Source organism: Papaver somniferum, chromosome 11 (assembly GCF_003573695.1).
Source record: "Papaver somniferum cultivar HN1 chromosome 11, ASM357369v1, whole genome shotgun sequence".
In the NCBI taxonomy this organism is placed as follows: domain Eukaryota; kingdom Viridiplantae; phylum Streptophyta; class Magnoliopsida; order Ranunculales; family Papaveraceae; genus Papaver; species Papaver somniferum.
This window is the reverse complement of record NC_039368.1, coordinates 12,210,548-12,498,905: the sequence shown is the minus strand read 5'-3', so window position 1 is coordinate 12,498,905 and position 288,358 is coordinate 12,210,548. Positions and strand designations below refer to the sequence as shown.

Genomic DNA, 288,358 nt, shown 5'->3' with positions numbered 1-288,358 from the left:
GAGTCATTTGTCCAAATATTTTTAAAACATGGTTCAAATGGACGAGTAAAAATTAGTATGGGTGAAATGGACACCAAAAAATAGCAAGGATGAAACTGGAACTTAAAAAATAGCAAGGATGAAACTGGATGCATCCTGATATAAATTAAAAATAAGAAAAATTATTTGAAAATGGGTATGATGAAACTATTTACATCCTGCCTATTTTTACATTTTTATCCATTTAAACAGTATCAAAATCGAAGTGTCATTTTCACCCAAAAATTATTGATTTTGGTCTTTTTTAATCAACTTTGTGTTTTTTAAATCACCGGTAAAATGCTCTTAAAAATACATTTTAAAATAGAATGGATTTATTATGAGTACTCTTCAATCCATTAAGAGTGGTAAAATTATTCACGTACTCCGGAATCCCCCAAGTATCACAGATGCACTATCTCCGACAAGGCTCATATAGCTGAAAAAATAGGATCACAAATTCACTACTAACTAAACAAAATTTACAAAACCTGAAATGCCAGGAATAGAAATTCCACACCTTCCCAAACTTGCAGGATACCCGAACGAGAGCTATCAAATGAGACATTTATTTCTCCTGTGCTCATAATTAGGTAGTTAATCAATCTACCTATATGATGAGTTCCGCAAAAGTGCAATAGGACGTCTGTATGTGCCACCCAAAATGTATCCACTCAAAAAAAAAAAATTGTGGCCATGGTGGAGGATTCACAACCCTACATAGTTGTCTCGCGAGAACCACAACTATCACCACCTTCGTGGAATAGGGACTTAGCTCTTCTCTCTCTCGGATTAATCATCTGTAGGAACCCGATCGGAGAAAAAATTGTTTAGAAATCATTTATTGATGTTTAGTTGGAAGGACTTGCGCGAATGACGATTCAACGGAGGTACTTTCATCATATGTAACACGAAACCAACTTCATTGAACCATTTGTGTAAATTAATTTAGCTCTAAGGAATTAATTCATACATCGTGATTAGATCTACCATGACTTCAAAGGCAGATCATTACTATTGTTCGATGCATATGCTTCCTTTGAATAAGCTAACATGGACGTACACCACGGATTAAATAGTACGCTCAAATATCCATGGCCATCACTGTTACGTGAAACCTTAAACAGATGTTGAGGATGAGCCCTCAAACAACTTGGTGCGAACCTAATTTTTTCCTCTAACTGTTTCCCTATTGGTCCTATTGACACTTGCTAATCAAGAACAGGACTTTACTTCAGAAGAAGGCTCCTGTGATGGTTACCCATCCGAAGAAAATAACATGGAAGTCTTTTGTGATGGCTGGCAGGATGTAACGTTATATTTATGTACTCAGGCCACGGAATAAGATCTATAATATTGTGATTTTGATTGTTAATCTCTTTTTTCTTTTCATAAACAATGATTCAAGACATACAACATTTTAGACAACTGTTTGTAAGGTAAAATAGTTTCATTTCCAAACACGAATCTGATGGTGATTTGTTGATGATCGAACCGCTGTCTTTTTCTCCACGTGAACAGTGTTGGAGGTACTTGCAAAAACCCTCTGATACTCAAATTAGCTAGAGTTTTTCATAGGGGTTTGTGTAGAGAAGATTGCTTACCATTTAGGGTTGTAAACCATCCATTTATATGCTAGAAATTTCCGTTTTCGAGACAGGCGTGAATTGCAATAACTGGCTCAGCATGCCTCCTGACATAAATTGCAATAACTGGCCCTGCATGCCTCCTGTAATAACTGGTCTTGCATGACTCTTATAATAACTGATCTTTCATGTCTCCTGGAATGTTCCAGAACATTCCTTGTTTCCAGAAACTTCCTTTAGGGTTATGGAACTAAACCAGCAGAAAGGTGTAAGAGACGAAACCCAAGAAATAGATGTAATGGGTTTAGTCCCATGCAGCTGGGCGGAGAAATCCGCAAGCCAAATAAGGACGAGCTGAAATATCAGTGAGCCAATGGCTCAACTCGGGTGGACTCAGCGAGCCGGCTCGGTTCAACTAGGTGGGCGTAAAAATCCGCCAGTGTACAAGAGCGGGGTGGAAATAACCCATATGTAATGAAGTTTGATGTACCGCGAAGCGTAGTATCACCCATGAACTGCCGGACAGAATTTGACAGCCGCCGGAAAGGCCGTCGGGGGAGGCCGCCTGGCATGGTCGCCGAGCTTGGTGACGCAGTTTGCTGACGTCACTGTACAGTTGTCTGTTGACTGTACCTTTGTGCTGACGCGTCATATTCCGATTGGTTCATTCTACTGACGTGGCAATGATGACGTGGCACCTCATTGTCTTGACTTGGATATTTGCCCATGGACTTCTATGTATAGTGCTTGTGAGTCCTGGTTAGCCATATTTGGCTAATAAGATGAGCATAATAAGCCCATTTTTAGTGTAAAATATCTATCTCACAAAAACAAATGGTTTTTAAACTATCTGACGGCATTGCTTGAACTTTTTCTTGCGATCGATGGTTCCCATTGCTTTAAAACGGAGGAAAGTGCCAATTATAAACCGCGGCCCAGAATACAACCCTGTTTTAAGCCCTCATCCAATGTCTGTGAATGTCTCACGTACACAATGAAAATATCCATTCAATGTGCGTAATTAATCCCTTGATGAAAGATGAAAACAAAATGCACTGAAGAACCATCCGTTTCATTATTATAAATTAACAAGATTTATATTGAGTATTTTGTTCTTCTTTGCAATTTTTCTTTTTTTGATACTAAAACATTTTTCATTGATTAAGCAGAAGAATTACATCTGATAACGTCACCATTCACCCATTCCAAAATGTCCTGGGGATAGTTACCTGTAAAATCAAAATTCACTCTATTGGTTCTAGCTTTCTTACCTATTTTATCAGCTACTCCATTCTTAAGCCTATTAACTGACTGACACTCTAAAGTCTCATGACTTTCTAACATAAATTTGATGTCAAAGATAGTGCCCTGATTCATCCAGTGAACATAAGTAGTTTGTTTATTTATTGACTTAACCAAAACCTCGCTATCAGACTCAAAAATGACATTATTGTAATCTCTTTCAATTGCTAGCTCCACTGTAGCTTTCATTGCAAGACATTCCAGTTGTTCCACTTCTTGGCCAGGTATCACTCATCCATTGAAGAAAGCTCTTTTTGCTCCAAAATAGTTTCCTGCAAAATTACCTCACAATCAGTCCAATTCCTCCAGTAAGATTTTGCTTTAAGAAAGAAGCATCAATATTAATTTTCAAAAAATTAATGTCTGGAGGATCCTACCGTTGAACCTGCAGCTACAAATTAGAATTAACCACAATAGCATTTGGATTTGATAGTTTACAGTTATCCGGTATATTATATATTCTACTAAGAGTCAACATGCTATTTGGTTTAAAATTCTGAAAGACAAGAGCACATTTGTCCTTCCATATATTCCATAGAGAAATCATAAGCAAATTCTGTCTATGACCCATGTTAGGTTGTGATACTCCTGTTTGATAATTATCTATATCAAACCAAATTATGATCCAATGCATTAAATCACCATAAGTGGAGAAAATGTTACTAACATTTATGTTAACTCCAAGCCATATGGCATAGAGACACTCTAAAAATAGATGCTCAGCTGTTTCTAATCTAGCATTGCAGATGCTACAATGTATATCAATATTCTTATTGTATCTATAAATTTTGGCTCTAGTTGGAATTATAGTCTTAAGGCATTTCCAGACCAACAGTTTAACCTTTTGAGGGGATTTACATTTCCAGAGAGCTTTCTAAGTAGCATTAGGAACTGACTAAGGAAGATTGCTAACAGAATTTTGACTACAAAGGACATTGTAAGCACTTTTCACCGAGAAGATACCCTTCCTATCAGGCAGCCAAATAAGTTTATCAGAACCATATCTTGGGACCTTCATTGCTAGAATTTTATTAGCAGTATCAAGAGAGAAGGTAGTGAGAATAAGTTGTACATTCCAAATTATGGTTCCTGCTAAAAATATATCACACACAAGAGTCAAAGTAGAAACATCATGTGAACTGTCAGCAGGTTCAGGGGGTAGAAGGCATCATTAAAACCAAATTGGGATAGAAATTTCAATAGAAACGACCATTCAAGTTTGTCAAATGCCTTAGATAAATCTAATTTCAAAGCCATAGTACCACTTACACCTTCCTTATGCTTCATTGAATGAATGACTTCATGAGCTATAATGATATTATCATGTATAGCTCTCTCAGGCACAAAAGCTGCTTGATAAGGAGAAATTAGCTTCTTAAGAAAGGGTCTAACCCTATTAGATAAGATTTTAGAAATTATCTATAAGAAACATTGCACAAACCTATGGGTCTAAAATCAGCTGTCTTTTTAGGATCTTTAACCTTAGGAATAAGACAAATATAAGTTTTGTTTAAACATTTTGGCATATATCCAGATTCAAAAAAAAAATTGAACTACATCAATAACATCCTTCCCAACTATGTTCCATTGTGATTGGTAAAAACCATCTTGGAATCCATCAGGACCAGGTGAACTCCAAGCTAGCATAGACTTGACAACATGAATTATTTCTTCAACAGTTGGAATAGAAACCAAAGAAGAATTATCAGCATCAGATATAACATGTGGAATAATATCAAAATCAGTTTCAGTGAAAACAAGGCTACTAGTGCAAGCAATAGTACTAAAATGATTAGTAAGAAGATTAGAGACATCATCCCTATCAGTACACCAGTTACCATTAGCATCACAAAGAGTAGAAATATTATTCTTATGAAGTCTTTTTTAACCATAGAGTGAAAATACCTAGTGTTGTTATCCATGTCAAGGGCATGTTTATCTCTAGACTTTTCTCTATAGAAACTAGTTCGAATATTATACCAGTTTTCTAGGTCTTTAGTTAGAGATTTCACTCTCATATATTCACCTTCTGAGCTAACTTCTTTTTGGGCAATATCAAGCTGATTTTGAATATTGCTGATGTTTTTTTGAATATCTCCAAATTCAAGTCTATTCCATCGAGACAGGGATAACCTAGCACTCCGAAGTTTAAACTCAAATTTATGGGCAAGACTACCATTAACATTAACATTCCAATTGGTTGCTAAAAGTATCATGCTGCATCCAAGTACCAAAAAATTTAAAAGGTCTCCACAATTTCCTAGGAATGGGATCAGTAACCATCAAAATAGGACAATGGTCAGAAGCTATATGATTTAGGGGAATAATTTTAGCCTGAGAAAAGTGCAAAAACCAATTATTATTTCCTAAAGCCATATCTACTCTAGCCTTTTTTGTTCCAGTATCAAAACTGTTACTAGTCCAGGTAAAATCATTACCTTCAAATCCTAAGTTCATTAAGCCATAATCTCTAACTATATTTTGAACCCAAGTGTCAGAGCTATTATTTCTAGATAGATGAAAATTAAGGTCTCCCATTACTATCCAAGGTTGAAAAAAATCATGGCTTAAACCATGCAAGAAATTCCATTGTTTCTTTTTAGGATCATGATAAGTGGATCCATACATGAAGGAGATTAGAACTTCTGGCTTACTTGGACCTAATTTAATAAGGGCATGAATGATGTTATCTGCAGTAGAAACAATGTTACATGAAATTCCATCCTTCCACATAAGTATGAGTCCTCCCCCACGACCAACTCTATCTATGTAATCATAATTATGATAATGGACAGATTGAGCAACAAAGATCATCCTAGGAACATCAATTTTATTTTCGCAAAGGAAGATAAAATCAGGACTTTGAGCTCTGAAAATATTTTCAAGTTGTTGTGTTGTAAAACTATTATTTATACAGTGAACATTCCAAGATAATGTTTTCATTTTGAAAAACTTAGACTGAAAAATTAAGAACTGCAGATAGTAAAAAGGGTAGAGTTTAGAAAAAACCTTTCCAATCCCAATGTTGTTGTTGATTTCTTTTCCTTGCTGAGTGGTCTGTGAGATTACTTGTGATGCAAGATGTTTATTATTGCTGTTAGCTTCCAAGAGTTGGACAGTCTGAGTTCCATAAGAAATTTCAGTTTGGTTGTTTCTCTGACGTTTCCCAAGTCTAGCAGACTCCTAAGCATCATCTTCATCAACATCTATACTTCTTCCAGTGACCTTAATACCATCTTGAGGAGGAACAAATACTGGATTCTTGGTTTTAGCCTTTTGAATTCTAACTGGAACTTGTCCTAGAGTCTTTGGTTCCATTATTTTGCTTTTTCCTTTGAGATTCTTAAGACCAAAATAGTGAGCTTTCTTAGGTTCCAGGTATTCAGTTGCGGCTTTGCAGACACCTTTGATATGATTAAGAATAAAGCAGTTGGGACAAAACTTCTTAGGTTGTTTTTCATAGAAATTTTTTATCCATCTTGTACATCCAGTTTCAGTCATAGCTAGAACTCCTCTTCTCAATGGATTATTAACATCCAAAATAACACACACTTTAACTGGATCACCTGCTTTAGGAATAGCATTTGGAGGGTCTACAACAATGACTTCACCCATTAGTGATCCCATCTTCCTGACTGCATCCAAATTCATATGTTTTGGGAGAAGTTTCTTCAGCTGAATCCAGAAACACTGATGGGTCCAATCTAACTCTTGGTAGATCATATATGCACTATAGTGATGCAATATTACTAGCCATCCATTGATGCTCCATGGCCTTGTATCAAAAAATTTCTTCACAGTATTTCATTCATTAAACTTAAACACCATGAATTTGGTGTCTATCTCCACAATCTGAACTTCATCTTCAGCAAGGAAAGGCCATGAATAGCCTATGTTATTTTCAACTGTCTTCAAACCCATGTTTCCTTCAATAATGATTTTACGAATAAGGCAAAATTCCCGCTCAGAGGTTTCTTCAGCTACTTCTTGTTCTTGATTGTGAACTATTATTTCAGAAGACTCACCCAGTTCCAAAGTAGCAGTTTCAAACTTTCGAACCAAATCTGTGATATTCTGAACATTTTCCTCAGCCATTTTTTGATAATGAAAAAGGATTACTGCTTCTGTATTGTTATGAAAATAGTTCAAGCATATATAACACGAATTATTCTGATTTAGGGTTTTTAAATATTCTTGAGAATAATCTATTAAAAAGGGAAGATTTTTCATATAGAAATATCTTATTGGTAAGGCAACTGCGAGATAATTGGTTGACCGGAAGATTGGTAGAAAGGGAAAGCACCAAATTAGGTAATTGATTTGACGGAAATTGAAATTTTGATATTTGAAAGAGCGAGAATTACGGCAGTACCGATTTCTAGACTGAGCCGGAACGGAACCACTGAGAACATCCATGGAGAAAATCCAATCAACAACGACAAACATCTTGATCACTAGAGCTGCAACGAGCTTTAGAGTAATCTCTGCATACGCCTTAACCACTTCGGATAACCTGAACAACGCCATCAGGAAAAAGATAATCTGTAAACACATTGGGAAAAAAGGATTTAGCTAGACATTCTAAAAACAAAAAAATTCCAACAATAGTTTTTGTTTTAAAACATCTAAACTTAAATCGAGCTTAAAAGAAAATCTCAAACATATAATCAAAGAGTTTAACAAAGAAATCGAACTAGAAATCAAGATGGAGAAGTGAAAAACTTTAGTGAGTCCACCTATCATACATATGTGATATCAGATCATACAGTTCATTAACACGCTCTCAAGAAAATGTTATACTTGGAATGAAAACAAATGCATTTACATTTTTTATCCAATACCAGCTTTCATCTGTAAATAATCCCCTAAGCTTGAGAATTATTCTTCTTTGCAATTAATGGAGTGGAATTGAATGGAATGGAATCTTCTTGAACCTCATAAACTCACCCACAAACTTTCTTCTCATGCATCTGGAAATATGTCCAACAAATCGAAGAAAAACAGGTATGATTCATCTTTAAATCAGGTTTATTATTTCTCTCTTAATATTGGGTTTTATTTTCCAGTATCAAAAGTAAGCCCTAGATTTCTGGTTCACAATTTTTTTAACAGTTGTCGATTCACTAGTGGCGTAGTTACAACACCCATCCCCTGAAGTTTAACATCACTATCTTTTGTATTGTGTTACTTTCACCTCTTCCCCTTTGTTTTTTCGTCTGCTTGAACTTTAGGGGGAATTCTTTTATTTGATTTCAGGATGTTTTATTGGTATGAAAGCAAACTGTAGAAGGTTTTACGTATGATGAGATTTTGAATAAATATTGAAATTTTAATTCCCTAATTACAACTTCTGTGGTGGATTTGCTTTTGAATGAGCAAAGGAAGCTAAACAACGAATTTTGGGATTTCACAGATTTATATTAGTCTATCATTCTCGGTTGATAATTTTGTATATATTAGAGACAAAGAAAAGTGGGAGCCAAAAGTTTGTGCCAACTGCAATCAAGAATCGGCATATCATATTGATGCAATTATATGCTGCAAAGATGCATGGTGGTAACAAAGAAGAGCGAATAATAAGAATCGAGAGGAAGTCATTTTCATCTGAATCCCATGGTTTAAATTTGTATTTTAGGGAAGCATTTTGGTGACTTCATATTGAATGTGTTTCATTTTTGTTGCTATTTTTATGTAGCATTGTAGGTCTTGGCACAAATTTTTTTGTTGATGTCTTTGCTAAGCAAGTGAGAATCCATTATTTAAGTATTTAAGGTAATTGTATTTATACCCTAGACCCCTATCTGAGAAATTGGAAACACAAGCTCTCACCCCCTATCCATATTACAAAGGTACTCTTATTTCGTTTTTACTGACTTTGATCATTCTAATATTGTAGGTTTCTCAAGTGTTACGAACAGTCAAGGAAGGTTGCATTGTTTTTCATCTGCAGTCCAAAGTTTTTTATATAATTTTCCTATTTTCATTTTTACTCTCATGTATGTAGTTCTCTAATACTTATACCATGTAGTTTTGTGTTTCAAGGAAGACCTAACCAGTAGATCGTGATGTCGGCAATTATGAAAATACTGCAGTAATATTTGTAAGTTGTTTTATATTCATGGTTGTGTTCTGTTATCACAATTGGTATACATATTTTTGATGTTAATCCGAGATTGAGTTATCTACGAGTACATATCTTCTCACACTTTCTAATAGCAGCTGTAAGTTGTTTTCAGTTGTTTGCTTTTAAAAAATCTTCACTTATAATCTTAGCATTGATTGTAGGATCTGATAATTGATGTTGATATTTGTCTTTTGATTTTAACTAAATACTTATGTTTCCACTCATGTATATAAACATAACTAGGATATCCATTGTCGAAAAGCTAAGAAGAAAGAAGGTTGGCGTGCTCGAACAAAAGGTTGGACCTTATTAGAATCAAGTTATGTAAGTCTACAATCTACGAAAGCTTAATGGAACAAATAACAACTTATGGTGAAGTAGTATTGTAGATATAAATTGGATTAAATTTAACATTGTCGATCTCATTTTCATATACCGCAAATCAAATATGAAGCAATAATATCACGTGTTGTCTTTTAAAATCTTTGTAATTCATAATTGAATGTGAATGTTGTAGATGGACCTATAAGTTCTATGGGATTAATATCATGTTTAGGAATCAAGAATTTAGGATGTGACAAAATTTATTTCTGATAATGTTCGAGGATTGTGAAAGGTCATAATTTGATGTTTTCCCATCAAGTTTATATTTTTCTTATTTTTTCCTACTGTTTTAATGAGCAGATAAAAAAAAATCTTCTTTGTTAAATCTTGGTAATTCACAAAAAGAGTCCCATTTTTTATTGGTTGTTCTGTAATTTCTTGATTACGTGGTTATTGTTGGTAATTGTTTTTAGTAATGCAAAAAATGGAGACAAATCATAAGGGTTTCAAATTCATTAGGAAGAATAGAGAAATTCACTTTAAATAGTGTAAGAATCTAAGATTACATAGTATTTTATTTGGCATTTCTGCAACCCTGCTCTGTTGAGTCCTGCATAAACTGATTCCAAGGTTGCTTGCTTTCACTCATCTTCAAAGTATGTGGTACATAAAGTATAAGTATGATATGGTTTTGATTTCGATTTTTCTTTTGTTTTATAATTTGAAAACTACTATTTCTCATGACCGTCTCTGATATCTTTTCAGCATTTTCCTTTTTTGGGAAGAAGAACTAGAATTTCTCACCAGCATTGGGCGAAGATTGGCAATTCCTCTCAGTATCTGTTATAGTAAAACAGCTTGATGAGGTCAGCTGTATGAATCAAACTACTGTTAAAAAGAACATGAACCAGCTGGGATGAACAGCTGACACGAACGAAAATATTGTTATAGTAAAACAACTGTATGAACCTATTAACATTCTCTAATGAAATACTGTTAAAATGAATATACTATGGGAGATGAACTATTTCATTTTCTTCAATTTAGTTATTCGTTTTGCAGGTGATTGTAATATCACAGTCATACAACGTATTTTACTCTTACATAAATGGTATAGGGCCCATAATTTTTTAAGATTAGTTCTTTTCACGTGATATATAGTTGAGTTCGATTAGTAGAATGGCACAGCGGGCTGAAGAAAATTTCAACTGTTAGTGCATGGGGGAATGACAACAAAGCAACCATTGGGAACAATCCAAAGAAAATGAAGGGTATCATATCTTGAGTGGTAACTAGGCATTTTAGATGTGCAATGGTGATCAATCATGATATCATTAACTTAGTATAGAATCTAGGTGCAATGGTGGTCAATTTTGATATCATTAATTTAGTATAGAGTCTAGGTAGCATCAAATGGTGCAAAAAGCCGAGGTGTCTTTATTAATATTCAAAATATATACAAGGGGGAAATACATCAGTAAGGTAATAAACTCACTTTCTTTTTTGCTTAGAGAAGCCTTTTGTTTGGAAAGTTGATAGTGTTTAAGGCGAGAAGAAATGCCACTTATGTAACTGGGCTCAATTTAGGTAGGACATGAGCTACTCATTTTGCTTTTGAACTTTCATATAATACAATTAGGAAGTTGATTAAGCATCCCCAGACGGTCCAATAAATGAAGGTACTGTAAAGTTTACATGCACGGACAACCAATTTTCAGTAAATTGTTAGTATTGCTTGAAGTGGTTGTTTAATCCCAAGGTAGTATTAATAACCCATATAAAATTGCAAAAACGAATGACTATGTATTATGGGGACCTATTGTGCCTCATCATATGTGTTAAAAAGGGTGTTTCGTAAACCATCATTTATAGAAAATAGAAAGAAAACTTCGTTACCAGAAAGGAAAAAAAAAAAATACTACCGTGGTCATATAAGTTAACAATGTCTCATTTTACAGCAACACCAACACAAACCCCGACCATTATGGCACGGATCATATTTTAATTGGGTACAAATAATAACACTAAAACATCATCTCATATGGAGTTAACAGGGTGTCCATTTTTGGGCACTACAATTAGAAGTTATGTGAGAGGGTTGTTTTAATATTGTCTAAAATATTGTTTGTCTATAGTTTTTGTTTTCTAAATCCATAACAATGCACAAAACTACATATAAGGCAGGAGACAAAGGAAGACCAAGAAGAGAAGGAGAATAAAAGAACGACAGAGAGACAACAATAAAGTATTGCTTGATTAGTTATTTATTACAAATGTTGATCTCTTTTTATTTGCCTGAAAAATTGATAATTCATATCTTTCACTCTCAAAATCCGGTATTTATTGCTCCTTTTTTCACTCAAAACTCTACAGTTTGACAGGAGTTAGCTATGCAGCTTGCGCTAGTTACCAACCTCTATACCTCATGGCCCTAGTCCCTTGATTTCTGATTTTTAAGGAGCCTGGGATTGCTGTAAAAGTGAACAAATTGGTAGGACAGACAGCTAGCTCGGTATCATTCTCGTACACTTATCACTTTTAATAATAATAATATGATATTATCATTCTCGTGACAGTCATCCCGTGATTTACAAGGGTTGTCTATGTTTTTCTCTTTTATGCTAAAAGCTTGACAGGAGAAGGTCCTTAACGCAGCACTAAAGTTTTCTAGAAACAATTCTTCACACTGAACTGATTTATTTGGAAAACTAACAAACATTCTACTTCTACAAATTAATTTGGCTAAATCATTTACACGTTGGTTTCTACGTAGTATCCAAAGTAGCCATGAACCACTGTACGTACATGTAGACTCCATTATCTACTTGGACGTCACATCCAAGATTTTGTTTGTTTGAATTTACCGTGCCCACTTATTGCTACTTATAGATGCTATAAATATAACAAGTTTAGGGTAGAGACCATATACTTCAATAATAATTATTAAAAGAAAAAAACATTTGTTGCATCATTTTCCTAGTATGGAGGGTTCTTCAAAGAAGAAGATATACTTCTTAGAAAATGTATAATGGAGTATGGTGAAGGAAAATGGCGTCTAGTTCCTCTTAGAGCAGGTTATATATACGCGTTACCGGCTTACCGAATTATATTTAGAAGAAAGGAATCCAAATATATAAACTATATAGAAATTAAGCTTAATTAAGTAGCTTGCTGCTACAAATCTAATGGGGTTTGGATAAATATCTTGTACATGTTCTCGTACTTTTTCAATACTCTAATAATGTTATCAGTTGTTTCAAAATTTTGAATATGTATGACTTCGTTTTGCTAAATTCATACAGGGCTGAATCGATGTCGGAAAAGCTGTAGATTGAGGTGGTTGAACTATTTACAACCAAATATTATAAGAGGAGAGTTCAAACCTGATGAAGTGGATCTCATCATCAGGATGCATAAGCTTCTTGGTAACAGGCAAGTATATATATATATTAATTCAAATTTCTGCAAGAACTTAACGTGAGAGACATGTATAAATTGTGGGTGGAATGAATCGCATGATGATATGTGGCCGCTCTTTTTAGCCATTATATATCAAAGTTTCGTTCGAATTAGCTAGCTTAATTAGTACTTCGTTCAATTTCTTTGAGACTTCTGGCTCTCCAAGAAATAAAAAATTAATACAGACAGACTTCTTCTCTGCGACCTTATTAATTCTTTTTCTTTTTTTGAGAAAAATGATTAAGCCGAAGAGATCTACAAACGTATAACTGTAATTTGTAGCCGTGGCCCGTCGGTTCTAAGAACATTGAACCTCTTCCCTACACTTCTGTCACCCCACATCAGTTGTTTAAGGTCATTAGCTCATTCCAAAATGACATTAAAGAGGTGAGCAGAAAATAGCATCTAGGAAAATAATTGAAGCTAGGAAGAAAAAATGAATCTTTCCACATGTGTTTTAAATAATTGTTTTGTCCACACTTGACTTGATACCCGGCTGCAAGTGTGCATGAAAATCATAATCATGTAAAAGATAACTGTCTAATTCCAACAATCTCGGACTCTTGCAGGTGGTCATTAATTGCTGGCAGACTTCCCGGAAGAACGGCAAGTGATATCAAGAATTACTACAACACTCACTTGAAGAGAACTTGTTTCTCTAAATACAATTCTGAAGTTGCCATGAGTAAGAAGTCAGGTCATCGTTACGGCCAAGACCATGATCGCTGCCAGAATCTAAAACGTAAGCGACATAGTCCAAAGGTTAATACTATAGATCTTACCAGTAGTAAACATATTATCACCCAAGTTTTAAGACCTCAACCTCGAACCTTGATCATGACATCTCAGTGGAACATGAATACAGTGAGAACACCAACAGGAATGAATAATAACAACATTGATACACCAGCTGGGTTGCCTAATAATTCACAAGTTGTTAACAAAAATATTAACAAATGTGTGCCATTAGCAGTCGATGATTACCTCGAAAAGTTCACTGCAGAAGCAGACAAAGAAGATTCACTGTCGAAGAAGAAACAAGTTACTTATAATAATAATGCCTCATTAATAACCAAAGGCAATACAACCAAAGGTGTTAAGGAAGGCATGACAAAGGGTAAAAATGATGGTAGTAAAGATCAACATGCTTAGTACTGTAGTGTTGATGACGATAAAGGGTTAGAAGAAGGCGGTAGTGCTGGAGACTGTTGGTTAAACTTCAACATAGAAGTCACTAACAAGCTGGTTAGGACAAGATTAGGAAATTGATGTAATCCTAAGGGAATTAAAAGTCATCTAATTCTAAGAAAAGGAAAGACATGTAATAAGGTAATAGAACTAGGAAAAGGAATTCATAGTTCTATATATATATGATCACCAAAGTTGTGGTTGATCATATGAGCAAGATTAGAGCTTGTGTTTAGTTTTGAGAGATTTTCTAAACATCAATAAAGAGAGTTGTTTTTATATAAGCTAAGTTTCATCTTGCAGTTGTCATTAATTGGTATCAGAGCTTGTTTCTGAGCCATGGAAAACGAAACCACCATTGTGGGTGCAAAACAGTTCACACCACCATCAATACAAGTTCCAATCCTCAACGCCACAAACTACACAGTATGGGCCATGAGAATGAAGGTACTGATGAAAATCTACAAAGTTTGGGAAACAATTGATCCTGGTACATTGGACCCAGACAAAAACAATGTTGTCATTGGATTACTCTTTCAAGCAATACCAGAATGTCTTGTTCTACAAGTTGGAGAGCAGGAAACTTCAAAGAAAATTTGGGATGCAATAAAGGCACGTAATCTCGGAGCTGATCGAGTTAAAGAAGCCCGTCTGCAAACCTTAATGTCTGAATTTGAAAGAGTGAAGATGAAAGACACTGATACTATTGATAGCTTTGCAGGAAAGCTATCAGAGATAGCCTCAAAAGCTGCATCACTTGGACAATCCATTGATGAAGATAAACTGGTACAGAAGTTTCTCAATAGTTTACCAAGATCCAAGTATATTCATATCATAGCTTCTCTCGAACAAGTCTTAGATTTAAAGAAGACTAGCTATGAAGATATAATTGGAAGATTGAAAGCATATGAAGAGAGAATCCTTGATGAAGAAAACAACGAAGAAACTCAAGGAAAACTCTTGTACACAAACTCTTACCAACAAAACTCTGCGACAAGAGGAAGAGGTCGTGGAAGAGGTGGAAAAGGAAACAGAGGCCGAGGAAGGGGAGGAAGGTTTAACTCACAAGATAGAACAACAAGTCAGAATGATCAAAACCAAGGGAAAGAAAAGAATGATAGATCAAACATTATTTTTTACAGATGTGATAAACCAGGACACTTCTCCTATGTATGCCCTGAAAGAATACAAAAGATGGAAGAAGCAAACAAGAATGAAACAAGGGAAAGTTGTATTCTTAAACGAAGGGAAACTAATACCAAAGAACTACGAATCAAAGGATGGAGAAGAAGGAATCTGGTATTTAGATAATGGAGCCAGCAATCACATAACTGGTTAGAGACACTACTTTTCTGAACTCAATGAGAAAATCAAAGGACAAGTGAAGTTTGGGGATGGATCTTCTGTAGAAATTGAAGGGAAAGGATCAATTCTATTTCAGAGCAAGACCGGAGAACAGAAGCTTGTCACAAACATCTACTTCATCCCAAACTTACAAAGCAACATTCTAAGTTTAGGACAAGCTACAGAAGTTGGATATATATGATGTTAGAATGCGACAAGATTATCTAACAGTTCATGACCCAAGTGGAAGACTTTTAGTTAGAGTCTCACGCTCACAGAATAGACTCTACAAGATAAGTCTCATGATTGGAAGGCCATTGTGTCTGAATATGAGACTGGAAGATCATACATGGAAGTGGCACGCAAGGTTAGGACACATAAGCTTTAGAACTTTAAAGGAAATGTCTCAAAACAAGATGGTTCGAGGACTACCACAGATAAATGATGAAGCAAAAATCTGTGAATCATGTTTAGTTGGGAAACAAACTCGTCAAGGCTTCCCAAAAGCAACAACATTCAGAGCCTCAAAGCCATTAGAGCTTCTTCATGCTGATTTATGTGGTCCTATTATACCAAAAACCCTTGCAAATAACAAATACATATTTTTTATTATAGATGACTTCTCAAGATATATGTGGTATATTCTTATTAAAGAAAAGAGTGAAGCATTTGACAGATTCAAAGCTTACATATTATTCAATCCAACAAAGAAAAGAGTAATAGTGAGTCGAGATGTGGTATTCGATGAAAAAGCAAACTGGAAAGAAACTAATGATGGACCAAGTAGGGATCCAGGAATGTTTCACATGAGATGGGGTCAAGTAATTGATGAAGGCGAAGGACCCATAATCATCAATACCAATGGAAACAATGATGTTAATCAAGAAGAAGAAGAGAATAATGAAAACACTGAGAATAACGAAGAAGTAGAAGAACAAGAAGAAGAAGAAGAATAAGAAGAGGAGATCGATGAAATAACTCAACCCATTCCACTGCGAAAATCAACAAGACAGATACAAAAGCCACAGTATCTGGAGGATTATGTTCTTAAAGCTGCAGAAGAATGTGAGATAATGCTACTTTTTGTTAATGATGAGCCAAGGAATTTTCAGGATGCAAAGGTCTCGACTAAATGAACACAAGCATGTAGAGAAGAAATTATTTCAATCAACAGAAACAAGACTTGGTTTCTAGTTGATAATCCAGGTGGGGTAAAAGTGATTGGTCTTAAGTGGATCTTCAAAATAAAACGGAATGCTGATGGTACTGTCAACAAATATAAAGCAAGACTTGTAGCTAAGGGATACGTTCAAGAATCAGGCATAGACTTTGATGAAGTTTTCGCACCAGTTGCTAGACTAGAGAAAATTCGTCTCTTAATAGCAGAAGCAGCATCAAACTCATGGGAAATTCACCACTTAGACGTTAAGAAAACATTCTTACATGGTGAATTGCGAGAAGATGTGTATGCTGAACAACCAGAAGGTTTTGAAGTAAAAGGACAAGAGCATAAGGTTTATAAGTTATCAAAAGCTCTATATGTTCTAAGACAAGCTCCTCGAGCCTGGAATACAAAGTTAGATCAAATCTTAAGAGAAATAAGATTTGTTAAGTGCTCTAAAGAAACATCAGTATACATAAGAGAATAAAAGGGAACGCTTCTTGTGATTGCAGTCTATGTAGATGATCTATTTTTGACTGGCAACTCCCTTAAGGTGATCAATGAGTTCAAGAGAGAAATGTCATCAAAGTTTGAGATGTCATACCTCGAAAAACTCACTTATTACCTTGGCATAGAAGTCCATCAAGGAGTAGATGGGATTCAGATTAAACAAGAAGCTTATGCAAGGAGAATTCTGAAAGAAGCAGGACTTGAAACTTGTAATCCAACTAAGATACCAACGGAGTTTGGACTTAAAGTTTCAAAGGCACAAGAAGAAGTTGAGATTGATCCAACGAGTTATAGAAGAAATGTTGGATGCCTTAGATACTTGTTACACACAAGACCAGACTTGGCTTTCTCTGTGGGAGTAGCAAGCCGTTATATGCAGAGGCCATGCAAGTCTCATGGTAATGTAATAAAGCAGATATTGAGATATCTAAGAGGAACAATCAGCTGTGGGTTGAAGTATGGTCGAGGAGGATCAAAAGGAATTGCTGGGTATAGTGACAGCAGTCATAATATTGACCAAGATGATGGAAAAAGTACAACTAGTCATATATTTTATCTAGGAGAAGCACCTATTACATGGTGTTCACAGAAGCAAGACACTGTAGCCCTCTCATCCTGTGAAGCTGAGTTTATGGCTGCAACAGAAGCAGCTAAACAATCAATATGGCTTCAAGAACTGTTGGGTGAAATCAAAGGAGGAGAACCTGAAAAATTTCTCATCAAGATTGATAATAAGTCTGCAATTGCACTCACTAAAAATCCAGTGTTTCATGGGAAGACGAAACACATTCACAAAAGGTATCATTTCATACGAGAATGTATCGAGAAGGAGATCATCAACGTTGAACACATACCAGGAAATGAGCAGAAAGAAGATATATTGACAAAGGCATTAGCTCGGATCAAGTTTGAAGAAATGAGACAATTGATTGGAGTACAAGATATGTCACGGGTAAGGTTGAAGCTTAACAGGGAGAATGTTGGTTAAACTTCAACATAGAAGTCACTAACAAGCTGGTTAGGACAAGATTAGGAAATTGATATAATCCTAAGGGAATTAGAAGTCATCTAGTTCCAAGAAAAGGAAAGACATGTAATAAGGTAATAGGAGTAGGAAAAGGAATTCATAGTTCTATATATATATGATCACCAAAGTTGTGGTTGATCATACGAGCAAGATTAGAGCTCATGTTTAGTTTTGAGAGATTTTCTAAATATCAATAAAGAGAGTTGTCTTTATATAAGCTAAGTTTCATTTTGTAGTTGCCATTAGAGACAACGACAACTTCTGGAACAATTATCTTGATAACAATTTGTGGCTCATGTTACCGGATGAACAAGAAGAGTACTTATAGATCTAATTAATTAAGGGCAATGTAACATTTAGGCCATTAAACGTACGCTTCAATGTGTTAAGTATTAGTGTTTCAGCTTTAGAGAAATAACGTTGCTTTCATGTTTAATGTTGAAGTAAGTGGGTCTCAAGAAGATTTGTCACGGTTTATTAATTATGAGGCAAAGAAGAATTGAAATGTAGTATTGCATGTTTGCATAAGTTTCCACCGTTGGATGCTCATTTCGTCCTTCCCAACAAGCAGTTACATCAATAAATGATTTTCTAGAAGATAATTTTTGAATCCATAGGGTCCTACAACATGATTGATGAATGATTATGTTTCTCATGTTTCAAAAGGTGGCAACTTTCGTGACGGTGATATGGCTGCACAGCTCATGGGAGTACCACAGGCTGCATAGATTACCAACTCATGTGACATAAACGCAAAGTGACAAAAATTTTTGTGCGATTTCATTTTCATGTGGAAAGATAAGGACCCCTTCTTCCAAGAGTTCGCATTAGTTTTCCTTTGCATGAGCAGTACAAGAAAATGAGTCTCTTGTGATTTGATTAACTAACTCTTAGTATAGTATATATAAATATATTTGGCTAAGGATGAATTTTTTGTAGTAGCTAAGTAACGGAAAAGCATAACCGAGAATAGTTTTACAGGAAAACCCCCATATAATACCATGAAGATGTTGGAGAAAATTAAATACAAGTATTTTAATACTCGCAACCAAAACTTCCCTCGGCTAGATATTAATAGTTAATTGCCATATGTTTTAGTAATTTAAAAAAAATAGGGATTTGTATCTCATTGGCTAATCATAAATTGTCATAAATACTGGTGTTTGGCATGTTCCTTTACACCGTGGAGATAAGGATTCGAACACCGTAATTGTCAAAAATCCACTCCGATTTAAGGAGTTTGGATGTAGTCTTGGGACCACTAATTTAGGGTATAAAAAAATATTTCGTTATGCAATAGCCGAATTGGTACTTGGTATTCTTGCTTAAAAAAAAGGAGAGAAAATAATCAAAATCATTGCCACGGAAGGAAATAAAGCAAATAGTAGCATAAGATGCGGAATCACATTGATAAACATACACATTGCCGACTGCAACATATCTCACGGATTACATCGATCTGAAAAGTTAATCATCCCTTCCATTACCCACAAGATTAATAAGAATCAATACAATCTCAAATTGAACGCTTTACGAACTAGCACCGATCAAATGAGTCAAACTCATTTCAACACCACCACTGTTAATAGTGGGACCCAGTATGTTTGGAGGCGCACGATTTTAGTAAAGACGTTTTATCTTATATAAATTTTGGTACAATTCTAGACAAATTAGTATCCGTGTTAGCAACCATGTTTCAAAACCTCGCATTAACTTCACCTTTTCAGCCATTTGTATGTGTACTGAGTTCACAAGTTAAGTGACAAAAGTTTCATTTGTGAGGTAATATTCATGTGGAAATATTAGGACCTTCTTGTAGTCATATTGTTCCATGCATAAGTCAGCAATACATAGTGGAAATAAACATGAACCAAGTAATTCATAGTTCAGCATAGTGCCTCACATAAATCAGCTACAAAGGGATTCAAAAAGTTCACATTAAAGTCCCCCCTGCACATTTTGGATGAACATTGATATTTGAACTATAAATACTACACATTTAGTTTGATCGGATGATTTTGTATAGTATGAGTTGTGTGGGAAAACAAGTGAAGCAAGAGTATACCAATGAAAGCAAGTCCGCACATAGAAAGAAGGGAAGATATCAACTATCTGCAGTACAAATGAAATGTTGGAGAAAATTAATATTCTAATCATTTCATGAGTTTAAGAATTCGTGTTTCTAGAAAATTAGGATCTCTAATATGGAAATGAGATAGTAATTTTTTTTTTTTATGTAAAAATAAGAATTTTATTGTTTAATGAGTTGGGGGTGCAAGATATATATATGCATTCTCCCAGATTACATTTGCAATGAAAGATGGTGGAAAGACTTGCCAAGTCTTACAAACTCTAAAGATTCTGGCATGTTTAGCCAAAAAGTCTGCTGGCTTATTACATTTTCTTCTAATAAACTTGCACCTCCACAGTGGATGACTGCTAAGTATATTCTTAATTTCTAAGATAGTTGAAAAATTCTCCCATGTCTCCAAATCTTGAGTTATTGCCTCCACTACAATTTGCGCATCTAACTCAAAGATTATGTGTTGTAAATTGAGTTCCTCAGCCCACTTCATACCTTGAAGCAATCCCTCACACTCTGCATGTTCCGCGCTTAAGTATCCATCTGCATAGGCACACCTTGCTTGCTCGAATTTTCTTGCAAAATTACGCAGAACTAGTCCAATGCCAGAATGAATTTTATCTGTTATTTTAAATGTTGCATCACAACAAATTGAAAAGTATGGAATGGCAGGTGGTATCCATCGATTTTGTACTGAATTATTTCTTGCAAGTATGTTGCCATGAACTGAACTGTGCTTCTTCTTCATCTTCTTCCATGTTACCAGGTTCAATTGCTGAATGGTATTGATTACCTGTATTGGGTTTAGTTTGATGTTTTCAAAAACAAACTTAGAGCGTGCTTTCCAGATTTCCCACACTGAGTTTGCCATTTTTTCTACCCAGTCTTCATCTAAATTGTTCATATCATCTTCAAACCAACTTCTGATCCAATCATTGACAGAATTATGGTTCCTTTGAACACTTCTACTAGCTCCTGGGGTAGATAAAAGAACTGCTCTTGAGAAAGCACATTCCCATAGTATATGATATGTTGTTTCTATACCCTGGTTGCATATTCTGCATTCTTCCCCTCTGCATTGCATGGGTCTTGCCAGTATTTCATTACTCGGAACTAAGTCACTAAAACACTTCCATATAAAGTGTCTGACTCTTGGCAGAGTGTTCATTGCCCAAATTTTCTTGTATATTGTTGTTGTCTCTGCATCGAATATCTCCTGCATGTTTGTTTTGATATCCACCAACTTGTTATATGCTGATTTTACAGTGAATCTGCCATTGCGCGTCAGAGTCCAAACCATCCTGTCATAGTTTGTCGCAGCAATTCGAGTTTGAAGAATTTGTTTCCGCATCAGAAGATGTGAAGAGTCTTCTTATGAGGTCGACTTTCCATTGTTTGCTGTGATGGTCTATCAGATCACTCACTTTAGTGTAATTCTTTGCCTCATCACTGTCAAGGATACTATGACGACACCGAAGATATCCTAAGATTATAGGTAGTTATGAGAATCCTGTAAGATAAGGAAACTAGTGTAATGAGTATTTAGGCTTTCCTCAAATATGTGATCCTGTAAGATATTCCTGTAAGATATTCTGTGTACACATAAATATAAATATCTCCTGGTCTCTCCTTGGTTTTCAAGGAAGAACAATTATACTAAAACTCCTAGTCTGATATGGTATCAAGATAGCCTGTGGTTATCAGTTTTCTTATACAATTTTTTTTACCTACAAATGGCTTCTTCCTTCAATTTTAATCATGTACTCACCATTAAGCTGGATGATACCAACCACCTGCTATGGAAATCACAGATGATGTCGTTCGTTCGTGGCCATGGCTACACAGGATTTCTCGATGGAACGTATCCACAACCACCTCCAACTGTTATGCTACACGTACCAGACTCAGAGGAGACCATCGAAAGCCCCAATCCAGCCTTTTTAACATGGCAGCAAAAAGACCAATTGTTGCTTAGTGGAATTTTATCTTCTTTATCACAAAGTGTGCACACTCAGATGCTTGGAGTCACAACCTCTCAAGAGGCGCGGGAAAGACTGGAACGGATCTTTGCTTCACAATCTCAAGCTAGAATGATGCAGCTCCAGCTGCAGTTGGTAAACACTAAGAAAGGAGCCCTCAATATCTTGGACTACCTTACAAAAATGAAATTTTATGCTGATAGTTTAGCTGCTATTTCTCAGCCAATCTCAGACTCACAACTTGTCTTATATGCTTTGAATGGACTAGGTCCTGAATATGCCCCTTTTGTTACTGCTATGACTACACGTTCTGAACCTGTGTTGTTTGATGATCTCCAAGGATACTTGCTTAGCCATGAAATCCTTTTAGCTGATCAACATGTTACTGAACTCGCTGCTCCTGCCATCAACAATACCCAGCGACACTCATTCTCTGCTGCTCCAAATCAGAATCGCAGTCAACAACAGCCGATGACTAATCGAGGTGGAGGCTTCAATCCTCGTGGACGTGGTCGTGGTGGCTTCAACAACCACACTGGTTATCGTTCTAACACATCTCCTCCCACTGTATGCCAGATCTGTAACCGATATGGTCATTCTGCCATCAATTGTTACAGCCGCTATAATGAAGGAAGCCATCGTGCTGAGCAGGCTATTGCAAATGTCGCAGCTCATGTTCCTGGCTATAACTATGCGGATCCATCTTGGTATCCTGATTCAGGAGCAACTCATCACGTCACTCATGATGTGAGAAACATACAAAACCATGCTGAATACAACGGCAATGATGTTGTCACTATTGGCAATGGATCAGGTTTGCCAATAACTCATATTGGGTCTTCTTGTTTAGATACACGTTCTCGTACTTTTACATTGCGTAATTTACTTCATGTTCCTACAGTTAAGAAAAATTTATTATCAGTCCAACAATTTACCAGAGACAATGATGCTTATTTTGAATTTCATCCTGATGTTTTCTATATCAAGGAACGTATGTCGGGGAAAGTTCTTCTTGTCGGCAAGAGTAAAGATGGATTATACCACCTTCCTTCAACTATACCTAATAAAACGAGGAAGGCTTTCATTGGAATTGGGGAGAAAACAACACAACAAGTATGGCATCATAGGCTGGGACATCCAGCACATAATATTGTTCAAATAGTTTTAAATAAGAATAAGTTACCTGTGAGTAACAATAGGAGTTCTTCATTCTGTGAAGCTTGTCAATTGGGTAAGAGTCATCGACAAACACTAAGAATGACTCACTCAATCTCTCAAGCTCCTCTAGATTTAATTTTTACAGATGTTTGGGGTCCTTCACCTACTATATCAACATCTGGCTCCAAATACTATGTCTTATTTATGGATGATTTCTCGAAATATTCTTGGATTTATCCGATCACTTTTAAATCAGATGTGTTTCGTATTTTCAAGAAGTTTAAGGCAATGGTTGAAAACATGTTCTCTCGCACTATAAAATCAGTCCAATCTGATTGGGGAGGTGAATTTCAAAAACTAGAACAATACTTTATTCGGTTTGGCATTGCTCATCGTGTGTCGTGTCCTCATACACACGAACAAAATGGTGCGGTGGAAAGAAAACATCGGCATGTGGTTGATACAGGGCTCACACTTATGGCTCACTCTCATACTCCAACTCACTTCTGGGATCATGCCTTCGAAGCTGCTGTATACCTCATCAACAGATTACCCACTCCTTCACTGCGCAATTTATCACCATTTGAAGTCTTGTTTCAACGGGCACCGGATTACAAGTTTCTCAAAGTGTTTGGCTGCGCATGTTACCCCTACCTACGTCCGTATAATAAACACAAGATTAACTATCGATCCATTCGGTGTATATTTCTGGGATATAGTTCACGGCACCATGGTTACAAGTGTTATGAACCAACTCAAAGACGAATTTTTATTGCTCGGCATGTTGTATTTAACGAGTCTGTCTTCCTTTTTGCAGACACTACAGTCTCTCCACTTACATCACTGCCAGTAACTTCTGTGCAGCTCCCCTCTTTGGTTGTCCATCAACATCCCACTGATGTTGCACCTGTTGTTGACACTGTGGATGACATACCACCGTCTCCAGTTCCACAATCATCTCCCACATCCAGCATAGGCTCTGCATTACCACCAACATCTGATGCTGATCCCCCACTGGATGTTGTCCATCCTACAGTTCCTGTCTCTGCAACATCTTCTCCTACTCGGGGGATGCACACACGATCCAAATCTGGGATATTTAAAAAGAAGGTCTTTGCTGCGACTCGGTATCCACTGGCCCTTTCTACCGCAGTTACGCCAACTGAGATGGTGCCTACATGTGCCTCCCAGGCGTTTAAATACGTCGCATGGAGAAAGGCAATGCTTGATGAATTGAATGCATTGCTTCAACAGGGAACCTGGATTTTAGTTCCTCGCCTTCCTTCTATGAACGTCCTTGGCAACAAGTGGATTTTCACCTTAAAGCATAATCCTGATGGCACCATAGCTCGTCACAAAGCCAGGCTAGTTGCGAAGGGATTTAACCAGCAATATGGAGTTGATTACACGACCACGTTTAGCCCAGTGATAAAGTTTGCAACCTTGAGAACGATTATCGCACTTGCTGTGTCTAATAACTGGGTGATTAGACAACTCGACGTCAACAACGCTTTTCTCAATGGACATCTGGATGATGAAGTTTATATGCTCCAGCCACCAGGGTTTATCGATTCATCACATCCTACACATGTGTGTAAACTAAGAAAATCCATCTATGGATTAAAACAATCTCCTAGGGCCTGGTACACTCGACTCCATCAGTTTCTCCTCACCATTGGTTTTCAAGGGTCTAAAACTGATCCTTCTTTGTTCATATATAGGACACACCAGGTGGTTGTCTATCTCTTGGTCTATGTTGATGACTTACTGGTTACAGGTAATAACTCTGCTGCGGTTTCTCGAATAATCTCGTTAATTGGTGGTGAGTTTGCAATCAAAGATATGGGTGTTTTCAAGTATTTTCTAGGTCTGGAAGCTACGACAAATTCACAGGGTTTGGTGATTTCTCAACAAAAATATATTGCTGACCTCCTGACACGTACAAACATGAAAGATGCTAAGCCTATTTCTTCTCCGATTGCTGCACACACACGGCTCCACAAAACACTCAGGGGAACCATTCCAGGATCCTTTTCATGTATATAGCACTGTGGGTGCACTTCAGTATGTGACACTCACACGACCAGACATTGCCTTTGTGGTCAATAAGGCATGTCAATTCATGCATAATCCATCTACCGAACATTGGCTTGGTTAAAGAATATTGCGATATTTAAAAACATACACTCACCCATGGGTTACAGTTTTATCATCATTCTCCACCGCTATTATCCATATTTACAGATGCGGATTGGGGAGGCTCTTTGGATGATCGAAAATCAACAGGGGGATATGTATTTACTATGGCAACAATCTTATCTCTTGAGCTCGGAAGAGAAACAGCCTACAGTCTCTCGATCAAGCACGAATCTGAATATCGAGCCATTGCCAATGCAACAACTGAAGTGGTGTGGCTCAGATCATTGTTTCGTGAGCTCAACATTCCTTTGACATCTCCTACTACTCTATGGTGTGACAACATAGGAGCTACATATTTAACTGCAAACCCGGTCTTCCATACTCGCAGTCGACATGTTGAGATCGATTTCCATTTTGTACGTGACATGGTTTCTAAGAAAGAACTCATTGTACGTATTATTTCGTCCCAAGACCAGATTGCAGATATTCTAACCAAGGGACTTTCTACTCCACGTTTTACACTTCTACGAGACAAGCTCAATCTTGTTGTCACCGAATTTCGCTTGAGGGGGCGTGTCAAGGATACTATGACGACACCGAAGATATCCTAAGATTATAGGTAGTTATGAGAATCCTGTAAGATAAGGAAACTAGTGTAATGAGTATTTAGGCTTTCCTCAAATATGTGATCCTGTAAGATATTCCTGTAAGATATTCTGTGTACACATAAATATAAATATCTCCTGGTCTCTCCTTGGTTTTCAAGGAAGAACAATTATACTAAAACTCCTAGTCTGATAATCACCACTAACAGTTGGTATTGGTGGGTTGAGCATACCCTGTATCCAATTTTCTCTCCAGGTTTGAATATTTGTTCCGTTTCCCACAATCCAGAAGCTATGTTTTATGACGAAGTCCATACTACTCTGTATACTTTGCCATGCCCATGTTGAATCTTTCTTCTTATTTGCGTGCAAAGCTGATGTCGCTGGAAAGTATCTTTGTTTAAGTGTTGAAGCCCATAGTTGTTCTTGCTGTTGACACAGACTCCATGCAGCTTTTGCCAATAAAGCTTGATTAAAGCAAGCAATATCCCTGAAACCCATGGCCACTTGTAGCCTTGTCTCTACTGATTCTAGGCCAACCTGCAATATATAAACCTCCACTTTTTTCCTTGTTCCACCAATAATCTCTTTGCACACTGTCTATTTCCTTAATTGTTTTACTGGGTATTTTAAAAACTCCCATGGTGTGATATGGAAGAGAGTTTAAAACATGCTTCACTATCACAGATCTGCCAGGTTGGTTCATAAATTTACCGTGATACCTTTTAAGACGATTCTTTACATTGCCGACGAGTGATGAGAAACAGATTGTCTTCTTCCTTTTTAGAAATAACGAAATGCCCAAATATTTCTCCTCTAGCGTCATCTTCTTCATCCTTAATCTTCTTAAGAGTAATCTGCAATTCCTTGGCGGGAAGTGTTTTGAGAAAAAAACTGACGATTTCTCATAGTTGATTTGCTGTCTTGAAGCTGTGTTGAACTTGTTTATAATCTGCAGAAGGTTATTGACGTTGTGCATATCCGCTTTGACAAAGAGCAAGCAGTAAATGCGAGACATGTGGAGTATGTTTTGCAATTTTGACACCTTGTATATCACCTGAGCTTTCTTCTTGAGCTAGAGACCTTGTGAAAACCTCCATAGTAATCAAAAACAGATAGGGTGACAGTGGATCACCTTGTCGAATTCCTCTTGTTGGTTTAAAAGGTTGACAAGGTGATCCATTTAGAAGTACTTGAATTTCAGTAGTTGACAAACATTCATGAACAAGTGCACACCATTTTTCGCTGAAGCTGAGTTTTAACATGATATCACTTAGAAAACTCCATTCAACTCGATCAAATGCTTTTCTCATATCTAGCTTTATAGTCAAGTAATGCTTCTTGTTTTTCTTATTCTTGATATAGTGAATTAACTCATGTGCTAAAGTGATGTTATCACTTATTTGCCTACCCGGAACATACGCAGCTTGCATTGGAGAGATGAATTTTTCAAGATGGAACTTCAGTCTTGTTGCCATTATCTTTCTGATTAACTTGTATGTAGAGTTACACAAAGCAATTGGTCTGTAATCTCCCGGTTCGTGTGGAAGGTTTGTTTTAGGAATAAGACACAAATTTGTCTTGTTCATCTTCTTCAAGAGTCTCCCTAAATTAAAGAAAGATTGTACCATGTTGATTACATCTTCTTTGACTACTGACCATTGTGATCGAAAGAATCCCGGAGGGAAGCCATCCGGGCCAGGTGTTTTCCATGGTTGCATACACTTGAGAGCTGATAGAATTTCTGCTTCATCTGGGACCTTTGTGAGTGCAATGTTGTCAGCATCAGAGATACATCATGGTAAAATATTCAGCAGGTCAGCATCAGTTGAAGGGCTGGTTGTGCTCATGATATTTTTGAAATGTGAAGTTAAGAGATCTTCAAGGTTGTGTCTTCCCGTACACCAACTACCATCTGGCTTTTGAAAAGTATCTATTTTATTTCTTGCTCTCCTATTGTTTGCTTGAAAATGAAAATGCTTGGTATTTTGATCAAGTTCATGAAACAAAATCTCTCTAGATTTCTTCCTGTAGAATTCTTCCTCTCGAGCATGCCATTCTTCAATCTCCTTTTCAACTTCTATGACTTTCTGTGTGTTTTCCGAACTTTGATGTGGTTGTTGTAGATCAGAAAGTTGTTGTTGTAGACCCTTGAGTTTCTCTTGAATATTTCCAAACGTTTCTCTATTCCAGAGTGATAATGTCCTTCTAGTCACAGTCAGTCTTCTATCCAACACATACGCAGTTGAACCATTGAAACTTGTTGACCAAGATTTGTGTATCTCAGTATTACACCTTGTATCTCGTAACCAGCTGTTTGAGGGTGAAAACGATTTCTGTTGATTTTGGTAATTTCGGGTGTGTGGGTGAGAAACGAGTTTAAACCCTAAACAATGTACTGCAAAGGAGTACTTTAGATTCGAGAGATCAATCTGTACAAATACTTCCTAAACCAAGAAATGGTTGTTCCAGACTTGCTTCGGTCACAAAGTGAAGGAGAAGGGTTGGTTTTGGGGAGGGAAGCGAAGAGAGTGTTGATACCAGAATAGTTGATTCTGGAAGAGTAGTTGTTTCACGACTTGTATCAGAAAGTGGGAAGCTAATAGATGGAAAGCTAGCAAATATTTTCTGAGTGTTGTATCCTCCTGACATGAACTTGTTATTCGGTGGAAATAGGTAATTCCTATTTATACCAGTCGAAGTGAAACATACTCTGGTATCATTAAGAAATGGAAAACGGGTGAGTAAATGGGAGGAGGTGGTAACCGGTAATGCCTGGAATTGATGTTCCATAAAAGAAAGCATTTCACTATTACTCCCTGTATTTACTAACCGCCTCATCCTTATGACACTGTCTTATAACGGGCGTAGTGTACGCCGCACGCTGTAAACCGCCAAACCAATACCCAATGAGCATCCCCCAGTTTGTGACATGTGTTGATGTCTCGAGCGTTTTCGTGGAAAACATGTAACATGTTGTTGTTGTCTGGAAAGTTGTGCTTGGGAGACTTGCCGACTCGGTGGTGACCTTCGAAAGTCGAGATTTTGCATCTTAAGAGGAAAGGTAGCAGTTGATTAGTGTAATCCTTCGTTTGGTAGCCAGTGGCATGAAAGCATGATCAGTATGGCTTTAATATGGCCTAGTTTAGGCGCGGCCAAAAGTTAGGGTTTTAGCTTTGTTTAGGCCGACCAAACTAGGGTCAAAGGTTGTCATGCGTTAGCTGGTAACCTTGGACGGCTAAGATCTACATCTTAGATGAAAAATTGGTCGTTGATTGTTGCAGGCCTTCGTTTTGGTAGCCAGTGGCATGAAAGCATGATCATTATGGCTTTAATATGGCATAGTTTAGGAGCGGCTAAAAGTTAGGGTTTTGGCTTTATTTAGGCGCGAACAAACTAGGGCCAAAGATAGCCATACGTTAGCTGGTAACCATGGACGGCTAAGATCTGCATCTTAGATGAAAAAGTGGTCGTTGATTGTTGTAGGCCTTCGTTTTGGTAGCCGCATAGGAAAGGACGGCATGGTATGGCGCGTAAAGGTGGTTGGCATGCCATTGGCATATGTGGCATGGCATGCCTTGGCGCGGTTTAGCGTGGAAAAAACTAGAGTTTTGGGCCAAAGGTTACCATGCGTTGTTTGGCGACCTCAGACGGATAAGATTTGCATCTAAGATGGAAGGGTGGTCGTTGATCATTGCCCGCCTTCGTTTTGGTAGCCGCATAGGGAAGGCCGGAATGGTATGGCGCGGCAAGGTGGCTGTCATGCCATTGGCACATGTGGCATTGCATGCCTTGGCGCGGTTTGGCGTGGCCAAAACTAGGGTTTTGGTCCAAAGGTTACCATGCGTTGTTTGGCGGCCTTGGACGGCTAAGATTTGCATCTAAGATGGAATGGTGACCGTTGATCATCGCACGCCTTCGTTTTGGTAGCCACATAGGGAAGGTCGGCATGGTATGGCGCGACAAGTTGTTTGGCATGCCATTGGCACATGTGGCATGGCATGCTTTGGCGCGGTTTGGCATGGCCAAAACTAGGGTTTTGTGCCAAAGGTTACCATGTGTTGTTTGGTGACCTTGGACGACTAAGATTTTCATTTAAGATGGAAAGGGTGGTTGTTGATCATCGCACGCCTTCGTTTTGGTAGCCGCATAGGGAAGGCCGACATGGTATGGCGCGGCAAGGTGGTTGGTGATGAGTGCTAAAAAGTGCATATTTCTATATATTTTTCTTGGCAATTAACTCATCTTTTGTGCATTAATTCTACATTTTATCCCATATTCTGTATTTTCATTGTTTTCAAGAATAAATATTTTTCTTAATTAATTTTGCATTTTTAGGTACTAAATAAAGCCTAGTTATCTCACGGAGTGAAAAGAGCAAAGAAACGACAAAGACTCCCGCTAGGAGGAAGCGAAGAATGATGTTTGCAAGAGCCGGATCAACTAGAAGTGGGCTTGAAGAAGAAGAATTGTTCTTAAATAAGATATGGTCTTGGCATACCCAAGACCCAAAACCCTCACCCAAATCCATTTCCTATATCCATACTCGTTTCCCTTTCTAGCCGTCAGATTGGATCATCTCAGCATCCTACGGTCGCAGCATCGCCGTACATCAAAGTATGAAGCTCCTGTCTAACACTACAGCACCTAACTCCATCTGGAGCCGTCATCTTCGTTGTATCACTTAATCCAACGGTCGCTCAGAGCTTGTTTACATCGTGCCGTTCGATTCAATTAGTAAGTGATTATCCAACGGATCTCCTACCTGCGCATCAACTTCAGATGATTCCGCTCAACACCTTAGCCATCGAACCCATCGACCTAAACCAAACACACCCTTCTTCCCAAACATCGAGTTCTTCTCCTCCACTCCGTATGCAGAGAAAATTCTGCCATCTCCATCACCACCATCTCTTCCATCTCCACCTCGAACACCACCACTACCACCTTCCCCCGACAAACTCAGTATTCCATCACCACCCTTGTCTCTTCCTTTCTCGTCTGTAGCATCGAGTCTTGATGCTACAAACTCGACAGTGAGAGAAGCTAGGGTTCACAGAAGTCTAGGGCTAGGCCAACAGCGCAACAAGAGAAGGAAGAGCATCAGAGGGACATCAAGAAGCATGGGTCGAGCAGAATTCACACATGGGTATGTCGAATTTGATTTTCCCCAAAAGTTAGGGTTTGCAAATTTAGGGTTTTGTGAAATTAGGGATTTTGTTGTAAGCTATAAAAGGGAAGCTGTAGAGAATGCAAAACTTGTTCTTAGGTCATCCGAGAAACCCCCTAATTGGGTTAATTTGATTTTTCAATCCAATGCATATCTTCTTCTTATCCACTGTTAATGTCTGTTGTGTTAGTGTTCAATGTTTTGTTAATGTTTAAGTTTCAAGTATGTTCTGTCATGTGTAGTTAACTTTCTTGTGCTATTTCATTATGTTCTAAATCACCGGTGCTAAGGTTGAGATGAAACCAATGCCACTGCTAGTTAGTTGAAATCATAGATATTGTTCTTGTTGTGCTAGAACTGTTTAGGATAAATTATCCTTCAGGATTGCTTACTCATCTAAGTGATTGATCTGCGGTTAGTTTGTTTTGTGAGAGGACAGCTAATACTAGGATTAGATAATTATCTTAGTGATACTAAACCATCCTCCTGAAACAACCCTTTGATGAGCAGCAGGCTTGAACCTTCACTGCCATCTAGATAGTCAGCAAGCCTAGAAGCTCACTGATATCTACACCAGGGACAACAGTGATATTGAAATTGAGATTGCCTTAGCATAGGTTATTGGTGGATTCAAGACCTTAGTGTTTTACTTCTTTGTCACTGTTTTACTTAGAGAACTCACTGCTCATTGCTCACTGTTATTCATTGCCTTTGCTTCTTTGGCTCACTGCCACTGTCACTTACTGTCACTGCTTAGCTTAGAGAATTAGCTTAGGAAATCTTCAATCACACACCCAAGTCCCTGTGGAATGACCATGTTCTTGCACACAAGCTACAACTGACCCTGTGCACTTGCAGGTATAACATGTAGGCTGCTTCATTGTCTTATTTTCTCACATCTTTAAATGCCTACCAAGTTTTTGGCGCCGTTGCGGGGGACTGGTGCTGTGTTGAAGTTGTTTTCTTGCTTACATTCCTGCATCATAACTTGCATATTCATCTTTGCATTGCATTCCTGCATGAGCATTTAGTGTAACTTAACTGTTTTGTATTGCATCAGCATATTGCATCTTAGTGTAACTTGCATCAGCATCTTGCATATTGCATCTTGGTTTGCATATCATTGCTATTATCCCTCATTGTTTCTTTGCTCCACCCATTTGCTTCAAAGAGACTGATCATCTCTTTTTGAGCCAACAGGTGTTGCTGCTGCTGCTTCCTGTTACTGTTTCCTGCCTCTGCTGCTGCTGGTGCTGGTGCTCTTGTGCTACTGTGGTGCTCCTGCTTGTGCCAGGCCAAGACTCCTGTGAGCTGCTGGGCTTGTTGCTGTGCTGCTAAGGCTGAAACTTGCTGAACCAAAGCTGCAGCTAGAAAGAACCCAAGCCCTGAACTGGTGAAGCTGCTGAGCCTTGATTGCTGCTGATCTGCTCCTACTGCTGATCTGCTCCTGCTGCGGAGCCTTGATTGCTGCTGGTGCCAGAACTGCTACCTGAAGCCTACCTGTGCTGCCTGGTGCTGCTGTTGTTTCCTGCCAGGCCAAGCCTGTTGCTGTTGCTGAGTTGATCTGGTGTTGTTGTCTGTTGCTGCTGTAGCTAGACCAAAACACAACTGGGCTACACAAGCCAAAGAAGAAAGACCAAAGCCCAACTGGGCCTTGAGTGTTGAAGCCAAAGCTTAGGATGATCCAAAGCCCAACTGGGCTTTTGCAACCAAACTGAGCAGCTCGGCTGTGCTTAAGCAAGTAAGCCTAAACCCATTAAGAGAACCCAACCTGTGGGCTTCCATTTTTAATTTGTGGGCTTGTAATAATTTTTTCCATTTTTCTGTTGGGTTTGTAATTAATTTCTTGTGGGCTTGTTTGTTTAACTGCTTGTGGGCTTGTGGTGTTAGATTGATTTGGGCCTGTAGTTTTAAATTAGAAAAACTGAACTTTTAAAAGCCCAACTGGGCCTCAGACCAAACAAGCAACAGTTGGGCTATTTCAAAAGCTACATTGGGCTTCAGTTTGCATACACATTGTGGGCTTAGTTCACCTTACCTTGGCAAAGCAATTTCTCCCACCAATGTGGGCTTGCTCCCAACACTGAAACCAAAATTCTTGCTCCCAATACTAAAACCAAAATTTTTGCTCCCAATTAAAAACCAAATTTTTCTAACTCTTTAAAACCAAATTTGCTCCCATCAAAACCAAAATCTCCCAAATGGGCTTTGTCTTCAAAGTCTAAAACCAAAGTTTTCAAAACCCAATAAACCAAAGTGTTTTCTTTTCCCATTAAATCCAAATTTTCTAAAACCCATTAAAAACCAAATTTCTTTTTCCAAAACCCGACAAAACCAAATGTCACCCATAAAAACCAAATTTTTCCCAAAAATCCAAACCCATTAAAAACCAAATTTTGGGATTTGTAACATAGTTACTTAGCTTTTGAGCCAAATCATGTCTGGATCTTGGTCTACAATTGGGGAATACAACAAATCCCTTAGAGAACTTGCGTATGGACATACTCCACGTTATGAACCTTCCATAGACCATGATGTCAATAGTTATAGGAATTATTATGGACATTTTCAAAGTCCCGAGCCTCAATACATGAACCCTAATAACTATTCACACATGCATCATTCACCACAACGTGAAAATGAACATTTTGCTAGTGCCTCACTCACACAATCATCACTGATCGATCAATTAGAAGCTCGAATCGCAGCTTTAGAAATGCAATCACATGAGGAATCTGTCACATCTAATTTTCTTAGGCAACCTGAAATCTATGCATGTCCCGCATGTGGTAGTTTAGACCACCCTGTTGAGAACTGTCATATTTTGCATAATTTTAGGCAATCTAGAGAAAATCCAAGGTATGAAATGCCCATAAATTGTGAGAATGGTAGTCATTGGGACCATAATCAATCCTTTGAGGGTTGCGATCAATATTTTGTAAACCCTAATGACCATGCACGCATGTACCATTCACCACAATTTGAACATGAAGAATTTTGTACTCCCATGAATTTTAGACTCCACCACAGAAGCTTTAAGACTCAGTAAGCAAAACTTTGATAGATCTACATCACGAATTCATGCATATTTAGATCATATTTTGCTTCATCTACAAAAGGAGGAAATTCATGAGGAAATGTATGTTGTCCCTAATGAAGTGTCTAGTCCCATTCATGTAAATGATGTTGAATATGAACCTAATTTAGAGGAACATGAATCGACTAATGACACCACCACTGTTAATGAGGACCAATATGCATGCTACCATGATGATGATTATGATGATTATGATGATATGTTAGAAGAACATGAAAATATTGTGGAACCTGTTGGTTCAATAACATATGGCTTCTCGCCCTCGACCTTCATGAATGTTGTTTTTTCTAATACTCATTGTAATTCATATGATTTTGATATTGACATGGGATTCGTAGAATTATTCTGCGAAGATGAGCATGACATAGGAATAGTTGAATCTTCTGTAGACACTAATGCTAATATGCATGAAAATATATTTGATGTGTCTGATTCTCTACCTAGGTCACATTGTGATATTTCTCCTGATTTGCCGATGCATGAGAATAAATTTGTTGATGATGTTGATGACTCTGATTGTGATCTTGCCAATTTGTTTGATGATTGTAAGCATGTTGTGACACGTGTAGAAGACTTAGGAGATGTTGATGTGATTAGTAATGATGTGCCTATCGTCCTACATAAGTCACAATCTGATGGCCTTCCACCCAACCTAGATTTGGTTTGTACCCATATTTTCAAACCGACTTTTCTGAGAGTCCCTAATCTAGGTTTGGAACTGTGTGCTTCCCAAGTCCTTTTGGACTATTTTGCATCTAAGTATAATACATTTGAGGAACCACAGTTGGAATTAGCATGTTTGCCGGTCCCTAGCACAGTTCACTTTGAGTTAGACCTTGTGCATGATGAACCCCCAAAACTGCGAGATTTTGTTTCCAAAATTTTGTCCGTTGAAAAATCCAGGTTTTGGGGTAGCTCATTTTGTTTCTTTCCTGTTATATTTGTGTGAAGCTGTTGAAACCTCTACACTTTGTCTTTTGGGTTGATCCTCAACTCTCTAGATTGTTAGTGTATGGTGAATTTTTTGTATATAATCCAGTAGATAAAATTTCTTAAAACCCTTTTGTTCCTTTTGTATATATTTTGCTAATACAATATGATCTCGGCTGAAATATGTTGGATTTTTTTCCTTGAATAACGGAGTTCTAATCTTGCTTTCGCCGAAATCGGGTATTCTCTTTCCTTTTTCTATACTCAACATGATCCTCTTCATATGTTGTATTATAATTTTGTTCATATTTTGAAACATTGAGGAAAATGTTTAGTTTAGGTTTGGGGGTGAAAAGTAGATACTTTGATAATATGCCATAATTGAAAACAAGAACTCCTTCTTTTTGAAAAAAATGAAAAATGAAAATAAAAAATAAAAAATTGAAAAAATAAATAAAAATGGAGCTCATTTACCTTGAAATGTTGACTCTTGTGCAAATATGTAATTATTAGGAGTCTTAGTCTAGATATTTAGGCACCCTGATTCTAGCACAATTCACATAGTGATAAGAAATTTGCACGCGCACGATCTACCAATACATGTATAGCCTCGATCTTCAAGGTGTTTGATAGGAAGTCACGATTGCCAATCTGATGAGTGCCAAATATTGTATATATTTATCCCTTTCTGTTGGCATTTAACTCATCTTTTGCGCATTAATTCTACATTTTATCCCATATTCTGTATTTTCATTGTTTTCAAAAATAAATATTTTTCTTACTTAATTTTTGCATTTTTAGGTAACAAATAAAATCTGGATGAAGTGCGGAGCAAAAAGAGCAGAAAAGTAGTGAAAAGCCGGGAGGAATTACGCAAGGAAGCCGCGAAGAATGTTGTGCACAAGACCAAGAGGGTAGAAGTGGGCTCAAGAAGGAAGAATTGTTCTTAAAGAAGTTATGGGCTTGGCATACCCAAGGCCCAAAACCCTTTCTCAAACCCATTTCCACTACCCAAGCCCGTATCGGATTTCAGCCGTCAGATCGAAGCATTTCAGCATCCTACGGTCGCTCCATCATCGCACATCAAACTCCGAAGCTCCCGCTTTACATCGCAACGCCCATCTCCATCTTGGGCCGTCCTTTTCGTTGCATTCCTCCATCCGACGGTCGCTACCCACAGCCTCCCATCTCATCGTTGGATCCACCTACCATCTCCACATCCTACAGCTCAGCTCGCCAAACATCGAATCAGATGCTCCCGCTTCACACCCTAGCACCGAAGCCTATACTACCACCCAAACACTCCCTTCTTCCCAAAACTTCGATCTCATCTTCTCCACCCGACCACTTCCAGAACCACCATCGCCTGCAACTCCACTGCCACCACCAGACCTCGAGCTCCACCACTACCACAAACACCCGACAACACCACCATCTCCATCAACCGACAACAAAACCCATCACCCTATTTCACCCATTTCATTAACCCTACCCACTGTTAGGGTATTGACATGAGAGAACTAGGTTGATGGGAACTGAATTCATAGCAGAGGAGCAGAAGAAAGCATGGGTAATCGACAACAAGGACTAGAGGAGGCATGGGTCGAGCAAATTTTGGGAGTTTGTAAGTCCAATTTTTGTAATTTAAAAAATCCTAATTTTCTGATTTGGGGATTTACAATTTGGTTTAGTATTCTGGTATAAATTGTGCACTGTGGAACATTGTGAAGAAAAGGAGAGGGAGACCCAAGTTTAATTGGAGTGAAAAAATTTCAATCAATTTGCAATTGGCTTGTGTTCTGTCACTTTTGAATTCTCCATGTACACCAACACTGTTAGTATCATGTTAGGCCCTCTGCTCATGAACTAAACATCCTAACTAGGGTTTAGATGAAACCCTTAGCCTTAATACTAGAATGTGTGCCTATTGCTACTGATGTATGATAATATCACTGTGTAGGATGTATTTTTGTTGATGAACAACATATTGCTTTCACCTAGAATGTCAAGCATCCTAGGTAGTTAGAATTCCCCTATGTATGTTCACTTACTCTCAATTGCTTGTTACTGTGTTTTGATTAGTTGTTCTTTAAGCAGACAACTAATGCTTGCCTTGATTTAGTGATTGGAGGTAATTTATCCACTTAAAGAAGCTGAGTAGTGCAATAGTTAACATGATAGTATGGGCTGAGAGGTGAATTCTCAAACCCTAGTTTCCCATTCACCAGATTCACCAACTCTTCATTGCTGTTCAGAAATTTTAACCACAATATTTGCTTATCCACCTTTAGTTATCTTTGTAACCTTGCTTCAATTTCCAGAATTGAATTAGTGTACTGCTCTGCCTACAAATCTGCTTGTTCAGTTAATGTGAATGATTAGTGTAAATGATTAATGATTAATGTAAATGATTAGTAGTCAGTGATTAATGCACCAGAAATAAATGCTGTGTTGATTTTGATGTTAGTAGAAATCCAATGCTAGCCTGAAGTTAATGCTTTGAATGTTTTGAATTCAGTTTGACTGTTAATGATTGAGAAGTTAATGCTAGTTCTGTTAATGACCGTTAGTGGAAAGTAAATGCTAGTTCTGTTTAATGATTGAGAAGTTAATAACTGTTAATGATTGAGAAGTTAATGTTAGTTCTGTTTAATGTTAGTGAAAAGAAATAAATGTTAGTTTGACTTGCCTTGGTTAGTGTAATTAGTTAGAAATTGGTTACAATAAGAAAAATAGCACTTGCACCCCCTTGTCCCTGTGGAACTGACCTGTGCTTGCCCTGTGTTGCCTGCCGACACTGTGCACTTGCAGTTAGAATTTTTAGGACCATTCCTAGTCCCAACAAGTTTTTGGCGCCGCTGCCGGGGACTCGGTTGCGGCGCAATTGCTCTTCTTTCTTGAGGGTTGTTACTGAACTGCTGCTGCTTACTGAACTGTGCTGTGGTGCTGTTGGAAATCTGCTGTTGTGCTAAGCCTGCTATTGAACTGGGCTGCCAAGCTGCTGTGCTGCTGCAGCTTTCTTTCCCTGCCAACCTACTTCTCCTGCTGCTGTTGCTTTGTGCTGCTTGCCTCCCCTAAGCTCCTGTTGTTGTGTTGCTGCTGCTGGTGCACTTGCAGCTTTGCTGAACCAAAGCCCAACTGGGCTGTAAGCTGCAGAAGGTGCAGAAACTGAACCAAAGCCCAACTGGGCCGTAAGCTGCAGAGGTGAACCAAAGCCCAACTGGGCCTCAGAAAAGCCAAAGCTGTGTAGGACGATCCAAAGCCCAACTGGGCCTCATTAAATTCATTTGGGCTTGTATTTAAGTATTTAAATTTGGGCTTGTAATAATTTTTATTTTAGTTTTCTTTCTATTTGGGCCTGTAATAATTTTTAATTTCCTTTTTTTTCTTTTTCTTTTCTTTTATGGGCTTGTAATTATTGTTTGTTATTATTCTTTTTCTTTTCTTTTATGGGCTTGTCTTTTAATTTGGACTTTAGGTTTATATCCCATCCATTAGGCTCCTAACTTTATAAAAAAAAAAAAAAAAAATTTTGGGCTCTACATTTTATAAACCAAAACCCATTGTGAAACCAAAACCCACTCAAAACCAAATCATCAAAAAACCCATTTTAAACCAAAATATTGGGCCTTTTGTGGTTCAAAAATTGTTTCCGACTGACCACCATGTTAGTTGAGGTACCTGCTAGGACATGATTGTGACCTACAGAGACCAAACAAACAGACTCGTTAGAATTAACCCGGACGATCCAATCGAAATCCTTAGTTCTGAGGTAGACAGTCCAGATCAATCAGAAACAATGGGAGAACCCCGTACACTCAAGGATTATATGTACCCAACGAGAACTAGTCAACCATCTTGTATTGTGCTACCCGAAGCCAATGGCCATTATGAGCTGAAATCGAGCACAATACAAATGCTTCCAGTTTTTAAAGGTGTTGAAAATGAAAACCCGTACCACCACGTGAGAGAATTTGAGGAGATTTGTGGAACTCTGCGTTTCACTCAAATGTCGACGAAATCCTAAAGTTGAGGCTTTTCCTTTCTCTCTCCTTAAAGATAAGGCTAAGGCCTGGCTGTATGCTTTACAGCCTCAATCCATCATGTCTTGGGATGATCTCATCAAGGAGTTTTTCAAAAAGTTTTTCCCAAATCACAAGACTGCGACAATTCGTCAAAGTCTGAATAGCTTTGTGCAATTAGAGGGTGAGACCCTAGCTAGATACTTGGAGAGATTCAATGAATTATTGCTCCAATGTCCCCATCATGGTTTTGAAAAATGGAGACTTGTGCAAATTTTGTATGAAGGTCTAGATGTGTCCACCCGAACAACGGTTGAGTCAATGTGCAATGGTCTTTTTGTAAACAAGACTGCTGATGCGTCTTGGGACTTCCTGATTGAAGTAGCTGAGAAGACGCAACAGTGGGAATCCATTCGTGAACCTAGAAAGACTACACCTGTAGCTAGAGTCCATAGGATTGAGTCTGATTTTGAAGGAAGTGCAAAGATGGTGCGCTAGCAAGAAGAATAGAAGCGTTAGAACTACAGAAAAACGCAAACCCTTCTCCCACTACCTTTTGTGAACATGTCGAAATGGCTATCTGTGCTCTATGTAATGGATCTGACACCAAGTCAATGATTGTCCGGAAATGCATGCATTCCAGGAATCTAAGCTTGAGCAAGCACACGCTATGTTTCAAAAACAAGAGCACAACCCATATTCACAGACCTACAATCCAGGATGGAGAAACCACCCCAACTTTTCATGGTCCAAAGGCCCTGCCCAAGGAGGACCATCTCAACCAAATCAAGCTATCAAAACAACCAAGGCTATCAATACCCGAGAAATCCTCAACAGCAGTCGTACCCTCAATACACTGCTGACAAGAAATTGTCCAACATTGAAGAAAGTATCAATCAGTTGACCCAACATCTGATGAAAAACGAGAAAGCAACTGATCAGCGAGTCACCGCTCTAGAACTACAGATGGGTCAAATTTGCGATGCATTGAATACAAGAGAAAAGGGTAAACTTCCTAGCCAACCCCAACAAGAACCAAAGAGGATATTTCAAGCAGGCACATCATCATCTTGCGAAAGAACCTCACCCGATCAAGTCCATTCCATCACCACTCTCCGAAGTGGTAAAATTGTTGAGAACAATGTAGGCATACCACAAACAAGTGAATCCGAGCCAACTTAGCATTGCCTACACCACCTAAGGAAACCTCCAGTCCAGAAAAAGAATCCGAGCACATTAGTGAAGCCGACAAACCTACTGCTAGGAATGTCCCTCTACCTCCTAATGTTCCTATTGCTCCTTTTCCTCAGAGGTTAGTTCGCCAACAGATAAGCACCCACTACAATGAGATGTTAGAACTGTTCAAAAGAGTCAACATCAACATTCCTTTTCTTGAGGCAATTAAGCAAATCCCTGCATATGCCAAATTCCTCAAAGATTTGTGCACTCAAAAGCGCAAGATTAATGTGCACAAACGTGCTTTCTTAGCTGAACAAGTGAGTTCCATTATTCTCAACAAAACTCCACCCAAGTTTAAGGACCCAGGTTGTCCAACAATCTCTTGCACTATCGGAGAACACACGGTCAATAGAGCTTTATTAGATCTAGGTGCAAGTGTGAACCTCCTACCATATTCTGTTTATGTGCAGTTAGGTCTTGGAGAGTTGAAGCCTACACCTATAACTCTCCAATTAGCAGATCGATCTGTCAAAGTTCCTCGTGGAGTGGTAGAAGACGTTTTGATTAAGGTTGAAAAATTCTATTTTCCTGTAGACTTCATTGTCTTAGACACTCAACCTGTCCAAAACCCAAATTGTCACATTCCTGTCATTTTAGGACGTCCATTCCTGGCGACGTCCAATGCGATCATCAACTGTCGGAATGGAGTGTTGAAACTCTCTTTTGGAAACATGACTGTAGAATTGAATGCGTTTAATGTTAGTCAACAACCTGTGAATCTTGATGATGAGGAGGTACATGAAGTCAATATGATTGAGAGTTTGATACAAGATTCATTGACTAGTATTATGTCAAAAGATCCCCTGCAAGCATGTTTGGAAGGTGTTAACTTGGAGTTGTATGATGATGAATACACTAGTGAAGTCCAATCTTTGCTCGAATCTGTACCTCAAATGGACATCACTAAGTGGAAGAATACAGTGGAACAACCCCCACTTTCTGAGGAGTTTGTTATATCTTCGGCTGAGTCGCCTAAGGCCAACCAGGAATTGAAACCATTACCTGATACTTTGAAGTATGCATTTCTAGGTCCTTCTGATACTTTACCTGTTATCATTTCTTCACAATTAAACATAGAACAGGAAAACAAGCTTTTAGGAGTACTTGAGGAGCAGAAAGAAGCCTTATGATGGACCATCTCAGATCTCAAAGGGATAAGCCCCACCATTTGCATGCACCACATTAATCTTGAAGAGAATGCCAAACCATCTAGGGAAATGCAAAGGAGACTTAACCCTAACATGAGAGAAGTCGTTAAGAGTGAGATCTTGAAGCTACTTGATGCGGGTATCATATATCCGATTTCAGATAGTAAATGGGTTAGTCCCATTCAAGTTGTGCCTAAAAAGTCAGGCATTACTGTAGTTCGGAACGAAAAGAATGAGTTAGTCCCTTCACGTACAACCACAGGATGGCGAGTATGTGTCGACTACAGGAAGTTGAACACAGTAACAAGAAAAGATCACTTCCCCCTTCCCTTCATAGACCAAATGCTAGAACGTGTGTCTGGACACAGTCACTACTGTTTTCTAGATGGCTTTTCCGGTTATAACCAAATTCATATTGCACCGGAAGATCAGGAAAAAACTACATTCACGTGTCCATTTGGGACATTTGCTTTTAGACGTATGCCCTTCGGGCTGTGTAATGCACCCGCTACTTTTCAGCGGTGCATGATGAGCATTTTTTCAGACATGATAGATAGTTTTCTCGAGATCTTTATGGATGATTTCTCTGTGTTTGGTTCCTCTTTTGACGAATGTTTGGACCATCTAGTCCTTGTGCTATCAAGGTGTAAGCAAAAGAATCTGATTTTAAACTGGGAAAAATGCCACTTCATGGTGAACTCCGGCATAGTTCTAGGACACATCGTATCGGAAAAAGGAATTGAAGTAGATAAAGCTAAAGTCGACCTCATTCAGCAATTACCTCAACCCCACTCTGTGAAGGGGATTCGATCATTTTTAGGTCACGCTGGGTTCTACCGGCGATTCATCAAAAACTTTAGCCAAATCTCAAGACCTTTGTGTAACCTACTTGCCAAAGATGTTGTCTTTAACTTCGATGCTGCTTGTGTGAAGGCATGGGAAGAACTCAAGACTCTCCTCACCACCGCTCCTATAGTCCGACCACCAGATTGGAAACTGCCGTTCGAGCTCATGTGTGATGCCTCTGATTATGCCGTTGGCGCTGTTCTAGGGCAGCGTGTTGATAGACTACCATATGTGATATACTATGCTAGTAAAACTCTTAATGATGCTCAACTCAACTATTCGACTACCGAGAAGGAGTTACTTGCCGTGGTATTTGAATTAGACAAGTTTAGATCTTATTTGATAGGATCTAAGATCATCATATACACTGACCATGCGGCTTTGAAGTACCTTCTTTCTAAAAAGGATGCTAAAGCTCGCCTTATTCGATGGATACTCTTATTACAGGAATTCGACATCGAAATCCGTGATAAGAAGGGGTGTGAGAATGTGGTTGCTGATCACTTGTCCCGATTAACTAGTGAGTCTGTGATGAGTGCCAAATATTGTATTTATTTATCCCTTTTTGTTGGCAATTTAACTCATCTTTTACGCATTAATTCTACATTTTATCCCATATTCTGTATTTTCATTGTTTTCAAGAATAAATATTTTTATTAATTAATTTTGCATTTTTAGGTAATAAATAAAGTTCGGATGAGTCGCGGAGCGAAAAGAGCAGAAAAGTAGTGAAAAGCCGGGAGAAATTACGCAAGGAAGCCGCGAAGAATGGTGCGCACAACCTCATTTTCTACACACAAAAGCGCCTCCGTTCTCAGCCTTCAGATCATTTCTCAGAAGCATCCGACGGTCGCTCCTTGCTGAGCATCAAAATCTGATGTCTCTGCCAAGCACCACAGCGCTGAAATTCCAAGCCTTCAGATTAGATGGTAGTTGAATCCAACGATCGCTCTCTTGCTGCGCATCGAAGTTTGATATACCCGCCTAACACTACAGTACCTAACTCCATCAAGTACCGTTCATTTTGTTGTATCATATAATCCAACGGTCGCTCATTGCTTGCCTCCACATCACCGTCCGATCTACCTACCAGCTTCGCATCCAATGACTCAGCGTTGCTGTTCATCCGATTCGATGGATCCGCCTAACACCCTAGTGACCGAGCCACTACACCCCAACCAAACGGACCCTTCTCCCATTCTGTCGAACCCATCCACCACCATCCCCCCCCCTCTCTGCAGAACCACCTCCTGCCATGTCCACCACCTTACCCTGCCCCGCTCAACCATCACCTCAACCACCACCATTTCTTCTCAAATCATCATACAACCTAAACCCATCACGTACCATCCCTTTAATCATCATTTACAACATCAATTTCTCATCTCTCTGCCTAAAACCCTAGGTGAGAAATTGGTGATATATATGATGATTAAAGCATCAATTGGAGCACGGGGAGGAAGGAGAAGGAGCAGGAGAAGATTGGGTTGATGAGATGGAGCGAGAATTTCATCAATAGTAGGTAAATTATTTTTTTACCAAAAACCTAATTCTACTGACTTTGGAAGAATTTGGGGGAAAATGTTAATTTGGTGTAATGAGTATAAATTGAAGCTTTGGGAAGCATTAGGGGACTACCATTTACCTCTCTGGACTAGCCAGTAGAGATTTGAACAAAAATTTTATGAATTGAAAACTTTAGCACTTGTATGTTTACTGATGCAATTTGCTTATGTGCTGTAGTCATTTGTTATGATGCTATCTGTGTTTAATGTATACTATTCAGTGTATGCTTGTTGTCACAACATGGTTAGCATGAGCTAATCATCTTCAGGCCAAGGCTCAGTGAAGCCTTGTGCACTGTCAAGTGTGTTGGAGTTAGTTGGTTACTTCCTGTTGCTGTTTTGTGAATGTGCATTTGAGAGAGACCAATGCTCATAGAGCCTGTGATTGGCTGTACTGTCAAAAGACAGCCAATGCTAGGGGTAGACTAGTGAGCAAGTTGGTGTTCTCCCATTTCTAGTTGTATGCTTAGGAAAGAACTTAACCTAAACCATGTTACTTGATTAGGATACAAGGTGGATCATATGCTTTGGCTTGCCCACCACTTCTCTTTCAATCAATCTTATTTTCAATCTTGTATGCTTATTTCACATGTTACTTTTCCTGCTTTTCATTTTCTTGCATTTTATAACTATTTTGCACTGAGGTCAGTGCACTGAACACAATCCTGCCTCTTGCCCTTGGCTGCCAAGCCTTGGTTGTTTGTTGCTTTTTCTTAAACTGCTCCTTTGTTGCCTTACCCTGCATTTTTGGTTCTTGCTTATCTTTCCTTGCTTTGGTCCTTAACCTGCTTCTCTTTTGCCCTACTTTATGTTCTTGTTTATCTGCCTGCAACCTTGCCTGCCCTTAGCTTATTACACATCTTAGTTAGGAAAACTTCTCATAAGCTCCTCTCTCTGTGGACAAACCCCTACTCATCACTATATTATAAATCTTGACCTTGTATACTTGCAAGTGTTTTGTGTGCATTTTAGAAATCACACCAAGTTTTTGGCGCCGCTGCCGGGGAGGTGGCTGCCTTATCTGTGAAGTTTTCAAGTTCTGCTGATTGGGCTTGCAATTTCAGGTCATTCTGCTGTTGGTGCAGTGCTGGTGCTGTTGCAGTACTGCTGGTGCTGGTGCTGTTGCAGTGCTGCTGCCAAGTTTGATGTTGCCAACTTTCTGCTGCTGCTGGTGCTGCCAACTTGCAACTGCTGCCAACTGCTGCTGCTGATCTGCTGGTGCTGTTGCTGTCAAACTGTTGCACTTGCCAAGCTTGCTGCCAGCACTTGCCAAGCTTGCTGCCAACTGCTGCCAGGCCTGCTGCCAACCACTTCTGCTGGGCTTGTGCAGTTTCTTCTGAATTGGGCTTGTGCCATCTGAGCTGGGCTCAGTAACCTCAACTTCTGCTGGGCTTGTGCAACTTCTGCTCTTGGGCTTGCAATTGCTGCTGGGCTGCGTTGCTGCTGCTGCTGGGCTCAGCTACACTTGTTGCCGCTGGGCTTGAACTGAGCTGCTAGGACGATCCTAAAGCCCAACTGGGCCTTGCAACTAAAAAGGGGATTAAAAGCCTATTTTTGGGCTTCCCTCCAAAAACAAGTAAGCCTAACCCATGAGTTAACCCACTTGGGTCTCATTTAAATTCAATTTTGGGCTTGTAATAATTTGTTTAATTATTCATTTGGGATTGTAATAATTTTTTTTTATTTTCGTTTTGTTATTTTTATTTGGGATTGTAATAATTTTTTATTTTCTTTTTGTTTTTCTTTATTTTTCTTTTATTTTCCTTTTTCTTTTATGGGTGTGTTTAAATTATTATTATTGTTTTTATGAGTTGTGATAATTTATGATAGGTTTAGTTCAAAAATTTTCAAAAACCCAAAATTTTAAACCAAAAACAAAACCCCTTCTTTAAACCAAAACCCATTCAAAACCAAATCTTCATAACCCTTGGGCCAAATTGTTTCCGATTGCTCTGTCTGACCAACATGTTAGTTAAGGTACCTACTAGGACATGATTGTGACCTACAGAGACCAGACAAACAGACTTGTTAGAATTAACCCAGACGAACCTATCGAAATTCTAAGTTCTGAGGGAGACAGTCCAGATCAACCAGAAACAATGGGAGAACCACGTACCCTCAAGGATTATATGTACCCAACTAGAGCCAGTCAACCGTCTGTATTTTGCTGCCCGAGGCTAATGGCCATTATGAGCTGAAATCTAGCACAATACAGATGCTTCCTATTTTTAGAGGTGTTGAGAATGAAAACCCTTACCACCACGTGAGAGAATTCGAGGAAATTTGTGGAACTCTGCGTTTCACTCAAATGACCGACGAAACCCTGAAGTTAAGGCTTTTTCCTTTTTCCCTGAAAGATAAGGCAAAGGCCTGGCTCTATGCTTTACAGCCTCAATCCATCATGACATGGGATGACCTCACAAAGGAGTTTTTCAAAAAGTTTTTCCCGAACCACAAGACTGCGACAATTCGTCAAAGTCTGAATAGCTTTGTGCAATTAGAAGGTGAGACCTTAGCTAGATACCTGGAGAGATTCAATGAATTATTGCTCCAATGTCCCCATCATGGTTTTGAAAAATGGAGACTTGTGCAAATTTTGTATGAAGGTCTAGATGTGTCCACCCGAACAACGGTTGAGTCGATGTGTAATGGTCTATTCGTAGATAAAACTGCTGACGCGTCTTGGGACTTCTTGATTGAAGTAGCTGAAAAGACGCAACAGTGGGAATCCATCCGTGAAACCAGAAAGACTACATGAAGCAAAGGCTTTTAGGATTGAAGCGGATTTTGAGGGTAGAGCAAACATGGCATCAATAGTTAGGAGATTAGAAGAGTTAGAACTACATAAAAATTCAAAACCTTCCACCACTACTCTCCGAGAACATGTCGCTTCATCTATTTGTGCTGCTTGTAACGACCCCAACCATCAATTCCAAAATTGTCCAGATTTGCTTGCAGTCCAGGAGTCTAGGCTTGAACAGGCACATGCCATGTTTCAGAAACCAGAGCATAACCCTTTCTCAGACCTACAATCCAGGATGGAGAAACCACCCTAACTTTTCATGGTCAAAAGGCCCACTCAAGGAGGACCATCTCAACCCAATCAGAGCTATCAAACAATCAGGGATATCAGAACAATCAAGGTTATCAACACCCGAGAAACCCTCACAACAATCAAACTCTCAACAACAATCATATCCTCACACAATACAGACAAGAGATTATCCACCTTAGAGGAAATGTTCAGAGTTTGATGCAAAGTCAGAAAAATCTAGATCAAAGATGGATCAAATATGTGAGAGAGAAAAGGGTAAACTTCCGAGCCAACCCCAACAAAATCCAAAGAGGATATTTCAAACAGGCACAACATCCTGCACTGAAACCTCACCTGATCAAATCCATGCCATTACCACCCTCCGAAGTGGTAAAGTCATCGAGAACAACGTAGGCGAACCTAATGAGTCTGATACAAATTCCACGTTGTCTCCACAACCCCAGAAAACCAAAGAATCTGAGCAAGTTGGAAAATCTGACAATTCTACTGCTGTGAATGTCCCTTTGCCAACTCATCTTCCTGTTGCTCCATTTCCTCAGAGATTGATCTATCAACAGAAAAGTACCCATTACAATGAGATGTTAGATCTGTTCAAGAGAGTCAACATCAACATTCCTTTTCTTGAAGCAATCAAGCAAATCCCTGCTTATGCCAAATTCCTCAAAGACTTGTGCACTCAAAAGCGCAAGCTCAATGTGCAAAAACGTGCTTTCTTAGCTGAGCAGGTGAGTTCCATCATTCTGAACAAACTCCACCCAAGTTTAGGGATCCAGGATGTCCAACAATTTCTTGCACTATAGGAGAACACACGGTCAATAAAGCGTTATTAGACCTAGGTGCAAGTGTTAACCTACTGCCATATTCTGTTTATGAGCAGTTAGGTCTTGGGGAGTTGAAACCAACATCTATCACTCTACAACTGGCAGACCGATCTGTCAAGATTCCTCGTGGAGTGGTGGAAGATGTTTTGATCAAGGTTGACAAATTCTATTTTCCCGTAGACTTCATTGTCTTAGACACTCAACCTGTACAAAACCCAGACTGTCACATTCCTGTCATCTTAGGACGTCCTTTCTTGGCTACGTCCAACGCGATCATCAACTGTCGGAATGGAGTGTTAAAACTGTCTTTTGGTAACATGACGGTAGAATTGAATGTGTTCGATATTAGTCAACAACCTGTGAATCTTGATGATGATGATGTACATGAAGTTAATATGATTGAAGGATTAATGCAAGATTCGTTGACTAACATTCTATCCGTGACCCCTTTCAAGCATGTATGGAGAACTTTAACCCTGATTTCTATGATGATGCATACTGTAGTGACGTCCTATCTCTGCTCGAATCTGTACCTCAAATGGACGTCACGAAAGGAAATATGAAGTGGAACAACCCCTATTCTCTGATTCCAAGCTCCATCCATTGTTGAGCCACCCAAGCTTGAATTGAAAACATTGCCTAGTACGTTGAAGTACGCATTCCTAGGTTCTTCTGATACTTTACCTGTCATTATTTCATCATGTTTAGACACGGAACAGGAAAGTAAGCTTTTAGAAGTACTTAAGGAACACAAAGAGGCCTTAGGATGGACCATCTCAGATCTCAAAGGAATTAGTCCCACCATTTGCATGCACCACATTAACCTTGAAGAGAATGCCAAACCATCGAGGGAAATGCAAAGGAGACTTAATCCTAACATGAGAGATGTAGTCAAAGGAGAGATCCTGAAACTACTTGATGCGGGTATCATATACCCAATTCCCGATAGCAAATGGGTTAGTCCCATTCAAGTTGTGCCTAAGAAGTCAGGCATTACTGTTGTTCAGAACGACAAGAATGAATTAGTCCCTACTCGTACAATCACAGGATGGCGAGTATGCATCGACTACAGGAAGTTGAACACAGTAACAAGGAAGGATCACTTCCCGCTCCCTTTCATTGACCAAATGCTAGAACGTGTGTCTGGACACAGTCACTACTGTTTTCTAGATGGCTTTTCCGGTTATAACCAAATTCACATTGCTCCGGAAGATCAGGAAAAAACTACATTCACGTGTCCATTTGGGACGTTTGCTTATAGACGTATGCCCTTCGGGTTGTGTAATGCACCTGCTACTTTTCAGCGTTGCATGATGAGCATTTTTTCTGACATGATAGATAGTTTTCTCGAGATCTTTATGGATGATTTCTCTGTTTTTGGTTCCTCGTTTGACGAATGTTTGAAGCATCTTGCCCTCGTGATATCCAGATGTAAAGAAAAGAACCTTGTTCTAAATTGGGAAAAATGCCATTTTATGGTGAATTCAGGAATAGTTCTAGGACACATCATCTCAGAAAAAGGAATTGAAGTGGATAAAGCTAAAGTTGACCTCATTCAACATCTACCACAACCTTGCTCTGTGAAGGAGATCAGATCATTTCTAGGTCATGCTGGTTTTTACCGGCGATTCATCAAAGATTTCAGCAAAATCTCCAGACCTCTGTGCAGTCTTCTCTCCAAAGATGTTGCCTTCAATTTCGATGCTGCCTGTGTGAAGGCATGGGAGGAATTAAAAACCCTTCTCACCACCGCTCCTATAGTCCGACCACCCGATTGGAAGCTTCCGTTCGAACTTATGTGTGATGCCTCTGATTATGCTGTTGGTGCTGTTTTAGGACAGCGAGTTGATAGACTACCATATGTGATATACTATGCTAGCAAAACCCTTAATGATGCCCAACTCAATTATTCAACTACCGAGAAGGAATTGCTTGCCGTCGTTTTCGCATTAGACAAGTTTAGATCTTATCTGATAGGGTCTAAGATCATCATATACACAGACCATGCGGCTTTGAAGTATCTTCTTTCCAAGAAGGATGCTAAAGCTCGCCTTATTCGATGGATACTCTTATTACAGGAATTCGATCTCGAAATCCGTGATAAGAAAGGTTGTGAGAATGTGGTTGCTGATCATTTGTCTAGATTAACTTTAGAGTCTATTGATGATGTGAGCTGATTAGAGAATCATTCCCAGATGAACAGCTGATGTCTATCTCAGACCTTCCTTGGTTTGCTGATATTGTTAACTACCTCGCTACAGGTAGGATGCCCTCACGTTGGTCGAGACAAGACCGCTCTAAATTCCTGGCTGAAGTCAAACATTTCCTTTGGGATGACCCATATTTGTTCAAGTACTGTCCAGACCAAATCATTAGGAGATGTGTCCCCAACACTGAACAGAAAGATGTGATATCTTTCTGTCATGACCAAGCATGTGGAGGCCATTTCAGTGCCAAGAAAACTGCTGCAAAGATCTTGCAGTGTGGATTCTATTGGCCATCATTGTTCAAGGATTGCCATGATTATTGTGTTGCTTGTGAACGCTGTCAAAAGCTAGGAAGCATTTCGAGGAGAAACATGATGCCATTGAACCCCATTTTGATTGTGGAGATTTTTGATGTTTGGGGGATAGACTTCATGGGTCCATTTCCCATGTCTGACAGCAAGTTGTACATCCTAGTCGCAGTTGATTACGTTTCTAAGTGGGTAGAAGCCATAGCAACCAGAACAAATGACCACAAGGTGGTACTTTCATTTCTAAAGGAAACATATTTCACGTTTTGGTACCCCTAGAGCTATCATCAGTGACGGCGGTTCACATTTTCGTAACAAGTACTTTGAGTCTTTAGTACGCAAGTATGGCATAACTCACAAGGTTGCTACTCCGTACCACCCTCAGACTAGTGGACAAGTGGAAGTGTCTAATAGGGAAATAAGCACATTCTGGAGAAGACGGTCAACCCGTCCAGGAAAGATTGGTCATTGAGATTGAATGATGCTTTATGGGCCTATAGAACAGCTTATAAGACACCAATTGGCATGTCCCCCTATCGTCTAGTGTATGGAAAGCCGTGCCATCTACCTGTGGAATTAGAACATCGTGCCTACTGGGCAATCAAAGAGCTGAACTTTTCTCTGGACGAAGCTGGAATTCAAGGAAACTTCAACTCAACGAGTTGGAAGAATTGAGAAATGAGGCTTATGACAGTGCCAAGCTGTACAAGCAGAAGATGAAGATGTTTCATGACAAGCGTATTCTGCGCAAATCCTTCACTCCTGGTCAGAAAGTCTTGCTGTATGACTCCCGATTACATCTTTTTCCAGGAAAACTGCGTTCCAGATGGAAGGGTCCGTACCTAGTACGCACAGTTTTTCCTCATGGAGCTGTAGAGTTGGAGGATGTCTCCAACAAGAACGTTTTCAAAGTCAACGGGCAGAGATTAAAGCCATTCCTTGAGCCATTTCCACCCGACATTGAAACAACCGACCTGGAGGACCCAGTCTATGTGGACTAAACTGGTCCACTCTTTCCCTAAATAACCAAACAGTTTTCCAAATGTTTCCCTAAAAACCAAAATTTTTTTTTCCCATCAAAACCAAATGTCCCAACAAAACCAAATTTTCCAAAAAGTCCAATCCCATTAAAAACCAAATTTTCTTGTAGATAATGTGTTAGTTAAATTTCCTTTTGTATATATTTTGTGCTCATCCATTGTGACTGCTAATATGATGGATTTTTGCCTTGAAATAACGGAGTTTTAATCGAGCTCCACCGTACAATCGGGTATTCTCTCTCCTTTTACTCTACTCAGCATGTTCCTCTTTATATTGTTTTATAATTCTTTCCATATTTTGAAACATTGAGGACAATGTTTAGTTTAGGTTTGGGGGTATAGAGTAGATACCATGATAATTGCATAATTGAAAACGAACTCCTTCTTTTTGAAAAAAATTGAAAAATTCAAAAAAAAAAAAAAAAAAATGAAAAAATTCAAAAAATGGAGCTCATTTACCTTGAAATGTTGACTCTTGTGCAAATATGTATTTTTATTAGGAGTCTTAGTCTAGATATTTAGGCACCCTGATTCTAGCACAATTCACATAGTGATAAGAAATTTGCACGCGCACGATCTACCAATACATGTATGGCCTCGATCTTCAAGGTGTTGGATAGGAAGTTACGATTGCCAATCACTTTAGAATACTGAACGAAACTGGACTAGCTTGTTCTTTGGTTGGTTGGGATAGAAGATGGAGGTTACATTAAGAAAGACAACCATCGAATTTAACTGGGTGCATCAAAAAGGGCTACCTCTTGCAAAGTGTCATGTAATTTGTTTCCTTTTGTTATGTATCAAAAGTGTTTCTTTAAAAAAAAAAAAAAAAAAAAAAAAAAAAAAAACGATGTATATATTCAGAAAAAAAAAATATCAGAAAAATACAAAAAAATCAAGTATTTATCAATTCCATCATCTCTTGTTCCAAAAATAAAAAGAGATGTCAATGTAAATAAGAGTCATGTAAATAGTCATCTTTTGTTGTTTTTTGTAATAAGCAAGGAGGGTGTATGCCATTGATGTACAACGCGAGAAATTGTGAAATACCTCCAACTCATTCACAATTCTCGTAAAGTCCGGACAGCTAGCTAGATTTCGACCTCAGTTCTTAGCCTGAGAAACTATCTCTTGGTGATTAGTAGTCATGACTTCAGATCTTTCTTTACACATGTGTAGATACACTTTACACTCTTATCACATGTCCTTATTTGTTATCAGTGCTAGGATTGTGCCTTCGATAGCTAGATTGACATCTCCATTTTGCTGTGAGCTTAACTGTTTTGCACATGTCACGTTTGATGGAATCTGAGCTTATATTTTGACCTAGAACTTTGTAGGTACGTTCTAAGCAAACCTTCACGAGACTTCAACTCGTCCACTAGGGACACTTAGTGGTTTAAAAGGCTTAGTGCATACGCTAAATGCATTCGAGAGACCAGCGACAGTGGTATAGTTAGGATTTCCTTAGTTTTGTTTTACTTGAGGACAAGTAAAATTCAGGTTTGGGGGTATTTGATGAGTGCCAAATATTGTATATATTTATCCCTTTTTGTTGGCATTTAACTCATTTTAGCATTAATTCTACATTTTATCCCATATTCTGTATTTTCATTGTTTTCAAGAATAAATATTTTTATTAATTAATTTTGCATTTTTAGGTAATAAATAAAGTTCGGATGAGTCGCGGAGCGAAAAGAGCAGAAAAGTAGTGAAAAGCCGGGAGAAATTACGCAAGGAAGCCGCGAAGAATGGTGCGCACAACCTCATTTTCTACACACAAAAGCGCCTCCGTTCTCAGCCGTCAGATCATTTCAGAAGCATCCGATGGTCGCTCCTTCATAGAGCATCAAAATCTGAAGTCTCTGCCAAGCACCACAGCGCTGAAATTCCAAGCCTTCAGATTAGATGGTAGTTGAATCCAACGGTCGCTCCCTTGCTGTGCATCGAAGTTTGATATCTCCGCCTACACTACAGTACCTAACTCCATCAAGTACCGTTCATTTTGTTGTATCATATAATCCAACGGTCGCTCCAAGCTTCACTCCACATCACCGTCCGATCTACCTACCAGCTTCGCATCCAATGACTCAGCGTCGTCATCACTCGATGACCGCCTCACACCCTAGACCGAGCCACTACACCCAACCAACCACCCTCTCCCATTCTGTCGACCATCACCACCATCCCCCCCTCTGCAGAACCACCTCACCATGTCCACCACCTTACCCTCCCCCTCAACCAACCCAACCACCACCATTTCTCTCAATATCTACCTAAACCCATCACGTACCATCTCTTTAATCATCATTTACAACCTCAATTTCTCATCTCTCTGCCTAAAACCCTAGGTGAGAAATTGGGATATATATGATGATTAAAGCATCAATTGGAGCGGGAGGAACGAGAAGAAGCAGGAGAAGATTGGGTCGACGAGATGGAGCGAGAATTTCATCAACAGTAGGTAAAATTTTTTTACCAAAAACCTAATTCTACTGACTTTGGAAAATTGGGGGAAAATGTTAATTTGGTGTAATGGTATAAATTGAAGCTTTGGGAAGCATTAGGGACTACATTTACTCTCTGGACTAGCCAGTAGAGATTTGAACAAAATTTTATGAATTGAAAACTTTCACTTGTATGTTTACTGATGCAATTTGCTTATGTGTTGTAGTCATTTGTTATGATGCTATCTGTGTTTAATTATATATTCATGTATGCTTGTTGTCACACATGGTTAGCATGAGCTAATCATCTTCAGGCCAAGGCTCAGTGAAGCCTTGTGCACTGTCAAGTGTGTTGGAGTTAGTTGGTTACTTCCTGTTGTGTGTGTGCATTGAGAGAGACAATGCTCATAGAGCCTGTGATTGGCTGTACTGTCAAAAGACAGCCAATGCTAGGGGTAGACTAGTGAGCAAGTTGGTGTTCTCCATTTCTAGTTGTATGCTTAGGAAAGAACTTAACCTAGACCATGTTACTTGATTAGGATACAAGGTGGATCATATGCTTTGGCTTGCCCACTACTTCTCTTTCAATCAATCTTATTTTCAATCTTGTATGCTTATTTCACATGTTACTTTTCCCTGCTTTTCATTTTCTTGCATTTTATAACTATTTTGCACTGAGGTCAGTGCACTGAACACAATCCTGCCCTCTTGCCCTTGGCTGCCAAGCCTTGGTTGTTTGTTGCTTTTTCTTAAACTGCTCCTTTGTTGCCTTACCCTGCCTGCATTTTTGGTTCTTGCTTATCTTTCCTTGCTTTGGTCCTTAACCTGCTTCTCTTTTGCCCTACTTTATGTTCTTGTTTATCTGCCTGCAACCTTGCCTGCCCTTAGCTTATTACACATCTTAGTTAGGAAAACTTCTCATAAGCTCCTCTCTCTGTGGACAAACCCCTACTCATCACTATATTATAAATCTTGACCTTGTATACTTGCAAGTGTTTTGTGTGCATTTTAGAAATCACACCAGTCTGTTGATGAATCTGAGCTGATTAGAGAATCATTCCCAGATGAACAGCTGATGTCTATCTCAGACCTTCCTTGGTTTGCTGATATCGTTAACTACCTTGCTGCAGGTAGGATGCCCTCACATTGGTCGAGACAAGACCGCTATAAGTTTTTGGCTGAAGTTAAACATTTCCTTTGGGATGACCCATATCTGTTTAAGTACTGCCGGGACCAAATCATTAGGAGATGTGTCCCCAACACCGCACAGAAAGATGTGATATCTTTTTGTCATGACCAGGCATGTGGAGGCCATTTCAGTGCCAAGAAAACCGCTGCAAAGATCTTGCAGTGTGGATTCTATTGGCCGTCATTGTTCAAGGATTTCCATGATTATTGTGTTGCTTGTGAACGCTGTCAAAAGCTAGGAAGCATTTCGAGGAGAAACATGATGCCATTGAACCCCATTTTGATTGTGGAGATTTTTGATGTGTGGGGGATCGACTTCATGGGTCCATTCCCTATTTCTGACGGTAGAGTGTACATCCTAGTCGCAGTTGATTACGTTTCTAAGTGGGTAGAAGCCATAGCAACCAGAACAAATGACCACAAGGTGGTACTTTCATTTCTAAAGGAAAACATATTCGCACGTTTTGGTACCCCTAGAGCTATCATCAGTGACGGCGGTTCACATTTTCATAACAAGTACTTTGAGTCTTTAGTACGCAAGTATGGCATAACTCACAAGGTTGCTACTCCGTACCACCCTCAGACTAGTGGACAAGTAGAAGTTTCTAATAGGGAAATTAAGCACATTCTCGAGAAGACGGTCAACCCGTCTAGGAAAGATTGGTCATTAAGATTGAATGATGCTTTGTGGGCCTATAGAACAGCTTATAAGACACCAATTGGCATGTCCCCCTATCGTCTAGTGTATGGAAAGCCGTGCCATCTACCTGTGGAATTAGAACATCGTGCCTACTGGGCAATCAAGGAGCTGAACTTTTCTCTGGACGAAGCTGTAATTCAAAGGAAACTTCAACTCAACGAGTTGGAAGAATTGAGGAATGAGGCTTATGATAGTGCCAAGTTATATAAGCAGAAGATGAAGATGTTTCATGATAAGCGTATTCTGCGCAAATCCTTCACTCCTGGTCATAAAGTTTTGTTGTATGACTCCCGATTACATCTTTTTCCGGGAAAACTGCGGTCCAGATGGAAGGGTCCGTACCTAGTACGCACAGTTTTTCCTCATGGAGCTGTAGAGCTGGAGGATGTTTCCAACAAGAACGTTTTCAAAGTCAACGGGCAGAGATTAAAACCATTCCTTGAACCATTCCCACCCGACATTGAAACAACCAACCTGGAGGACCCGGTCTATGTGGACTAAACTAGTCCACTCTTTCCCTAAATAACCAAAAAGTTTTCCAAATTTTTTTTCTCCCATAAAAACCAAAATTTTTCTTTTTCCCATCCAAACCAAATGTCTCCCGACAAAACCAAAATTTTCCAAAAAGTCCAATCCCATTAAAAACCAAATTTTCTTGTAGATAATGTGTTAGTTAAATTTCCTTTTGTATATATTTTGTGCTCATCCATTGTGACTCCTACTATGATGGATTTTTTCCTTGCATAAAGGAGTTTTAATCGAGCTTTCGCCATACAATCGGGTATTCTCTCTCCTTTTACTCTACTCAGCATGTCCCTTTCCAGATGTTGCATTTTAATTCTTTCCATACTTTGAAACATTGAGGACAATGTTTAGTTTAGGTTTGGGGGTATAGAGTAGATGCCACGATAATATGCTATAATTGAAAACGAACTCCTTCTTTTTTTTGAAAAAATTGAAAAATTCCAAAAAAAATTGAAAAATCAAAAATTCAAAAAAATTAAAAAAATGAAAAAATTCATAAAAATGGAGCTCATTTACCTTGAAATGTTGACTCTTGTGCAAATATGTATTTTTATTAGGAGTCTTAGTCTAGATATTTAGGCACCCTGATTCTAGCACAATTCACATAGTGATAAGAAATTTGCACGCGCACGATCTACCAATACATGTATGGCCTCGATCTTCAAGGTGTTGGATAGGAAGTTACGATTGCAATCACTTTAGAATACTGAACGAAACTTGACTAGCTTGTTCTTTGGTTGGTTGGGATAGAAGGTGGAGGTTACATTAAGAAAGACAACCATCGAATTTAACTGGGTGCATCAAAAAGGGCTACCTCTTGCAAAGTGTCATGTAATCTTTTGTTTCTTTGTGTTATGTATCAAAAGTGTTTGTGTTAAAAAAAAAAAAAAAAAAAAAAAAAAAAAAAAAAAAACGATGTATATATTCAGAAAAAATATCAGAAAAATACAAAAAAAATCAAGTATTGTTCAATTCCATCCTCTCTTGTTCCAAAAATAAAAGAGAATAGTCAACGTAAATAAGAGTCATGTAAATAGTCATCTTTTGTTGTTTCTTTTGTAATAAGCAGGGAAGGGTGTATGCCATTGATGTACAACGCGAGAAATTGTGAAATACCTCCAACTCATTCACAATTCTCGTAAAGTCCGGACAGCTAGCTAGATTTCGACCTCAGTTCTTAGCCTGAGAAACTATCTCTTGGTGATTAGTAGTCATAACTTCAGATCTTTCTTTACACATGTGTAGATACACTTTACACTCTTATCACATGTCCTTATTTGTTATCAGTGCTAGGATTGTGCCTTCGATAGCTAGATTGACATCTCCATTTGGCTGTGAGCTTAACTGTTTTGCACATGTCACGTTTGATGGAATCTGAGCTCATATTTTTTCCTTAGGTTTTGTAGGCACACCTCTGGTAAACCTTCACGAGACTTCAACTCGTCCACTAGGGACACTTAGTGGTTTAAAAGGCTTAGTGCATACGCTAAATGCATTCGAGAGACCAGCGACAGTGGTATAGGTAGGATTTCCTTAGTTTTTTTTACTTGAGGACAAGTAAAATTCAGGTTTGGGGGTATTTGATGAGTGCCAAATATTGTATATATTATCCCTTTCTGTTGGCATTTAACTCATCTTTTGGCGCATTAATTCTACATTTTATCCCATATTCTGTATTTTCATTGTTTTCAAAAATAAATATTTTTCTTACTTAATTTTTGCATTTTTAGGTAACAAATAAAATCTGGATGAAGTGCGGAGCAAAAAGAGCAGAAAGTAGTGAAAAGCCGGGAGGAATTACGCAAGGAAGCCGCGAAGAATGTTGTTGCACAAGACCAAGAGGGTAGAAGTGGGCTCAAGAAGGAAGAATTGTTTCTTAAAGAAGTTATGGCCTGGCATACCCAAGGCCCAAAACCCTTTCTCAAACCCATTTCCACTACCCAAGCCCGTATCGGATTTCAGCCGTCAGATCGAAGCATTTCAGCATCCTACGGTCGCTCCATCATCGCCATCAAACTCCGAAGCTCCCGCTTTACATCAACGCCGCCCATCTCCATCTTGGGCCGTCCTTTTCGTTGCATTCCTCCATCCGACGGTCGCTACCCACAGCCTCCCATCTCATCGTTGGATCCACCTACCATCTCCACATCCTACAGCTCAGCTCGCCAAACATCGAATCAGATGCTCCCGCTTCACACCCTAGCACCGAAGCCTATACTACCACCCAAACACTCCCTTCTTCCCAAAACTTCGATCTCATCTTCTCCACCCGACCACTTCCAGAACCACCATCGCCTGCAACTCCACTGCCACCACCAGACCTCGAGCTCCACCACTACCACAAACCCCGACAACCCACCATCTCCATCAACCGACAACAAAACCCATCACCCTATTTCACCCATTTCATTAACCCTACCCTGTTAGGGTATTGACATGAGAGAACTAGGTTGATGGGAACTGAATTCATAGCAGAGGAGCAGAAGAAAGCATGGGTAATCGACAACAAGGACTAGAGGAGGCATGGGTCGAGCAAATTTTGGGAGTTGTAAGTCCAATTTTTGTAATTTAAAAAACCCTAATTTTCTGATTTGGGGATTTACAATTTGGTTTAGTATTCTGGTATAAATTGTGCACTGTGGAACATTGTGAAGAAAAGGAGAGGGAGACCCAAGTTTAATTGGAGTGAAAAATTTTCAATCAATTTGCAATTGGCTTGTGTTCTGTCACTTTTGAATTCTCCATGTACACCAACACTGTTAGTATCATGTTAGGCCTCTGCTCATGAACTAAACATCCTAACTAGGGTTTAGATGAAACCCTTAGCCTTAATACTAGAATGTGTGCCTATTGCTACTGATGTATGATAATATCACTGTGTAGGATGTATTTTTGTTGATGAACAACATATTGCTTTCACCTAGAATGTCAAGCATCCTAGGTAGTTAGAATTCCCCTATGTATGTTCACTTACTCTCATTGCTTGTTACTGTGTTTTGATTAGTTGTTTTTAAACAGACAACTAATGCTTGCCTTGATTTAGTGATTGGAGGTAATTTATCCACTTAAAGAAGCTGAGTAGTGCAATAGTTAACATGATAGTATGGGCTGAGAGGTGAATTCTCAAACCCTAGTTTCCCATTCACCAGATTCACCAACTCTTCATTGTTGTTCAGAAATTTTAACCACAATATTTGCTTATCCACCTTTAGTTATCTTTGTAACCTTGCTTCAATTTCCAGAATTGAATTAGTGTACTGCTCTGCCTACAAATCTGCTTGTTCAGTTAATGTGAATGATTAGTGTAAATGATTAATGATTAATGTAAATGATTAGTAGTCAGTGATTAATGCACCAGAAATAAATGCTGTGTTGATTTTGATGTTAGTAGAAATCCAATGCTAGCCTGAAGTTAATGCTTTGAATGTTTTGAATTCAGTTTGATTGTTAATGATTGAGAAGTTAATGCTAGTTCTGTTAATGACTGTTAGTGGAAAGTAAATGCTAGTTCTGTTTAATGATTGAGAAGTTAATAACTGTTAATGATTGAGAAGTTAATGTTAGTTCTGTTTAATGTTAGTGAAAAGAAATAAATGTTAGTTTGACTTGCCCTGGTTAGTGTAATTAGTTAGAAATTGGTTACAATAAGAAAAATAGCACTTGCACCCCCTTGTCCCTGTGGAACTGACCTGTGCTTGCCCTGTGTTGCCTGCCGACACTGTGCACTTGCAGTTAGAATTTTTAGGACCATTCCTAGTCCCAACACAATCACTTTAGAATACTGAACGAAACTTGACTAGCTTGTTCTTTGGTTGGTTGGGATAGAAGGTGGAGGTTACATTAAGAAAGACAACCATCGAATTTAACTGGGTGCATCAAAAAGGGCTACCTCTTGTAAAGTGTCATGTAATTTTTTGTTTCCTTTGTATATGTATCAAAAGTGTTTCCTTATCAAAAAAAAAAAAAAAAAAAAAAAAAAAAAAATGATGTATACATTCAGAAAAAAAAAAAAAAAAATCAACTATTTTTCAATTCCATCCTCTCTTGTTCCAAAAATAAAGAGAGTAGTCAAGTAATAAGAGTCATGTAAATAGTCATTTGTTGTTTCATTGTAATAAGCAAGGAGGGTGTATGCCATTGATGTACAACGCGAGTAATTGTGAATACCTCCAACTCATTCACAATTCTCGTAAAGTCCGACAGCTAGCTAGATTTCGACCTTGGTTCTTAGCCTGAGAAACTATCTCTTGGTGATAGTAGTCATAACATCCGATCTTTCTTTACACATGGTAGATACACTTTACACTCTTATCACATGTCTTGATTTGTTATCAGTGCTAGGATTGTGCCTTCGATAGCTAGATTGACATCTCCATTTTGCTGTGAGCTTCTACTGACTTGCGCATGTCACATTTGATGGAATCTGAGCTTATATTTTGACCTAGAACTTTGTAGGTACGTTCTAAGCAAACCTTCACGAGACTTAACTCGTCCACTAGGGACACTTAGTGGTTTAAAAGGCTTAGTGCATACGCTAAATGCATTTGAGAGACCAGCGACAGTGGTATAGGTAGGATTTCCTTAGTTTTGTTTTACTTGAGGACAATTAAAATTCAGGTTTGGGGGTATTTGATGAGTGCTAAAAAGTGCATATTTCTATATATTTTTCTTGGCATTTAACTCATCTTTTGTGCATTAATTCTACATTTTACCCCATATTCTGTATTTTGCATTTTTAGGTACTAAATAAAGCCTGGTTATCTCACGGAGCGAAAAGAGCAAAGAAACGGCAAAGACTCCCGCTAGGAGGAAGCGAAGAATGATGTTTGCAAGAGCCGGATCAACTAGAAGTGGGCTTGAAGAGGAAGAATTGTTCTTAAAGAAGATATGGTCTTGGCATACCCAAGACCCAAAACCCTCACCCAAATCCATTTCCTATATCCATACCCGTTTCCCTTTCTAGCCGTAAGATTGGATCATCTCAGCATCCTACGGTCGCAGCATCGCCGTACATCAAAGTCTGAAGCTCCTGTCTAACACTACAGCACCTAACTCCATCTGGAGCCGTCAGCTTCGTTATATCACTTAATCCAACGGTCGCTCAGAGCTTGTTTACAGCGTGCCGTTCGATTCAATTAGTAAGTGATTATCCAACGGATCTCCTCGCTGCGCATCAACTTCAGATGATTCCCCTCAAGACCTTAGCCATCGAACCCATCGACCTAAACCAAACACACCCTTCTTCCCAAACATCGAGTTCTTCTCCTCCACTCCGTCTGCAGAGAAAACTCTGCCATCTCCATCACCACCATCTCTTCCATCTCCACCTCGAACACCACCACTACCACCTTCCCCCGACAAACTCAGTATTCCATCACCACCCTTGTCTCTTCCTTTCTCGTCTATAGCATCGAGTCCTGATGCTACAAACTCGACAGTGAGAGAAGCTAGGGTTCACAGAAGTCCTAGGGCTAGGCCAACAACGCAACAAGAGCAGGAAGATCATCAGAGGACATCAAGAAGCATGGGTCAGCAATTCACACATGGGTATGTCGAATTTGATTTTCCCCAAAAGTTAGGGTTTGCAAATTTAGGGTTTTGTGAAATTAGGGATTTTGTTGTAATCTATAAAAGGGAAGCTGTAGAGAATGCAAAACTTTTTCTTAGGTCATCCGAGAAACCCCCTAATTGGGTTAATTTGATTTTTCAATCCAATGCATATCTTCTTCTTATCCACTGTTAATGTCTGTTGTGTTAGTGTTCAATGTTTTGTTAATGTTTAAGTTTCAAGTATGTTCTGTCATGTGTAGTTAACTTTCTTGTGCTATTTCATTATGTTCTAAATCACTGGTGCTAAGGTTGAGATGAAACCAATGCCACTGCTAGTGATGAGTGCCAAATATTGTATATATTTATCCCTTTTTGTTGGCATTTAACTCATCTTTTGTGCATTAATTCTACATTTTATCCCATATCCTGTATTTTCTTTGTTTTCAAGAGTAAATATTTTTATTAATTAATTTTGCATTTTTAGGTAATAAATAAAGTTTGGATGAATAGCGGAGCGGAAAAGAGCAGAAAAGTAGTGAAAAACCGGGAGGAATTACACAAGGAAGCCGCGAAGAATGTTGTGCACAAGACCAAAAGGCTAGAAGTGGGCTTGAAGAAGAAGAATTGTCCTTAAAGAAGATATGGGCTTGGCATACCCAAGGACCAAAACCCTTACTCAAACACATCTCCATTATCCAAGCCCGTCTCGGATTTCAGCCGTCAGATCGAAGCATCTCAGCATCCTACGGTCGCTCCATCATCGCACATCAAACTCCGAAGCCCCCTCTTTACATCGCAACGCCCATCTCCATCTTGGGTCGTCCGTTTTGCTACATCCCTTCATCCGACGGTCGCTCCACGCTTACCTCCGTATCGCCGTTGGATCCACCTACCATCTTCACATCCGACGGATCTCCTCGCTGCGCATCAACTTCAGATGATTCCGCTCAACACCTTAGCCATCAAACCCATCGACCCAAAACAAACACCCACCTTCTTCTTCCCCAAAACTCACTTCCCCCAAATTTCTCCTCTTCCCCCGACCATGGCAGACACTGCCATGTCTGCTCCGCCGTCTCCATCTCCACCACGACCACAAGGACACCACCACCATCACCTACCTCTTCCCTAGTCGTGTCTGTCTTGTTCTTAGCATTAATTTTTGATGCTACCAAGAAGACAAACATAGCTAGGGTTTCACAGTGGAGAGAAGAAGGAAATTGGAGCAGCGTTCGAGTAGAGGATTAGCAGAGGAGGAGAAGTACAAGCATGGGTCGAGTCTATTTGCATCAGAGGGTGAGTTAATTTTATTTTTATCGAAACCCTAATCCTGCTGATTTGGGGATTTTCAATTTAGGGTTTGTAGAAATTTAGGGTGTTGTAACAAACTATAAATTGATGTTATGGGTGTTGTAGAAATCATCTCTGGGCTAGCCAGTGAACAATATTTTCAATCAATTTTCATTTTCCAATTTCTATTTTAGCAATAGTTGATTGTGTGTAACCTGTGTGCATGTTGTATCTTCATTTAGCTTGTTTGATGAATGTTGTTGTTATACTCATGTCTAGCATGAGCTAATTCACTGCAACTAAGGCTCTGATGAAGCCTAGTGCACTGTTAGATGATGCATGGTTAGGATAGTTTTCTTGATGCCTGTTTGCTTGAGCAATGGGAAGTACTCAGTGCTCTGGCATGCCTGTGATTGATTGTGCTGTCAAAAGACAGTCAATGCTAGGGGCATATCAGTGAGCAAGCTGATTTTCATCCCATTCTAGATGTATGCATAGGATTTCCAACTCAACCTAGATTGCATTGCTTGATTAGGGCACAAGGTGGATTCAATTTCCTTAGTAACTTCACACAGTTCTGCATCTTTCTCCTTTTCTGTCACTGTTGCTCAATACCTTTGCCTTAGGCTGCTGCCTTTGTTTCACTACCACTGTTACCTTGCCTTGCTCACTGCTATAGTGCTTTGCATCCATTGATAGCTTAGGATAACTTCTTGTATGATCCCACTCCCTGTGGACAAACCCCTACTCATCCCTATACTATAAAATTTGGCCTTGTATACTTGCAAAAGTTTTGTGTGCTCCCCATTTTCACACCAGCTAGTTAGTTGAAATCATAGATATTGTTCTTGTTGTGCTAGAACTGTTTAGGATAAATTATCCTTCAGGATTGCTTACTCATCTAAGTGATTGATCTGCGGTTAGTTTGTTTTGTGAGAGGACAGCTAATACTAGGATTAGATAATTATCTTAGTGATACTAAACCATCCTCCTGAAACAACCCTTTGATGAGCAGCAGGCTTGAACCTTCACTGCCATCTAGATAGTCAGCAAGCCTAGAAGCTCACTGATATCTACACCAGGGACAAGAGTGATATTGAAATTGAGATTGCCTTAGCATAGGTTATTGGTGGATTCAAGACCTTAGTGTTTTACTTCTTTGTCACTGTTTTACTTAGAGAACTCACTGCTCATTGCTCACTGTTATTCATTGCCTTTGCTTCTTTGGCTCACTTCCACTGTCACTTACTGTCACTGCTTAGCTTAGAGAATTAGCTTAGGAAATCTTCAATCACACACCCAAGTCCCTGTGGAATGACCCTGTTCTTGCACACAAGCTACAACTGACCCTGTGCACTTGCAGGTATAACATGTAGGCTGCTTCATTGTCTTATTTTCTCACATCTTTAAATGACTACCAGTTGGCATGCCATGCCTTGGCGCGGTTTGGCGTGGCCAAATCTAGGGTTTTGGGCGAAAGGTTACCATGTGTTGTTTGGCAACCTTGGACGGCTAAGATTTGCATCTAAGATGGAAGGGTGGCCGCATAGGGAAGGCCGGCATGGTATGGCGCGGCAAGGTGGTTGGCATGCCATTGGCACATGTGGCATGGCATGCCTTGGCGCGGTTTGGCGCTGCCAAAACTAGGGTTTTGGGCCAAAGGTTACCATGCGTTGTTTGGCGGCCTTGGACGGCTAAGATTTGCATCTAAGATGGAAGGGTGTCCGTTGATCATCGCACGCCTTCGTTTTGGTAGCCGCATAGGGAAGGCCGGCATGGTATGGTGTGGCAAGGTGGTTGGCATGCCATTGGCACATGTGGTGCGGCTGGCATGGTTGGCATGCCATTGGCACATGTGGTGCGGATGGCATGGTTGGCATGCCTTGGCGCGGAGGTGCGGCTGGCATGGTTGGCATGCCTTGCCGCGGAGATGTGGCTGGCATGGTATGCCATTGGCACAGTGATGCGGCTGGCATGGTTGGAATGCCTTGGCGCGGAGATGTGGCTGGCATGGTCTACCATTGGCACAGTGGTGTGGCTGGCATGGTTGGAATGCCTTGGCGCGGTAGCATGAGAATTAGGGTTTGGCATAGATGATGTCAGTAAGTGTTAAGGGTTCTGCCGTGTGGTAGGTCCGGAAAGGGGTATAGAAATGATGATGATGGAAACGGGCCTACAGTAATACCGCAAGTGCACGGTCGTCAGTTGTAGCTCGTGCAAGTACGGGTCGATCCACAGAGATCGGGTGTGTTTCGGAAGTGTTTTAGCTAAATGGGTTCCTAGATTTGCTTTGGGCTTAGAAGCCCTTTTGGAAGTATTGGGCTTAATGTGCTATTGGGTTTGATAACAATAAAAGGAACTGAGCTTGGACTCAGTTAGTCTTTGAACGTGCAAATGGGCTTTGGGCCTTTAACTTAGGCTTTTGATTAAGCCTGAATTGGATTGGGTCTTAACCTTAACCTAAACTGGGCTTTGAGCCTTAGTGAAATGGGCCTCAGTGAACTAGACTTTGGGCTTTTGGTTCAGTCAAGAATCCGGGCCTTTGGGTTTCACTGATTTGAATTGGGCTCAGTTGGTTTGGGACTTGGGTTGGGCCTCAGTTTGTGCTCTGGGCTTTTGGAAGCGAGACTTGGGCTGCAGGAACTGTAAGACTGCACAGCAGCTGCACAAGTGAGTAGCAGCAGGCAGAAAAAAGGAAGGCAGCAGCAGGAGCAACATCAGAAAGAGGGAGCAGTAGTGGCTGGAGTAGGAATGGTTGCAGTAGAAGAAAAAGCAACAGCACAAGTGCTGCATCAGCAATTGCAGCAGAATTGGCAGCAGGGGAAGCAGAAATGCAGCAGCAGCAGCTGCATAGGGCCAAGAAAAGAAGGCAGTACTGCAACAGCAGCACAAGGCAAGGAGTGGCAGCAAATAACAAGGCAAAAACAATGCAAAACAAGAAAACAAAGCTTATGAAACTAAACAGAATGGGAAGAGATAGTAGCAGTGGCTCTAGGCATATCAATGGAATGGGAGGAGAATTAGCTTGCTATGAGCACTAATTTCCTCCCATTGCACAATCACAACAATGCAATAGAGTTAAGCAATTACATGGAGTGGGAAGAAAATTAGCTTGCTATGAGCACTAATTTCTCCCCACTGCTCAATCAAAACAATGCTTTAAAGGCTTCTAGCCTAGCATTCCATCAAAGTAATCATCACAAGACAGTGAATTGGAACAACAAATGAACATTAATCTAACAGTGACAGTCAACAGTGAGCTAACATGACAACATTGCAATACTAACAGGAATTAATAGTGAGTAAACTAACATAACTTTGCAAACTATCATATCAACAAATGCAATTAAGAGTGAAAGTGCAACTATCAGGGACAATGAAAGTTAACAGGAGCATCACATTACAAACTAACAGTGCAATTTAACAGTGCAAGAATTGAAATTGAACTAACCCAAATTGGGTGGAAGCTTGGCTAGTCCAAGAACAAGTTTTACATCTCCTACACATTGGCTTTTATAGTTTTACAAATCCCTAAAATTTCTGCAAACCCTAATGTTGATAACCCTAAATTGATTTTTGGGGGAAATCAAAATTGACATACCAATTGGATAAATTCGACCCAACCCATGCTTTGGGTATGTCCCCTCTGCTCTTCTGAAGCTTTTCTAGCCTTCAATTGTGTCTTCTCCTCGCTGTTGGTGAAACCCTAGCTTCTCACTGTTCTAGCTTGTAGCACCTAGTTAGATGCTAGAAACGAGACTAGGGAGAGACTTGGGGTGGAGTGGTGATGGTGGAACTCGAGGTGATGGTGTGGTGGTGTAGTAGGCGACAGCGGCAGAGAGTGGAGTTGCAGTTGCAGAGCTCTGCAACTGTCGGGTGGAGGGGAAGAAAGGAAGAGGAGTGGTATGGGTCGGGTCAGGGTATAGGTATAGGTTGCTACTGTGTGAGGCGGGATATCAAATTTAGATGTTGGCGAATCTGAGATGTTGGATCATTGGATCTGAGTGGAATCGAACGGACAGATGGAAGGATGTGTGAAGCGACCGTAGGATTCTGAGGTGCAGCGAAGTTAACGGCACCAGATAGAGTTAGGTGCTGTAGTGTAAGGCGGAATCATCGGGAGTTGATGCACAGGCATAGGAGCGACCGTTGGATTCAACTACCATCTAATCTGAGGGCTTGGAATTTCAGCGCTGTGGTGCTCGGCAGAGACATCAAATTTTGATGCTCTATGAAGGAGCGACCGTTGGATGCTCCCGAGAACTGATCTGATGGCTGAGAACGGAGGCGCTTTTGTATGTATAAAATGAGGTTGTGCGCACCATTCTTCGCGGCTTCCTTGCGTAATTTCTCCCGGCTTTTCACTACTTTTCTGCTCTTTTCGCTCCACGACTCATCCGAACTTTATTTATTACCTAAAAATGCAAAATTAATTAATAAAAATATTTATTCTTGAAAACAATGAAAATACAGAATATGGGATAAAACGTAGAATTAATGCGCAAAAGATGAGTTAAAATGCCAACAAAAAGGGATAAATATATACAAAATTTGGCACTCATCAAATACCCCCAAACCTGAATTTTACTTGTCCTCAAGTAAAAACAAACTAAGGAAATCCTAACTATACCACTGTCGCTGGTCTCTCGAATGCATTTAGCGTATGCACTAAGCCTTTTAAACCACTAAGTGTCCCTAGTGGACGAGTTGAAGTCTCGTGAAGGTTTACCAGAGGTGTGCCTACAAAACCTAAGGACAAAATATAAGCTCATATTCCGTCAAATGTGACATGTGCAAAACAGTTTAAGCTCACAGCAAAATGGAGATGTCAATCTAGCTATCGAAGGCACAATCCTAGCACTGATAACAAATAAAGACATGTGATAAGAGTGTAAAGTGTATCTACACATGTGTAAAGAAAGATCTGAAGTCATGACAACTAATCACCAAGAGATAGTTTCTCAGGCTAAGAACTGAGGTCGAAATCTAGCTAGCTGTCCGGACTTTACGAGAATTGTGAATGAGTTGGAGGTATTTCACAATTACTCGCGTTGTACATCAATGGCATACACCCTCCTTGCTTATTACAAAAGAAACAACAAAAGATGATTATTTACACGACTCTTATTTACATTGACAATTCTCTTTTTATTTTTGGAACAAGAGATGATGGAATTGATAAATACTTGATTTTTTTTGGTATTTTTCTGATATTTTTTCTGAATATACATCGATTTTTTTTTTTTTTTTTTTTTTTTTTTTTTCAATATAGAGATAGCACTTTTGATACATCACAAAAAGAAAAACAAAATTACATGACACTTTGCAAGAGGTAGCCCTTTTTGATGCACCCAGTTAAATTCGATGGTTGTTTTTCTTAATGTACCTCCATCTTCTATCCCAACCAACCAAAGAACAAGCTAGTCAAGTTTCGTTCAGTATTCTAAAGTGATTGGTAATCGTGACTTCCTATCCAACACCTTGAAGATCGAGGCCATACATGTATTGGTAGATCGTGCGCGTGCAAATTTCTTATCACTATGTGAATTGTGCTAGAATCAGGGTGCCTAAATATCTAGACTAAGACTCCTAATAAAAATACATATTTGCACAAGAGTCAACATTTCAAGGTAAATGAGCTCCATTTTTATGATTTTTCATTTTTTTAATTTTTTATTGAATTTTCAATTTTTTAATTTTTTTGGAATTTTTCAATTTTTTCAAAAAGAAGAAGGAGTTCGTTTTCAATTATGGCAAATTATCATGGTATCTACTCTATACCCCCAAACCTAAACTAAACATTGTCCTCAATGTTTCAAAATATGGAAAGAATTATAAAACAACATATGGAAAGGGACATGCTGAGTAGAGTAAAAGGAGAGAGAATACCCGATTTCGGCGAAAGCAGAATTAAAACTCCGTTATTCAAGGCAAACAATCCGACATATCTCAGCCGAGATGATATTGGATTAGCAAAATATATACAAAAGAAATAAAAGGGTTTTTAAAATTTTATCTACTGGATTATGTACAAAAATATTCACCATACACTAACAATCTAAAGAGTTGAGGATCAACCCAAAAGACGAAGTGTAGACATTTCAACAGCTTCACACAATAATAACAGGAAAGAAACGCAAGTGAAACTGTGAAACAGAATGAGCTACCCCCAAACCTGGATTTTACAGAAGATATGGTTTTGAAAACAAAATCGCGCAGTTTTGGGGGTTCATCATGCAAAAGGTCTAGCTCGAAATGAACTGTGCTAGGGACGGGCAAACATGCAATTTCCAACTGTGGTTCCTCAAATGTATTATATTTGGAAGCAAAATAGTCCAAGAGGACTTGGGAAGCACGCAGTTCCAAACCTAGGTTAGGAATTCTCAGAAAAATTGGTTTTACAATATTGGGACAAACCAAATCTAGGTTGGGTGGAAGGCCAATAGATTGTGACTTCGGTAGAAGAATAGGCATATCATTATTAATCAAATCAAAATCTCCTAAATCATCTACACGTGTTACATCATGCTCACAATCATCAATCAATTTAGCAAGTTCACACTCAGAATCATCAACATCATCAACAAACTCATTCTCATGCATCGGCAAATCAGGAGAAATATCACAATGTGACCTAGGTAGAGAATCAGACACATCAAATATATTTTCATGCATATTAGTGTCTACAGAAGATTCAACTATTCCTATGTCATGTTCATCTTCACAGAATAATTGTACGAATCCCATGTCGATATCAAAATCATATGAATTACAATGAGTATTAGAAAAAACAACATTCATGAAGGTCGAGGGCGAGAAGCCATATGTTATTGAACCAACAGGTTCCACAATATTTTCATGTTCTTCTAACATATCATCATAATCATCATCATGGTAGCATGCATATTGGTCCGTATTAAAAGTGGTGGTGTCATTAGTCGATTCATGTTCCTCTAAATTAGGTTCATAATCATCATTTACATGGAAGGGACTAGACACTTCATTAGGGACAACATACATTTCCTCATGAATTTCCTCCTGTAGTTGAAGCAAAATCTGATCTAAATGTGTCTGAATTCGTGTTGTAGATCTATCATAGTCTTGCTTACAGAGTCTTAAAGCTTCTGTGGTGGAGTCTAAATTCATGGGAGTACAAAATTCTTCATGTTCAAATTGTGGTGACTGGTACATGTATGCATGGTCATTAGGGTTTTCAAAATATTGATCGCAACCCTCAAAGGATTGATTATGGTCCCAATGACTACCATCCTCACAATTCATGGGCATTTCATATATTGGATTTTCTCTTGATGGCCTAAAATTATGCAAAACATGACAATGCTCAACAGGGTGGTCTAAACTACCACATGCGGGACATGCATAGATTTCAGGTTGCCTAAGAAAATTAGATGTGACAGATTCCTCATGTGATTGCATTTCTAAAGCTGTGATTCGAGCTTCTATTTGATCCATAAGTGATGATTGGGTGAGTGAGGCACTAGCAAAATGTGCATTTTCACGTTGTGGCGAATGATGCATGTATGAATAGTCATTAGGGTTCATGTATTGCGGCTCGGGACTTTGAAAATGTCCATAATAATTCCTATGACTATTGACATCATGGTCCGTGGAAGGTTCATAACGTGGCAGATGCCCATAAGCCATTTCTCTAAGAGTTTTATTTCCATCCCCAGGAGCATACCAAAATCCAGACATGATTGGCTCAAAGAGCTAAGTGACTATGTTACAAAGCTCAGAATTTGGTTTTTAAAGGGTTTGGATTTTTGGGAAAATTTTGGTTTTGGTGGGAGACACTTTGAAAATTTGGTTTAAATGGGATATTTTAGAAAAAATTTGGTTGTCAAAATGGGAGCAAGTAAAATTTGGTTTAAAATGGGAGTAAAAATTTTGGTTTAAAATGGGAGCAAGTAAAAATTTGGTTTTTTTTTTTTTTTTTTTTTTTTTAAGAAAATAAAATTAAGAAAATAAAATTTGGTTTTAAAATGGGAGCACGCCCACTGTGCAAGCCTCAAATGAAATGGAATGAAGGCTGCGGCCTACGAAAATCCAAGTTTTAATTTTGAAAGTTTAATTTGGCCCAGTTGGTTAAGGCCCGACGTATGTTTTAAAACTTTGATTTCGAGGTCCACTTACAAGTCCACAATCAGTTATAAGCTCAGCTGGGTTTAAACCCAGAGTCCAAAATGCAAGTCTAATGGAAGAATTTAAACAAGCCCACACAAAATAAATACAAGCCCACAAATTACACAAACAAGCCCAAAAATAAATTATTACAAACCCAAAATAGGAAAATAAAAAGCCCAAAAAAATTGGATTAATTATTACAAGCCCACAATAAAAAATTTGGAAGCCCACAGGTTAGGTTCTCTTAAATGGAATTGGTTTAGGCTTACCTTTGTAGCACAGCCCAGCTGCTCTGATATTGTTGCAAAAACCCAGTTGGGTTTTGGTTCTTTTCCTTGGTGGCGTCCCAGCAGAGGATAAAACAGGTTCAGAATCAGCAGGTCCAATAGCAAATGAAATGAAGCAGATGCAGATGCAAATGCTATGAAATGAAATACAAAATAGCTAAGAAAACACACAGATAAAACACAGCACCGGTCCCCGGCAGCGGCGCCAAAAACTTGGTAGGTCCGGAAAGGGGTATAGAAATGATGATGATGGAAACGGGCCTACAGTAATACCGCAAGTGCACGGTCGTCAGTTGTAGCTCGTGCAAGTACGGGTCGATCCACAGAGATCGGGTGTGTTTCGGAAGTGTTTTAGCTAAATGGGTTCCTAGATTTGCTTTGGGCTTAGAAGCCCTTTTGGAAGTATTGGGCTTAATGTGCTATTGGGTTTGATAACAATAAAAGGAACTGAGCTTGGGCTCAGTTAGTCTTTGAACGTGCAAATGGGCTTTGGGCCTTTACCTTAGGCTTTTGATTAAGCCTGAATTGGATTGGGTCTTAACCTTAACCTAAACTGGGCTTTGAGCCTTAGTGAAATGGGCCTCAGTGAACTAGACTTTGGGCTTTTGGTTCAGTCAAGAATCTGGGCCTTTGGGTTTCACTGATTTGAATTGGGCTCAGTTGGTTTGGGACTTGGGTTGGGCCTCAGTTTGTGCTCTGGGCTTTTGGAAGCGAGACTTGGGCTGCAGGAACTGTAAGACTGCACAGCAGCTGCACAAGTGAGTAGCAGCAGGCAGAAAAAAGGAAGGCAGCAGCAGGAGCAATAGCAGAAAGAGGGAGCAGTAGTGGCTGGAGTAGGAATGGTTGCAGTAGAAGAAAAAGCAACAGCACAAGTGCTGCATCAGCAATTGCAGCAGAATTGGCAGCAGGGGAAGCAGAAATGCAGCAGCAGCAGCTGCATAGGGCCAAGAAAAGAAGGCAGTACTGCAACAGCAGCACAAGGCAAGGAGTGGCAGCAAATAACAAGGCAAAAACAATGCAAAACAAGAAAACAAAGCTTATGAAACTAAACAGAATGGGAAGAGATAGTAGCAGTGGCTCTAGGCATATCAATGGAATGGGAGGAGAATTAGCTTGCTATGAGCACTAATTTCCTCCCATTGCACAATCACAACAATGCAATAGAGTTAAGCAATTACATGGAGTGGGAAGAAAATTAGCTTGCTATGAGCACTAATTTCTCCCCACTGCTCAATCAAAACAATGCTTTAAAGGCTTCTAGCCTAGCATTCCATCAAAGTAATCATCACAAGACAGTGAATTGGAACAACAAATGAACATTAATCTAACAGTGACAGTCAACAGTGAGCTAACATGACAACATTGCAATACTAACAGGAATTAATAGTGAGTAAACTAACATAACTTTGCAAACTATCATATCAACAAATGCAATTAAGAGTGAAAGTGCAACTATCAGGGACAATGAAAGTTAACAGGAGCATCACATTACAAACTAACAGTGCAATTTAACAGTGCAAGAATTGAAATTGAACTAACCCAAATTGGGTGGAAGCTTGGCTAGTCCAAGAACAAGTTTTACATCTCCTACACATTGGCTTTTATAGTTTTACAAATCCCTAAAATTTCTGCAAACCCTAATGTTGATAACCCTAAATTGATTTTTGGGGGAAATCAAAATTGACATACCAATTGGATAAATTCGACCCAACCCATGCTTTGGGTATGTCCCCTCTGCTCTTCTGAAGCTTTTCTAGCCTTCAATTGTGTCTTCTCCTCGCTGTTGGTGAAACCCTAGCTTCTCACTGTTCTAGCTTGTAGCACCTAGTTAGATGCTAGAAACGAGACTAGGGAGAGACTTGGGGTGGAGTGGTGATGGTGGAACTCGAGGTGATGGTGTGGTGGTGTAGTAGGCGACAGCGGCAGAGAGTGGAGTTGCAGTTGCAGAGCTCTGCAACTGTCGGGTGGAGGGGAAGAAAGGAAGAGGAGTGGTATGGGTCGGGTCAGGGTATAGGTATAGGCTGCTACTGTGTGAGGCGGGATATCAAATTTAGATGTTGGCGAATCTGAGATGTTGGATCATTGGATCTGAGTGGAATCGAACGGACAGATGGAAGGATGTGTGAAGCGACCGTAGGATTCTGAGGTGCAGCGAAGTTAACGGCACCAGATAGAGTTAGGTGCTGTAGTGTAAGGCGGAATCATCGGGAGTTGATGCACAGGCATAGGAGCGACCGTTGGATTCAACTACCATCTAATCTGAGGGCTTGGAATTTCAGCGCTGTGGTGCTCGGCAGAGACATCAAATTTTGATGCTCTATGAAGGAGCGACCGTTGGATGCTCCCGAGAACTGATCTGATGGCTGAGAATGGAGGCGCTTTTGTATGTATAAAATGAGGTTGTGCGCACCATTCTTCGCGGCTTCCTTGCGTAATTTCTCCCGGCTTTTCACTACTTTTCTGCTCTTTTCGCTCCACGACTCATCCGAACTTTATTTATTACCTAAAAATGCAAAATTAATTAATAAAAATATTTATTCTTGAAAACAATGAAAATACAGAATATGGGATAAAACGTAGAATTAATGCGCAAAAGATGAGTTAAAATGCCAACAAAAAGGGATAAATATATACAAAATTTGGCACTCATCACCGTGGAACATGACCCATAAAAAAAAGGGTACCCCGGTAATTCTTACGTAGGCATGCTGATTGATTCAATAAATGTGCTAATGGTCATAGTGACGTCATGTCATATGTACAATTTTACGATTTTGAACCTAAGCTAAAAACCACCATCAACATTAAGTCTCATGCTTAGCTCGGAACAGGAGCATTGTTGCGAGGTAAGCATAAGATTCTGACAGGCGAGGACAAAAATAGAAAACGACAGGTCGTGAAAATATGGTCAGGAAGGTCCGACTAACCTTTTTCGAGAGGTAAGGAGAGTTCATGATCCTCGTGTTTGGCGGCCTTGCATAGATTCTATTTGTGTGTAGACCGTGAAGCGGTGAGATGAAGATCGACGGCTTAGTCTGGCCATACATCACCTTGGCTGGGTTGGGAAACATCGAGAAGCTGGCTTGGCGAATTGTTGGTGTTGGTGCGGTTTGGAAGGGGGTAGCAGGCATTGCGTTAGCTTAAGCTTGGTACGGCGCAAGTGTGAGAATGGGCTTGGTTGATGGCTTGGCGTGGCAAGCATGACGTGGACGGTGGTGCAAGGCGTACGCGGACGGATTGGCATGGTGGGGCCAATACATGGCTGATGGGATTCCGGAAGAACCCTATATGTAATAACCGCAATCGCACGGTGTCTAACTAGTAGACAGAGGCAAGTACGGGTCGAACCCACAGGGAGCGGTGGAAACACAATAATCAATATCTCTAAAATAAAATAGCAAGAAAGAATATTTTTGGATTTTTAGAATTATAAAAACAAGAAAATAAACTAAACTAATAATATGAATCCAATGAAAAAGCCGGTAACCAGGATTTTATGTATCCACCACTATTTCTATTCGATTACTGAAATGAAACATAACTCATCAATATTTATTTATCGTTCGTACTATCAACATCACCTATTATATGTAATAGACTAGAAAATATCACTGGGACGCTCTAAGCATGGCACATCAAAATACTAAACAAAAGCATGCACCATCAAATTGCATTAGCGAGAAAGTTATACGAGACTAAATATAGGTCATAAATAATATTTGGCTATTCTAGCATACCCCATCAAAGGAATTAACCCAAGCATGAAATATCAAACAATAATACAAATATATTTGTTATCCTAACAATTATGCACAAAGGTTCTACAAAACCGGTGAAGTAACAACTTATATTTTGATAAATCGATAAACAATATTAAGAAGGATTATATGCATAAATAGGCCTGGTCTGGACCCTCACTTTCGTTTCTAGGCCTGCTTTTTTATTTATTGCTAGACTAGGCAAGTTAAACGGATTCCATCCACTTTAACTATCTCGGTCAATTTATCGCGTTGACTAGTCAAATTATCGTCAAAATCTCGTGTAGAGAGATCTCGTGGAGGTGGTTAGATTACTAAAATGTCCTTCACGTGAAAACCCATCAGAGAGAGAGGTCGATTTACATTGTTTCTTCTTCCTTATTCTCTCTAGTTCTTCTCTCTGGTTCTCTCTGGTTCATCTAAATCAAATTTTTTCTGCTAAAATCGAGAGATAACTTAGGGGTATGATAGATCTGAAGAGTTTGGCTAATGTTTTGATGCTCAAATTAGTGAAGATAGGATTTGGAATTAAATTTGGGTTTCACTGAAAAGATTTGTAGGAAGAAATTGATGATGGTTCTGAAATTGATTGAACATGGGAATTCGAGAAAAAGGGTTTGATAGAAATTGAGAAGCAAAGTAGATTAAGGTTCGGTTTGTGAAGAAAGTATTGATGGTGTTTGGATCTAATCTGAGGAGAATCAGAGACGGGTTTCTTCTACAATTGAGTATTAGATCGATGTGATTGAAGAGAGAAACCAACATGAACTGATGGAGATGCCATTGGTCGGAGATGTGGTTTGCTGTTGTGCTCGAATTATCAAGAAGAATAGGTTTTGAAGATGGGTACTGGTAGAGATTATGAGATGGTAATGGTGGTGAATTGAGCAAGGTTGAACTGTGAACAAGAGATGCGAACAGAAATAGAAGAAATGATTAAGCTGTGCTGATTCAGAGTTAGGGTTTCCGTTGGTTTTGCTGCTGCTGGGTGAGAAATCGAAGCTTTGTAATGAAGCAATCAGCAGTTGTGTTGATGAATAGAGATGGGTATGACTCATCTGGTGAATGGGTTTGAGCTCGATGGGAATTCAGGTGGGGTTCTTTTTGGATTAATTACCAGGGGGTTAGTCGTGGGAGAGTTCGAGAGATTTTAATGTATTTGGGTTTTCTCCTGTTAGTCCTGAGGGAGTTTGAGGGAGTCTCTCCAAATCCCCGTTAGTCGTGGGGGATTTTAGAGGAGTCTCCTAAACTCCCTAGAAAACACCTGTTAGTCGCTAGAGAGTTTAAAAAAATCTCTTGAACTCCCTGTTAGTCATAAAACCCTACAATACTAGGGAGTTGGTTGCTTTGGAGAGTTCGAAGGAGTTTTTAGTGTATTTTGGTCTCACAACAAATCTCTCAAAAGAGTAGAAATTTTAGTGTATTTTGGTCTCACAACCAAGTTTGGTTCAAAATCTTTCTTTTCAAATCATACGGATTTCTCAAATCTCACCAACAAAAATGTTGTTCCCAACATGATGAAATGATTGTCAGATGATGGCCATTATGATACGGTGAAACATTTCTAGGAAAATATTAGGATAGTGATCTAGAGTTATATAGATTTGTTTATATCTACACATCCCGTAAGATGCACCAGCAAAAAAAAATGTAGAAGTCTTCACAATTAGCGCTTCCCTGAGTTGAATTACATTACCACTTCTGCAACCACCGTCAAAACTATTTTCTCACCACTACCATCACCACCTATAACCAACCACTACTCCCTTAACCACCCCAAATAAGAACCCTAATTTTAGAAATAAATAAGATTCAATAAATGCTATAGCTCGGAGAAAAGATTTTGAACCAAATTTTAATTCGATCACAATACGTGACACATTTGGTCGCTCTCGGTGGACAGTTAGTAAAAACTTCAACAGGAAAATGTGGAAAAATGTTCGTGAACAAAGGGAGATAGAATTGTATGGAGACCGTTAAATTGAAGGGAAAAAAATTATCTCGTTGCACAAAATAACATACTATTGATACAGAGATATGATCATTTTCATTTATTTTTTTTCTTTTGATTAAAGATCAATGTTATTTACAAATGAGGGTTTATTGTTTCTTAAAAGAGGATGAGTTAGGAGTGAACTCAAACTCCCCGAAACTCCCTCTAATAAACTCTCTCAAACTCCATACACTCCCCCAAACTCCCTGAACTCAAAAACTCCAAACTCTCTCAAACTCCCTACACTCTCTCAAAATCTCTCAAAATTCCTGAGATTTAAAATACACTCAACTCCCCAGAAATCAATCAAGGACTAACCCCCTGTACAGCATCAGAAGAAGAAGATGGTGGTGCTACTAATTCACAGTTCGTGATGGCCTGGATGGAGAGATGGGTGCTGTGTATAATTTCACAGAAGATTGAAACCGAAAATTGCAGGAATTAAGAAGATTGGGTTGCTCCTAGATTTGATTTTGGTTTGTGTGTGACTGAGTTCTGATGGTAATTGGTGTTGGTAGTTGCATTTGAGCAAGAACAACACAGGGTATGAGTTGCTGCTGTCGAGATATGCAGGGGTTGCACTGCAAGAATGGTTGCAGTCTCAGATGGTGCTGGTACTTAGAATTACAGGTGGTATTGAGCTATTGTTGGTGGTTGTAGCTCATGACAGTGAGGCATGATGTGAGTAACAGGGCAAAATGTGCAATTGGTGTTGAATGAGCAGATGGGTTCTTGAGTTGGTAGGTGGTTTGCAGCGGAGTGATGCCGTGGTGAGATGAACTAACAAGAGCTGGGGGCAAGCTGTAATTGCAGGGTTGTAACTGAAGTTGAAGATGCGGAAATGATGAGATTACAAGGCTGTAGAAGGTAGTGAAGGATGTTGAAGGTAGTAAATTTGATGTGGTGATAGTTGGTTGAGGTGTTGCAGCTGGTAGAGATTGAAGATTGTATGTGTTGTCCATTCTAGGAGTTGCTTCTCTTGAGCTTTGTTCGGGCGCAATACAAGGATGATATGTATCCCACTTGATGTGTCCAAGGTAAAGAAATACTAAAACTGTGTTGATACTTTTTTTTCAAAGTCTGTCTTCATGACCAGTCAACTAGTGGAAAACAACGATTATATTTTATTGTAGTTGAAATTTTGTTGTTTAGACTGTATGGCTTGTGCAAGAATAGCAATACTGTTTTAGAGGAGATTTCTAAGTAAATGAGATATAACGTTTCAGACACTAAGTGTGAATTGTTGTAAATTCACATTAGACATTTGATGCCAAACTGACTAAAAAGGACACCTTTGTCTTGTGCTTGCTTAATTGGAATGTCTGGAGATCAGGCTGGTAGATTAATAAGATTTCGTTGGTGTCTTGGGCTTGCTAATGCTCGTCAGTGTTTGAGCGCATTTCTTTGTTTCATTGGGGACTGTTGATGGTTGGATGTTGTTGAAGCTGCAGTAAGGTTGCTGTTGATTTAGGTCTGTGAGTGGATTGTGCAGGCATGAAGCTACATGTGATATTGGTCTAACGGCGATGAAATGGGATTGTGCAGTAGTGCCACGTGTCAAAATGTTGACGTGTACAGTCCACAGGACATATTCGAGTCCAGGTGTACCAAGTCCATGCTGACTTAGCTGAGTTAAATCAGTAACACAGACTTGAACGAACGATTCAAAGGACTATTAGGTCTTTTTATATACAGTTAACGGGGCTAATTTTCCATCCATCACTTTTAATCAAAACTTGCCTAGTTTTGCTATAAATAAAAAAACCGGCCTAGAATTGAAAAGCACAAAAAAAAACAGGCCTATTTTTATAAAAAGCCCTAGTCTTTTTGTTCAATTTTATCCAATTCAAAATAGCCTTAAACTCCGAGTGGTTTCAATCATAAACCCTAGTTACAAATCTAACAATACATCGAAATGAATTTCTTAAAATCCATAAAAATAATAATCAATAGAGAAACGATCAAACCAAAGTCCTCCTCGTCGTCTCTTTTTCTTATGCTCCAAAACACTTGTGCAGCGCTGCTTTCTTCTCCTTTTTCTCTGGCCATCGCCTCCAGCCAAAGAACTCTCGCCGGCCTCCCCTCTTTCTTTATTTTTTTCTCGAATATATGCAGTAGAGAGAAGTCTAAAAACAAGACCTAGCAAATCTGCCAAGGCCCAGTCCATACATACACCGATCCAGAAAACTGATCCCAACTCCCACTTTCTAAATCCGACTACTACCAATTTCAGTCCGTCCGTTGCCTTGATTCTCTCATTGCCAGACTACCACATGACCAATTTCCTACAGCTTAACCACCAGCACTTTGAATTCAAACCATCTGAAACACGGACTCTGTTGCTTCCAATTCCCAAGCTCCAATCTGTCGATCAAACCATGCTTCCCATTCAACCACAGAAAACCGGTACCAACAGCTCGTACTTCACAAAAACTACACCGATTCCTCCCAACAAATCCAGAACGGTGAGTCTAGCATGCAACAGCGCCTTCATTCTCGTCTTCAAATCTGCTCAGTTCCGTGACTACCTTGTCATCCACATCACCACTGAAAATTCAAACCTAACTCCATATAAAATGGAAGACAACAGCAGCAGCACCTACAATCGATCCATGTGAAACCCCCAAACTACTTGGCTGATTCGAATATAACTTCATCTTCAGTTCTCATTACGTCTGTTGGTCTACTCAAGCATCCACCAAAACAACCCATTCAGCCAAACACATCGACTTCTTCCTTCACTGACTTCCGCCCTTAGTACCAGCTCCGGAAAACCTTCATCTTCTGCATCTTCACGGCAAACTAGTATATAGTCTTGCTACCGGAAGACAGATACATCACTGTCATTCATTTTCTTCGAGCCTCGAGCAATACCATCTCGGTCACGTCCAGGCATCATCTTCTTCATCACCGAATATCAATTCCATTATTTGGTAACAACAGCTGCTTGGATTTCTTTCCTTGCGATAAGAACATCACACCAGCTGGATAAGAAATGAAATTATGTGCTGAGAGAGCTATACACACGTTAGGCTCTGGTGGGTTCCACGTTTTGCCCTGGAGTGAACAAACAGAATGGGCTGTTTCCCTTCTTGATGTGCTGGCTGTGACATTGAGAAAGCGGGCAATTAATTTACATGCCATGACAGATCTGGCTCTCTCCTTACGGCACTGTGAGCAGCATTCGTTATTTCCTTCGTTACTGTCACTGTAGCGCCCAATTAGCCATTTAACTCTAATTTATTGGAATTCAATTGTACTTTCTACAAAAGCATTAAAATAGTGTCATTAGCCAAAATATTGAGTCCTAACTAATATAATTATGGGTAAAAATGTAGCATATACGTACTTATCAATGGCGCGGTTCTGGCAAGGCAAGCATGGCACGGACGGTGGTGCAAGGCATGACGCGGTTTGGTAAGGCAAGCATGGCGCGGACGGATTGGCACGGTGGTGGCTTGTCTTTGCGGGCATGGTTGCCTCCTTTCCTTATTTGACTCACATAGGAAGTCCTTTCCTTATTCAAAACCCAGCAAGTGTTATGCCCGTAGAAAGGGAGCGTTATTCCTTCTCTTCATGTCACCTTGTCGGTTTTGTTTTTTCAAGTCTCGGTGCTGGCGGAAGAGAAGTAACAACGTGGGAAAGCGTGTCTTAAACATGTACTTCCACGTTTTTTCACCAAACCCTAATTCACCTCACGTCCAGGCATTTCCTCATGTTCGCTGGTAGAAAACGGTTTCATTAGAATCTGATGTCACGCCTCAATCCGCGGCTAGTAGGAGGCTTTACTTTTCGGGACCTCATCGCTCTGCTGGATATAAAAGATGATCTTTAATCCTTCATTCGCACAGGTTTTCCTGAAGTCATGTTTATCCTCTATCCTTTCTCTGGTTTTGTAGCGCATAATGGGATCTTCCAGTGACAGATGTGCCTCCAACTCTTTGGGAATAAACTTTGGAATCGGCGAAAACAAGTCTTCTTCTCATGGGGAGACGTTGAATAGAATTGAATCTCTGTTCCGTGAAGCTGGCGAAATTATTCGGGACATATCTTTGGAGGAAGAACGGAAAGGCGGAGAAGCATCCCAGTGCGTTGGGAGGCTTTGGTGCAACAAAATCTCTTCACAGCCTATTGTTATGGCGGGACAGTTTGCTTCTCAGTTGAAACGGCGAAAGACCGAGTTTGTGAAATTTTTAGGGGAAAATCAACCTAGATCCCCTGTCTAGGACGGTGTCATAACCCTTGTATATGATGTAAATGAATTGGGAAATTCTCCTCGAAAGGTCACTGAGAAGACTTCCGAGGAAGATGATGATGATGCGGTCGATGAAAATGAAACAACTTTCGGAGTAGACGACGAAACTGTTGTCTGTGACATTGGGGAAGTCATGGTGGCATATGCTGGGTCGGTTGTTTAGATGGATGTCGGTAAAGAGACGGATGTTTTTGCTGCTGAGACGACTTCCGCGTGGGATGTTGAGGCTGCTATTATTGATGTGGCTTCCGGATGGAATCTTTGCTGCCCGAAAGACTGTTTGGGAAAGTGTTAGAAAGAGCTCTGACCGAGGCATTGGTGATTCGCGCATTAACTTTCAATGACTAGCTTCTCCCTTTTTATTGTTTCTATTCGTCGCTTAGTTGTCCTGATGTTTTGCAGACTTTTTTTTTTTACCTTCCTTGTATTCGTGGCGAAGTTAGGGTTTCTTCAATTAGCATCCCGCTTGCGATTTCTATCTTTGAATAAAACTTCTCATTTTGAAAAACCCAAGTCTTCCATTAGAATGGGTTGATGTTTCTGGTTGTGATTGGATGGTTAATGGCTTCTCCATGATTTGGGATTTATTTGGTGTATGTTTTTTTTCTGAGATTCGGAAAACTCATTCGGAAAGAAAGGTATGTTTTTGAATAAAAAAAAACCCTAATAAAGAATACAAACGGTGTATTCATCTCGGGGAAATACAAATATCAAGTGGAAGGAGAAATTGCTGAAGAAAATACTAAAGGGGGAGTGCTAGAAGAGAGTAGTACAGTTTTTTAAGGATTGAAGGGTTTGAGCCATCGTGAGTGAATTATCACACATCCCAGCTTGTCTGTGTTGATGAGCTTGCAGTAACCCCCCAGAAGGACGTCTTCCACCAGATATGGCTCGTCTTCTTTTTCCTTGGGTGAATCGGTCCGAACATATATCTTCACCGTCATCTTCCCGACTTGAAACGAGTTCGCTTTGACCATCATATCTCCGATTTGAAACGAGTTAGGGTGTTGTGTAACCGCTTGAATCCTGGTCTCGTCGGTTTCGATTGCAGCTTCCAAATTCTTTGCAAAGCGTTTGAATGGCCCAGCGCCTCACTCACATCTCTTGACAGCGTCCACGCCGGTAATCGTGTTGAGTCCCCATGACGGAATATGAGAAGAAATGATTGGTTGTAGAGAAGATCGTTCGACCAAACTTACTTGCGTTTGGAACCTATGAGTTAGCGCCAATGGGTCTTCTCCAGGTGACTGAGTTCCATCGGTAGCTCGTCGATGCGGTAGCAGGTGGACGGTTTGTTGGAGATTCTTTCGGGCATTGACATCGGTAGAGGGTATGTTCCCAATTTCGTTTTGTTGTCGATTCCCACAAGTGCCCCAATATCATGTCGTAACCTAGTTCTTTGACAATGTGGAATTTGCTATGCATTATAGTGTCTCCCGTCCTGATATCGAGGTTAATGTAGCCGTACGCGTTCAAGGCTTCCCCTCTCTGGCTCTCAATCACGGATGGGGAATGGGTAGCCTCTTGTTTCGTAAATCCCACAGCTTTCAGAGTCTTGAAGGTAACAATGTTGAAGTCAGGGGCCGCTTCGATTAGCGTGTTGTCGTATTCAATACCTCTTAAATAGGACGTGCTCAGCAGTCCCTAGTTGTCTTTTTCGATTCCGCTTCCTGAGAGAGCTTGGGCTCTTGGCGTGGCTTCCGTAGTGGCAAAAAGCCGTTTGCCCGACACGACACGATTGAGAGCCGTGAAGATATCTTGGAGATGTACCTTGGAAAGGTAGAGAATTTCGCATACGTGTTGCATCATGGATCGTACAATCTCGTGCACGGAGTCCCCAGAGACTCCACAATTCCTCACTGGAAGTGGTTCTCGATGTACTCCCTCGTTTCTTAGCTGAAGTTCCCCTGCCTCTATCTTTCTTAGAAAATATGTTTTAGTCTGTTGCAACCACTGGTTGGGTGATTAACAAATCTGTGGTAGTGGCAGTATTTGGGGTTTGCCATCTCGGCCTCAGTCAGTGGGCGTCTGGGAGATGGCAGTCTGATAAAATCATCTTGAATCCATGCTTCTAAGAGATCGATCACCTCCTCAATGGAAAACGGGAAATCCAGGGAATTTCCTTCAGCTTCGTGATGACGCATGGGAGCTTTAGCGGCGGCCTTCTGTGGCGGAGTTGCTCGTCGTGCTGGTGCTTCGCGTTTAGGGTGTTGGTCTACAGCTGGGGCCTTCCTATTTCCTCCCTCGCTTACTATGCTCACAGAGGAGGGACCAGCATTGTACTGCTTGTTGATGAGACATCTATTCCCGCGAGTTTCGCGCATGTCTTCGGCTCTGGTTGGTCTAGCTCTTTATAATAATGTTGGTGTTGTCGTTGCTGATTGCCTGGCAGCTTCATGGAGCTCAGAGAATGTCTGGAAATGCAGTTTCTCTAGCAAGGCGTGGTAAATGGGAGCCATACCGTTGATGCATGAATTCCCCAGTTGTTGTTCGGTCACGTTTGGGTCATGACAGTCTAGTGCTTGAACCCTGAATCTCTTGACAAAATCATTTGGATGTTCGTTGTCCCGTTGGTACATCCTTCCTAGGTCCGAGAAGGTAACTTGTTCAGACACAAAGAAGTAATTTCTGTAAAATGTGGTAACCATGCCACCCCAGTTGGGGATGCTGTTTGGCGCGATGTTGTTGTACCATGTGTATGCTCTTCCCATAAGCAATTTCGAAAACTCCCTCAGACGAAGAACATGATTGTATTCATATTCGCCTAGGGACTCCAAGAATCGAGAGACATGCTCACGTGCCTTCCCGGTGCCATCGTACATGGTGAATTGAGGAAAGGAGTATCCTCTTAGAAGAGGAATTCTTTGTATTTCAGATGGTTAAGGAGGTTGATGCTGATGCATGTCTATTTCATCATTCTTGATTCGATTCCGGAGAAGTTGCTCTAGATCCTCTCGTGTGACAAAATTGGACGGCTGATTTCTTTTCAATGGGGGTTCTGGCATGAATATCCTCGTCCGTGGAGGTCCGTTCTGTCGAGGTGCTGGCTCCATGGGTGTTGAAGGCGTCTCCCATTGGCTCTGGAGGGTGTGACTCCTGCGGCAGCCGTTCTTTCAGGTCTTTGAGAAAAACAAGTACTTCTTTCTGTGTCGAGACCATGTTCGTTTGGGCTCTAGCGAGAACTTCATGTCGTTCCATTAAATCAGCGATGGTGACATAGCGTCTGCTTCTTCTGGTTCCTCCGGTTTCTCGTCCCGTTGGTGGGGTATTTGGAGTCTTAGTGGAGGTTGGAGGCGCCATGCTTGACGAAGCGTTAGGAGTGGTAGCGGCAGCTCCGGCCCTAGTGATTGGCGGCGTAATGCCTAAAGGAGCGCTTTCAGTACTTCCAGGATTAGCAAATTGCGCAGGAACATTAGAGGCGGAAGCGGCTCTGGCCCTGGTGATTGGTGGTGTTACACCTGAAGGAGTGATTTCGGTGTTGTTGGGGTCAGTAGGCGGCGCAGTGATGCCGTTGGAAGTAACGTTAACACCAGGAAAATATTATGCGTTGGTGTTCTCGGCGTCTGATCCGGATCTGGGTTCCACCATGTTGGAGTTGGAAGTGAAAGGTGGTATCGGAAATTTGGAACTTGATATAGCAACCGAGAGATTGATCTCCCACTGTAGTCGCCAATTGTTTGAGGGTGAAAACGATTTCTGCTGATTTTGGTAATTTCGGGTGTGTGGGTGAGAAACGATTTTAATCCCTAAACAATGTACTGCAAAGGAGTACTTTAGATTCGAGAGATCAATCTATACAAATACGACATAAACCAAGAAATGGTTGTTCCATAATTGCTTCGGTCACAAAGTGAAGGAGAAGGGTTGGTTTTGGGGAGGGAAGCGAAGAGAGTGTTGATACCAGAATAGTTGATTCTGGAAGAGTAGTTGTTTCACGACTTGTATCAGAAAGTGGGAAGCTAACAGATGGAAAGCTAGCAAATATTTTCTGAGTGTTGTATCCTCCTGACGTGAACTTGTTATTCGGTGGAAATAGGTAATGCCTATTTATACCAGTCGAAGTGAAACGTACTCTGATCTCATTAAGAAATGGAAAACGGGTGAGTAAATGGGAGGAGTTAATGCCTGGAATTAATGTTCCATAAAAGAAAGCGTTTTACCATTACTCCTTGTATTTACTAACCGCCTCATCCTTATGACACTGTCTTATAACGGGCGTAGTGTACGTCGCACGCTGTAAACCTCCAAACCAATACCCAATGAGCATCCCCCAGTTTGTGACATGTGTTGATGTCTCGAGCGTTTTCGTGGAAAACATGTAACATGTTGTTGTTTTCTGGCAATTTGAGCTTGAGATACTTGTCGACTCGGTGGTGACCTTCGATGGTCGAGATTTTGCATCTTAAGAGGAAAGGTAGCCGTTGATTATTCTAACCCTTTGTTTGGTAGCCAGTGGCATGAAAGCATAATCATTATGGATTTAATATGGCCTAGTTTAGGCGCGGACAAAAGTTAGGGTTTTGGATTTGTTTCGGCGCGACTAAACTAGGGACAAAGGTTGTCATACATTAGCTGGTAACATTGGACGGCTAAGATCTAAATCTTAGATGAAAAAGTGGTTGTTTCTTAGCCATTGGCATGAAATCATGATCAATATGGCTTTAATATGGCCTAGTTTAGGAGAGCCCAAAAGTTAGGGTTTTGGCTTTGTTTAGGCGCGACCAAACTAGGGCCAAAGGTTGCCATGCGTTAGCTAATAACCTTGGACGGCTAAGATTTGCATCTTAGATGAAAAAGTGGTCGTTGATTGTTCCAGGCCTTCATTTTGGTAGCCGCATAGGGAAGGCCAGCATGGTATGGCGCGGCAAGGTGGTTGGTATGCCATTGACACATGTGGAATGGCATGCCTTGGCGCGGTTTGGCATGGCCAAAACTAGAGTTTTGGGCCAAAGGTTACCATGCGTCGTTTGGATACCTTGGACGGCTAAGATTTGCATCTAAGATGGAAGGGTGGCCATTGATCATCGCACGCCTTCGTTTTTGTAGCCGCATAGGGAAGGCCGGCATGGTATGGCGTTGAAAGGTGGTTGGCATGTCATTGTCACATGTGGCATGGCATGCCTTGGCGCGGTTTGGCGTGGCCAAAACTAGGGTTTTGGGCCAAAGGTTACCATGCATTGTTTGGAGACCTTGGACGGCTAAGATTTGCATCTAATATGGAAGGGTGGACGTTGATCATTGCACGCCTTCGTTTTGGTAGCCGCATAGGGAAGTCCGGTATGGTATGGCGCGGCAAGATGGTTGGCATGCCATTAGCACATGTGGCGTGGCATGCCTTGGCGCGGTTTGGTGTGGACAAAACCAGGGTTTTGGGCCAAAGGTTACCATGCGTTGTTTGGCGACCTTGGACGACTAAGATTTGCATCTAAGATGGAAGGGTGGACGTTGATCATCGCACGCATTCATTTGGGTAGCCGCATAGGGAAGGCCGGCATGGTATGGCGCGACAAGTGGTTGGCATGCCATTGGTACATGTGGCATGGCATGCCTTGGCGCGGTTTGGCGTGTCCAAAACTAGGATTTTGGGCCAAAGGTTACCATGTGTGTTTTGGCGACCTTGGACGGCTAAGATTTGCATCTAAGATGGAAGGGTGGCCGTTGATCATCGCATGCCTTCGTTTTGGTCGCCGCATAGGGAAGTCCGACATGGTATGGCGCGGCAAGGTGGTTGGCATGCGATTGGCACATTTGGAATGGCATTCCTTGGTGCGGTTTGGCGTGGCCAAAACTAGGGTTTTTGGCCAAAGGTTACCATGCGTTGTTTGGCGACCTTAGACGACTAAGATTTGCATCTAAGATGGAAGGGTGGTCGTTGATCATTGCACGCCTTCGTTTTGGTAGCCGCATAGGGAAGGCCGGCATGGTATGGCGTGGCAAGGTGGTTGGCATGCCATTGACACATGTGGTGCGGCTGGCATGGTTAGCATGCCTTGGCGCGGAGGCGGGGCTGGCATAGTTGGCATGACTTGGCGCGGAGGTGCAGCTGGCATGGCATGCCATTGGCACAGTGGTGCGACTGGCATGGTTAGCATGACATTGGAACATGTGGTGCGGCTAGCATGGTTGGCATGCCTTGGCGCGGAGGTGCGGCTGGCATGGTTGGCATGCCTTGGCGCGGAGATGTGGCTGGCATGGTATGTCATTGGCACAGTGGTGCGGCTGGCATGGTAGGCATGCCTTGGCGCGGAGATGTGGCTGGCATGGTCTGCCATTGGCACATTGGTGTGGCTGGCATGGTTGGAATGCCTTGGCGTGGTAGCATGAGAATTAGGGTTTGGCATAGATGATGTCAGTCAGTGTTAAGGGTTCTGTCGTGGAACATGACCCATGTAAAAAAAAAGGGTGATGAGTGCTAAAAAGTGCATATTTCTATATATTTTTATTGGCATTTAACTCATCCTTTGTGCACTAACGCTCCATTTTATCCCATAATCTGTGTTTTCGTTGTTTTCAAGAATAAATACTTTTCTTAATTAATTTTGCATTTTTAGGTACTAAATAAAGCTTGGTTATCTCACGGAGCGAAAAGAGCAAAGGAACGGCAAAGACTCCCGCTAGGAGGAAGCGAAGAATGATGTTTGCAAGAGCCGGATCAACTAGAAGTGGGATTGAAGAGGAAGAATTGTTCTTAAAGAAGATATGGGCTTGGCATACCCAAGACCCAAAACCCTTACCCAAATCCATTTCCATTATCCATACCCATTTCCATGAGAGCCGTCAGATTGGATCCATCTCATCATCCAACGCCCACCTCATCATTGTGCATCAAAATCCAAAGCTCCTGTCAAACACCATAGTACCTATCTCCATTTGTAGCCGTCGGTTTCGTTGTATCCAATCATCCAACGGTCGCTACATACCTCTTCATCTTAGCCGTTCGAGTCAATCTATATGGGATCATCCAACGAATTCTCGTCGCCGTACATCAACTCTTGATGTCTCCGCCTCACACCCTAGCATCAGAAACCTATACCCTCAACCAAACGAACCCTAATCCCATTTCCATCGACTTCTCCCCCATCTCCTCATTTCTCTGCAACTGCTCCACCCCCATACCCTGCCATCGCCACCACCTCCACTGTCTCTTCTGGCGCAACCACTTCCCCTACCACAACCATCCTATCTCACCATACCCCAAACCATCATTACCACCTAGACCCCTATCCTCCTAGCCGAGTTGTTCCATCAATCTCACACTCTTCCTCTCTAAACCCTAGAGTGTGCAGTTGATGACACAAATCAAGCTAGAAACGTAGCAGGAGCAGCAGGAAGAGAAGATAAAGCATGGGTCGAGCTGAATTCGCAAATGGGTGAGAGAAATTGAAAATCCCCAAATTTTAGGGTTTAGAAATTAGGGATTTGATGTAATCTATAAATAGAAACTGATGTAGAATGTTTAAACTGTTCTTGGGTTAGCCGAGATACCCCCTAATTGGGTTAATTTTAATTTCAATTTCATGTTTAATTTCAATTTCAATTATACTGTCAGTACTTGTTCTTCACTGTTAAACTCTGTTCTGATGTTATGTTCATGTTCTTGTGTATGTTAATGTTCATGTAAATCACCATGTTTGTTATGTTCTAATTCACCACTAGGGTGAGAAGACAACTGAACTTTGTTGGTTAGCCATTTGGGTTAGACCCTGTTGAGCTCAAAACATTTAGGTTAGTAACATTCCAAAGGTTCACTGGCTTGTGATTAGTGGTGCTTTAAACAGACCATTAATGCTAGGAGTTAGTGATAATCTAAGGGATTCACAAAGCCATATTAGTTAGAGACCTAGACCCTAAATGACATGTGATTGCCTATGCTTTAATCAGATAGGCAATGCTAGGGGTTATCCAAGGACTTTAGGTAGTTAACTAGCCACATAACAGGGATGTAACCAAGGTGAACTAGCTAGGTGAAGGAGAATTCTCATCCATCTTCATACACTTCCATCTTCAACTGTTTTGCTTGTTTTCTGTTTTCTTTCATTTATTTTACTTTCATTGCTCACTGTTTGTTTTCTCCTCATGCTCACAGTGGTGTCTTAACACCACAATCTTTACTTGTTTCACTTACTGTTTACTGCCCCCATTCAGCTCTCATACATCAGTCCATTCAGCTCCATGTTAGCTTAGGAAGCAGCTAGAGAAGCTAGAAAACAACATTTGCTCCCCCTTGTCCCTGTGGACTTTCCCTTTCTTCCCATTCTAGCTACAATTGACCATGTATACTTGCAGGTCAATTTGTAGGTTGTTTATAAAACCCACCAAGTTTTTGGCGCCGCTGCCGGGGACTCGGTTACGGCGCATATGTTGTTTTTCTTTCCTTGCTCATTTGCTTGTTGCCGCTCTTAACTTGCAGCTGCACTTGCATCATTTGTTGTTTACAGGGCATTCTTGCTGTTTACATCTTCATCTAGTTGTTGGCTTGCTGTTCTTGCACAACATCAGAGCATCTTCTTTCCTGTTGCTTTAGTGCACTGCTGTGAACTGCTTAGCCCATTTGCACTGCCTTTGATGTTGCTGGTGAACTGGTGGAACTGAGGCTGTTACTCTCCGTGTTGCTGCCTGCTGCTGCCTTCTGCACCTGTTGCTGTTGATCTGCTCCTGCTGCAAAGCCCTGAGCTGGTGAGCCTGCTGAAGACCAAGCCCAACCGGACTGTGCTGCTGAGGAGAAAATCACAAGCCCAACTGGGCCTGCTGAAGTTGCTGCCAAGCTTAACAACTTGAGCCAAGCCCAATTGGGCCTCAACAAAGACAAAAGCTTAGGATGATCCAAAGCCCAACTGGGCTTTTGCAACCAAACTGAGCAGCTGGGCTGTGCTTAAGAAAGTAAGCCTAAACTCATTAAGAGAACCCAACCTGTGGGCTTCCATTTTAAATTTGTGGGCTTGTAATAATTTTTTCCATTTTTCTGTTGGGTTTGTAATTAATTTCTTGTGGGCTTGTTTGTTTAATTGCTTGTGGGCTTGTGGTGTTAGATTGATTTGGGCCTGTAGTTTTAAATTAGAAAAACTGAACTTTTAAAAGCCCAACTGGGCCGCAGACCAAACAAGCAACAATTGGGCTATCTCAAAAGCTACATTGGGCTTCAGTTTGCATACACATTGTGGGCTTGTTCACCTTCCCTTGGCAAAGCAATTTCTCCCACCAATGTGGGCTTGCTCCTAATACTAAAACCAAGATTTTTGCTCCCAATTAAAAAAAAAAAAAAAAAAAAAAAAAAAAACAAAATTTTTCCCAAAAATCCAAACCCATTAAAAACCAAATTTTGGGCTTTGTAACATAGTTACTTAGCTTTTGAGCCAAATCATGTCTAGATCTTGGTCCACAGTTGGGGAATACAACAAATCCCTTAGAGAACTTGCGTATGGACATACTCCACGTTATGAACCTCCCATAGACCATGATGTCAATAGTTATAGGAATTATTATGGACATTTTCAAAGTCCCGAGCCTCAATACATGAACCCTAATAACTATTCACACATGCATCATTCATCACAACGTGAAAATGAACATTTTGCTAGTGCCTCACTCACACAATCATCACTGATCGATCAATTAGAAGCTCGAATCGCAGCTTTAGAAATGCAATCACATGAGGAATCTGTCACATCTAATTTTCTTAGGCAACCTGAAATCTATGCATGTCCCGCATGTGGTAGTTTAGACCACCCTGTTGAGAATTGTCATATTTTGCATAATTTTAGGCAATCTAGAGAAAATCCAAGGTATGAAATGCCCATAAATTGTGAGAATGGTAGTCATTGGGACCATAATCAATCCTTTGAGGGTTGCGATCAATATTTTGTAAACCCTAATGACCATGCACACATGTACCATTCACCACAATTTGAACATGAAGAATTTTGTACTCCCATGAATTTAGACTCCACCACAGAAGCTTTCAGACTCAGTGAGCAAAACTTTGATAGATCTACATCACGAATTCAGACATGTGTAGATCAGATTTTGCTTCACCTACAAAAGGAGGAAATTCATGATGAAATGTATGTTGTCCCTAATGAAGTGTCTAGTCCCATTCTTGTAAATGATGTTGAATATGAACCTAATTTAGAGGAACATGAATCGACTAATGACACCACCACTGTTAATGAGGACCAATATGCATGCTACCATGATGATGATTATGATGATATGTTAGAAGAACATGAAAATATTGTGGAACCTGTTGGTTCAAAAACATATGGCTTCTCGCCCTCGACCTTCATGAATGTTGTTTTTTGTAATACTCATTGTAATTCATATGATTTTGATATTGACATGGGATTCGTACAATTATTCTGTGAAGATGAGCATGACATAGGAATAGTTGAATCTTCTGTAGACAGTAATGTTATTATGCATGAAAATATAATTGATGTGTCTGATTCTCTACCTAGGTCACATTGTGATATTTCTCCTGATTTGCCGATGCATGAGAATAATTCTTCTAATGATGATGATTCTGATTGTGGACTTGATAATTTGTTTGATGATTGTGAGCATGTTGTGACACGTGTAGAAGACTTAGGAGATGTTGATGTGATTAATAATGATGTGCATATCTTCCTACATAAGTCACAATCTGATGGCCTTCCACCCAACCTAGATTTGGTTTGTACCCATATTGTCAAACCGACTTTTCTGAGAGTCCCTAATATAGGTTTGGAACTGTGTGCTTCCCAAGTCCTCTTGGACTATTTTGCTTCTAAGTATAATACATTTGAGGAACCACAGTTGGAATTAGCATGTTTGCCCGTCCCTAGCACAGTTCACTTTGAGTTAGACCTTGTACATGATGAACCCCCAAAACTGCGAGATTCTGTTTCCAAAATTTTATCCGTTGAAAAATCCAGGTTTGGGGGTGGCTCATTTTGTTTCACAGTTTCACTTGCGTTTATTTCCTGTTATATTTGTGTGAAGCTGTTGAAACCTCTACACTTTGTCTTTTGGGTTGATCCTCAACTCTTTAGATTGTTAGTGTATGGTGAATTTTTTGTATATAATCCAGTAGATAAAATTTCTTAAAACCCTTTTGTTCCTTTTGTATATATTTTGCTAATCCAATATGATCTCGGATGACATATGTTGGATTCTTGCCTTGAATAACGGAGTTCTAATATTGCTTTCGCCGAAATCGGGTATTCTCTTTCCTTTTTCACTTTCCTCAATGTTTCAAAATATGAACAAAATTATAATATAACATATGAAGAGGATCATGTTGAGTAGAGAAAAAGGAAAGAGAATACCCGATTTCGGCGAAAGCAATATTAGAACTCCGTTATTCAAGGCAAGAATCCAACATATGTCAGCCGAGATCATATTGGATTAGCAAAATATATACAAAAGGAACAAAAGGGTTAGTATGAACTCCTGGCCGAATAGTTAAACAAAGTATTTTGTGTATCAATTACGGTTCAACACCCAACCGTAATGCAATAAACGTCTAGGATACCCATCCGTTTATAGGCCTGAACTATCTCAACCAATGCATTTAATGCATTGCTTGACTTCTATTTTTAAACTAAACGGCTAGTTTTCAAAAAACATAACCGGTATGTTATTAAACCTTATAAAAGGTGACCATTATATCATCTCTTGCTCACCCAAATCCTAGTTATAATCTCCCATATGGATTCTCATCTATTTCTCATCCAAAAAAATAAGAAAAAAACACTATGGTGACTCCCTACACCAATGAATTTTTTTTTTGCGTTTGTTAGAGCATGGGCGACGGTCAGACAACATGATGAAGATCTAGACATTGACATAGATCAAACATCCTTGTCTTTTTGGAGCCATGTTTTCATAGTTTTTGTTGCACTAAACAGAAATCGTAATGGAAGAATTTTGGCAAGCGTTAAGGAGAGATTGGAAAAAATCTTTGAAGAATGCGAAAATATCAAAAAGAAAATGAAAGCACAAAAGGAAGCCAATCCCACAATGCCAAGTGCGATAAGAGTAAGTTTTTTAATAAGTTCATTAGAAATCATTTTGAGTAACATTATCTAACATATCGTATTAGTTTCTATAGTGGTCGAGGGCTCGCCGCCAATATGAGGCAGTTCATGGGAAAGAGTTTCAACAAAATTATAGCCATCGCATCTTCTAAAATACTACCTATGATTTTGACCGATACGAATAAGGGTTTTAATTGTTATGATCTATCTTATCAATGTAATGAAATATGTATGCTTTTCGATTCAATGAATGAAACACCATTTTGTTTTATGTTTTTTTAAGTATTTTCGGCCAAGTTTTAATGCAGACCGACCTAGCCGTTTTGACCATAAAAACTGAAAAATCATATTTACGGTTTGAATAACGAACCACGACCTAACCGTAACCGACATATCGGCTAGGTTTCCATTGTTACCAGACCGTAATTGATATATCGATTTGGAAGCTGGTTTTTCGGTTGGGATTTAAAAATTTACGGAAGGATATTCTGGCCGTTAATTAAGATTCCCATATTTACAGATACTTACGGCTGGTAAACCCAGCCGTAACTTTGGTTGACTTTGTAAATTTTGTAGACGTATTCGATCAAATTTTTCACTTTCCATTCATCAATAATGTTACCATTACATAAAACATGGAGTAATACACTTAAATAGTTAAGGTTGGTTGTAAATATCAATAAACTTTCTCGTTATCCAATAGCATTTCCCATGCTCAAATTCTTTGCGACGAATAACTTGGTAACGACCAGCATCCCATGCGACCTAAAAAAAAATCAAAGTAAAGTTAGTATTTTATTCAAAACTTACTTGATTAGAAGACATTTGCACATACTCACTCTATTGAAAAGGGACATTTCGGGACTCATCTCCTTCACCCGTGCTAATTGCACCCTAAAACCTCCATTTCTTGGTAAATCTCCTTGAACATATCCTTTATTTGGTTCATCGATCTTCCATTTTGATTACCATCTATGGCCATAAAGACCAGAAATATGCGGTTTAGTTGAGAATCATCACTTTCACCCGCGTTAATGCCTTGATTTTCGTCATGCTTTCTCACCGTGACGTCGCTCTAACGATTGTCATATCTTCTTCGGTGGTGTAGGGAGTCACCATGTTTCTTCCTTTTTTTGATACAATTGAGAGAGAGAGAGAGAGGGAGTGTGTTTTGTGTGAAAATTTTATTGGAGAAGGGTCATTTTCTAGCAAAAAAATGACCTAATGGATACTTTTTTCAAAAACTAGTCGTTCCTCAAAAAACGCAACGCATTAACTCAATGAAGTTGGAGCATTACGGCCAGGAAATATATAAACTTGTGACCGATATTAGCTATTTACGGCTTGGTATTTCTTCACTTCCCGACCGTTTAAGCAGGTTACGGCTTGGGTTTTTCATGGATCCAAGCCGTAATTATGAACTTTCCCAGAACTTCCCAGCCGTTTTTAATGCGTCCCAGCCGTAATGCAGTTATGGTCTGGATTTTTGATGTTTCCAGGCCGTAAATCTGAACTTTCCCAGAACATCTCAGTCGTTTTCAATGCGTCCCACCCGCAAACTCTTCTGTGACACTGATGTTCAGAGTTTCGGCTAGGAAACATCAAAAACATATAGAAATTTTATTATGGAGTATCTTCTAATGTACTTAGAACCAGTAATCTATTGAAATAGAAAATAATATATTGAACTTAGAGACGCAAATTCTAGTTGTAGAAAAAAAAACATACATGTTTATGTTTCCTATCTTATTGCTTCGAGCTCATTTTAAATGAGTTATTTTTTCGCTCGTTTGTAAGTATGAGCAGTACTTGCACTTAGTCCAGATATAGAATTTCTCTATAAGGTGGGGAGTTTTGAAGACTAGAAGGTGGTTCGGTTTTCAAGGACGAAAATGAATAAGATAGGGAGAACGTAAGGATTCTCAAGCCCGTCAACGCTATTAGACCAGTCAAGAGACCACTAAGACGCTAATGACTCGATTAGTTTGACATGAACGCTAATTAATAGAAATTAATCTAACAACGATCTAGATACGAAACTAGTGTCTCTAGATATATCTCGAAATATTATACCGAATGGACTGCTCGAACGTGTCATTCGGATACCAGACGAAGAAGTAAACATCAGATATGTTTGAAGGATAAATTAGTCATTCTGATTTAAACCGCTTGGATGCCCTTATCATTTGAATGAGCGCCTTTAAAAATTTTGCTCGGCCTTATCAAGACCAAGTCGAGAAGATTTTCTTCTTATCTTTTATTTCTTCTTCTTCTCTGTTTCTCCTCTTCTCCTCCCTGTTGATTTCAATTTCGAAGTTTTGAGCGTGATTTTGTCTGAACAATCCATCTGAAGCTTAGTATCTTGACGAATCAAATGAGAAGGTGATAGTTCTGTTATTGATAGAGTTCTGGAAAATCAGGGAAAAGGTTAGTCTATATTAATAACGATCGATTTCAAATGATTAACAAGTGGATCGTGGATCTCGAGGTAGGCATGGACTGTTATCAAATCAGGTGGGAACTCTTGTAACCTTCTTGTAATCATTAAGTTTATATTTAAACTGTGAGTATGATGTGTCTTTACTATTTGTGAGCATGTTTGTTGTATAATTGGATGAGTATGAGATGTGATATGCGTTGTTTAATTTCCCCGCGAGGATTTCTTGTGTATCCCCACAGATCCTTGCTAAGTTGAGTAGTGCGAGATGTGCAATACTATTAGTAGCGCGAGATGTGCAGTATTCATTTACGTATTTTATATTACCCTAAGCAGCTGATAGACACATTTTTGTGTCTTATTTGATCTCAATTCTATGTATTTATAATGCTCGATTTTATACTTATTTGGTTATTTTATTGTTTTGTAGGTGTTTTTGGAGAAATAAGCTTTCGCGGCGAAATTGGTTCGAAAAGTGGTCCTAAAAGAATACTACAGGCACCCCGGAAGTATGTTGGAGGCGCCCCAGAAAAGTTATATTGACATCCCAAAAGAATTGCTAAAGGGACCCCAGCAGTGGATAAGGGGTAACCAAATTACTAAGGGGAGACCACCTTCTATTCACACCCATGGTCTGGATAAGGGGCACTCATCCCCCAGCTTTTGAAAATTCAATTTGGTGGGAAACTTTCTTTCACACTGCCAGATTTAGGGTTCGGAAGTTGGATGTGATTTGACGAGATTCAATCGCTGATTCTCATGGATTGGACGTGTTATGGATATACGAAAATGGTTTGGGTGTTTTATTGGACTGGATTTGGTTAGAAACTCGAGTTGAAGTAAAACAGGGTATCGGGTTTTTGGGTGAGTTCCTGGAAAGATTTTGGGAGAAATATAATCGGATTTTCTCGATCAGTTGGATTGGATTGGGCTCGTTTGGGTGAAACAGGGAAGGTAGTTGAACGAGTCACGTAAAAGAAGAAATCAGCATTGATTTCTTGTAAAAGAGGGGCCACGGAAAAGTATATCGGAGTTGGGTTTATTTGGAAATTACGTGAGAGGGACGAGAGTATATTCTGTTATGACTCATATTTATCAAGTTTGGATGAGTTTAGGAAAGTGAGAAAACACGTAAAGAAGTTGCAGAGAGAGTTATTCTCGTGACTTGGTCGAGGGAGAAAAAGGAGTTATTTTTGGGATTAACTTGAGTTTTACGGGACCTGTTGGTTATATATAGAGTTGTAGAGACCCCAGAGAAGGAATCGGGAGTTTGGGGTAAATTCAGAACGTCTCTAGTTCAAAGATAGAAAGTTACAGACGAGTTCTGCACTTTCAAGGAAGAAGACGAAGGTGAAGAACATGAGACCCAGTTAGACAGTCACATAAACCGTGATATATATACTTTCAAACTCAATAACTTTGTAACAATTTTTCCAACAATTATTTTGAGTTCGCAACAGTTCTGTTAGTGTTCTCTGTAACAGTGGGTTCTGTAACAATTATAATTGTTACAAACACATTGCTTTATACCTTTTCTTCGATAAAACACCTTTTTGAGCCATGTTTCTATCTTTTGAGAGTGTTTTCACCATGAAGAGCTAAACCCCATCACTGGGACGATGGAGGAAGCCTTATTTCACATTGGTTTGGTAACTATATTTGATTCCTTATGACTTTTTTCACTTATTTTAATTGATTTATGATTTTTACTAATTAGTTGTGATTTCGTTTGATGGTGTATGCTTAGACGTAAGAGATTTTGATACACCATGCTTGTGATTTACATCTAATGTTTTAGAAATCTAATTTGGCAAAGAAAAAAGTCAACAAAAGGGCTATAATTGTTATTAGTCATTATATGAGCCAATCGATTTTGATTAATGGTGAAATCCTTAGTCTCAGTACCTCTCGATATTTGTGACAACCTGGTAAATATATTTTCTTTATTTTATTTTTAAGTCTTAAATCAAACCTCAACGAGTCCGAGCGAACGATACTCTACTTACCACTTGTAAAAACCACATCAGTTTTTGGCGCCGCCGACGCGGATTTGTATTAGGTTTTAGGTTTTAGATTTATTTTATTATTTATATTTTTTTTGTTCTCTTCTAAGCCTTCGGTATTTGTTGATTCTTTTCAGATTTGGAGTGAAGCTACAAGGAAATAAAAAGTGCTATAAAAGGAAAGCATCGCTAAAGAAGGAAAGAAAAGAGGAATCTGAAAGGAGTGAAGAAGAAGATTTTGTACATAATTATTTTATTTCTTTTTATTTTTGGAAACTGTATTAGGGTTTGGTTTGTTGTAAATTTTCTTTTTATTTTTGGACATCTTTTTGGACTTTATTTTTGGACTTTATTTTGGACTTGGACATTATTATTAAACCTTAAGGAAGGGTTAAAAAAATTAAATAAAACTGTTTGCAGGAAAGGCCGACAGTTACAATACTGTCTCGGCCCCTCTGGTCCGTACACTGACATAGGAGTCGGTGGTCTGAGTCTACTTCAATGGTTCATCGCCCGTCTGGTACGGGAGGTAAGAGTCTATCCACCCACGAATCCCCTGTCGGTGGGTTACATTTTGTGATACAAACACGTGCACAGAATATTGTGGTTTAGTATGGTGAATCCTCTGGGCGTTATCATCCTAAACACCATAAGCCTCAGCCTTGTACCTTTGACCAGTCTTTGACTGTAGGTATATGTTGCTGTGGTAACCTGATGAGTGCCAAATATTGTATATATTTATCCCTTTTTGTTGGCATTTAACTCATCTTTTGTGCATTAATTCTACATTTTATCCCATATTCTGTATTTTCATTGTTTTCAAGAATAAATATTTTTCTTACTTAATTTTGCATTTTTAGGTAATAAATAAAGTCTGGATGACTTGCGGAGCGGAAAAGAGCTGAAGAGTAGTGAAAGGCCGGAAGAAATTACGCAAGGAAGCCGCAAAGAATGGAGCGCACGTCCAAAAAGCTAGGAATGGGCTCAAGAAGGAAGAATTGTTCTTAAAGAAGATATGGGCTTGGCATACCCAAGGCCCAAAACCCTTACCCAAACCCATTTTCTATATCCATACCCGCCTCCATTCTCAGCCGTTAGATCGGATCCATCTCATCATCCAATGGTCGCTTCTTCATCGTTCATCAAAATCTGAAGTCCCTGCAAAACACCATAGTACCTAAATTCCAAGCCTTCAGATTAGATCACATTTAGATCCTACGGTTGCTTCTTTGCCTGCTCATCAAATCTCGATACTTCCGCTTAACACTACAGCACCTAACCTCGATCTTCGCCGTTAACTTTGTTGTATTTCACAATCCAACGGTCGAAGTGATTCATCTTTCATACCACCGTTAGATCTACCAACCATCTTCACACCCAACGCGTCTCATCGCTAGACATCAAAGTTTGATGAACCCGCTCAACACCTTAACCATCGAACCCATCGACCTCAAGCCAAACACCCTCTTCTTCCCAAATCATTTTCTTTCCCCAAAACCTCTTCTCCACCACCATACCGCCTGCAACTCCACTGCCACAACCATCTCTTCCATCACCACCTCGAGCTTCACCATCTCCATTCTCTCGACCAAATCAGAGCCTTCACCATCATCCAGCTCCCTAGTATTTCCCTTTCTTGTTCTTAGCATAAACCCTAGGTGCTACAAATAAGAAAGAGAAAAGCTAGGGCATCAGTAGACGCAATTGGGAGCTGTAGAGCTGAGGAGGAGCAGAGGGAACATCAACAGGGCATGGGTCGAGCGTAGGGGAGACCAATTCAGAAATCAGTGAGTTTAATTTGGAATTTAAAAATTAGGGTTTTCAAATTTGGGAATTTTCAATTTAGGGTTTGTAGAAATTCAGGGTGTTGTAACAAACTATAAATGGATGTTATGGGTGTGGTAGAAAAGCTCTCTGGGCTAGCCAGTGAACAATATTTTGAATCAATTCTCATTTTTCCAATTTCTGTTTTAGCAACAGTTGATTGTGTGTATCCTGTATGTATGTTGCATTTTAATTTAGTTTGTTGGATGAATGTTGTTGTTATGCTCATGTCTAGCATGAGCTAATTCACTGCAACTAAGGCTCTGATGAAGCCTAGTGCACTGTTAGATGATGCATGGTTAGGGTAGTCTTCTTAATGCCTGTTTGCTTGAGCAATGGGAAGTACTCAGTGCTCTGGCATGCCTGTGATTGATTGTGCTGTCAAAAGACAGTCAATGCTAGGGGCATATCAGTGAGCAAGCTGATTTTTCATCTCATTCTAGATGTATGCATAGGATTTCCAACCCAAACTAGATTGCATTGCTTGATTAGGGCACAAGGTGGACTCAATTGCCTTAGTAACTTCACACAATTCTGCATCTTTCTCTTTGTCTGTCACTATTGCTCAATACCCTTGCCTTAGGCTGCTGCCTTTGTTTCACTACCACTCTAGAAACTTGTCATTGTCACCATAGTCACTGCCCTTAGCTCACTGTAAACTTTAGCTAGGAAGACTTCTTGTATGCTCCCACTCCCTGTGGACAAACCCCTACTCATCCCTATACTATAAAATTTAGCCTTCTATACTTGCAAGTGTTTTGTGTGCTCCCCATTTTCACACCAAGTTTTTGGCGCCGCTGCCGGGGAGCTGGCTGCCATATTTTTTTGAAGTTTTCATAGCTTTTGTGGCCTTGCTGTGCTTGCGGAGTTGTTTGAGCTAATTGCTATCTTGTTCACTCACCTGTTGCTGCTGCCAAGCTGCTGGAACTGCAGTGAAGCTGAAGTTCCTGAACTGGTGCCACTGAGTTGCTGCTGCTGCTGCTGTTGCTGCTGCTGGTGAACCAAAGCAACTGCTGCTGCCAAGTGAAGCTGCTGGGCTGCCAACTGAAGCTGCTGGTCTACTGGTGGGCTTGTACTTCTCTGAATTGGGCTTCACCAACTTCAACTGAACTGGGCTTGCCAAGTGCTGCTGGGCTCTGCCTCCTTTTGTTGCTGGGCTCGTGGTCTTCTGTGAGCTGGGCTTCTTTGTTGCTGCTGCTGGGCTTGAGCGAGAGCTGCTTAGGACGATCCTAAAGCCCAACTGGGCTGTGCAACTAAAAGGGAACAAAAGCCTAACTGGGCTTCCCTCCTTGACCAAGTAAGCCTAAAACCATGAGTAACCCACTTGGGCCTCATTAAATATTCAATTTGGGATGTAATAATTAATTTATTTTTAATTTGGGCTTGTAATAATTATTTTTATTTTTATTTTTATTTTCTTTTTCTTTTATTTTCTTTTATTTTATGGGCTTGTAATTATTATTATTGTTTTTATTTTCTTTTATGGGTTGTGCTAATTTATGCTAGGTTTAGTTCAAAAACTTTTCCAAAGCCCAATTTTAAACCAAAAACAAAATCCCTTATTAAAACCAAAATTCCACTCCTTAAAACCAAATTCCACTTAACCCTTTCAAAACCAAATCCTTATGGGCCCTGTTTTCTCCCTTATCTGTGGGCTTGTTATTTCATGAGTGGGATATGATTGTAACCTTTAGAGACCAATCAAATAGACTAGTTAGAGTAAATCAAATAGACCCAATTGACATACCCACAACTTCTGAGGAAAACACACCGGACCAATCTGAAACATTGGGAGAACCCCGTACCCTCAAGGATTATATGTACCCAACTAGAGCCAGTCAACCTTCTTGTATTGTGCTACCCGAGGCTAATGGCCATTATGAGCTGAAATCAAGCACAATACAGATGCTTCCTATTTTTAGAGGTGTTGAGAATGAAAACCCGTACCACCACGTGAGAGAATTCGAGGAAATTTGTGGAACTCTACGTTTCACTCAAATGTCCGACGAAACCCTAAAGTTAAGGCTTTTTCCTTTCTCCCTGAAAGATAAGGCAAAGGCCTGGCTTTATGCTTTACAACCTCAATCCATCATGACATGGGATGACCTCATAAAGGAGTTTTTCAAAAAGTTTTTCCCGAATCACAAGACTGCGACAATTCGTCAAAGTCTGAATAGCTTTGTGCAATTAGAAGGTGAGACCTTAGCTAGATACCTGGAGAGATTCAATGAATTATTGCTCCAATGTCCCCATCATGGTTTTGAAAAATGGAGACTTGTGCAAATTTTGTATGAAGGTATAGATGTGTCCACCCGAACAACGGTTGAGTCAATGTGTAATGGTCTATTCGTAGACAAAACTGCTGATGCGTCTTGGGACTTCTTAATTGAAGTAGCTGAAAAGACACAACAGTGGGAATCCATCCGTCAACCCAGAAAGACTACATCCGAAGCTAAGGCTTTTAGGATTGAAGCAGATTTCGAGGGAAGAGCAAACATGGCATCAATAGTTAGGAGATTAGAAGAGTTAGAACTACATAAAAATTCAAAACCTTCCACCACTACTCTCCGAGAACATGTCGCTTCGTCTGTATGTGCCGCTTGTAACGATCCCAACCATCAATTCCAAAATTGCCCCGATTTGCTTGCAGTCCAGGAATCTAGGCTTGAACAGGCACATGCCATGTTTCAAAAACAAGAGCATAACCCCTATTCACAGACCTACAATCCAGGATGGAGAAACCACCCTAACTTTTCATGGTCAAAAGGACCCACTCAGGGAGGACCATCTCAACCCAATCAGAGCTATCAAAACAATCAGGGATATCAGAACAATCAAGGTTATCAACACCCGAGAAACCCTCAACAACAATCAAACTCTCAACAACAATCATATCCTCAACACAATACCGACAAGAGATTATCCACCCTAGAGGAAATGTTCCAGAGTTTGATGCAAAGTCAGAAAAATCTAGATCAAAAGATGGATCAAATGTGTGAGAGAGAAAAGGGTAAACTTCCTAGCCAACCCCAACAAAATCCAAAGAGGATATTTCAAACAGGCACAACATCCTGCACTGAAACCTCACCCGATCAAGTCCAAGCCATTACCACCCTCCGAAGTGGTAAAGTCATCGAGAACAACGTGGGCGAACCTAATAAATCTGATACAAATTCCACGCTGTCTCCACAACCCCATAAAACCAAAGACTCTGAGCAAGTTGGAAAGCCTGACAATTCTACTGCTGTGAATGTCCCTTTGCCAACTCATTCTCCTGTTGCCCCATTTCCTCAAAGATTGATCTATCAACAGAAAAGTACCCATTATAATGAGATGTTAGATCTGTTCAAGAGAGTCAACATCAACATTCCTTTTCTTGAAGCAATTAGGCAAATCCCTGCTTATGCTAAATTCCTCAAAGACTTGTGTACTCAAAAGCGCAAGCTTAATGTGCAAAAACGTGCTTTCTTAGCTGAACAGGTGAGTTCCATCATTCTGAACAAAACTCCACCCAAGTTTAGGGATCCAGGATGTCCAACAATTTCTTGCACTATAGGAGAACACACGGTCAATAAAGCGTTATTAGACCTAGGTGCAAGTGTTAACCTACTGCCATATTCTGTTTATGAGCAGTTAGGTCTTGGGGAGTTGAAGCCAACATCTATCACTCTACAACTGGCAGACCGATCTGTCAAGATTCCTCGTGGAGTGGTCGAAGACGTTTTGATCAAGGTTGACAAATTCTATTTTCCCGTAGACTTCATTGTCTTAGACACTCAACCTGTACAAAACCCAGACTGTCACATTCCTGTCATCTTAGGACGTCCTTTCTTAGCTACGTCCAATGCGATTACTAATTGTCGTAATGGAGTGTTGAAACTTTCTTTTGGCAACATGACGGTAGAATTGAATGTGTTCGATATTAGTCAACAACCTGTGAATCTTGATGATGATGATGTGCATGAAGTTAATATGATTGAAGGATTAATGCAAGATTCGTTGACGAACATTTTATCCGTTGACCCCTTTCAAGCATGTATGGAGAACTTTAACCCAGATTCCTATGATGATGCATACTGTAGTGACGTCCTATCTCTGCTCGAATCTGTACCTCAAATGGACGTCACTGAAAGAAGATATGAAGTGGAACCACCCTTACTCTCTGATTCCAAGCTTATTCCATCCATTGTTGAGCCACCCAAGCTTGAATTGAAAACATTGCCTAGTACGTTGAAGTACGCATTCCTAGGTTCTTCTGATACTTACCTGTCATTATTTCATCATGTTTAGACACGGAACAGGAAAGTAAGCTTTAGAAGTACTTAAGGAACACAAAGAGGCCTTAGGATGGACCATCTCAGATCTCAAAGGAATAGTCCCACCATTTGCATGCACCACATTAACCTTGAAGAGAATGCCAAACCATCTAGGGAAATGCAAAGGAGACTTAATCCTAACATGAGAGATGTAGTCAAAGGAGAAATCCTGAAACTACTTGATGCGGGTATCATATACCCAATTCCCGATAGCAAATGGGTTAGTCCCATTCAAGTTGTGCCTAAGAAGTCAGGCATTACTGTAGTTCAGAACGACAAGAATGAATTAGTCCCACGTACAACCACAGGATGGCGAGTATGCATCGACTACAGAAAGTTGAACACAGTAACAGGAAGGATCACTTCCCGCTCCCTTTCATAGACCAAATGCTAGAACGTGTGTCTGGACACAGTCACTACTGTTTTCTAGATGGCTTTTCCGGTTATAACCAAATCACATTGCACCAGAAGATCAGGAAAAAACTACGTTCACGTGTCCCTTTGGGACATTTGCTTATAGACGCATGCCCTTTGGGTTGTGTAATGCACCTGCTACTTTTCAGCGATGCATGATGAGCATTTTTTCTGACATGATAGATAGTTTTCTCGAGATCTTTATGGATGATTTCTCTGTTTTGGTTCTCGTTTGATAATGTTTGAAGCATCTTACCCTTGTGATATCCAGATGTAAGAAAAGAACCTTGTTCTAAATTGGGAAAAATGCCATTTTATGGTGAATTCAGGAATAGTTCTAGGACACATCATCTCAAAAAGGATTGAAGTGATAAAGCTAAAGTTGACCTCATCACATTACCAAACCGCTCTGTGAGGAAATCGATCATTTAGGTCATGCTGGTTTTTACCGGCGATTCATCAAAGATTTAGCAAAATCTCAACCTCTGTGTAGTCTACTCTCCAAAGATGTTGCCTTCAATTTCGATGCTGCTTGTGTGAAGCTGGGAGGAATTAAAAACCTTCTCACCACCGCTCCTATAGTCCGACCACCCGATGGAAGCTACCGTTTGAACTCATGTGTGATGCCTCTGATTATGCTGTTGGTGCTGTTTTAGGACAGCGAGTTGATAGACTACCATATGATATACTATGCTAGCAAAACCCTTAATGATGCCAACTCAATTACAACTACCGAGAAGGAATTGCTTGCCGTCGTTTTCGCATTAGACAAGTTTAGATCTTATCTGATAGGGTCTAAGATCATCATATACACAGACCATGCGGCTTTGAAGTATCTTCTTTCCAAGAAGGATGCTAAAGCTCGCCTTATTCGATGGATACTCTTATTACAGGAATTCGATCTCGAAATCCGTGATAAGAAAGGTTGTGAGAATGTGGTTGCTGATCATTTGTCTAGATTAACCATTGAGTCTATTGATGAGTCCATGCTGATTAGAGAATCATTCCCAGATGAACAGCTGATGTCTATCTCAGACCTTCCTTGGTTTGATGATATTGTTTACTACCTCGCTGCAGGTAGGATGCCCTCACATTGGTCGAGACAAGACCGCTATAAGTTTTTGTCTGAAGTTAAACATTTCCTTTGGGATGACCCATATTTGTTTAAGTACTGCCGAGACCAAATCATTAGGAGATGCGTACCCAACACTGAACAGAAAGATGTGATATCTTTCTGTCATGACCAAGCATGTGGAGGCCATTTCAGTGCCAAGAAAACCGCTGCAAAGATCTTGCAGTGTGGATTCTATTGGCCATCATTGTTCAAGGATTGCCATGATTATTGTGTTGCTTGTGAACGCTGTCAAAAGCTAGGAAGCATTTCGAGGAGAAACATGATGCCATTGAACCCCATTTTGATTGTGGAGATTTTTGATGTTTGGGGGATCGACTTCATGGGTCCATTCCCTATTTCTGACGGTAGATTGTACATCCTAGTCGCAGTTGATTACGTTTCTAAGTGGGTAGAAGCCATAGCAACCAGAACAAATGACCACAAGGTGGTACTTTCATTTCTAAAGGAAAACATATTTGCACGTTTTGGTACCCCTAGAGCTATCATCAGTGACGGCGGTTCACATTTTCGTAACAAGTACTTTGAGTCTTTAGTACGCAAGTATGGCATAACTCACAAGGTTGCTACTCCGTACCACCCTCAGACTAGTGGACAAGTAGAAGTTTCTAATAGGGAAATTAAGCACATTCTGGAGAAGACGGTCAACCCGTCCAGGAAAGATTGGTCATTGAGATTGAATGATGCTTTGTGGGCCTATAGAACAGCTTATAAGACACCAATTGGCATGTCCCCCTATCGTCTAGTGTATGGAAAGCCGTGCCATCTACCTGTGGAATTAGAACATCGTGCCTACTGGGCAATCAAAGAGCTGAACTTCTCTCTGGACGAAGCTGGAATTCAAAGGAAACTTCAACTCAACGAGTTGGAAGAATTGAGAAATGAGGCTTATGATAGTGCCAAGTTATATAAGCAGAAGATGAAGATGTTTCATGATAAGCGTATTCTGCGCAAATCCTTCACTCCTGGTCAGAAAGTTTGCTGTATGACTCCCGATTACATCTTTTTCCGGGAAAACTGCGTTCCAGATGGAAGGGTCCGTACCTAGTACGCACAGTTTTTCCTCATGGAGCTGTAGAGCTGGAGGATGTTCCAACAAGAACGTTTTCAAAGTCAACGGGCAGAGATTAAACCATTCCTTGAACCATTCCCACCCGACATTGAAACAACCAACCTGGAGGACCCGGTCTATGTGGACTAAACTGGTCCACTCTTTCCCTAAATAACCAAAAAGTTTTCCAAATGTTTCCCTAAAAACCAAAATTTTTCTTTTTCCCATCAAAACCAAATGTCTCCCGACAAAACCAAATTTTTCCAAAAAGTCCAATCCCATTAAAAACCAAATTTTCTTGTAGATAATGTGTTAGTTAAATTTCCTTTTGTATATATTTTTGCTCATCCATTGTGACTCCTAATATGATGGATTTTTGCCTTGAATAACGGAGTTTTAATCGAGCTTTCGCCGTACAATCGGGTATTCTCTCTCCTTTTACTCTACTCAGCATGTTCCTCTTCATATATTGTTTTATAATTCTTTCCATATTTTGAACATTGAGGACAATGTTTAGTTTAGGTTTGGGGGTATAGAGTAGATACCATGATAATATGCCATAATTGAAAACAAAACTCCATCTTTTTGAAAAAATTGAAAAATTCCAAAAAAATTAAAAATCAAAATTAAAAAAAAATAAAAAAAATCAAAAATGGAGCTCATTTACCTTGAAATGTTGACTCTTGTGCAAATATGTATTATTAGGAGTCTTAGTCTAGATATTTAGGCACCCTGATTCTAGCACAATTCACATAGTGATAAGAAATTTGCACGCGCACGATCTACCAATACATGTATGGCCTCGATCTTCAAGGTGTTTGATAGGAAGTTACGATTGCCAATCACTTTAGAATACTGAACGAAACTTGACTAGCTTGTTCTTTGGTTGGTTGGGATAGAAGGTGGAGGTTACATTAAGAAAGACAACCATCGAATTTAACTGGGTGCATCAAAAAGGGCTACCTCTTGCAAAGTGTCATGTAATTTTTGTTTCCTTTTGTATGTATCAAAAGTGTTTCCTTATTCAAAAAAAAAAAAAAAAAAAAAAAAAAAAAAAAAAAAAATCAAGTATTTATCAATTCCATCATCTCTTGTTCCAAAAATAAAAAGAGAATAGTCAATGTAAATAAGAGTCATGTAAATAGTCATCTTTTGTTGTTTCATTGTAATAAGCAAGGAGGGTGTATGCCATTGATGTACAACGCGAGTAATTGTGAAATACCTCCAACTCATTCACAATTCTCGTAAAGTCCGGACAGCTAGCTAGATTTCGACCTTTCTTAGCCTGAGAAACTATCTCTTGGTGATTAGTAGTCATAACTTCAGATCTTTCTTTACACATGTGTAGATACACTTTACACTCTTATCACATGTCTTTTTTTGTTATCAGTGCTAGGATTGTGCCTTCGATAGCTAGATTGACATCTCCATTTTGCTGTGAGCTTAAACTGTTTTGCACATGTCACATTTGATGGAATCTGAGCTTATATTTTGACCTAGAACTTTGTAGGTACGTTCTAAGCAAACCTTCACGAGACTTCAACTCGTCCACTAGGGACACTTAGTGGTTTAAAAGGCTTAGTGCATACGCTAAATGCATTCGAGAGACCAGCGACAGTGGTATAGGTAGGATTTCCTTAGTTTTGTTTTACTTGAGGACAAGTAAAATTCAGGTTTGGGGGTATTTGATGAGTGCCAAATATTGTATATATTTATCCCTTTTTGTTGGCATTTAACTCATCTTTTGTGCATTAATTCTACATTTTATCCCATATTCTGTATTTTCATTGTTTTCAAGAATAAATATTTTTCTTACTTAATTTTGCATTTTTAGGTAATAAATAAAGTCTGGATGACTTGCGGAGCGGAAAAGAGCTGAAGAGTAGTGAAAGGCCGGAAGAAATTATGCAAGGAAGCCGCAAAGAATGGAGCGCACGTCCAAAAATCTAGGAATGGGCTCAAGAAGGAAGAATTGTTCTTAAAGAAGATATGGCTTGGCATACCCAAGGCCCAAAATCCTTACCCAAACCCATTTTCTATATCCATACCCGCCTCCATTCTCAGCCGTTAGATCGGATCCATCTCATCATCCAATGGTCGCTTCTTCATCGTTCATCAAAATATGAAGTCCCTGCAAAACACCATAGTACCTAAATTCCAAGCCTTCAGATTAGATCACATTTAGATCCTACGGTCGCTTCTTTGCCTGCTCATCAAATCTCGATACTTCCGCTTAACACTACAGCACCTAACCTCGATCTTCGCCGTTAACTTTGTTGTATTTCAAAATCCAACGGTCGAAGTGATTCATCTCTCATACCACCGTTAGATCTACCAACCATCTTCACACCCAACGCGTCTCCTCGCTAGACATCAAAGTTTGATGAACCCGCTCAACACCTTAACCATCGAACCCATCGACCTCAAGCCAAACACCCTCTTCTTCCCAAATCATTTTCTTTCCCCAAAACCTCTTCTCCACCACCATACCGCCTGCAACTCCACTGCCACAACCATCTCTTCCATCACCACCTCGAGCTTCACCATCTCCATTCTCTCGACCAAATCAGAGCCTTCACCATCATCCAGCTCCCTAGTATTTCCCTTTCTTGTTCTTAGCATCAACCCTAGGTGCTACAAATAAGAAAGAGAAAAGCTAGGGCATCAGTAGACGCAATTGGGAGCTGTAGAGCTGAGGAGGAGCAGAGGGAACATCAACAGGGCATGGGTCGAGCGTAGGGGAGACCAATTCAGAAATCAGTGAGTTTAATTTGGAATTTAAAAATTAGGGTTTTCAAATTTGGGAATTTTCAATTTAGGGTTTGTAGAAATTCAGGGTGTTGTAACAAACTATAAATGGATGTTATGGGTGTGGTAGAAAAGGTCTCTGGGCTAGCCAGTGAACAATATTTTGAATCAATTCTCATTTTTCCAATTTCTGTTTTAGCAACAGTTGATTGTGTGTATCCTGTATGTATGTTGCATTTTAATTTAGTTTGTTGGATGAATGTTGTTGTTATGCTCATGTCTAGCATGAGCTAATTCACTGCAACTAAGGCTCTGATGAAGCCTAGTGCACTGTTAGATGATGCATGGTTAGGGTAGTCTTCTTAATGCCTGTTTGCTTGAGCAATGGGAAGTACTCAGTGCTCTGGCATGCCTGTGATTGATTGTGCTGTCAAAAGACAGTCAATGCTAGGGGCATATCAGTGAGCAAGATGATTTTCATCTCATTCTAGATGTATGCATAGGATTTCCAACCCAAACTAGATTGCATTGCTTGATTAGGGCACAAGGTGGACTCAATTGCCTTAGTAACTTCACACAATTCTGCATCTTTCTCTTTGTCTGTCACTATTGCTCAATACCCTTGCCTTAGGCTGCTGCCTTTGTTTCACTACCACTCTAGAAACTTGTCACTGTCACCATAGTCACTGCCCTTAGCTCACTGTAAACTTTAGCTAGGAAGACTTCTTGTATGCTCCCACTCCCTGTGGACAAACCCCTACTCATCCCTATACTATAAAATTTGGCCTTGTATACTTGCAAGTGTTTTGTGTGCTCCCCATTTTCACACCTAACCTGAGCTTATCCATTTTAGTCGACCCTGCATTTGCACGTATACAAAAGTATGTTGAACTGGTATTACAATAGCCAATACAATGAATATCCTACTGATTTTCATAATGGACATTACTTCGAACATAGTGTGAATAGTGATTGGGAGCACTGACCTATTCAAGGTTATGGCCCATACTATGGTGAGCCCAATTACTAGACGCACGCGTACCGGTCTTACTAGCTCCTCGTCTTTGGACGACTTAATTAAACATTTAAAGACTAGTCCTTATGATCATTATGTTCCTATTCTTCCTCTAGAAGAGTCTCTCAAGATAATAGCTGATCATTTTGGTCATATCCTTCAGCTAGAAGAGTCTCTCAAGATACTAGCTGAAAATACAGATAGGTTTGCGATAGAGAGGAACGAAAGAATTGCTCGAAATAAGCTTAATTTCCAATATGATGTTTCCAATATTACCCTTGAGAATGAAGATAGTTATTCACATAATCAAGATGATAAGGTTAGAATTGGAAACACTACATGTTTAAATGAGGTTCAACCATTTTCATCCTATTATAATGATGATTATGATGAGTAGAGTGTTGATGAAGAATTTGAAATATGTAGGCATAGTGATAAGGAATTTGTTACTCCAATTAAGCATCATAACGATAATGTTATTTCTAGTTCAAATCCAAATAATTTGAATGATTATTCACTTATTCAAAAGGACGGGGATTTGACTAGAGATACCCCCGTTTTAGACGATGTAGTATTTCCTTTTGATTACGAAGCCGATGATCATTTAGAGGAACGAGTTTATTATGAGAATACTGTTTTAGAGTCCAATGATTTAAAAACTATAGTCTTAGACAAAGAAGATGAACTCGTAGAGCTTTTAAATTTGCGTGAGGATGCATCAAATGAGTATATCCTAGAAGAAGCAATTGACTATTTTCAGGATTCTGACGATCTAGAAATTAGGAAAATTGTAGCTAGTCTATCTAGAGACACCCAAAACTCTAAGTTTGGGGGTGATTATCATTCTCCATGTGCCTTACCTTTATCTCATACTGACATATGTACCTCTACCATTTTAAAAGATCATCTTCAGACACATTTTCCTGAACCTAGTGATGTCCATAAGGAAGTTCAGTTGTTAGAAACCCATCCTCTGGTTGATGTGGTTTTCCAGGATATGATACCCAGTTTGATTTTGTTTTCCCACCAAAAACTTTTTTTCCAATTGTTGGAACGTTTGAATTTGAAATGTTCAGTTATTAAGTTCTGAGATTAAACCTACACACTTTAGGAAAATAGAACGACACATTTTCTTAAGAATGACCACCACTTTCATTGCGGTCAACTGTTTGAGTCAAATATGATTGACTTTGAGGATCCTCAATTATTCAGGTTATTATTATGTGCTTCTAAATTTTTGCAGACTTTACTACCTGAATCAGATCTTAGCTACGCGGAAATGCAACCGATGAAAATATTTTATTTGGACCCAGTTATAGAACCTGAACCTGAACCACAGCTAGGTGTAGTTGTTTTAAACAGGAAACTAGGCAAGGGTGTGCTATGTTTATTCACTTTCTTGGTTTGTTGCAGTTTCCTTTTATCTGTGGTAACATTTTTTGATGCAGATGATGCACAATTGTTTCGATTATTGCTTTATGATTCGAGGTGATTAATTCTTTCTTAGCCTGGCTGAAGACATTAAATTTAACACTTCTTGGGAGGTAACCCATGCTCATGAAACACGGTAATATCTTTCCTTTACTGTTTTGCTTCAAATAACAGTTTCTCCTTGTTCATGCTTTTAATTTTATCTTTAGAACATTGAGGAAAAAGTTAGATTTAAGTTTGGGGATATGGGAGAAACCTTTTAGTTGCGTAATCAAACTTCAGAGCCTATAAATTTATGCTTATTAAGGATGGCACTAACCAATCTAAGTGGATGGAAGCATCTTGGTTGTAGGAGTTGAGGAACCAATCTGATTAGATGGAATCATCTAAAAAGTCTATTCATAAAAGCACAGAGCTCAGGTGTTAGAAGTAAAAAAAACATGGTAGTTTCTCCATATCTCGTTGAATCCTTTTCACCTTCTGTTTTTATTTTCTTTTCTTTTAAATATGTTTCTAAGTGATTTGGTGGGGCACACGAATCAAGTTGTTACCACTGCTAGGATGAAGTAGAGTGACTGAGATACAAAAAACAATAAAAAAAAAATAAAAAAAAAAGAAAAAAGAAAAGAAATTGAGATCAGACCATCAGACCAACCGGAATAAATTCAATAAATCGACCACTGATACCCTTGTATATGCCAGTTGTGTTTACCTAGAGTTAGGATTATCGCCCACTGGTTCCCTTGTATATGCCAGTGTGTTGATATTAGTCCAGACCAGTATCTCAGTTCATTAGGATAGGTTCGTTTTGGCAGTGGCCTTCAGACATATATGGGAAACACCGTTCACCTTAGTCAACATCAAAACCATCTACGTTTTTCTCTACGTCCATCTTCTTAATATATCCATGTGACTGGTTGACTCCGGTTATGATGTTCAGAAACTATATGAGTAGAGCTCTGTCACTTATATATGAATTTTAGTATGCTTGAGTGCAAACTCGTGTACAACAATTGGAATTTCGCATCAGGGTACTTCCTCCTGTAATCAATAAGTATGCCAACCAAGGAGATTCTTTAGTGCCTTCCAAGGTTCCGCGTAGATAGATAAGGTCTAGAGTAAAGGTTTTGTGGGTATATCTCTGGTAAGCCCTCCCGAGACTATAACTCGGCCACTAGGGCCACCTAGGGGTTTAAAGGCTTATTGCATACGCTAAACGCAATCGACGATGCCTGCGTCAGTGAGTTGGGATTTTTATTTTCTAGATTGAATTTACTCGAGGACGAGCAAATAATAAGTTTGGGGGTATTTGATAGACACATTTTTGTGTCTGATTTGATCTCAATTCTATGTATTTATAATGCTCGATTTTATACTTATTTGGTTATTTTATTGTTTTGTAGGTGTTTTTGGAAAAATAAGCTTTCGCGGCAAAATTGGTTCGAAATGTGATCCTAAAAGAATACTACAGGCACCCACGAAATATGTTTGAGACGCCCCAGAAAAGTTATATTGACATCCCAAAAGAATTACTAAAAGGACTCCATCAGTGGATAAGGGGTAACCAAATTACTAAGGGGAGACCACCTTCTATTCGCAGCCATAGTATGGATAAGGGGCACTCATCCCCCATCTTTTGAAAATTCAATTTGGCGGAAAAATTTCTTTCACACTGCCAGATTTAGGGTTCGGAAGTTGGACGTGATTTGACGAGATTTAATTGTTGATTCTCATGGATTGGACGTGTTATGGATATACGACAATGGTTTGGGTGTTTTATTGGGCTGGATTTGGTTAGAAACTCGAGTTGAAGGAAAACAGGGTATCGGGTTTTCGGGTGAGTTCCTGGAAATATTTTGGGAGAAATATAATCGGATTTTCTCGATCAGTTGGATTGGATTTGGCTCGGTTTGGTGAAACAGGGAAGGTAGTTGAACGAGTCACGTAAAAGAAGAAATTAACATCGAGTTTTTGTAAAAGAGGGGCACGGGAAAGTATATCGGAGTTGGGTTTATTTGGAAATTCCGTAAGATAGACGAGAGTATATTATGTTATGACTCATATTTATCAAGTTTGGACGAGTTTAGGAAAGTGAGAAAACACGTAAAGAAGTTGCAGAGAGAGTTATTCTCGTGACTTGGTCGAGGGAGAAAAAGGAGTTATTTTTGGGATTAACTTGAGTTTTACGGGACCTGTTGGTTATATATAGAGTTGTAGAGACCCCAGAGAAGGAATCGGGAGTTTGGGGTAAATTCAGAACGTCTCTAGTTCAAAGATAGAAAGTTACAGACGAGTTCTGCACTTTCAAGGAAGAAGACGAAGGTGAAGAACATGAGACCCAGTTAGACAGTCACATAAACCGTGATATATATACTTTCAAACTCAATAACTTTGTAACAATTTTTCCAACAATTATTTTGAGTTCGCAACAGTTCTGTTAGTGTTCTCTGTAACAGTGGGTTCTGTAACAATTATAATTGTTACAAACACATTGCTTTATACCTTTTCTTCGATAAAACACCTTTTTGAGCCATGTTTCTATCTTTTGAGAGTATTTTCACCATGAAGAGCTAAACCCCATCACTGGGACGATGGAGGAAGCCTTATTTCACATTAGTTTGGTAAATATATTTGATTCCTTATGACTTTTTGCACTTATTTTAATTGATTTATGATTTTTACTAATTAGTTGTGATTTCGTTTGACGGTGTATGCTTAGACATGAGATCTTTTGATACACCATGCTTGTGATTTACATTTAATGTTTTAGAAATCTACTTTTGGCAAAGAAAATAGTCAACAAAAGGGCTATAATTGTTATGAGACATTATATGAACCAATCGATTTTGATTAATGGTGAAATACTTAGTCTCAGTACCTCTCGATATTTGTGACAACCTTGTAAATATATTTTCTTTATTTTATTTTTAAGTCTTAAATCAAACCTCAACGAGTCCGAGCGAACGATACTCTACTTACCACTTGTAAAACCACATCAGCAACGCGAGATGTGTGATATTATTAGTAGTGCGAGATGATGGTTTTTTGAAAGTGGTAGTAAAGTTCGTTCAACTCGGATTGTGTAAAGGTTTGTTTAAGAACTAAGAATAAAAATACTAAAAATATATTCACAAGGTTGTCATGAATATCGAGAGAGACTGAGACTCAGGATTCCACCAAATTCCATTCATGTGATTCAAATAATAATTCCAATCAATTATAGATCAAATATTAAAAATATGGACTCTTATTCTTTGCCAAAAAGTAGATTTTTGAAAAGTAATGATTGTAAATCAAAAGCATGATGTATCAAAAATACATAGACCAATCATACACCATCAAACAAAATCAAACCCATTCAATAAAAATCATAAATCGATTAAAAATCAATGCAAATAGTCATAAAAGAATTATTAGAATTACCACATGCGTGAAATAGGGATTCCTCCGTCATCCCAGTGTTGGGGTTTAGCTCCTCATATTAATCACTTGCTCAAAATACATGTTTATAGCCCAAAAGTTGATTAAAAGAGTGAAAAGAATAAAATCAGTGAATCTGCGACCCACAGAAGGCGTCCAGAAAAGAATGATAAAACTGAAGTGTTGTTTATGTTGTTTTAAGACTGCCAAGCGTCTGTTCTTTTCACTGTAGAAGAACGACTGTCTTTGGAAGTATGTTCTTCGTGCTCTTCAATGGCAGCAGCAGCAGAGACGTAACTTCCTGCAACTCTGATTCTCGCCTCCTGAGCTCTCCTCTCGACCCCAAACCTCTCCCTTCATTCTTCTAGGGGACCTAAGCATCCTATTTATACATAAAAGGGTCATTGAATCTTTCCCAAATCGCATCAAAATCTCTTCTTTCCTTCCTTGGCAGTCACGGTAATAATTCCTTCCAGAAATTGTTTTACGCGTTTCTGAGCTCTCCCACTTATATCAAACTCTTCCTTAGATAGAATATGTACCTTTGGAACGAATTTTAGGTCTTTATTCTCTCTGAATTTCCTAAAACAAATCCACATAGCCGTATTTCCTTATTCACCTCTGTTTCCCTTTTCCGGCTATTCCAGCCCAATTCGATCGATCCAATTGCTTCTAGTAAACTTGTATAGCCATGATAAGTCCATCCCAATCAATTTCCGGTGTTGAATCTCCCTGAAACAGCTCCAAAAATCGAGACCAAAATCTGTAGACGCTGCAGATAGTTTCCCGCTAATTTTTTTGCATTTGAATTTTGAAGAAGAAGACCTCCCCCTATCCAGTTCTGGTGTCCCTTTAGCAGCTTCCTGGAAATAGGTCACCCCTAAGTAATTAGGTTACCCATTATCCAAAATGAGAGTCAGTATAGTAATTTTCTCCCACGAGCACAAAAACCGCTTTTCGAGCCAATTTCGCCGCAAAAGCTTATTTCTCCAAAATACCTATAGGGACATAAAAGCCATAATAAATATAAAATCGAGCACTAATAATATGTACAATTGAGATTATATAAGACACAAAAATGTGCCTATCAAATAGCCCCAAACTTATTATTTGCTAGTCCTCGAGCAAATTAAATAGAAAATAAAATCGTAACTCACTGTCGCAGGCATCGTCGATTGCATTTAGCGTATGCAATAAGCCTTTAAACCCCTAAGTGTCCCTAGTGGCGGAGTGTTGTCTCCAGAGGTCTTACAAGAGATATACCCACAAAACCTTTACTCCAGACCTTAGCTATCTACGCAGAACCTTGGAAGGCACTAAAGAATCTCCTTGGTTGGCATACTTATTGACTACAGGAAGAAGTACCCTGATGCGAAATTCCAATTGTTGTACACGAGTTTGCACTCAAGCATACTAAAATTCATATAAAGTGACAGAGCTCTACTCAAATAGTTGCACTATGGACATCAATATCCGGAGTCAAAACTAATCACATGGATAGATCAAGAAGATGAATATAGAAAAACATAGATGGTTTTGATGTTTACTAAGTGAACGACGTTTCCCATATCTGTCTGAAGGCCTCCGCCAAAATGAACCTATCCTAATGGATTGAGATATTAGTCTGACTAATATCAACACACTGGCATATACAAGGGAACCAGTGGTCGATAACCTAATTCTAGGTCAACACAACTGGCATATACAAGGGTACCAGTGGTTGACTTTATTGAATTTATTCCTTTTGGTCAAATGGTCTGGTCTCAATTTTTTTTTTTCAACTTTTTGGTAACTACCATTTTTTTTTCATGGTATCTCAATCACTCTAATTCACCCTAGTATTGGTAACAACTTGAATCATGGGACCCACCTATCACTTAGAGAAACATAGTTTAAAAACAAAATAAAATAAAAATAGAAGTGAAAGGACTCAACGAGATATGGTGAAACTACCATGTTATTTCTAACACCTGAGCTCCGTGCTTTTATGAATAGACTCTTTAGATGTTTCCATCTAATCAGATTGGTTCCTCAACTCCTACAACCAAAATGCTTCCATCCACTTAGATTAGTTAGTGCAATCCTCAATAGGCATAAATTTCTAGGTTCTGGAGTTTATTTATTCATACTGCAACTAAAAAGTTTCTCCCATATCCCCAAACTTAAATCTAACATTGTCCTCAATGTTCTAAAGATGAAATTAAAAGCATGAACAAGGAGAAACTGTTACCATTTGAAGCAAAAGAGATAAGGAAAGATATTACCGTGTCGCATGAATGTTGGGTTACCTCCCAAGAAGTGCTAAGTTTAAAGTTTTCAGCCAGACTACGAAAGGATTAGTCACCTCATGGAATCATAAACTAATAGCCGAAATAACTGCGGGTCTTTAAAACCAAAAAGAGCTGACCAAAAGAAACTGCAATGAACCAAGAAAGTGAACAAGACTAGAAAGCCCTTACCTAGTTTCCTGATTAAGAAATTTATATCTAATTGTGGTTCAGGTTCAGGTTCTATGAAAGAATCTACATAGAAAATTTTCATTGGTTGTGTTTCTTCATAGGTGGGATCTGAATCATTAGGTCCTAGAGTCTGGAAAAACTCAAATATGATCTTAAAAGCGCACAATAATAACCTAAATAACTGAGGATCCTCTAAGTCAATAAGATTTGACTTACGTAATTGACCACAATGAGAGTAGTGGTCATTCTTAAGCAAATATGTCGATTCTAATTTCCTAAAGCATTTAGGTTTAGTCTCACAACTTAATATTCGACACATTTGGAATATAAACGTTCCCACAGTTGGAAGAAAACTATTTGGTGGGAAAACAAAGTCAATCTGGGTATCATAGCCTGGTTCAACCACATCAACCAGAGGATGGGTTTCTAATAACTGAACTTCGTTATGGACATCACTAGGTTCAGGAAAACGTGTATGAAGATAATCTTGTAAAATGGTTGAGGCAGATATGTCAAGAACCAAGTGAGGGACCTTTCTAAGAGTTAAATCACATGGAGAATGATAATCACCCCCAAACTTGGAGTTTTGGGTGTCTCTAGATAGACTAGCTACAATTTCCCTAATTTCTAGATCATCAGAATCATGAAAATGGTCAATTGCTTCTTCTAGGTTATACTCAGGTGATGACTCCTCACACATGTTTAAATGCTCTACGAGTTCATCTTCTTCGTCTAAGACTATTGTTTCTAAATCGCTAGACTTTACAATATTTTTCTCAGAATAAACTCGTTCCTCTAAACCATTATCGGCTTCGTAATCAAAAGGAAATACTACATCGTCTAAAACGGGGGTATATCTAGTCAAATCCTCGTCCTTTTGAATAGGTGAATAATTATTAAAATTATTTGGATTTGAACTATAAATAGTAGTATCATTGTAAAGCTCAATTGGAGTAACAGATTCCTGATCACTATGCCTATATGTGTCAAATTATTCATCAGCACTATCCTCATCATAATCATCATAATAACATGAAAATGGTTGAACCTCATTTAAAAAAAATAGTGTTACCAATTCTAACCTCGGCATCTTGATTATGCAAATAACTATATATCCTCATTTTCAGGGGTACTATTGGAAACACTATATTGGAAATTAAGACTATCTTGAGCAGTTCTGTTCTGGGCCTCTAACAACATTTTCTGAGTCGACTCACATGACTTCCTTATGGTATCGTGTATAGAAGGTGCATTTTGTTTATTCATTTCTAACATAAACCTATTTGTATTCTCAGTTAATTGTTTGAGAGACTCTTCTAGAGGAAGAACAGGTTCAGAAGGATCATAATAGGGACTAGTTTTCTGCGATACTATATATATACAGTATTCTATTTGGGGAAATTACGCAAGTGCATGTTATGTTTGATTGTTTGTAGCATGAGATTTCATTATGTCTTATCTTCTTGATTCCATATTCTCGATGTTATGATCAGTGTTTTGTGTATGTTATGTTCATCGTTTTCCTACATTGTTGTAATTAAATTGTTTATCGCTTTAGAGTTTGTTAGTGATTACTTGAGAGTTACATGTTTTCACTGGGCACCTTTTTGGGATGATGTGCTCACCCGTCCCCACTCCAGTTTTAGTAATCAGAAGAAATGGTGTGCATGAAGATATCCGTTTTCGTAGCTTAAAGCTTTTAGCGATGTTAGAGATGTTGTGAATCTTTTATATATATGTATTCTTTATTTATTATGTAAAATAACACATTAATATATTCATATCACCTGAGAGATTTGTCATTTGTATAATATCAGAGAGTTTGGGTTTTGTTTTTAGCACTTTATGTATTTATGATTCTTAAAATCGGTAATCTAGGTTTGATGCTTTAATTAGGTTGTAATCCTATTGGCTAAGCACGTTTAATATTTGGGGCGTCACATGAAGTACGACGTATAACTTCTGTCTTTTAAACTTCGTAATTACCACATAAACATTATCTTTGTAACTTGTTACTAGATTGTGTAATGAACTTTAGGTTGATTACCTAGAAAACTATATTTAACTACATCAGTCTAAGGAGTAGACACGCGAAACTTGTTTCGTAGTTGAATGAAAAGGGAACATAGTTTTGTTTGCATATGAGATAATGTTAGCGTAATATAAGCAATTGAATTAAGAAATGCCCCAAATATTATTATGAAAAGCATACAAAAAAATTATTGATGTTGTTTAACATTCGCACCCTGTAATGACCCATCCATCCACCGATATTGTCCGCACTTAGCCATTGCGGTTGTCCGGAAGCGTGGGGTTTTAAACGAGCATCGATCCGGTTATCCGACAACAGCTTCCAGGGAAGTCACCCAACCCTGGATTACTCCTTCCCGAGCACGCTTAACTGCAGATTTTTCAGCCAACTCTGAAGCCAACTTTGCTGAAAAGGCCTCGGTGTTAGGAAATGACAAATCATTACTTATATTCCATTCGGCCAACCACTACGAATATCGTGGTATTACAAAATTACCACCACCTTAAATTGGAGCCGTCCTCGGCTGCAGAATATATTCTCAAGCCCAGATCTCTGACGTTCACTGCCCCTCATGAGAAGCACCCGGACCAACCCCGTCCAGCGTACCATCCCACCCTTGGCAGGTGACTCGTCGTCGTCTCTAATATCACTTTTAACGACCCGTCCCTTCCAGCGATATTGTCCCCACTGCAGTTATCCGGAAGTGTGGGGTTTTTAACGGGCATTGCTGCGGTTATCCGGAAGCAGCTTCCCGGGAGGTCACATATCCCCGGACTACTCCCGCCCGAGTACGTTTAACTGCAGAGTTTCCATCCAACTCTGGAACCTATGCTGAAAAGGCCTCGGTGTTAGATAAAGAAGAATCATTACTTATATTCCATTCGGTCAACCACTTCCGAATATCAGGATATTACACGCCCACTACTCATTGGTTTATGATACATTTTTCATCAACACTTGCATTAATTTTGTTGTTCATGTCAAAATCATCCCAATTTGATTTAAAAAACCCTACCATCTATTATTATTATAAAACTTGTATCAAAATATCATTATTTAATGTTGAAGGTTTACAATTCCAAATACAAATTACAATTTCAAAGAAAAATGAAAATTATAAATGTTTCATTAAGGTGCATAGGTTAACATTTGCCAAACATCAGAAGAAGTTTATATTAAAGTAAAGAGATTCATTAAATATGAATGTAATTTTGTGGCTAATACTAAAATTGAAATGAGATGGTATTAAACTAATCATATATTTGGCCTTGGGCAGTAGAGATCGAAGGTAGAAAGTGATTCATTGAACCCATCTTTGACTCTACCAATCCTAGTTATCTGCATAATTTCCTAACTTAAGCAAACTCCTAATCGTTCACTATGTATATTCCTAACTTTAAAGGAAAAAGGGTGTCACATCTAGAGACAAATAGAGGATGAGATTCTCACGATATTGGACTCACAAATTTTCCGATGGACAATGGATGGAATAAATATGGTTTTTCAAGTTTAGCGAAATTCATTTGGACGTTGTTTGCTGGTATCTTGGGTTGAGAGAAATAAAATGACTTTGAGGGGAAGAAAAAGTTTGCAAAAAATCTAAATACTGAAATCAATCATATGATTGTTGCTTGGGCGAATGTTACTTCTAAAGAGAAGTAAACTTACGGTGTGTTTGATTGTAGTATTTACAATTTTGACGAATTTATAATTTTACGGGATTTATATGAATTCCTTGTGTGTTTGGTAATTAAGTGAAAATTCCTAGGATTTTTAAAATTTCCGTATTTTAAATCTCATTTATTGTTTGGAAGGGTGTTTAATTGAAATACATTACTTGTGGCGTTTAAAAAAGACGGGTCCATAAATCCCTCATAAATTTTCGAGAAAATCTTAGGGGGAGATGGAATTGAAAATGGAGGATTTGATGGAATTATAAATTCCAAAGGAAACGTAAATCCAAAAATTTTGGACAACCAAACGTACCAAATAAATCGTAATTCCACCAAATCCCCTGCACCCATAACTCTCGCCTTTAATATTCGGCATCGAAACGCACCATCAGTTAATGATGAAAAGAAAAACACGGCTGAGAATGTATTGGCCCAGCCAACCCTGACTCTAACACGTAGTGGCCTAACCCTGACTTCGCCAGTTTTCTCTGACTATGTAGTTTCCTAAACATGTCAATCCTCAAAATTATATAGTTTCTTGATTTAAACATATTCATATCACTGACTTTATAGTTTCCTAAAAAAAAAATTCTAGAAAAGAAAAAATATATTGATACGGAGAAAGATAATTAACATCATATTCAGGCCAAATGGAGGATTATTGTCCAACCACTCATCTGATACATTGAATCTTCTACTATATTTGTCATTGCGATTTCTACTGGCAAACTCGAATTTAACCAAACTAAGATAGAATTGTTTAACCAACTAATCTGATCCATAATTATTCATAAAGGAGATATATTTTTGGCATCACTTCTAAAGAAAACTTTTTTGAAGCCTCTTACTTTAACCCACTTCGAAGCTTTAAGTAAAGCTAAGCATTTGGCCTCTTCAGAACTCATGGATTTTTCTATGATTGTCTTGCACCCTTTATATTCACCTGCTTGATTGAAAATGACAATACCAACACCCGATTTATTAGTGTCTTTATCATAACATGCATCACAATAAATAATATAACTGTCCCGTGAAAGATGAACATTACATGGTGTCGCAGGTACTTGACTAGCAGAAGAATGATTATTAGAGCCAGTAGTAATAAGAAATTCATTAGCGTCACGAATTTGTCTAGATGCAAGTCTAGCAATACTTAGAGCATTAAGTTGTTTTTGTTGGAAGATGTGAAAACATCTATTCCTCCACACGCACCACGCTGTAGTTAAAATAGAAAAAAACAAGTCATTGTTGGATAAAGGGAATTTGTTAATCCAAACTCGAATATCAGCTATAGATATAGAATCGTGAAGAACCAAGTTTCCAAATGGCAACGAAGCCCAAATAGATCTAGAGAAGGAACAATATAATATAAGATGCTCAACAGTTTCAGGAGTGTTAGATCCACACATATTATGATTAAAAACATACAACATATCTTTAGTTGACAAAATGCCTTCTATGCATTTCCACAAGAACAGTTGAACTTTAAACAGAAGAGAAGCCTTCCAAAGATTCTTATATAAAGGATTTACCTGAGTATTACTATCAGCAATAGGGAAATCACCCGCCAACAACCATTTTCTGTGAAGGGTTATTTGATTTTTGGTACTTACTTTTTGACCTAAAATTGGGTTTGATCTAATATTTGTCCAGACTTTGCGTTTGGTCTAAAGACCAACATTGACTCGTGTTGACTCAGTTATATGCTGACGTGTCTAACTTTTGACTTAATTATTATTTCTTTCCTGTGGCCCCTTAAATTATTAATATTCACAACCAGGGACCCTAAAAATGATAGATCTTTTCCAGCCCCGGTGTCTTTCCTTCTTCTCCTTCTTCTTCTCCTCTTTCCTGCTGCGTAGATGAAATACATCAAACTGTAACAGATGAAACGAAGGAGATGAAAGTGGAGTTAATTTGAGCGAATAAACTAGTGAAGCTGCGTAGACGAAAGAAAAACTAGGCGATACAAACTTGTTCTTCCCCTATTCCTATCATTTTCTTTCTGCTGCTGTCGAGTTTTTAGAGGTGATTAAGTTGTTGATAAGAAATTTTAAGGGGTTGTTACGAAATGGCAGAGAGAATAGCTGAAAAGGATTCGAGTTTTGAATCGATGGTTGAGGTTTGAATCGATGGTAGAGAAACGTAGAAGATTCAGTTGAGAAATTAGGGTTTTTGGTTGTCAATTGGGGGTTTTAGTTGAAGAGTTACTGAAGAACGAAACTAGGGTTTGATTTGCAGAAGGACTGATGGAATTGGGTGAAGATTAGATGAAGAAGAAATTAGATACAATCAAGTGAGTAAATAGCTAGATTTGATGTCAGTTGCGATAAGAAATTGAGGTAGCAGAGAATAGTAGTTGAAGGATCAATGCCTTCACGGGTTTACGCTGGATGAAGTGGTCTTTGATTAAGTGGTGGATGTACTGATTTTGGAGTTGAATGAAATCAATGGTCTGAAGTTCGATTTGAATTGAATTGCTCAATTAAGAAATGATTAACAACATCATCGGATTTCAGGTTTTTGATAGTGGGTCTTGATTTGTTGCCGCCATGGCGGTGAACAATAAAGGGCTCCAAGAAATGGTAGAAGAGAAGGAAAAGAAGATTATTGATGTTGCTACTATAGTTAATCGGTTGATTAACGGGGGGATTATGAGCTTGTCTTGAGTTGGAATAGAACAAGGAAGGATGGGTACAAGTCGTGAAAGATGGGGTTACCGTGAAGTTCAAAATCAAGTGAACATCAATGTAGCTACAAAACAGCCATGAGGTGGTGACTTTGCTGCTGTTCTGTATGGTGTTGAGCGGCCAAGATTTGGTAACTTTTAGAAATGGTGTATGTGAATGAATGTGGGATTTGCAGGTCAAGAAAGTTTTAGGAGGAGCTCAGAAATCAGCAAGGATATACCTCCTCATACACGAAAAATTGCCCAGAATTTGAAAAATTGCCTGAAAGAAGAATTATTATGGGTCGTAATAGAAAGGGATGATTGAGGAAGTGATTCTCTGGAGGAGTTATCGGAAATGGTTGCAATCGGTGGAGTTGGTTTCCGGAAGGACAAAGACACAGAGAGTAGAAGTTGGTGCTATAGAAGTCTGTATGACAGAGAAGACGTGATTGAATAAGGTGTTAGCTCAAGTGTCAAGTACAGAGCTTTACAATTGAAGAAGAACTGGTCGTGTTGGCCATGGCCGTGAACAGAAGGAGTTAAGAGATTTTGAAGACATGGGTGGCGGAGCTGTTGACAACTTGACATGGCGCTAACAGATTAGTGGTCGTTTGATCTGTTAATGGTCACATGAACTTCATCGTGTTAATTGTCAATCTGTTACAGTTGAAGAGTGATTTGGGGGTGGGGTGGAATAAGAAAATAAGTTATAATTCGAGGGGCCACGGTAAAAACAATTAAGTCAAAAGTTAGACACGTCACCATATAACACGGGTCAACGTTGGTCTTTAAACCAAACGCAAAGCCTGAACAAATGTTAGATCAAAACCAGTTTTAGGTCAAAAAATAAATACCAAAAACCAAATAACCCTTATATAAAAGGCCATATCAATCTGTCTTGGCCTGTCAAAGGAATCCTAACATTCTTGATTTTCTGACCGTTTCCTAACTTAAACAGCACTATCTGTGTGGGATCCTAACTTCGAATAAGAAAACACCGACTAAACTAACTCTGGGAATTTGAATTTGGCCAACCTTGACTTGGACTTTAATTTAAACAAGTTGGAGAGATCATCCAAGCCGAAGGGGTAAACAAAGAAAAAAGACAACCAATAAGGGCCGTATCAGCAAAATACCAAAACCTAAAGGGATGATAAAAGAAGAAACCTAAACCTATTTGGACACGTGTTAGTTTTTCACAAGTTTATAAGAAACCATCCTAGTTCTCAATTCACTCTCTGTTTCGGCCGATTTTTTCTTCTTCTCCAGAAACCCTAAAAGATTCGCAGAACCTCCTTTCTAGGGTTTTAGATTTTGAATCTGTTCATGTATAAATCTGTTCTTCACATTATCTTTGTCTTATAATTCTGATTTTCTTTCAGGTTTCTCTTATTTCAGAGGATTTTAACATGCCAAAATCTCTCAACCATGAGGTATTTGATTTTCTTTCGGATTTTTCTTTTTTTTGAATTTTTGTATATGTTCAGCTTTATGATCAGCTAGAAGTCAATTCGCTGTTATTACTTTCTGTAATGTTGATTTTGTTGGGTGCAATAATCAAAAACAAGGAAAAATCAAATAAGCAAAAGTTATTGATACTTAGCTCCTTTATAATAGAAGTGATCGAACGGACGAGCTCCCCATATCTCCGCAACAGCAACAAGGCAAAACTTTGGAAAAACAGAGTGAGTCACGTGTTCAACACGTTGCCCTTAAGACATTAGCGCCCGGCTACACTCAAGAGTGATGCTATAGCCCTCACAGGACGTATATCTCCAGGATAAAACACCCTACTACACCTATTACTAGCATATGTAGTAGATGATCAACTTGAGCTTGGCAACTCCGAAAAAACCATAAAGGAAAATATCGAACACTTGAGAAAACAATATGAAATGTTTTTTCCCTTAGGGGTCCCTCCAAATATAGAGCAACCCCTTTCCCATAGATTTTATAAAAGTAGTGAATTTCTTTATATAATGGAATAAAACAATTTAAGAAGTGGAAACTCCACAATGTGGGACTAATAAGTTTATATAGTTTCTTAAAAACTACTAAAAATTGGAAACTCCACAATGTGGGACTAAAAAGTTTCATTCACAAAAGAAAACAATAAATTATAATTTTTTATTAAAACTTTAAAAAATTATTTTTTTATTAATCGTTTTCCAACAATCCCCTACATGAATGAAAACTCAGTAAAACATGAAAACACAGATAGATCTTGGTAAATCAACATCCCAACCTCACGATCCAAACAGACTGATCGTGCAAGTGTTGAAATCATACTAGTCATTTTCGACGTCCTCTCCCTCACACAAAAGTGTGTTGACCCCAGAGTTATACTATGGATTGCATAAATCATAATAATATTGAGATCTTTCATCTTTAGTTCACATGGTGAGACTATAGGTATATTTCACCAAAGTGAAAAGGCATGAACTAGTGAACCCTTAGTGACCTTTAGGTCCTAAGTTCCAGTAATACCAAAAACCATCAAAACGAAAATCACATAAAAAGCGCAGGAAATACCATTTTAGGCAGAGGTGTCCATGAGGTCTTAAACCTTTGCTTAGTGAGATATTACCGGAATTACTTGCCTGAGACAGTGAATTATGTCTTGAACTGCTAGCATTTGATGTAATTCGCGATAACAACCACGGGTGATATCTCCAAGATTGCTGCCAAGCTCGTGCTATTTTGTCCAATTTGGCCCTGGACATATCCTATTTCTCAGAATCCTCTAGAGAATCAAAGCTCATATTCTCATAGGAAGCGGCCCACTTCCTCATTCAGATAGGTGAGTTTCCATAAAGAGTGTTACTGCTACACCCCACTTCAATCTTAAATTGAAACTATAGAACTCATTAAGACTTCTTAAAAGTCATCCTTCACATGCAGTCACACTATCACGTCTACACCATAGGGAAGGGACAGAGAATAAAATTCTCTGATAGTGTTTAGCTTTACCCACCGCAAATTAGTTGTCTCATTCGAAACCTTGATCTTGGGATCTCCAGTCAGCAAGGTTGAGTATCCTTCATGGCAAGTTTAATTTATGAGCTTAATCCCCATCCCCTTCGATGTGTTTCTAACAATCTCTTTGGATGAACCTTTCGTCAAAGGTTGCGCGATATTCTCCTTGGACTTTATCCAATCAATGGAAATAACGCCAATTGAGATTAGTTATTTTTAGCTTTAGCTATTATAGCTTGGCTAACACAGTATATAGATATAGCTGGCACAGGCCTATGCCAGAGAGGAATGTCTTCTAAAAAGCATCTTAGGCACTCAGCCCCCTCTCGTGCTTTATCTATCGCAATACTCTCAGATTCCATAATGAATTGAGCAATATATGTATGTTTGGAAATCTTCCAAAACAAACCTTCCTGCTAGAGTGAAAACATATCCACTCGTAGACTTAAGACTCCTCTGAGTCAACTATCCAGTTTGCATCACAAAGTCTCAAGGACAGCAAGATACCTTTCATAAACCAAACAAAAGGTAATAGAGTATTTTAGGTACCGTAATACTCTACTAAGTGCATCCCAATGCTATTGCTCTGGACAACAAGTATATCTACTTAACTTACTCACACTATAGGCAATGTCTGGACACTTACAGTTCATTAAATTCATCAGACATCCTATAACTCTTGAGTATTCAAGTTAAGATACTCCACTATCCTTAATTTTCTTGAGTCTACAAGAATAATCGTACGGAGTACAAGCAGGCTTACAATCACACTGATTGTATCTCTTAAGCACAAAATTCAACATAATGAGAACGACTAAGACTATATGTAGATTATCTTCTAATCCTCATCCCTAAGATTACATCAACAGGGCCTAAGTCTTTCAAGTCAACGTTCTCATTCAGCATGTTTTTTTAGTGGAATTAATCACATCTAAGTTTGTATCAAGTATAAGCATATCATCAACATACAAGCATACAATCACACAGGCATCCTTAACAAGTTACTTGTAAATATACTTGTCAGATTCATTAACTTAAATCCACTACATTATCACATGATCAAATTTTCCATGTCACTGTTTACGTGCTTATTTTTAAACCATACAAAATTTTGTTCAACTTACAAACTTTGTCATCATAACCTTTCACTACAAAGTCCTCAGGTTGGTCTATGTAAATTTCTTTATCTAATTCACGATTTTAGAAAAGCGTCTTAACATCCATCTGATGTATCTCTAATTTGTTTATGACAACAATAACAATTAGCATCTCAACGTAAGTAAATCTCGTCAATGTGAATAAGAATCAAGGAAATATACACCTTCTTTTAGTTTATAGCCTTTAGCTACCAACTTAGCCTAATATTTTTCTACAGTTCCATATACCTAATGTTTCCTCTTAAAGACTCATTTACATCTCATGGTCTTACTCTCTGGAGGTAAACTATAAACCTCCCAAGTCAGGTTCCGACGGACTGAGTCCATTTCACTAAATGAAGCTTCTTACCAGAATGGGGTTTCAGTAGATATCAAGGCTTCTTACAAGTCCGGGGCTTAGACTAAGCTAGGCATGTTATGAAGTCGGCTTCATAAGAATCTAGGGATCAACAACACATCTCTAATGAGGTACAGTTTAAAAAACATCTTCAAAGAACTCAGCATCCCTAGATTATGTAATCGTAATCACACCAAAGTCAGAAAAAATCACACCAAAGTCTGAAAAATCAGAACACACAACCAAAATCTATATGTAGAAGTATACTCAGCATACCTTATATGAAGACACAATCAACATTTTTGGTTTCTATCTACTTCTTTTAGGAAGACGAATGGCAAACTTAGTCAAACACCCCCACACTTCGACGCATTCATAAGAAGGTCATCTACCTATCCATAAATCATATGGAGTTTTATCTGATCCTTAAGGGTACTCTATTCAGGATATACTAGTTAACATGACTGCCTCCCCCCACAAGGCAGGTAATCCTGAACTAATCAACATGACAATTATCATCTTCTTAAGGATACATTGTTATGTTCAAGGCTTCTAATTGGTTTTGAACTTCAAGTTTATACATCTTAAGGCTTCTAAGGCATCATCCTTATCCCTAAGCAAGTATACAAGACAGTACCTCGTACAATCATCTACGGAAGTTATAAACCATCTTTTACCACAGTGATTTTAGGTTGAACTCATGTCATCTAGGCCTAACTGAATTAATTCTAAAGGCTTAGAATTACTCTGAACATTTGTGCTAAAAGGTTTTAAAGCAAATTTGATTCTTCACAGATTTCACTTTTGTGTTCAAAGTCCAAACTAAATTTGGGTACGCAGCCTATGCTATCCATTTAAGCATTGACTTATAAGTTTACGGTTACAAGCTTACCACATAAAACAATCAATCACATAAAGAAAGCACAAGAATCAACTATGTTCACATCATCAGTTTTTTTCCGTTAAGCTTATATAGACCCAAAGTCCTATAACTCTTGCTTAAAAAAAATAACTGCCTTGTTACAACAAGTTTTCCAGAAAAAATTAAGATCTTAAATCTTTTTCCATCTACAATAGAACAAGATACAAGATTCTAGCATATGCTTGGAACATGAAAACTTCATTCAATGTGAGAGTATTACAAATATGAGCTTCTGCTCGACCTTTTCCTTTTATGCAACCTCAATTGCAGATGAGTTACTCAAAAAGAGTTTCTCGACATCCCCTATCCTCTGATAGGAGGTGAACAGGTCTCTGTTTCAACAAACATTCTTGGTGGCTCCAGAGTCCACCTTCTGGTCTCTCACATTGGTTGTTAAAATAACTTCCGACATCATGTCAATGAATTCGTTCTAATTTGTTTCAACTAAATTAGCATTAATTTTCTACTTATTAAGGTTTTATGATGTCTACACTTTACTACCGTATGTCCCGGAATTTTACAAGCATAACAATCACCCTTAATTAAAGTAACGCCGGATTCAGTTTTACGAAACATACCTTTCTTATGAAGACTACGGTTAGAGTTGTGTTTGATATTCCCGCCTTTGTCAGCTTTGGAAGACTTGTGTTCATCCACATGCGCCTGGTAGCCATGTTCCTTTTCAATTTCATGTCACAATCTTCGTTTATACTCTGACCACGGACACAGTAATTTCCCAATCACCTAATACACCACATCTCACAAACCTTAGTTCCGAAATGGAAGATAAAATATGAGTTTTGAATATAATATCTAGATTTACAAACTTCGTTTGAACCACCATATCAAAAAACTCATGATTACCCCATAAAAAATACTTTAGTTAACAACAAAAGTTTGCCAGTCAGAATTTTTCAGGAACATTTGTCTGTTTTGTAAAATATCAAAAAAATACTTTTACAACTCAAAAAATTCTGAAATTTTACGTGGGTAACTATCAGGATGTCTACTACGTTGTGTCAAAAGGGTTCATCGAAATTCCTTCTAGGTTAAGAGATAATCTCGAAAATCTACAGATGACCAAAAAATTGTTTTTGTTTTTCACTCCACAATTAACATCCATGATTCACAAACCAACCAACCATTTTCGATTATTACAAATTCTAATGTCTTAAGATTGTTGGGTGCAATAATCAAAAACAAGGAAAAATCAAATAAGCAAAAGTTATTGATACTTAGCTCCTTTATAATGGAAGTGATCGATTTGATGAAACGGACGAGCTCCCCATATCTCCGCAACAGCAACAAGGCAAAACTTTGGAAAAACATAGTGAGTCACGTGTTCAACACGTTGCCCTTAAGACATTAGCGCCCGGTTACACTCAAGAGTGATGCTATAGCCCTCACAGGACGGATATCTCCAGGATAAAACACCCTACTACACCTACTACTAGCATATGTAGTAGATGCTCAACTTGAGCTTGACAACTCCGAAAAAACCATAAAAAAAAATATCGAACACTTGAAAACAATATAAAATGTTTTTTCCCTTAGGGGTCCCTCCAAATATAGAGCAACCCTTTCCCATAGATTTTACAAAAGTAGTGAATTTCTTTATATAATGGAATAAAACAATTTAAGAAGTGGAAACTCCACAATGTGGGACTAATAAGTTTATATAGTTTCTTAAAAACTACTAAAAATTGGAAACTACACAACGTGGGACTAAAAAGTTTCATTCACAAAAGAAAACAATAAATTATAATTTTTTATTAAAACTTTAAAAAATTATTTTTTTATTAATTGTTTTCCAACAGATTTTTGATTAGATTATATGGTAGATTTCGGTAATAATCATGTAATTGTTATAGATTACAAAGCTCATAATCGTATTCCATATGATTGTAACTTTGATGGTAATTGAGTTTCGAAGTTCATGTTAAGTTCGTAAACTATTTGATTTAGTTATTGTTGTTTTCTAAATCATGGATTTTATTTGGGGATTTTGTAGTAAGTTAGCGGCTGATGTTGTGAAGGAAGCAATTGCTCAGATTGTTGCCGAGTCTAAAGAGAAGAATCGTAATTTTACTGAGACTATTGAGCTTCAAATTGGTTTGAAGAATTATGATCCACAAAAGGACAAGCGTTTTCAGTGGTTCTGTGAGGCTACCACATATCCCTCGTCCTAAGATGAAGGTTTGCATGCTTGGGGATGCTCAGCATGTTGAAGAGGTAATGTAACTTCCAAAACTCAACTTTTAAAGAGTTGCAATATTTGCATAACCAACCTTTTTTGATTATTTTAAGCGTATGGGTTCATCCTTGAGACCAGAATTCTGCACATATTTGAATACATACACATGTTGCCGATACTTGAGTTTTTGCTGGCTGGCGCTGCCTGTGCCAACCCTGGACTTTATTTTAAGCATGTGGTTCATCTTTGAGCTGACATATTTGAATACATTCACATGTTGTCGAAATTTGAAGTTTGCTGGCTTGGTGCTGCTTGTGCCTACTTGCTTAAAACCCTGAACTTTCTTTTTGATCGTCAATTCAGACTGCACCAGTGAGATTGTCTCTAAGGTTTAACATTGAGTGAACTTTTTATTGATGTTAACTGTAGGCTCAGAGTATAGGTTTAGACCATATGGATGTGGAGGGTTTGAAGAGGCTTAACAAGAACAAGAAATTGGTCAAGAAGCTTGCTAAGAAATACCATGCTTTCTGTAAATACCATAATCTACACCACCCACGTGGCGACCATCAATGACTAAAATATGTTAATATGAGGCGACACAGTGTATCGTATCATCCCAAGACTGCTTAAAAATAACGCCAAGATCACTTTAGTAAAGGACCAAAGGTTTTTCCCCATATATAGAACGGGATTAGGTTAGAGGAAAGCGGGCTTTTTTCCTCTCTTTCGCTGGATCCGGCTGAGATTCATGAACTCTAGAGGAGAGTTCTTCTTACCAAATGTACAGACAAAAAACAGATAATGGATTTGCAGATCTTCCTCCCGTAGACGTAGGCACTAGCCGAACCACGTTAAACCATTTGTGTTCATGTTTCTTTACATTTCTGCATCATATCTTTTCCTCATGATTTTAGATTACATCTAATTTGTCTATTGCTCTTCCGTTTCGATTAATTGTTTGTGATACTAGATTTTTAGTAGTCACAATTTGGCGCTAGAAACCCGGCAAGTGAACCTTTGTTTTTATTACAAACAACAAAGATGAAATTGAAATTATTTCGCAACTTACTTCATGTTTCTATCGGGATCGACCTCTGTATCTAATCCATTTTGTTTCCCTTCAATTTTTGTTTTATCCATTATCTTCGACTGCAAGCTCGAGATGTTCGACAAAATGCCAAGCTAGAAGAACAGTGGAATACGACTAAAAGACGTGTAATCATCCCAGGCATTTTTCATTGGGTTTTTTCATTTCAGTTCTTTTTTGCAGTCACTGGACGTGCTACCTTTCGTAAAAGCTAAAGGAGCCACAAAGTTTCCCGACGTACAAGCTACGCGATGACGACGATACAAACTCATTCCGATGGAGATGATCTCGAAGCGCAAACTCAACGGCGACTGGACAAATTTGATGCCGATGGCCAGTCCAATGTTGCAGGACAGCCGCTATGTAACCGCAGCGTAGGCCGGCTCAAGTCTAGAGACGATAATGCAAAGCCGACGAAGAGGGTACAAAGCCTTACAACGAAGGATCAAAGTAGACGACGACGGTCCAGTCCTGATGCCGATGACCCAGCTGACATGAAGTATATGATGTCCCGAAGATGATGCAAAATCATACCACGATGGTCCATGCCTACGTTGAAGATACAAAGTAGAGCCTAAGAGGAGGCGCAGTTCATGTTTGGGAATGATCTCCCATGAGAATTTCAATCGATTCCTTGTCCCTTTTTTATGCAGGTTCGTGACTAATGGCCAAATGGGTTACCTTCCTAAGAAATTTAGCACGCTGTTGTTGTGGCTGCGATGTGGGAAGACCAACTGACATATGCCGGCATGATTCAAAGAGGATAACAACGAAGGTTCCACCAACGCACGCTCTGCTGACGAGGAACCAACAACGAAGGTTCTTCAACGGTGACATACACCCTCAATTCTTCGACCATACTTCATGAAGAAACGAAGATGCTCTACACCAAAGAACAAAGTTAACCCGCACACTACGACAACCCCGATGACAAGGAAGATTCTAGCCTTCCCACAACAATCCGAAGCCTCAATCCGAAGACTCAACATCGAAGCCTCATTTCCGAAGAATCAACTCCGAAGCCTCAATCCGAAGCCTCAACATCGAAGCCTCATTTCCGAAGATTCAATTCCGTAGCTCAATTCCGAGGACCAAATACCGTTCCAAAAACTTCGATTCCGCAGCTCAATTCAACTCCGAAGCTTCATCTCAGGTTCAACTCCCCAGATTCAATTTCGTAGCTCCAGCTCCATAGGATATCACCCAGCTCGCAACAGATAAGTTTCATTTCCTTTTTCGTTTCATCTGATATAATTTAACATGGTTTGTTCAATTCATGTCTCTACTCTATATGGTTTATCCGCTCATGTGTGAAATGATCCACTCTTCTTATACATGTTCTGTACCCAAAGACTGCACGTATGATTTTCCTTTTGTGTGGCCTAAATAACAAATTGTTTAGTCACACCTGAACTTGTATGCTTAACATGTTTGGTAAAATGCCTAGCTGAGCCACTAATATGGTTTTAAGTTTCACGTCTTCTGCTTAGGTCTAATTCATGTTCAAATAACAACTAGGCTTTCGCACTTCAATTTCATTTAAGTTTAAGTTTGACTGACCATTTCGATCTTATTCTAGTTTAATGACTGAAATTTAGGTTCTTAAATAAACGAATAGTTTCTATTTGAATCTTGTTTGGTGAGGCATTTAATTCAGTAAAGCAATAAGAGAAGCTCCGCATTGTCACCACGGCTACAAAAAGAAGTTGATCTTTAGAATCACAATGGATGATCGTTATTTTACTGCATTCTGGAAAGTCGAAGACAAGAGTTTGCTAAATGACATTTCGCACTGTACGTCACAAGTGTTTTCCTCACTCATTAATCTCTAATATATTACACTGTTTTGTTTCATGAAAGTGCAGGGGAAGAAATTGAATATTACCAAATTATTTCTCAACTGATGATAGTTCTTACTTTTATGCAATAAATCATTTTCACTAACATTAAATTGTTTGATATAACAAAGGAATTCAATAACGCGTGGTTGGATCAAGCTTTGGTTTAATTTCTAAGTGTCCTAGTTGCATGACTTCCTTGTCGGTTCACTTTATACTGATACAAAATTGTATTTTGAAGCAGTGTTACTGATCAATTTAGGATTATAAAATATTTCACCCAAAAGTGACAGGGCATCATAACTAAGGAAGGAGCAGCAACACTTTTCGCGCGAACAAGAATGAGCACAACCCGACACACAGTCTTATATTGCTACACTCTCAGCTGGGAGGACTTTGGCTTATATGCTACTCTTATCATTACTAACAGTGCATTTGATTGTTATATTATTACTATTACCACTACCCTTACTACTATTGTCGGCGCTTGACTATTGAGTTCCACCTTCCAGTTCCTAATGCCACATGGTGCAGGCCTCAACGTCATCAAAAATAAAGAATACCATAGAGAGAAAAGATAAGTGTTTAGTTATATGGTTAGTCTTTAAGTTGATTATATGGCACTTTCTATGGATCTTCTTCTTGACAGGGTAGGGGCAAAAGGTGAGCTATTAGCAGGGGCAAGGGCCAGCTATCAGCAGATATTTTGAAGGGAACTGTCATCCAGTTCGCAAAGCAAAGAGAAACCATGCGCACCAAAGCATGACGCTAGGAAAACTAGTGGATCTAATTTAAAGAATTTTTTACCTCATTTCCTCGTCTTTTAGTATATCACCACCACTTAATGATCATTTTATTTTATTTTTATTTTTCATTCAGTTTTCACCCATCTGAAATATGCTTTTTAAGATTTTCACCCAGGTCTATCTCCTCGTCTTACGGTGGGGCACGGATTCTTTTCCTCTCGAAAGCTTCGGACACCCAGCTTCCAAAAGCAAAAGAGGGGCAAACATACATTGAACAACATAAGAGCTTAATTAGGTAGGGGACAAAAATCCCATGGTGCATCCCGCAATGCCACAAAAAAAGAAGACCATAGAGAAAAAAGATAAGTGTTTGATTCTCTGGCTAACCTTTATAGTATGATAAAATGGCATTTGTTGTTGCTCTTCTTCTTGACGGTGCAGGGGGGATATGCAAACTTCAGATAGGTTGTTTCTCAACTACATTTGCCTATTAACCATCTTGTCTTCTAATCTTTTGTGCAAATGTTTTCTAATCCTTTGTTGATATTTTATGTGAATGTTTCTCAACTGAATTTTCTTTTGATCATCTTGCTTGCCTTCTAACCCTTTCTGCGAATCACTAACACTTGATACCATTTACGTGTTTACCACTCTCTTTAATCCTCAACATTGCATTTCTATGGTCCATTTTCTTGAAAACACAGGTGCAAAAATGCGTTAATGGAATGTTGTTTCTCAACTGTTGTACTCTCTTGACAACCTGTATTGTTACCTATTCATTATTACTCTCTTATTAATCTTTATTTTCGAATCTCCTATTGTGTTTTTCTTGAAAGCGCAGGTTCAAGAATGAGTTGAGTCAATAGCAGGTTTCTTCTCAACTATCTGTGCCCTCTTGGAAATCTTTATTGTTACATCATACTGGGGAAAGCACTTGCATGCAATCTCTCAGGACTCCCCCGTAAGTGTCTATGAGTGTATGACCGGGGGGAAGGCTTCCAGAAGAAAGAGATACCCAACATGACACGCCTTTGGCAGCTCGGCGGAACGGGTGTTTGTTTATATTGCATACGCCACGTTACCGAGAGTTTCGGATCCCCACCGCTTGGTAATCCCCTGGCCAGGGTTTAGCCAGCGGGGTGACAGGTCCACACGTAACGCAAGGTAAAACCCCCTTGTGAGTTTACGAGATCAAACACTCATCCCACACTTACAAAACATGGACTTCAGCACCAATCGATGGTTTGATCCGCAACAGAAAAGACATAAAGATGCCATGTACATATGTTGCTACTGCTGAGTGCTGGACATAGCTGTTAATACCCGTCAGTCACCAGCCATTTTTGTTGTTGCACACAACAATGACGAGAAAGCATGTACCAATGAGAAAGGGTAAGACACATTTGAGCTCTTTGTTTGAAGGGATGTTTCAGAACTATGGTAAAGAATAGGGGAAGGTTTTAATACTTCGGTGTATCATATTCTTTACCGAAATTCTTCTACAAAGATCCCAAGCCATTAAACAAGGGGCAATACTTCTTATTACTCCCTATAAACGGTAAAGAGTGGTATTTCTCTCTTATACTTCATATTTCTAATTGGTTATACTTCGTGTACTTCATATTGGGTATACTTCATACTTCTTATTTAAGAATACTTCATGCTCATTATTGGTAGTGCTTCAGACTACTCCAAGGATTGATAATTCTTATTTCGGAACTTTATACTTCTTACGCGAAGTATACTTCTTCAACAATTTATACTTCTTGCTTCTAGTACTTCATATACTTCTTATATGAGAAGAGTACTCCAGGTACTTCAAGTACTTCTTATACTTCATGCTTCTTGTCGAAGAGTACTTACTGCGGAGTCTTATGTTTATCATACTTCTATTCGTTAGTGATCATTGTTACTTCGTATACTTCTATAATCACTCCACATACTTCTTATATGTTTCTCAAAAATACTTGTTTCATTACCTCTACACTCATAAAGCGCTATCAATCGGTGCAGGCGCCATTCTCTCCAGTCAGGACAAGGTGCTAGTACATACGAAGGAGAACTGAACTCGTTCGGCTTGTACAACTGTAACAGAATGATGCAGGCAACTTAACCCAACTCACATGTGTATGCATCCTGCAAATGTTAATAGATCAGTTTCAAGGTTTCTTTGGTTTTGCAGGTATGTAAGCCTAGAGTAGTACATCCAGTCTACCCCAAATGGCCTTCAACACGATACTCCGTACCATCATCACTACGCGCATGTGTACTACGGACGATGCAACTACAAACCTTCTCAGATTCAATCCTTGAGTCGACATTGATCAAGGATACCTCGGAATCCCACAAAGAATGGTAGCAAGTATATATACTCCATGCATTCTTATCAATGAATGCATCGGAATCCTCATGCATCCTTATCGAAGAATGCTTGCTGCGGAATTCCTCATACTTCATGCATTCTTGTCGATGGATGCTTCGGAATTCTTCTTACCTCATGATAATGGTGTCCAATGATAATGATGATAAATGAAAGAGCATAACCAAGGTGTTTAATCATAGTGTATGGCCCAGAGTTCAGTAAGTACAGAAGAGTACTCGCTGCTACTGTGCATTTACCGCAGAGCCCAGCAAGTACCGAGCAGTTTTATTACTGTTATGGAAGCACGCCAAGGACCCAAAGCATGATCGTAATGATGAATTCCAAAGCATGTAGAGCCAACTGATGCAGAAAAGAGCTCAGTTTATTAAAACTTGCAAGCTGAGGACGATAATGATGATAATTCATACCGATGACAATGGCGAAGCATGGTCCGTCCGCTGCCCAGCTCAACTACGAAGATTCAAGCAACCCGAAGATCTAAGCTTCGCAGTCCAGGTGAGGGGATTACGACAAGTTCTTCCCATTCATTTATTTGCAGGTATACGACCAACAACCAAATATCTTCGTGGGAGCAGCGAAAATAAAAATCTGTTCATCCAACCCTACGATAAAAAGGTCTACAAAGATGTTGTCCAGTTCAAGCAAAAAATCAATCCACGGTCTTTTACAAAGACTCCCAGTTAAAAATTGGCAGTATCAGAAGTACACTACCAAGTGAAAGGGCAAAGGGAGGACGTGGAAAGAGTAAGAGACCTGTTATCTCTAAAAAGAGGAATATAGCTGGGTTGTTTTACTTTCTCCCTTCGTTGTTTGAAGACCTTTGTTGCTACTCACCTGCTGACGATGACGCATACAAAGTATGAACTACAATGGTCATTGACAAGTCATGTTACGATGTACATAGAGATAATCTTCAGGAATAATTCCAACCTAAATCGAGCAAGGGGCATGGCGGATGATGTCACGAAGCCATGTCACGAAGGGGCATGGCCGACGATGTCACGAAGCCATGTCACGAAGGTGCATGATTGACGACGATACGAAGACATGTCACGAAGCCATGTCACGAAGGTGCATGGCCAACTGCGGTGATAATCCTTGCAGATTCCATGGGCCTTAAGAGTTACGCAGAGGCTGCAGTTCGAGCAAGGGCGGTAATAATTCAAGTGAATACTACACATTGTGCGTGCGAAGAACACAAAAGCTTTTCGACAAAGATTAGATGAAGGAAACGACAAACGAAGCATGAAAGATTATGGAAAGAGTGATTTTTCTTAAGGACCGCTCATTATCAACCCTCAAGAAAAGGGGCAAATTGTAAATACCATAATCGCTCACAATCACTTTTTAACATCTAAGGAGATTATGATGATGGTTCCCCGGTGTTGATTCATTGGCTCAAAACCTTCGGGTTTATCATGGCCTCCTCCAAAGCCATGTCACGAAGGTGCATGATTGACGACGATACGAAGACATGTCACGAAGCCATGTCGCGAAGCCATGTCACGAAGGTGCATGGCCAACTGCGGTGATAATCCTTGCAGATTCCATGGGCCTTAAGAGTTACGCAGAGGCTGCAGTTCGAGCAAGGGCGGTAATAATTCAAGTGAATACTACACATGTGTGCGTGCGAAGAACACAAAAGCTTTTCGACAAAGATTAGATGAAGGAAACAACAAACGAAGCATGAAAGATTATGGAAAGAGTGATTTTTCTTAAGGACCGCTCATTATCAACCCTCAAGAAAAGGGGCAAATTGTAAATACCATAATCTACACCACCCACGTGGCGACCATCAATGACTAAAGTATGTTAATATGAGGCGACACAGTGTATCGTATCATCCCAAGACTGCTTAAAAATAACGCCAAGGTCACTTTAGTAAAGGACCAAAGGTTTTTCCCCATATATAGAACGGGATTAGGTTAGAGGAAAGGGGGCTTTTTTCCTCTCTTTCGCTGGATCCGGCTGAGATTCATGAACTCTAGAGGAGAGTTCTTCTTACCAAATGTACAGACAAAAAACAGATAATGGATTTGCAGATCTTCCTCCCGTGGACGTAGGCACTAGCCGAACCACGTTAAACCATTTGTGTTCATGTTTCTTTACATTTCTGCATTATATCTTTTCCTCATGATTTTAGATTACATCTAATTTGTCTATTGCTCTTCCGTTTCGATTAATTGTTTGTGATACTAGATTTTTAGTAGTCACACTTTCCTTGCATCTGAAGCCGTAATTAAGCAAATTCCTCGTCTTCTTGGACCTGGTCTCAATAAGGCAGGCAAGTGTATTTCTTTTAAGCACACATCTCTCTCCGTCCTCCTCATATTTTTGCCTAACTTGCAAATTGTCTATGTACAGGAAAATTCCCAACTCTTGTTACCCATCAGGAGTTCTGGAGTCGAAGGTTAATGAAACCAAGGCCATGGTCAAGTTTCAATTAAAAAAGGTACTCTGCATGGGTGTTGCAGTAGGGAACCTTGGAATGGAGGAGAGACAAATCTTCCAGAATGTGCAACTGAGTGTTAACTTCCTCGTATCACTATTGAAAAAGAATTGGCAAAACGTAAGTTTGTTTCCACCATGCTTAATATTGCTATGCTTTCACTTAAAAGTTCAAGCTCAGGGAGAGAGAGGCATTTTGTTTCGAACTTTTAAGTTGGTTTTCATGTAGAATTTTTTCGTGACTTGTTTGACTGTTTGCTTTTTCCCGTTTTACTCCTTGGCGACCACAACCATGTATGTGGCTGGGTTGTTGTCTCCTATCTTTGTAGGATCATCTGACACGCATGGAATGTCCTAGATAAGAATGATTGCTTTTCAATCATCGCATGAGTTAATGAAAGTCCTCTGCAATATCTCCTGTATTAGGAGGGTTGTTACGTAATGATTGTTTTTTTTTAATTATTATTTCAAGTTTTTGTAATACTAAGTACTTTGTTTTGCAATGAAAATACAGGTAAGGTGCTTGTACCTGAAGAGCACGATGGGAAAGGTGAACGTGTCTTTTAGGGAAGAAGCAAGAACTCCGTCACATTTATCAGCAATATTATCATGTTTTCTCTTTTGAGATAACCGTTGAATTTAGTTTTGGTTAAATACTGGCAGAAATTTAATTTTTAAAGATCAGGATATGTTTTGGTACAGTAATTTTTCAAGTAAATTAATTTTGGACCATTCAGTGTTCCAGTTTTTGCAAGTCGTACTACTGCTTTCAGTGGAATTGTAGGTTATGTAGGATCAGATGCAGCACAGAGTTATAGGTTGTTAGCTGTCTGATAAACAAAGATCAAAATTGTTTCATTAATCAACGAAGCAATCACCAAAAATTTACAAAAGAAACAAAGACTCCAACACCACCTGAACTCTCGGTATACATGATCAAAAATTCTAATTCTAAACAGACCGTGCCCCAAACAGTTTAGCCTTAGTGTGAACCCATCTGGCAACAAAGAACCAAGGCATGTTTTGAATTTCAAATGCTTCAATACAAATTCAAAAACCCATTCTGAACATCCCATTCACATCTGTGACCTCTGCCATGTAATCTGTTGCAACTCCAATCCCACAAGAACAAGCAATAACAAAGAAGAAAAAAGAAGAATGTACAGAGCTACTAGTTGTACATTGGTTTTATGATCTCTTTGCTAATAATATTTCTCTCTTCTTTGTAATTGCTACAACTAGTAGCTCTGAACTATCCCATAAGAAACCATATCTTGCAAGTCCTAGATTTCCCCTTGAAGCACCATACAACATACTAAAGTTGCCGAGGTCTTGGATTTTCAGAGAAACATTCAACAATTTGAGGCATATGAACTGGTCTGCTTTTCACACCAACACATTTTAACACTTCAAGCCACATTCCACATATCGCCTGACCTAATCTCACTCGGTCTCTACTAAATTGAAGTATTCTTCTCTTCATACCAGCTTTCTTGGGACTTCCATTGTCAAATAGAACTCTATTTCTTAAAACAACAATTCCACCATATAACAAAAGCAGCAAAAATCCACACTTCCTTAACATCCCTGCTTTTGTGTTTAGCAAAAGCTAAAACATCTTCAAAGAAATGGGGATTAAGAAAAGAAAACATACCTCCTAACCATTTCCACATAAGCTCGCTGAAGTTGCAGTACCAAAGCAAATGATCTGATTCTTCAGAATTACCACACAACCAACATCTGGAAGCAAGATTGAATTTCCTCTTCTTCACATTCTCATCAGAAGCACACATGCCTCCCATTATCTTCCAGACATTACTTGAAGTAGTTGGATGAGCACAAGATTACCAAACTTTTAAAGCCCAAGGAATTACTGGATACTTCTCTTTAATTCTTTGGTAAGCAGCAGCAACTGAAAATTCTCCAGAAAGAGATCCTCTCCGAATTCTTTTGTCCTCACTAGACATAATAACTGGAAAATCAGAAGTACCAAAGAAACTAAGCATCTGACTTGGAATAACCCACTCACCATTGTATATCAGATCTGACACTTTCATACCCAAATTTTGAGCAATACAGTCATCGTCAGGAAATGTATCTATCAAAGCACCATTAAGAATCCAGTTATGGTGAAATACTTGATCAATCCCAACTAACCATCTTCTGTCAGAACTAAGCTCTTCCATCACCCATTTAAGACCTGGCGAAATTGATGACTGCTTATAGTATTTTATCCACTCTCCATTTCTATCTTTAAACTTGGCAGAGGTAAATCTACACCATTCTGCTTCTCCAGTTTGCACTTTCCACAACAACTTCATAAGCAGAGATTTGTTAATAGCTTCAAGCCTTTTTCAATCCAAGACCACCTTCTTCTAAACGAGCACACACCAAATCCAACTTCAATGTTATAACTTTCCTCACAGTTATCTTCAGACCCACAAGAAATTTCTTATTATCTTTCAACACACTTTTAGGCCACCTATATACTGACGTAGTACATAGGCATACTACACAAAACATGTTGAAGAACTATTCTTGCCTTAAAACGCCAACAATCTTCCTTTCCACCCAGCTAGATTACTCTGAATCATTCCAACTATTCCCCATACATGACAAGACTTCACAACTCCGTGCTTGTAAACCAGACCCGAATATTTATCAGGAAAACCAGCCAACGCCATTTGCAAATCACCAGCAATTTGCTGCTTCCAAGCATAAGTAGTGCCATTTCAATTGAAAAAAAAAGAAAAAATAATACCCTACTCTGTTGAAGACCTTCACCAAAACTCTCAAGAGTAGAATCAGATCAAAATGTATCATTTTATCCCTCCAGTCACTGGACTTGTTATTTTTTTTGGTCTACTTTGATAAGTTTTGACAGCACCTCAACTTTTTGGAACTCCCACAGCATAATCTTTTACAAACTTCATTGAAAAAACAAACTAAGAAAGACTTGCCATCCATTTTTAGAAGTGAATAAATGGTGAATGAATGGTTCATCAGACAGAGCTTAGATCCACTCTATATACATATCAAAATGTATAAATTTTATTCTTGTAGTCATATAACTAACAATAGGAAAGGATAAATCTTGATTAAGGAAAAGAAATACCTCTAAATTGAAACAAGCTACACCATAATTATCTCTGAACATCCTTCAGAAGTACTACTAGGTAGCTCTAGATTTAACTGCACTTGGGTATAGCTTCAAGCCTTCAACAGTTCCGGAGCTTCTACCTCAAACTTGATCACAAACTTCTTCAAAAAAGACTCATCACTCAAACATAGAAATGTAATTAAGGTAATTTTATCCTTAACCAGACCTTTGAGGTTAACATTTTGTAGACAGAACACCTAGGCATAATCCTCTTCTCCAAGCTATAACAAAAAAAAGATGGGTATTTGGCTATAGTGGACGAACTATAACCCATTTGATTCACAAGGTAATCGATTATCGAAGTTATCTTTTTCTCAGAAGTCCTCATACACTGAGGATGCAACATAAATGCATTATGAATTTCTTCATCAGACCAACCCAATCTCCTGTAAACATCCACCCTTGACTCCCTATTCGATTTGCTCAACCCAGCAACTACTTGGATAGCTTTAACAAATATAACCTTATAAGGATCGAATCCCATACCCTTGATCTCTACCACAATCTCCTTGAATCTACCAGTACTTTTGGTAAACATCCTTGGTTAGTAGATCAAAAACCTAGAGATATTGGATTGAGGGACACCTTCATCTCTCAAAAGATCAATGTTAACTATCATCTTATTCTCAACCATTTTGCATGTAAGAATATGTGAATTACGTCTAATGATGGTAATTACATTCTTATCACAATGAACAATGCTCTTGAGCTTATCGTAAGCAGGGATTATTTTTCTTTGTAGGCTCCCAGAAAGTACCCTAGTGTTACCAGAGAGGAACTTGGCAAGGTCAAGTCCAGAAAGCCCTTTAGAGTTAAAATAATCAAATTTGGGTTGAAGGGTTTTCTCAGGATTGTATAAAAGGATTATGGGATTCTTTTTAATGAGATTAGAGATATAGGGTTTAGTAAATCCATGGTTTTCAAGTAGGTTTAAGACTGAATCTGGTCTTGATGAAGTTTTGAATTGAGCTTTTTAGAAGCAGAGATAGCTTCATCAGCTGATAATCAACATGAATTGATTAAGTAATTGACTACAAATGAAGAAGAGTTGTGATTTGGGGAAGAACTAAAAGAGGAGGAAACGAATCTAAACCTAATAAGAGAAAGAGATGGATTTTGAGTATAAAGAAAACAGTAAAAAGGGTATGTAATTGAGTTACCTCCATTGAAGTTTATTAGTTGTTGAGATACTGCCCGGCGCAGAGATGACAACATGGTAGTTGATGAAAGAGACCGGAGGAGTTGGGTTCTCCAGAGAGCTCGCCGGTTTGGATTCGAATTCAGGATATTATGGGACTTGTTTGCTTTCGAGTCTTTGACTAGTGCGTTTCACTTTCTGGTATCAAGCAATTTTGACTCTTTTAATCTTTTTGTAACACGGCTGAATTGGTGGCCATGGAAACTAATCGGGGGCCATGACACATTTTATACCCACACTCAAAAATATATGAGGCTTTTAGAAATGAGGGTGAAATACCTATTTTATCCTTCTCTAATAACTATACCTAAAATCCTAATACTAATCGAGTGAGTCCCCCATTCTCTTTCCAATACAAAACTCTTTTTCTTCTCCTCCCCTCTCTGCACCTCCATATTCTCCATTAACGACTCGGAGGAGAATTTTTTTTTCTCAACCGATTCTTCGCGTAATCGTCGATTAATTTTAATCGACCATTAACGATTAACTTCTTCTACAAACATGGATCGTACAAAGAAGACCGCTAGAAAGGCAAATCAAATACCTAATCTGGTAGATGCAGTTAATGCAGCGAAGGAGCATCAGAGACTGAGCAAAAAGTCAAATCAGCCGGTGAAGGAAATGGCTCCGATCAGAAGGTATGTTCACTAAAACCCCCAACTGTAACTTGGGTTTGTGTTTAATTTGATGTTCTACTGAAAAATTAGGGTTTGAATCGGGAAAATAGGATTCTCAGAAATTGAGTCGTTAATCACTAGGTTTTATTTCTTAACGATTTTGCGGATGCATGTAAATTTCATCAAAAATCGTTAACCATTAGGGTGGCGGAGAAAATGATCCTTGCTGTAATTTTTTTAGAGGTTAAAATCGTTAACAAATTTTTTTTTTCTTAACGATTTTTGATCTGCATGTTAAGTTAATAAAAAATCGTTAACCATTAGTAATATGTGAAAACGACTCTAGTTAGATTGTGTGCTAGTTTCTATAGACGACCCTTTTTATTCATCAACGACTCTATGATATGCCTAAACACATCTCTGTCCCAAATAATGAAAGGGTCGTTTATTTTTAAAAAAAAATCTGACGACCCTATGGTATGCCTAAACACATCTCTGTCCCAAATAATGAAAGGGTCGTTTATTTTTAAAAAAAATTCTGACGACCCTTTGACATTTCTTGTTTTGTTGTCTTTGACCTATAGTAGCAAGAATAAAAAAGATAAGCTTGCACTGGTAACTCCTCCATCCAGACCTCCTGCAACACAAAATACCTAAATGTCGGTATATTACGAAGAAAAACACCGAGTGAGGTAGTCTTACTTATCCGTGAACCCAGAGACCCATGTGATGATTCGTCTGAATTGTCCTCTTCATCCTCTCCTGTTATATATGCAACTGGAAGCATAGAAGAAGAAGTCGCAGAACATGACGAAATTTCTTTAGGAGGTATGTTGCTTATGATGATGATGATGATGATGGTAATGGTGGTGATGGTGGGGATGGTGGTAATCATGGAAATGAGGAGGAGGAGATTCAGGAGGAGGATGAGGATGAGGATGGAAATGGTGGTGCTAGCGGTGATGAAGAGGGGGATGAGGATGATGGTAATGATGAAAATGATAAGGAAAGAAATGATGGTAGTATTGGTGAGGATGATGATGATGATGAGGAGGAGGAGATTCAGGAGGATGAGGAGGATGCGGCGCAAACACATCCACAGTCACAGCCACAGCCGAAGAAGAAAGTTCTAAATGCACCGAGTGCGCTGATAGACGCATTTATGTGTCTATTTTCATCTCTTTTGTGTATTTTGTTAGTACTCGTTTTCTTCCTTATTATGGTGTTTTGTGTGTTTGTAGGTATTTTTTTGGAAATAAATAATTTTGGAAAAATCGGCTCGAAAAATTATGCGGAGCATCCCCGGAGGACATTTGTTATTCGGACTCTCTGCTTTGGATAAGGGGCACCCACTTGATAAGGGGTGACCACTTTCTATTCGCACCCCTGAACTGGATAGGGGGAGGTCATCTTCTTTGTTTGAATTTGGTTTTGGCGGGAATACTTAATGCAGACGCTGCAGATTTTGGAGTTGAATTCTCGGGTTGTTTTAACGAGATTCAATCGCTGTAAATGATTGGGCTGGACTTGTATTGATCAAACAAAGTTAGTTTGGGAAGTTTAACTAATCAAAATGGGCTGGATAATCTGTTGGAGGAAGACAGCGTCAACAGCAGGAGTGTGAACATATTTCGAAGATATGGTGATTAATCAGCACAAGATATCATAAGATTTGCTTCTATCCTATCTTAACAAAGTTTGGAAAGTTATTAAAAACCAAATATATGCTATTAACGAGAAATCAGAGTCCACAGGGAAAGAAATAACGGACGAGGCCGTGAAGAATAATAGAAGATATTCATGATTAAACAAAGGGATTTTTGGGCCTGTCGAGTATAAAAAGTCATGTGGGAGTTCAGAGAAGCTTTATCAAGAGTTTGGGGAAGGTTTGGGACGCAGAGGAGCGAAGAAGAAGGATTAGCAGCAATTCCCGCCTGCTGCTGCTGCTGCTGCCATTAGAGGACCTTGAAGATCACGAAGAACAGACTGCACAGAGCAGTCTTATTTTCCACAGCATCAACAGCAGCAGCGGAGTATCGTTACTTTACTGCAGTTCCCTGGTATCGTTCTTCTCTGGACGCTTATAGAGGGTCGTAGTTTCACTGTTTTATATTTTTCACTCTTTTAATCATATTTTGAGCATCAAGTATGTATTTTGAGAACACGATTATTATGAGTAGCTAAACCCCAATACTGGGATGATGGAGGAAGCTGTTTTTCAGCCATGTGGTTATTTAAATAATTCTTAATTCACTTTTTGCACCGATTTTAATTGATTTATGATTTCTATTAATTACTTGTGATTTTGTTTGATGGAACATGCTTAGTCCTAGGGATTCCTGATGTGCCATGCTTATAATATACAAGTAATATTTTCTGGAATCTAATTTGGCAAAGATAGAGTTAATATTTGTTTTATTTTGAGCTATAATCGCCTAGGATTATTTTCCGAGCCACTTGAATATGAAACACATTGGAATCCTGAGTCCTGGTTCCTCTTGATCTTGTGACATATTTTCTGTATATATCTTAATCTTTACAAGTCCGAGCAACGAACTCTTATTTACCGCATTAAAACTACTAAAACAAAATGGCGCCACCGACGCGGACTTGTTTATAGATTTATTTTTATTTATTTTTTTAGGTTTTTTTTTTATTATTTGTTCCTTTTTACTTTGTTTTTTTTTTCTTTGATTTACAGGTTCGAAGTGGAGCACTAAGGACTTGGAGAGGAAAAAGCTTAAAGCGAAAAGCGAAAAGAGAAGAAAAAAAGACAATTTTAGGATTTTATTTTTAATTTTTAATTTTTTTAGAGTGTGTGAGGAAAACTGTAATTTTTTTTATTTATTTATTTTGGACTTTGGACTTTAAACAATTGGACTTTATTCTTTTTTTAACCCTACGGAAGGGTATTATTAAAAAAAATAAAATTATATAAACTGTGTGCAGGGAAGGACGACGATTACTATATCGTCTCGGCCCCTCGGGTTCGTACATGACATAGGAGTCGTGGCCCGAGTCGACTTCAACGGTTCATCCCCCGTCTAGTACGGGAGGTAAGTCCATCGAAACACTCGTGAATCTCCTGTAAGCGAGTTACTGTATTCCTTAAGGTGATTCATTGATTGAGGACGAATTTGGACTGTTTTTAAATTCCTAGTAAAGGGCAAGGCCTGGCCAATACAAGATAAGGGTTCGGATTTCATCACCGCTCCCTTCTTGCCCGCCTTAGGAAAACAAAACCTAACGCGAACCCAAGCTTTAAAATTTGGAATAGAACGAAACAGATAGGGTAACGCGCTTATTAGGAAAAAATTTCGAAGGATATTGGTTACTTTCTTAAGCACACCTTGAAGTTCATAATGGTTTCTGTGAGTTGAATGCGTGACTGCGCCGCCTTGTGATAGCGGTGAGGCCTTGGGTATCAAAGCTCCACTGAGCTTCCCTCGCCTCAATTCAACTTACTTTCACTCGGATTGATTCCAGAGGGGTTTGCTTAAATTGTAACGAATTCCCCTTCGAGAGATAGAAGCAAGTCTAGAAACAATCTAAGTGGAGCCATCATGCTTGTTGTTTGCTAGATTTTATAGGTTTGATTTGGTCGAGTCAGCCTTGTTTGTGATTGTGTAGAATTCCCTTGAAAATAAGAATGTCGAACTGGTATGATAGAATCTAATACAATGAGTATCGACCTGAATTTGAATATGGACATCATCCTTTTTATGACCATGTTGGGAATAGTGGTTGGGAACGCCATCCTTTGGAAGGATATGGGTCATACCCTGGTGAGCCCAATTACTATCCACACATGCATCAGTCTTACGAGCAAGAATATTATAGTACTAGTTCCTCGTCTCTAGAGGATACAATCAAACTATTGAAAATTAGTCCTTTTTATGATCCCTATGTTCCTATTCCTCCTTTAGAAGAGTCCCTCAGGGAGTTAGCTGAGTCGACGCGTAAGTTAGATGAGATGAATAGTGTAATTATAGACGAAAGAACTACAATTATGAGTGAACTTTCTATAGAGGAATCCCTCAAGCTGATGGCTGAGCCGAACGAAAGACTTGCTCGAAATAATCTTACTTTCCAATATAGTGTTTCCAATAATACCTTTAAAAATAAGGATAGTTATTTGCATAATCAAGATGACGAGGTTAGAATTGGTAACACTACTTGTTTTGATGAGGTTCGATATTTTTCATGTTATTATGATGAGGATAGTGTTGATAGAGAATCATACTTATGTAGGAATAGTAATCAGGAAATGGTTACTCCAATTGAGCTTTACAATGATAATATTATTTCTAGTTCAAATCCAAATAATTTTAATAATTATTCACCTATTCAAAAGGACGAGGATTTGACTAGAGATACCCTCGTTTTAGACGATGTAGTATTTCCTGTGTACAAAGCCGATAATGATTTAGAGGAACGAGTTTATTCTGAGAATAATGTTTTAGAGTCTAGCGATTTAGAAACAATAGTCTTAGACGAAGAAGATGAACTCGTAGAGATGAGTGAGGATGAATCTGACTTAGAAGAATCAATTGACCATTTCCAGGAATCTGATGACCTAGAAATTAGGGAAGTTGTGACTAGTCTTTCTAGAGACACTGAAAACTCTAAGTTTGAGGGTGATTATCATTCTCCATGTGCTTTAACTCTTAGAAAGTTCCCTCGTGTAGGACTTGACATTTATGCCTCAACCATATTACAAGATTATCTTCATACATGTTTTCCCGAACCTAATGATGTCCATAGAGAAGCTCAGTTGTTAGAAACCCATCCTCTGGTTGATGTGGTTAACCCAGGCTATGATACCAAGATTGACTTTGTTTTCCCACCAAAAAATTTTCAACCAATTGTGGGAACTTTTGATTTTAAGATGTGTCGGTTATTAAGTTTTGAGACTAAACCTAATCACTTTAGGATATTAGGGTCGACACATTTTCTTAAGGAAGACCACCTCTTTCATTGTGGTCAGCTGTGTGAGTCAAATATGATTGACTTAGAGGATCCCCAGTTATTCAGGTTGTTGTTATGTGCTTCTAACTTCTTAGTTGAGTTTTTCCAGACTCTAATACCTGAACCGTATCTTAGCTTTGAGGAAATCCAACCGATGAAAACCTTCTATTTAGACCCTTTCATAGAACCTGAACCACAATTAGCGATAGTTTTCAGGAAACTAGGTAAGGGCATGCTATCCTTGTCCATTTTCTTGGTTCACTGCAGTTTCCTATGGTCAGCTCTATTTGGTTTTGAAGACCCACAGTTATTTCGACTGTCACTTTATGGTTCGAGTTGACCAATCCTTTTCTAAGTCTGGCTGAAGACTTTAAACTTAGCACTTCTTAGGAGGTATCCCATGCTCATGCAACACGGTAATATCTTTCCTTAACTCTTTCGCTTCAAATGGTAACAGTTTCTCCTTGTTCATGCTTTTAGTTTCATCTTTAGAACATTGAGGACAATGTTAGATTTAAGTTTGGGGGTATGGGAGAAACTTTTTAGTTGCAATAAATAAACTCCAGAGCTTAGTTATTTATGGCTATTTAGGATTGCACTAACTAATCTAAGTGGATGGAAGCATTTTGATCGTAGTAGTTGAGGAACCAATCTGAATAGATGGAAACATCTAAAGAGTCTATTCATAAAAGCACAGAGCTCAGGTGTTAGAAATAACATGATAGTTTCACCATATTTCGTTGAGTCCTTTTCACTTCTATTTTTATTTTTTATTTTTCATTTTAAACTATGTTTCTCTAAGTGATTAGGTGGGGCACACGATTCAAGTTGTTACCACTGCTAGGGTGAATTAGAGTGATTGAGTTACTATATATATATAAAAAAAAATAAAAAAAAAAGTTGAGACCGGACCAATTAGACCAATAGGAATAAATATTAACACTTGGTAGCAATATGCGTGTGTTCTCCCTGCTTTTGTCGCCTAAGCAAGCGTGGAATGCAGGACCCGTGGGAACTATCGTGTAATATGCTGACAAGAAGCATGCGCTTGGATCCAAAAGATCTATTCATGCCGTTAAAAAAAAATTGTTATTGTTCTGTGTAGTCAACTGCTGGTTCCCTTGTATTTGCCAGTTTGTTGATCTAGATTTAAGTTATTGACCACTGGTTCCCTTGTATATGCCAGTTGTGTTGATATTAGTCAGACCGGTATCTCAGTCCATTAGGATAGGTTCATTCTGGCAGTGGACTTCAGACAGATATGTGAAACATCGATCATTTGGTTAACATCAAAACCATCTACATTTTTCTTTTTCCATCTTCTTAATCTTTTCATGTGATTAGTCTGACTCCGAGTGTGATGTCCATCGTGAAACTATCTTAGTAGAGCTCTGTCACTTATATGAATTTTAGTATGCTTGAGTGAAAACTCGTGTACAGTAATTGGAATTTCGCATCAGGGTACTTCCTCCTATAATTTATAAGTATGCCAACCAAGGAGGTTCTTTAGTCCTTTCCAAGATTTTGCGTAGATAGTTAGGGTCTGGAGTAAAGGTTTTGTGGGTACACCTCTGGTAAACCCTCCGGAGACAACACTCCGCCACTAGGGCCACCTAGGGGTTCAAATGATTTTCCTTTCTAGAATAAATTTGCTCGAGGACTAGAAAATAATAAGTTTGGGGGTATTTGATAGACGCATTTATGTGTCTATTTTCATCTCTTTTGTGTATTTTGTTAGTACTCGTTTTCGTCCTTATTATGGTGTTTTGTGTGTTTGTAGGTATTTTTTTGGAAATAAATAATTTTGGAAAAATCGGCTCGAAAAATTATGCGGAGCATCCCCGGAGGACATTTGTTATTCGGTTCTTCTGCTTTGGATAAGGGGCACCCACTTGATAAGGGGTGACCACTTTCTATTCACACCCCTGAACTGGATAGGGGGAGGTCATCTTCTTTGTTTGAATTTGGTTTTGGCGGGAATACTTAATGCAGACGCTGCAGATTTTGGAGTTGAATTCTCGGGCTGTTTTAACGAGATTCAATCGCTGTAAATGATTGGGCTGGACTTGTATTGATCAAACAAAGTTAGTTTGGGAAGTTTAACTAATCAAAATGGGCTGGATAATCTGTTGGAGGAAGACAGCGTCAACAGCAGGAGCGTGAACATATTTCGAAGATATGGTGATTAATCAGCACAAGATATCATAAGATTTGCTTCTATCCTATCTTAACAAAGTTTGGAAAGTTATTAAAAACCAAATATCTGCTATTAACGAGAAATCAGAGTCCACAGGGAAAGAAATAACGGACGAGGCCGTGAAGAATAATAGAAGATATTCATGATTAAACAAAGGGATTTTTGGGCCTGTCGAGTATAAAAAGTCATGTGGGAGTTCAGAGAAGCTTTATCAAGAGTTTGGGGAAGGTTTGGGACGCAGAGGAGCGAAGAAGAAGGATTAGCAGCAATTCCCGCCTGCTGCTGCTGCTGCCATTAGAGGACCTTGAAGATCACGAAGAACAGACTGCACAGAGCAGTCTTATTTTCCACAGCATCAACAGCAGCAGCGGAGTATCGTTACTTTACTGCAGTTCCCTGGTATCGTTCTTCTCTGGACGCTTATAGAGGGTCGTAGTTTCACTGTTTTATATTTTTCACTCTTTTAATCATATTTTGAGCATCAAGTATGTATTTTGAGAACACGATTATTATGAGTAGCTAAACCCCAATACTGGGATGATGGAGGAAGCTGTTTTTCAGCCATGTGGTTATTTAAATAATTCTTAATTCACTTTTTGCACCGAGTTTAATTGATTTATGATTTCTATTAATTACTTGTGATTTTGTTTGATGGAACATGCTTAGTCCTAGGTATTCTTGATGTGCCATGCTTATAATATACAAGTAATATTTTCTGGAATCTAATTTGGCAAAGATAGAGTTAATATTTGTTTTATTTTGAGCTATAATCGCCTAGGATTATTTTCTGAGCCACTTGAATGTGAAACACATTGGAATCCTGAGTCTTGGTTCCTCTTGATCTTGTGACATATTTTCTGTATATATCTTTATTTTTAAATCTTTACAAATCCGAGCAACGAACTCTTATTTACCGCATTAAAACTACTAAAACATGCGCGACACATTCCACCCACGCGTTTGCAGCTTACTCGTCTACCCTGTGGGAAAGCCAGAGGTGAACCTAAAGATAGCGGCAAAGTTCTATTTGGATATGATAGCTCGTGGGCCCGTACCATCAATGAGACAATGGTAACGATCTCAACTTTGCTTTTCATATGATTCGTTGATATTTAATTTCTTATGTTTTAATTCTATTTGTTTGTCTTTCGTAGGATCATAAGAATTCCACGCGTCTTTTTAGACACCAATCTTCTTATGCAAAAATGAAAAAATGGCCCCTAGAAGGTGAATGTGCAAGAGTGCGAGACATTGTTGAAAACTCAGGTTTGTATGTTGCCGTTCAAAACTCCGTGATTGCATATGACAAGGCTGCAGTATCATGTTTTACTGAGAGGTTTTATGGCGAAGTCGATGCTTTCCAATTCCCTTTTGGCGAGATGGCATTGATACCCGAAGACGCAGAAAAGATTCTAGGATTGCAGGTTGAGGGGAAATCTACGGGTGACAAGTTCAAGAAAAACCTAGATTGGAAAAAAATATATGAATTGACGGAGAAGTTGTTTGGATGGGATGAAAAGATGACGTATGGTCTTTTTGTGAAGGGAAAGAAGTACCCAAAGAAAGAGTTTAAACTTAAGGAAATTAGGAAGATGTATGCGGGGTCACTTGAGAAAGACGGAGACAATGAACTACTCTCTGAGAAGGAAGTTCATGCAACGGCAGCCGCATACTTGTTGTATGTCCTTGCTTCGGTTATATTTCCCGATAGCAAAGGAAACAGAGTCAGCGTCAACCTTCTCCAACTTTTGGATCCCTTGGAGGAGGTGAGTAAGTATTCGTGGGAGACTGCCATAGTAGCACATTTGAACGCTCAGCTGGCAAAGGCTTCCCGGGAGCGAACTTCTCAAATGAACGGGAATTTGGCTTTACTTCAGGTAATTTGAGTTATAAAATTTGTTCATTGTTTGTAATATTTGTTGTTCTATATTTTTAGATTTAACTTTCTTTTATTGTTTTAATGCTGTTTCAAGTGTGGATTTACAAGCATTTCCTCTCATTGATCAAAGATGATGGAGACATCCAATTGGAGCCAACATGGAACAACACTAAACCAAGAGGAACTCGATACAAGTACACTGGAAGTCAGGACAAAGAGGAAACTCAGAATTTGAAGTTGTTAGCCATGCGCCAAAAATTGGACAACATGACAGGAAAAGAGGTAAACTTTGATCCCCAAAAGGAAGATAGAGTAGGAGGACTCCTAGATCTTGCATATTACCATGGCCCTCTGGTTTACCCTTATGGATAATCAATGAACAATCCGAATAGAGTAATGCGTCAGCTTGGGTATATTCAAGATTCACCTGATGAGGATTATGTACCACCGTTCAAATATAAGTTAAAGAAATGCAAGGTGGACAGAAAGGCGTTGGCTGTTGTTTACGAACCTGATCCTAAGACTGAGCATTGGAATAATAGGCATTTGGCTACTAGTAGGATAAACATCTCTTGGTGGGAGCATGTTAACGAAGGTCACGAGGTAAGCGATGATTACATGCCATGGTATGAAGGCTTCTCCGACGGTCGGGTGATAAGGATTGATCAGACTACGGGTAGGAGGAGCAACAAAGCATCTTCCTATGCTTCTACGGCCGACACTAGAGATGACTCTTCCATTCTTAAGCTTGTGGTAAGTACTTATTTTTCGAATTGTGTTAATCATTTACATACAATTTTAATTATGTTAATCTTAATTGGTATTTGAATGCAAACAGAGGGAACGGGTGAAGATTTTTATGAAGTCATTTTGTTGCAAAGCGGACAAAGGAGAAGTGATAGAACCTGAGCAAAGTCGTATGTACGCTGAGTACTGCCAACACATTGAATGCAACGTTGATTACCCTTCTTAGTATGGATCTTTTGGATTTGATTCTTGCAATTAGAAAAAAGATTGGTTTGGATGTGCCACGTACAAAGAAATTGTTGAGCAAGTGGAAAGACTTGACGAACGGCGCTCATAATTGCAAAATCTCTATCCGTAAATATAACCTGTGGCGTCTCTTCTCCACGATAAATCAACCTCACTTGTTCCAACGCCCAAACATAGTCCTCTATTTCTTCTTTTTCCATAAAACACCATGCAACGGTGAATGAATTTTTATCCGAAGTATGGCTTACCACGTTCAACATCGGCATGTTATACTTGTTTGTCTTGTAGGTGCAATCTATGAATAGAACCTGGTAAAAACACTGAGACAAATCCATCATCCTTGGATGTGCAAGAAAAATATGAGTCACTTTCTCAACCGGACCCACCTTAGTTTGCATGGCGTAGTTAAGAGTTTCTGCTAACTACTCTGATTGTTGCATAATGAACCTACCATCCCATTCAGTTCTCTTAATCGTTGCTTTGGCGGCGTTGATTGTAGGAATGGTGGACAAGTTATCCTTATCTTCCGCCCTTATTGCATTTAGGATCTTAAGTGGTCTAAATCCCTTCATCTTCCTAACTTTATCCATCTGATGTGGTTTCAACCGGGCATATGCAGGGTGTCCATATAAACTTGTGGGTGGAGGATGGTTGTGACGACCGTCCGGAATACTATACAATCGGAATAGATCGGCTTCATGACGTCTTTTGAAAACAATCCTGAACGGGGCATTCACACTTATTGGAATTTGTTCTATAGACCCAAGTCGTCTTCTTCTCATACTTGTAATTCTTTCCTTTGTGACTTTCTCCATTCTTACCCACTCTCTCGCATATACCATTTCCATCTTGTTACCATCGACGTGTCTACTTTGAACAACCACACACATCTTCTCTTTTGCCTTAGGGATAAGTCATTCCTTGATGTCATCCTTGGTTTCCCATGTCTACATTGAGCAAACAATTAAATTAGACAACCATGAGATCACTAATAAAATTATTTGAATATATAAATATATCGACTCGGTTAAGGTAAACGTACCAAATCAGTCATATAGTATTAGGAGGTATCCGGACCCAATGTAGATACGGGTTCTGGCTGGGAGCATTGTCGAACTACCAACTAAAAAACAAAACACAAAACCATTAAATCAGAGGGTCGTCAAGATATTATATGCAGATCAACGACACCACATAAAGTCGTCAACAAATGTTTTGCAGATTAACGACTTTGATTCATCTTACATTAGAGTCGTCAATCTGCTAAAATGACAATTGTCGACACTTTAACAAAGGTTGACGACTCTCCGTGTACACTAACGACTCCTGATAAATATATATACACCATTCTGGTCGGTTTTCTTCTAGAGTCGTACGGTAATATATGTCCAACCTGACAACGAAATATACTGAGTCTAAGAGTCATTTAGTTGTAAACGAATTTTAGTAACGACTCATGATAGTATTTGCATTTATTGGAGAATTTAACTCAACCAAATGTGGTTGAGGCAGTTGGGTCGCTCAATTTTATAAATAGAGACCCATATCTCACCTCTTCCTTATCAAAACCCTAATTATCAACCTTCTCTTCTCCTTCTCAAAAAAAGAGCAAACACCATGACTACTCCCTACACTTCCGAAGAGAATTGCGCCATTGCAAGATCTTGGTTGACAGTCACAAACCACTTTGAAAGTCTAGACAAAGAAATTGATGAAACATCGGATGCTTGGTGGAACCGCGTATTCATCGTTTTTGTGGCATTGGACGGAAATCGCAACTCAAGGTCTTTGAAACAAGTCAAGGAACGCTTCAAGGAGATAAAATTCGAGTGTGATGTTTTGAAAAGAGAATTTATGGCCGTAAGGGAATCCTTTCCGGATATGCTGAGTGCTATAAGAGTAAGTATTTAAACAAGAGATAAAACTTATCCAAAGCTTTGGTCGATACTAACTAAGTATGTTTGCGTTTGCGTTTTCAGATGAAGAAGGTGTATGGATACTACGAGGTGTTTCGTGGGAAAAAGTTTGAGTTACATGATTGCTATTTTATCTTCAATGGAACCATGTACAATTACATGCTTTATGATTGAGTGTAGAAGTGAATCGTTATCATGTATTGTATTTAACCCTATGAAAGATGTATGACTTTTTACAATTCAATGAAATGGTTCTATGAAATCAGAAATTATTAAAAAAAAAAAAACAGTTTGAGTCGTAAATATTAGAGATGTATAAAAAACGACTCTCATTTAATATGAAAGGGTCGTCCGTATATAGTAATGCTTAACTGACGACCCTTAGAGTGATAGCTACAGAGAGTAAAAGATTTTTTAGTCGTTCGGTTCTAAATATAGAGTTAACGACTCTATATGACCTAAAAGATGGAGTCGTCATCTTTTAGGAACCTCATTGACGATTTTTCATAACTGAACAATGGAGTCGTTTATTTTGGTGCCAATTCATTGACGACTCTACAGGGTCGTTAGTTAATTATACTCACGACCTAACGACCCTCACACTGAGCTGTTGCATAGTGACCATGAATCGACCACTTGGAGCACCATTCATGCGATTTGAAGAGTATAGGAAGTTTACCTGATTGTTTAGAGCTTTGGGTTCTTCATTTTGAGTATTGGTTCCTTCATTTTGAGCAAGGATCTTTATTTGCAACAATTATCAAAGTTTCCTCTATTAACATCTCTTCATCAAACATCCAATCCATAGGATTAGTTGAGACAATCTCACCATCAACACAATCATGTATGTTGTTTGAAGCTTCACCAACATCATTTCTCCACTAGAATCACTCATTTCAAATAACCCTAAGTTTTCCCCCAAAACTCAACTTCTTCTTCTCCATAACACAAAAACACAATTTTTCTTTTATCAAATTTTTATCCCTAAATCTGATTTTAATCTACCCAAATTAATTAACAACTAATCAACACTCAATTAACACTAATAATCCAGGGGTAGTTTAGCCATTTCTAAAAAGGTGGGATAAGGGATAACTCCCAATTACTATTTCATGACCTTTTTGTGTCCTGTAGCTAGGGGTCGCCAATTACTATTTCAGGGCCCCAATTCAGCCCTGTTTTGTAAGTGCCGACTGCCCGTGGTGCTATGTCCAGATATATTATGCATTCTTTGCATCAGAAAAAAAAGAAAAGAAATACACCTCGTGCAGTGGTGTTGATTTTTTTGCATCAAAAAATTCTAAATTGAGTGATGAAAATTCTTTGTCAAATTGTGTATCATTAAATTTGATTTTTTTTTCTCTCGCACCACACCTGTATTTGCCTAAAAATTGGCCAAATTGGAAAGGTGAACAATTTTTCGGAAACGGAGAGAATATATTTTATAGTTCCAATCATTTTCTCGCAGGGTTGCTGCTGGGAAGTGTAGAAACCAAATTTTAAACCATTCATCCACTTGGAGTGCAATGCTAGAGTTTAGAGAAGAAAGGGTTGTTGCTGGTCTGTTATTAATGGTGAAGACATTCACATAAGAACTGACCCTTGGGTACCATATCTGATGAACAAAATTCCTGAAATTATTATTGATGCTCACTCTGATTTGAAGAAAGTTAAAGATCTAATTAATCAGGAAGACAAAAGATGGAATGAAAACAAGCTGCAGCAGCTCTTCGGCCAGTCAGATGTCCAAAAGATTATGGAGATTCACATACTTTATACAACTGATACTGACTAAAAGGATAAGATTATCCGGACTCATCATCCTGCTGGAACCTTCACTACCAAATCTTTTTTGAATACTTTAGAAAACAGACAACCATCTACTCCAACTTTTGGAAGAAATTCCGGAAAGTCAAGACTGTTCCTCCTAAAATTCATTTATTCTTGTAGAGAATGTTGAAGAAATGGACTTGCAGTTGCTGGTAATATTGGAAGACATATACTGAATGCAGGTTATGTCATAATGCTATTGAGACTATTGAACACTTGTTCATAAAATGCCAGGATACTCAGGCTGTACTGTTTGCTTCTCCTCTGAGTCTGAGAATCAATACATACCATGATAATACTATTCAAAGCTACGTCAACGAATGGCTGACTGAAGGAGGGAGATACAACACTCTAAAGATGGTAACCTACTTATTCTGGCTATATGGAAGGCCAGAAATAATATCACCTTTAACAAAGGTAAGTTCTCCATCTGTGCCATCATTAGAGAAGCATTGTACTGGTATAATTTGAAGATCTGGCGTAATGAGAATAATATCTATCCTACTGAGGAAGATATGCTTGGCGCCCAAGTTGATAAATGGGAACTGTTAAAATTATAAATTAATTTGTGATTATTCTAGAATAATCTTGAAGAGTGTATGACTTAGTTTTCTGGGTTAAGAAAAGCCCAGAACAATCTAGCTTTGTCTGGCCCAAAAGGGGAGCTAGAGTACGATGTCTGGATACTTCTTTTTCTAGCATCTTCGGCAATTATATGGATGATTCTTTCTCTAGATATTTTTCTTAGTTGGTCGGTCAAGTGGTAGAATACTCTAGAGTTTACAAGAGTGGGTCGGTCATGGACTATCTATAAATAGGCAAGTGCCGATCAGTAGTAATCCATAAAATGATATCATCTGAAAATCCATGTGAGGTAGATAAAGAAAGAGTGAGAGCTAGAGAGATAAGTGCAAGTCCAAGTGACTTTCCTGTAAGAAATTGAGTGAGCCAAAGTTGCGACACTAAAGTTCCATTGTATCACTTTCATTTCCAATTAATATAAGCCTCACTTATCATTCAATTAACCAATCTTTGTTTCTTAAATCATTTCTACAAACCCGTCTCACTTCCGCATTGTGCCAACAAATTTGGTATCGGAGCCATCCTAACCCAGTAATCCTAAAACTCTACCCATGGCAATTAACCAAAGTATTCAAGGTTTCAATTATGCCCAAAGTCTAATTCCAATTTTTGATGGTGAGAGTTATGATTATTGGAGTTTACAAATGAAAAAATTATTCATTTCACAAGACTTATGGGATTTTGTAGAAGATGGTTATAAAGTACCAGAGTCGGCAGAAGCTCTATCGTCATGGACGGACGCAAAGAAAAAGGAGTATAAGGAAAATAAGAAGAAATATGCTAAAGCACTACTGTTTCTACAACAGGGCGTAAGCAAAGATATTTTTCCTCGAATTTCGGTGGCGAAAACTTCAAAGGAGTCCTGGAATATTCTCAAAGTAGCATTCCAAGGATCAGAAAAGGTAATCTCCATTAAACTACAAAATTTATGGCGAGATTTTGATAATTTACTTATGAAAGAAAATGAAACTATCCAGAACTTCTTCTCAAGAGTTACTGGCATAGTAAATCAAATCAGTAGTTATGGATATACCATTGAAAATAAAAGAGTGGTAGAAAAGATATTAAGAAGCTTACCATTCAAATTTGATCATATCGTCGCTGCAATTGAGGAGTCAAAAAATTTATCGACTCTCTCAGTACATGAATTAATGGGTTCACTCGAGGCGCACGAGAAAAGAATCAATAGGTTCGCGGAGAAACCGTTGGAGCAGGCATTTCAATCAAAAATAAATTTCAGTGAAAAGAAAAATACGGAAGCCAGAAAAGAAAGCTTCAGAGGGGGATCATCATCAACATCACCTCACGAGAAAGGGTCGACATCAAATCAAGGACCCAAAAATTACTACCGCGAACGTGGAAGAGGAAAAGGAGGTTATAAAAATAACAACAACCAAAGATACGGAAAAAATTACTCCTCAAATCCCCGATGTAATGTTTGCAAAAAGTTTGGCCATGCAACTTAAAATTGCAAGTACAAGTGCACCAAATGTGATAACTTAAATCACATGGAAAAAGATTGTTGGCTTAAAAATAATGAAGCCAACTATTCCGAGAAAAATGATTCTCAAAATCAAGTATTTTATTCCTGCCTCACCTCGCAACAAGAAGCGCAAGGTATATGGTATGTCGACAGCGGATGCAGCATCCATATGACATGAAACAAAGAATATTTCGTAAAATTGAAGGAGCAAGAGATTCCACCGGTCAAGCTCGGAGATGGAAAGTTCCAGAATGTTGAAGGAAGAGGAGTCATATCCGTACGTACAAGGTCAGGTAAAACTCGATACATATCTGATGTTCTTTATGTTCCTGGCCTAGCTCAAAATTTATTAAGTGTTGGACAACTTATAAGAAAAGGGTACTCACTACATTTCGAAGACGGAGAATGCACAATTTATGATAAAATTAATAAACAATTGGTGGCAAAAGTAAAAATGTCAGGAAATTTTGTCTTTCCTTTATCTATGCCATCAATTGAAAATTGTGCAATGAGTACCAATCATATAGATGAATGCAAGCTATGGCATATGAGATACGGGCATCTCAACTACAGATCCTTGAAGGTTCTAAAATCAAAGAACATGGTAATTGGTCTTCCTGATATCAACGGTGGAGATAAAATATGTGAAGGTTGTATTCTTCGGAAGTTCCATAGACTTCCATTCACAAACAAATCGTGGAGAGCAAGAAGGCCCCTCGAATTGGTGCACACCGATATCTGCGGTCCGACAAGAACAACTTCACTCAACAACAGAATATATTTTCTCCTATTTGTGGATGATTATACCAAGATGATGTGGGTGTACATTCTCGAGCAAAAATCTGAGGCATTCACTAAATTCCTGGAGTTCAAGGCGTTGGCAGAGAAGCAAAGTGGCCATCAATTAAAAGTATTCCGTACAGACCGTGGTGGAGAATTTACCTCAAATGAGTTTATCAACTACTGCAAAGAAAACAGTATTAAGAAGGAGCTTACCGTCCGATACACTCCACAAAAAAACGGCGTCGCGGAAAGAAAAAATCGCAAGATCGTTGAAATGGCTCGCAGCATGTTGAAAGCAAGGAAGCTACCCAACAGTTACTGGGCAGAAGCAGTCAACACGGCGGTCTACATCCTTAATCGTTCGCCAACAAAAGAAGTTCTCAACAAAACTCCATATGAAGCTTGGAATAAGAAAAAGCCCGAGGTAACTTCTTTCAGAATTTTTGGTTGCGTAGCATACTCACATATTCCATCCCAACATAGAGAAAAGTTGGATGAAAAAGGAGAAAAGCTAATATTCATCGGATACAGTGAAGAATCTAAAGCATATAGACTTCTAAAGCCAGATACAAAGGAACTGGTAATTTCAAGAGATGTTATTTTTGATGAATTCAAATCATGGGATTGGAATGATGAAGCAGACAACTACGAGTTTCCACTATTCATCGAAGACGAGCCAGATCATCCACGTCAAGAAGAAAGTACTCCACCAGCAAGCCCGCGATCTCCTAGTCCAACACAACAAAGTCCAAGTTCATCGGAAGCAAGTGCCCCACCTAAAAAGGTGTGTTCCCTAAGAGATATTTATGATACATCTAATTGTGCATTTATAGCACTAGATCCTCAAAAATATGAGGAAGCGGCAAAAGAAGAAAAATGGAGACATGCCATGGACGAAGAAATGCGAGTGATCGAGAAAAATAAGACATGGGAGCTTGTCAATCAGCCAATTGATAAAGAAATAATTGGTCTGAAATGGGTCTACAAGACAAAGTATAATGAAGACGGTTCAATTCAAAAACATAAGGCAAGGATAGTTGCAAAAGGATATTCCCAGCAACCAGGAATTGACTACTACGAGACGTTCTCCCCAGTCGCTCGCATGGAAACAATCCGAATGGTGTTAGCTATGGAAGCTCAACTAAAAATGAAGGTCTACCAATTGGATGTAAAGTCGACATTCCTAAACGGAGAACTTGAAGAAGAGGTGTACGTCGAACAACCTCAAGGATATGTCTGCAAAGGAAAAGAAAAAAATGGTATATCGTCTCCGCAAAGCACTATATGGTCTCAAGCAAGCACCGCGTGCATGGAACAACAAAATCGACAAGTATTTCCGAGATAATGGATTTGAGAAGAGTCCAAGTGAGCCATCACTCTACATCAAAAAACAAGGTACAGATTTTCTAATCTTCCGTCTCTATGTCGATGATTTAATTTATGCCAGTACAAAACAAGAGATGGCAGAAAAATTTAAGAAGGAGATGATGAAAGAATATGAGATGACAGACTTAGGAATTATGAGATATTTTCTTGGGATTCAAGTAAAACAATCTCCAGAAGAAATATTCATTTCCCAAGAAAAATATGCAGAAGACTTACTGAAAAGGTTCAACATGATGGATTGCAAACCAATTGCAACTCCAATGGGTACCAATGAGAAATTGGTAAAAAATGATGGAGCGACAAAAGTTGATCCAACCTTATTCAGAAGTCTAGTCGGCTCACTGATCTACTTAACAATACAAGGCCAGACATCGTCAATGCTACCAGTATTGTTTCTCGGTTTATGAGCGAGCCAAGCAAGTTACACTATGCAGCCGCAAAGAGAATTCTTCGGTATATCAAGGGAACGAAGGATTTTGGCATCAAGTATACAAGAGAAAAAGATAATGATTTAATTGGCTTCACAGATAGCGATTGGGCAGGTTCTATTGAAGACCGAAAGAGCACATCATGCTATGTTTTCTGTATGGGAACAAAAGTTATCTCTTGGAGTTCTAAAAAACAAAGTACGGTGGCATTATCGTCAGCCGAAGCAGAATACATAACATCAACAAGTGCAGCATGTGAGGCAGTATGGTTGAGAAGAATAATGACCGACCTACAACAAAGGCAAAAGCAGCCGACGACTATCTACTGTGACAATATGTCTACAATTGCAATGACAAAAAATCCAGTCTTTCACGGAAGGATGAAGCACATAGAGCTACGACATCACTTTATCAGAGAGCTGGTCGAAAACAAGGAAATTGAGCTCCAATTTTGTCCAACACAAGAACAAAATGCCGATATTTTCACTAAAGCCGTCACAGTGGACAAGTTCAATCATTTTAGGGAAAAGCTTAACATCACAAATTAAGAGGGGGTGTTAAAATTATAAATTAATTTGTGATTATTCTAGAATAATCTTGAAGAGTGTATGACTTAGTTTCCTGGGTTAAGAAAAGCCCAGAACAATCTAGCTTTGTCTGGCCCAAAAGGGGAGCTAGAGTACGATGTCTGGATACTTCTTTTTCTAGCATCTTCGGCAATTATCTGGAGGATTCTTTCTCTAGATATTTTTCTTAGTTGGTCGGTCAAGTGGTAGAATACTCTAGAGTTTACAAGAGTACCTTTGGTCGGTCATGGACTATCTATAAATAGGCAAGTGCCGATCAGTAGTAATCCATAAATGATATCATCTGAGAATTCATGTGAGGTAGATAAAGAAAGAGTGAGAGCTAGAGAGATAAGTGCAAGTCCAAGTGACTTTCCTGTAAGAAATTGAGTGAGCCAAAGTTGCGACACTAAAGTTCCATTGTATCACTTTCATTTCCAATTAATATAAGCCTCACTTATCATTCAATTAACCAATCTTTGTTTCTTAAATCATTTCTACAAACCCATCTCACTTCCGCATTGTGCCAACAGGAACCCCCTATGTAGAATAGTATTAAAGTGAATTTTGATGGAGCTGCTGGTGATAGCGGTCATGGTTGTAGTGCCATTGCTAGAGATTGCTTAGCTGAATTTCAGAGCTGTCAGACCAAAGAACTCAACTATATGACTGCAGTAGAAGCTGAAGCTCAGGGTGGTTTACTTGCAGTGGAACTGGCTGTCAGCAGAGATTTTAAAGATGTTGTGATTGAAGGAGACTCTCTCATCATCATCAACTCCATCAAATTCAAACACTATCAACAACCTTGGCGTGTCAAAAGCATCATCAGCAAAATAAGAGATCTCACCTCAAAGTTCAACTCTGTCAGCTTTCAGCACATTAGAAAAGAAGCCAATGTAGTGGCTCTCTAGCAGCTCACGCTCTTTCTAACCATTCTTCTGAAAGATGGTTATCTCCTCCTCCTCATTGCATTGCCCAGCTCATTGAGAGTGAGGCTTCAAGAAAAAAAAAAAAAAAAAGATGAACTCTAGGTGTATTTTTGCCTTCATAACTAAAAGTCTAAAACGTTAGCATATTATATATGGTTAGTGAATAAACTTGGTATGAACAGACTAACTTAATCCGGCAAGATTGGACTAAGAAGATAAATCTAAAAAGTCAACAAAATTTTCAGAACATTGTAAATCAAGTGGTCTCATACTAATCAAACTCAACGTTGCAAACTAAATTTGTCTTGGTACCACTACCAATCTTAATGGAAAAATAAACTGAAGCAAAAAAGAGCCCGTCACTGATGTTTCACATTGAAACCCACACAAGAGACATCACTCTCATAGCCATATACAAGTAGTGGTTTTGCCAGTACCAGGTAAACAATAGCAGAGAATATTTAGAGATTCAGAGAATATGTGCTAACTAATCAATTAGGGTATCAGTTAAAAAAGATAAAATCAAGAAACATACTAAACAGAGTAAAGAAAATCAAATAAGATCAATGACGAAAGAAACAAAACTCATTTCATCAAGATAAATTTCAGATTTACTTTGAAGTACATAGCCATTTCAATTCCTTTCTGTTGAAACCCACACTTCTCATAAAACCCAACATTCTGTTCACCACAATCAAGTATGACTTTATGTCAACCAATACAAGTACAACTATACATTTGTTAGACCGCATTGACTGCTTTCAAGACAAGGCAGAAGAAGCTCATTCTTGGTTAGAAATAGGAATTGAGAATTGAGAATTTCTCTGACAGTATAGTTGGAACCCCCAGGTAATGCAAGAAAGCGAGATCTGAATTAACACCAGCATATTGTGTGGCAACTTCTTGTTAATACCCTGCCCATTCCAGGCCCTAGGACTGCAGGCCCCCAAAATGGGAAACGACAAGATATGGCCAACAATAGCCACACCAGATAAGGAAAAAGGCACGCAGAGATTCCTCGCCGATTCAGTCTGAACAGAAATTACAAGAGTTGAGAACCAATCCAGTAAACTATTCTGAAGCTATCTTGAGAATAAAAAAGAGCTTTAGAGAGACTGAACCTATGCAGACATGCAGTACAATCTAGAGTACTATTGGATGAAGTGCTAAAAGACCCATTTTCCTTAAGACTGTACACCGGTAACACCTGCTCACTTCGGCAACAAGACTCACTAAATCCAGATCCTAAGTTTAGAAAGACCCTATGGAGCACCAAGGAATGAGGATGGATCAGGTTAGTGAGCAGAGCAAAAGATTAAGAACTGAAGAAGGGTTTAGATAAGGTGCAAGGTTGCCGATAGGCCAATCCAACAGCAAATCCAAATTAGCCCAACAATACCAAACTTAGTAGACTTCCTAGTTCTATTAATCCTAGCACAAGACCTCAAACTAAACAAAGGAAAAGGTTGACTACTAGGAGCAGTGTGGCATAGATGACAATAATCCCCCAATCTTTATAAGCTTCCCAAAAAATAAAAAGACAACCCTTTCCTACTAGAAATTGAACATCCATAGACTTAAAAAGAAACTACAATCCTTAATTCCATCTTGTTGCCATTGCCGAAATGTCACTTGTTCAGGTTGGGCCAATACTCGATAACATATATGCAAAGAAGCTGTAGGTAAAAGAAGGTTGAAAGATGTATACCTGAGCTGCAGTGAAGTGAATGTCCGCAGAATGAGATGAGGGTCCAAAAATGAAATTAGATTAGAGAAATCAAGAAACATACTACACCAGATTAAGGAAAAACAAATAAGATCAGTGACCAAAGAAACAAAATGCATTCATTCCATAAAGATAAATTTTTCATTTTTAATTGAAGTACATAGCCATTTCAATTCCTTTCTGTTGAAACCCACACTTCTCATAAAACCCAACATTCTGTTCACCACAATCAAGTATAACTTTATAACAACCCATAGATCTAGCTTTATCACTAGCAAACTCAACAATTTTCTGCCCCAATTTCAATCCTCTAGCATTTGAATCCACAACAACATCTTCAATATGTCCTACTTTCCCACAGTTCCTTATAAACTTCTTCTCTATGAATAAACAAGCAGTTGCTATGATCTTCTTCTTCTCTTCATCTTCAATCACATAAATCATATGATTCTCTCCATTCACACTTAAATCTTCAAATCTCTCCTTGAATTCTTCATCTGAAATTGAATCACATACACTTAATTGTTGCAGTAATTCAATGAAACCCTTTGATTTATCAGAAATCTCTAATCTCCTAATCTCAAAAATCTTCTTCTCCTTTCCTCCTTCCATTTCCATCTCTGTTTTTTACTCTTTTTTTCCCAGTAAGAAAGCCTCCCACATTTTAAGGATCTACTAGTGTGGGACCTACCGGGCCGGCCCAAGGTTATGTGGGACCCACTGAGATTAAAATGTCATGTTCGTGTGGTGGTAGCACGCGCTACGACCGCGTTTTAGTAGTTTCTTCTAGGTTATCGTTTTCTTTTGGCAAAAGAAAGAAAGAGTTTTTATTTTCTCTCATTTGATTAAAATTACAGAAGTTTTTAAAGAGAAAGGGAGGATTTTTTTTTGTGGTAGTGGTAGTGGTGGATGATATTTTTATGCGCAGATGTCTTACACCAATAATGGGAGATCTTTGTTTCATCGTTTGACGCCATTTATTACGAATAGACTTAATCAAGGGAGGAGGGTTTTAAGTTATTCTTCTTCTTCAACTGCTGTTGTTGATGAATCTTCTTCTTCTGCTTCTTCATCTGTGAATCAAGATGATGTCCATATGACTGAGAATTGCATCCAGGTAAATCTCTCTATCTCTGCTGTATCTCTTTGTTTGTTTTGTATCTCTAAAATTGAGGTAGTTTGATTCGGTTTGAGCTAAATTGATTATGTAATTTAGATTGATTGTGAAATTAAGATTGTGGGTTGTTAATTGGGGGTTTTGGGTGTTTTAATTGGTTTATTTAAGGATGCCCCAAGTATTCAATCTCTTGAAATTATCTCTAAGGATCCACTGGTTATTATAAGCAATAGATTTGGTTTTTGTATTGCTATCTAAGGAATTAGGGATTCCAAACTGCGTAGTTCAGCTAAACGTTGCCATTTGAGGGATTCATGTATACTGTTGTAGGCTTTGGATATTTTTTTCAGAAAGGAATTGCCAACCCCGTTGGTTCTTAGGTCGTATACAAGCAGACAAAAGGATATAATTAGCACAGCGAATATAGTACCACTAATTTTTGCTTTGAATTTGGTACCAGAGTTGTGTATCGAATATAGGTACCATGTATTCGCATAATCTATCAAATGTAACTTTAGGGCCGGCGGTGCAACCACAGTCAATCAAAGTAATATGTATGGTTGAACGAATTAAAACAGGAACAGTACCAGATGGTATGAATCTTGCTAATCAGTACCAAGTAATTACCGCAAATGGTCACGTTTCTCAGATGAGATACTGACAGACGTGACTGTGTGCCTTAAATTTCCTGTCATATTTCTCAATTCTAGAATAGTAAAATAGATATGCACAGTCATGTGGGGTTGATTTTTTCCTGCTAATTCAGAATGCCTACTATTGCTATTAACTACACTTTTAATTCTTAATAAAAGTGATATGTTCAATAAGTTCTTAACTTTGTGTACCTTTTGTACATACTTTTTTTACTAAGTTTTTGACTTTAGGCTTGCTTTTCAGAGATTGAAAGAATTGCATGCTAAACAAGCTAAAGACAAGATGCTACGTCTGAGTGTAGAGGCTGGTGGGTGTTCTGGGTTCCAATATGTTTTCGAGTTGGATGATGAACCTAAACCAAACGACAGGTTATCATCTATCCATCTTGTTCTACATTTATTTGATGTTTTGTTTTTGTCTATGTTTTCTTATGCACGTCTCACCTGACAATTTTGTAATGTTTTAGGGTATTTACAAAAGAAGGTGTTAAGCTTGTTGTTGACAAAAGCTCATACGGACTTGTGAAAGGTGCGACTGTTGATTATGTTGAGGAACTGATACGCTCTGCATTTGTGGTAAGTAATTGAAACTTTGGTACTTGTGAAGCATTCAGTCTTTCAAATTCTTGAGCCTGTGCTTGACCTTAATCTTGAGCCTGTGCTTGACCTTGAAGTTAGTCAAATCATAGGCGTCTTTCATCATTTGGTAGATGACTTGAATAATGACACAATAGGAGATGCTCTGGTAAAACTCACTGTTTGCAAAATATAATAGAACACAAATTGAGATGGCAATTGACCTTTAGTGATATACCATAGATTTGCAATTTGTTCACCACATGTTGGTCCATAATTTATTCCTTTGACTAAAGAAATGAACTCAGTTTTACAGGCATATTTAGCAAGTCTGTAAATTTGTAATCAAAAATAAAATAAAAAATAGTAAGTCTGTAAAGTGCTTACTGGCAAAATTTAGTTTTTCAACTAGAATACTAGGGAGCTCAGACCTGATACGTTCATATGCGATTTAGAAAGTGCTTACAGGCATACAAAGCAAGTCTATCCACTTCCGTATTTACAGTCCTTGCGACATACTTGTAATCCGTTTTACTGAGTTTGGACAAAAGCAAAATGGAAAGCTGAATAAGATTCAAATCTTCCCGACTTAGTGCCCATTCATAGCTTTGACACGGTTTACATTATTAGACACAAAAAGGACCCTGTCGAGTTTTACCATTGAATAACTGATAAGAGAGCTAGAGTCTCAGCTTGGCTCACTGTTGAGGCTGGTCCAACACTGTGCTGCATATTAGTTTCTGCTGGTGTCGTAGAGGATTGCTTCACAGCCTGCGACAATAGAATGAGTAGGAAGAGATGCATCGACAAACATTATCTTATAATCAGCAAATAGTTGAAAGTCCACAGGCACACACTTAGGAGATCAGAACAATGGTTTATGAGTCATAGCTTTAAAAGTTGATTGTCTGGATCGGAGAGAAGTAATCAATATTGATGGCAGGATTTGGGAAAAATGAGCTGCACATCGAGCAATGGTTTACGGGTCATAGCTTTAAAAGTTGATTGTCTGGATCGGAGAGAAGTAATCAATATTGATGGCAGGATCTGGGAAAAATGAGCTGCACATCGAGCCTTCCATATATGCCACAGAACCACAGTGTAAAATATATGAGATTCATATGAAGAAGACCCAGGTAGTGAAAACCAAGAAGCAATCCATTGCGGAATTCCATAGCTACTAAATAAAAGATGAAACATACCAAACCAGATAGGTTTGCATAGTGACACTGCCAAACTTTCGTTCTTTATTGCGCAAAACCAATTCCCTTTGGATGCTTTAAGAACTACTAGCTGTTGCCCTTAAGCTCATCTAGTGGAACTTAAGTGATCTTTGCTAACTCAAATTTGTGGATGGAAATTCAAATCTTCTAGGTAAGGAAAAGAAAAACAGATCATGTACCTTCTTTCATAGAATAAGAATATAGTGCAAGACCCCTAAGATACTGCTATCAGAATTTCATTTGTAGGATTTATTTGCTGCTGGTTGGGATGTGATAAGTATAATAATCTACTGTTGTTGTTTACTTAATATTATGCTTGTTCGCATCGATTTTGTTCAACTTGAAAGAGAACTAAAAGTGGTAGTTAACATTTGAAGTTCCATTGTGCAGGTCACGGAGAATCCAAGCGCAGTGGGTGGCTGTAGTTGTAAAAGCTCTTTCATGGTGAAGTAGTGATTAGAAGATTTTTGCCACTGTACTGTTGCAAGTTGCAACCATATATATTCTTTTTGCATCTCCGTGGTATTATAGAGATTGACATAAACACTGTCCTATTTCATCAACAGTAGACACTACTGTAAATGTATTTTTTGTAAGTCAACTAACAGTTTCTGCACCCCATTCCTAGGTGACTGAAATTTAGTGGCCATAAATTGCAGCATATACACTATTTGTTGTGTGAATGATGTCTGTCTATTTGAAATTTTATGTTATGTAATACATCTGTGATTCTTCATCTTTCTACCCATCTCTACCCATCTGTCTAGTGGTGGCTCTCGATGTTATTAACTTATTATCCATTTCTATAAATTATTTGATTCGTTTATACGGAGTCTTAGTTAGTGCTTTTTCATTATATCAAATGAACTGATGTGACTTGACTGCAAGGAGAAATTTTATCAAAACTGAAAAATCAGATTAAACGACAGGAGAACCACAAAAATCCTAGTTACAGATTTTGATCACCTCCCAGAACATAAAGTCCTGAACCAATCAGTTCCAGATCCCCAAAGGAAGATTGCACTCTTAACATTGATTACATCCTTAGTGAATAAGGTCTGTGATGCCCTTAGTGTCCCTCCTCGATATCTTGGCCATAACCCTTCTACGATCTCTTCTCCCCTTACTGTCCAAGTTAATGTGAATACAAGGATACGCCATATTTTCATGTCTTTGTTATTTCCCCTTTTGGTCTCCCAAGATAGCAACTTCTGCATCATATCCTTGCCATGAACCCATTTCAAGCTATAAGCATCAAGAAAGCAGTGCCAAATTGCAGAGGAGAATGGGCAGTGTATCAGAAGATGTGCCACAGATTCTTCTTCTTGTTGACAAAGAGCACATCTTGTGTTAAGTATCACACAACCTCTTCTAGTTAGGTTATCAATTGTAGGCAAAGCATTTTGCACAACTAGCTAGCTGCATGAAGAATTGTACTTTACTTGGCACATGCTCAACACAAACACTTATATGGGAATGCCTGTGCCTGTTGAGAGAGTGACTGCACATCCAAGAATAACAGTCCTTAGCCGAGAACTCGAGGCACCAAGAAGCAAATCTACAAGTGACTACATCTTCTACTAGGCTGAGATTGGGAGGAGCACCAATTAAAGTCTTCAGCCTAGTCAGTCTTGCAACTCATACATATTGACTGGTCTTTTGAACGTAAATTTTCAGTTTCCATAATATTGCAGCATATCTTTAATCTTGCAATGCTTGCTTGCTGCAATTATGTAAGCCTTAGGGAATACTGAATTGAATGTTGTATATCCTCCATCCAAGATATCCAACAAAAACCCGACAGATGCCCCAATATGTTTTGCTTGTTGAACACCTCTCCAAAAGCCTGTCCCATGAGGTAAGGCTAAATCCATCATAACCAGAAGTAATAAAGCTAAGATTTGAAACTGCCGCTTCACCTATCCACCCAAAGTTGAGTTTTCTTGGAGAACAATTCAGAAAAAAGATAAATATGCAGATCTAAAACCTGATTCAGAAATCAAACTGGATTTATACATGTTTGTATTTTGCAGTAACATTTAAAACCATTTTACTTTGTTGTTTGGTTGGCGCACGAACACTACGTTGCCATTACTGATTGAATATAAGAAAGGGTAACCTTTCTTGCTTTCTGTCATGCCAGTTTCTTACATTTTCTCTGAAAGCTAGTGATATCAGTAGGCGCATACTAACAAAGTAGGAAGAAAGAAGTGAGTTGCATCAACTGGTGAGCACTCAGCAGGTGTTTTCTTTAGTTGCATCGTTTTGGTGAATCTCTCCTTCCAACTCAACTAAGCCTTTGATAACACAACCCTTCTTGGTCGTCTGATGTCTCCATTCTTGGTAGTGGCACCAAAGGGAAACTTTTTGGGATGCCTAACACACAGATAATGCTTCTTCATCAACCTATTGGTGGTGCTGGCAGATGAAGAAATCAAGGCCAAAGAAATTATGCACAAGAAAAATAACGTCACCAGAATTAATTCCGGATTCACTGGTAGAAGTTTTGAACAAGTTCACAAAGATACACTGATAGGACTGCATGTTTACGGTGGAAGCAGTCGAATCTGGAATCATCGATGGGTGTACTGACAGTAACCAAAGAATATTCAATATTTTACGAGTTTGTTTGTTTTTGTGATTCTGTAATAGAGTTCCACAAGAGTTATTAGACAAAAGCTGAAACAGTATTTCCTTTTGAGTATCTTTGACTGTACAATAATTCCTCTGTAAAGAGCGCGTCTATTCTCTGGTATTTAATTTTCCAATCCATCATCATATCATTTGGCAGCTTATAGAGCAACAAGAGCCACGCTTCCTGATACAGCAAAAAACCGTCATCAATCCTACAGAATTCTCCATTGTTTCATGATGGGGTGGTGCTGAAGACGTGTGAAATTGTTTCTGGACGCAATTATCAATGTATGCATTTCAGTAAATATACAACTATTTCAAAATTGTCTCAGTTCATTCTCTGAGCACTACGTCCCATTTAAGTTAAGTTGCTGCAAACTTGAAATAGTGATCTGGTCTTATTGTATTGAAATATTTGTCGTACACTGAGCTGACCTGAGCTGCTGCAAATTGAAAACAAAAGTAAAGCATTGAGAACTAAAATGCAAAAGCTTGATAATCAAACGCCAGAATACCTCGAATTACTGCACCGGCTTTCTTCTGGGACTCCATGGTATTCGACTATTGGTATTGCTGATTGGAAGCATTTGGTTCTTGCCTCTTGGCATACCATTTCGGCAGCTAAAAAATAAAACAAAAAAAGGAATACTTACCACTATACTACAACGACCTTGTTATGTTTGGGTGAGCTAGCTGTTGACCTGACTAGGATACGTTCATAATTGCGTACAGAGTCCGTTCCATGTACAATTTCACACGTCTTCAGCACCAGTGAACTTGTTCAAAAACTTGTACCACTGAATCCGGAAACGATTCAGGTGACATTACTTTTCTTGTGCATAATTTCTTTGGCCTTGATTTCCTCATCTACCAGCACCACCAAGAGGTTGATGAAGATGCATTATCTTTCTTTGGCCTTGATTTCCTCATCTGTCAGCACCACCAAGAGGTTGATGAAGATGCATTATCTGTGTGTTAGGCATAATGAAATTTCTATGAAAGAAGAATTAGAAGTCCTTAAGCATGGAGTGTTTGATGAAATGCAACAAAGAATGGATGCAAAATTTGAAGAATATTTTTTAAGACTTGGTAACTTAAATATCCATCAAGATCAATCTAGAACTCAACATCATAACTGTTTGTACCCAGAAATATTTCCAGGCTCTAAACACGATGATTTTGGTGATGATGAGGAAAACAGGGTTAAAATCTTCGAAGAGGAATACAAGTAGCTAGCTGAGAGAAGAGTATTTGTGAGTGAGTGAGTGAGTACTGTGTCTATAAATAGACAAAAAGTTTCTGCATGAACAAAGCAAATTTAACTAATTCCATCAAAAAAGTTCATGGTACACGAAAGAGAAGAAGAAAAGCAAAGAGATGGGTTCGAAAATGAGGTGTATAATTATCGGTACGAGCAGACTCGGAAATTCTGTTTATTCATGTCCCAAGTTAGGAGACAAGTGCAGTTCTTTCCACCACCAGTGCTGCCTCTACGACGAGGAGAGCAATCCCATGGATTGCAGCAGCATCGCTGGGATCGTGGTCGCTGTGTGCTGTTGGGGTACATGAAAACAGAGAAAACTATAAGAATTAGTATACTTAGAAGAGGATTAAAACAATCATTCTAGATAAATTATGTATTAAAATTTATGTATTTGTCTATATTTATGATGATAATAATGTTAAGATATGGTCAAGATATGATATATCTTGACATTATTGTGTATGTTATTTGGTTGTAACTGCATATATATTCTTTCTGTATATATATCCTAAATATTGTAGGTGTATCTTTTATTTGCCTTATCTAGTTGTTAGGTGTATCTTCTAGTTGCCTTATCTAGTTGTGTAAACATGTATAAATCAGGCTTTTGCCTATCAATGAATATACAAAGAATTATTCTCACAACTACATTAGAATCTCTATGCTCATGTTTATCATGGCATCAGAGCTAGGAAAGATCTGAGAACCAGTTTCCGTTGCAATACAATCCAGAGAAAATACAACCCAGAGAAAACATAGTAATCATGTCAAGAGAAGATTCTCAACCTATCACTGTCCGTTTTGATGGAACCAATTACAATCACTCCTCATGAGGAAGTATGTCGATGGTATAGAAAAGAAACCTACAGCAAGCAGTTCTGTTGAAAAAGGGAAAGAAAATGAACACAGAAAAAGGATCCAAAAGAAGAATGGGAGATTAACAATCACAGGATTCTCACTTGGATTGGAAACACAGTCATTCCTTCCATAAGCATGCAACTCACAAGTTTTGAGGTAGCCAAAGATGCATGGGATTTTCTTTCGAAAAGGTACACCCAAATCAACTTTGCTCAGAGGTATAAACTCGAACAAGATATTAGATCTATGAAACAATCGCATGATCAGTCTATTTCTGTTTTTCATTCTGAGATGTCTTTAATCTGGAATCAATTAGCATTCATGGAACCAATATGGACTGTAGATTTGGAATTGTGCAGAAGTATAGAAAGGAAACACGTTTAGTTCAGTTTCTAATGGCTTTGCTTGATGAGTTTGAGTCTGTTAGGGCATCAGTCCTTCATCGTTCACCTCTTCCCACGGTGGAAGTTGCTTTGTCTGAACTTATTATAGAAGAAACAAGGAAAAGAATCACACCGGAGATATCAGGAGTATTTTTTGTTCCCTCATGATCCAGCCCTAACAATTTTCCAAGAAACTCAAATGCTCAAGTGCAACGTGATATGTCTCAAGTACAGTGTCATAACTGCAAGACCTTTGTACACTTGGCAAGGAACTGCAATCTCCCATCGGCCAATACATCACCTGCTGCCTCAATACCTGACACACCCACAACACAGTGTGGGTATTGTAAGGAATTTGGTCACTCATCTAGATTCTTCACCTTACCAACCTCAAGAAACATGAGAAGGATCAATGCTAATGGAGGAAACAAATTCAATACACCTACCAAATTTACGGCAGCTCCAGTTTCATCTGCAACAGATCCATATGCAACATCGACAACCTCATCTGCATTAGTTGTACCTGGTGGTGGTTCAGCACCAAACCTTGATGATATTCAAGAGATGATTAAACAAGCACTCTCAATTGGTAAAAACCCTACAGCTGCATCTGCCTTCTCTATCTCCTCAGGTATTTATTCAACAGAATGGTTTCTCGACTCAGGAGCATCAAACCATATGACTTTTAATCAAAAGTTTTTTGAAAGTCTTCATCCTGTCATCACCCCTAAGATTCATACTGCTGATGGATCAATAGTAACTGCAAGTCATATAGGCTTGGTCAACAATTCAAATAACTTCTATGTACCAGATGTGCTTCTTGTTCCAAATATTACAATGAATCTTATTTCAGTTGGTCAACTGTGTGATCAAGGTTATAACACATATTGTTTTCCTTTTGGTTGTGCTATACAGGATATCAAAACCGGGAAGGTAGTTGGGATAGGCCGTAGAGTTGGTCGGTGGTATCTCCTTCAATCTCTTGCTCTCTCAGCGGAATCTAAAAGTCATGTCGTAGCTGCTACTCCCACTGCACCTGTGTCAATATCTCCCTTCATGTCTTGGCATTCTAGGTTAGGTCATGTTTCCTTTTCTCGTCTTTCATATATGATCAATAAGGGTTTACTAGGAGATACTCGGTTAGATAAAGAACCAAATTGCATCTCTTGTAGACTGGCAAAACAACCAGCTCTTTCTTTTAATCTTAGCACTTCTGTCTCAACTGAACCTTTTGCTCTTATACATTCTGATGTCTGGGGTAAATCTCCAATTATGTAAAAGGGAGGTGTTTTGTATTATGTCAGTTTTATTGATGATTATTCGCGTTATACATGGGTATATCTATTCAGCTCTAGAACAGATTTTCTTAAGTTATATGTTGATTTCTCAACCATGATAAAAACTCAGTTTGGTAAAGTGATCAAAGTTTTTCGTGCTGACCAAGGAGGGGAATATATTTCCAATCCATTCAAAGAATTTCCTAAAACCCAAGGCACCATTCTTCAACTGTCATGTACTGAAACTCCAGAACAAAATGGAGTTGCAGAACGTAAACACCGTCATATTATAGATACAGCTAGAACTCAGTTAATTTCCGGATCAGTTCCTTCAAATTTTTGGGGAGAATCAGTCCTTACTGCAGTCTACACCATCAATAGAGTCCCAACAACTGTCATATGAGGAATGTCACCTTATGAGCGTCTCTATGGTAAGAAACCAAACTATTCTGAGCTTCGAGTCTTTGGTTCAACTTGTTTTGTACTCCTTCCAGAACGTGAACGTCATAAACTTGGTCAAAAGAATGTCTTGTGTGTCTTCCTTGGTTATGGTATTGAACAAAAAGGGTACCTTGTTATGATCCAGTTAATAGAAAGCTTCGTGTCTCTCGTCATGTCACATTCTGGGAGAAAGTTCCATTCTGGTCACTTCCAAGCAGCAAATCATCATCTTTTGAGTCTTTCACTTATTCTGATCCATTTCCTAGTGAATCCAATCCTAGCACTTTTTATACTCCTGAAAGTCCATCTCCTCTAGTTGTTGATCCACCAAATACGGATGACCAAGACCACTCTACGACTCAACCTAACAGTGCAACTCAGGAACGAGATCCTGATTCTGAAGAAAATTCTTTGCCACCTCGCAATCGAAGACCACCAGCTAAGTATGCAGACTATCACTGTTCCTTGTCTTCTATTTTGTCATTTTATGAACCAAAAACATACAGAGAAGCTGCAGCCATTCCAGAATGGCAAGATTCAATGGATGATGAATTGGAAGCACATGCGAGGCAGGCACATGGGAAATGGTGGACCTTCCTCCTGGAAAATCAGTTGTTGGAAGCAGATGGGTCTATAAAGTTAAGACCAAGTCAGATGGTGAGTTTGAACGATGTAAATCACGAGTTGTTGCAAAAGGTTATACACAAGAGTATGGTGTTGACTATGAAGAAACATTTGCACCAGTGGCCAGAATGGTTACAGTTCGTACATTACTTGTTGTTGCTGCAGCACGACAATGGGGGCTTCATCAAATGGACGTGAAAAACGCGTTTCTTCATGGTGAGTTACAAGAAGAGGTTTACATGCAACCTCCTCCTGGTTTGCCTCATGAACCTAATCAAGTATGTAAGCTTCGACGGGCATTATATGGACTCAAACAAGCACCTCGTGCTTGGTTTGAGAAGTTTAGCAATGCAATTCTCCAGTATGGCTTTACACAAAGCTTCTGTGATTCAGCTATGTTTGTCAGATCGTCAGAAAAAGGAATTGTCATTCTTCTCTTGTATGTTGACGACATGGTTATTACTGGCAGTGATCTACAAGGTATTACTGAACTCAAATCATATCTCAGTGATTGTTTTAAGATGAAAGATCTTGGATCTTTAAGTTACTTTCTTGGCATTGAAGTTGGCATGTCACCCACTGGTTATTTCATATCACAAGTCAAATATGCATCTGAGATTCTACAGCGTGCAGGGCTATCTGACAATAAGGTAACTGACACACCTCTTGAATTGAATGTAAAATACAGTCCTACAGATGGGACTCTATTGTCTAATCCAACACTGTATCGTCAACTAGTAGGGAGTCTAAATTACTTGACCATTACGAGACCAGACATAAGTCATGCAGTTCACATAGTCAGTCAGTTTATGTCTGCTCCAAGGTCTACTCATTATGCAGCTGTTCTCAGAATTCTAAGATATATCAAGGGGTCTCTTCATCAAGGTCTGTGTTTCTCATCAAAGTCTGATCTCACTCTTCAAGCTTACTCAGATTCCGATTGGGCTGGGGATATTACGATAGAAAATCTATTACAGGCTATTGTGTGTTCTTGGGAGACTCGTTGATTTCATGGAGAAGTAACAAAGTGTGGTTTCTCGTTCAAGTGCTGAAGCAGAGTATAGAGCACTTGCTCACACCACATCTGAACTCATTTGGTTACGGTGGCTACTTCGTGATATGGGAGTTCTAATTTCTGCTCCTACACCACTGTATTGTGATAACAAGGCTGCTATTCAAATTACACACAATGATGTCTTTCATGAGCGTACAAAACATATAGAAATAGATTGTCATTTTACTCGTCATCATTTCAAGAAAGGTACAATCACTCTTCCGCATGTTAAATCATAATTTCAAGTGGCTGATCTTTTCACCAAGACTCACTCTGCAGCTAGTCTTCGATTCTTAATTTCCAGACTCAAGATGTGTACTCCACCACCTTGAGTCTGAGGGGGGGTGTTAAGATATGGTCAAGATATGATATATCTTGATATTATTGTGTTTGTTATTTGGTTGTAACTGCATATATATTCTTTATGTATATATCCTAGATATTGTTAGGTGTATCTTCTATTTGCCTTATCTAGTTGTTAGGTGTATCTTCTATTTGCCTTATCTAGTTGTGTAAACATGTATAAATCAGGCTTTTGCCTATCAATGAAGATACAAACAATTATTCTCACAACTACATTAGAATCTCTATGCTCATGTTTATCAAATAAGATCTTGACGCCATTTCTATAACTAATTATGAGCATTTTGCTTGTTCATCGTTCTTGTGACATAACTTTTTCATTTCTGTCTATTTGTTTGCCCCATTTTATTTTATTTTATTTTTAAATTCGTTCCTATTTGATCAGTTTGTAGGTCTAAACACAATCAGATTCAACACTACAATTGATCTGGTCTTATCGCTTCTTTGAACTGAGCCAAATTTTGTGCACACTCCCAGGTCCTACCTTCTCACGGTAGTTTGAGCTTATAGTTCAAATTCCAACACTATTGAGCACCGGTTAATTGATGATCCCATGTATATGAGATTGGTAGTTGCTGTAATCTGGATTGAGTCCCGATTCTCTCTCATTTGATTGAGTTACTCTGCTTAAAGTTGTCGTTTGAGGTATTGTAGAATACTGTGGTAGGATGTTTATTTCATCAAGTATATGAGTTTTTCACTAGTGATATGTTCAGTAAGTTCTAAAATGTGTATCTCTTGCACATACTTTTTTTACTAAGTTTTTGAGTTTAGTGTTGCTTTTCAGAGATTGAAAGAAGTTAAACAAGCTAAAGATAAGATGTTACATAATAACAGGCTACATAATAATGTGATGAAGACTATTGAGCAGATTATCACAGAGGTCCAGCCTCTTCTGTTCAATTGGACAAAAAACACCGATATCTTTGAGAATTATGGATTGTCTACTTCACTTCGTAATTGGGATGCCTTTGATGCAAGCATCTATGTAACTTTTTTCAGCTTGGCCACTCTTTGGTGACTGAGTTTTCCCTTTATATAATTAGCCCTTTCAAGTCAAAAAATAAATAAAATAAAGGTAAGATGTTACGTCTTGAGTGTAGTGGCTGGTCGGTGTTTCCATAATGCAGCATATCTTGCAATGCTTGCTTGCTGCAATTATGTAAGCCTTAGGGAATTCTGAAATGAATGTTGTATCTCCATTCCAGATATCCAACCAAAATCCGACAGATGCCCCAATATGTTTTGCTTGTTGAACACATCTCCAAAAGCCTCTCCCATGAGGTAAGGCTAAATCCATTATAACCAGAAGTAATAAAGTTAAAGATTTGAAACTGCCACTTCACCTATCCACCCAAAGTTGAGTTCAATTCAGAAAAAAGATAAATACGCCGATCTAAAACCTGATTCAGAAGCAAAAAGAAATACTTTCACTTTTTCATTATAACCTAAAATAGGTCAAATTAAAAAAATAAAAGTATCTCTTTTCCAGAAATTAAGGGAGTATTTATTTATTTTTATAACCATTTTTCTGGCTAATATACCTTCTCGTTGACAGAGAGCACATCTTGTGTTTGAGATCTCAGATCACACACCCTCTTCTAGTTAGATTATCAATTAAAGGCAAAGCATTTTGCCCAACTAGCTAGCGGCATGAAGAATGTACTTGGCACATGTTTTACCCAAACATTCTTAAATATGGGAATGGATGTACCTGTTGAGAGAGTAAATGTTGACCACACATCCACGAATAAGTCCTTATTAGCCGAGAACTCAAGGCCAACCTAAACTTAAAACTTTGTACGTACGAACAAAAAACATGTGACCAACCTAGCTAACTAAATATATGTAGTTGAGTCACATCGAATGGATTAAGATAATTAGATAACTCATTCAAAGAGGAATAGAATTAGCTAGCTAAGGGATGAATATTTGTGAGTGAGTACTGTGTCTATAAATAGACAAAAAAATTCTGCCTGCTTGAACAAAGGAAATTTAACTAATTCCAGCAACAAGGCTCATGGCATACAGAAAGAGAAGAAGAAAACAAAGAGATGGGATTGAAGAGAGTACTTGTATAATCCTCGGTATGAGCGGATTCGGAAATTTAATCGTGACTATGTTGCCATATAATCCAGCATCACATAGCAGACATCATCGTAAGGATCACTGCAATCTATTGGGTTGTGCTCCTGGTCGTAGAGGCAGCACAAAGAAGATAAAAATGGATGAACTTCTCATCTGGATTGATTTAAAAGGTGTGTGGATATACTCTGTAATTGGTATGAATATATAGTCGAGCTCATATCACCACCAACAAGCAACACCAGCAATGCATTACATGAAGACTTTGAGATAAGTGAGATTCGGAGTTCGTAATGGGTCATATATCTTTAGGAGTTATGTTTTAATTTAGATGTCTTGTTTTGCAGTGATATTCATGTCTTTAAGCTGTTTTGGTTGTTTTAATTAGGAGCTCATATTTTTGGCAATCAGTATATTTGATCTTTAAAGAGGAACTCACATCCTCCATTTCCTTTTAAAAGTGTTTAATAATAACTCAAATTAGATTTGAGCTCCCTGAGTGACTTTAGGAGTCTCAATTTATCTTTCTCTTCTGGAAAAAGGAGACTGTTGGAAAGGATTTTGAAGGAGTTTGTTTCTAGTTTCTAAATAGACAGAAATTGTACAAATAAATTGTAAATTGACAGCTTTAAGGGTTTTTTTTTTTTTTACATTTTTTAACGTTATTATATTCAAAGAAAAGCAGATGTGCAAGGAATACCGAGAACGATCAATTCCTTTCAACCCCATTACACTTGGAAGCATTCAAAGCTAATATACAGTCAGGGACAAAATCTATAATCACAGAGTTTATAGTATGCTGCAAACGCATGGGAACCCAGCAAACTGCATTTTGAAGTGCAGTAGCTTCAGCTTGCTCAAGGGAGGCCGGATGAGGATAAAGTTATCGCTCCTGCAGTCAAGAATTGTCCTGCATGATCAAACAATATTAAATCAATACCTGCTATGTTAGATGTTGAATTGAAGGCAGCATGAAAGTTTAATTTAGCCTAATTAGTAGGAGGTGGAGACCAATGCTAGTGATGTATGGCATACTGTTTTTAGCTATTATGAAACGTGCAGCTTCCATAATTATCTCCTAAGCCTTTGGCCTATGCTGCTAGCACTCCTAGAATTTCTATTACATTAGTGGAAAGATGACAAGTATGTCAGGATCCGACCATATAAAATGCATTAAGTGATTCTTAGTGTTAGGACTGCCAAAGCCTTGACAGTTCCAGGCTATAATATTTTCATGGTAACAGTACTGAGAAAACTGATAAAAGTAAAGAAAAAACGTATGCAAAGATGAAAGGCAAGAAAACACTATTGACAAAAAGAACCAGCACAACAAAAGGAGATGCAGAGAAGAGTAAGAAGTACCTGGTTCATGAACGATATTAACACTCCCAAGGTCCTGCTGCGTGCATGAGTTAATGATAGTTAAAGTGATTCATCCTTAGCTCTGCTTAGAAGAAACAACAAGCATACAGAGACATCCAACACGAGAACATCAGAAGAGTAATTAACAACAGAAAAACAGCGGCAGATCAGATTGAGAGGCAAAATTTAATTTGGTGAAGATTTCACATTGAGTAGACCAATGCATTGATAACTATATTTAGTCATAAGTGTTAATTAGACGAACACCATAGAATCACCAACAAAGTTAGTTCTTTACTAATATTTTCCTTCTTCCATGTGATCTGATGGAAAATATGTTGGAAAGGAATTGGATGGTGGATTTAAGGCCACTGGCACGGTTATAAAATATTTCAACAGTAAAAAAATGTTGCCAAAGAGTCGCCTAAGATCTTAAACACATTGTGGCTGCCCTAATTCCCTTGAATAGCATCACGACTGAATCGAGGGCACCATTCTGGAGTTTCTAACAAGGTTTGACCCTAAACCTAACTCATTCACAAGGTTTGAAACAGCAAATATACTGATTGGATTTCTTTCTTTCAAACCATTCCCACAACAAGACCCTGTCCTTGTCTTATTTCTTTTTCTTTTCTTTTTGGCGATCCTGGATCATTGGTTGATATTATTCTGCTAGCATGCTCGTGGATTTTTCCAAGCAGGGGTACTGTTTAGAGTTTCTCCCATTAGCTTACCCTTACGTACATGAAAGCAACAGAATTTTATAAATTAGAGAAGGCATTGCAATCTATGTTGTAAAAGGCGCCCTGGGCGCTCGCCTAGGCGCTCTAGGTGCGTGAGGTGCCCAAGGCGCCAAATCATGTCTATTGGCGCTCGCCTAGCGCCTAATACAACATAGCTTGCAATAAAGCTATGATTTGAAACTACTACCTCTTCATTCATCCACTCAAACTTTAATTTGCTTCAAGAACAATTCAGAAAAAAATAAATATATAGATCTAAAACCTGATTCAGAACTCAAACTGGCTTGAATGCACTCTATGGATGGGCAACTTCAGAGAAGTTAGACCTTCATTTTCACAAAGCTAAAACTTGTTTTACCAGTGACAGGACGGGCATAAATAAATCCCATACAATTCGTGCTAAACATACCACTGTGGTTCATTACAGATACTACTTGTAATCCCTAATGATATAGTTGCACAGGCAAAATTTCGTCTTGGATAGGCTGAACAAGAATGAAGCAAAAATGTTAAAGAGAGGAGATTACCTTAAATGCGAATGTGGCTGCTTTAATTGAGGCATCAGGCATCCATGTGATCTGTCACTGTCCTTTATTTATACATCTTTGTAATGCAAGCCTTCATGTTGTTATTTCTGTCGATCATATTTTCTGCCTTTTTCCAACAAAACATCTCTGACGTCTAAGTCGCCATTATTCTTTCATCAAATAACACTAGAAATATGGTGCTCCTCTTTTACATAAATCGTTTGTCACTCGTTCCATTTTGTTGAATAATTCATTGTACAAAACAGTCAAGAACTTCAAACCATAATTAAAATTAAGCATGGTAAACAATATAATCGTACACAACTGATAAAAACAACACGCCAAAGCTTAAAAAGATGTTGGAAGCAGTTTATTTTGCAAATGGACACCATGCAGCTTACTTGCACTTGATAGATAGCTCGATTTATTATTCTCTTTGTTCATACACTATTTTTCATGCAGTGGAAACAGAGACAAACCCAAGATTTATAAAGACTAATTATATTACTACTGACAGGTGTGTATACTCACAAAGGGATTCAGATCTTACTTCTAAAAGAAATTGCATTACAGCATATAGATAAAGGCCTGCAGAGTAATACAGATAATACTAATACAAGCAGGCGATTAATCATATAATGCATCATGCAATGAAGGAATAAGTTCCTTACATGGTATTTTTACAGAGTCTATGCTAATTTCGCGAGTCAGAGACATAAATTTTATCAATAAAGTCTGCAGTAGTAAAATACCAGGTAACTAGTGTCACTTGTAGCTGAGCTTGAGGAAAGGAGAGTGCCTTTAAGAACACTAAAAGTTTAAATCATGTAGTGAGCTATGACTTTCATATTATCAGGATAGTCATGAAGTAATCACATGATAACTAAAGTATCTTTAACTAACATAAGATAAATCATCTGAGTTTCCCGTTGCTTAAAAAGTTCAAGTACAATCAACATATGATATACAAGAACTGAATTATGCAATTAATCTGATTCCTCAGTTATGTTTAGTTAATTTAAGTAGGATAGTCATGAAGTATGCACCATTATCAAACTTCGCTTAGGCTTGTCATCATTACATAGTCAAAACACAGAAGTGCTCCAGTTCATACCTCTGATATTCACTTACTTGTAAGTAACCTTAAATGAACTAACTAGTGAATCTTTGTGACTTGTATTGTGACTCCTTCATACCATGGGATGAATCCAGAAATTAAACCTTTGCGCAAATGAAAGAGAGGATCTTAATAGTGAACTATGGCATAGACTCACTAGTCCAGGAATTTCTACCACATGTGACAAACTTCTCCAAGTAAAACTTTCTGATAGTGGATATTGCAAACATGGTACACCATTTGGAGTCTCACCCATTTTATGTTAAGTGTAAAAGAAATGACAAGATTTAAGAAACTAGGTGCAGAGGAGCAGTTCTATTATAATAAAGCTAAGACATGAAGCTACCTCTTCAACTATTTGCTCATAATTTGAAACTTCGAAAGCTCATATCAAACATGGAGAGCAACTCAGAAAAGAATAACTATTAAGCTTTGAACCAAATTTTGACCTCAAACTGGGTGAAAGCATTTTCGGACGTACAACTTTCAGTTACCAACTAAATTTGTTACTGGAGTCCAAAAATTGCTTGAGCTAAGTGAGTGGACTGGTACAGAGACAGACAATATATTAGATAAAAACTAGAGAGAAGCAGAAACTTCACAAAAGCGAAAATGACTATGTAAACTACAATATTTGTAAACTTTGTAATGTATTGATCTCAGTCATTAGATGCTCAAGAAGTATGAAGTAGTGAAGTTTGGTATACCTTCAAATTCTTCTACCTCATACATGCTCACGAACTTGTTCCAGAAAGACTTCTCAGTAATTTTAACCAGTGAAAGAAATCTGCTTCTTAATCTGACCCTTGGAGACTAAACACTGAACAACAACATATCTAGAAATAATCGTTTTCTTCATGCTAGACTCAAATATTCTTGAGGATTTGGCTATAAATGATGAATTATAACCCATCTGATTCACAAGGTAATCCATGATCGGTGTTATCTTCTTCTCTGAATACGCCATACATTAAATGCATTCGAAATTTCTTTTTCTAACCAACCCCATTTCCTATAAACATTCAGCTTTGCGTTCAAGTCAATTTGCTCATACATGTCAATCCCCGTATATCTTTAAAATATGTGGTTTTATAAAGATGGAAACCCATATCCTTAATCTCTTCTGGATCTCACTTTGAACAATGTTATGGAGGGTATGCCAGCAAGGGATTATTGCAACTTGTAAGCTTCTCTCAAAAAGACATGGGTAATTAGAGATGAATTTGGCTAGGCCAAGTCCAGGAATCCCTTTGGATTTGAAAAATCAAATTTTGGTTGAAGGGTTTTCTAAGGGAAACATAGAAATGGTTTTGGAAATGTGAGGTTTACTGAATCGGGGTTTGATGAGGTTTTGAAATGATGAATTGATCAGGTATTGACAACCAATGAAGATGAAGAGGACTTACTGTGATTGGGGGAAGAACCAACAGATGAAATGAAATTAACCCTACTAAAATGAAAACAAGAAGCATGGGTATTTAAACAATCGCCATTAATGTTACTTACTTGATACCCTGTGCGGCACAGAGGACGTATCATTATTGATGATGAAGAAGAAGAGGAAAGAGATTACAGAAATTAGGGGATTTAATAGAACTTACTTACTGGTTGAGAAAACTGTAACCCGACCCTACTAATAGAGGGGTTTTAGTTAGAGGGCTGGACGGGATGCTCGGCTGATTGTAAGGCTACTAATTTAGCAGCCCGTCCCCCCTTGAAAGGGCCAGTCTTGGACTGGGTTAAAGACCCTCATCATAAGTTTCTTTTCTTCTAAGGATTTTTTTTTTTATCCGTTTGATAGGAATAAATTCATTGAAAAAGAGGTATTAAAGGGGTATTTCAACCCAATAAATATTATCAACACCAAATAAGGAGATCGGGTTTGGATTCGATCACCCAAAAAAGTGAACAAAGAACAAATAGCCAAGTGAGAATAATAAAAAAATAAACACCGAACGTTTTATATCCAACTAAAAGAGGCCGATAGAAATACGAGTCCCATAAAACTATCACCGTGTTAGCCGTCAAACCCAAGATTTTAATGTTTGACTGCACCCAGAAATAAACTTGAATCTTGATATCTCGAATTAGACTTTCCAAGTTTCTCTTTTTGTGGTTGAAGATTCTAGAATTCCTTTCTTTCCAAATGTACCATAATGTTGCAACCGGTAAATTGTTCCATATACGGTCAAGTTTTTCATCACCCCAATCATGACTCCAAGTTTTTATAGTTGCGAAGATATTACTATCGTAAATGCAATTGGAGTTGCATCCTTCGAAAAAATAATCTCAAACTTTCTTTGTTCGCCAACAATCATAGAATAAATGGACACTTGTTTTCTCTTCTTATTCACAAAACCGGTACACCCTATCCACATCCATACCAATAACCTTCCATGGTATAAAAGCCATTGAAAAAAGTTTACTTTGTACGAATAATGACGACTCCAAATTATCTCACCTGGAAAGCTAATATCGCCTTGGTCACAAAGAGAATCAAACCCACATTAACCGTATAAGTATCAACTGTATTGTTTCTATCCACTATCCACAATCTAGAGTCTACGATCCCTTTTTGAATATTCTCCAGTTCTAGTAAAGAGTTTATGAAATCAATTTCCCTCATTATGGCTTGAGAATATCTACTTCTAGACATGAACTTCCATTTGATGCCATTACTTGAGATCTCATGTAACCTAGCTACCACTTTTCCGTTTGTTCTTGAAGTTTCAAATGCCAATGGAAATCTATTGCATAAGACGGTATCTCCAGTCCAAAAATCTTCCAAAAATCTAATTTCATTTCCATCACCGATCTTATATTTCACATGTTTGTTAAAATTTTCGAGCTCGTTATAAATATTGTACCACAAACTAAATCCATTTGTTCCTTTCGGTTGAAGGGTTTTCCAACTGGTTAATGATTCTCCAAAAGACTAATAACTCTAAAATGAAGTACCACATACTTCGATATCCGAAAAGACTAATAACTCTTAGGCCAAGCACTATGCTTCCCCTTTTCCTTCCATATCCCTCATATGTAGGGAAAAATCTGAATTGCCAACCACTATGGTCTCCCATATCCCTACTTGTCTAGGAATATCCCCCCTTTCCCTACAAGGTGGATCACATCTGATTCGGGTAGGTTTCCGTGTAAAAAGCTACTTTACGGAAACTGAGTTTCCGTGTGATTTTACACGGATACTCAGTATCCGTTTGAGAAACTTTATTTTTATGGAACATTATTAAATACCCCTTAAATCCGCCCCTTAAAATATACCCTTACTCAATTTTTAAAAATACCCCTACCTTCTGAAAACTGGAAGCAACTAGCACATGTTGCTTTCAGAAGTGGACGCAACTAGCACAAGTTGCTTCCAGAAGTGGACTCAACTTTATACAAGTTCCTTCCAAAAAGTGGAAGCAACTTTCTCAAGTTGGTTCCAAAAAATAATTTTTTTAACTTTCGGGGGTATTTGTGCAAGATCAACAAAAATGGAGGGAATTTATAACATTCCCACGTATTTTTACTCTTGGTTTTCACTTTTAACACTTTTATTTCCACTAAAAATCTTTATTTCCAAATATATCTCCATTTTTTTCTCTTGAAATTTTTTCCAGCTATAGTAAATGTTTATCTAAACCCGTAGAAATAAAATTTGGAAAAAAAAATGGAAACTCACTGTTCGCACATGTAGAGAAGGGATGAAAACAGACCATAATGAGGTTGTCTTTTGAGCCATATCTATTCCCTTGAGGGATAAGGAAGGGATGCCCTCTACCATAATGCTCGATCTTGTGACTTTTAAAGGGGGAAAAAAAATGAAGGATCAGAATGAAAAGTACAGAAACCGTCACTTAATCTAATATGAGATACTACAAGTGCTTCGGTGGAAAGAATTTAGTATCATGATTTAGTTTAGTCTAGTTGATCTGGTCCAAGTGTTTCGATTTTTTTCATTTAAAGATTTTTTTAGGTTGATACGGAAAATAATATTTGGTCTCATGTTCTTTTTAAAATTAATTAAAAAAATATCCAGAAAGCTTTAATATTATTTGGTATCAATTAACAAATTTTATATATTCGGAAATCTTTCGATGAGATTGTTGTTGGAATATTTTCAACGCCGCTAACCAAAAGGGGGTCCTGGGGGGCATCGCCCCCCAGGCTGTGGTCGACCTGAGAGGTCAGGTCGTGGGGGTCCAGGGGAGACCATTTCTTCTCTGTGTTATTCATCCTTTGTGAAATCCATTTTTTCCAACAGTTTTTTAGACAAATAATTTTCTGGCAATGGAGGGTGAATCTTCGAATTCGAATGCTACTGCTCAATCTCTGCAAGTGATGAACCAAACCTTTACTCGATTGGAACGTTTTGATGGTGAAGGTTTTACCCGTTGGCAAGAGACTGTGAAGTTTTTCCTGATCACCATCAAGTTGTGGTACATACTTGAAGATGGATTGGAGGAAATTCCTGCTGCAACTGACAATGACACTGAGGAATTGAAGGCTAGACGAAAGCAGCGTCAGGAAGATGATTTCATGTGTCGTGGTCATATTTTGAATGCTCTGGACAAACATGTGTACAATGCACATCGGAGTATTGGGACTGCAAAGGGATTGTGGACTGCGCTTGACAACAAATACAAGATTTCTGAAGCAAGCAACAAGAAATTCCTGATTTGCAATTTCATGGATTTTAAGATGGTTGACAGTAAGTCAATCATTGCCCAGGTCAGTGAACTTTTACTCATAGTTAATCATCTTAAGGATGCTGGAATTGATCTTGTTTCTGCGTTTGTTGTTGGGGTTATTATTTCTCGTCTCCCCCCTTCTTGGAATGGTTATAAGAAGAAACTTAAGCATGCTGAGACTGACTATGATTTAGAGGCCTTACAACGTCATCTTCGCATAGAAGAGGACTCTCGTAAGCGAGACTTAAGGATAGTCCACATTCTGAAAAACCATTCTAAGGTGAATAGCGTAGAAGAATCTAAAACACCGAATTCCTTGAAACCTAAGAATGATACTCAGTTTAAGAAGCATCCCAACAAGAAGAGTAAGAAGAAGGGCGCTGGCGGCCCTTGCTACTTCTGTGACAAACCCGGCCATTTTGCTCGTGACTGTCGTCTCAAAAAGAAAACAACAGCAGAACCAGAAAAAGGAGGCAAATATGGTCGATGACAAACTTGTGATCGTGGTGCAAGCCGCCAATGCTGTTTCTGAAACTGGGGGTGGATGGTGGTACGACTGGTGCAATGTGTGCAACCATCCATATCTGTAAGGATAGAAATCTTTACAAGACATACGAACCGGTTAGTGGAGAAGGAAACGATGTTGTCTCCGCAAACGGTCAACGCAGCAAAGTTATTGGGAAAGGCACTGTTGAACTCTCGTTTACTTCGAGAAAGACTGTGACTCTTACTAATGTTTTACATGTCCCTGACATCGTGAAGAACCTTGTTTCCGGCGACCTTGTTATGAAGGCTGGATTCAAGACGACCTATGAGTCTAATAAGTTTGTGTTGTCCAAAAATGGTGTGTTTGTTGGACAAGGATATGCTTGTAATGGGATGATTAAGCTTAATTTAATAAATAATGGTTCTGCTTATATTGTTGACTCTGTTAATTTATGGCATGGTAGATTAGGGCATGTGAATTATGGTTCTCTTAGAAACATGAATCGATTAGGCTTGATTTCTGATTGCAATTTTGATCATGCTTCTAAATGTGAAATATGTGTGCAAGCAAAGATAACTAGAATTTCCCATAAGTCTGTAGTACGAAATTCTTCCTTACTTGAATTAGTACATAGTGATGTGGGTGATTTGCATGGTTCTGCCACTCGTGGTGGAAATAAGTATTATGTCACTTTTATAGAAGATAGTACTAGATATGCTTATACATATTTAATGAAATCTAAGGATGAAGTCTTTGATAAATTTAGGATTTATAAAGCAGAAGTAGAGACACAATTAGAGCACAAAATTAAGATTTTACGTTCTGATCGTGGTGGTGAATACTTTCCTACTGAATTTAATTCCTTTTGTCAAGAGCATGGTTTAGTTCATCAACGTACTGCACCTTACACACCTCAACAAAATGGTATGGCTGAAAGGAAAAATAGAACTTTGATTGATATGGTTAATTGCATGCTTATAAGTTCTGGTTTGCCTAATTCTTTGTGGGGTGAAGCTATGTTGTCTGCATGTTATATTTTGAATAGAATTCCTTTGAAAAAGAAGAGTGTTTCTCCTTATGAGTTGTGGTTTAAGAGGAAACCAAACTTGAGAAGACTTAAAGTCTGGGGTTGTTTAGCATATGTTCGAAAGCCTGATCCCAAAAGACCAAAGTTGGGAAACAGGGCTTATAAATGTGCTTTTGTGGGATACTCTCTTAATAGTATCACCTACAGATTTATAAACCTTGACACTTTTGAGATTATAGAATCTGTAGATGTGGAATTCTTTGAGAACTTAAATAGGAACAGTTCTCAAATGCAACCCATGGAGAATCCATTGTTACCTGATCTAGAACCTATGGAGATTGATAACAATGATGAAAATCCCTCTCCTACTCATGACAATGATATTTCAGTGCCTACTGAAGATATCGAACCTAGAAGGAGTAAGAGAGGAAGGATTGAGAAAAAGCCTGATCCAAACTTTATTTATTACCTTGTAGAGGCAAATAAGAATAGAATTCTTAGTGTTAACCAGTATGTTATGCATACTGATGATGACCCTAAAACTTATGCTGAAGCCATGAGTTCTAGAGATGCAAATTTCTGGAAAGAAGCCATCAATGATGAAAAGCATTCGCTTTTGACTAACGGGACTTGGGTATTAGTAAATTTACCTCCTGGTGCTAAAGCAATAGGAAGTAAATGGATATTCAAGAGAAAGTTGAGAGCTGATGGTGAAGTTGATAAGTTTAAGGCAAGGCTAGTTGCCAAGGGTTATAAACAAAGACATGGTATTGATTACTTTGATACATATGCTCCTGTTGCCCGCATCTCATCCATTCGTTGCTTGATTGCACTTGCTTCTATTCATAAGTTGGTTGTGCATCAAATGGATGTCAAAACTGCTTTTCTAAATGGGGATTTAGAAGAAGAGATATATATGGAACAACCTGAAGGTTTCATATTACCAGGCCAAGAGAAGAAAGTTTGCAAGTTAGTGAAATCTCTCTATGGTTTGAAGCAAGCCCCTATGCAATGGCATGAGAAGTTTGATAAAGTAGTTTTGTCATATGGTTTTGTGGTGAATGATGCGGACAAATGTATCTATAGTAAGCATGATAGTTCTGGTTGTGTGATTCTCTGTTTGTATGTTGATGATATGTTAATCTTTGGGTCTGACATATCTGTTGTGGAAGAAACAAAGAAGTTTCTTAGTTCTAACTTTGATATGAAGGATTTAGGAGAGGCTGATGTAATCTTGGGAATTAAGATCCTAAGAAAGGGAGATGAGTTGGTTTTAACTCAATCTCATTATATTGAGAAATTTCTCAAGAAATATGGTCACTTTGATGACAATCCAGCACCTACTCCTTTAGACCATACTATCAAGTTAATGAAGAACACCGGCCGTACTCATGCTCAACTTGAGTATTCTAGTGTTATTGGGAGTCTTATGTACGCTATGCATTGCACAAGACCGGACATAGCCCAAGCCGTGGGAATATTATGTCGTTTCTCAAGTAATCCAGGATATGAACACTGGAAAGCAGTTTCAAGAGTTATGGCTTACTTGAAAGGAACAATAAATTTTGGTTTGCATTACCAAGGCTATCCCGCTGCACTAGAGGGGTACAGCGATGCTAACTGGAACAATGTAGAATCAAATTCCAAGTCAACTTCTGGATGGATTTTTACATTAGGGGGTGCTGCTGTGTCTTGGAGTTCCAAGAAGCAGACTTGTATTTCTGATTCAACAATGTTGTCAGAATTGATAGCTTTAACTGATGCATGTAAGGAGGCAGATTGGCTTAGAAACCTACTTATGGAAATTCCTTTTTGGAAGAAGCCAACTCCGGCGGTCTTGATTAATTGTGATAATCAAGCTACAATCTATAATGTCTCTAATAAGACTTATAATGGAAAGTCTAGACATGCAAGTCTTAGACACTACATGGTTAGGCAACACTCAAGAGGGGAGTAGTTACGGTTAACTTTATTGAATCAAAGAGGAATTTGGCAGACCCATTTACGAAAAGTCTACCAAGTTCAGTGGTTTCAATAAAAAGGAAAGAAATGGGACTAAGGTCTGTGAAGGAAGTTTGATCTCCCATAGCAGAAACCCAACCTATGTTTTGAAAAGGATAAACAAGGTTCAATGTGGTACCAACAAGTTATGGATGTGGATTATGGAGCACTAATATAAAAACTTCCCATTTCTTATTAGTGCTGGTTTCTGCAAGAAAATAGGATGGATGTAAATCCTTAATGAGTCTATGATTAGTAAAAGGTGTATCGCAGAAACACCTTCGAGACTTACCTATATGAGTATGGAAATAAGGCCGTTTCCTAAGAGAAGAAGACCGTTCTCTAAAGAAGACTCATGAACAAGGATATAAGCACATGGCCATTAACGTGCTTGGCTACAGAACACATGATTTTATGAAATCAATATGTGTGGAGACTCCGGTTTTATCATAAGGGGTACTTGGTTCAAGACTGGTTTCACCATAGAACCTCGATAAGGCTTTGAGTTTCTTACACTAAGTGAAGGTTCAAATCCAAAAATACCTATCATTTATGTGTTGATTTCAACGATGATGCTTAGTCTCAATTGTGCTTGAACTACGTTGGCTTGATCCCACTCGGGTACGTAGGCAGTCACTTCGGTGATGCAGTCACTCTGATTTAAAAGTTTTAACTTTGTTTTATGGTTTTTGAAAATAGGGGGAGAATGTTGGAATATTTTCAACGCCGCTAACCAAAGGGGGGTCCTGGGGGGCATCGCCCCTGGTGGGGGTTTCAAGGGGGCAACGCCCCGGAAGAATTTTTTGAACTGAAGGTTTTATTTGGCGATAAAAGCCTGTTCGAAAATTTCGAATCCAAAAGACACCATTGATGTCTGTTGATGAAGGAACCTGACGTTTCGTGAATAGAAACCTGTTGGCGAATAAAAAACCTATTCCCAACAGGTGCAAAACCCTTTATAAATAGCTTCTCCCAGTTTCGTTTAAATATAAGAAAAATCAATCTGTTTTCTCTGTTTCAAAAAGCATCATCAGAAATCAGAAATCTCTTTGTGTGTTCTTGATTGAATCAAGGGGTACAAACCTTGAATTCAGTTTTCGTTGCAGGGCTTTCATTGTATCCTGAAGGCAATATTTCGCATACCTGTTGTAATCGCCAATTGTTATTGGGAGGGTAGAAATATTTGTCTAAAAGAAATTTATACAAGCCTTGAAAGTTTTGGAGTGCAACAATTTCTTCTCTGTGTCATTCATCCTTTGTGAAATCCATTTTTTCCAACAATTGTTGATACATGAAAGCTCACTACTTAGGTTAGGAGGTCATTACACAATTTGTACGCTCAAGTCCACAATTTGTGCTTTATGGGTTTATTCTCAGAGATTTGTAGTATGAAAGGTCTTAGATGGGTTTCCGAAAACAATAAAGAGCGAGAATAAAAAAAAATGTTGATGCTGATATTTGGGGTCATGTAAGAGAGATTTTGAAAACGAATAGAACAAGGAAGAATTGGTCTGATTTAAGTTCGATTCTGGTTGAATTCTAGGCAAGTTTATTGCCATGTACACAGTACACAGCTAGTTGATTGATGTTGCTGCTAACTGAATGAGTGATTGCTGAGATGGTTTTGTATGTCTATCCATTCTTATCACATTTATCACCTACACTCATCTATTACATTAAAAACCTGTATACAAGAATAGATTTATTTTTATTTGTATACTCCCACTACTGATTAGCTCTCAAGGTTGCTTCGGATCCAATCATAATGTCAAAATCATCATTTTTAGTGTCTGGCATCTTCTTTACTCTTCTTAGCGCACAATCAGTTGATGGCAAAATAATTGTCACTATACAAAATGATATAGATCCAAAAATTCCATTAACCCTCCATTGCTGGTCAAGTGAAGGTGATTTCGGTAATTATATACTATATTATAGACATGTTTTCTTATGGAGGTTTAGTATTAATTGGAAGATGACGACTAAATTTATGTGTGATTCAAATTGCATAGACTTTTGAGTGATAGATAAGTTCAAGTCTTCACATACCTTTTTGTCGAGAAGTTCCACCGGTTCCTTGATTAGTTCTTCTACTTGTATGATGAATCGCCATGAAGTCCTTGAACTCAACTACACTTTCTATCCTAGTCCGAGACTTAGCTATAATAGACTAGAAATCAAGACTTATAGTTTTGATCACTAATATTGACAAACATGCTTGAGATAGCAACGCATGCGAGTTCGACCGAGCAATGCTCTAACACTCTCCCCCTTTGTCAATTTCAGTGACAAAACTATCAATATATATGGAATACAAAAAAGATAAATAAACTTTAGTAGCTCCTATTCCACATGTCTAATCTTCAACATTCCTCGAAATCTTCATTACTTCCAAGTACTCCAATGATCCCAAAGGTTGTAAGTTTAGCATCGCCGATGTTGAAGATCCGTAGCTATAACAATGAGAAAACATAGTTCTCGATCATTATTATACAGTGTCATAGTATTATTACACGGCGTCAAAGTTCAATTGTATCACAACTTCAACAATATACTATGGTGATATGTATCACTCCCCCTTAGTCAATACTCCATCTCAAATGGAAACCACCTCCCCTTACACAATGATCCGAAAAACCTTATATATTTGTAGCGTGAACTACATATTAATTCTTCCCCTTTTTGTCAATAAAATTGGCAAAGGTATACGAACGGGATCATAATGAAATTTCCGAAAGAGACATTTCATGACAAAAGGAAAAAAATACATACCAACTAATTTAGATGCAATCATAAAGCCAAAGCTAAATGCATTCATCAAGGAGTTTAAAGATACAAGATAACGCCTCTAAAATTCCACAACCGCACATCCCTCCAGATATGACCATTAAGCACAAGTTCAAAAGAACTCTCCCCCATTTGATGTCATTCCCGAAAGAACAACAAGAGCGACCTTAATTTCGAAAGAAAAGAAGGATTTTTATTGAACACCAAAAACCATAAGAATGATTTCTTATATACAAAAACTCAATCAAATTAATCACAAGTAAACCCATGATTAATTTAATCGGAATACGCAACCAAATTTAAACACAAAAAGTGATCAATTCAATTGATTGTGCTCAACATAAGAGAACTTATGGAGACACGAAAATACTCAACTAGATTAATTACAAGAGAACCCATAATTAATATAATTGGAATACATAACCAAACTTTTTACAAAAGTAATCAATTTAATTGTCAATTGTTTTTCTCGACATAAGAAAACTTACGGAGCAATAACTAAATAACTAAACAAGATGATTAATTTAATTCAATATGCTCGACATAACATACCTCACGGAACACCAACTAAGCTAAGAAATCAACTTGGTTGTATAGTGCTCAACATAAGATACATTATGAAGCCTCACAGTAATACATAAAATATGGATCAGGGATGATCAATACTGCGGAATACACAAGGATTCATTCTATCTTCCCATCACTATTTGCATAACGATATTAATAAACATAATCCTTGAAAACAAAAGATTTTTAACATATCTTCCATCAAATATTTGGCAGTATATGCTTAACTTTTGTATTTGTCAAAAGTCCATTAATTCTTTTACCAGTACATGAATACCGACCACGAACGACTTTACTTTTTATGGGATAAACATAGTTCACGGACGTAAACACCAATCCCATAACAAATTGCAATATAACAAATTATAAAGATTAATACTGCAAAAACATCATTCTCCAAATATTTTTAGAATTTAAACCAATAAACCTAAAAAAAGAACAAGAAGATGAAAAATAATAGTTATGTATAGTCACGATCATTGTTATTCCAAGCACTAGTTATTCTTCCAACTAAGCCAAAAAGAAGACATACTAGGCAACATAAAGCTTTCCCAAGGCCTCTTAAGAGAATTCTTTTTCGTTGTTGAAAAACCCATTGATAATGGGATCATTCAATTCCTCCAACTCTTTGGAAATAACTTTCAACTTACTAAGTTCTCTTTTCAGTTTACGTACGGTGTTTGTTGTTAGAGACAACATTCGTTCATAGTGAATTAGTTCTTCCAAAGACGAAGCGATTTGAGATTTTAAATCGTTTCTTTTGCTGATGAATTCTTGTACCAGGTTCCTGAAGTTAACATCACTTTGATAAAAGGACAAGAACCAGTTTGAGGAAGGACCTTTTCCATTAATTGCAGCCTTCACTTTCTTCACCCTTATGGAGGAAATTCATGTACACCGACATACGTTAGCTGATTCAACTGCATCCCTGCTTCTGCTGCCTCTAGTTACAGGATCCATGAAATAGTATTCCTTTGGGGAATAACACAACGATTACGAACTACTAAAACCCTAGAAAACAAGACTTTTGTATTTCATTATTTATATAGTTTTAAACAAAACTTTTTAACCAAGAAAATACTACTTGAGCCAAAAAGACGCAAAACCCCATTTTCTCAAGTTAAAGATGAGGATGCGAACGTCTATGGAGTTAGATAGAGACGTTGTAAGCCAAAATCTCCCCTTGTATATCACATCGTGAATTTTCAAGGTTTGTTGTGTGAGCAGAAATCCTCCTCCTTTCGATTCTGGAAATACTCGTCTCATAGGACCTATGACGATTATCCATTCGAAACAGCTTGTCATTAGGAAAACAATCATGAGCTAACAAAAGTAGAGTGGACTCAGGACATCCCACAGGAACAAAGGTTTCGCCAAACTCAAATTCTTCAATCCGTGAATAACCTTGAGTGACAAGTCTGGCTTTGTTTCTGACAGTTGTGCCTAATTTATCAGACTTATTATTGAATACCCATTTAGAACCAATAATATTGATATTGGAAAGACATGGTACAAGATCCCACATTTCTTGACTTTGAAATTGATTTAACTCTTCATGCATTGCATTCACCCAAAGGGGATCGTTCAGAGTTTCATCGGAATTTCCTGGTTTTACTTGTGAAAGATAACAACCAAACTTGCACATATTTTGAATCCTTTTGTAATAAATAACTACATCTACTGTCAAGAAAACAAGCATGGAGAATCGCCTATCATATATAATAAATAACTACATCTACTGTCAAGAAACCATTGAAAGGGAGATGTAGGACTTAAATCAAAGGTACTCATACTATCAGTACTTTTCTGTTTAGAATTTCCTGATAGTATTGTATGTCTTTTTAGAGTAACAAAAAGTTGTTTAGTTTTATTACAAGGATCACTCGCAACATTCAGACTCTTTTCAAAAGACATATGAACTTGTTGAATGTGATCGAAGGGATCACAACACCAACACGGGCCAATACTTTGCAGTTTGTCTGAGTGGTTCCTAGTCATATCATTCTTCACAACATCTGATCGTTGTTTACCATCTGATTTGCGACTATTCTTTAAAGGGTAATAACTGAAGTAACTCAGATCAATCAAGGGACTATTACCAGGAAACAAATCCTTAAGAAGTGCAATTTCTGCAACAAGACCAGAGTTGATCTGGATTTGTTCATCCAACCCTTTTTGAAGAGTAACCAGTTTATCAGACTTTTCCTACAATTGGTTTTTAAACCTGGTGAGGCGCCAATTGAAACTTTGTGGTCCATATAGTTAGATCGCTACAAACACATACTTGTAAGGTCTTGAACGTGTTTTCCTTCCTGATACCAATTGAAAAAGCGGGGGTCTAACAACACCACCCAATATTTCGCTTTTTTTTTTTTTTTTTTGCTTAATCACATTAGTTTATTAACTGAAGGCCAAAAGTTATACAAAAGTTACAACTCTAAAAGGTATAAAAACAATGAAATGACAAAAGGAAATAATTCAGACTAAAAGTAACACTCTAGCAAAATCTGTAATATGGTGTGTCAGGCATTTCAATTCTCTTCAAGGTTTGAGGCCTTCCAAAGTGACAAATTCTTTCTCCTGCAGCCAAGGTGGCACCTTTCTTTGCTAATGAATCAGCTGAAAAGTTAATTTCCCTGTAACAGTGCTGAAATATAACATCCTAAAAATGTTTGATAGCCGCCTGCCATCTAGCTCTGATATACCAAGGCACTCTATTATTGTTAGCTAGAATGATTACAGCTTTAGAGTGTGATCTTACAATGATTTTCTTAAGTTGTAGAAAAGTTGCCCATTCCAGTGCACACAGAACTGCATAAATCTCAGCAATAAAATTAGATGTTATTCCAACTCCACCTGATAGTGTACCAATTACCTGACAATTACTATCTCTAGCAATTATTCCAAATCCTGCATTGCCAGGGTTTCCAAAAGAAGCACCATCACAGCTGAAGAGTGTGTAATTTTCTATAGGAGGATGCCAAAAACATGCTTTGATGCAAGTAAATTTAATATACCTGGTACCCAGTTTGAAAATGATATAATCTGAGAATCATAATTATGTCCCCATCTATTACCCTTCATTCTACCTCCTCCTTCATGCACCACTTGATAGATTTTGCACTTAAATCTGTTTATGTCAGGCCTTCCTTCTCCAAAGAATATTGCATTTCTTTGGAACCATAAATCTCTCACTGTAGCACATACAGCTGTGATCCAAATCTCTTTCATCAAGGGACTGTGATTTCTAGCTGCTCTACAGATATCATTAAAACATAATGGTTTGGAAAAGTTAAAAATGGCACAAAGCCAGTCCCAAATTTGCACACTGAAATTGCACTCCCATAAAGTATGCTCCATACTATCCTGCTCTTCAATACAGACACAACATCTGGATGGCATTTCATAGCCTTGCTTCCTCATTGTTTCATCATCAGTATATATGCCTTGCAGAAGTTTCCAAACATTGCAAGCAATATTAGGATGTAAAAAGTATTTCCATAGAACTGATGCCCATGAAGGTTTCTGTTATTTTAACCTTATTTTTTCCACAACTATTTTTGTACTGAATTTGCCACTTGTATCCCCACAACATACCATTGTATCAGTGCCTTCACCTATGTCTGGTATTCTTTCCATATTCAGTGCAGATTGCAGTTCTCTAGGAATCTTCCAGATTTTTCCATTTAGCATTTCTGCAACTTTCATTTGTAGATTGTTCTTCACAAAATTTGTATATCCCAGATCATTAATAAGACGATGTGTGCCAAACCATGTATCAAACTAGACTGAGATTTTTGTGCCATCACCCAAGCACCACCTCATGTCTTCTTTTAGAGAATTCCAAGCCCATTTCAAACCTGACCCAACAGATGATTGTCTCCAATTTTCAAACCATTGACCATTTTTTTTTTAAACTTAGTTGCAAAGAATAATTCCCATTCCTACTTAGAGTTTAATATCTTCCACATCATCTTCATCAAGAGTGCTTTGTTAACAGTTTCCAATCTTCTTATGCCAAGACCTCCCTCATTGTAAGGAGTGCATACTTTTTCCATGACAAAGTTTTATACTTTCTAGATTCACTGTTACCAGACCATAAAATATTTCTTATTAGTCTTTCACATATCTTGATAACAGAGGCAGGCCACTTATAGATTGCCATATTGTATAAAGGCACACTGGATAATACTGATGTAATAAGCACAAGTCTATCTGCAAAAGATAACAGCTTCCCCTTCCATGTAGCTAGTTTTTTCTGAATTAACTCAACCACTGGCCAGACCATTGCTGATGTTATTCTTCCAGGTGCTAGTAAAACACCTAAATATTTTTCCAGGAACTTAGATAATTCCATATTGATCATATTACAAATCTGTTGCTTCCTGGTTGAAGTAACACCATCTAAAACATTTGCTTTTATCTTTATTTATCAGCTGACCTGAACTGGCTTGATACTTGTCTAGTAAGGAGAATAAGTTGTCTAAACTTTTCTTGGCACCATTACAGAAGATGAAAACATCATCTGCAAAAAATAGGTGAGTTGGATGAATTCCATTCTTATTTACCATGGGAAGTATTTTACCCTGAGACACCAAGTGAGAGATATTTCTACTTAGTACATCCTCCATCAACACAAATAGAATTGGGGACAATGGGTATCCCCGTTTTAAGCCTCTACCCATTGAGAAAAATACTGAAGGACCACCATTGATCATAACTGACATTTTGGCCGACTCAAATAATGTTAACAACCAGTCACACCATGAAGTAGAAAAACCATATTTTTGCAGAACTTGAAATAAAAATTTCCAACTTACTGAGTCATAAGCTTGCGAAATATCTAATTTGAGAGCAACATTACCTCCTCTTTTTTCTTTCTTCGTCTCATTGATCATTTCAGAAGCTAACAAAACGTTTTCATGAATACTCCTACCTTTGACGTATGCAGCTTGTTGTGGAGATATTAGTTTCACCATCAGAGTATTCATTCTTGTTGTAATGATTTTAGTGAAAATTCTGAACAAAATATTGCTTAATCCAATGAGTCTGAATTGATTTGCTTTCTTTGCCCCTTGACATTTGGGAAGAAGAACCAAGAAATTTGAATTAAGTCCTTCTGGGATAAATCTTCTTCTCCAACAAAACTGAATTGCTGCTATTAAATCTTCATGAATTATTTCCCAACAAGTTCTATAAAAGATGCCTGAGTAGCTGTCAAGACCAGGAGAGCTATCTGGATCCATTTCAAATACAATATTTTTAATCTCCTCAGGATCAGGAATAACATCTAGCATTTCTTGATCAGAATCAGTAATAGTTGAATGAATAACATTCAATAGATTCTCATCAATATTAACTTCTTGATATGCAAATTTTTGCTGAAAATGTTGGACCAGAGCTTTAGAAATTTTTGATTGGTCAGAGATAATGTTGTCATTGCCATCATCAAGTTCACTAATTAAGTTTTTTGCTTGTCTCAACTTCATTTTGGTATGAAAATAGTTGATGTTAGCTGCATCTTCTTGCACCCATTTTTCTCTTGAATTTTGCTTGAGTAAAGTATTAGCTTGCACCTTCCTGTTAGCATGTTCATTTTGAGCCTCTACTAAATTAGTGAATGCTTCTTCATCATGAGGATTACTATCAGATACTTGCATTGCAGCTTGAACTTTTTCCTCTGCTTCCTTTATTTTAACTTGAACATTGCCAAAAACACTCCAGTTCCAATCATTAAGTACTTTCTTCAGATTTTTTAGCTTCTGCATAAATATGAAAGCAGGATCTCCAAAAACAGTTTTTGTCCAGCATTCTTTGACCACTGATAAAAAAGTTGGATGATATATCCACATTTTCTGAAATTTCCGTGGACAATTAGTAGGCTTGGGAATGTTAGAACATTCTCCCAGAAGTGGTGCATGATCTGATACTATTCTCAATCCAACTTTGTATCCCCAATCTCCATGTAAATCCAACCATTGTTGGTTAAAAACTTCTCTATCAAGTGTGCAAAGTATTTTATTTCTTCCTTGTTGACAGTTAGACCATGAGAACTGCAATCCTGTTTTAGGAGCTTGAATCAATTCACACTTATCTAAACAGTTTGAAAAATCCAACATTGAAGCTCTATTTGGATATTTACCACCAATTTTTTCATCTTGTGAGATAACAACATTAAAGTCACCCAAAGCAATCCATGGTTTTTTTAAGTCACTAATTATTTCCATCTCTGACCATAAAAATCCTCTTTGAGTCTTCTTCACATGAGCATGAATACCAAACTAAAAAATCACCAATGATAACTGTTATCATTTGACTAGACATGGAAACTACTTGAGGAGTAGAAATGCTTTTATTCCAGAATAACCATATGTTACCTTTATTATTTGAGAAAGAGTTATGAATTACCATATATTCCATTCCTGGAATATTTAACTTATTGCAAAAGAAGCAGTACACTTAATCTTTGGTTCTGCTATCCAAACTAGTAAGGGATTAAACTGATTCACTAAAGACCTTAGTTTATCCTGAGCCCTAGGTATTTTCAGGCCCCGGATATTCCAGTATAAGATCTTCATTTAACAGGAGGAGGGTTCTTAGAACCTCCTTTTCCTTGATTTTTCCTGAAGTTGTATTTATTGTTTGTAGGAGCAGGTTTAGTTACCTTTTCTGGAGTATGTTGAGGAGCTGGAGAAGAAGTAGTGTTGGATACCATTTTTTTTTCTACTATCTTTGACCATGAAGTAATTTTCACTTCCTCATTTGAAACTTGACCTGTCTTCCCATCCAAAAATTTTATAGTGCTATTAAGTGAGTTATTTGCGTCAGCAATTTCCAGAATTCTGGGAGTTTCCATGTGTTTGAGGGTGAAAACGGTTTCTGCTGATTTTGGTAATTTCGGGTGTGTGGGTGAGAAACGAATTTAAACCCTAAACAATGTACTGCAAGGGAGTACTTTAGATTCGAGAGATCAATCTGTACAAATCCGGCCTAAACCAAGAAATGGCCGTTCCAGACTTGCTTCGGACACAAAGTGAAGGAGAAGGGTTGGTTTTGGGGAGGGAAGCGAAGAGAGAGTTGAGACCAGAATAGTTGATTCTGGAAGAGTAGTTGTTTTGACTTGTATCAGAAAGCGTAAGCTAACAGATGGGAAAGCTAACAAGTGATTTCTGAGTGTTGTATGCTACTGACCAAAAACTTGTTTTCGGTGGAAATAGGTAATGCCTATTTATACAAGTCGAAGTGAAACGTACTCTGGTCTCATTAAGAAATGGAAAACGGGTGAGTAAATGGGAGGAGGTGGTAACCGGTAACACCTGGAATTGATGTTTCATAAAAGAAAGCGTTTCACCATTATTCCCTGTATTTACTAACCGCCTCATCCTTAAGAAACTTTCTTATAACGGGCGTAGTGTACGCCGCACGATGTAAACCGCCAAACCAATACCCAATGAGCATCCCCCAGTTTTTGACATGCGTTGATGTCTCGAGTGTTTTCGTGGAAAACATGTAGCACGTTGTTGTTGTCTGGCAAGTTGAGCTTGGGAGACTTGCCGGCTCGGTGGTGACCTTTGACGGTCGAGATTTTGCATCTTAAGAGGAAAGGTAGACGTTGATTATTCCAACCTTTCATTTGGTATCCAGTGGCATGAAAGCATGATCAGTATGGCTTTAATATGGCCTAGTTTAGGCGCGGCCAAAATTTACGGTTTTGGCTTTGTTTAGGCGCGAGCAAACTAGGGCCAAAGGTTTCCATGCGTTAGCTAGTAACCTTGGAAGGCTAAGATCTGCACCTTAGATGAAAAAGCGGTTGTTGATTGTTGCAGGACTTCGTTTTGGTAGCCGCATAAGGAAGGCCGATATGGCGTGGCCAAAACTAGGGTTTTGGGCCAAATGTTACCATGCGTTGTTTGTAAACCTTGGACGGCTAGGATTCACATCTAGGATGGAAGGGTGGCCGTTGATCGTCGCACGCCTTCGTTTTGGTAGCCGCATAGGGAAGGTCGGCATGGTATGGCGTGGCAAGGTGGTTGGCATGCCATTAGCACATGTGGCATGGCATTCCTTGGCGCGGTTTGGCGTGGCCAAAACTAGGGTTTGGGGCCAAAGGTTACCATGCGTTGTGATGAGTGCCAAATATTGTATATATTTGCACCTTTTTATTGGCATTTAACTCATCATTTGTGCACTAACGCTCCATTTTATCCCATATTCTGTGTTTTCGTTGTTTTCAAGAATAAATACTTTTCTCAATCAATTTTGCATTTTTAGGTACTAAATAAAGCCTGGTTAACTCACGGAGCGAAAAGAGCAAAGAAATGTCAAAGACTCTCGTAGAAAGGCAGCGAAGAATGATGTTTGCAAGAGCCGGATCAACTAGAAGTGGGCTTGAAGAGGAAGAATTGTCCTTAAAGAAGATATGGGCTTGGCATTCCCAAGGCCCAAAACCCTTACCCAAATCCATTTCCAATATCCATACCCATTTCCATGAGGGCCGTCAGATTGGATCCATCACATCATCCAACGTTCGCCTCATCACCGAGCATCAAATCTTGAAGCTCCTGTCAAACATCATAGTACCTAACTCAAATCTAAGCCGTCAGAATTGTTGTATCACGCATCCAATGGTCGCTGCAAGCTTGTTCCATCTTAGCCGTTCGATTCAGTCCAGATGTGATCATCCAACGTATCATATTCGCTGGACATCGAATTTGCTACAACCGCTCAACACTACAACACCTAACACCTATACCCAAACACTCCCTAACCCATTATCCATCGGGTTCTTCTCATCTTCTCCCCAAATTACTCTCTTTCATCACCTGCAACTCCTTCACCACCATATCCTGCCACCACTAGACCCCGATGTTCACTGCCACCATCTCCATCAAATCATTCCAAACATCTCCACCATCTCCCTAGCCTAGTTCTTTTACTATCCTCACAACCACTGAACCCTAGGTTTGGGGTGAATAAAACAACTCGAGTTAGGGAAAAATTAGAGCATCATAGGCGTCAATTGGAGCAGGGGGGGAGCAGAAAAAGAATGGGTCGAAGTGATAGAGCAGTTATCTAGCATGGTTGGTACGAATTGGTTAGCTAATTTTCGAAACCCTAGTTTTGGAAATTAGGGATTTTTTTTAGAACTCATTGTAACTATAAATTGAGTGTGTGGGTGTGAGTAGGATTCATACCCGGATTAGTCGGTGCACCAAGCAGTAGTTCATGTTTGATTTCGTTATCTCCATGATGTTCTAATTTCATAGTTAGGGTTTAGATGAAACCATTAATCCATTGCTACATTTGGTTCGTGTATTGATATTGTTCTTGTTGTGCTATAATGTTTTGGATAAATATAATCTGAGCCTTCAGCATTTTGCTCTCACAGTGTATGCCATGTATCCATTGTAGTTAGAGTAACACTATGTTGATTGTGCTACAACTCATGCTTAATTGATTGTTGTTCGATCCTTTGACTAGTTGTACCCTGAAAAGACAGTTAGTACTTTGGAGAAATACCTTAGTTGCGATTAGAATATCCATATCAGGGTTGTTTAATTATCTAAGTGATTGATCTGCGGTTAGTTTGTCTTGTGAGAGGGCAGCTAATACTAGGGTTAGGAATCATCTTAGTGAAACTAAACTATCCTCCTGAAACTGCTCTGGATAGGCGGAATACCACCGGTATCCATTATAAGGGACTAGAACATTGTTGAGATTGAATTGAATTGGTGTGGTTAAGAGGTGGATTCGACTGCCCTTACATCATATTTATCTGCTTGTTAGATTACTTTTGTTTTCGTTTTTGTTATCTCTGTTACTACCATCATCTCCGTCGTATCGACAAAACAAAATCCCCTTTTGTGCTACTCTTGTTTCGTATCAATTATAGTTAAAACCATAGTTTCAAATATACACCCACCTTGTCCCTGTGGATCGACCTTTGCTTGCCCTGTGTTACATTGTGACACTGTGCACTTGCAGTTAGACATAGTCGTAGGTATTCTTTCAAGTCCTACCACGTTGTTTGGCGACCTTGGAAGGCTAGGATTTGCATCTAGGATGGAAGGGTGGCCGTTGATCGTCGCACGCCTTTGTTTTGGTAGCCGTATAGGGAAGGACGGCATGGTATGGCGTGGCAAGGTGGTTGGAATGCCATTAGCACATGTGGCATGGCACGCCTTGGCGCGGTTTTGCGTGGCCAAAACTAGGGTTTTGGGCCAAAAGTTACCATGCGCTCTTTGGATACCTTGGACGGCTAGGATTTGCATCTAAGATGGAAGGGTGGTCGTTGATCGTCGCATTCCTTCGTTTTGGTAGCCGCATGGGGAAGGAAGGCATGGTATGGCGCGGCAAGGTCGTTGGCATGTTATTGGCACATGTGGCATGGCATGCCTTGGCGCGGTTTGGCAGGGCCAAAACTAGGGTTTTGGGACAAAGGTTACCATGCGTTGTTTGGCGACCTTGGACGGCTAGGATTTGCATCTAGGATGGAAGGTGGTCGTTGATCGTCGCACGCCTTCATTTTGGTATCCGCATAGGGAAGGCCAGCATGGTGGGGCCAAGGCCAATAACACGAATGGCTTGGCATAGTGGGTCCAAGGGTTTGGTACGGACGGCTTGGCATGGTGGGGCCAAGGGTTTGGCATGCCATTGGCGTATGGTGCGGCTATCATGGACGTGGCTGGCATGGTTTGCCATTGGCACAGTGGTGCGGCTGGCATGGTTGGCATGCCTTGGCGCAGATATGTGGCTGGCATGGTTTTCCATTGTCACAGTGGTGTGGCTGGCATGGTTGGCATTCCTTGGCGCGGAGATGTGGATGGCATGGTTTGCCATTGGCACAGTGGTGTGGCTGGCATGGTTGGAATGCCTTGGCGCGGAGATGTGGATGGCATGGTTTGCCATTGGCACAGTGGTGCGGCTTGCATGGTTAGCATGCCTTGGAGCGGAGATGTGGCTGGCATGGTTGGCATGCCTTGGCGCGGTAACATGAGAATTAGGGTTTGGCATAGATGATGTCGTTCAATGTTAAGGGTTCTGCCGTGGAACATGACACATAAAAAAAAGTGACCCTGGTAATTCTTACGTAGGCATGCTGATCGATTCAATAAATATGCTAATGGTCATAGTGACGTCATGTCAGTTGTGCGGTTTTACGATTTCAACCCTAAGCTAAAAACCACCATCAACATTAAGTCCCCTGCTTAGCTCGGAACGGGAGAATCGTTGCGAGGTAAGCATAAGATGGTGACAGGCTAGGACAAAAATCGAAACAACAAGTTGTGAAAAGATGGTCAGGAAGGTCTGACTAACCTTTTTCGAGAGGTAAAGAGAGTTTGTGCTTCCCGTGTTGGCGGCCTTGCATAAATTGTACTGGTGGTGCAGATCGTGGAGTGGTGAGATGAAAATCGTCGGATTAGTCTGCCCATGCATCACTTTGGATGGGTTAGGGAACATCGTGACGCTGGCTTGGCGAGTTTGTTGGTGTTGGCGCGGCAAGTCATGGCGAGGCACGATGGTGCAAGGCATGAATCGGTTTGGCGAGGCAAGCATGGCGCGGACGGTGGTGCAAGGCATGACAAGGTTTGGTTTGGAAAAGCATGTGCGGACGGCTTGGCCCAGTAGTAGCTTGTCTTTGCGGGCATGGTTGTCTCTTTTCCTTACGTGACTCACATAGGAAGTTATTTGCTTATTCAAAACCCCGCAAGTGTTATTCTCGTAGAAAGGGGCCGTTATTCCTTCTATTCATGTCACCTTGTCAGTTTTGTTTTTTTGTTTATTTTTTCAAGTCTCGGTGCTGGCGGCAGAGAAGTAATAATGCGGGAAAGCGTGTCTTAAACATGTACTTCCACGTTTTCTCACCAAACCCTAATTTACCTCACGTGGCCAGGCATTCCCTTATGTTCGCTAGTAGAAAACGGTTTCATTAGAATCTGATATCACGCCTCAATCCGCGGCTGGTAGGAGGCTTTCCTTTTCGGGACCTTATCGCTCTGCTGGTTATTAGAGATGATCTTGAATCCTTCATTTGCACAGGTCGTGTTTAAATCGTGTCTATCCTCTATTATTTCTATGGTTTTGTAGCGCATAATGGGATCTTCCAATGACATACATGTCTCCAATTTTTCGGGGAGAAACTTTGGAATCGACGAAAGCCAGTCTTCTTCTCATGGGGAGGCGTTGAATAGAATTGAATCTCTGTTTCGTGAAGCTGGCGAAATCATTCGGGACATACCTTTGGAGAAAAAACGGGAAGGCGGCGAAGCATGCCAGTGCATTGGGAGGATTTGGTGCAACAAAACCTCTTCACGGCCCACTGTTAGGGCGGGACAGTTTGCTTCTCAGTTGAAACGGCGGAAGACCGAGCTTGTGAAACTTTTCGGGGAAAATCAACGTAGCTCCCCTGTCCAGGATGGTGTCATAACCCTTGATTCTGATGAATCGGGAAATTCTCCTCGAAAGGTCGCTGAGAAGATTTCTGAGGAAGATGATGATGTTGCGGTTGATGACTGATGTAGTTCGTTCAACTCGGACTTGTGTAGACTCGATTCTAGACTTAAATATTAACCCTAACAAATATATACAAAAAGATGATATCAATATCGGAGAAACTGGGACTTAGGATTCCACCAAACCTCATATCATGTGGTTCAACAATCAATTCTTAGACAATTATAGCTCTAGTTTATTGACTCTAATTCTTTGCCAGGGTAGATTTTAGAAAGATTAATTGTAAATCACTAGCATGATGCATCAAAAGCACTTAGACCAAGCATACATCATCATACGACTTCACAACTAATTAATAAAAATCATAAAACGATTAAATTAATGCAAAAAGTCGTAAAAATAATTAAACATAATTACCACACGCATGAAATATGGCTTTCTCCACCATCCCAGTGTTGGGGTTTAACTTCTCATATCAAAAACAGGTTCAAAATAATAAATCATGGCTCAAAAGGTGGTTTTATTGAAGAGAATATATAAAACAGCAGATCTGCAACGGTGTATAGATGTTAAGGAAGTCACCGTTACAGTTGGTGTTGCAATACTGAAGATATACGTTACTAATCAACTGTTAGAGGATCAGAAATTTAAGACCCTAGAATACGAATGTCCTGCACAACTTAATGTTCTTCAGCTGTTAAACAACGACACTGTTCTGCGACTGTTTCCCGTGCGTCAATGTTCTTCGCGTTTTTCATCTTCAGTAGCAGCAGCAGCAGAAACAGAGTTTGGTAAAGCTCTGGTTTGTTCTTCTCTGGCTCTCCTTAGGTCCCCAAACTCTCGACACCCCTTCTATATGACCCAAGACATTTATTTATATCAAAAATACCGTTTAAATCTCTCCCAAATCTTCCAAAATCTCTTTCCTTCTCTTCACGGAAAAGTTGCGGCAATTTCTTGTTTTAGAATTTCTACGCGTTTCTGAGCTTTCCTTTTTATTCTAAACTCTTCCTTAGATAGATACAAATCTTTGGGAAGGTTTACAACACTTTAATCTCTCTAAAATTCCCTAAAACAGGTCACGCACGTGACTTTCCATATATTTATGTTGTGATAAAAATCCGTCGATTGAGCTCAGTCTAATCGATTTAAACACCCATATCAGATTCCTAGTCCCATAAGGAGTCTATCCTATGAAAATCAGAGGTTTAATCGACCTCAAAACTCCTCCAAATCACGATTTCCAAAACTGCCAAATATTTCCCGCCAATTTTCTGGATTTGAAACCGTGAAGAAGAAAGGGCTCCCCCTATCCAGAGTAGGGGTGCCTTTAGCAGCTGCCTTAAGGGTGTCCTGGGGTTTCCCCTTATCCAAGCCGAGGGTCCGAATAGAAAGTGTCCTCCGGGTGCTTTCCGTCAACTTTTCGAGTTTTCCAAAAATGTTTATTAGCCAAAAATACCTACAAATAAATAAAACACCATAATAAGTACAAAAATGAGCCCTAATAATATATAGAATCGAGACAAATCGGACACAAAAATGTGTCTATCAATGACACTGAAACAACTTTTGGAGAAGACGGCGAAACTGTTGACGGTGGCATTGGAGAAGTCGTGATGGCATGTGCTGGGTTGGTTGACGAGGCAGATGTCGGTAAAAAGACGGATGATGTTGCTGCTGAGACGACTTCCGGGTGGGATGTTGAGGTTGATATTGCTGATGTGGCTTCCGGATGGAACCTTTGCTGCCCGAAAGATTGTTGGGGAAAGTGTTTGAAAAAAAGCTCTGACCGAGGCATTGGCAATTCACACATTAGCTTTCTATGACTAGCTTCTTCTTCTTCATTGTTTCTATTCGTCGCTTAGTTGTCCTGATGTTTTGCGGACTTTTTTTTTTTTTTACCTTCCTTGTATTTGCGGCGAAGTTAGGGTTTCTTCAATTAGCATCCCGCTTGCGGTTTCTGTCTTCGAATAAAACTTCTCATTTTTGTTTTTTTGAAAGACCCAAGCCTCCCCTTAGAATGGGTTGGTGTTTCTGGTTGTCATTGGATGGTTAATGGCTTCTCAATGATTTGGGATTTGTTTGGTATATTTTTCTGATATTTGGAAAACTCATTCGGAAACAAATGTATTCCTTTTGAATAAAAACGAAACCCTAAAGAAGAATACAAAAGGTGCATTCATCTTGGGGAAATACAGATATCAAGCGGGAAGAAAAATTGCTGAAGAAATATTAAAGGGAGAGTGATGGAAGAGGGTAGTACAACGTTTTAGGGATTGAAAAGCTTGATCCATCGCGAGTGAACTATCACACCTCCCAGCTTGTCTGTGTTGATGAGCTTGCAGTAACCTCCCAAAAGGACGTCTGGCACAAGATATGGCTCGTCTTCTTTTTCCTTGGGTAAATTGGACCGAATAGCTATCTTTACCGTCATCTTCCCAACTTGAAACGAGTTCACTTTGACCACCATATCTCCGATTTGAAACGAGTTCAGGTGTTGTGTAACCGTTTGAATCTTGGTCTCGTCAGTTTCAATGGAAGCTTCCAAATTCTTTGCAAAGCGTTTGAATGGCCCAGTGCCCCACTCACATCTCTTGACAGCGTCCGCGCCAGTAATCGCGTTGAGTCCCCATGACGGAATAGGGGAAGAAATGACTGGTTGTAGAGAAGATCGTTCGGCCAAAATTACTTGCGTTTAGAATCAATGAGTTAGCGCTAACCGGTCATCTCCAGGTGTCCGGGTTCTATCGGTAACTCGCCGATGCAGTATCAAGTGGGACGGTTTGTTGGAGATTCTTTCGGGCGTTGACATCGGTAGAGGGGATGTTCCCAATTTCGCCTTGTTGTCGAGTACCCACAAGTGCCCCAATATCATGTCGTAACCCAGTTCTTTAACAATGTGGAATTTGTTATGCGCTATAGCGTCTCCCATATTGATCTCGAGGTTAATGTAGTCGTGCGCGTTTAAGGCTTCCCCTCCCGGGTTCTTAATCACGTATGGTAAATGGGTAGCCTCTTGTTTCGTAAATCCCGCAGCTTTCGGAGTCTTGAAAGTAACAATGTTGAAGTCAGAGGCCATGTCGAGTGTGTTGTCGAATTCAATACCTCTTAAACATGACGTGGTCAGCAGTCCCCAGTTGTCCTTTTCGATTCCGCTCGCTGAGAGAGCTTGGGCTCTTTCCGTGGCTTCCGTGGGGGGGGGGGGGAAAGCCGTTTGCCCGACACGACAGGATTGAGAGCCGTGAAGATATCTTGGCGCTGCACCTTGGAAAGGTAGAGAATTTCGCATACGTGTTGCATCATGGATCGCACAGTCTCATGCACGGATTCCCCAGAGACTCCACAATTCCTCAATGGAAGTGGGTCTCGATGTACTCTCTCGTTTCCTAGTTGAAGATCCCCTGCTTCTATCTTTTCTTTGAAGATATACTTCAGTCTGTTGCAATCACTGGTTGGGTGTTGAACAAATCTGTGGTAGTGGCAGTATTTGGCCTCAGTCGGTGGGCGTCTGGGAGATGGTAGTCTGATAACATCATCTTTAATCGATGCTTCTAAGAGATCTATCACCTCCTCAATGGGAAACTGGAAATCTAGGGTATTTCCTTCAGCTTCGTGATGACGCATGGGAGCTTTAGCAGCGGCCTTCCATGGAGGAGTTGCTCGTCGTTCTGGTGCTTCGCGTTTAGGCTGCTGGTCTGCATCTAGGGCCTTCCTTTTTCCACCTTCATTTACTACGCTCACCGAGGAGGGACCAGTGTTGTGCTGTTTGTTGATGAGACGTCTATTCCCCCGCGTTTCGTGTAAGTCTTCAACTCTGTTTGGTCTAGCTCTTTCTAATAATGTTGGTGATGTCGTTGCTGATCGCCTGGAAGCCTCATGGAGCTTAGATAATTTTTGTAAACGCAGGTTATCTAGCAAGGCGCGGTAAATGGGAGCCATACTGTTGATGCATGAATTCACCAGTTGTTGCTCGGTCACGTTTGGGTCATGACATTCTAGTGCTTGAACCCTGAATCTCTTAACATAATCATTTGGATGTTCGTTGTCCCGTTGGTACATCCTTCCTAGGTCCGAGAAGGTAACTTTTTCATACACAAAGAAGTACTTCTTGTAAAATGCGGTAACCATGCCACCCCAGTTGGGGATGCTGTTTGGCGCGATGTTGCTGTACCGTGTGTACGCTCTTCCGGTAAGCGATTTCGAAAACTCCCCCAGACGAAGAACGTGATTGTATTCGTGTTCGTCTAGGGACTCCAAGAATCGAGAGATATGCTCACGTGCATTTCCGATACCATCGTACAAGGTGAATTGAGGAGAGGAGTATCCTCTTTGAAGAGGAATTCTTTGTGTTTCAGGTGGGTAAGGAGGTTGATGCTGATGCATGTCTATTTCATAATTCTTGATTCTATTCCGGAGAAGTTGTACCAGATCCTCTCGTGTGACAAAATTGGACGGTTGACTTCTTTCCAATGTGGTTCTGGCACGAATCTCCTCGTCCGCGGAGACGCGTTCCGCCGAGGTGCTAGTGTCGGAGGTGTTGGAGGCGTTTCTAATCGTCTATGGAGGGTGTGACTCACGCGGCAGCTTCTCTTTTAGGGATTTGAGAAAGACGAGTACTTATTTCTGTGTCGAAACCATATCCGTCTGGGCTCTAGAGAGAACCTCCTGCCGTTCCATCAAATCAGCGATGGTGATATAGGGTCGGCTTCCTCTGGTTCCTCCGGTTTCTCGTCTTGTTGGTCGGGTAGTTGGAGTCTTAGTGGCGGTTGGAGGTTCCATGTTTGAAGAAGCGTTAGGAGCGGTAGCGGCAGCTCTGTCCCTGGCGACTGGTGGCGTAACGCCTGAAGGAGCGCTTTCAGTAGTTCCAGGATTAGCAAGTTGCGCAGGGACATTAGAGGCGACAGCGGCTCTGGCCCTGGTGATCAGCGGTGTTACACATGAAGGAGTGCTTTCGGTGTTACTGGGGTCAGTAGGTTGCGTAGTGATGCTATTGGAAGTAGCGTCAACACCAGGGACGGATTCTGCGTTGGTGTTCTCGGCAGCTGATCCGGATCTGAGTTCCACCATGTTGGAGTTGGAAGTGAAAGGTGATATCGGAAATTTGGAAATCGATATTTCAACCGAGAGATTGATCTCCCACTGTGGTCGCCAAAAAATTTGAGGGTGAAAACGGTTTCTGCTGATTTTGGTAATTTCGGGTGTATGGATGAGAAACGAATTTAAACCCTAAACAATGTACTGCAAGGGAGTACTTTAGATTCGAGAGATCAATATGTACAAATCCGGCATAAACCAAGAAATGGACATTCCAGACTTGCTTCGGTCACAAAGTGAAGGAGAAGGGTTGGTTTCGGGGAGGGAAGTAAAGAGAGCGTTGAGACCAGAACAGTTGATTCTGGAAGAGTAGTTGTTTTGACTTGTATCAGAAAGCGTAAGCTAACAAATGGGAAAGCTAACAGGTGATTTCTGAGTGTTGTATGCTCCTGACCAAAAACTTGTTTTCGGTGGAAAAAGGTAATGCCTATTTATACAAGTCGATGTGAAACATACTCTGGTCTCATTAAGAAATGGAAAAAAGGGTGAGTAAATGGGAGGAGGTGGTAACGGGTAACACCTGGAATTGATGTTACATAAAAGAAATCGTTTCACCATTACTCCCTGTATTTACTAACCGCCTCATCCTTATGACACTTTCATATAACGGGCGTAGTGTACGCCGAACGCTGTAAACCGCAAAACCAATACCCAATGAGCATCCCCCAGTTTGTGACATGCGTTGATGTCTCGAGTGTTTTCGTGGAAAACATGTAGCACGTTGTTGTTGTCTGGCAAGTTAAGCTTGGGAGACTTGCCGGCTCGGTGGTGACCTTCGACGGTCGAGATTTTGTATCTTAAGAGGAAAGGTAGCCGTTGATTATTACAACCCTCCGTTTGGTAGCCAGTGGCATGAAAGCATGATTAGTATGGCTTTAATATGGCCTAGTTTAGGCGCGGCCAAAAGTTAGGGTTTTGGCTTTGTTTAGGTGCGACCAAACTAGGGACAAAAGTTACCATGCATTAGCTGGTAACCTTGGACGGCTAAGATCTGCACTTTAGATGAAAAATCGGTCGTTGATTGTTGCACGCCTTCGTTTTGGTAGCCGCATAGGGAAGGCCGGTATGGCGTGGACAAAACTAGGGTTTTGGGCAAAAGGTTACCATGCGTTGTTTGGCAACCTTGGACGGCTAGGATTCACATATAGGATGGAAGGGTGGCCGTTGAATTTCGCACGCCTTCGTTTTGATAGCCACATAGGGAAGGCCAGCATGGTATGGGGCGACAAGGTGGTTGGCATGCCATTGGCACATGTGGCATGGCATTCCTTGGCGCGGTTTGGCGTGGCCAAACCTAGAGTTTTGGGCCAAAGGTTACCATATGTGGTTTGGCGACCTTGGACGGCAAGGATTTGCATATAGGATGGAAGGGTGCCCGTTGATCATCGCACGCCTTCGTTTTGGTAGACTCGTAGGGAAGGCCGGCACGGTATGGCACGACAAGGTGGTTGGCATGCCATTGGCACATTGGCATGGCATGCCTTGGCGCGGTTTGGCGTGGACAATACTAGGGTTTTGGGGAAAAGGTTACCATGTGTTTTTTGGCGACCTTGGACGGCTAGGATTTTCATCTAGGATGGAAGGGTGGCCGTTGATCGTCGCACACCTTTGTTTTGGTAGCCGCAAAAGGAAGGTCGTCATGGTATGGCGCGAAAAGGTGGCTGACATACCATTGGCACATGTGGCATGGCACGCCTTGGCGCGGTTTGGCGTGGCCAAAACTAGAGTTTTGGGCCAAAAGTTACCATGCGTTGTTTGGCGACCTTGGACGGCTAGGATTTGCATCTAGGATGGAAGGGTGGCCTTTTATTGTCGCACGCTTTCGTTTTGGTAGCCGCATGGGGAAGGCTGACATGGTATGGCGTGGAAAGGTGGTTGGAATGTCATTGGAAGATGTGGCATGGCATGCCTTGGCGCGGTTTGGCGTGGCCAAAACTAGGGTTTTGGGGCAAAGGTTACCATGCATTGTTTGGCGACCTTGGACGACTAGGATTTGCATTTAGGATGGAAGGGTGGTCGTTGATCGTCGCATGCCTTCGTTTTTGTAGGCGCATAGGGAAGGCCGGCATGGTGGGGCCAAGGCCAATGGTGCGGATGGCTTGGCATAGTGGGTCAAGGGTTTGGTACGGACGGCTTGGCATGGTGGGGCCAAGGCAAGGTGCGGTTGGCTTGGCATGGTGGGGTCAAGGGTTTGGCATGCCATTGGCGCGTGGTGCGGATATCATGGTTGGGGCCAAGGCAAGGTGTGGTTGGCTTGGCATGGTGGGGCCAATGGTTTGCCATGTCATTGGCGTATGGTGCGGATGGCATGGTTGGCATGCCTTGGCGCGGAGATTTGGCTGGCATGGTTTGCCATTGGCACAGTGGTGCGTCTGGCATGGTTGGCATGCATTGGCGCGGAGATGTGGCTGGCATGGTTTGCCATTGGCACAGTGGTGCGTCTGGCATGGTTGGCATGCCTTGGCGCGGTAGCATAAGAATTAGGGTTTGTCATAGATGATGTCGGTCAATGTTAAGGGTTCTGTCGTGGAACATGACACATAAAAAAAAGGTACTCTGGTAATTCTTACGTAGGCATGCTGATCGATTCAATAAATGTGCTAATGGTCATAGTGACGTCATGTCAGTTGTGCGGTTTGACGATTTTAACCTTAAGCTAAAAACCACCATCAATACCATGATAACAAATTCATCATTTATTTCACCTTCCTCTGATTCCAGTGCACTAAATATTCCTTGATATGTTAATTTAGTTTCAGTGGTTATATTAATAATTGGAGTTTCATTAATGGTATTGACTACAGAATCTTCACCTTCACACTCTGACTTGTCACAGATATCAAAAAGAATATGGTTATTGATATCCTTTGGAATATGCTGCTGATTATTAACTGACTTGATAGATGGTGTTTGTTGCTGGGGAATTGATGTAGTCTTGATAGGATTGTGAGACTTATCCACTGGATTAGCCTTGTGTTTCTCTACTCTTCATTCAGTGACTAAATGACCAACTATCTTGCAAGTAGAGCAAAAATTTTGACATACTGGAATTGATATACTTTGAAAGAAACCACCATATTTTGTACCAATCCAAATTTTATTTGGAATAGTTTTAGAAAAATCTACATCTACAAGCACATTCGCATAATAACCAACTTCGCATTTAGCTGTTGCTTCATCTATCTTGATAGGAGTCCCAAATTCTCTACATATTGCAAAAAAACATTTCTCACTCCAAAACTCAAGACCTAGCCCTGGAAATCTTACCCATACTGTTGCTCTAGAATTTCTTTGACTTTCTGGAAGAAAATTAAATATCAAATTACGAACTTGCAGAGTTTGATTTGATACTTCCCATTTACTTTCTTTGATGTATTGACGATCAATCTCATTTTATAGCTTAATTGTGAAATAACCCCTTCTTCATGGAATTAGTTTACAATCTCTAAATAATTTCTATTGTTTGCGAAGAATATTACCAGCATCAACAAACTTAATGTTTTTTAAAAGTAATCTTCCTATAAGTGAGAATTTTCAAGGATTCAAACAATCCTAAAATAGATCATCAGGTAACCCGATTGAAGGAATTATCTGTGAATTTGTTTCTTTACTAAAACCTAACTTTCCAGACATAGCTGCTTTGATACAAGTAGTTTTAGGACAAGGATCCATGAACCACTTGAATTAAAAATAACTAATCATGAGGAAATTGATGAAGAATTATTTTGTAATGATGTTTTTTTCCCAATATTTTGTTTAGCAATCTGTCTGGACTAACTCCGAAATACTTTATGGAGAATCAACTAGACAGTCAGACTCAATCTAGGTAAAAGTATCACAAGGAGTTAATATCTCTCTCTTGTTTTGATTTACTCAAGCTAATAGAAATCAGCGAGTCTTTAATCAAACATAAAGAATAACTTGGATGGTACCAAAAACCAATATCCAAGGATCAATCAATGACAATCAACAACCAAAGGTCGGATTACTCTAATTGATGATCTAACGCACAACCTGTATTATTTCAATTACAAAGATAAAACAATATAATGCGGAAATTGAAATAACACAGACACCAGAAATCTTATTAACGAGGAAACCGCAAATGCAGAAAAACCCAGGGACCTAGTCCAGATCGAACACACACTGTATTAATCCGCCACAGGTACTACCTACTCCAAGATAACTTCGGACTGGACTGTAGTTGAACCCCAATCAGTCTCCCACCGATCCAAGGTACAGTTGTACTCCCTACGCCTGTGATCCTAGCAGGATACTTTCCACTTGATTCCCTTAGCTGATATCACCTACAACTAAGAGTTGCTACGACCCAAAATCGCAGGCTTTGATAATAAACAAATCTGTCTCACACAGACAGATCTATCAAAGGATCAGTCTGTCTCCCACAGATAAACCCTAAAGGTTTTTTTTCCGTATTTTGATAATAATCAAGGTGAACAGGAACCAATTTATAATCCGGTCTTATATTCCCGAAGAACAGCCTAGAGTTATCAGTCACCTCACAACAATCTTAATCGTATGGTAGCGAAACAAGATGTTGCGGAATCACAAACAATGAGAGGAAGTTGTTTGTGACTACTTTTTATATCTTGCCTATCAGAGATATCAATCTCAAGACAATCAATCTGATTGTACTCGTACGATAGAAGGTGCAATATCAGATCACACAACTATGATAAAAGTAGTATCAGTCTGGCTTCACAATCTCAATGAAGTCTTTAAGTCGTTAAGCTGGTTTTAGAAGAAGAAAACCAAAGGTTAAAGGAGAATCGACTCTAGCACGCAAACTAGTATCACACGTAAGGTGTGGGGATTAGTTTTGCACAATACTAGATGTCTCCTTTATATAGTCTTTCAAATCAGGGTTTGAAATTAAGTTACCTTGATAACAAAGCAATCAATATCCACCGTTAGATGAAAACCTAATTTAGATTCAAGCTCATATTTCTCGACCGCAAGATCGAAAACTTAGCTTGTTACACACACTTGACAATGCACGTTTCTAGGTTTGTTAACCGTACCCAAACGTATGCACTTGTTGGTTCAACAATAGTTAACCAAAAGGTTAGCCATATGATCATTTCATATCAACCATGTTCTTCTTCACCATAACTAGTTCAAATGACTTCAAGATGAACTAGTTAGAGAGTTGTTCAATTGCAAGGAAATCTCATGTACTACACAAGATACAATTGAAGCAAAGATGATTTGATTCACTTGAATCGGTTCATGAACTTTTATAGCCACGGTTTGCAAACTTCATTCCTTAGTAATTTTAAGTTCAGAATCATCTTCAGATATATAACCTTCTCAAGTTCGCAGACTAGGTTCGCGGACTTAAGTTACCGGGCAGAGTTTACAAACTCCAGCATAAATTCTCGGGTATGACAACTTCGGAGATTCGAGGACTGGGTTCGGGGACTTGGCTCACGCCATTCTTCCGGTTCTCTTGATCAACAAAGTTCGCAAACTTTGGTTCAAAGAATAAGACTTATACATAAATGTGTTTCCACGATAATGCTTATGTCCACCATTGGTTATGTAATCTAAACTCTAATTTCAATCATTGAAACATTCTTAGAGGACGTTATATAGTTGTTACACCATTTCTCGTCAAAGCAATTTTCAAGATGATTGAAACATATCATGATTTCCGTCACTAGGTAAAGATAAACTTGATCGAAGCGAAAATCTTACCAACACATATTTGGAGATATAGATAGGTGAGGTATACTCGGCTCGAAATAACAAATGTGTATAACAAGTATATATATATATATAGCATACGACTTCTTGTCTCAAAGAGTAGGAGATAGAGTAGATAGACTTTTGAGTGATAGATAAGTTCAAGTCTTCACATATCTTTTTGTCGAGAAGTTCCACCGGTTCCTTGAGTAGTTCTTCTACTTGTATGATGAATCGCCATGAAGTCCTTGAGCTCAAATACACTTTCTATCCTAGTCCGAGACTTAGCTATAATAGACTGGAAATCAAGACTTATAGTTTTGATCACTAATATTGACAAACATGCTTGAGATAGCAACGCATGCGAGTTCGACCGAGCAATTCTCTAACACTTGGATCCTCCTCCTGATGTCAGCATCTCCCCATGATTCCATTTAGAGGAGTTTGTAGACAGTTTCTTTAGTCAGATATTTTACAAAAGTGAATATAGGAAATGACTTAGTAAATAAGTCAGTCATGTCTTCCCCTGATTACTTTCATGGGATAAGAGATTATTATTCCTTTATAATCAATAACTTTTGGATTGCACTTCCATTATCAGTTCTCTTTATGTATTTGTAGGGATAAAACAAACTCATGTCAATGGTTTCTTTAAAAAAACTCATGTCAATGATTATTTGGCGCTGAGCTATATCTAGCTAACAAGTTCACTGAGGATGAAATATTTAGTCGAGTACATTATACTAAGTACAACAATGCGTTTATTGCACTTAATATGGGAATTTTCCCAACACATCTTTGTCATATTTCTTTAGAAGAAATGGTCATTTACTTACATTTTCATCTCGACTAATCATGGGAGTGCTAGTAGTATGCATGTCCTTGTTAAACTGCCTGACAACTTTGGACATATGCAAACTGGTGGAATGATATACCACAAGCTTGGTGTTCGATCTATCTTTTCCATATTTTCATTTCAAATTCGAATTTCAAGCAACTTGTAAAATCTCTTATTTCATTAAGAGTACATACCATGTCCATATCATCGATGTTAGAGCATTGCTCGGCCAACCTCGCATGCATTGCTATCTCAAGCATGTTTGTCAATGTTGGTGATCAAAACTATAAGTCTTGATTTCTAGTCTACTATAGCTAATGTCTCGGACTAGGATAGAAAGTGTAGTTGAGCTCAAGAACTACATGGGATCATCATACAAAACGAAGGACTGCTCAAGGAACTGGTGGATCTTCATCGACTAAAAGGTATATGGAGACTTGAACTTATCTATCACTCAAAAGTCATAATATGTTTCAATCAAGTTTATCTTTACCATGTGACGAAATTCATAATATGTTTCAATCATCTTGAAAATTGCTTTGACGAGAAATGGTGTAACAACTATATAACGTCCTCTAAGAATGTTTCAATGATTGAAATGAGAGTTTAGATTATATAACCATTGTTGGATATAAGCATTGTTGTGGAAACACTATATGTATAAGTCCTTATTCCTTGAACCGAAGTTTGCGAACTTTGTTGATCAAGAGAACCGGAACAAGAGCCGTGAACTCATACCGCGAAGTGGCGGAAGTTCTCGAACCGAGAAAATCTGCTGGAGTTTGAGACTCCTTCCAGGAACTTAAGTCCGCAAACCCAGTCCGCGAACTTGAGTTAGGTTATATCTAAAGACGATTGTTTGTGAACTCATGTTTATATAAACTAAGGAATGCAAGTTTGCAAAACGTAGCTATAAAGTTAATAAACCGATTCGAGTGAATCAAATCGTTTTTGATTCGATTTTTTCTTGTGTAGTTACATAAGATTTCCTTGCAATTGAACAACTCTCTAACTAGTTCATTTGAGTCATTTGAACTAGTTATGGTGAAGAAGAGATTGGTTGATATAAAAGTGATCATATGGCTAACCATCTGGTTAACTACTGTTGAACCAACAAATGTACATGTTTGGGTACGGTTACACAAACCTAAAATCGTACATTTCATTTGTGTGTAACAAGCTAGGTTTTTCGATCTAATGGTTGAAAGATATTACCTTGAATCTAAATCAGGTTTTCATTTCACGGTGAATATTGAATGCTTTGCTACCAAGCTAACATTGATTACAAACCCTGATTTGAAAGACTATATAAGGGAGAACTCTAGCAACTGGGAAACCTAATCCCCACACCTTCTGTGTGATACTAGTTGCATAGCTAGAGTCGATTCTCCTTTAACCTTTGGTTTATTCTTCTAAACCAGGTTAACGACTTAAAGACTTCATTTGGATTGTGAAGCCAGACCGATACTACTTTCTCGTAGTTGTGTGATCTGATCTTTCATATTCTATCGTCCGAGTACAATCGCAAAGATTGACTTGAGATTAATATCTCCAATAGGCAAGATATAAAAGTAATCACAAACATCTTCGTCTCATCGTTCGTGATTCCACAACATCTGCTTTCGCCGTGTTGATTAAGATTGTTGTGAGGTGATTGATAATACTAGGTTGTTCTTCGGGAATATAAGTTCGGGTTATCAATTGGTTCCTGTTCACCTTGATTTATCAAAAGACGGAACAAAACTCGTGGGTATTTCTGTGGGAGACAGATTTATCTATTACTATAGAATTTTCTGTGTGATACAGATTTGTTATTAAAGTCTTCGACTTTGGGTCGTAGAAACTCTTAGTAGTGGGTGAGATCATCTAAGGTAATCAAGTGCGTAGTATTCTGCTGGGATCAGAGACGTAAGGAGCGCAACTATACCTTGGATCAGTGTGAGATTGATTCGGGTTAAACTATAGTCCAGACCGAAGTTAGTTTGAAGTAGGATACTGTATGTAGCGGCTTAATACAGTGTGTGTTCAATCTGGACTAGGTCCCGGGGTTTTTCTGCATTTGCGGTTTCCTCGTTAACAAAATTCTGGTCTCTGTGTTATTTCTATTTCTGCATTATATTGTTTATCTTTATAATTGAAATATCACAGGTTGTGCGTTAGTTTCAATCAATTAGAATATCCAACCTTTGGTTGTTGATTGATTGACACTTGGATATTGGTCTTTGGTACCATCCAAGTTATCTCTCTAGTATTTGATAAAGACTCGCAGATTTCTATTTGCTTGAGTATAGATCAAATCGAGAGATTGAGATATTAACTATTTGATATACTTTTATCTAGATTGAGTCTGACTGTCTAGTTGATTCTCTTGAAAGTATATTGGAGTTCGTCCATACAGATTGCTAAGCGAAATATTGGGTGTGGTTGTTAGACCCCCTATTTTTCAATCGACATAGATAGCTACAATTCAATTTCAGAAACTTTCTTTATGAGTACGCAAAGACAATACCTTAATTATTTATCCCTTCCCAATCAAATAGTCACTTAGACGGGTATACCAAATCTGCCAGATTAGTTTAATCCTTAAGTGAGCGTTCCACTCTAATTTGAAACGTACTCCGTGGTTTAAAGTCTTTTGATATGGGTAACAAAAAGGATGCTATGCACTTTTGTAAACATCTTTATCCCTTAATCCTTGTAGAGATACATAATAACCACATAAAATGATGCATTTCAAGTCCTTTTGAAACTTCCAATCCTTGTAGAACGCCATAACGTTCATAACAACATAGTAAACATTTCCAGGGCTTTGTGAGATACCTCGCGCCACAAAGCGATTCTTTATACTTTAACACTTATTTCTTCTCACTACTCTTGGTGACTAATAATCATATATGTCCCATAGGCTTTACACTTGGTTGGTTAGCACTACCACACCAAATACCTGTATATTTATCAAAGAACCAAGTTTTACCTGGATTGTGTAGGACAAATATGCTCTTTGTTAATTAAACAATAAGGAGCATGGTTCGATCTCACCGCGCTCTATTTACTTGAGAAACTGTATATAAAAGTAATAGTCATTAATATGCTCGCACGATCTTTCTATTGACTCGTGTTTGTTCTCATGATCCTTTTGGATTTTATTATTCTCTGGAATCATTTAAACTTTGGAGCGTCCTCCAGTTTGATTCATGGACATAATCAGAGACAATATAATGAGATGATTCAATTAGTGATCTATTAGGTTGTGCCCTAATCACCTACTTCCTTTCTAGGTGAGCATTGATCGAACCTGGTGGTCTCTCCATCTTCCTTTATGGAGCCACGACCTTAACTACACTTCCAACAATTGTAGTTGAAACACCTTAATATATGGTGTACCCCTTACTGAGGATTTATAACCTCGCAGGGACATTTGTAGATGGTATATGTGATCTTTTCACTTTAGCAATATCAGTGCACATTCTGAAAATCGATAATTCTTTGTCACTTCACAATTACATTTATGGATCACAAGAATCAATTTTGAGACAAAGAGGGAACATACCACGACAATTCATGTCATTCTCTTGGAAAAATCATTTTCTATATCTCCCCCTAATGATGGGAAGATTGTCTCAAGTGACAACCCGCAATTATAGCGATTAAGAGATCGTCTGCTAAAGGTTTCAAAATGCGGATAATTATCGAGAATTCTTATCCAACAAAACTACTTAATCGTTTTGATGACCCATTATAATACTATGTGGAGTCGCAATGTCACATATATAACACAACCAAAAATACGTAGGAACACAAATGTCAGGCTTATAACCAGTTACCAACTGGTACACAAAAATGGTTGACTAATTATGGGTTCTAAAACGAATAAGTAAATATGCATAAAATATTGCATATCCACCAAGAATTTATAGAAAGGTTGTTACGCATGACCTATCCTTAGACACCATCTATAACCTTTGTGGTAGCCTCTGCGAGACCATGGGGTATATGATGCTCTACGATGAGACCTTAAACATGCAATATCCATCAAGTCCTTTTGATGTAAAATATCTAGCATAAACAAGGTTGGTGAGACATTAAATTGTATAATATCTGCTAGAATTGTTTCATAAACGCATAATTTCTTGTGGACAATAATTAATTCAACACTTCTAATTATCCAACAGAGTCATAAATTACTTGAATGGACAACATTTTGCATGGATGGTCTAAATCCTGTTAACTAAAGAAACACTTTGTAAAATGAGTGACATGATTTATTACTTTAAAAGCATAATGGGAGGGGAGGTGTTATTTCTAGTACTTTAGAAAGCGTTGATTGTGAGAGATGTCGTCACTTTGCATTCTTCCAATTTTTGTAATTCCCATTTTATTGTTCAATCAAATTTAGGGATGTTCATTTGAGTTCTTTCAAAATAGAGCATCATGTCACAACCAAAGTGTCTTTATGGCTATGTCAAAACCTGAATGAGTCAATCCTAACATTATACTGTTGATATGGATCCAATTATCCAAGTATTAGTGATTTACAGTTCACTAGATTAATTGGCTCATTAGTTTCTCTAAAATGTGATCCCTTTCACATTCATTGGAGGTAATTTGTAGATGCATTCCCATTCTCGCAGTTAGTTTTCATACAATAACCATTTGTACAGACTTCGTAGAAACTTAACAAAGTGTGATTAGCTCTTGGTTCTTACAGAGATCATGTAACTTTTAATCTTTATACCAATTAGGAAACAAAGATTGAGGATTTCTTCGCTCGGGTATTACTTGTAATGATCCAAACATCGCATGATATTATATAAGGAAACAATTAAACAATCAGTTTAATATATTTCCTTAAGAGTTTCATGTAATAAGTTGTGTGTCCTTATTATGTAACAAAAGAAAATATATCTCATTTACTTTAGAGTGTTTATGTTCATGAAGATGATATACTTTTCATCATAATGTACGGATGATCCATGTAACTCAAGTACTTCTGAGTATATATCAAGTTCTTTAGAGTATTTCAATCTCATGGAAATAATATACTATTCATTCCATAAGAGCATACAATGGATATATAATTCTTTGCAATTTTTTTTCTTCTTTATTTTAGCTAATATAATATCGGTCAAACTATCATGTAGACAATAGTTTAGGATCAAATCATGCAAAATATAGATTATAACCGTACAAAGTCGATTGAATAAAGATAGAAAATAAGAAAAATTGTCAAAGTTCTTGTTGCAATTAATGTTGATGTCTAGCTAGGATATGACCTTCTCCAAGAATATAGTGAGTTCGTTTTCCTTTAAAATCCCTATTTCTCTTATAGTTGACTACTAATATATGATACTTGCATTACAACGCTTGTACCATTCTCAATAAAATGCTTATACCAAGATTTGCAACTCTCATTAATATGAGTCAGAATTACATCTCTGTCCCATTATAGGTAGATACATTTACTTCGTATCATTACTACTGGAGCCAGAATTATATCTCTGACTCATGGAAATTTTTGTGAGTTTCTTTCCACAAAAAATGAGATGTGCTTTTAATCATTGTTGAAGTTATTGACTCATTATAGTCTAACAAGTGGATTACATCCCACTGAACATTCAAGTTTGGGAGAAAAATGAATGTTTCGACAAACTTCCTTCAAATCATTACAATCTCTGAAGTCAATATGTCGCCTTAGAAATGTTGAAGGTATGGCTTCCTCTTTGAACAATGTATACAAGTTGGAGATTTTTATGACAAAAGTATTGTACTTGTGCAAAAATACTTCCACATCATAGACTCTTTAATGGTGCTCCAGTACTTCTGAGTCCAAAAAGTTAAATTAGAGTCGAATTGGTTTAGTCAAAGTCCGGTCAACTATTTGGTCAAGACCCGATCCATTGGGTTGATAAGGTCATGGTTAATGATTATAAACATATATGGTTCATTATATATGAAGTATTCATGCCTATTGATAATAAGTTTGACACTATTAGTATATGAGCCCAAAACATATCGTTAACCCTAAAAATTGAAATATTATTCTTTCAACTGTTCTGATCTACAGAAAAATACATCATAGTCCGATCATGATTAAATTTGTAAATTTGATTCATCACACTATTTAGCCAAACATAATCAAATTTCAAAGAAATCCAACGGCCAAATAAAAATATATTCATGATGCCGTATGACTGTTCTAATTAACGTTTCTGTGGACACGGCTGGAAATATCACGTAATTTGGAGTATTTTCCATGGTTGTATCTTTATGAAATTTTTACAGTGGTTCAAGAATAACGATATGTAACATGTTATAAAATTGCAGAATAATCTAACGGTTGTAATTCCAAAAACTTAAGTTTTCCGACGCTGTTATAAATTAGGATTTTCCTGAACGTATACAGATTCATTAAAATCTATTTTTTGAGATTGCATCATATTCCGATTTGATTAAATTGTAAAGGAGTACGTAATCGTTAACCCTAATTGGGTTGAACATATTTAAATTTAATGAAAATCAAACGGTGAGTCTCTGTGTTTGACAATCATATATTCGTGGAACCCTAGAAAATATTATGAAAACAAAATTCTTTTGTGGAACGAGAATACATGGTAATGCATCCATAATAAAAATTAATCTTGATCAGAACCATGCTAATATCTTCGTGAAGGAACCCATGATTAATCCTATTGATCTTGAGTGATAAAAACCAATAGAAAAAATTTTGGACAAAGTGGTAGAGTCGTGCTTGATAACGTGTTGAAGGAGAAATATAGAGAAGAAATAGATCTTATTCATTAGATATCAACGTAGTATTATTACATAGGAATACGCCTCTACTAGATTTGTGCCCGTGCTACGCATCGGGCATATTTTCCTTTATAACTTGGTGAGCGCGGGGCTTTGCCCCGCCCCGTGGCGATGTATTTTTTGATTTGGTGAGCGCGGGGCTTTGCCCGCCCTGTGGAAATGTATTTTTGATATGGTGTGCGCGGGGCTTCGTCCCGCCCCGTGGCAATGTCTTTTTGATTCGGTGAGCACGGGGATTCGCCCCGTACCGTGGCGATGTATTTTTGATTTAGTGTGGCGAGGAAAATACATTAAATAGGTGGAAAATATGTGCATATTTTTTTTTTTTTTGCTTTTAACTTGGTGTGCGCCGGGGATTCCCCCTGCCCCGTGGCAATGCATTTTTGATCTGGTGGGCGGGGGGAAGATGTATTTTTGATTTGGTGTGGCGAGGCAAATACATTAAATAGGTGGAAAATATATGCATATTTTATATATTTATTTCCTTTTAAATTGGTGTGCGCGGGGGCTTCGCCCTGCCCCGTGGAAATGCATTTTTGATTTGGTGGGAGTGTGGCTTCTCCCCGCCCCGTAAAGATGTATTTTTGATTTGGTGTGGCGGGGCAAATACATTAAATAGGTGGAGGATATGTGCAAATTTTGTTTATTTTTTTCTTTTAATTTGGTGTGCGCAGGCTTCGCCTCGCCCCATGATAATGCATTTTTGATTTGGTGCGCGTGGGGCTTCGCCCCGCTCCGCGGCTATGCATTTTTGATCTTGTGTGGGCGGGATTTCGCCCCACCCCGTGGCGTTTTTTTTTTTTTTTTGATTTGGTATGGCGGGGCAATATATATTAAATAGGAGGAGAATATGTGCATATTTTATTTATTTTTTCCTTTTAAATTGGCGGAAAATATATTTGATTCTTTTTCCCTTTTATATAATTATAATTAATTTGGAAAAAAAAAGAGTCATAATATAGCAGTTAGTCGATTACCAAATTGAATCTGGACTTGCATAAAATTTCAAACACGGTAAATTAGGTTTTCCTTTCAAGTTTGTAATTTTAACAATGTGTGGACTTTTTTTCTCCTTTATATATTAATTTGGAAAAAATAGTCCTAATATAGTAATTACTTGATTTCCAAGTTTAATTTGGACTTTCATAAAATTCCAAACACAGTAAGTTATGTTTTCCTTTTAAGTTTGTATTTTTTAAACCAATCATACGTTGCCAAGTGTCCTCACCTAAATATTGTCACTCCATGAATTCCAAATTGAATTCGGTCCGCGAGTTATAACCCCAAAGGTCTCACTATCCGTCCACAAAAAACCCATCAAAACAAAAGAAACACAAAAACCCAAAAAAAAACAAAAGTAACACAAAAACCCCAAAGAATTTGATTAAACCAATTTTGGTTTCATCATAAAATTTGATGAAACCAATTTTGAATTTTGGGGTTTTTGTATCAATTTTGTTTAAGATAGAGTTTTAGTGGATCCAAAATTTGAACGGAGTTTTTGTACCACAAGTTTGGTCACCTTGGGTTTTTATTACTAGTTCTGAATTGAATTTGATTTCCTTTTTTAAATCTTTTTCCTATTCTTTTTAAATCAATTATACGTTGCCAAATGTCCTCACCAAAATGCTCGTTTCACAAAACTCAAAAGAAAAATATTTCGATCAATTAGAAAACAAGGATTTCCTCACCGTTCAACGTGGGAGCTTTATTTGTCTAGGCATCTAAATCTTTAGATTTATAGGCTAGAGTATCGACCCTGTTAGCTTTATTTGTCTAGGCATCTAAATCTTTAGATTTACAGGCTAGAGTATCGACCCTGTTACATATAGATAGGGCGCAGTGCGCACACATGAGCCAAACGCCCACAACATACTAATATTTTTAAGGAAAATAACATTTTAAGCCTCGCGTTTTTAGGGGCCACTCGAAAGGATTTAGGGGCCAACAATAAAACAAAAAAGGTCACCCAAATGGAAAATGTAGCCAGCCCTTATCTCGCGTAATTCGTAATGGCGAAATTACTCTTATATATTCGGAGGATATGATAACATTGTTATCCTCCGATTTCAATCGGAAGCCAAAATATTTCCCAAACTTCCGATTGTGGTCGGTGCAGTATTAGAATGATTTTTGTTTCATTTTTTCATTTCTTTTGCATTTGTGAGTTATTAGAGTTATAGAGAAGAGGTTGAAGGAAAAAAGGGAAAAACCATTTTTTTCACTACAAAAATGGATGGATATGAAGAAGAAGGTGAGAATCATGACGAAGAAAAAAATGTTGAGGGTTCACGACCGTTTAGAGAAGACGATCTGGGGTATATGTTGAATGATCCAAACTTTTGTGGAGAGGAAAACCTAGACGACCCTTTCATGGAAGAAAATGGAGAATCGCATGATATTGAAGCTAACGATGCATGTAAAACAAAGGTATTGTGTTAAGAAACTAAAATACTCGATTTGCATGGTTTGTGTGCTTTTGTAAACAAGAAAAACCGATTATTGCATGCATTGAATGCCATGAACTACCTAGATTCGGTAGATAATTTCTAGATTAAACTTACGAATATAACACACTGAGTACCAAATATGTATATTCGGTAGTTCCAAGATACTAGTTTACTGCCGAATATGAGAAAAAACCCCCAAACTGGTTCCAAATAATATCTACATTCGGTAGTTATGGTAGAGTTATTTACCTCCGAATGGCCCCAAAAACGAATTCCTCAGAAAATTTCAAAACTCAGTATTCTTATCCTTTACAATCGGTAATAGTTTAACATTATTTGACTGCCGAATATAACAGTGGCCTCAAAATAAAATTTCCGAAAACTTGAAAATCGGATGTTTATCGATTAAAGTTATCTCCCGGTTATTTATATTCGGCTGGTTTACTATATATTTTAGCTTCCGATTATATCATTTTTTGCACTCAGTAAACTGTGTACATTCATTTGCATAAATCGGTGTTTTGGGTAACCGATAGGATTCCGAATATAAAGTATTCGAAAGTTTGACTTATTTAATGACCTCCGATTATATCATTTTTTTCACTCAGTAAACTGTGTACATTCATTTGCATAGATCGGGTGTTTTGGGTAACCGATAGGATTCCGAATATAGAATATTCGGAAGTTTGACTTATTTAATAACCTCCGATTATTGTATAATAATTTGTTGCTTTCATATGCAGGCCGTTGAAGAGTTTGTTGATGACTTCTATTTGAGGCCCGACACTTCCCTATACTATGCAAACGATTTGGTATACTCATTACTACTTTTTTCTTTTTTTCAAAATTTATATGTTAAATGGTTATGCTTATTAGGTTTGTTTTGTTTTATGCACGTTTAGACATTTGGAAGTAAGAAGGAGGCAAAGGAATGGCTTATGAACAAGGCAAAAGATAACATGTGCGTGGTAGTTCAAAATAATCATGTTAGTGACACTCGATTTGAAATGATTTGTGAGCGAGGTGGGACGCGAAAGAGTCACGAGGGAAAGAATAGTAAGTACATACGGAAGACGAATAGGAAATACCGAAGCAATACCAAGAAGATAGGATGCCCATTTAAGATTGTCTTCTATAAGCCCGATGGTATTAAAGGTAAAGAGTATAAAATGTATAAAGTTGATAACGGTTGTCACAACCATGATGATCCGTTGGATTTAATTGGACATGTAATGGTTGCCAAGTTAAAACCACATCAAATGCAGACGGTGAGGTCTATGCGGATCCAAAAAGCGAGTGCGATCTTAAGTAAAATAAAGGCGGACGATCCCGACAACTTGTCTTCTTTGTCTACAATTAAGTCGGCCCTAGCTACGATCAAAAGGACTGATTGGGATGGTAGAACGGTCATGCAACAATCGGAGTGGTTAGCGGAGTTACACGGCTACACCTTGAGAAGGGAAGAAAAGGATGGTATAGTGGTTCGTATTTTCTTGGCACATCCCGAAATGATCCAATTGGCTCAATGCTTTCATCAAATTTTGTTGATAGATGCTACTTATAAGACAAACAAGTATAACATGCCGTTGTTGAACATTGCTTGCCATACTTCGGACAAAAACACGTTTACGATTGCATGGGGTTTAATGGATCATGAGAACAATGTGAGTTTCATTTGGATGTTGGAGACGTTGAGGTCCATTTATAACGGTGATAATTTTCCAAGGGTTATTGTAACGGATAACGATCAAGCCTTAATGCATGCAATAGCGGTAGTGTTTCCGGAAGCCCAAAACTTGCAATGTACGTGGCACATTCAATGCAATCTCAAAACCAATTGCCATCATCATTTCCAAGCTAAAAGACCAAGGAAGGGTACCAAGAGGTCAAAGGAAGAGGATGAGCGCATTAGTAAATTAACCTTGGAAGAACGTAAGGAAGAGGATAGGCTATTTGAAGAAAAGTGGAAGGAGGATGGAATAATTTGGAAAATGTTCATGAAAGCATGGGACAAAATCGTTTGGTCGATGACCGAGGAAATTTACGAATGTAACTTGAAGAAATTTGAGGATGAATACAGCACGGACTACCCAAAACCGGTTGAGTATTGTAAAACACAATGGTTAACGATTAAGGAGAGGTTTGTGTTTGCATGGACATATGAATATCGTAACTTCAAGAACGAGGCGACAAGCATTGCGGAGGGGTCTCATGGTCGACTAAAGAAAATACTAATTGGTAGTCAAAATGGAGTTGTGTCGATCCAAGAAGCAATCCATGAATTCACCAATCGTGATCTCGTAAAGATTAGGAAATGTATGCAATTTAGTGTACACCAATTCCCGATGGAACATATTAAGGAAAAATTGCTTCTAAGGGGAGTTGTTCATAAAGTTTCAAGATGGGCAATAAATCGCATGATGAAACAATTGAAGTTATATAAAACTTATGATGACGAGAATACGGTTTGTGTTTGCAAGGATATGATAGGTATTGGACTCCCATGTCGTCATAAGTTGGGTAGGTATGTTGAAGTGATTGACATCGATGATATTCACCCATTTTGGAAGCAATTAAATTTCACTCCGAACACCCCGGTAGTTGATGGTCCGTCTTTCTTCGAGTCGGAATTGTATGCACGAATAGCCGAGCGTTACGCTACATCAAACGGCACCAAAAAGCAAATATTGATGCATAATTTGGAGGAAGCCCTTCACCCTTGTTTAAGGGAGGTTGATGAACCTATTAAGCAAAAGAACACCGGTAGGCCGAACACCGAAGTGTCGAGGACCATCCAAAGAAAAGAGTTGAAGGAGTATTTGTCTAATAAAAGAATATTGTCTAGGCACGAGTGTTCGGAAGCCGAATTTGAAGATGAGCCGGAACCTAAGAAAAGAGGTCGTCCAAGAAATGATCAAAGTGGACCAACCACCCGACAAGTAAGGCCAAAGATCTCTACAGAGCCTTCTCAAGTAAGTCAACCCAATGTTGTCGAAGAAGTTGTTGAGCAAATGAACGCCTCGCAACAAACCCAACCAATGGAAATTCTTACTATAAAAGAGGACAAAGGTACTCTTCGTTGCCCTAGAGATCTTAATGGAAGACCAAATCGATCCACATATACAATATACAAAGAGTATTTGGAACAACTCCCTCCACTTATCATTCCATTTGTTTTGTCGACCGACGAGGTTGATGGGGATGGAAATTGTGGGTTTCACGTTGCTACGGAACAAATGGGTTACTTTAGAGAGGCGGATATCGAAGATGTCACCCAATGCCAATATTTAAGAAATAAGATGGCGGTACAACTAGTGAAGGACAAGGGTTTTTATATGGAGATGATGAGGCGAGGAGATAGATACGACAAAGAACAAGAGTTCAAAGACTTAGTTGCGCGTGTGAAGTGTCGAAAGGGATTGAAGACAATCGGATCCAAGTATTGGATGACAATGCCTAAATTTGGATATCTCCTAGCGGACGTTTTGAATTGCGTGGTACATTTCTTCGTTCCTCCTATGTATGGACTTAGCATGACGTTTGCACCCACAAGAACGGCTTGCGACGAGTCGGTTAAAGATAGAAGAATCGTAATGGCATTTGTGAATGAAATGCATTTTATCGGTTTAAGAGTAAAGAAAGATTGTCCGTTACCTCCGTTGAGTAAGTGGCACGATTACTTCCCGATGAACCATTGCAAGGATTGGGTGAAACAATATGAGTCCAACATGGTTGATTGGGATCGTGTTATGGACAACAACTTTCCCGCTGAGTTACTCGAATTGATCCCCTCGGATGATGACGATGTTTGATCGTTTTTTTTCGAGGCACGATTATAATTTTTTTTGAAACTATGTAATCGGAACAACAGTATTATAACACTTCAATACGATTAATCATATTCGGGAATTCCATATTTTATCAAACCGCCGATTAATATTAAAAATTTGAATTTACAGCACTCAAACATCACATGTTATTCTTTTTTCCCAGTCCGAGATGCAACAATCAACGCGGCTTCGAAATGTAGAAACGACTCTCCTCTCCACTTGGAATAAGCATCTTGTGCCGCAAACCTGTCGTCTCTGTGCCTAGCAAGAATACGGTTGTACTCGGTGCACAATTTTATAACATGGTGCACCCTTGAAGAAACATGGGATGGTTCATAATTGTGGCGTGGCTTCTTGTACTTACCAACAAAAGGACCCAATGAAACGTTAATCCAAAATATACGATCGTCCTGCTGTTCTTTGGGTAGATCTTTCACAATGTAATAATTTTTTATCCATTCGGTCTCTTCCTCAACTTGTTTTAATCTTTCTCTATGATGGAATTGTTCTTGACCTCGCTTCTTAGCCTTGATTTCCTCTTCCTCCTCCTCCGTTGCCACTAACGATGGTTTAATTTTTTTGGGTTGTTTGTTCCTTTTTTGTATTTCTTCTTCCCTTGCTGCAATTGATGTAGTTGTTCGCTTGCATCTTCGAAGTATGTTGTCGATTGATGATGGACTTGCCATTGAAAAGGTTTTTCATTCAGATTTGTTACTCAATAATAACTGAGAGGGGTTACCCTCCTTATATAGATTAGAGTTCCAACGGATCTAATTTTTGAAAATATGAGGTTTCTGAAAATATGGCCGTTGAGGTTTCTGAAAATATGGCCGTTGAGGTTTCGTATCATTGGTGCACTACAATCGGTTGTTAACGATACACGTATTACCTCCGAATAAGACATTCGGTGGAAACTTAAATTCTTATCTACCGATTAAGTTGGTATTTCTAAACACGACTATATTATTCGGAGGATAATTGTTTTGTAAAGTTCCGAATGTACGATGGCCCAAAAATCAGAATTTGGGAAAAACTTATACTTTTCAAATTTTGAAATTGAAATAATCGGAAGTATAATTAGTTACCCAAACTTCCGAATATGGGCTGTCTAACATTCTATATTGGCCCTTGGAACCACCTAGAGCCAAGGCGTGGTTTGTTTTGAACTTGCTATATTCGGAGGATAATTGTTTTGTAAAGTCCGAATGTACGATGGCCCAAAAATCAGAATTTGGGAAAAACTTATACTTTTCAAATTTTGAAATTGAAATAATCGGAAGTATAATTAGTTACCCAAACTTCCGAATATGGGCTGTCTAACATTCTATATTGGCCCTTGGAACCACCTAGAGCCAAGGCGTGGTTTTTTTGAACTTGCTATATTCGGAGGATAATTTTTTTGTAAAGTCCCGAATGTACGATGGCCCAAAAATCATAATTTGGGAAAAACTTATACTTTTCAAATTTTGAAATTGAAATAATCGGAAGTTAAATTAGTTACCCAAACTTCCGAATATGGGCTGTCTAACATTCTATATTGGCCCTTGGAACCACCTAGAGCCAAGGCGTGGTTTGTTTTGAACTTGCTATATTCAAAGGATAATTGTTTTGTAAAGTCCCGAATGTACGATGGCCTAAAAATCAGAATTTGGGAAAAACTTATACTTTTCAAATTTTGAAATTGAAATAATCGGAAGTATATAACATTATATTGTCTTCCGAATAAATATTGGCCCCAAAATGAGATTTTTCCTATATAAGAAATTTTGAGATTTTTTCAATATATATATATATATATATATATATTCGGTAGTGAGTGTACTTCCGAATAATGTGTGTCTACTTAAATATATTCGGGATCCAAAAAATTCATTAAACTACCGATTATTACCAGTTTGTATCCAGGAAGATATGGCCAACAATATTCGGCCGATAACCATCAAATATTTCTCCCGAATACTGTCGATGTTCTTGAGAAATGAAGAACACGACTACATTCGGAAGTAAAGGAGCATGAATATCGCCCGAATCTGGATAAATAACCGAAAACCCTAGAATTATTTTTCTCGATTCGTCGAATTAAAGCGAAATAAACCCTAAAAATGATAGATTCTTACCTAATTGGGGCCATTTGACTTTGGAGTGGAAAATTTTTTGTTCTTCCACAATCGGAAGATAATATGAAACTGGAAGAAGAAGAGTTGAAATGAGTAGAATTGTTTTTGATTTGGTTTTTATAGAGTTTTATCAGAAGGGCATTTATGTAACTTCAATATCATATAGGGTACCCCTTAACTAGAGTCTTTGGCTGGGTATAAATTGATGGCCCCTAAATCCTTTGGGGTGGCCCCTAAAAACGCCAGGATTTTAAGGGGCCGTTTTATCCCGTTCCAACCTTTTAACTCATCCCCAAGTTCTGAAATAGACATATCGAATACTGATCGGATTCCCAAAAGTTAGAGCACCGCAGGTCTTCAAATATTGAACTACTAAAATAAAACGAATAAGTATAGAATTAGACAGATTAAAACTTTAAATTCCAAAACAGAGAGGGGAATTAAAAATCCCTCTTTTGTTCTTTCTTCTCTCTTTTGAATTCAACCCCTAAAATTAAATCAGTGAATCCCAGTGTGCAGGAGATCAATAATCCAATCTTCTTCTTCATCGAGTGAGGGTTTTTAATTAGGAAGATTGAGAACTGGGGTTTACAGAATGAGTGCTGCCATTCGCGAATGGGAATCTGATCCTTTATTCTCTGCAGCAGAAGTTGTACAGGATTCTGCAGATCGGTGAGTTCTTTCTATCCAAACCCTGTTACTGAATTTGAAATTTGTTTTGGTGAGTTTTCTATATTTATGGTTTACCTCAGGTGGATTGCAGCAGCAGCAGCTAGGTCGAACTAACCTCATTGTAGAATATTGGGTCTCATGGTTTTTAAAAATTGGAGTATTTTTATTTGATCAGGGAATAATAAATGAACCTTCTTTTTTTATGAATGTACAGAAAGTAGTCAATTTTGTTTACAAACTGAAGCAATGTCATATATATGCATGCACTTATTTGATGTTTCGACAATGAATGTACAGGAAAGTAGTGAAATTGTTTGCAATTGTATGATGAACACATGTGAAGAACACGTAATATTGAGTTGTAGTTGGCGTGCACCAAATATTAGAGGCTAGAGAAGTAACTGAAATTGACCCTATTGAGCAACCAGTTCATTGATGATCCCATGTATATGAGATTCAATTCTGTCATTTGAATTGAGTCCTGATTCTACTGCTTTTGTATTATATTTCCGGAAAATAATACTGAGTATGTTAGTTGAACCATGAATTTCAGGATGGAGTCGATGTTTCGGATACTGCTGCATGAGCAAAGTCTTGATCACGGAGATGCTACAGACCCCAAACTCCTTAGTTCAATGGACTATCATAGGCGGGATGTTGTTACTGCATTAGAAACAACCAAATGGCAGGTAGTTTATGGTGTTGGCGATCTTCCTTAACACTCTCCTTTTCTTTTCTTATTCTTTTAGCATTGCTTACTAGCTTGTTTCGGGTGTTTTCTTATTAGTTGGAAGATTTTGAACGGGCAGTCAATCTAGCAGAAGTATCAGATAGTTACCGTTCGAGGGAAGATGCCATTTCTAGACACAAGCAGTTTATCAGAGCCATTCAAGCACATATTTCTCAGGTGGAAAAAAGCTTAGGTGATCATCGATCAGCAGGAGATGTTGCCATTAGCAAACAGTGGGGTAATTTAGATGAACAAGACAGAGATGGCTTAGTTTTGTTTCTTTCAGGAGGAAATACTAATGACCACATTAAGCCCTATGACTCGGAAAACAGCAGTATTATGAGAAGGTTCCTTGATTCAACCACAGCTTTTGATGACAATACTGATGAAATTATTGAGCTTAAGAGTGAAGAAAATGAAGACTCAAAAGTGAATGGAGTTATGCATACAGATCGTGTGTTTGATTCTGCAAAGGAAAATAATACAAGGAAAGTGGCTTCTAATTATCCCACACGTGCGGGTTATGAAGTGTCTATTGCAATCCATGAGGGTCTTGGGGATGAAGTTGTTGGGGGTGCAAATTGGGGTTTGGAAGGTTGCGAATCTAATGCTAAAAGCTTCTTCTCCAGAAACAAGCAAAGAGGATCCAGCTGGCTCGATATTTTGGAGGTCTTCAATAAATATTGGTCCATATATGGGAGTCGGATGACTAGGAGTTTTACAAAGAAGAGGAAAGATGGAGAGTTGGAAGACGAATTCAACCAGAGGCCTTCATCATCATATTCATCATATGTTGACATTTGCCAAGCTGAACAGGTAAATCTGCAAACTCCGTTTAGTGTGCAGCAACTAAAGTGCTTCTTAGTTAGAGATTCATCACACAACAATTCAATATGCCTAACGTCTCTAATGTCAGTTGTCATGGTGCTTGAATAAACAATAACCGTCCAAGTAAAATCTACGGGGAGAGTCAAAATGACCAGTTTAACATGAAAAGCTGATAAAGACCAAACCAGTAGGGTGGGTGTTTGAGAAGAGTCTCTGAATGAAAAGATGAGGGTGCTGTGTCCGACCCATTGAATTCATGTTGTTATTTGAAGAGTGAATTGCTTTTGTCCTTATGTTGAAATTCTTCTTTACAGGGTCATGGATTATACTCAAATGTTTTGACAAGTGCCATGAGGGCGTGTAGCTGGCTTGGGATTTCTAATGGGAGGTGTAAAAGGTTGCAGTATTTTATCCAAGTCAACCGACGTATTTCGGTATTAGTTGTCATACTGATCATCTTAGGTAAGGACTTGGTACTTTCTATTTTGTTCAATCGATTGAGTTACTGAATTATTGCAATCAGATATATATTGTCTCAGCAGACCTAGGTTCCGTATAAGAAATCTTTTACATCATCTGTTGTGTAATCTGTAAAGGTGAACTCTTGAAAACATAATTTCAAGTTGGTCTATCTTTTGTCGATTATGTGTTCTTGTTTTCTTATATGGAAAATTTGAAGAGACCAAACTGGTTTAATTAACTTACATAAGACACTTCCTTGAATTGATTTTCTCCATTATTCAACATAGTCTGACATAGTGACATGGATTTTTTCTGTGTACATCTTAATTCCAAAATCTGAACATCAGCAACAAGCTAAAAAGCCCACTATTCTGTTCTCCTTGCAGGTATCCTGGCATTCCGGATATTCTGAGATAATGGGCCAGCGTGAGTTGCGAGTCAGATTGTGTCCAGTCTTCCTCCCAACCTCTGCAATGTTCCTCTACGTGAGTTGCTTCTCTCTGTGTAGGGATCAGAGCTATTCTGGGCATGGGAAACAATCACATATGGTAACTACTTTATGAAGCACATGCATGGTGGAATTCTTTGGCACGTTCTCATTTGTTCATAAATATTTGATTGTCAATGATCGATTCTCTATAAAAATTATTTTCTATGAACAAGAAAAGGGTCAAGATCACACGTCTTCTCTGAAACTGATGGACACACATCCGCTGTCATCCCCAGTCAGTTAGAAAATCATTCTTTTGCAATTGTTTGTCTATATTTAGAATCTGAAGAGGGGAGCATACTTTGTTTTTCCATGCTTTCAACCCGTTTACTTTCCTTTGATTGTCTGTTCCGAAGCTGTAGTATCTGGATATGATTATTCCACACTGTTCATGTGCTATGAGTAAGTTGTGTTTAATCTCATGTACCACCAGTATGTTCTGTTTCAAGTTATGTTTCAATTCGTACATCTAACCTCATATCAGACTGATCAAAGAAAAATAGAGCAAGTTTTACCTGGAAATCTATTCAGTGAATCTGGTATAATGTTCAATCTGTTTGTATCAAGTTCTTTTTCTTGTATCCTTTTGTTGGGCTTTGGGGCGCTGGCCGTAAGCTAAACAGTGAAGAACCATAATATTGGGCATACCAAAATCTTCCAAGGCATACTGAATGAAGACAAAAAAGGTTGTGAAATAGCAAAATCAGATAACCCCTTAACCCAAATTTTTTTAATGCAAATCTGCCCTTTACGTATTAGTGTTAATAATCTTGATTAGTGATTAAAATAATTTTCAGAATTATAAGAGTTGTTTAGATGAAAAATTTGAGGAAAAAAAAATCAAAGTTTTGGTTTTGTTAAGAAGGAGAGAAAGAGAAGGAGAAAGCGAGAAAATTCTAATTCTTGATTCAATGGAGGATGAGGAGGGTCATCATTCATCTAAAAAACCTAGGAAAATACATATCAACTACAACAATGATCCAGAAATGGTTGATTTCTTAGATTATGAGAATGATTTTACACCCACTCAAGCTCAAACTCAAACACAAACTCAAGATGATGATTTTTATGAGCCAAATCCTGATGATGAAGACATTGATGAGGAACCCAATGCTTCTAATACACAGGTACACTTATATCCTATACTTAATCTCACTTCTATAGCTCTCAATTATCAAAAGTTAGGTTTTTTAATCATGGTTCGGCGAAACTGGTTGAGGTTCGGCTCACATCTATGAGCCGAATCTACCAATTGATGAACGGTTCGGCTTACTGAATCTGTTTACTGCATGCGCCGAATCTATAATTTCCAATTCCAACCCTTTTGCTAGACACTAGTTCGGCTTATATGAAAGTTTCATAGTAAGCCGAACAACATCCTGAATAGTCCGGAATAGAATCATTACTAATTCGGCTTATATATCCAAAATTGTATGTGCCGAACATAATTTTTTAATTTCTGGGTTGAAATATTGTTACTAGTTCGGCACATATGGAGACTATCGTATCAGCCGAAACCTCTTATGTTCAAGGTTCGGCACATAATATGATTATCGTCTGAGCCGAACATGAATTTGTTAATTTTTGGGTTAAAATATTGCTCGTGGTTCGGCACATATTGAGGATATCGTATAAGCCGAAACCTGTAAATGTTTATAGTTCGACACATAATGTGATTATCGAATGCGCCGAATCTTGTTATTATATTCCCTTTCTAGTGTTTAACCTTGTGATATTCTTTGTAGATCGTGCTTGGACCCATGGAAAATCAACCTGATCCAGTAGACATAATTCACGAGGATACCAAGGATCAACCTTTTTATAGGATGAACCAAACAAAAAAAGTGAAAATTACTAAAAATGTTAAGAAAGTGAAGTCTAATGATGGAGAATACCAAGGTCCATATTAAACTCATTAAAATGAATTAGATCTTATCTTCAACTTCAAGAGAATGAAAAGACAAACACAACGCAAAAAGAATGAGGTCATTCCGACATCGGACGAAAAATTTATGGACAAAACAAGATCGAAAAACTTGAGTGTGCAAAGAGAAGGTTCAGCTGATAACTCAACAACACGAGCTAGCCGAACCTAGAGCCTGCAAATCAATATTTTCGAAGTGTTTACAGAGAGAGGTTCGGCTTGAAAGTGATCTAATCGAGTCAGCCGAACCTGACAACCACCTGGGATAAATTTCACTTCTCAGGTTCGGCCGGGAAGGTTTGCAAGGTATTAGCCGAACCTGACACTGTTCTGGGACGTATTCAATACACATTTTGGGGTTCGGCTAAAAATTGACATTTACGGTTTAGCCGAACTGTTCATATACACTTTCAGGGAGAAATTTCAAGAACAGTTCGGCTCAAAACTCAACTCAATTATCAGCCGAACCCGCTACTGTAACCGTCAAAAACCCTAAGTTTTTAGCAATTTAACCCATTCAATCCATAAAAAACAACAAATAAAAGACTGGGTTTGTAGGGAATACCTTATTATCCTCATTTTAGTATTTGGAGCTTCAAATGGTTGAATTTCCGATTCAATTTCCAGTTCAATTATAGTTTTTACACCTTCATCTTCAATTGGTTCTTCTTCTTTAGTTCATGGATTGAAAGAGGATTTAGAACACCTGCCGTTTGCTTTTTTCTTTGTACGATCCATTATATAGTTCAATTTAACCGATGATCGAATTTTCACGAATCGATAATTAATTACAGTGATGCAAAAAAAAATCTGAGAGAAAAGGAAGGAGGTTTAGCTAGAGGAAGAAGAAGAAATGTTTAGGATAGTTTATTTTTTGATTTTAAGTTCAAGGGTATATAGGTAATTGAACTACCCAATACACACCCCTTATAAGGTCACCTAGGATGAGAAAACTATTTTGTATGCCTTGAAAGTTTTTGGTATGCCTAAAATCATAGTTCACAGTGAATTCTCGTTTTCACTTTTCATGGCAACAGTCAAATTTGAAGCCCAACAAGCTAGCTATAAATAAAATTTTGAATACAGAGGAAACCCAGTCGAAAGACTTCAGCTTACGCCGAATTTGTCATTCAGAAAGTGAACACTTTAGTATTGCCCTCTGAAAATGTTACCTCTCAGATGCATTGGCAGTGGAGTAAAATTGTTGGTTTCAAAATAATCAAGTTCTCTTTCTTTCTGGATTATCTCTGGAGTATTAATTTTGGCACCCAGCTTGTCAATGCTCCTCAATAGACAAACTGAGGATAGCCGGTCCTCATTAAGACAAATGTGGTCTGGAAAAAGTGGTGTCCCACCATTTAACTCCCTACGTTTTCTTTGGGTTCACTCTCTTCAGCATGCAAGATGGCATCTGACAAGTGACGCCAGAACTCACATGGCATCATGGACTGCGGGCACTTGGCAATTCTAGTCGGTTAGAGAGTCCTCCGCCCACCTGGCTAGTAGCTAGTCATTCTCCAGAAGCATCTACACCGCTCTGACTCTCTCTCTCTCTCTCTCTCGTGCGCTTTCTGTATTCTCTCTGGAGCTCTCCGCATCTCTTAGAGATTGAAAGAAGAAGAAGAAGAAGAAAACAGTACGATCTCTCTCTCCCTATCTGTGATCTGTCAATCTCCTGTTCTTATTGTTAGTAGCATTTTTGTTAGTCATGTTTGGTTTGGAGTGGTTTAAACCCCTAGCTTGTAAATTGCTTTATTTTCTCAGGAAATCAGTTATCAAGTGAGTAAGCCTACTTTGCGTTAGGTGCAAGCATGTCGACCATGAAGCTTAATTGTTCCTGCATAACCAGAACTGGAACGCAGAACAAAATCGCCAATATCGGTCGGTTATCCAGAAAACCGGCTTCTCTCGGTTCAATAAAGAATATCTCAAAATCATTTGGTTTTAAAGCTTCCTCCTCGTTCAAGGTGTCTGCAATGACAACATACAAGGTGAAGCTAATTGGACCGGATGGAACAGAGAATGAATTTGAAGCTCCTGATGACGCTTACATCCTCGACTCAGCTGAGAGTGCAGGAGTAGAGTTACCCTTCTCATGCAGGGCTGGAACGTGCTCTACCTGTGCCGGCCAGATGACATCAGGTTCAGTAGACCAATCTGATGGATCCTTCCTAGACGATACCCAGATGGAAAAAGGGTATGTTCTTACATGTATCTCTTATCCAAAATCAGATTGCGTTATTCACACTCACAAGGAATCTGAGCTCCATTAACGGAGATGATGGCTTGATGAAATAAGAGTTTGAGCTCTTGCTTTAGAAAACCAAGGTCCATCATCAAAATGTTTTTGTGATGTACTTCAGATTCTATGTCGTACACTCATCAGTTTAGTTCTTGATATTAATATGTTAGCCTCAATATGCAGGAAATGCCCTCAGAGTGTCTCGGATAGATTTTTATTTGTTTGTTTCTTTTTCTTTCAGCAAACGGAAACATCATTAGATGACTAGGGCACCCATAAAATCTGACAGTTATTCACCTCTCATTAACTGGGTTCTTGTACAATGACTTCACAAAGCAGAAACACGTAATTATTAATTGGAATAGGAAATGGAAATCAAATTACAATCACCCAGAAATACAATGATTTCGCAATAAAGAAAACCAAATTGATAGAGAGTACTGTTCCAGATTGGTTGCAGTTAGCTATCAAATAATGTAACCTCTAGTACAATATAACATCTCGATAATCTTAGTAATGAAGCAAGACATAACTAAAAATACAAACAGAAATCAAGAAGCTCCAATATTACGTACGAATCACCTTGCAACATGTTAGCTATCTAGGAATACACGTCCCCCAGTCCCACCACGTACTGCAACGAAAATTAAGACAACATGATGAGAGTGCCCAACATGATTCACCAGCTTGGTTACAAGCTTCTACAGTATCTACATAAACAAAAGGGATCGATAAGATCATAACCAAAACCCACACAAGGATTAATAAACTGATGATCTTGTTGCTTGCCATCTTTTGCTATTGATGAATTTTGTTGTTTCTGTTTTCTTTTCTGGTTTGGTTGGCCAGTAAATTGTTCGTGAAGGATACTCTTATATGTAGTACATGGCATCTCAACCATTTAGAAAGTCAATAAAATTACATGGCACTCCTCTCTGTAAGCCTTCTATTTTTATTTTGCATTCTTTTTGATCGATAGAAAATTATATGGGTATATGGAGATTGAGTTCCAATGATGGCCATGACGAAATCTACAGTTTGAAGGGCCAGTTTTTGATCGGTTCTAGTATTCCAGCCAGAATATAATCGGTTATCATCAGTTTGATCTCCTGTGAACGAACATATACTTAAATCAATATGATCATGCAGTTTGATATCGGTTAAATTACAAAGTTGCAGCTTGCTGATGTGAAAACATATACGATACGAAATTTCTCATAAGCATGTTCCTAGAAGAAACATGAGGGGTCGATAGTTGACAAGAATTAACAATCATTTTTCAAAATCTGATTCTTTCGGTAATTTAATTAACAAATTTTAATAAGTACTGTACAAAAAGATTTAGATTCCTTTTTATAATTTCTATATATAGGAATACAATGACTCATTTGAAAGTCGTTGTGGCAGTATACTTAATTATAGTGTAGTGTCATGATTACCCGATAATATATTTTGTAAGTACCACTAGCCATGTTCCAGCTGCTGTGTATATTATTGGAAACATTCAATATACCGAGTCGTTATGCAAGCTGAAATGAAAAATAACGTGACAAGGATAGGTGATCACGATGCACCGCCTTAATTTGAATAAGCTTTGTCAAGAAGAAGCTTAAAATGAAATTAATATCGAATTATTATTTATGAATTCAGAAGGTGTCATATGCAGTCCATATAATCATCAATCGACAAAGTTAAAAGAAAAAGAAAAAAAGTGTAGATGAAGAAGGTTATGAATTTGTTTTCTGGGTTGTTTAAGATTTATTTGTTGTTATGAAATTCTGCTAGTTCACGTTCCACAGACTGTGGAAGTTGTGGAATAGGCGAAGATTGTTGTTCTGGTTTCACGTGTGATTTCCATTTGTTGAGCGATGACATGTCATGATAAATACACTCCAACCGTAACAAATACCGATGCAGATGAAATCAAAATAAAATTTGATAAAACCAATATTAAAATTTGGGGTTTTTGTGTTATTTTTGTTTTTTGGAGTTTTTGTGTTACTTTTGTTTCCATGAATTTTTTGTGGATGGATAGTGACACCTTTGGGGTTATAACTCGCGGACCGTTAAGCAAAACACACATGCAGAAATAAAGTAATGATCAATCAAGTACTACTAGAATATATAGGTTATTGTCGTACCTGGCCGTCTATTTATTTATCTAGTTATACTTATAAGGGAAACAAGATCTAATGAAAGAAAGAGATGCGCAGGAAATAACACCAACAACATATTAAGCCTGATCAATCACTCTAGCTAGAACATTTTGGTTGGCTTTATTGACACACACCTCCCGGTAAGGACCAATAATCAGAGCACGATAATGCACCATAAGATGGTATTGGGAATCCACATCCACTGTAGGAACATTTTAGAGGGAAAATCTGAGCATCTACAGAAGCAAAAAAGATCGAAAGGATAAGTAGCACCACCACCAATACCACAAGATGTAAACTCCTGAATGTTTCGCTTTCCATAACTTAGTAATGATTTTTTTCTACCTTATTGTTAAAACTTAGGTAAATCTTGTTCTTCTTTTATTCATTGTAATGCCGTAGCTATTTATACATGACTCAAACTTGGTGAATAATCCTTCCTAAAGCACGAACTTGAACCTTTCCTTATGGGTCTCAAATTCGTGACTTACATGGACAATACTTTCCATAGACTGGCCACTACGGTCTTGGAAAGATATTACGACACTTTCCTAATATATCGCTTTGCTTAATACCCCCTCAAGACGGAGCATGTAGGTCACAAATGCCCATCTTGGACAAAAGACCTTGAAACTGAACTCGGACTAATGATTTTGTGAAGATATCCGCCAACTGCAACTCCGTAGGCGTATAAGAGGGTGAAATAATTTTTTGTACTATCGCATCCCTGATGAGATGACAATCCACCTCTATATGTTTGGTTCTTTCGTGAAAAACGGGATTCTGACCAATATACAATGCCGACTGACTATCACAAAGGAGACTCATTTCCCGTGTATGACGAACTCCCAAATCACCTAGTAATTGATTCAACCACTTCAATTCACAAGTAGCTGCAGCCATAGATCTGTATTCTGCTTCAGCTGAACTACGAGAAACTGTGTACTGCTTTTTGGTCTTCCAAGACACTGGTGAATCTCCAAGAAGTACAAACCACCCTGTCAATGATCGTCTAGTCAAAGGACAGCTTGCCCAATCTGAATCACACCAGCCTTTTAAACTTAGACTACTATCAGAGCGCAACAGAATTCCTTGCCCAGGATTCTTTTTCAAATATCTAACCACACGAAGTGCAGCTTCCCAATGTTCTTGTCTTGGATGTTGCATAAACTGTGACAAAGTATGCACAGAATAAGCTAGATCCGGTCTAGTCACAGCCAAATAAATCAATCTTCCTATCAGTCGACGATACTTTTCTGCATCACTCAGCAACGGCCCTGTTGCCAAAGCTAGACGATGATTAGTTTCCATCGGAAACTCTGCTGGTTTTGCTCCTAATAACCCCGTCTCCATAATAATGTCCAATGCATATTTCCGTTGAAAAACATAAATACCTTGCTTACTGCGAGCTATCTCCAAGCCAGAAAATATTTCAATTTTCCCAAGTCTTTCATCTTGAAATACTGTCCCAAATATGTTTTAAATTTATTAAGCTCCACTATATTATTTCCTGCAACAATCAAATCATCCACATACACCAAAACATTAAGTTGCATCTTTCCTTTGATCATAGTGAAAAGAGAATAGTCTGAATAAGATTGCCGAAAACCGTAATTCTTCAAAGTTGTTGATAGTTATGCAAACCAACAACGTGGCGCCTGTTTCAAACCATACAACGATTTCTTCATTTTACATACCATATTAGGATTACCTTTCGCAAATCCTGGTGGTATTTTCATATACACCTCTTCCTCCAAATCTCCATGTAGAAACGCATTGTGTACATCCATCTGATGTACTTCCCAATTTTTAACAGCTGCAACAACTAGAAAAGTACGCACTGTTGTCATTTTTGCTACAGGTGCAAAAGTCTCTTTGTAATCTAAGCCTTCTACTTGATGATTTCCAAATATCACCAATCTCGCTTTTAAACGAACCAAATTCCCATTTTCATCATACTTCTCTGTATATATCCATTTACTTCCTAGTGCCATCTTGCCCTCCGGCAATTCTTGCAATTCCCAGGTACCTTGTTCTTCTAGTGCTCGTATTTCTTCTTCCATGGCTTTCTGCCATCCTGGATGTTTCATAGCTTCTTTAAAGTTGCGAGGTGCAGAACCAGCCGTTATAGCTGCAAGAAATTTCTTATACGTTGTAGAAAATCTATCACAACTAACATAATATATCAAAGGATACGGCGTACCTGAGGAGGATGATTGTGATGAATGAAGATGAGATGGACTATTTTCTCTAATGGTGTGCGTCACAAATCCCTTAAGCCTACTCGATGGAATCTTCGTACGCTTTCCTTTACCCATATCACCTTCTACTGCAACGTCATTGCCCGGACTCACAAGCTCAGCAGATCGCTCTTGAACTGCTACACTTTCTCCTTCTGTCGCTGTTACATCTTCATCATCACTCCAGTCAAACGCCAGACTCAATTGATCAGTCTCAGCTGATATACCAGTCACCTCGGTCTCAATAGAATGACCAGGCTGATCAGTCTCGGTGTCAGTCGAAACTATTGTCTGCTGCGACATAGATGCTTCATTCTTATATGGGAAACTATTCTCACAAAACTGGACGTCTCTTGACACTAGAAATTTTCTTGCATCTAAGTCATATACTTGCCATGCCTTTTTACCAAACGGATAACCAAGAAAAACACACCTCCTTCCTCTACTTGCAAATTTATCCCCTTTATTACTTTGATCATGCACATAGCACAGGCATCCAAACACCTTCAACTGATTATACGGAGGTTGCTTTCCAAACAATATTTCATATGGAGTTTTATTTTTCAGAATAGGTGTAGGCGTACGATTAATCAAATACGCAGCCGTCAATGCGCATTCTCCCCAAAATCGTATTGGCAAGTTGGCTTGAAATCTCAAGGCCCTTGCCACATTCAATATATGTTGATGCTTTCTCTCCACTCTTCCATTTTGTTGCGGAGTACCAACACACGATGTTTCAAAAAATATCCCATTAGTCTTAAAATATCCACGCAATGAATTAAACTCGGTACCATTATCACTTCTAACAATTTTGATATCTTTATCAAATTGTCATTTCAAAAGAGAAATAAAATCAAGAAACGTTTGTTCAACTGCGGTTTTATTTTGAAGCAAATGAATCCACACACCTCTTGAAAAATCATCTACTATTGTCAAAAAATACTGTGCTCCACAAGACGATGTAGCCCTATAAGGACCCCATAAATCTATATGAACCAACTCAAAAATACAACTGGATTTACTGAGACTACTAGCAAAACTACTCTTATGTTGTTTCGCTCTTGGACAAATGTCACAAACTTCATTATGCTTCTTTAATCTACTCACACCCGGCAACCTTTGCAATACTTTTTCTGATGGATGTCCCATTCGTCGATGCCACAGATCGTATGAATCTCCACTGACCGCCACTTGAGGCACACCACAGAAAATATATAGTCCACCTTGTCGTTCACCCACTCCAATCACCTTCCTCGTCAACCGGTCCTGTATAAGACATAAACTGTTAGTACATTGTAACGTACATACTAACTCATCAATAAGTTGTGTGACTGAAATTAGGTTACAAGTTATTTGAGGCACATAAAGCACATTATCAAGTCTCAAACCGCCCTGCAGAATAATAGTCCCTATTTTCTCAGATTGTGCATATTTTCCATCTGGGAGTCCAACAGTACACATCACAATATCTTTCACATCAATCATGTCATCTCTTCTACACGTGACATGATTTGTAGCTCCCGTGTCTATAATCCAAGTCGGTTTAGTTTGCTTACCTTGAAGCTGGGACGTATTTTTCTTTGCATTCAAAAACTCAAGCACCTGTTTGAGTTGTGTTGCGGTTACTCCCATCAAATCTGAGCCGTCTGAGGAATATGTACCACTTGATTGCTTTGTATCTGATATATTTAGATTATGTGCTCGAACCTGGTTGCCAGTTCCTTGTCCTCTACCTCCTCTGCCATTCGCAAATCCACCACGACCTCTACCACCGGTTCTTCCTCCTCGACCATATCCTCTTCCACTTCTAGGTTTATCTCCCCACCATTCAGGATATCCAATAAGCTGAAAACAACCTTCATCCGAGTGTCCTTGTCTGCTATAATGCTTTCAATATTTGTTAGGATCATATGTGTTACTGAGAGTACGTTGATCAGATTGTACCTTGAACGCCATCACATTGTCATGAACTTCTGTTGTGGAAGCTACATCTCCTATTCTGAGACGTTCCGAATTTACCATTGTCTGATATGCTACATCTATTGAAGGCAGTAGATCTCTTGCCAACAATTGTTCACGCAAGGAACCATAAACAACGTCTAGTCCAATTAAGAAATAATATAGTAAATCTTCTTCTCTCAAAGTACTAACCTGTGTTGCAATATCACACTCGCACTTGCCACACCTACACGTTGGTACCTTCATATATGTGATCATCTCATCCCATATCTTATTCAATCTTCCAAAATAGGAAGCCACACTTTCTGTTCGCTTTTGTTTACACTCACTTAAAGATGTCTTTAGCTGGCATGTCCGTGTTCCACTTACAACACAAAACCGTCTCTTCAAGTGGTTCCACAACAAGTTGGCATCATCATAGTCTCCCAAACTCGATCTGAGTGACGGCTCCAACGTGTTGCTGATCCAGGAGACAAGCATCGACTGAATTGCAACCCATTCTTCCAACTGGTCACTTTCTTTAGGTTCTTTGATTGTTCCATCAATGAAACCAAACTTCCTCTTAGCTATTAATGATCTTCTTATGTCTCTAGCCCATTCATCATAGTTATGTCCTTTTAGAACAACCGGTGTGATGATAATACATGGACCATCACTCGATCCTAGGTGATATACTGGATTCTTCCTCTGCATATCATATTCTATATTCTTGTCTTTATTTGATGATTCTACGTCACCACCCATTCTCAACGATTTTCTTTTTTTTTTTTTTTTTTTAGGGTTTTCAACTGGCTCGTGATGCCATGTTAAAACTTAGGTAAATCTTGTTCTTCTTTTATTCATTGTAATGCCGTAGTTATTTATACATGACTCAAACTTGGTGAACAATCCTTCCTAAAGCACGAACTTGAGCCTTTCCTTATGGGTCTCAAATTCGTGACTTACATGAACAATACTTTCCAGACTAACCACTACGGTCTTGGAAAGATATTACGACACTTTCCTAATATATCGCTTTCCTTAATAGTTGTCTGTAAATCTTGATGGATGAGCGAATAGTTCTCCTCATATATATAGTTGCCTTGGTGCATCAAAATAGTTTGGAAAGTCAATGAACTAATTAACTATTAACAAAGCCAGCTAACTCTAACAATTATGCATATTACACTAATGCAACTACTTGTCCACTTTGCGGGCACTTCCCATAATTCTAGCCATTCACATGGCATCATCTTCTAGCCATGTGGATACAGAAATATCTCACGACCATTATTGTGCGAGTCAAGAAGATATATATTTGGCACCCAGCTTTTCAACAACCCTCACTTCAATAGACAAACTGTGGGATCATCCGTCATTAAGAAAAACGCTCTCTCTGATGACAAGTGACGGCAGAACTAACAGCACATGCATCATATACTGCATGCGGGCACTTGGCAATTCTAGTCGGTTAGAGAATCCTCCACCTAATAACCAGAACTATAGAGTCAACTTAATACTAATTCTCTAGAAGCATCTACACTGCTCTGAATTTCTCTCTCTCCGCATCTCTTAGACATTGAAAGAAGAAGAAGAAAACAGTACGATCTCTCTCTCCCTATCTGTCAATGTCCTGTAATAGACAACATATTTCTGTTACCTTATTTATCTGGGAGAATATACGATATGCAATAAAATCTCCCAGATTTTCCTGTAATTCTATTTATATGGTTTTATGGAATAAGAATAACCAACGGATTGATTAACATCCGACATGGTATCACGAGGCCAAAAACGGTCCTCCTTCTTTTTCCTCTAAAAACACCAACAACACCAATAATCATCAATGGCAAACAATCGATCCTTACCGAGTAATAAAAACACCTTACATCCGGCTTTCGCCGTTTCCAATATCAAAGTTTTGATCCCTGTTACACTAGATATCAAACAAGACGAATACTCTTCATGGGTTCTCCTATTTCAACTTCATCTTCAAGCGCACAACCTCCTTTTTCTTATAGATAGTTCTTCCCCCACACCAGATCTTGACGCTGTCACCATCCTACAGCTTGACGCCCTATGCCGTCAATGGATGTTCTCCACCATGACCAAAGATCTGATGCTGACTGTTCTCAAAACTGGAAAAACTGCGAAGGATTTATGGGATCATCTCAAACGTCTCTTCCAAGACAACAAAGGAAACCGCGCTGCCAGCCTTGAATGTAAGTTTGTCAATCTAAAATTTATTGACTGTAACAACGTTGATGATTATTGTGATAAGCTACAGGCACTCTCCAATCGATTGAGTGACCTCGAGTTTCCAATGGATGAAAAACGACTAGTTATCCAGCTTGTCAATGGACTTCCGTAGGAATATAATACTGTTGCCTCCTTCATTCAACAATCGATGCCATCGTTTGACACTGCTCGATCTCAACTATGCACTGAAGATATTCGCCGTGAACATCAATCTACATCAAATACTCATACTGCCCTTGCTGCCGGAACACCGCACACCTCCCATCACCTTCCTGTTGTTGCACAGCGTCATCAACAAAGTCTGGATCGCACAGCGCCGTTGCTTCCAAATCCAACAGGCCCAGTGCTTTCTCACCCGCAGCTCACTACGGAATCGAACAGAAGCCCACTACTGCCCAACCCAGCAAGCCCATTTCCTCCTTACCCACACTGGGCTTATCCGGCTACTCCCTGGAACGTTGCTGCACCTGGCCCATATCCGGCTACTCCCTACTGGGCTTCTCCCTGGAATGCTGCTCCACCTGCCAGCCGCGGACGAGGCCGCCAGAACCGTGGTAGAGGACGGGGTCGTGGTCGCCATCCTACAGCCGGTCGATCACCGCAAGCCTACATTGCTCCGACCACAGACCTACAACCGTCAGATATCGCCGAAGCCTACAGCTCTATGAGCATTCGGACACCTGATGATGATTTCTATATGGACACCGGAGCAACCTCTCACATCACCTCGGATCCAGGTACATTACAAAAAGTTTTTAATTCTAGTAAAAATACAAAAAGTTTTATTCATTCTAGTAATGTTCGTCTATCTTGGTGGGAAATGGCAATAGCATTCCGGTAACTGCTAGTGGCTCTAAGTACATAAATCTTCCAACTCACACCCTTCACCTCAACGACACCCTTGTCGTCCTTCCATCATCAAAAACTTAATCTCTGTTCGAAAATTTACCACTGATAATCATGTGTCTGTTGAATTTGATCCTTATGGTTTTTCTGTGAAGGACTTGAGTTCGAGGAAGACTATTCTCCGATGTGATAGTTCTGGGGAGCTCTATCCCATCACCACCTCCGCCGTGCAATCCTCTTTTTCGCCACCACCTCACCAATATTCTCTTGCCGTATGCTCACCTACCGTTTGGCATAGTCGCCTCGGCCACCCTGGCAAAGCTGTCCTCGATGCTTTACGCACAAAATCTTTTATTCAATGTAATAAGGATAATTCTCCAATCTTTGTCACTCTTGTCAAATTAGCAAACATGTTCGTCTTCCCTTTTATGACTCTCAGTCTACTAGTATTGCTCCTTTTGATATTATTCATAGTGATTTATGGACGTCTCCGTTGAATATAGATACGGGATTTCGTTATTATCTTCTATTTCTGGATGATTTCACCAATTATTTATGGGTTTTTCCACTAAAATTAAAATCCCAAGTCTTCAAATTTTTGGAATTCCAATCTTTTGTTCAAACTCAATTCGAACGCCAAATTAAATCATTCCAATGCGACATGGGTCGCGAATTTGACAATTCCACTTTTCACAACTTTTCTAGTAAAAATGGCATGGTTTTTCGCTTCTCGTGTCCTCACACATCATCTCAAAATGGTAAGGCTGAACGCATGATTCGCCGAATCAATGATATCACTCGTACTCTAATGTCTCATGCCTCCGTTCCTCCCAAATATTGGGTTTATTCTCTCTTATGGCTGTCTACCTCCACAACATTCTTCCTACTAGACTCCTCAATTTCCAATCCCCAATGTCCATCTTATATAGACGCCAACCCACATATACTCATCTTCGCATTTTTGGTTGTCTTTGCTACCCTAATCTCTCCTCCACCACACCACACAAACTTGCTCCTCGCTCCACTAGGTGTGTTTTTCTTGGTTTTCCACCCAATCATCGTGGTTATCGTTGTCTTGACATTTCCACAAACAAAATCATTATTTCGAGACATGTCACGTTTGATGAGAACGTATTTCCCTTCTCTATTTCCTCTTGTCCAAGCTCTTCCCATACTCACGACCCACAAACCCATCCTCTCTATTCATTCCTAGATTCCTCCACCTATCCATCACCTGTGCTTCAAATTCTGTTGAGCCTGTACCCACGCCCATTCCGCTCCACCTCCTGAACAAGGCCCATCTCCTTCGACCTTGTACACTCCTCCACACCGCAGGCTAGCTTATCCCTCTCAGCCCATTTCCACTCAGCCCACTTCCACTTCTACTCAGCCCACTTCTACTCAGCCCATTTCCACTCAACCCACTTCTCCTCTGCCCACTTTATACAGCCCATCTCCCTCGACAGCCCAACAACCTCACAAACTCAGCCCATCTCTGTGCCTGCCTCTTCCAGCCCACTTCACCAAGCCACACCTTCCTGCCCACAGCTTCGAGCGGCATCCCGTCCAACCACCAGGGCCTCCCGGGGCATCTTCCGTCCCATCCAAAAACTCAATCTTCATGTCCAATCCACAATTCCCATTTCCCCTCTTCCCCGTTCTCATCTTTATGCACTTAGGGACCCAAACTGGAATGCTGCCATGAAGAACGAATATAATGCTATGATTATGACCAACACTTGGGAGCTGGTTCCTCGCCCTAGTAACGCTCATATCATTCGGTCAATGTGGCTTTTCCGTCACAAGTTTCACGCTGACGGAACTTTGCAACGTTACAAGGCTCGACTAGTGGCCAATGGCAAATCTCAACAGGTTGGAGTTGATTGTTTTGAGACGTTTAGTCCGGTTGTTAAACCAGCGACTATACGCACTGTACTCAGTATCGCAACATCTCGTTCTTGGGGCATTCGTCAACTAGACGTCAAAAATGCCTTTCTTCACGGTGATCTGGCTGAAACAGTATATATGCATCAACCACCAGGTTTTTTGATTCCGCTCATCCTGATTATGTTTGTCCTCCGTAGGTCTCTTTATGGCCTTAAACAGGCCCCTCGAGCATGGTTTCAAAGGTTTGCACAATTTATTACTGGTTGCGGTTTTCGTGGAAGTGTTTGTGATCCGTCACTTTTTGTCTATCACTCTGGTTCGGACACTGCATACTTATTATTATATGTGGATGATATTGTCTTAACCGCTTCTAATGATGCACTTTTAGAGCGTTTCATTGGGTTGATGAAATGTGAATTTGCTATGACTGACCTTGGCGCGTTACATCAATTTCTGGGTATTACTGTGACTCGCTCAGATTCAGGATTATTTCTATCACAGTCCTCATATGCACAAGATATTATTGCTCGTGCATCAATGACGAACTGCAACCCAGTCACTACTCCTGTTGATACACAACCGAAGCTCAGTACTACATCTGGCCCTCCACTCGAGGATCCGACTTTATACAGAAGCTTGGCCGGGGCTCTTCAATACCTGACGTTCACCCGCCCTGATATTTCATATGCCGTGCAGCAGGTTTGTTTATTTATGCATGATCCCAGGGAGATACACATGCAAGCTATTAAGCGTATTCTCAGGTATCTTCAAGGCACTCTTGATCACGGCTTATTTCTCTCCGCTTCCCCTATCACGGGCTTGACTGCATACTCTGATGCTGACTGGGCGGGTTGCCCGGACTCTCGTCGGTCGACATCTGGCTACTGCATCTTTCTTGGAGACAACCTGATTTCTTGGTCATCCAAACGACAAGCTACTGTATCTCGTTCCAGTGCGGAAGCCGAATACCGAGGAGTTGCCAATGCCGTTGCTGAAACTACTTGGTTACGCAACTTACTTCTCGAGCTTCACATCCCTCTACGTCGTGCCACAGTTGTCTACTGTGATAACACTAGTGCAATTTACATGTCAGGGGATCCTGTCCAGCACCAACGCACTAAACATGTGGAGATTGATATTCATTTTGTACGAGAGCGTGTACGTATCGGTGAGATTCATGTTTTGCACGTTCCTTCTGACAGTCAATATGCAGACATCTTCACCAAGGGCCTTCCTCGAGTATTGTTTGTTCGTTTTCGTTCTAGTCTTAACGTGTGCTCCTCTCCCGTTACGACTAAGGGGGTGTAATAGACAATATATTTCTGTTACCTTATTTATCTGGGAGAATATACGATATGCAATAAAGTCTCCCAGATTTTCCTGTAATTCTATTTATATGGTTTTATGGAATAAGAATAACCAACGGATTGATTAACATCCGACATCCTGTTCTTGTTGTTAGTAGCATTTTTGTTAGTCACGTTTGGTTTGGAGCGGTTTAAATTCCTAGCTAGCTTGTAAATTGTTATTATATTTCCCACCAGAGAGTGTCTGTAACCAAAGTTCTTTTGAAGATTAACGAGTTTCTTTTTTTGTTTAGAGTTATTTCGAAAATTTGATTTCACCCAATACAGTTACTTGGCACTAGGCTTGATTTCATATAAACACAACTTGTCAACAATAAAATTTTGATTTTATACACAACGTTCCGGCACCTGGCAAAAAGATGGAGCCTCGACCGAGGAGCATAAAACATATTAGCTGCCTCTTCCCGCAGTGCTCCAACATGCAGTGCTCCAACATAACTGGTTTCATTTTTGGCTTCGTTCCATTTCTTAGTCAGTTGACAATATTACAGATTTGGGGTCAGTTGTAAATACATTTTTTGACTTGAGTTGCTTTATTTTCTCAGGAAATTAGTTATCAAGTGAGCAATATTACTTTGCGTTAGGTGTAAGCATGTCGACTGTGAAGCTTCCTTGTTCCTGCATCATGAGAACTGGAGCGCAGAGCAAAATTGCCAATACCAGCCGGTTATCTAGAAAACCATCTTCTCTAGGCTCAATAAAAAACATCTCAAAATCATTTGGTTTTAAAGCTTCTCCTCTTTCAAGGTGTCTGCAACGACAACATACAAGGTGAAGCTAATTGGACTAGAAGGAACAGAAAATGAATTTGAGGCTCCTGATGACGCTTACATCCTCGACTCGGCTGAGAGTCCAGGAGTGGAGTTACCCTTCTCATGCAGGGCAGGAACGTGCTCTACCTGTGCGGGAGATGACATCAGGTTCAGTAGACCAATCCGAAGGATCCTTCCACTACAAAAAAACTGACCAAAGGCTACTAAAATTTTCCAACAGCAGAAAAAATTTAGTTGCTTCACAGTTTAAGACACTAGGAAAGGAAACTGCGGTGGTGTATTGATTTGAGTCACTAAACGGTAAGCAACTATAGTTTCTAAAACCCTTTAGAAATAAGTATGCGCCAACTAAACAAATGCGCTAGTAGTTTGAGACATTCAACCACTTGGAAAAAAACAACGGCGGGATATTAGTTACCTAACCCTCTATTCAGCCACTAAAATAACACAACTACCAGAAAGCCTAGTTGAATAGAACTTTGGGAACTAACCATGCCAACTACAGTGGACATATTCATTGAGCTACTTCCAAGAAACAACTTAGGATTCTTAGTAGCTTAACTTAAAGAAGAGATATTAATTTAATAAGGGAATGACTAAGTTGTTGGTGTAGTGAAGCTTTGTCGCTAAGAATGATATTAATCTATTATGACCATACATTTCAATCCAAAATCACCTTTAAAAGAAGGATTAAGAATGATTAAGTTAAATAACTTGCGAGAGTAGTCTAATGTATTTATTATTATTAATGACTGCCGGAGATTTTGTACCCGTACAATCAATCAGCTTACAAGAAATAAGAATTGAAGGGTATTTTGACATAATCGACCACAATTGAAGGCAACATTATATTTTAACACAAGAAATAGAACTCTAGGCCTAATCGAGTGCAGTCATACAACTATCTTCAAGTATCTCGAAGTCAGGTGGAGCAAGTCCTCTTCCATTATTCGATCCATCAAGCAGCCTTCATGATGTCGTTTTTTCCGCAGATACCTGAAAGCATAACTGATATTGGAATTCGAAGTCTGCAACTTATAAGCAAAACTATATTGAAATACAACGTGCATAAACCTCACCTTCCCAAACTGTAGGCTATCAGAATCCCATATCTCCAAGTTCAAAGTCATCGTCTTCGTCAGTGGTGTAAACTGCGTCACTATTAGCTTCCTCCTCCTCCTCCTCTTGTCTTTGGATGTCAGCTATTACTTCTTCATGGATGATGGTTTCTGGTAGAATATCAGTCCTATCCCAAACCAAATTTTCATTGTGATCTTGTTGGGGCACTCGTTTAAGATCGTTGATTGAATAACTTGAATACCATTCTTGATATGCTTCATCAGAACTCGAGTTTTCTGGTGCAATAAGTTCCACTGAATTTTTTTTTGGAATGTTATAAGAGCAGCGAGGTCGTGTTTTTATAACCACTTCCAATTGTCGATTCTTTATGTCCTTCATATAGAAAACCTGTTGTGCTTGGTACGCTAACGCAAATGGTTCATTCGCATAACAGGTTCTGTTGAGATTAACACAAGTAAATCCGTAGTTATCTCTTTTGGAGCCACCTTGATTTGCAACCGGACGCCAGCTGCATTTGAAAAAAAGAATTCGTAATTGGTTTAAATAGCGTGCCTCGATAATTTCAGATACCACTCCATAATAATCATTCATATGATCATCTTCACCTTCCCCTCCCTTTATACATACTCCACTATTCTGTGTCTTCCGTCGCATCTCCCACGCTTTTGTATGGAATCTGAACCCGTTGATGATGTATCCGTTGAAAGACGAACACTCTTTATTAGGACCTTGACTCAACGAATAGAGTTCATCACTCACCATACCATTTTTGTGCAGTTGATATATCTATTCATGTACATATATTCATATATTAGTTCAGGTTATGAAACGGTTTTCCATCTAGAAACACCACATACCCGGCAATCATTTCTATCCGCGTCATCTTTCCAATATAACATGCAATCGTTAGGACAAGCATCGATCTTAGTGTAGCTATGACCCAAGTTACTGATTGTTTTCCTAGCTTCGTAAAAGTTCCTTGGAAGTTTGGCATCTGGAAATGCCTTGATCAAGAGATTCAGTAGCACGTTAAACCACTTGATGCTCAGACCACCTTGGCACTTGATGTGAAGCAAGTGTATAGTAAAGGACAACCGTGAGTACTTTTCACAACCAGGATATAGTGGAACCTTTGCATCTTCCAGGACCTGGTAAAAATTTGAAGCTTCGTCGTTTGGAGCATCTTCATCATAATCAGGCACCATCTCATTTATTAGTTCCTTCATTCGGTCGTCTTCATCCCCAATCACAGTACCAGTAGACATATAGTCCTCCTCCTCACCCTCCCCATGGTATATCCAATGGACATATCCTTGCAGAAACCCTTTCCACATTATATGTGCCTCCACCTTACTTGGTTTGAGTAAGTTTTTGTTATTGCACTTTCTACACGGACACCATATTTCCTCCCCTAGTTCTAAGTCGCGACACGCAAATTTCATGAAATTCTTGACACCCGCTTCATAGTCAGGATGGTTTCTTGGCAGTTCCAACCAACTCTTGTCGATAGTTTCATCTTCTTCGAAATTCATACTGAACGCCAGGGTAATCTCTTTAAATCTAATTTGGGCAGCAGATTACAAATGCACTTTAGGAGGGATCCCTGGAAAACAGTAAAGTGAGATTAGCATTGCCATCGCCAATGAGAAAGTTCATAAATATATTATAGGAGCAAGCTACGCAAACTTGAGAAAACTCCCACACAGATGTTTCATTTTCGTCATCGATATAGACGGCAGAATAGTAACACTAACTACAACAAGCATAGATATTCTACCATATATCCTATTACTATTATTTTCATCCTTATCAAAAAAGATATCAGAAAAATGGATTCGCAGAGCAATCTACACAAACTTGAGAAAACTCCCATACAGATGTTTCATTTTCGTCATCGATATAGACGGCAGAATAGTCTAACAATAACTACAACAAGAATAGATATTCTACCATATATCCTATTACTATTCGTTTCATCCTTATCAAAAAAGATATCAGAAAAATGGATTCGCAGTTCTTGCTAAAATTTCATCATCAAGACTAAGTTTGCAGTAACTCTTAACATTGAAACTCAAGTACCAAAAATAATATCGGGTTACTGGTTGGAGCCGATATTGTGTAACTATAAATACTTGATCTTATTGTTATTTTTGGTACAAATGTTTGAATTGAGACCACCAAGAACTTCAAAAAAATTGTGTGTGATTTTAAGTTTGGATTATGGTTTTTGATGAACAATAATAAAAAAAAAGTTGTATTAAAAAAGGCAATTGATAATCATTTATGGTGATTTTGGTCTGCATGATGCACATCGTGATACTTATTTGTCGGTTTAACTATCCTCGTATAATCAAGTTTTGAATTATTACGTATTTATTTGTTGCACAAGGTGTATCTCCTGGACCAAGACCACCTAAATGATCATCTATTACAATGTAGTCCGACATTTGATATTGGCATTGATCGGAAAACACAGTCGAAACCCTTACTTCTTCATGGCCGATGGCTTTGGACTGAACGTCAGTCCTACCCCAAACCAAAGTACACTACAGGCACCAAAATAAAGTATACTTTAGGCACGAAACACAATTGTAGTCATAATTTTTGGTTCCTTGGTCATAGTAACAACAAACCTTATCCACAAAAGAAAAATAAATGAGTCAGAAACCATTGGAATACGGATGTTGTAATTAGAAAAAATTGAAACATAAGCATACAAGATTTCAACAACAACAACAAAACAAAACAAAAATTAGAATGTGAACAAACCTGAAGTGCAAGTTGTGGTACTTTCTTATTTGTTTTTAATGTTCTCCAAGAAAACCTTCTACTTCGTCTTCTGGCTCCAAGAAAATTGCCTGATTTTCAATATTTCCACCATTCCACATCTGAATCACATTGAGGATAGAAACAACAATAAAGTCCTTGTCCATTTCCTATAAAATAAGTGCAACCAAAAGAACGAACCAAACTTTGTTGATCACTTATGAAGAATTTGAACTTACGAAGAATTTGAACTTACAAAGAATTGTATGTAAATTTGAACAAACCAAATTTGTTGTATGCAGATTAGAACGAGTAGCAGTAACTAGATAGGTAGTCAACTCCTCGTTTAAATGAGACCCATCCTAATTAGGTGCCTGCAAAAATACCATATATAAGCAAATATATAAGTTCTAATAAGCTAGAAACAAGGGATAGCAGCTCTGCGGCAAGTTAAATCCTTGAGACAAATTGCTTGCAACTACAAAAAGTTAATTTTGGGCGGTTTCAGGGGTCACAAGAGTTCATGGACCTTGGAAGTTTGATCAAATTGACATGAATCAAGTATTACTTTTTGGGTATAGCTGAGAACGTTCACAGCTAGGTGTTGATCCCTTAATAAGAGAGTAACTCACAAAATTAAGAAATTAACTGTCAGACCAGAGATTTTTTTAATAAGCAAATATACAAAGGATCAATTAACCAACCTTAGTTTCACCAACTTAAAGCATGAGTTCAGTTGTATGAATTTGATGATAGAATTTCAGTCCGCTGCATATTTAAAAGCCATCAGTGAAAAATTCAAGAGGAGAATCAACCAAACCCCAGTGATGACAAATAACAATCCAAGTAAGACTCATTCATACCGTCTCTTACTTTACTAAAACAGATTTATATTAAACAAAATATAGCAAACAAAAGGATTGGAATTCACTCACAACGAGGAATAACTTCGAATCATGTCAAACATTGAGTCTTTAGCTTGACAAATGAACAGATTGCCATTAAAGATATCCACATCGGAAATGCCAAGTATGCACTTACATTTGTAAGTTCCGTTCACTTGCAATACACAAAAACACTCTGAGAATAACAAGAAATTACCAATTATATGAAATGATATTGTATGAGAATCAAAATAAACAACATCAGCTGGCAGTTTCGAGAACGTTCAATCACCTACTTTAAAGTTGTCTTCGGTCAGCCATGCTGTGCCAAAACTAGGCCTACAATCAAGAGGTAAGGCCTCCTTTGGTGCTTCTACTAAGGCACTACGAATTTCACCTGAATGTTCCATGTATTCATACATTTGCATGAGTTCTGAATCTTTTTAAAAATAGGAGGAGTTAAGCCACAGACAAAAAAGAACATTAAACAAAACAAATAAAGTGGGTTAGGTCACCTTGTAGCCCAACAATAACCGTAACGACATCGAAACCTTGGTTTGTCAAGAGGGTCAAACACAAACTTGGCTTTATAATTCAACATTCCTAGTTAGGAAACTTTGGACGACCTAAGATCCACAACTACAGACAAAAATTATAGCGTGCAATATGTTACAGCACCAACCTTCAAAATCCTTTTAAACACCCTACAAATCTAAACCATGAGGATCAAGCAACATGCCAGATACCAAGTCGTCCCTCCACACACAATAAGATTCACTCAGCTTTGGCAGTACAATTAACAACATCAACTATCAAAATCCAGAGCTAAAACATTCATAGTAAACAATGTCAGCAAATTTAGTCCAAATTTAATTAAGCTTCAGATTCTCCATGCTCGTGTTGGTTCTAGCAAGTTGCTAGTACTCCAAAGTGGATGCCAACATTGATAGGACGTGGGATTCATTCCACTTTGAAGTGCTAGCATCAGGCAAGCATCAACGCCTAATTTTGTACCAACACAACCCAGAATCCCCAACAACCAAAACATATAATCTTCCTACTACCAACACAAACAAACGCCGCAAAAGACAGTCAAATCTCCACATTGATTAGCTAAATCATGACTTAAGAAAGCGATTATTACCTCATAATATTCTCCAGTTCATCTTCGATTCTTCATACCCTCTTTCAGACAACCTCATCAAGAATCCAAACTCCATCTAAAGCACAAACACAAATCGAGTTCATCAACATCGAATTAACCATATCTGAGAGATAACAGTCAGAGTAATTTTGTCAAACAGGTTATAAGCGTTTGTAAATAGAGATTTGGAGTGTCAATAAACTAACTTGAAGTGGACTGTCAGTAGAGAAAAGCATAGAGTCAAAACCCCTAATTTCCAGTATACAGTATCAATTAACAATCTCTCTAAGACTACGAAGTCCAGCATCACAACCTGGATTTTGGAGATTTCAATGGTATTTGATCAAATCGATCGAAAAAGGTTAGGAATCAACTAATAACTGCGCAAACAAATCAAACAGTTTGTAAGTTCATCTCATCTTCAAACCCTCATTCAAACAGTTTCATAAAAAATCCAACCTGCATCTGAAAATACAGTCAAAAATTGAGTTTGTCAAAATCATATCGACCAAATCTATTAGAAAACTCTCAGAGTAATTTTTCCAAACAGTTAACGTCATATATTTATGAGAATTAAAGTGAAAAAACAGAAACAAAAATTAACATGTGCATCTTCAAGAAACAACAAAACATGAGTGAGATTCTTACCTTTAGCTCCACCAGACACATGAGGAACGAGTTTTTTTCTAAGAAAAAAAAACGATTTCTAGCAGATTGAACATATTTTGGTGAGGATGATGGATAATTTAATTCCTTTTCATTATAAGAATCAAAGACCGAGAAAAATAATGAGAATAACCTTCTCTGATAACTACTCCATAAAACTGATCTCTTGATGTTTGGTTTCTTCGCCTCTATTAACAAAACCCACTAAGAGTTTTTCACAAATCATTGAAATCAATCAGAATCGAAAGAGAAAGGGAAATCTGGAGAAAATAGTAATTTTGAGAATTAGGTTTCAGAAAGTTGTACTGCTTTAGCCTTTAGGGATTCGATAGGCGATTTCTATCCCAAAATATTTAGGCAACACATATAAATCGGAAAATCACCATAAAATTATAATTTTGCACAAATTTTTGTAGCGCGCCACAACAAATCTTGCGCGCGCAATTTTCCCTCAATTTGACAAGGTGACAAGGTGGCAATCCGTATGACTTCTATGGGTTGCATCTATTCGTGGATAAGAAATTTTGGCTTTCTATTAGCCAGATTTATACCACACGGATCGAAACGTGATTTCGAAAGACTCTAGCTTTCCATCGAAATATTGGCATATGGTTATACATTTTGTGTAAGTGAAAATGGTGATTCATTCTTTTTGCCCTAATTCCTTAAGATTTTGTAATTTATCGGACTCTGATAAGTATAATTGAAAATTTATATAAGTAAATTCCAAAATCAACTCGTCCAATTATGAAATTCGAAGCATCTAATTGGATGCTTAAAATTTTAAATAAATTGATTCCAAAAAAAAAATATTCTCAAATTTTAGTTTGGTTAAGTCAACTCAAAGACAAGTTCATTCGTCTATGTAATTTGTTCAATCTCATGTAATATATGTACAAGTCCATTCATCTTCGTAATTTGTTCAACCTCATGTAATATATTTAAATATCAAGACAAAGTAATTTATTTTCATAATTTAACGACGTCCAATGTTAATGTGAAGTCCAATATACATTGAAAGGTTATTAGGATTGATTAATCTCTCCAATCAATTAATAATGAGATTATAAGATTAGTGTTTATAGAGTTTTGATAGTATAAATGTTAGTGTGCTTTCTATGTAATTAAGTTTTGCGATTTCTATTTTGTTAAATTTTATTGTTGTTTCCTCTATTAGTGAGTTCTAGTTCAATAAACTTTAACATGGTACCAGACTAAAAAACCAATAAATATCTCAGGTTCTTCGTCTCTCCAGATTAGGTTGAAACTTGTTGTTGCTAAATTGGAACTAAAAGCTATTAAACAAAACTGAAATATATATTAATTGATAATCCACAGGGTCTGTATAATGATATTCAAGAAATGAATACTTGTAAATTAAGTCATACTATATATACCAAACACTAAATATTTTTGTAATACTGAAACTTTCCATATAATGTACCGATACCATGACCAATCATATAATCTAACAGTTCGAGATTCATAATCGAATGAATTATGTAGCTACACATTGAGATCAAACGAACTCAAAAATATTCATGTAAATCTTTTATTATCCGATGAGATGAAAAGGGATCAAGTGAAGTCCAAAATCCAGAGTGTTTTGAGTTTATATAAATCTGTAAGTATTAAATGAAAGGTAGTCAAATCTAATGAAGTTCGAAATCGAATCAATTGAATCTATGTTAATTTTTGAGCATTTTATATGCAATTACATCTAACAAAATTCAGAATCATATAAGTTTACATGGATTTTTGAGATTTGAATGAGATCGGATGATATCAACCGAAGTCCAATTTTATCTGCAGAATATGCATCTCCTGGAGAAAAAAACTGTTAATAACCCATAACCAATTCCCTTGCAAACTAAAAATTGAGCACCAAAATTGTGCTGATGACTTGAAATCTCATAAGGGATTTCTTGAATATGATCAGTGACTACATCGGCCGTTTAACCATATAAGTCGAGCTACGTAAACAAAATCATATTTTTATCTGCTTATTTTGTATCTCTTGGTAGGAGTGAGCATTTGGCTCGTAATCTGCGGATTTAACCGGGACCAACTGTTCTTTTGCGGATAAATGCCCAGACCGTTCATCAATGGGTTGGATGTGGATGGAACTTTTGAGATCCAACGGATTACCGATCGGGCTCGGATGCAACCTTGAAAATCCGTTGGCCATCCATATCCTTTAAATTAAGGGAACTTATATAGTTCTAGAAAACACCATGGATTATTTGGGAATTCTTAAGTTGTTTGTTTGGGATATTGTACATGGCATTTATGTATTTGTATACGTATATAGGATATATAGGTTTTATAAGAAGTCATTTGTGTTTGTTTTATTTTCTTTGTTATAAATTTTTAACTAAAACAAATCCATTAGATTATCTGTATCCAATCCGACCATTCATGCATCCATTGGATTGCAAATCCGTTAGATGTTGGATTGGATACAGATGCTTAATTTGAAATCCGTAATGTATTGGATTGGATGCGGATGAGGTGAAAATCTGCCCATGCTCACCTTTATCTCTTGAACCAAAGAAATATTTTAGAAAAATCATTATTTGCATCATTAAGTAGTGCAAAACCGTAATCGACACCGAAAATCTAACAAGGTTTTCAAGAATGCCTCGTGACTTAAGATCAACCACTTTAACTTAAAGTGAGTTGATCGGAAGAACCATATTATTATCACCATGTATAATATGCATCTTTGCACCAAAACTTCCTGTTAACCCAAAGGAAAATGCTTCGTAAAGCTCATCTAATTGATCGTCAATTGCAACGTATTCTAAATTTTGATATTGGTAAAGATTGGAAAATATAGTCGCACGTTAAAATCTCATAAAGGACTTTTAAAGCTGCCAAATAATTTCAAATTCAAAGCACTTTTACCAAAATAGAATTAGCTAGACATTATTCGAGAACCTGTTATCTTTTATTTTTTTTGCTAGATTAACGTCTCGTCCAAACCTCTACCCGAATCCAACAAGATGAACTGACCTACCAAACCCCTCTATACAATTATTTACTATTCAAATTTTTACAATAAAGATTGAACCCCTATTTACTCCTTACACGAGTGAATGGATAATAGTTAGCAGTGCCCGTGGACTTCAAGTATATATTATGTATATGGCCCAACATATATACCAAATTACTTTACTACTTAACACTTGGGCCTTAGACGAGTACTAAGATTAAATTAAGGGTATAATATGAATATGTAAGTGAGATATTTTGGATGCAAAATAGGGAAAGTTGATTAGAGGAAATTTTGGATGCAAATTAGGGAAGTTCGTCAGAGGAAAAGAGGATTCTTGGGCGAAATTTTCTGAAAGAAGATGTCGAAGAACAAAACTCCCAAACTTTTTTTTTCAGCTAACCCTAAATACTTTTTAGCGGGATGAAATTAAAATTGAAAATCTTTTGGGCGGGATTGTTCCCGCTTTGTGTACATTTTTTAGACTATATAAAGATCCCTAACATCATGAAGAGTTGCATCCAATTTCATCTACATCTTACCAAGGTATATTTTCTTTTGAATTTTCTCTTCAACCCTAAGCTTGATTTTTATGATACAAACCCTAATAAAAATTTTCTGTTTTTTTTTTTCGACAGGGAACTTCTCTATTCTGGATTGTGGTGTTTTACTGGTATATTTCTTCTGAATATTAATCTTGTAAGGAATATATTCAAGGTGTTTTTTTTCATGTTTTGGGTAAATAGTTCTAGGTTATGAAATTTTTCGTGTTTTGATACTGTTGGTGTTACGCTTCAGCGTTGTAACTTGTTTCTTTCATGAATTGAGTTTTGTGAATGGTTGGTTATTAAAAAGTAACTGGTATAATCGATTATAATCTCATGTATTTTAGTGGTTAAATTGATTTTGTCAACATTTTGAGGCTTTATCTTACTGATCGAATGGTTGTTGAATTGTGTGCTTCATGTTCAGTTTAATTAGGCTTAGTTTTTGTTACATGTATATATCTGTGGATTTTTATTTCTACAAATCAAGTTTAGGTTGCAAGAGAGATTGAGTTGTTTATATGTTTACTCACTGAACAATTCAGATCGAACTCAATAATCTTAGGTGTTTTGATTTCATCAGATATGGCTCCAGACGCCCGCCTATTCTATGGGGATGCAGCTTTACGCCGAAAATACGGTAAACTAAAAATAAACTTTATGATTTAATGAAGGTATTAACTTTCTTTTGTGCCGTGTGTTGATTAATATGCATGGCTATTTTCCAGAATCCACTTCTAAAAAACAAAAAGTACAGAAGCAAGGAGCTAAAGCGCCATCAGCTGCACTTGTAAATCCCATGTACACACGGCAGGGAGGAAATACAAGCAGTGTTCAACAGTCTCAATTTATTGGTAAACAATTAACCTTTTTTTTTTGGTATCTAGATCTAAATTTTACATGCCATTTTCTGCATAATTTTCAATGACAAGTAATAGTACAAAGTAGTTGTTTGCTGATTGATGCCCGGGAATTTTTCAAATGTCTCTTGAATTCTTCCTTGTAAGACCGATAGCCGATCTTGTGTATTATCAGGCAATTTTAGCAATTAAAATGTATGCCTTACTTAAATGCCATATTGCAGGAGACAAAATCAGGGAAAGACAAGAACACCAAATGAATGACCCTAGCAGTCGCTTGCAAGCAGCTCAGTCAACAGTGCATGATAGAAGTGGAGTTGGAAGAACAGGTCGGGTGCTGCCAAGCCATGCACCAATTGAGTCACCAGTGCATGGGGGAAGGGGAGGTGGAAGAACACGTCCTGTGCTGCCAAGTCTTTCACCAATTGAGTCAGTGCATGAGGAAAGGGAAGGTGGAATATCATGTGCGGTGCAGCCAATCGAATCACCTTTGAACAATGATTTTCTGGTAACTCCTAGGAGATCCCCTAGAGGAAACCGCACAGGAGTACACAGAAATCTGGAGAAGGAATACAATGGTCTACATAGCCCTATGAGAACTGAAGGTCGTCGTTCTGTACCACCTCCCGTAGAGAATGAAATACAACAATGTTCAAATCAATTGCATAATAATCGAACACAAGCATGTCTTCAGCCATCTCATCGATCAACACAAAAATCTATTCAAAGTTCAGCATCTCATCAATCACAGCTTAATGCTCTTCGAAATTCATCTTCGCAGAAATCTCACCGATCACAGCAACGGAACAGTCTACGTGATTCTCCAGTTGAAAACCATAATTCTTCGCAACCCAACCGATCGCGATCAGCGTCTAATTCTCCTGTAGCAAATAATGAAGAAGTTGTCAATTTATTGCAAGAAGGTATATTTATGTGAGAGGTATTTTTTTTTTAATGTTGTTTTTTCTAGCTACCTAATAATTTTCCTCTATGCTATCTTTGATTTCTTAAATAGGTCAACCAAAACGTACCACAAGAAAGAAAACGACTAATCTTGCGGTTGCCAAGAGGGGGAAGGAGAAAGTAAGCGTGCCAGTTTTTGATGAAAAATTTTGTGGTTATTATAAACATGAGTGTATAAACTCTATTGGGTCGTGGGTAAGGCAAAGGGACAATTGCCCACTAATATATGATAAATTTGATGATATGCCTGAGCAGAAGATTGCCCGAGTGATCCAGAATGTCCGGGTATATATAATTTAATGCTGTTACTTCTTCTTTGCTTGGAATTTCCGTTGGTTTTAATTGCTGTCTCTAATAAGTTGTTTTGGGCCATATAGGACCACTTTATCCTCGTTCCTGATGATGATGGGGCTGTGAAAGCGATCAAAGACGTGATGAGGGATGCCTATAAGGCATACAGGCACAAACTTCATCTGAAATACAAAGCAGCAGGGGGTGATGGGTTTGCTGCATCAGATGGCCACCTAAAGGCTTTGGCACACCCTCCCGAAAATTGCCCCAACAAACATGATTGGGCTCACATGTGTAATCACTTCACCACTGATGAGTTCAAGGTATATCTATTTGCTTACTGTTTACTATGATGTTTTTTTTTTCTAAAGTCATGGAAGTCACATTTAGGTATGATGTGGAACTGAAAAACACTACACAAATTATATAGATCGAACTTGAAGATTTGGGGGGTGTGATTTTTGATTAACATGTAGTCTTATATATTTCTGCACTCTTATAATTCACTGCATATTAACTTGCATTCTATCTGATGCGACAGAAAAATTCTGAACGAGGACGTCGTGCTGCGGCTGCGAAGCAACAAAACGGTATCAACCACAGCAATGGCAACAAAAGTTTTACTAGTACCAAATACGATTTGGTATGTATTATGCCTTCTTCAATTGTTTATATTGTTTACATGTTAGATGTGTTTATTACATGATATCTTACTAGTTTTATATGATGATGTTTTCAAAGCTGCAAGCCGGACATCCTTGTGATCCAGTGACTTTCTTCCGAAAAACCCATGACCCTGAGAAGAAAATCAACGCCAAATGCAAAGAAATGAGTGTAAGAAATAATATTGATGAAACATGTTTGATATGTATCTAATTATAGTTAGACTTATTATATTACTGATTTATGCAGCATTTTATATCATCCAAATGAAAACTGCTCCTGGTAGAAATTTAGTGAATAAGTACAGTTCTTTATTCTGGGATTTTTTGTGAATAGTTACCACATTAAGTAGGTTCTTTATTCTGGAATTATTCTTTTTTTCCTTAAACCTGCTATTGCCTGCCCAAACTCCTTCGAAACCTTTTGCTGTCTTTGTGATTAATTTCTGTTTTGATTTAATGTGCAGGAAAAAATGAATGCCATGAAGGAAGCCGCAGATCGAGGAGAAACTAATGACACTCCAGAAGAGATATTTAACAAAGTTCGTAATGCTGGATGTTCGGGTAAACGGCGTCGCAAGGCTCATCCAACTAACTATAGTTTATACCAGAAGAAAGAAGAAGAAATGGCCGAATTGAAAGTAAGAATGGTATCCTTGGAACAGGAAAACAAAAGGCTAAAGAAAGAAACAGGCCCGAAAGCGACAAAGAAGTTGTTGAATGAATATTTTGTTAAAGTTGGCATGCCATTGATGGAATTTTCATCTGAAGATGATGCGGAAGATGATGATGATGATGATGATGAAGATGCCGATATGCATGAGAGTCAAATTCATGAACATCGAGATGCCATTGAAGGTAGTGATAGGGAAGCTGAAGAGGAGGACGAGGCTTTTGGAGATGGTCAAGAAGAAGGTGATGATGAGAATCGAGACAAGGAACTTGAAGAGTATGACGAAGAAGAATAAATTGAGGTTTAGATGCATTTATTATTTCTGTTATTTAGAATCTCTTTTTAGAACTTTCTCTATATTTTGGTCTTGTATTCCAGATATCATGGGAGATTCTTGATTTTTTTGTTTGGAAACTTTTTTTTTAATGAATGTTATTGAATAAAAATTTATATTTGGTATATATATTTTTTTAGTATTTATTATATATGAAAATTCAATTTAATTTGGAAAGTTTTTTATGGATGGGACTTTTTCCAGGCCCGGGTCCGTAGCACTGGTCAAACCCAAATCAGCCCTCTCGTCGGTCCGTTTGAGACGTTAGTAGCACTACTTGTTTAAGTACTATAGAACTAGTGTCTCTTTAAGTTTAGGCACTCCCAAGTTAGTTTCACATGTATGATTTGGCTACTGCAGGTTTGGGCGTTTGGCCACTATAACTTAGTTGCATATATATTTTTGCAAATGCATGTAATAATATATATGTAACCTATCGAACAACTAGACAAAAATTAGTGTCTTAAACTATTAGGCATATAATATAACTACTACAAAAGCATGTGGTTTTATGTTGTTGGCCATTAGATAAGTTTCTAAATGCGAAATCTATTAAACAATTAGAAGATTGTTGTTGCCTTAATGTTTTCGCTAAAAACCTGACAACTAGACAAATTAATGGCTTTATCTACTAGGTGACAACTATTGGTCAACAAGCCAAACTAGTAGCTTTAGATATGGCGAACAACTAACCAGTGCGCACTTGTTGCCTTAAACATAAGGCAGTCACCTTTTCCGCCACTAAGGATGGGCAACTAACATTAATTGCATACAGTGATTGGCAACTAAAGATTTGAAAAGGCCACTATCATTAGTCAAGTTGCCTCTGGTCAGTTTTTTTGTAGTGTTCCTAGACGATACCCAGATGGAAAAGGGGTATGTTCTTACGTGCATCTCTTATCCAAAATCAGATTGCGTTATTCACACTCACAAGGAATCTGAGCTCCATTAACGGAGATGATGGCTTGGCGAAAAACGGAAAAAGCATCTTTTAGTTATTAGACTTTGTCTTTTAGTCAGATCCTGCGTTACAAAATGATGGTTCAGATATTAGGCAAGTGTTAGAGAAAGGAAACTTAGTATGCGTTTCCCTGTTGTATTAAGCTTTCCGTATTCCAAGTACCCGGTTTGTCTTATAAATATAGTGGTCTTCTGTTTTGGTTTTCTCAAGTATTCATCTAAACGTTCTATTGAATATTGAAAACACCAAGTGAAAACATGGGAATGCGAACTGACAAGGTTAGGTTCAATGTTGGAGGAAAAATCTGTGAAACAACTGCAACAACTCTCGCAAGTGCACCCAGAAGCTCAATATTTGGCGCTATGTTTGATGATGAATGGAACCTCCAACCAAGAGAGGTTAATGACGAGTACTTTATCGATCGGAACCCAGATTGTTTTTCCGCTCTTCTTGATCTTCTAAGTGACAGAGATTGTCATGACATGTATATTGTGAATGGTAGGATTCTATTTAACGTGGTAAACAAGATACAATACATCTCTTCTTATATAAGAAGATAAAAAGAGAAACAAGATATACATGAAAAAGGGAACAAAATATACAAGATATACATGCCATGTAGAGCAAGATATTATCCCAAGAAATCAGGACATTATCGTTTAACACCCTCCCTCAAAATCAAGATGGTGCAACACACATGTTGAGTTTGGAAATCAAGAACCTTAGACGAGCTGAGGTCAATGATTTGGTGAATAAATAAGCGAGTTGCAATTCCGAGCGAACAAATGGTAAGACAATAATTTGTTGCTTGAAGTGATGTCTTACAAAGTGACAATCTATCTCAATATGCTTCGTACGTTCACGGAACACATCATTATGAGCAATGTGAATAGCTGCTTTATTGTCACAACACAATGGAGTAGATTATGATAGGTGAACTCCCATATCTTCAAGGAGCCATCTTAACCAAACAATTTCAGAAGTTTTATGAGTAAGAGCGCGATACTCAGCCTCTGCACTAGATCGAGAAACTACAGTTTGTTTCTTACCGCGACAGGAGATCAAGGAATTTCCTAGAAATACACAATATCCTGTGGTTGAGTGTCTATCTGTAACGTCACCAACCCAATCTGAATCTGAACATGCATGAAGACAGAGATCAGAAGTAGATGAGAACTTTATACCTTGATACAAGGTGCCTTTGATATAACGTAATATCCGAAGTACTGCAGCATAATGTGTGGACGAGCTGACATAAACTGGCTAACTACATGAACTGCATGACTGATATATGGTCTTGTGATGGTTAGATAATTAAGACTTCCCACAAGCTGACGATATAATGTATGATTTGCTAAAGATTTTCCTTCGTAAGGATTGAGTTTCACATTTAGTTCAAGAGGTGTTTCTGCAGTCTTACTATCTGTTAAACCAGCACGCTGAAGAATGTCGGAGGCTGTTGTAGTACTTTGATTGCGGTAAATAGGAGTTCGTTGCTCGGACTTGAATAGATTTAAAAACAAAAATATATACAAAATTGTCACAAGATCAAGAGATACCGGGACTCAGGATTTCACCAATTCTTATACTCATGCGATTCAATTATTAATTCTAGACAATTAAAGCTTATACTGATAACAAATATCGACTCTTACTTTGCCAAAAATAGATTTTGTAAGTATTATATGTAAATCATAAGCATGATGCATCAAGAATCTCATGGATTAAGCATACATCATCAGACAAAATCACAAATAATCAATAAAAATCATTATTCCATTCATAATAGTGCAAATAGTCATAAAAGAATTAAATAAAATTACTCATGCATAAAGAACGGTTTCCTCCATCATCCCAGTATTGGGGTTTAGCTATTCATATCAATCACACACTCAACATATTAATTCAAAGCTCAAAGTGTGATTAAAAGAGTCAAAAGTTATAAAATAGTAGTTCTGAGACTCACAAAACACGTCCAGAAAAGAACGACAACAGGAAACTGCAGCAAACTGCGACACCTGTCTTCTGCTGTTGAGCTGCTGAAAATAAGACTGCTCTGAAGCTGCTGAAAATAAGACTGTCCTGGAGAGTCTGTTCTTCGTGTTCTTGAAGCTTTTTAATGGCAGCAGCAGCAGCAGGTGAACATTGCTGCTACTCCTTCTTCTTCGCTCCTCCTGGCTCTGTATTGACCCCAAACTCTTCATCCCCATTTATGAGACTTGTATCCTCCTTTATATACTACCCAGATCCATAAATCTCGAGAAATATTTTTCTTTTTTTCTCCCTGCCAAGTTACGGTTTTTCTTTTCTACACGGCTGCTGACCCTTTCCAAACTCTCGTACGCGTCTTCTGTTGTTACAAAACTTTCCCAATATATAAGGGAATCGAATAAGAGAATATATCTTCCCTAATCCTCCACGTAATCTCCAAAATTATCTCCACAGCAGACCCGTGAAAACATCACCTCTGTTTTGCTTGATATCGACGATTCAGCCCAATATGCTCGACCCAAACGCACACATAAACCCTGTTTCGTCCACTAAAGTCCATCCCAATCGAGTTTGGCAATTGAATCTCCATAAAACACGTCCAACAATTCGAACCCTAAACTGCCAGAGTTGAAAACCAATTTCCCGCCAAAATTCTGTTTTAAACGTGAAGAAGAAGGGTGCCCCCCTATCCAGCTCCGGTGTCCCTTTAGCAGCTGTCTGGAAATGGGTCACCCCTTAGTCATTAGGTTACCCCTTATCCAAAATTGAGGGTCCGTATAGTGAGTTTTCTGGGACATTTTCCGCACTTTTTCGGGGTTCCTCCGAGGTATTTCTGAGGTGCTTCCGGTACTCTATCAACGGAGGTCCAAACGCCGCATTTTCAGCCAATTTCGCCGCAAAACCTTATTCTTCTAAAAACACCTACAAATAAATAAAATAACCAAATAAGTATAGAATCGAGCACTAACACTATATACAATTGAGATATATTAGACACATAAATGCGTCTATCAAATACCCCCAAACTTATTATTTGCTAGTCCCGAGCAAATCAAAACTACAAAATAAAATCCTAACTCACTGTCGCAGGCATCGTCGATTGCATTTAGCGTATGCAATAAGCCTTTAAACCCCTAGGTGGCCCTAGTGGCCGAGTTATAGTCTCGGGAGGGCTTACCAGAGATATACCCACAAAACCTGTAATCCAGACCTTAGCTAACTACGCAGAACCTTGGAAGGCACTAAAGAATCTCCTTGGTTGGCATACTTATTGACTACAGGAAGAAGTACCCTGATGCGAAATTCCAATTGATGTACACGAGTTTGCACTCAAGCATACTAAAATTCATATAAAGTGACAGAGCTCTACTCAGATAGTTGCACTATGGACATCATATTCGGAGTCAAAACTAATCACATGGATAGATCAAGAAGATGGATATAGAAAACATAGATGGTTTTGATGTTTACTAAGTGAACGACGTTTCCCATATCTGTCTGAAGGCCTCCGCCAAAATGAACCTATCCTAATGGATTGAGATACTAGTCTGACTAATATCAACACACTGGCATATACAAGGGTACCAGTGGTCGATAACCTAACTCTAGGTCAACACAACTGGCATATACAAGGGTATCAGTGGTCGACTTTATTGAATTATTCCTTTTGGTCAAATGGTCTGGTCTCAATTTTTTTTTTTTTTTTTTTTTTTTTTTTTTTTTTTTTTTTTTTTTTTCTTTTTTCTTTTTGGTAACTACCATTTTTTTCATCTTTCTTTTTCTTTTTCAACTTCTTTTTTTTCAATTTTTTTTTTTTTTTTTTTTTTTTTTTTTTTTTTTTTTTTTTTGGCTGAAGGTATCTCAATCACTCTAATTCACCCTAGCATTGGTAACAACTTGAATCGTGGGCCCCACCTATTACTTAGAGAAACATAGTTTAAAAACAAAATAAAATAAAAATAGAAGTGAAAAGGACTCAACGAGATATGGTGAAACTATCATGTTATTTCTAACACCTGAGCTCTGTGCTTTTATGAATAGACTCTTTAGATGTTTCCATCTAATCAGATTGGTTCCTCAAACTCCTACAATCAAAATGCTTCCATCCACTTAGATTAGTTAGTGCAATCCTCAATAGGCATAAATTTCTAGGCTCTGGAGTTTATTTATTGCAACTAAAAAGTTTCTCCCATACCCCCAAACTTAAACCTAACATTGTCCTCAATGTTCTAAAGATAAAATTAAAAACATGAACAAGGAGAAACTATTACCATTCGAAAAAAAGAGTTAAGGAAAGATATTACCTGGTTGCATGAGTTTGGGTTACCTCCCAAGAAGTGCTAAGTTTAAAGTCTTCAGCCAGACATAGAAAAGGTTTAGTCAACTCGAACCGTATAACAATAGCCGGAATAACTGTGGGTCTTTAACACCAAAAAGAGCTGACAAAAGGAAACTGCAGTGAACCAAGAAAATGTACAAGACTAGCATGCCCTTACCTAGTTTCCTGATTAAGATATCTATATCTAATTGTGGTTCAGGTTCAGGTTCTATAAAAGGGTCTAAATATATTTCTTTAGGATGCAACTCCTCAAAATTGAGATCCGAATTATTAGGTCCTAGAGTCTGTAAGTACTTAAATAAGAACTTAGAAGCACAAAATAATAACCTAAATAATTGAGGATCCTCTAAGTCAATCAGGTTTGACTTACATAATTGACCACAGTGAGAGTAGTGGTCATTCTTAAGAAAATGTGTCGATTCTAATATCCTAAAGTAATTAGGTTTAGTCTCAGAACTTAATAATTGACACATTTGAAATTTATACGTTCCCACAATTGTTTGAAAAATATTTGGTGGGAAAACAAAGTCGATCGTAGTATCATAGCCTGGTCTAACCTCATCAACCAGAGGATGGGTTTCTAACAACTGAACTTCCTTATGGACATCACTAGGTTCAGGAAAACGAGTATGAAAGTAATCTTGTAAAATGGTTGAGGCATTGATGTCAAGTCCTAAGTGTGGGGACTTTCTGAGAGTTAAAGGTAAGGCACTAGGGAAGTGATAATCACCCCCAAACTTAGAGTTTTCAGTTTCTCTAGATAGACCTCTAATTTTTTCTTGAATTTCCGTATCTTCAGAGTCCTTAAAATATTCAAGAGATTCTTCTAAGTTATTATCAGGTAGTGCATCTTTACTCATCTCTACGGGTCTATCTTCTTCTTCCAAGACTATTGTTTCTAAGTCGCTAGACTCAAAACAGTATTTTCGAAATGAACCCGTTCCTCTAAACCACTATCGGCTTCGTAATCAAAAGGAAAAACTACATCGTCTAAAACGGTGGTATCCCTAATCAAATCCTCGTCCTTTTGAATAGGTGAATAATCATAAAAATTATTTGGATTTGAAGTAGAAATAATATAATCACTATAAAGCTCAATTGGATTACTAGATTCCTGATTACTATGCCTACATGTTTCAGATTCTTCATCACTACTATCCTCATCATCATAATAGTACGAAGATGATTGAACCTTATCTAAATAAGTAGTGTTACCAATTATAACCTCGTTATCTTGATTATGTGAAAAAGTATCTTCATTCTCAAGGGTATTATTGGATACACTATATTGGCAATTCAAGTTATTTCGAGCAATACTTTCATTCGTCTCTAACTCAAGTCTACGTGTCGACTCAGCTATCCTCTCAAGGGTCTCTTCCAAAGAAAGTTCCCTTAGTGTAGGATCTAAGTTTTGAGTTAATCTATTGAGGATATCTTCTACAGATTCAGTTGTTGTTGCAGTTCTTTCGTCCATAACTACATTATTCACCTCATCTAATTTATACGTCGATTCAGCTAACTGACGTGATGACTTAGCTAAATTCCTGAGAGTCTCTTCTAGAGAAGGAATAGGAACTGAAGGATCATAATAAGGACTACTTTTCAAAAGTTTGATTGTATCCTCTAAAGACGAAGAACTAGTATTATAATCTTCTTGCTCGTATGACTGATGCGCGTGCGGATAGTAATTGGGCTCACCATGGTATGAACCATAACCTTGAAAAGGTTGGCGTCCCCAGTCACTATTCTCACTATGGTCATAATACTGATGATGTCCATATTCAAATTCAGGTCGATATTCATTGTATTGGCTTCTATCATACCAGTTCGACATTCTTAATTGCAGGGGAATTCTACGCAATCACAAACAAGTCCGACTCGACCAAATCAAACCTATAGAATCTAGCAAACAAAAAGCATGATGGCTCCACTTAGATTGTTTTCTAGACCAGCTTCTATTCCTTCGAAAAGGAATTCGTTACAATTTGAGCACACCCCTCTGGAATCAATCCGAGCTAATGTAAGTTGAATCGAGGCGAGGGAAGCTCAGTGGAGCTTTGATACCCAAGGCCTCACCGCTATCACAAGGCGGCGCAGTCACGCATTCAACTCACAGAAACCATCATGAACTTTGAAATGTGCTTAAAGAGCAACCAATATTTTTCGAACGAGTTTCCTATTAAGCTCGTTACCCTATTGGTCTCGTTCTATTCAAAATTTTAGGCTTAGGTTCGCGTTTGGTTTCGTTTTCCTAAGGCGGGCAAGAAGGAAACGGTGATGAAATCCGAGTCCTTATCTTGTTTAGGCCAGGCCTTGCCCTTTACTAGGAAAATAAAGACAGTCCGGTTCGTCCTCAAACAATTATCACCTTAAGGAAGACAGTAACCCGCTTGCAGGAGATTCGGGTGTTTCGATTGGACTTACCTCCCGTACCAGACGGGCGATGAACCGTTGTCGTCGACTCGGGCCACGACTCCTATGACGTGTGCGAACCCGAGGGGCCGAGACGATATAGTAATCGTCGTCCTTCCCTGCAAACAGTTTGTATTTAATTTTTTTTTTTAATTTATAACCCTTCCGTAGGGTTTTAAAAATAATGTCCAAAGTCCAGAATAAAGTCCAAATAAAAAGTCCAAAATTACAAAAATTATGAAAAATAAAGCCTATTTACAAATTCTAAAAATAAATAAATAAAAGCTATATACAAAAAAATAATAATAATAAAAATTAAATCCTAAAAAAAAATTATGTCTTTTTTCTTCTCTTTTAGCTTTTAACTTTTAGCTTTAAGCTTTTTGTTCCCAAGTCCTTAGTATTCCACTTCGAACCTGTAAATCAAAGACACAAAAAGAAACGTAAAAAGGAACAAATAATAGTAAAAAAAATAAAATAAAATAATAAACCTAAAAACAAATCTATATACAAGTCCGCGTCGGCGGCGCCATTTTGTTGTAGTACTTTGATTGCGGTAAATAGGAGTTCGTTGCTCGGACTTGAATAGATTTAAAAACAAAAATATATACAAAATTGTCACAGATCAAGAGATACCGGGACTCAGGATTTCACCAATTCTTATACTCATGCGATTCAATTATTAATTCTAGACAATTAAAGCTTATACTGATAACAAATATCGACTCTTACTTTGCCAAAAATAGATTTTGTAAGTATTATATGTAAATCATAAGCATGATGCATCAAGAATCTCATGGATTAAGCATACATCATCAGACAAAATCACAAATAATCAATAAAATCATTATTCCATTCATAATAGTGCAAATAGTCATAAAAGAATTAAATAAAATTACTCATGCATAAAGAACGGTTTCCTCCATCATCCCAGTATTGGGGTTTAGCTATTCATATCAATCACACACTCAACATATTAATTCAAAGCTCAAAGTGTGATTAAAAGAGTCAAAAGTTATAAAATAGTAGTTCTGAGACTCACAAAACACGTCCAGAAAAGAACGACAACAGGAAACTGCAGCAAACTGCGACACCTGTCTTCTGCTGTTGAGCTGCTGAAAATAAGACTGCTCTGAAGCTGCTGAAAATAAGACTGTCCTGGAGAGTCTGTTCTTCGTGTTCTTGAAGCTTTTTAATGGCAGCAGCAGCAGCAGGTGAACATTGCTGCTACTCCTTCTTCTTCGCTCCTCCTGGCTCTGTTGACCCCAAACTCTTCATCCCCATTTATGAGACTTGTATCCTCCTTTATATACTACCCAGATCCATAAATCTCGAGAAATATTTTTCTTTTTTTCTCCCTGCCAAGTTACGGTTTTTCTTTTCTACACGGCTGCTGACCCTTTCCAAACTCTCGTACGCGTCTTCTGTTGTTACAAAACTTTCCCAATATATAAGGGAATCGAATAAGAGAATATCTTCCCTAATCCTCCACGTAATCTCCAAAATTATCTCCACAGCAGACCCGTGAAAACATCACCTCTGTTTTGCTTGATATCGACGATTCAGCCCAATATGCTCGACCCAAACGCACACATAAACCCTGTTTCGTCCACTAAAGTCCATCCCAATCGAGTTTGGCAATTGAATCTCCATAAAACACGTCCAACAATTCGAACCCTAAACTGCCAGAGTTGAAAACCAATTTCCCGCCAAAATTCTGTTTTAAACGTGAAGAAGAAGGGTGCCCCCCTATCCAGCTCCGGTGTCCCTTTAGCAGCTGTCTGGAAATGGGTCACCCCTTAGTCATTAGGTTACCCCTTATCCAAAATTGAGGGTCCGTATAGTGAGTTTTCTGGGACATTTTCCGCACTTTTTCGGGGTTCCTCCGAGGTATTTCTGAGGTGCTTCCGGTACTCTATCAACGGAGGTCCAAACGCCGCATTTTCAGCCAATTTCGCCGCAAAACCTTATTCTTCTAAAAACACCTACAAATAAATAAAATAACCAAATAAGTATAGAATCGAGCACTAACACTATATACAATTGAGATATATTAGACACATAAATGCGTCTATCAGAGGCATACTTCACTTGTGAGATGAAATAACCCTCAACTGATTTATCAACCTCTATACCAAGAAAATACCTTAGAGACCTAAGTCTTTCATTTCAAAACACGAACTGAGATGAAGTTTGAGAGCAGTAATTCCTTCTAAATCATCACCTGTGATAACCATATCATCAACATATAAAAGAAGAATAACCATACCCTTCTCAGTTGATCGAGTAAACATTGCTGAGTCATATGCACTCTGATTGAATCCGTACTGAAGGATAGCATTTGAAAACTTCTCAAACCAAGCACGTGGTGCTTGTTTAAGTCTATACAAAGCTTTACGAAGTTTACATACTTGATTTGGAGAATGAGTCATTCCTGGTGGTGGTCTCATATACACTTCTTCTTGAAGTTCTCCATTAAGAAAGTCGTTCTTGACATCCATTTGATGAAGATTCCAATTACGAGCAGCAGCAACAACAAGAAGTGTATGTACAGTAGTTATACGAGCAACGGGAGCGTACGTTTCTTCATAGTCTATACCATATTCTTGTGTATATCCTTGAGCAACCAAATGAGATTTGTGGTGTTCTATCTCTCCTGCTGAGTTTGTTTTGATCTTGTACACCCATCTACTTCCAATAACAGTTTTCCCTGGTGGCAAGTCAACCATATCCCATGTACCAGCGTTCTTGTGAGCTGTTAGTTCTTCTCCCATAGATGTTTGCCAGACTGGACTTATAGATGCTTCCCTATATGATTTTGGTTCATGTATAGATAAAATGGATGATAGAGAACAATGATAATCTGCAAACCTGGCTGGTGGTCGACGAGCACGTGGAGGTAAAGCATCATCCTCATGTACAAGATCCCTTTCTGTAGAAGCAATGTCAGGATTTTCCATAGAGTGGTCATGTGAAGTTTCGAAACTTTCAATAGGAGTAACTTATGTGGTGGTGGATGGAATATTTCTAGGCTGAGATATGGATAGAGAAACATCCTCAAAAGGATCTAGATACGTAAATTGTTCTAGAGTAGAAGACTTGCTACTAGGAAGAGACCAAAAGGGTATATTTTCCCAAAACGTAACATGACGAGAAATACGTAATCGACGATTCTCTGGGTCGTAATAACGATAACCTTTTTGTTCAATACCATAACCTAGGAACACATAGATAGCATTCTTTTTGCTGAGTTTGTTTCGTTCTCGTTATGTGAGAAGGACAAAACATGTGGAACCAAAAACACGAAGCTCAGAATAGTTTGGTTTCTTATCATAGAAACGTTCATAAGGTGATATTCCTCCTATGACTATAAATGGAATGAGATTGATTGTGTAAACAATAGTAAGAACTGACTCACCACAAAAATTAGAGGGAACTGAAGCTGAAAGAAGTTGTGTTCTAGTTTTCTCTATGATGTGACGATGTTTTCTTTCTGCTATACCGTTTTGCTATGGATTTTCAGTACAGGATAACTGAAGTAGAGTACCTTCTGTTTTAAGAAATTCTTTGAAGGGAGTTGATATATACTCACGTCCTTGATCAGCACGAAAGGTTTTAATGGATTTTCTAAATTGAGTTTTGACCATTCTAGAGAAATCTGTGTATATTTTCAAGAATTCTGATCTAGAACTGAAAAGATATGTCCATGTAAAACGAGAGAAATCATCAATGAAGATAACATAATACAAAGCCCCTCCCTTAGAGGCAATGGGAGACTTTCCCCACACATCAGAATGAATAAGATCAAAAGGTTCAACTGAATAAGTAACACTATTATTAAAAGGAAGTGCAGGCGGTTTATCCAACTTACATGAAACGCAATACGGTTCTTTATCAACTTGAGTTGTTCCTAGAAATCCTTTATTGATCATATATGTAAGACATGAAAAAGACACATGTCCTAGCTTAGAGTGCCAAGAAATAAATGGAGACACGGTAGAATGAGGGGAATTTGCAGCTGCAACGGTAAGTTCATTCTTTGATTGTTGAGGAACAATTAGAGTTTCAAGGAGATATAGTCTACCGACTCTACGGCCTATCCCAACAAGCTTCTATGTCCTGGGATCCTGTATTACACAACCAAAGGAGAAGAAATAAATGTTAAAACCCTGATTGCATAGTTGCCCAATTGATATAAGATTCATCTTGATCTTTGCAACAAGTAACACATCAATTGGGCAAGAAGCACCTGAGTCAAGAAACCAACCGTTTGAAAATGTACCTGTGGGAACAGAAAAAGCAGACACTGTTGTAGTGTTATTGTTACCAATTGCAAGGGCTTGTTTGAGCATCTCTTGAATATCAGCAAGATTACTTGATGTAGATGCTGATGTTTCATGACTTCTTTCCAGTGCAGGTGCTGCAAGAATAGATGGTACAGGTGTGTATGCAGTTCCATTCATCATTCTTCTTTCTCTCATGTTTCTTGAAGATGGAGATGTACAGTTTCCTAATGTATGACCAGGTTCTTTACAATAGTTGTACTGAATCTGAAATTCGAACTTTGACTGGTTGGAGCTTGAAAGGATGATGTTTGTGACACACTCTGTGTTGATGGTAGAGTGCAGTTTTTGGCCAAGTGACCTGGTTTCTTGCAGTTGTAACACTGAACCTGTGATATGTCACGATAGTTTCTATGAGAACTGAAGGTATTACTAAAAATTGTACGTGAAGGAACTGCAAACACAGCAGGTATTTCAGGCTTGATCCGTTTCCGAGTTTCTTCAGTAATAAGCTCAGATAACGCAGCTTCCACCGTAGGGAGAGGTGACCGATGAAGAATTGAAGTTCTTACAGTCTCAAAATCATCTCTTAACGCCATCAGAAGTTGAACCAGACGTGACTCTTCTCTGTATTTCTGCCATAACTCAATATCTGTAGTCCAATTAGGTTCCATGAGTGCTAGTTGATTCCATATAATTGACATCTCATAATGGAAATCTGAGATTGATTGATCCATCTGTTGCTTCATGGATCAAATATCTTGTTCTAGTTTATAACGTTGAGCAAAGTTGATTTGGGTATATCTTCTTGAAAGAAATCCCATGATTCTTTGGTAGTTTCAAAACCAGTGATATGGAGGTGATCACTGTATTGATTATCCATGTCAGTATCTTGTGATTGTTAATCTCCCAGTCTTCAAGGATTTATTCAGTTTCTTTGTCTTTGCTAGGCTCAGTTTGTTTATCTCTAATAACAACACCAGTCGTAACAATACTAGGCTTTCTGGCTTTTCCATCAATATATTTCCACATAGCTTTTCCTTTGAGAAAACTTCTAATAAGGAAGGACCAATAATTATAGTTTGTTCCATCAAACTTCACGGTAATAGGTTGATAATCTTCAGGCGACATAATGAACGATAACATGGAAGGATTTTGGATATTAGGGTTTGAGTTTTACAATCTAAACACAGACAAGAGAGAGATGGAATGGAAGGGATTGATCTTGATGTTGTTTGTTGTTGCAGCGGAAGATGGATTGTTAGATCTTACCAGGATCTGATGCCATGACATAGATTGTCATGACATGTATATTGTGAATGATAGGATTCTATCCAACGTGGTAAACAAGATACAATACATCTGTTCTTATATACAAGAAACAGAAGATAAAAAGAGAAACAAGATATACATGAAAAAGGGAACAAAATATACAAGATATACATGCCATGTAGATCAAGATATTATCCCAAGAAATCAGGACAATATCGTTTAACACTAAGAACAGGTGACCTTTATGTGCCTCCTCACGTGCCTGAAAAATTATTCTACAGGGAAGCTATCTATTATGGTATGATAGATAATGTTAGAACTGCAAGGGCTTGCGAATTCGATTTTAACCGATTAAGTCTGACAAGTTCGGTTAAGGGTCAAGCTTCTGGAAATATTCGCACTGCAATTAGAGCAAGTCCTGATGGAGGTTGTGTTGTTGCTCATGACAGAATCGTCCATCTGTATGATTGGATGCTCGAATAATACCCAACAATAAATCTCAATTATCAAAAAGTTAATGATATTTGTTGAATCGATTTAGAGAATATTGTGATTAGTGCTTGCGAAAGATCTGGACGACAAGATTCTGGTGTTGGTCTTTTTAGTTCGTCAAGAGGTGATTTAAAGCATACATTTCAGCTAAACAATGAAAATCAGGTGAAGAGCTTTACTGCTGGAGCTTTATGTTGTAACTCCGATGGTAAGGTATTTGCAACATGTGGTGGAACTGGTGTTAAGGGAATTGGAGTTTGGGATCAAGTTATCAGTTTTAATTTATAGAACGTTAATTCAGAATAGTTGAACTTCATGATAATCACACAATAAAATATGCAAGACTAGTTTAAGAGAAATACCTTGTATCGCAAATCCATCGTCCATCAATCATCTTTGGAGAAGCGGTAATACCTTTGTGGAGGTCATGGTTTCTCTCTCTTGACCTTATCTGTAATAAGTAATTCCTTGGATACAATAGTAATGGTTATTGTGTCCCTTTCATAGGTAGAGAGAGGACCAAGTTCCTAGGGTTTTAGTATTAGACATTATATATCGACCGTCCATCAAAGAAGGGCATAAATAGAATATTAACTCCTTATATAAACCATGGATTAGATATTTGGCAACATCCTAAATATAACCAGATTCTCACATGGGCCCAATAAAGATAATTATCCTATAAAAAATTATCTTACATTCTCCCACTGGTCCATGTGATATTCTATTAATGGTTAATTTCAGGTAACATAAGGCGCGCGTAATTGCTAAACATAATACATTAGTGGTTAACGTAATACCTTGATCAAGCAAACTACTCATGTGAATCATAGCGGTGGCACATTGTCCTGTTGTCAACATGTTTCCTTCCATGTACCACAACATGAGTACCTCACTCAACTATGCCTTAAATAGGAGTATCATAATGGTCCAGTGATGTCTTTAAGAAAGACGATTTCCGTAAACATTCATCCATTCACATAAAAGTATACTAAACATGAATAAAAAAATATATTCAGAATACATTAATAAGAACTCAATAAGTGTTCAAAAATAAGCACATAATTAGATGAATTCAGTAATCAATTACTCCCACATACCTAAGATTTTAATCTTTTCTTAAGAGGTCTTAAAAGGTAATTGTTCATTAAGTGCATCTCCGAATGCAATTGTGCTTAAGTGATACATGAAGAAATATTGCTTCTGAATTTCTTAATTCACGCATATATACTCAAGGTTCATGTGTTTTGTTCCTTTTGTATCAGATCGTGCTTTGATGCTGCGAAGCTAAGACGATAAATTTCAGCAATGTAGAGACTAAGTCTCTAAGTCTCGCAGTCATAAATATTCAAACTCAATTGTGGGACTAGCATTAATGGATTCTCTATTTATAGAATCCATACATCCACAAAACTGAAGTCTAAAAACCCAATCAACTCTAGTTGGGTTTGCTAACTAATTATAAAACATAAAAGTTAAGATAGTATCTCAAAATTCTTGATAGCTTTCCCGTAATTTGTTCTTCGATTCTTAAGGCATTTAGTTAACATATCAACAATTTGTAAAAAGTTTTGTATCCGAATTAAGATGTAATGAAGATTAAATTAATATCCTCTATCCAACATGAAATAAAATCTGTTAAATATGTTATTATCTCAAAATTCTTCGAATATTCGATATATGCCTTATATGAGAGCTTTAGTAATCCATATGATATGTATTATCACATGGTAAGCTTCATTGATATCCTTTATTTCAAAAAATATAGAGATATGCATAAAGTCAAGATCACTACTTGTAGGTAGTATGTCTTAACATACATGACCAAGAGTATGTATTTCTCCCACTGATCTTGAGGTATATGCATAAATCTCTAATAATTTCATCCAATACTTGAAAGATTTATACTTTTGTTGAATTTGATATACCATTATGGGAGGCTGCTTAGATTTCATACTTTTACTTCTAAAAATTGTAGACTAAAATTTATCATTAATAAAGGATATTTTCACATTTGAGTAATGCAACTCTTGAATCATACTGAGCTACTAATAATACTATGATAATTGTGAATAAGTCTTTCTTTGACACGACAGAAAAACTTTTTTATAATCAATGCATCATTTCAATAAAATCTTTGGCTTCACTTCGGGCTTTATATCATTTAGTTATGCTATTACAGTCATGCTAGGGCTGAAAGACCCACTTGCACATAACTGTTTTGTGTCATTCGTGCAACTAAATAATATCCCGGACTTGACGTTCAACCATTGATTTTAGCTCACATTGCATCACTCCATTAACCAAAATTATTATTATACACATAATAGTTTGTGAACCAGAAACCGAGTCTTTGCTATTCCACATCAAAATGTAATAAATTCTTGTAAGAAAATCACTGGAACAACATGAATAACTTTCTCTCAATCTCTATTGAGACCTTCTTAATGCTGGTTTAAGTTGTTATCAAAAAGTTTCTTTATTGGCAGTAGTTATATTATGGAGTATTTGATCAGTAATTTGTGGTCTTTCATTTATCTAACATTCTGATAATGAGAAGATTCACAATATCTGAAGAAATCTTAAATAAAGGGATCATTATCATGATTTCTTAAACAGATATATACATGCAATCCCACTGATTATGCCATCATTAAAGAATTTATATTTTCGGTTTCAATAAGTCTCATACTACGGTTAGAACGTTAAACAATACCATTTGGATTATTTAGGAAAACGAATTAACCAATAATAATTTCCAAATTTAATTTTCATTTTTTGGAATGTAAGCCCTCACCTCCAACTGAACAACCATAACTTAAAGGTGATTTAAACTAGGTGTCCAGCCATTCTAGTCCAAAGTGTGTCTTTGAAACTGCTTTACTCGGAAATCTATTTAAATTACACAGTTGTTGAAAGAACATACATTCATTGATATGTGGTCATTATTCATAACTCATCATGCTTCTAACCATTTTCATAAAAGTATGATTTTGCCTTTTGTTATACACCATTATGCCAAGGATAATTTAGCCTTGTGTATTGAGCAACAAATCCAAACTTTTGGAGATACTACGTAAAAGATTTAGGATATTATCCTGTTTTGTCATACCTTTCACAATATTCACCACCTTTATCAGACTTTATGATTTTCACTTTCTCTATAATTGCCTTTGAGTTTCAATAATGAATGTTCGAGAAAACATCCACGGATTGAGATTCATAATGCAATTGATAGATTACACTGTAACGCGAAAAATCATCAGGTGACAAACAATTTTATCTTCCAAAAATGGACCATTAAAAGTCTACAAAATAATCATAATCAACAATTAATAAGAACAAAATATGAAATTTATAATAGAGATAAATGACAATTAAGCTTACAATAGTTTCATACTTTCAATAAGATTCTCCTGTGGGTAAAACCTTATCAAGGAACAATGCGAGACATGAAAAACATCAGTACATATTTTACCTTTTCATACACACAACATTATGTTTGTTTAATACCACAACTAGAATCACCTGTGGGAGAATCTCGTCCTATCATGTATTAACAAACTCAAATAATTCTAATGTTCAACCTAATATAATGTCAATTGTAGTCACCTGTGGGTGGTTTAGATAACCTTAATGCTTGTTGAACGTGTGAAGAAAAACTACTTGTGAGCAGCATTGTTCTAATCGTTAAATCAAACTAAGAGGAATCAAAATATACAACACTTACCATATAAGAGCATAGCATCACTGTGGTGATAACTAAACTATCCAGCAAACATGTACAATTACAAATATCACACTAA

The 288,358-nt window shown here is 38.5% G+C and overlaps 12 protein-coding genes, 1 long non-coding RNA gene and 1 pseudogene across 14 annotated transcripts; 9 read left to right on the top strand and 5 right to left on the bottom strand.

Moving 5' to 3' along the window:
• Positions 1-7,818: 7,818 nt before the first annotated feature.
• LOC113324125 (transcription factor MYB75-like) lies at positions 7,819-13,965 on the top strand. The gene is made up of 6 exons (XM_026572460.1): positions 7,819-7,910; positions 8,602-8,650; positions 8,803-8,862; positions 12,335-12,428; positions 12,657-12,786; positions 13,383-13,965. Exons 1-6 carry the CDS (start codon positions 7,819-7,821, stop codon positions 13,963-13,965), a joined length of 1,008 nt encoding a protein of 335 aa, XP_026428245.1.
• Positions 13,966-26,164: 12,199 nt separating this feature from the next.
• On the bottom strand, positions 26,165-26,509 carry LOC113324124 (uncharacterized mitochondrial protein AtMg00310-like). Its single transcript, XM_026572458.1, has one exon. The coding sequence runs from the start codon at positions 26,507-26,509 to the stop codon at positions 26,165-26,167; it is 345 nt and encodes a 114-aa protein (XP_026428243.1).
• Positions 26,510-131,645: 105,136 nt separating this feature from the next.
• Positions 131,646-140,983, top strand: LOC113323060 (60S ribosomal protein L10a-like). Its single transcript, XM_026571303.1, has 5 exons — positions 131,646-131,858; positions 132,250-132,347; positions 140,094-140,161; positions 140,242-140,446; positions 140,840-140,983. Exons 1-4 carry the CDS (start codon positions 131,751-131,753, stop codon positions 140,322-140,324), a joined length of 357 nt encoding a protein of 118 aa, XP_026427088.1. The 5' UTR covers positions 131,646-131,750; the 3' UTR covers positions 140,325-140,446; positions 140,840-140,983.
• Positions 140,984-153,670: 12,687 nt separating this feature from the next.
• LOC113324123 (protein MAINTENANCE OF MERISTEMS-like) lies at positions 153,671-154,716 on the top strand. Its single transcript, XM_026572457.1, has 2 exons — positions 153,671-154,342; positions 154,453-154,716. Exons 1-2 carry the CDS (start codon positions 153,671-153,673, stop codon positions 154,714-154,716), a joined length of 936 nt encoding a protein of 311 aa, XP_026428242.1.
• An 11,089-nt stretch (positions 154,717-165,805) lies between these two features.
• Positions 165,806-167,590, bottom strand: LOC113321092 (glucosamine 6-phosphate N-acetyltransferase-like). Its single transcript, XM_026568973.1, has 2 exons — positions 166,949-167,590; positions 165,806-166,271 (listed from the first exon to the last, which is right to left on the bottom strand). Exon 1 carries the CDS (start codon positions 167,582-167,584, stop codon positions 167,114-167,116), a length of 471 nt encoding a protein of 156 aa, XP_026424758.1. The 5' UTR covers positions 167,585-167,590; the 3' UTR covers positions 165,806-166,271; positions 166,949-167,113.
• Positions 167,591-167,766: 176 nt separating this feature from the next.
• On the top strand, positions 167,767-171,289 carry LOC113320810 (iron-sulfur assembly protein IscA-like 2, mitochondrial). The gene is made up of 4 exons (XM_026568701.1): positions 167,767-168,083; positions 168,981-169,105; positions 169,204-169,312; positions 170,926-171,289. The coding sequence occupies exons 1-4, from the start codon at positions 167,895-167,897 to the stop codon at positions 170,986-170,988; spliced, it is 486 nt and encodes a 161-aa protein (XP_026424486.1). The 5' UTR covers positions 167,767-167,894; the 3' UTR covers positions 170,989-171,289.
• A 10,816-nt stretch (positions 171,290-182,105) lies between these two features.
• LOC113320334 lies at positions 182,106-186,862 on the bottom strand. Of its 2 annotated transcripts, XR_003346040.1 has the most exons (4): positions 185,975-186,862; positions 184,151-185,812; positions 182,881-182,962; positions 182,106-182,428 (listed from the first exon to the last, which is right to left on the bottom strand). It is a non-coding gene; the product is annotated as an uncharacterized LOC113320334 (long non-coding RNA). The 2 variants fall into 2 exon arrangements; XR_003346039.1 differs by having other exon boundaries at positions 184,151-186,862.
• Positions 186,863-199,324: 12,462 nt separating this feature from the next.
• LOC113324121 lies at positions 199,325-200,732 on the bottom strand. The gene is made up of 5 exons (XM_026572456.1): positions 200,688-200,732; positions 200,425-200,547; positions 199,845-200,352; positions 199,533-199,737; positions 199,325-199,463 (listed from the first exon to the last, which is right to left on the bottom strand). The coding sequence occupies exons 1-5, from the start codon at positions 200,730-200,732 to the stop codon at positions 199,325-199,327; spliced, it is 1,020 nt and encodes a 339-aa protein (XP_026428241.1).
• Positions 200,733-200,839: 107 nt separating this feature from the next.
• Positions 200,840-203,683, bottom strand: LOC113324120. The gene is made up of 3 exons (XM_026572455.1): positions 203,492-203,683; positions 201,269-203,108; positions 200,840-201,150 (listed from the first exon to the last, which is right to left on the bottom strand). The coding sequence occupies exons 1-3, from the start codon at positions 203,681-203,683 to the stop codon at positions 200,840-200,842; spliced, it is 2,343 nt and encodes a 780-aa protein (XP_026428240.1).
• Positions 203,684-236,444: 32,761 nt separating this feature from the next.
• Positions 236,445-239,773, top strand: LOC113321050. Its single transcript, XM_026568931.1, has 5 exons — positions 236,445-236,797; positions 237,351-237,486; positions 237,585-238,343; positions 238,670-238,817; positions 239,204-239,773. The coding sequence occupies exons 1-5, from the start codon at positions 236,721-236,723 to the stop codon at positions 239,227-239,229; spliced, it is 1,146 nt and encodes a 381-aa protein (XP_026424716.1). The 5' UTR covers positions 236,445-236,720; the 3' UTR covers positions 239,230-239,773.
• Positions 239,774-243,042: 3,269 nt separating this feature from the next.
• On the top strand, positions 243,043-243,504 carry LOC113321016 (ferredoxin, root R-B1-like). The gene has a single exon (XM_026568893.1). It carries the CDS (start codon positions 243,043-243,045, stop codon positions 243,502-243,504), a length of 462 nt encoding a protein of 153 aa, XP_026424678.1.
• Positions 243,505-251,653: 8,149 nt separating this feature from the next.
• On the top strand, positions 251,654-252,178 carry LOC113324119. The gene has a single exon (XM_026572454.1). The coding sequence runs from the start codon at positions 251,654-251,656 to the stop codon at positions 252,176-252,178; it is 525 nt and encodes a 174-aa protein (XP_026428239.1).
• Positions 252,179-256,758: 4,580 nt separating this feature from the next.
• LOC113323467 lies at positions 256,759-271,754 on the top strand (annotated as a pseudogene).
• LOC113323466 lies at positions 266,745-270,872 on the top strand. Its single transcript, XM_026571785.1, has 10 exons — positions 266,745-267,020; positions 267,113-267,147; positions 267,603-267,659; positions 267,748-267,873; positions 268,104-268,802; positions 268,895-269,127; positions 269,220-269,456; positions 269,675-269,776; positions 269,875-269,967; positions 270,263-270,872. Exons 3-10 carry the CDS (start codon positions 267,605-267,607, stop codon positions 270,761-270,763), a joined length of 2,046 nt encoding a protein of 681 aa, XP_026427570.1. The 5' UTR covers positions 266,745-267,020; positions 267,113-267,147; positions 267,603-267,604; the 3' UTR covers positions 270,764-270,872.
• Positions 271,755-288,358: the final 16,604 nt, after the last annotated feature.

Coding starts and splice junctions, on each gene's coding strand:
- LOC113324125 (XM_026572460.1), top strand. CDS start 7,819: ATGGAATGGAATCTTCTTGAACCTCATAAACTCACCCACAAACTTTCT. Junction 8,651..8,802: donor TTGATGTCTTTGCTAAGCAA/GTGAGAATCCAT, acceptor CTAATATTGTAG/GTTTCTCAAGTGTTACGAAC. Junction 12,429..12,656: donor TCTAGTTCCTCTTAGAGCAG/GTTATATATACG, acceptor AAATTCATACAG/GGCTGAATCGATGTCGGAAA.
- LOC113324124 (XM_026572458.1), bottom strand. CDS start 26,509: ATGGGTTTCAGGGATATTGCTTGCTTTAATCAAGCTTTATTGGCAAAA.
- LOC113323060 (XM_026571303.1), top strand. CDS start 131,751: ATGATCCACAAAAGGACAAGCGTTTTCAGTGGTTCTGTGAGGCTACCA. Junction 132,348..140,093: donor CTTGCTAAGAAATACCATGC/TTTCTGTAAATA, acceptor TAGTAGTCACAC/TTTCCTTGCATCTGAAGCCG. Junction 140,162..140,241: donor ACCTGGTCTCAATAAGGCAG/GCAAGTGTATTT, acceptor GTCTATGTACAG/GAAAATTCCCAACTCTTGTT.
- LOC113324123 (XM_026572457.1), top strand. CDS start 153,671: ATGAAAAAATGGCCCCTAGAAGGTGAATGTGCAAGAGTGCGAGACATT. Junction 154,343..154,452: donor GGAATTTGGCTTTACTTCAG/GTAATTTGAGTT, acceptor TGGATTTACAAG/CATTTCCTCTCATTGATCAA.
- LOC113321092 (XM_026568973.1), bottom strand. CDS start 167,584: ATGGAAATGGAAGGAGGAAAGGAGAAGAAGATTTTTGAGATTAGGAGA.
- LOC113320810 (XM_026568701.1), top strand. CDS start 167,895: ATGTCTTACACCAATAATGGGAGATCTTTGTTTCATCGTTTGACGCCA. Junction 169,106..169,203: donor GAACCTAAACCAAACGACAG/GTTATCATCTAT, acceptor GTAATGTTTTAG/GGTATTTACAAAAGAAGGTG. Junction 169,313..170,925: donor TGATACGCTCTGCATTTGTG/GTAAGTAATTGA, acceptor TCCATTGTGCAG/GTCACGGAGAATCCAAGCGC.
- LOC113324121 (XM_026572456.1), bottom strand. CDS start 200,732: ATGGTCAATGGTTTGAAAATTGGAGACAATCATCTGTTGGGTCAG. Junction 200,353..200,424: donor GTGAAGGCACTGATACAATG/GTATGTTGTGGG, acceptor TTAAAATAACAG/AAACCTTCATGGGCATCAGT. Junction 199,738..199,844: donor ATTTTCAAACTGGGTACCAG/GTATATTAAATT, acceptor CTGGCAATGCAG/GATTTGGAATAATTGCTAGA.
- LOC113324120 (XM_026572455.1), bottom strand. CDS start 203,683: ATGGAAACTCCCAGAATTCTGGAAATTGCTGACGCAAATAACTCACTT. Junction 203,109..203,491: donor CTCAACATACTCCAGAAAAG/GTAACTAAACCT, acceptor GTGATTTTTTAG/TTTGGTATTCATGCTCATGT. Junction 201,151..201,268: donor CAAGTATCAAGCCAGTTCAG/GTCAGCTGATAA, acceptor AAAAATATTTAG/GTGTTTTACTAGCACCTGGA.
- LOC113321050 (XM_026568931.1), top strand. CDS start 236,721: ATGAGTGCTGCCATTCGCGAATGGGAATCTGATCCTTTATTCTCTGCA. Junction 237,487..237,584: donor TAGAAACAACCAAATGGCAG/GTAGTTTATGGT, acceptor TTTTCTTATTAG/TTGGAAGATTTTGAACGGGC. Junction 238,344..238,669: donor ACATTTGCCAAGCTGAACAG/GTAAATCTGCAA, acceptor TCTTCTTTACAG/GGTCATGGATTATACTCAAA.
- LOC113321016 (XM_026568893.1), top strand. CDS start 243,043: ATGTCGACCATGAAGCTTAATTGTTCCTGCATAACCAGAACTGGAACG.
- LOC113324119 (XM_026572454.1), top strand. CDS start 251,654: ATGGCAAACAATCGATCCTTACCGAGTAATAAAAACACCTTACATCCG.
- LOC113323466 (XM_026571785.1), top strand. CDS start 267,605: ATGGCTCCAGACGCCCGCCTATTCTATGGGGATGCAGCTTTACGCCGA. Junction 269,777..269,874: donor CTAGTACCAAATACGATTTG/GTATGTATTATG, acceptor ATGTTTTCAAAG/CTGCAAGCCGGACATCCTTG. Junction 269,968..270,262: donor CCAAATGCAAAGAAATGAGT/GTAAGAAATAAT, acceptor TTTAATGTGCAG/GAAAAAATGAATGCCATGAA.